The sequence below is a fragment of the Salvelinus fontinalis genome, chromosome 5 (genome assembly GCF_029448725.1).
Source record: "Salvelinus fontinalis isolate EN_2023a chromosome 5, ASM2944872v1, whole genome shotgun sequence".
Taxonomy (NCBI): Eukaryota; Metazoa; Chordata; class Actinopteri; order Salmoniformes; family Salmonidae; genus Salvelinus; species Salvelinus fontinalis.
This window is the reverse complement of record NC_074669.1, coordinates 6,040,135-6,308,964: the sequence shown is the minus strand read 5'-3', so window position 1 is coordinate 6,308,964 and position 268,830 is coordinate 6,040,135. Positions and strand designations below refer to the sequence as shown.

Here is a 268,830-nt window from a genome sequence, read left to right as displayed (position 1 = left end):
AATGTCAGGGTAGATCGTTTTCGTGGACTGGAATTTTTGGGTACTTTCCCTGACAAATCAACAGATGTAATCATATTTATGGTTGAACCATGCATGTTGTACTTAGTTTTGGTTTGTATAATCATCAGTTTTACATTACTGCATTTTCAGCATACAGCTTAAATCAAATTGTATTTTTCACATGCTTCATAAACAACCAGTGTAGACAAACAGTAAAATACTTACTTATGGGTCCTTTTCCAACAATGCAGAGTAAAATAAAAAGTGACAAGGAATAAATACACAGTGAATAACAATGAGTCAAAAATAACATGGTGTATATCGGATGTGGTGGTTTTTGTGATGTATAAATAAAAGTCCAAGTGGGAAAAATGTAAAAAATAACATGGATATATGCAGGGAGTACCAGTACCGAGTTGATGTGCAGGGGTACGAGGTAGCTATTTACATATAGGTAGGAGTAAAGTGACTAGGCAACATTATAGATGTGCCCAGTATCAGGTTGTGCATAGTGAATCAGTCAGCAGTTTTAGCTGAGGGTACTCAATATCTGTCTGTCTGTGCTGGGGCTCTGGAAGGCTTCTCTAGTACTTCCAGGTGGGTCGGCCCTGTTCTGTCACCAGCTTGTCCAGGGGACAGAGCTCTGTGCTGGCCAACAGGTTGACAGCGCCTGCCTCCTCATCCTCCAACAGGGATGAAGAAGAGGTGGATGCATCAGGTTCAACCTCTTTTGTGTCTTTGAGCTCTACAACTGGAGGTCCACCTTCTTCTCTAGCCCCTCCCTCTCTGGCCCCTCCCTCTCAGACTACACAGGTGAGTAGGCGAAACCCTCAGTGGCCATGGCAGCATGATTGGACAATGGCATGGTCCTCCTGCTGATGGACAGCACTGTGGTGTGGACGCAGAGCGAATTGTCATGGCAGCGGAGGAATTCGCTGGAGCTCCCTGATGATCCGCTCATGCTGAGATGCAGGGATCCACACAGCTAGAGTCACTATGCACCTGCATCAGCCTCCCATTCCACAGCAGCACCTGGAGCCCCTTCCCACTGTCTGCTGCAGGGGCAGAGACAACTCAGCTTAGTGTGCAACATATAGTGAAACACACTGGTCTTGTTTACAGTTCCTACTTTCCTCCGTCGTACCTTTATGTGAGCCCATCAGCAGTAACTTTGAGCATTACTGAAATAAAAAGGGTGAAAGTTCTCAGTATGGCTGTGATGATAACAGTATGGCAATATTTTTCCCATGGCAATTTTTTTTAACACGAAGCAGACCTAACTATTCGGTCCTTTAAAAACCTGCTGTATGTAAAATATTGTGTGCTATAGCTTGGAAAAGAAATGTGACTGAATAACAACATAATGATGTTTGTTCCCAACATTAGGGCTGTTTTCCTAAAGAAGTTAATTCCGCTTTGTGTTTTGTTTCCGTTCCATTATACTAACCGGTATTGCGATAATGGTATTGTCCCAGCTCTATTTCTCAGATCCTGAGTCATTACCCTCACAGACAATATAATAGTCTAGCTGCGGACAAGAACACATCTCCATAGATACAACCTCACCTTCCATACCTGTCAGTGAATCATCTCTAGACCCATAGATACAACCTCACCTTCCATACCTGTCAGTGAAGCATCTCTAGACCCATAGATACAACCTCACCTTCCATACCTGTCAGTGAATCATCTCCAGACCCATAGATACAACCTCACCTGCCATACCGGTCAGTGAATCTCGTGTCTCCATTCCGGAGACCACTCTCCCCAGACCATATCTCCTCAGGTCAGGTTCCCATGGGGAAAACACTACATCCCCAGGGACCAGACAGTGTGCGTGGGCCTGAGTGTGATTCAGGATGTCTGGTGAGCAGACTAGCTGTGTCTGCTTCTGGAACATCATCATACTGTGACCATCTCCCCCTTCAGGTCTTCCTGTTAAACTCAACCACGTACACCTTCTTCGACCCTAAACCTGGGGTTGAAGAGAAAATCAATCAGATCTAGGACCAGGCTAAAAGCAATGCGATGATAGTTACATAACACAGAGGTTACAACCTTGTTGCTTAGGCATAAGTTAAATGTGGCATTTATGTTGTATCTCCTCTGTGAAAAGGAATCCCTGAGAGATTTGACTGGCCTGTGTTTGTTATTGTGGATTGTGCTATTAAAGTAAGAGATGGGCTTTAGAGAATTGCTTCATGTTAGTAGCCCACTTGGTCCTCTACTGTCTCTGCTTGGGCACTTTCATGATGTCAAATTACCTTTAATTACTTTCACAAAGTCTTCACTCATTTATATTGATATTTCATGAGCATGGTTGTCAACGTTGAGTGATATATCTTTTGTGTTCGATGTGTTAGATATACTGTATCATTCAAGAGTTGTTGCATCCATTTTAGAAAATGAAGACTTAAAAAATGAGAGAAAGTGCTGCCTTTTTGCAACATAGTGATAAGAGACATCAATGTAATTTAAGACAGAATAAATATTTTCTGTAATATACAGTGGGGCAAAAAAGTATTTAGTCAGCCACCAATTGTGCAAGTTCTCCCACTTAAAAAGATGAGGCCTGTAATTTTCATCATAGGTACACTTCAACTATGACAGACAAAATGATAAAAAAAATCCAGAAAATCACATTGTAGGATTTTTAATGAATTTATTTGCAAATTATAGTGGAAAATTAAGTATTTGTTGGTAACGGTGTCTTAACGACCGTTCCACAGGTGCATGTTCATTCATTGTTTATGGGTCATTGAACAAGCATGGGAAACAGTGTTAAAACCCTTTACAATGAAGATCTGTGAAGTTATTTGGATTTTTACGAATTATCTTTAAAAGACAGGGTCCTGAAAAAGGGACGTTTCTTTTTTTGCTGAGTTTAGTGTAGCGAATGCCCAGGATTTTGGAATGAGATGTTCGACGAGCGGGTACACGGTGAGGTACGGTTTGTGCGTGTTCCTTTTGAATAGATCTCTGCCCTTTATGTATAATACAGCAGTCACAGTGGAATATCTGGTTCATTACTGCAGTGAACAACAGAGATAGAGGGATCTGCCATTTTGGGCCCAGTGTTTTGGTTTCTAATGATCACAAGGTTGTAAGACTGAACTGTCTTATATTGCTCTGGAAAGTGTCAGTGTCCTAGGGTGGCTGTCCAGTGACTCCAGTCCCATGGAGATGCTATGTAAGAAGGCGAGAGGAAGGGAAGAAGATAAGGGTAGACATTTCTTTCCCCCACTTGTAGTACAGTTCAAGAATCAGACAGGGGTGCACATTTTTGACCTAGTACTACACAGTTGATTAAAATAATCAAAAAATCATGAAGTACCTCTTGGGGTCCTGAGGACCTTGTTTGCTGACCCATGTTGACTCCAATGCTTCCCACAGTTGTGTCAAGTTGGCTGGATTTCCTTTGAGTTATGGACCATTCTTGACACACACGGGAAATTGTTGAGCGTGAAAAACCTCAGCAGTGTTGCAGTTCTTGACACAAACCGGTGTGCCCGGCACCTACTACCTTACGCCCCTTAAAGGCACTTAAATATTTTCCTTTCCCATTCACCCTCTGAATAGCACACATACACAATCCATATCTCAACTGTCTCAAGGCTTAGAAATCCTTCTTTAAAAGGATCGGACCATTTACATTTTTTTTGCCTAAAATGACATACCCAAATCTTACTGCCTTTAGCTCAGGACCTGAAGGAAGGATATGCATATTCCTGATACCATTTGTAAGAAAACATTTTGAAGTTTGTGGAAATGTGAAATTAATGTAGGAGAATATAATACATTAGATCTGGTAAAAGTTAATACAAAGAAAAAAAAGTTTCTTTTTTTTACCATCTTTGAAATGCAAGAGAAATGGCATAATGTATTATTCCAGCCCAGGCACAATTTAGATTTTGGCAGCAGTTTATGTGTAAAGTTTTAGACGGATCCAATGAACCATTGCATATCTGTCCGAAATGATGTATCAAGACTGCCCAAATGTTCCGAATTGGTTTATTAATACATTTTTAAGTTCATAATTATCCACTCTCCTAAAACAATAGCATGGTATTATTTAACTGTAATATCTACTGTAAATTGGACAGTGAATTTAGATTAACAAGAATTTAAGCTTTCTGCCCATATCAGATATGTCTATGTCCTGGGAAATGTTTTTGTTACTTACAACCTCATGCTTATCACATTAGCCTACGTTAGTACAACCGTCCCGTGGGGGGACCGATCCCGTAGAGGTTTTAAACTGTCTCCTCCCCTTCATCTACACTGATTGAAGTGGATTTAACAAGTGACTTCAATAAGGGATCATATCTTTCAACTGGTCAATTTATGTCATGGAAAGAGCAGGTGTTCATAATGTTTTGTACATAAAGTATGGGTTAGTTATAAAAATCTTTGTGTATAAGGTCCTCCTGTCAGTGTAGATAAAGACCACGTCTCACCACGACGCCATTGTTAGTAAGTTTCACGCCTCGATTGTTCAGCCTGCCTTGCAACAGGTTGGCTTCCAGCAACCTCCTCTCCATAATGTGGTGCGGCTGCTACAAAAAAAAACATTTTTACATTTTAGCAGGCGTTCTTATCCAACTTACAGTAGTGAGTGCATACATTTACATACTTTTTTCTGTACTTGTCCCCTGTGGGAATCGACCAAAGAGTTAGGTCTGCTTCGTGTTTTCATTATTTTTTTGAATATATATATATTGCGATACTGGTATTGTCACAACCCTAATTACTTTGCAATGCAGCATAATGTGACTTGCAGGCCTTATGTGGCCTGTAAACTATGAGTTTTAGGCCACTGTATTAGGGTAAAACTAGGCCCTCAAAATAAGGCCTTATGAAAAATGTATTCTATTGTCTTCAATAATTTAATTTGAATGACAACATATTCAGTTATGATCTCATTTGGTGAAAATTAAAGAATGCAACAACCAACAAACATGGGTAGTTCTGGCAATTCTAAAATTCACTCGAAAGGCACCCTGGGAAATATGCAAATAAGGCGATTGAATTCCGGTCCTGGAGGGACGAAATGTTTCTGGTTTGGGATTTTTTTTATGGTTCTTCAAATAACCATCCCATTTAATGGTTCTTCAGAGACTCTGAAGGTTCCCCTATGCTATCTCTCTCAAGAACCTTATTAGGTTCCAACTTGCACCTTTATTTTTAAGAGTGTAGATGCAAGTACAACACATGCATTTGTTCTCTTTCACACACAGATCTTCACACTTACTGTAGCCTACGTGTAGGCAAATTCAACTGTTACTGTACTCAATCAGGAAACAGAGGAACACACAGGAATGGACAAAAATTACAAAACATTATAACTAATTATTTTTAGGATAATAAAATACTTTTTAATTTATTTAATTAAAATACATGTATTTTCAAATACAATGCATTCGGAAAGTTATATATTTTTTATTTATATTTATCCGTTATTTTACCAGGTAAGTATTTAGAACCCTTGGCTTTTCCCCCCAAAAATGTACGTTACAGCCTTATTTTAAAATGGATTAAAAAAAAGAATAAATCCTCATCAATCTAGATGTAACAGTATAGCTTCCGTCCCTCTCCTCGCCTCTACCTGGGCTCGAACCAGGGATCCTCTGCACACATCAACAACTGCCTCCCACGAAGCATCATTACCCATCGCGCCACAAAAGCTGCGGCCCTTGCAGAGCAAGGGGAACAACTACTTCAAGGTCTCAGAGCAAGTGACGTCACCGATTGAAGCACTATTAAATGCGCACCACCGCTAACTAGCTAGCCATTTCACATCGGTTACATACACACAGTACACCATAATGACAAAGTGAAAACAGGTTTGTAGAAATGTTAGCAAATGTATATAAAAAAAAAAACAGAAATACCTTATTTACATAAGTATTCAGAACCTTTGCTATGAGACTCGAAATTGAGCTCACGTGCATATTGTTTACATTCATCATCCTTGAGTTGTTTTCTACAACTTGATTGGTGTCCACCTGTGGTAAATTAAATTGATTGGACATGATTTGGAAATGCACACACCTGTCTATATAAGGTCCCACAGTTGACAATGCATGTCAGAGCAAAAACCAAGCCATGAGGTCAAAGCAATTGTCCGTAAAGCACCGAGACAGGATTGTGTCGGCACAGATCTGGGGAAGGGTGCCAAAAAAATGTATGCAGCATTGAATGTCCCCAAGCACACAGTGGCCTCTATCATTCATAAATAGAAGAAGTTTGGAACCACCAAGGCTCTTCCTAGAGCTGTCCACCCGGCCAAACTGAGCAATCGTGGGAGAAGGGCCTTTGTCAGGGAGGTGACCAAGAATCTAATGGTCATTGACAGAGCTCCAGAGTTCCTCTGTGGAGATGGGAGAACCTTCCAGAAGGATAACCATCTCTGCAGCACTCCACCAATCAGGCCTTTATGGTAGAGTGGCCAGAAGATAGCCACTCCTCAGTAAAAGTCACATGACAGCCCACTTGGAGTTTGCCAAAAGGCACCTAAAGGACTCTGACCATGAGAAACAAGATTCTCTGGTCTGATGAAACCAAGATTGAACTCTTTGGCCTGAATGACAAGAGTCACGTCTGGAATATACCGTACAGATGGTGCCAGGTTAAGCATGGTGGTGGCATCATCATGCTATGCAGGGGTTTGCAATTCCAGTCCTCGAGGGCTGGATTGGTGTCAGAGTTTTGCCCCAGCTAACACACCAGACTCTAATAATTACCTAATCATGATCTTCAGTTTAGAATGTAATTTGAATAATCAGCTGTGTTGGCTAGGTATGGAGAAAAAGTGTGACGCCAATCAGGCCCTCGAGGACTGGAGTTGCCCACCCCTGTATGGGGATGTTTTTCAGGCAGGGACTGGGAGACTAGTCAGGCTTGAGGGAAAGATATACGGAGCAAAGTATAGAGAGATCAATGATGAAAACCTGCTCCAGAGCGCTAAGGACCTCAGACTGGGGTGAAGGTTCACCTTCCAACAGGACAACGACCCTAAGCGCACTGCCAAGACAACGCAGGAGTGGCTTCGGGACAAGTCTCTGAATGTCCTTGAGTGCCCCAGCCAGAGCCCGGACTTGAACCCGATCAAACATCTCTGGAGAGAACTGAAAATAGCTGTGCAGCGACGCTTCCCATCCAACCTGACATAGCTTGAGAGGATTTGCAGAGAAGAATGGGTGAAACTCCCTAAATACAGGTGTGCCAAGCTTGTAGCGTCATACCCAAGAAGACTCAAGGCTGTAATCGCTGAAAGGTGCTTCTACAAAGTACTGCGTAAAGGGTCTGAATACTTATGTGATATTTCAGTTTTTTCTTTGTCATTATGGGGTATTGTGTGTAGATTGAGTGGGAAAAACAATTTAATCAATTTTAGAATAAGGCTGTAGCATAACAAAATATGGAAAAAGTCAAGGGGTCTGTAAACTTTTAAAATTCACTGTTTGTTTTGGAATGTTTGTTCAAATAGATGCAGGGTTTTTATTTCAGCTGTTCAGAAATAGGGCAGAGACATAGGCTACATCATCATGGTTCAGAATGACGAGAGCTTTTTAATCATGGAAATTCCCTTAGTGAAACATGTTCAATGTTAAATTGACAAAACATGGAAAATATTCCATTGTCCTGTCAGGTCCACATCTTCACATGCGGAATTTAAACTTGACTTAATTTCTCTCGTGAATGATCTGATTTCTCTCTAAAGAAACCACAGGTTGGGCTCACAAAAAAACCTGACCTAAATTGAATTCAAGTAATTGGACCAACGTTGTTCAATTACTTGTTTAATAACCGAAAAAGACGTTGGTTAGCTCAGCGTTAACAAAGATTATGGATATACTGACACTTAGCAGAAGCTATATTAGATAAAACGCATGCACAGAAAATGATCCCGATCATTAGCTTTAAGGAAAAATACAATTTAAAAAATTTGTCTTTTTCTAATTGATTTACAATATTATATAACATTTTATTCAACTAGGCAAGTCAGTTAAGAACAAATTCTTATTTACAATGATGGCCTAGGAACAGTGGGTTAACTGCTTTGTTCAGGGGCAGAGTGAAAGATTTTGACCTCGTCAGGGATTCGATCTAGCAACCTTTCAGTTACTGGCACAACACTAACCACTAGGCTACCTGCTGCATCAAAGAAGTTTCTACAATATTTGTTATAATGTAACTTGTCTATAGCGTAATAAGACCCCCCCCCCACAAAAAAATTAACTTAATCTGTGATATTTCACACACAAAATAAGTAACATTTTATTTTCATTAGAGGCAGACGAGGCGTGGGCGAAAACTCAGTTTCTGTAGCCACGGCCTAAAAATAGACTATATAATTTACAAATGAGTGTGAGCCCTTATATATCCAACTTATACGTTGCCTTTTGTAGGGTAATTCTACTTCATTAAGTCAGATATACAATAAGCTTGCATAAAGGTCACGTTATCATGTCTGCATCAATACTCCGCCACCATTAGCTCAGTTCACTGCATTGCCCACATACCCCCATTTTTTTCCCACACAACCTTGTTTTCAACATGGATGCCCGAAATTTCACAGTAAATGTTGTTTACATGGAACATTTAAAGACAAATTTGATCTCAGCTGTATGACATAAGACAGAAATGAGAAGGGCTCAGAACGATCTAGTTACATGTTACGTAAAATGCAAAGCGTCAACCGTTTTGTAACGTTAAAAAACAACATTTATAGTCAAACGCCACAAACAATACACATAATGGCGCCTGCTAGGGGCCCATGAACGTGTATAGTGAAAATATTACCTGCAATTGTGAAGGTTTAGCTGGTATGTGGCCAATGGGAAGACCACCATTAAGTTTTAGACAACCAATAGAATGGTGGTAATTCAATTGGGGTTGGTCTTTGTTCCAACGGCTTTTCTTCATACATGTTCCCGGGTGCAAATGCTCTCATAACGTTTCCTGCACTGATGCATGGTGGTCGAACGGAGGGATTGTTGGAAAATTGCGGAGGTTAGTATATAAATTGGTTTTTACCCAGTGTGCATTATTCCCACAGCCATCTCTGAGAAGAACTACAACAGGGACTGTAAATGAGGGACGGGAGAAACCTGCTTTACAATAAAATTGAATGTCAAAGAATCATTCTTAACATTAATTAGCTAGCCAATAGATTGTGTTGTTGCCTAAGTGTATTATCAGCTACGTGTAACCCACTATAGTGTTGCTATGAAACGACGAATTATTGTTAGGCTACACTGCTGGCTGTGTAACAGTCAATGTAGCCTATTGGGGAAACTCCAATTCAACAAATTTAGGCTAGGCTATCACTTGAGGAATTGCGGTTTGTGTTAACACCGATTAGCTTTATGTATCGTTAACTCGTGTGCAGTCTTCTAACTCAGTTGTTCCCAACGTTAAGGTTACTGTACCACCAACTTAATTTCTCTGCCCGGAGTATTCCCTCATGTGCATTTTTACCAGTAGGCCTATGGACTCATGTCGAAGTACCCGCTGTGGATAGGCCAAACACCCTCAGTGGTCCTAGTACTGGTTGGGAAAAACTTTCCTAGTTATCCTGCTCTGGCACATGCCAGTTTAGAAGTTACAACATTTGTAACAACGCGTCTGTCTCTAGCTTGCAAGTCATTTTACCAAATAAAGTTAGTGTATGTTGCCTAATAAATCAAACGTGTATACCAATACTTAATATACATAGCAATTCAAAGTCGTCTACGTTTTCTTTACAAGCTAGAATGCTGAATAAAATAAAATGTGCACTTACTCTGTTATAGGTTGTATGTGTGGTTGGTCTTTGAGACATCCACAGTGAAGTATTGCTTACCTGACTTTTTAGATCACTGGTGTGTTGATTAATTTATTACATTTAATCTTTATTTAACTAGGTAAGTCAGTTAAGAGCAAATTCTGATTTGCAATGACAGCGAAACCCGGATGACGCTGGGCCAATTGTGCACCGCCCTACGGAACTCCCAATCACGGCTGGATGTGATACAGCCTAGATCAGAACCAGGGACTGTAGTGATGCCTCTTGCACTGAGATACAGTGCCTTAGACCGCTGCGCCACTCAGGATACTGATAATTTATTGCCAGAGAGGGGTTGTTTACATAATAGGTTAAAATAATTAACTTGGCAGGTTAGGAGAACTAACGCAGTAGGTTAGGTGAATTAAATTAACATAAAGGGTTAGGCTTAGCTACCACGCTACAGTTGTCAACAACTGTTGTCCCTGATAAGACCACTAGAAAGAGCGGTAGGCCTACTCCATCTAACTACAACGGTAGAAACTAAAGTTCCATCTGTGGTGAGAAATCATCAGTATCATAACACCGATACTGCCGTTGAACTTGATATCACCTGGTACATGTGCAAAACCATGGTAACACCTGCAGACTTTGCTTCCATCTTGTGCACATGCCTTTGGTCATAAGCAAACAAATCTTTATTGCCACACACCGAGACCAGCGTTTTGAAGTTGGGTAAATAACACTTCCCTGGGGATATTTTGTCTAAAATGTCAACCAAGTGAAGGACCAACAACATGGATAATTGGTAGAGTAAGTTCAAATGAAGTGTATGCAACATTCTGACTTGTGAAGGGACTGTTTGGAATGTAACTTAAATGTGCGTGGCGTTGCATAACTTAAAGGCATCGTCATATTTTGTGTATACAGTGTCAATGGCTGTCGCTACATCTTTTCGCCCTAGATATTTTTTGTATTTTATTTAACCTTTTATTTTAAGGTCTCTTTTACAGATGAGCCCTGAATAGCAGAAAATACACACAATGTAAATACAAAGTGCAAGCAGAAAGAAAAACACTGTCATAAAAAACAAACACATTCACAGTCTAGGACCGATAGGAATGTTGACTGAATAATCTGCCTTCTAATATTTAGCGAGAGGCAGGACCTATTTCTATAGAAGAAGCCCATTTTTATTCTCAACTTCTTAACTAACTCATCAATATTCTTTTTTAAAAGACAGCATTTAATCTATCCATATGTCCAGATATTTCTAAGCAGGGACACGATCAATATGGACACCATCCAAAGTACATAAGCTTAAATCATCATAGTTATTTTTATGTGCTCTAGAGAACATATACTTTATAGTTATATATATATATATATATATATATATATATATATAGTTTTACCTGCATTCAGTACTATTTTCAGGTCTATAAAGTTTTTCTGTAATACAATGAGGGCAGACTATAGAGCCTGGTCACCTGTGGGGGAAATGGCATACACAACAGTATCATCGGCATACAAGTGCAGGTTATTTTTTACAGACAAGTCGATATTGTTATTTAAGCAGTAAAAAGTACAGGACCCAGAATCGACACCAGTAGGTCACCTTTTGTAATATCCAGGAAACCTGATTTAACACCATCTATAGTTAGACCTCATTGTGTATCTGTCAAGTCATTTTGAAACCATTTACATGCAGCCTGGTCTAGGCCAATTTTAGGACTGCCTTTGAATTTGCAGTGTGTGATCAACAGTATGAAAAGCCTTTGTGCTGTTCTTGTCATTGACTTGTCAATGTTGCCTTTTATCTGTACAGTTAACCACATTTATAACTAGGGATGCAGACTGATTTACATTTCAAAATAGGAAAGATCTTTGCTGAGAATTAATCAATGATTCAAATATTTAACCTAAGCAAGAACATTTTAGGAGCAGAGTGATTTAATAATTATTTAGGTCACAAGGGTCACCGCCTTTTGAAGGGGGAGTACATGGGCCGCCTTCCAAACCTTGGGGATAGTACCAGATATAATCGTTGGGTTGAAAATATGGGTTAATGATTCAGCAATCGGGGTGGCAGAGAGCTGCAGCAAAAATGGATCCAGCATATCAGCCCCAGTGGATCATTTTTTTAAATCATCAATCTTAAGCAAGGCATATAGCACATAGTACACTGATCAAAAATATAAACGCAACATGTAAAGTGTCGGTCCCATGTTTCAGTAGCTGAAATAGAAGATCACAGAAATTTTACATATGCACAAAAAGCTTCTCTCATTCTGTGCACAAATTTGTTTATATCCCTGTTAGTGAGGCCACTCTTTAAAATGTGCAGTTTTGTCACAACACAATGCCACAGATGTCTGCAGGAATGTCCACCAGAGCTGTTGCCAGAGAATTGAATGTTAGTGCCAGTAATAAACTGGTCTTGAACATCTCTACTAAGGGCATTATTTTTGGTACAAGTCATTCCTTAAGTTCTAGAACTTAGCTGAATCTGGTGATGAACGGTGTGGCTGTTGAACACGTTGAGGAGACTAAATTACTTGCCGTTACCTAAGATTGTAAACTGTCATTGTCAAAACATATAGATTCAATGGTTGTGAAGACGGGGAGAGGCTCTGCTTTTTTTGACACCACACTCCACGAAGCAAGTCCTGCAGGCTTTATTTGTATCTTAGTTATTGTCCAGTCATATGGTCAAGTGCTGCGAGGAAAGATCTAGTTATGCTGCAACTGGCCCAGAACAGAGCCACACGTCTTGCTCTTCATTGTAATCAGAGCGCTAATATTAATACTATGCATGCCAGTCTCTCTTGGGTAAGAGTTGACGAAAGACTGCGTCACTTCTCGTTTTATGAGAAACATTAATGTGCTGGAAATTCCAAATTGTTTGCGTAGTCAACTTACACACAGCACTGACATACACACCCCACCAGACATGCCACCAGGGGTCTTTTCACAGTCCCCAGGTCCAGAACAAATTCAAGGAAACGTACAGTAAGTATTATACAGAGCCATTATGGGGCGGCAGGGTAGCCTAGTGGTTAGAGCATTGGGCTGGCATTCCCCCAGCTGACAAGGTACAAATCTGTCGTTCTGCCCCTGAATAAGGCAGTTAACCCACTGTTCCTAGGCCGTTATTGAAAATAAGAATTTGTTCTTAACTGACTTGCCTAGTTACATAAATACAATTAGTGCATGAAACTCCCATCTTATACAGTGCAAGGGAACAGCAAACCTGGTTTCAAAAAACAAATAAAGCAACTCCTCACAATGCCTTTCCCCCATGTGATCTACTTGTTGTGTCTATGTACTGACATGTATGTGTAACTGATAGATGCACACATACATGTTTTTCAATGTATGTAAATTGTAAAGTCTTTTAGTGTGTCATTTTTTGTTGTCATTGGAGTCGGCTAATGGGGATCCTAATGTATCAAATACAACATTTTTAATTTCTCTACCATAAGCCGCCTCCAATGTCGTTTTAGAGAATTTGGAAGTGCGTCTGACCAGCCTCACAACCGCAGACCACGTGCATGGCGTCGTGTGGGCGAGCGGTTTGCTGAACGTAGTGCTCCATGTTGGGGTTATGGTATGGGCAGGCATTCGCTACGGACAATGAACACAACTGCATTTTCAAATAAGGCATTTTGAATGCAAAAAAAAATACAGTGATGTGATTGTGAGGCCCCTTTTTTTATGCACAAATTTAATTATTAAATTAAACTTGTATTTCATGATTTGAAACTGAATTGAGCATGGTATTGTTTTAAAATTCAATTTAATTGAAAATCCAAATTCAATATTTATATATTCAGTTTCAACATGGTAGATATTTACATTTTTTATCTGTGTATCAAGTTTACAAAACTATAATTTCAAATTGACCAAAGTTTCATGTATTCAACTTCTCAGATTTTAAGTTTTCAAATTCATTTCTCTAAATTCAGAACCAGAGACAACATCTTGAATCATGTATTTTTTTTGTCCTGTTTGTTTGAGTAGGTTGAGACATGCTCTTGGCTCAGATAAACCGTGACTCCCAGGGGATGGCAGAGTTCCAGGATGCAGACGGCCAGCAGGTGACCCTCTGTCTGGCCGAGGCAGTGACCTTGGCAGGTGAGCTCCCTCGGGGTCCTAACCCAACACAGGGGAGGTCAAAGGGTCATCCAATTACTAATGGGAAGTGGTCAGAGAATAGAATTAGATGTGTGTATTACAGTTCAGAGTAAAATACTACAGCAAGCTTGGTACTTTGTTTATATCCCAAGACTGGGTTAGGCAAATAGCTTTCATATTACCACAGTATAACTACTGTGTGTATCAACACTGTCATTACACTATATCAACATATGTAGATGGGTTTTAGAAGTCAACGTGGGACCTAATTAAAGTACATACTGCCTAATAGAAAAAGTGCACCACCACAATTATTATCGTGTCTCGGCCAGCTCTTAGTTGAGTACGTTGATACTGACTGTTATGATCTTATATAGACGGCGATCATATGGACACAGTGAGTCTACAGGCGGTAACCCTTGCCGACGGTTCCACAGCATACATACAGCATGACCCCAAAGGTAAGCGTGCATCACTCTCTCATGTCATTATCAGTGAGGTGAGAGAAAAGCAAAAATGTCCACATTTGCCTCAAGTTTTCTACAAATGCAAGGTCTTATCCTCTATGGTAAAGATAAGGGAAGGGAGTAAGCTAATCCTAGATCTGTGCTTAGCAGGGGCTTCTGAGACAAGCATGTTGTGGCTCAGTGACAGCTCTGATTAGAGTTCAGTCTAATTGAGAGGAGTAGTTTCCTTTTCAGATGGACAGCTAATGGACGGACAGGTCATCCAACTGGAGGATGGGTCTGCTGCATACGTCCAGCATATGTCCATGCCAAAATCAGGTAAAGGATATGAACCAGACTCTTACATGTACTTTTACCTGCATTGTTGGGAAGGGCCCGTGAGTAACCATTTCACTGTTAGTCTACACCTGTTATTTACGAAGCATGTGAAAATAAACATTTGATTTTGACCTGTGCTTCTCAGGCATAACCTGGATAACGTCTGTGTTTTTTTGTTTTGTTTCGGGGACAGACGTTTGTGTATAATGCATTTCTAGAGACTACCATGTGTATTGTATGTTTATTTTTTAGGAGGAGACAGTTTGCAACTTGAAGATGGACAGGCTGTCCAGCTAGAAGATGGAACAACAGCCTACATTCATGCACCCAAAGGTAAATGTTGTTCATCAAGGAAGTAGGGCAGATTGTCTGGTCTCTTTCTTCTCTTGGATTGGCATTAGGTTTAGGTATAATTATATATCATTAGCAATAGGATAGAAGTGCCACCTTTATCTTTGTTAGGCCATGTGATATTTTTTGCCTCAAATTCGGGTGTACAAGAATACCTAGAGGAGTAGTGACTAGGGGCCACATTGGTCATCACATTGGTCACGTTTAACCTTTCTCCTGATACCTCCTCAGAGACATATGAACAGAGTAGTTTACAGGCGGTGCAGTTGGAGGACGGCAGCACGGCGTACATCCAGCACACGGTGCACATGCCACAGTCCAACACCATCCTGGCCATTCAGGCCGACGGCACCATCTCCGACCTGCAGACAGACGGGGGCATAGACCCTGAGACCATCAGTGTGCTGGAGCAGTACACCACCAAGGTAGTGTTATATCTAAACCCAGAGCCATAGAGGGAAGTATAGATTTATTCATTTAGACATGGATACTAAACATGTCACCTCTGATTTGCTCTGCAACATGGTCATGAAAAGACTGGGTTGAGAAAGTATTTGGTTCCTTCCCTTATTTCTGCACACTTTAAAGCTGGGTTGGAGTGGAGAATGTTCCATGTTACTATAGGGCAGGGGTACCAAACTCTTACCCTACGAGGTCCAGAGTCGGCTGGTTTTCTGTTTCTACCTGATAATTAATTGCACGCACCTGGTGTCCCAGGTCTAAGTCAGTGGAACTGGCTTCGTGGTCCAGAGTAGAGTTTGAGGACTCAAGGTTATGGGCTGCAGTATTGCTGTGAAGAGAATCTCATTCAGAAGCACTATATGATGATGCATTTAATTTGCTTGTTCGCCAGGTGGAGAATTTAGAGAGTGGGCTGTTCGGCCGAGAGGAGACTGATAATGGCATCCACATGCAGGTACTGTCACTCTGCTGGATAATGTTCATTAGAGCAGGGTTTTTCAACCCTCGCACACAGATGTTTCCCATTTTTGTTTTAACCCTAAACTGGCACGCAACAAAGAACTTTTAAAAACATTTTGCAATGGAGAACAAAAAGGTATGTATCTTACTCCACAAGTCCAGGTAGATCCTCTGTGTTTTAGTACGGTCTCTTCCGTTTGGTGGCTAATGAACAAGACCCTGGTTTGTCATGAGGACCTAATGTCTCCTCTTCTCTTCAGATTGTTCTCCAGGGTCAAGAGGGTAGGACAGGAAGGGTTTCACACGTAGGGGAGAAGTCCTTCCACTGTGACCACGAGGGCTGTGGGAAACTCTTCACCACTGCTCACCATCTAAAGGCAAGGCCCTGTGTTTGTGTTTGTCTCAATACCATTCTCCTCTCTATGTCAAATATTTTGTCTAATGACAGTTTTATCCTTTGTTCTTCTTACTTCTAATAAAAGCCAGAGTATTTTGTGTATGTGTGTAGTTTGTTTTTACTGTTGCTGTAATATAGCTTTGTTTGTGTTTCCCACAGGTACACGAGAGATGCCACACTGGAGATAAGCCATATATCTGTGACCACATTGGCTGTGGGAAGAAGTTTGCTACAGGTAGCAAGCTACTGTGAGGGCTTTTACTCTTCTCATGGGTCATACAACCTTGCTGATTTCTTCTTTGTGTTTAAATTGTCTCTAGACTAAAGTTGTTTGGCACCTTGTTTCGTCCTCTTCAGGGTATGGGCTGAAGAGTCACTCGCGTACACACACCGGGGAAAAGCCTTACCGCTGCCAGGAGATCAACTGCCAGAAGTCTTTCAAAACATCCGGAGACCTACAGAAGCACACACGGACACACACAGGTACAATACACTCCCGGTAGAAATGCACTGATACAATACACTCCCGGTAGAAATGCACTGGTACAATACACTCCCGGTAGAAATGCACTGGTACAATACACTCCTGGTAGAAATGCACTGGTACAATACACTCCCGGTAGAAATGCACTGGTACAAAACACTCCCGGTAGAAATGCACTGATACAATACACTCCCGGTAGAAATGCACTGGTACAATACACTCCCGGTAGAAATGCACTGATACAATACACTCCCGGTAGAAATGCACTGGTACAATACACTCCCGGTAGAAATGCACTGGTACAATACACTCCCGGTAGAAATGCACTGGTACAATACACTCCCAGTAGAAATGCACTGGTACAATACACTCCCGGTAGGAATGCACTGGTACAATACACTCCCGGTAGAAATGCACTGGTACAATACACTCCCGGTAGAAATGCACTGGTACAATACACTCCCGGTAGAAATGCACTGGTACAATACACTCCCGGTAGAAAGGCACTGGTACAATACACTCCCGGTAGAAAGGCACTGGTACAATACACTCCCGGTAGAAAGGCACTGGTACAAGGAAGAGGATGGGTTCCACTTATTCTTCCACCTATTGAGTTTTCTTTGTCATGGTCTCCTCTGCCTTGTGTTGGGGTCAGGTTGCTATTTTCAATATAGGCCATTGATAGATCTCAGGTTTCTCACTCTCGAACCCCCATTATGTCTAAGGTACATTCTGAGACGTAGTCTTACTCTCATTTGACCTGCCTTGTGTTGTTTTCAGGAGAGAAGCCATTCAAATGTCCTGTTGAGGGCTGCGGACGGTCGTTCACTACCTCCAACATCCGCAAGGTTCACATCCGCACGCACACCGGAGAGCGGCCGTACTACTGCGCTGAGCCCAGCTGCGGGCGATCCTTCGCCAGCGCCACCAACTACAAGAACCACATGAGGATTCATACAGGCATGTACCAAAATACTAGACTTCTTCTTTACATGTTATTTACATGGCCATATAGGAAGGAGCTGTCTGATGGAGGCTTTTTGGATCAAAATGTCATGTTCTTTTTTTGAAGCAATCTCAATATACCTTGACTGAGTTATTTCTTTGCCCAATGATAACAATGTGTTGTACCTGTCCATGTGTCCAGGAGAGAAACCTTACGTGTGCACCGTGCCAGGGTGTGATAAGCGATTCACGGAGTACTCCAGCCTGTACAAGCACCATGTGGTCCACACGCCCTGCAAGCCCTACAACTGCAACTACTGTGGGAAGACCTACAAACAGATCTCCACCCTGGCCATGCACAAGCGCACAGCGCACAACGACACAGAGCCCATCGAAGAGGAGCAGCAGGCCTACTTTGAGCAACCCACAGGTCAGTGTTTGTGTGTACGCCTGTGCACAAATGAGAGGGAAAAGTAATACTGCACTCGATACTCAGCTGTGACATATAGTAGACAGAATAGCAGTTTACCTCTATTTCTAAAGGAATGGCGAATGATGAAATCATTGAGTTCTTAAATTATGTTGAATACTGACAAATTGCAGTGATTGCTTGGATACGGAGATGACTTTCATTGGCCCTCATTCAATCTCAGATGACCTGTCATCAACACGTTAAACCTGACCTTATTCATTCATTCTGTGGTTTTCTAAGCTTGACCCTGTTTTCCCTGTCTGATTCAGATGCCATTGATGATCCCGAGGTCACCTACACATCTGTAGTGGAGGTGGAGGACTCCTTGTCGGAACAGGTGTCTGTGGGGACCCCAGAGGTTCTAGGGCAACAGCACCAAGTGTCTCTAGTCACACAGGATGGAACAACGCAGCAGGTAAGCATCCATGTCACACATCTGTGTTTCCCCTACTATTGGCTCACCTTCTCTCCCTTGCATATGGATGGATTTTATATTATTCTTTGCTTTTCATGTCTTTTCGCTGTAAAGAATGAAACTTAAATAATGCATTGCTGGGGTGCGTAACAGGAACTGTTCTTCAAGAACTATTTTATAGAGGAAATGAAGAAACACCATTCGTACATGTATGTTGATGAGTGACTGTTGTGACGGTTGGAGTAGTTAGAAAACGAGCTGATGTTGTTATACTTCAGGTCAGTATCTCCGAGGCGGATTTGCAAGCGATGGGCGGTACAATTACCATGGTAACACAAGAAGGTACCACCATCACCATCCCAGCCCATGAGCTGATGTCACAAGGGCATCATTCTGTCACCATGGTGACAGCGGATGGCACAGAGGGACAGGTATCTATCAATTATTAAAGAATGTTTAGTTATCATTTTTTTAACGAAGTTGGGTGTTCTTTTTTAAATAATATATTCTGGGTTGCTGCCCATCTGCACTACTGCCAATGTCCATTCTATGTACTAGGAAAAGACAGAAATATATGTACCTACGATTTTTTTTTTAAACCAAGTATACCTTCAGCAAAAAGAAAATATAGATTCCACACACTCCCAATACATGTGGGATTTTTTTATTTTATTATTTATTTCAAACATTATTTTATATTTTCAAAACATGAGTGACCAACAACAAAACATACTACAGCACAATTACATGTAATCTACAATATTTACAATAATAAACACACAAAATACAGGATTTATTTTGATTTTAAAGGACAAAATGTTTCCAGGCCTAATCAATCCCACTTCGGAGCAAAGTCTTTCTGTCCTTGATTTTTGAATTCTATATGTTATACTCTGTATTCTCTATTTCAAATGTTATTTCTGTCCTCTGCAGGTGCAAATTATGACCCCAGATATGACCATGTTCCAGACTGTGGAGGAGGTGGATTTTATCCAGGAACAGGAGCACCAGGTGGTGTCTTCAAGCCCTCACCCGGTCACCCTATTGGCTACTTCCAATGGCACGCACATCGCTGTACAGGTATGCCATAATGAGCAGCCTATGGATGTTAGTTAGGCTGCGTTTACACAGTTACCCCAATTCTAGTGTATTGGCAAATCTGATACCTAGGTCTATCTGATCTTTTCCCCAATGTGTAAATGGAAAAAACAACAGAATCTGGTCTTTAGGCTGCGTTTACACAGGAAGCCCAATTCTGAACTTTTGGCAAAAGAGCTTATCTGATTGGTCAAAAGACCAATTAGTGGAAAAATATCAGAATTGGGCTGCCTGTGTACATACATTCGAATGTGACTCTCAATCCTGATACAATTCTGATGCTTCAAATGTGACCTCAGTCTGGATGCATATATATATTTCACATGACCTGCTGTTACCATGACAACCACCACACAATTTAAAGGAGCAGTGACAGGAAATTAGCGTTGCATCTTTGCTCAGTTTGAGAGGCTACATCAGTGTGAATACGCAAATTGAATATAGGTCACATGTAAAACTGAGTGTCAGTCAGAATATAACCTGAATTGGGTTCTTCAGATGTAAACGCAGCCTTGGTGAACATGTTACCCAGCTACTTGGTTTGGGAGATGGAAGGTAACTCCACAGATGTTTCACAGGATGTATAAACCTGAAGCATACGGTTGGCATTTCCACTCACTACCAATATGGTGACGATGGGAAGCCCAGTGGCCGGCGAAGGGAGAAAATTGAGCGAGATGGATTTTGGCTGACATTCTGCAAATTTTCTCATCCATTAAACATTTGATCTCAATAGTGTTCTGTTCCCAAAACTACAATCTGTTAGTGGACAAAGTTTTTTTTTTTTAAATTAGTCTTTACCCTTTGACAAAGTAAAAAAATAAATAAAAATGATTAGTTTGAGTGCAAGGGTGAATTGAGTAATTGCACTGTGTGGACTTCAGAATAGGTGTTACGTAATGGATATATACATGTACATGCAAATTATTAATTTGCTTCCATTGGAAGACCACAGCCTGTAGTTATCTTGGGTTAGTTATACAAATCTTTGGTTCTCACATTACCTGATGTTGCAGGTAGAAATTTAATATATATATATATATATATGAGAGAGAGAGGAGATTCCATGTGGAAAAGGGGACAGCGCCTGTTCTATTCATTCAGTACCCGTCTTAAATTATGTGTTCTGTTTGACTGTTCCCCGTAGTTTTGCCGGATGAGAACACATTGAACTAATATTTCTGCCGTTGATGATACTCACATGAGTTTCAGAACAAAGAGTAATCAGCAAAGATTAAACCTGAGCTATTTGCCATTGGCTAATCCCTCCCCACCCAACCTCTGTGTTTTGCTGTTTAAACGCTCAGGTGAACTTGATGGGTAGGTGGGGTTGGATTGGGGTTTAGCAGGAGCTGTGTGCCAAGGGTTGTGGTGGCCACTCCATTTCTGGTGCTGACCTAACTGTCTTACTGAAAGGAGGCCTATAGTCACATGATGTGTGGACTGTGGTTTCTATGCAATCGAGGTCCGGTGGACAGCTGCCTCTAGCCCTGTGGCCCACTACTGCGTAGGCTGATCCCACAGAGTGGCTTGTCGCTTACCAGTGTGTGTCCCAAATGGCACCCTGTTCACTATATAGTGCACTTCTTTTAGCAGGGCTCTGGTCAAAAGTAGTGCAACATATGAGGGGTAAAGTGTGCCATTTGGGACATGTATATCCTGCTACTCCAGGAAACACCTAGAATTGATTTACTACATTCTGAATCTTATCACAAGGTACAGAAGGAAGCCAGTCCCCCTGGCGAAGTGTTTCTTTCCACTTGTACCCTCCAGGCTCTACCCAGTATCTGTTTTGGGTCATTTGCTCATTGAATAAAATGTCAACATTGATATGTAGTAAACTAAATGAGTTGCAACAGTAAACTTTGTCACACAAATGTTTGTTTTTATATAAAACACCTGTTAGGTTAATAATAATAAACATTTGTTGTGAGAAATTAGACTGAAATCATGTAGACAGTAAGTCAATAACAGTTAATCATTCAGAAGCTCAAAGCTCCCTAGGACTAATATCACTTCAGTGCTACAAGGTGTTAAACAAACCAGGGAGGGAGTTCTGTAATAGCCAAAGTGGGCAGATACATTTCCTGGCTTGTTAATCCATTGATTGCTTCGATCTGCCCTCTTGTCATGCTAATAAAAATGCAAACACTCTCTAATCCTTCTGTGGTATAACACCCTGTCAAGGTTGTTAATCACACAAAAGAGCAATAATACTGATGAGGAAATGGTAGTGGGTTTGAGTGGTGGGGAGATTAGTGGATTAAACTTGTGCTAAATATAAGTTACAATTTCATTTGTAATAACATATGGTGTTTTTTGTTGTTTTTAGCTCAGTGATCAACCATCATTGGAAGAAGCCATCAGAATAGCGTCGCGAATACAGCAAGGCGAGACCACCGGATTGGACGATTAACTCCACAATTAACTAATAGCAAAAAAGAAATTGTGTCTAAACTATTTTCTAGATTCTACAATAATGGTGTGTGTGTGTGTGTGTATATATATATATATGTTTTGATAACTGGAGTCCTATGTGGATTTAATGTGCTCCTTCAGCCATTGGTGAGGACAGGATTATTTCTATTGTGCAACTGCAATGTACAGCTAACTCATTTTTTTTAATGTAATAAAAAGATTGATCACACAATATACTGTGTACATAAAGTTTGTTTGGGGAACAGAGAAAGACCGAACATCATGAACCCCGTGGTCCTTACGGTTGTATTGAGACATGCATAGAACTACCACAATTAGTTAAATGTTGTGGACACAATCTTGAGACGGATCATAAAAATATATATATAATATATATATATATTTTTATGATCTATAATATTTTAGCTTGCTGATTTATTGAAATTAATGCTTGAAAGCCTATGGCAACAAGGTGTGTATGAGAATATTAAATTAAGATGCAGAGCTATATCTAAACTGAAAAATGCCATCTTTAATGACAAACATGGGTCATGTAAAACTTGAAAGGTAGATCAGTTCCAATAATGTATGATTATTCATGCTAATAGCCTATTGCATGCAGATCCATATGTATATGGGAATTGTATGTCTACGATCAGTTCATAATGGCCTGGTATTAAAATTTAATTTAATTAATTTCAGAAATTATTTAAAAAAAACTTCGGCCTTGAAAAATACTTCTTAAGCGGGTTTTTAATTTGATTGCTTCGCTAGGAACTAGCTAGATGATTATTCGCGCCAAATTGACGTTTCATAAAAGAGAATGTAAATGACGTAGCATCTACTGGAACGCCTATCTTTTAAACGCGCATGGTTCACTCCAATTGGCTGAGGAGTAGATCATCTGACCAACGGTCGCGGGAAGCCCTTCAACATGCGCTTGATACGGATGCTCTTGAGTTTCGTTAGATCAATGTATGTAAACATAGCTAGCTAATGATTTGTTGTGAAAATACACTTTGCTAGTTTGTAACCGTTTAAGGTAACCAAGTCATTTTATTGCGAGTTTTTCGGATTATTTTTTTTTAGTTACCCCGACGGATTTGATGTTTTTCTATTCGCGCTGGGTTCTGGACAAGGGTTGCAGTGCGCCACAGCCATTTTCCGGTACCTAAGCTAACTTGGCTGTAGCTAGTAGGAGTGACCACGGCAGGGGCGTGTAGCTGATTAGCTAACTGTATAGCTAGCGACACATCTTCGGAGCAAATTTATCAGATGAACAAACACTTGCTTGAGATGTATGTTACATTTTGCGACCCGTCAACAAGAGAAAGTGTTCGCTGAACGTAAGGGAGATTTCGGAGGAAGTTGGACTTTTTGCCATACTTCTCGTTCGCTAGGTAGCAGCGTCAACTTTGCTGCGTGGCTAGCCGACTGACTTGATATTACAAGCTACATACATTTATTTTACGGTGATATATACATACTACAGTAGTTGCATAGTAATTACGCGGATTAGTTAGCTAACAGTTGGTTAACGTTACACCTTTAGCTATAAACAGCCACTTTTTTTTTGAAAAAGCGATAGCCTGGTTTTAAATGAAAATGCAGAGTTACAGTTGCCGTCGTCGGCATGGAAGTTCATCGCCAAACGCCGGACCAATACGTCAGAAGTTACAGTTTGCACCGAGCGATGAAGAGGATGACCCGATTGAGGACGGAAACAACAGCACAGGAGCAGAATCGGGCTTTACAGAACTGGACTCTCCAATGCATGAGCTACGGGACAGTGTCAATAAACGACTCGAACACAGCAGCCCTCTGAATCGGACTGGGGAACGTGGTGATGTGGAACTATGGGACGAAGAGGGATTCGGTTCTCCGTCTCACCTTCAGTCCCCCAGTAGCGTTATTTTCACGAAGGGGTCCCGGTCACCACGGAAAAGTGCTCGGGTGTACGGCAATTCACCGGAGCGGTCATACATTCAGGACGACGGGGAAGGCTCGAGCTCACCTATTCCAGACTGCCCCGATACACCTCCACACAAAACCTTCAGAAAACTTCGCCTTTTTGATACTCCACACACACCAAAGGTTTGACCATTTGATCCAGAAACCCTGCAAGCTGTAACATACCAACAATTGGCTAATATTGTTTTGACAACATAGTTAATGCAATGTAGCCTACTTAGTTAACATTTATGACGTAGTAATGATGTATGGCATTTTTGTAATACTGTACAAAAGGCTGGCAGCATTACCTAGTGACTCATTGAAACTTTACTTTTTAAAGGTAGCTTTTGTTGAATAATAGTAACCACCCAATGACCTATTTTCAGTAGTGCTATACAATTATATAACCCAGCAGACAGCCTTGCAAATTGAGTCATTGATTCGAAGTCAAGGATTTTTCATGGCTGGACATGCCTCCGTTATCTGCTCTGGAATCCTTGTCAACATCAGTATTTTGCATTGATAGGCATATCTGTATACATTTTCACTTCAATTTCACTTCAACTTTACTCAATTAGTTAAATATGTGATTTCAGTTCACTAAGGGTATTTCACTTTATCATAATAGTTTGCTCTCTAAGTGTCTCAACATGTCTTGAATATTTTCATTCAGAGTTTGCTGAACAAAGCCAGAACTGCCAGCTCAGTGTCCTCAAGTAGGAGAGTGGCTCTCTTCAGGAATGTGGATTCCACAGGAAAATCTGGTCCAGACAGTAGGAGAAGCCAGACCCCTTTGGTCAACATCAACCCCTTCACCCCGGAAGCCCTTCTCATCCAGTCTACCACTCAACAGAAGAACAACAGAAAGAGGGCACACTGGAATGAGTATGTCACTCATTTATCCTGTCTTTATTTTTGCCAAATAAGTTAGTCTAATACTATCTAAAACAGTTGAGCTTAGTCCAATTTCAACAGACAACATTTGATCACTTATGTTTTTTCATTTGATACCTGGATGTGTCCATATGTTGGTACACACAGATTGTAACCCATTGTTATTGCTAGCTGGAATCGTTAAATCCGTTGACTAAGCAATCAGTAAGGCAAAAGTCTGGCAGGAAACCAAGACCCGTCATGGTCACTAATCAACTCTGCCATGTGTGTGTGAAGGCCTCAGTGCTGACCTCTGGTGGTTGGAATGTATGCTAACAAACTCTTTGTCTGTTTCATTCAGCTCTTGTGGTGAGAACATGGAGGGGAGTGACGCTGAAACCGAAGAAATCATTCCTCCGCCAAAGGTAGTTATTTTCTAACCATCCTGATTTCTTTATAGCATTGCGATGAACTTGGTTCATTCGCAGGCATGTTATTCAGCAAAGCTCTCAACCTACACATATCCAGTTAGATGGATAACATAATCCAAATAACATTAGACTATTGTGATTTTATATTAAACCTCCTCTCCATCCTCAGAGAATCACCTTGATGGAGAGTAACATGAAGTCCAGGTACGCCTCTGAGTTCCACCAGCTGGAGAAGATCGGCTGCGGGGAGTATGGGGCCGTCTTCAAGTGTGTCAAAAGACTGGACGGCTGCATCTATGCTATCAAGCGCTCAAAGAAGCCCCTGGCAGGCTCTGTGGATGAGTAAGTTGGAGTTCCTATCTGTGAAACAGGAGCACGCTCTAAATATACTGATCCACCTGCTGTGGAGCCAGGCCCAGCACCCCCCCCCCCCCCCCCCCCCCGCGCGCTCCTCAGACAATCCCGCAGGTGAAGAAGACGACTTTGGTGGTCCTGGCATGGTTACACGTGGTCTGCGGTTGTGAGGCCGGTTGGGCGTACTGCAAAATTCTGGAAAACATAATTGGAGGTGGCTTTTTGGAGAGGAATGAACATTCAATGCTCTTGCAACAGCTCTGTTGAACATTCCTGTGAGTCAGCCCCCTCAACGTGAGACATCTGTGGCATTGTATTGTGACAAAACTGCACATTTTAGTGGCCTTTTGTCCCCATCACAAGGTGCACCTGTGTAATGATCATGCTGTTTAACTTATGGATGAAATCCCGTTAACGGGATCGATTTGACAACAGCCAGTGAAAGTGCAGGGCGCCAAATTCAAACAACAGAAATCTCATAATTAAAATTCCTCAAACATACAAGTATTATACACCATTTTAAAGACAAACTTGTTAATCTTACCACAGTGTCTGATTTCGAAAAGGCTTTACAACAAAAGCATACCATGCGATTGTGTTAGGTCAGTGCCAAGTCACAGAAATACAGCCATTTTTCCAGCCAAAGAGAAGAGTCACAAAAAGCAGAAATAGAGATCATGAATCACAGTAATGTTGATCTTCATCAGATGACACTCATAGGACTTGATGTTACACAATACATGCATGTTTTGTTCGATAAAGTTCATATTTATATCCAAAAATCTCAGTTTACATTGGCGCATTATGTTCAGTAATGTTTTGCTTACAAAATATCTGGTGATTTTTGCAGCGAGCCACATCATTTTACAGAAATACTCATTATAAATGTTGATAAATACAAGTGTTATACATGGAATTAAAGATATACTTATCCTTAATGCAACCGTTGTGTCAGATTTCAAAAAAGCTTCACGGAAAAAGCACACCATGCAATAATCTGAGTACAGCGCTCAGAGACCAAAACAAGCCATACAGATACCTGCCATGTTGTGGAGTCAACAGAAGTCAAAAATAGCGTTATAAATATTCACTTACCTTTGATCTGCATCGGAATGCACTTCCAGGAATCCCAGTTCCACAATAAATGTTTGTTTTGTTCGATAAAGTCCATTTATGTCCAAATACCTCCTTTTTGTTTGAGTGTTTAGTTCACAAATTCAAGAGGCGCAGGCACTTAGTCCAGACGAAAAGTCAAAAAAGTTATTACAGTTCATAGAAACATGTCAAATGAAGTATAGAATCAATCTTTAGGATGATTTTAACATAAATCTTCAATAATATTCCAACCGGACAATTCCTTTGTCTTTAGAAAGGAAAAGGAACGCAGCTAACTCTCACGGGTTCGCACCTGACTGAGCTCATGGCATTCTGCCAGACACCTGACTCAAACAGCTCTTATTTGTGCCCCCTTCACAGTAGAAGCCTGAAACAAGGTTCTAAAGACTGTTGACATCTAGTGGAAGCCTTAGGAAGTGCAATACGACCCCATAGACACTGTATATTGGACAGGCCAACCTACAAACCTCAGATCTCCCACTTCCTGGTTGGAATTTTTCTCAGGTTTTTGCCTGCCATATAAGTTCTGTTATACACAGACATCATTCAAACAGTTTTAGAAACTTCAGAGTGTTTTCTATCCAAATCTACTAATAATATGCATATCTTAGCTTCTGGGACTGAGTAGCAGGCAGTTTACTCTGTGCACCTTATTCATCCAAGCTACTCAATACTGCCCCCCAGCCATAAGAATCAGCTTCTTGATATGGCACCCCTGCCAGGTGGATGGATTATCTTGGCACATTTTTGCTCAAAATTTGAGAGACCATAAGCTTTTTGTGCTCATGGAACATTTCTGGGATCTTTTATTTCAGCTCATGAAACATGGGACCAACAGGTGTTGAGTTTATATTTTTGTTCAGTATATATTGTGTATGGGTACTCTTGCTGAAGCCATTCTGACATCCTCCCTTTGTTGCTGTCACCATGTATTCCAACCAGACTTGGGAATACTATTTTATATCTATTCTCTAATGGTCCTTGAAATAATAAATAATGTTAGTTATCCCAACCACACAACAAACTTGAAGAAATGCCTAATCGAACTACATCTGTGTTCCACCCATAGGCAGAACGCCCTTCGGGAGGTGTATGCCCATGCTGTGCTGGGCCAGCACCCCCACGTGGTTCGCTACTACTCCGCCTGGGCAGAGGATGACCATATGCTCATCCAGAACGAGTACTGCAACGGCGGCACCCTATCAGATGTCACAACCGAGAACTATCGGCGGCTCGGCTTCCTATCAGAGCTGGAGCTGAAGGACCTGCTGCTGCAGGTGACTCGCGGTCTCAAGTACATCCACTCATCCTCGCTGGTCCACATGGACATCAAGCCTAGTAAGTACCACAGAGGTTGAAAAGCATGAACTTTAATGTTAGATGGGATTTGTAATAATGAAGTGGATGTTTAGTTAAAACCTCTCTGAACCACCCATCCCGGATCCGGGATCATTGTCATCAGAAAAGCTGACTAGCATAGCGCCACAGGTAAATAATATAATATCATGAAATCACAAGTCCAATACAGCAAATGAAAGATAAACATCTTGTGAATCCAGCCAACATGTCCGATTTTCAAAATGTTTTACAGGGAAAACACAACATATATTTATGTTAGCTCACCACCATATCCAAAAAAACACAGACATTTTTTCACAGCCAAGATAGCTTTCACAAAACCCACAAATAGAGATAAAATTAATCACTAACCTTTGAACATCTTCCTCAGATGACAGTCATATGACATCATGTTATACAATACATTTATGTTTTGTTCGATAATGTGCATATTTATAGCCACAAGTCATGGTTTTACATTGGCGCCATGTTCAGAAATACATCCAAAATAGCCAGAATAATAAGAGAGCAACGTGAAATACAGAAATACTCATCATAAAACTTTGATGAAAGATACATGTTGTACATATAATTAAAGATACACTGGTTCTTAATGCAACCGCTGTGTTAGATTTAAAAAATAACTTTAGTAAAAAGTATACCATGCAATAATCTGAGACGGCGCTCAGCCATTCTCTGCCATGTTGGAGTCAACAGAAATATGAAATTACATCATAAATATTCCCTTACCTTTTGATGATCTTTCATCAGAATGCAGTGCCAGGAATCCTAGTTCCACAATAAATCGTTGTTTTATAATGTCCATTACTTCTGTCGAATTAGCAACTTTGGTTAGCATGTGTAGTACACGTCTCCATACAAATTTACGCTAATGAACGAAAACTTAAAAAAGTGATATTACAAATCGAATAAACTGGTCAAACTCAGTTGAGAATCAATCTTCAGGATGTTTTTCTTATATATATCCAATAACGTCCCAAACGGAGCATTTCTTCATGTCTATATGACTCATGGCAAAAAAGGACATCCCATGCCCAGAGTGTGTGGCCAAGAACTGGCAATCTGCCTGACCAGTCACTCAAATAGCTCTCATCCGGCCCCACATCATGCTAGACGCTTCATTCCACATTCTACTACCTGTTGACATCTAGTGGAAGGCGTATGAAGTGCATACAGATCCATAAATATAGGAGGTTTGAATAGGCGATGATTTTCAGATCGACCCATTTCAGATTTTTCACTTCCTATTTGGAAGTTTGCCTGCCATATGAGTTCTGTTTTACTCACATATATAACAGTTTTAGAAACTTCAGAGTGTTTTCTATCCAATAGTAATAATAATATGCATATCATATGATCTAGGACAGAGTACGAGGCCGTTCAATTTGGGCACCAATTCATCCAAAAGTGAAAATGTCGCCCCCTATCCTAGAGAAGTTAACACTGGAGAGAAGAGAAACCACAGTTCTTTTTGAACTTTTTAAGGATTTCAGCTTAGTTTTTAACAGGAGGACATCTTGATTCACATCCCTAATTCAATGCAATTTGTTTGAAGTGTTTTTGTTTTTACTTAGTCATTGACAACAATGAATTTGTGTATTGTCTCTCTTTCAGGCAATATTTTTATCTCACGCAAGACAGTGTGCAGTGTAGACGCGTGTGATGAAGAGGAGGACGAAAAGGATGGACTGGCAACCAGTGTGGTATACAAAATAGGTGACCTTGGCCATGTGACAAGGGTGAACAATCCTCAAGTTGAAGAAGGCGATAGCAGGTTCCTGGCAAATGAAGTCCTCCAAGAGGTGAGTTCTCTCCATTAGAAATTTGCCTCGCCCCAGCTAAATTATTATTATTTGGAAATCCAGGGTAATTCAAATGATTCTTTACAACGTTCCTAATCACGTTAAACTTTTATTTAAGGACTACAGTAACTTGACGAAGGCGGACATCTTTGCCCTGGCCCTGACTGTTATCAGTGCCTCGGGGGCAGAGCCTCTACCCACCAATGGGGATAAGTGGCACGAAATCCGCCAGGGAAAACTGCCACCCATCCCACAAGTGCTCTCTCAGGAATTCTTGAGTCTACTCAAGGTAAGAACTTGATGTTACTATAAGCGTTTCTTTTGAATTGTGACCGGTTAATTTAAGAAGGTTTTCTAAAAGCAATCGTTTTCCTCTTGACCCTAGACCTTTGCTTATACCACAGCATTGTTGAATACTAGTTTCTAAAATTGTCTAGAAGGGCATTTGAGAATTGTCCTTATAACCAGATAACAGTACAGTTGGGAAATATATGATTCTATGCCACTGCTATTCAGTGATGTTCACTGTCCTGTTATAGGACAAACTGATAAAGCTATGTTATATTGAAATATATACTGTTCATTTGAATTGTGCTCTCAAACATCAAATGGCTGGTGTTAGGCTATTTACAGTTGCTAGTTTTCAGGAGATAACTTTATTATTTTTCTCCCCCTCTGCAGCTGATGATCCACCCTGACTCCACCAGGCGGCCGTCCACCTCTGACCTCATCAAGCACCCGGTGCTGTTGACCGCAGCTAGAATGAGTGCTGACCAGCTCCGTGTGGAACTCAACGCAGAGAAGTTCAAGAATGCACTGCTCCAGAAGTAAGTACAGAATGGCACTGACACCAAGTGAAACAAGGATCTGATGTGGCATACACCCCCCCCCCCCCCCCCCCAGCTGTTTTTGTCAACACTAAAGGCAGTGGTTGGCTAGTTGTTGCTCATGCTTTTACATGGGTATACCAATTTCTCCATGCTGGCACATTGTACAACTAATGAGCCAACCTACCCATAGTGTGACATAAATTGATTAATTGACGGCTAAGTGACATTGAAGACGTAGAAAAGGTGGGGCTTGTAAATTAGAGATTCACGGTATGGATTTTCAGTTTCATCATCTGTTTGTCTCATGGTGCAATGTTTCTTTTCAGGGTTGGTCTAACTGTTCTTCATTGCTTTCCCCCAGGGAGCTGAAGTTGGCCCAGATTGCCAAAGCTGCTGCTGAGGAGAAGGTTCTGTCCACGGACAGAGTCCTGACCCGCTCCACTGTCCAGCCCAACCCCAAAACCTCCAGACTCATCGGCAAGAAGATGAACCGCTCAATGAGCCTGACCATTTACTGAAATGCAGACCCCCCCCCCCCCCCAATGATGTTGGAACATGGACTGGAAAACTGATACCTAGGGAATCTGACTAGCTATGTATTCTTTTGGGTACGAGTGCTGAAAATGGACCCCATTTCCACTGGTCACAGGAGAGACTTTTCACTGTCGAACTCAGTGCTGTGGGTGAACCTTTCTTGTCATACTCGATCAAGACTGAGACTAGACATTGCCATACTCAATTAGTACTGACTTGTCAAATATTTGACCAGGAATTCTGGTAGTGGCCATCTCTTGACAGAGACCAAGCATTCCTTAAGGTAGTTACTGTACCTTATTTTTCTGTTTTGTTTTTGTCAGCCACAAGTCTAAGTAGATTGCAGAGGCTCTCCACTGTACTCCATGCACTTCCTTAAAAGCCTTGCTCTTTGATGGAGAGGGACACAGAGAAGCCCTCAGTGTGTGAACGTACCAGGCCACAAATGTGCGCACCTTATTGCCTGATTCCAGGCATCCGAGGGTCTGTCAGACAATGCTTTTAAGAGCACTTTGGAAGCAACGGGGAACTTGCCACATAACCCGCTGCTCTTCATGTCTGTGTTCTACGGGGATAATGGATTTTTCATTTTCCCATCGGGGTAGTTTTAAATCATTGCACCCATTATCATATTTGTTGGACTATAATTGTGGACCATAACATTATTTTTTTGTTTAAAGTATCCACAATATATATATATAAATATTTTTTTTAATGGATCATGCAATACATATAAGAAAATGGTGTCTATCAAACCTGGTTAAAGAGAGTGCTTTCTTTGCCAAAATTAAACAGGTGTACAGCCTCCAACTTCATGCTTCAACCCTGCCTATGTAGCATTAAATAAATCATTGTTCTGTAGGTTCTCCGTTTCTAACTCTGTTATAGCCTGTACATTTTCTTTGAATAAATTCTTATCAAATTCATGCAGGTCTTCAAATTCATGTCGCATATTACACAAGGCCCTACATGACTGTATTACCCCCTTATCGCACACCTGGCCCGTTCTAACCAATTCAGTTCAATGTGAATAATCTACTAGGTGCATTTTGACTAGATGCCATGAGGAAATGCAGAACTAAAATGTGCGTTTCCTAGGCGCTGACAAGCGTCTGGCAGCTTGTCACGTGACTGTCTCATTGTATCCTAGTATGAGAAAAACGCTACACGAGCTACTTTTAGTCAAGCAAGCAGCAAGGTCAATGGCACTACGAGACGAACTTTTAAAGCCAATATGGCATGCGTTCACAGCGCTGGACCTGGACAAAAGTGGGAAAGTGTCCAAATCACAGTTAAAGGTATGGAATTATATTTACCTAGATAGTGTGTTAAATGACACGCAGAAACTTTTTTGAGCGTCCAAAAAAGGTTGCCATCAAAGTGAAGGCCATCTGATTTTGGATGGATACTGCTTAATAGCCGAGGATGCATTTGGAATTATGTCATTTTAGCCCAAATCATTGTCTTCCGTCATATTACTACAGCACAGACAGCATGTCAGACGTCAATGGTTTATGTAAACTACTTGTGGATGGTTAAAGGGAACTTCTTGTTATGGCACACCTGTGGACGTTTACTGATTGTCGGAATATTTTGTTTATTTTAAACCATTAGACTAATAAATTGTTGAGATGAGGCTTTTGCTGGCTCTAAGTCTACAGCCTACCGTGTTTACTTCATAATCCACTTCATCAATGTTAAGTGTTTGTCTAAGTAGCCTTACATTTAAACAGCATATTTGCTGTGTTGTGTGTTTAGTTTGTTTATGGCTTGTTTGTGGTCTAGTTTCGTGAGAAGGGCACTTATCAGTACCATAGTGCTGAAATCCTTCAGGGTAAAGTCACATAGGTGCAATTTCGAAATTAGGTCGTGCATCATCAGTTTTTCTCTTGTCATGTCAGTCATTGCATATTTTAGAGCTATTTATAACTAGTCAGAAATGTCCAGATCAACTAGCCCATGTCAGCCAGCTAACGTTTTTAGCTAGGTTTTTTAGCCCATAGATTTTGTAGTAGATGTTCAAGTCACTCAAATATCACAAAAATACAAATGAGACATGGCAAAATGTATAGAATTTGCAAGAAAATGTGCTTTAAAACTATAAAATGTACTTTGCACCCTGTGACAAAAGGTGTAGAATTGCAGGAAATAGGCTTTAAACCTGCACCTTTTCTCTGCCAACAAGAGTGGTGTGAGCATTGTGTCATGAACAGTGCTTGTGCCCATAGAAATAAAGGGGGGGGGGGGGGCGATGACAACAACATCTTGTAATGTCTGATGTTTCCCAAAAGCTGGAAGGGAAGCCTCCAAGTGAAAAAGTTTCGGAACCGCTGGTGTAGTTGACTAGAAACCTTTCCAGTGACTGATGTGTTCAACGCCTTCATTAAGTAGAAATATATGCTGTTTGGGCGTTGTTGCTGCATTTAATATAACTATCGGCTCTGTGTGAACTGTGAAGTCCTGATAAGAAGAGGGATTTTTGTCCTTGCAGGTGCTCTCGCATAACTTGTGCACTGTGATGAGGATCCCCCATGACCCGGTGGCCCTTGAAGAGCACTTCAAACATGATGACGAAGGCCCTGTCTCCACTCAGGGCTACATGCCCTACTTGAACAAGTTCATTTTGGACAAGGTGAGCCGCACACACAGTAATACATAGAGTATCTATACCTCTCAATCATTCTCTCACTCACTGCTCTTTATATGTTTTACTGTTTGTGATGAAGGGTCACTGAAGTCTAGGATGAAGATGACAAGGTTAGAATTCCATTGCCTTAGTTTGACATCTTCAACCTTGACTTCAGTAAATGCTAGTGATTCTATTGTTGGTCAACATGGGTCCTTATACTGAGAGTAAAGGATTCCTTTTCCAATGTCACAACATGGATACCATGGTGACGCATAGGCATTCCTTTACCACTGTCATAAATACGAGAATTCTTGTGTAATTTTAAAAAATTCTACCTTTATTTAACTAGGCAAGTCAGTTTTAAGAACACTTTTATTTACAATGACGGCCTACCACAGCCAAACCCTAACCCGGACAACGCTGGGCTAATTGTGCGCCGCCCTATTGGTCTCCCAAACACAGCCGGTTGTTATACAGCCTGGAATTTAACGAGGGTCTGTAGTGACGCCTGTAGCACTGAGATGCAGTGCCTTAGACCGCTGCGCCACTCGGGATCCCATGGGTCATCAAGGGTTAGCAAATCAAGTTTGGCGCGTTCTGCTGGTGTCATAGAGGTGTGTAAACTTACCATGTCACATTTGGAAATTGTTTCTGCTGCCATAAAGGCTTACCATGGTGACTGTGGAATTCTTCAGTGGTGTCAGAAAGAATTACTACAGCAAGACACCGTTGTTAATTTCATAGAGGGGAGCTTTTGGGACAGTTTTGTAGTTGTTGATTGTATGAAAGGTTACCATGATGACAATTTGTAGGCTAATTCTTGCGAAATGTCACAGATTTATCGTAAATGTTTTGGCATACTTGTTTTCGTACATGTTGTTTTTCATGACATAGAATTCTTGTGTGTTGTTATAAAGATTTACTACAGCATTTATTGTCATCAATGACAGTTTAAAATTAGAATGTTTTTGGTTAACGTTTAAAAATGTTCCTGGTAAGAACCCATTTTGGACTTGGTGTGCATTTCATAGTCTGGGATTTCCATTTGAAGGCAGATATTTACTGTTCAAGTGCTTCCTATGACACACACGAGGAAATAGATGGCAAGGGATTTTACAACACTCCTTATGGTAAATTAGCCCATTCTATTCTCTGACGTGTTGATATATCTTCTCCTGTCACTTCCCCGAGCTCTCAGTCCTCTAATACTACAAAAAGGTTTCAGGAACCTAGATATGACATCATGGACAAACGTCAAGAGACTCCCCACCCATGTGGATATAACCCTACCAAACAGGTCGGGAGCACCACCCCCACTCCCCAGGGAAACTCCACCCAAACAGTCCAGTGTGTGTGTGTCACCTTCTTCCTCACTGACTCACTCCACTTGTCAGACAATTACAGTGACTCAGCCGGAGAGACAAAAAGTCCATCGCTGACTGTTCCACATAATTCCCCATTCTGCCATTTGGGACTCAGCAGTCCCTCACTATGTGGAGCACATCATTCTTCCTAGCCAACTGACCCTGTAGAAACCTGGAATGCATTGTTAATTGGGAGCTTAATTTGTTCCCCTTTCGTTAGAAGGGGAACAAAAGAAAGCAAGGTTACACAAACAACAGAGCACCAAAATAGTTCAAGGCTGTGAACATGTGACCTTCATTTAGTTAACATTTTTAAGGCTGCTGTGGTTGAATAATTTCCTCATTTCATTGGTTGCTAGTTCAACCACTCTGTCCGTCCTAGTCTTGCCCAGACCTCGACATATTTCGATCCACGTTTCATAATGGAGTAACACATAGGCTCTATATCCTATTCTACCTTGTTTGTAATTTCACAATTACTTTTGAGTCACCTGTCCTCTGCCCTCGCGCTACAGTAACAACAGGCATCTCTGTGGTGTGACCATTTGACGGTAGGAAGTTTCAGTCTCCTGGAGGGCCAAGGACAAGGATAAGACTGTTTGTAAACCTGTTTGGACATTCCACTGCAGAGAATACTAACGAGCATGTGTATCTGCAGTGGAGAGGCAGGACTGGGTGCTGGAGGTGCCGTGACAAGGCCTCTATTGTTGAGGTGCAGAGAGTGGGAGAATGGCAGAGAGAGAGAGACCTCAGTCTGGACCAGCTAGTACAGAGCAAGAATGAGATGACCATGACACAACATTGTGAGGACAAAGAGAGAGCTGCTATTTCATAATAATCCCACTTTCACAACTTCTATTGCTCCTCCCTCCGCATCCTCTTTCTGCTTACCTCACTGGTATTACTGTGAAGTTACATTTCCCTTGAGTTGGTGTTACTGTGCAATCTTTGACTCACCCGAAACACCACAGCTCTATAAATAGTGTCTGCTGATGTTGAAGGCAGACATGCCACACCTGTGTTTCCCCCTAGTTCATTGACCTGATTCTTTCCTGGGCCACGTTCAATAGGCAAACTTTGTGGAAGGTTGCAGTGAGAAATCTTATGAATAGACCTGACATTAAGCCCATTCTACATGTCAAAGAGTAATGTTTATTGTACATCATTTTAACTGAACGTTCTACCCTGCAGAACTCAGCCCTGTTGTAAAATATTCCCCCACCACCTCGTCAGGGGGAGGGAAATTAGAGACACATCGAACAAATTACTCAATAATAATAGCAGTATGCTATTAGCAGTATGCTAATAATAGCAAGAAGAGGAGGATTTATCCGCTGTGAGGAGGAGCAAGAGGAGGAGGAGCAAGAAGAAGAGGAGGAGGAGCAGGAAGAAGGGGGGGGAGCAAGAGGAGGATGAAGGGGGAAATCAGAAGGAGCGGGAGGAGGAGAAACAGAGACAGAGAGGAGGAGGAGGAGGAGGAGGAATGAGTTTGATAGCAGCAGTGAATCTATTTTGAGATCCCTCAACAATCATTCTCACGGTAGTACATTGGTAGTAGTCAGTGACATGTCAAAGCTAAGCAGGGCTGGGCTTGGTTAAAACTCTGTATGGGAGACCAAAGGCTGGATGGGTGACCTGTAAATAAATCAACTGTCCAGTAAAAGGTGCTGCCCAGCCTTAACCATGGAAACTCATACCTGAAAATGTAAATGTACACTGAACAAAAATGTAACCGCGACATGTAAAGTGTAGGTCCCATGTTTCATGAGTTGAAATAAAAGATCCCAGAAAATGTCCATACTCACAAAGAGCTTATTTCTCTCAAATTTTGTGCACAAATTTGTTTCCATCCCTGTTAGTGAGCATTTCTCATTTGTCAGTTGAATGGAACCTGATTTAAACAGCATGATCATTACCTAGGTGCACCTTGTGAAAGGCCGGTCAATGAAAGGCCGGTCTAAAATGTGCAGTTTAGTCACACAGCACAATGCCACAGATGTCTCAAGTTTTGAGGGAGCGTGCAATTGGCATGCTGACTGCGTGAATGTCCGCCAGAGCTGTTGACAGAGAATTGAATGTTCATTTCTCTACTATAAGCTGCCTCCAACGTTCGTTTTAGACAACTTGGCAGTACATCCGACTGGCCTCACAACTGCAGACCACGTGTAGCCACACCAGCCTCCACATCCGGCCTCTTCACTTGAGGGATCATCTGAGACCAGCCACCCAGACAGCTGATGAAACTGTAGGTTTGCACAACCAAAGTATTTCTGCACAAACTGTCAGAAACCATTTCAGCGAAGCTCATCTTCATGTTCATCGTCGTCACCAGGGTCTTGACCTGACTGCAGTTCAGCGTCGTAACCCACTTCAGTGGTTAAATGCTCACCTTCAATGGCCACTGGCATACTGGGAAAATTTGCTCTTCACGGATGAATCCCGCTTTCAACTGTACCAGACAGATGTCACACAGCGTGTAAATCGTTGTGTGGGCGAGCGGTTTGCTGATGTCAACGTTGTGAACAGAGTGCCCCATGGTGGCGGTGGTGTTATGGTATGGGCAAGCATAAACTATGGACAACGAACACAATTTGCATTTTATCAATGGCAATTTGAATGCACAGAGATAGCTTTATGAGATCCTGAGGCCCATTGTCGTGTCATTCATCCACCGCCATCACCGCATATTTCAGCATGATAATGCACGGCTTCATGTTGCAAGGATCTGTACATAATTGCTGGAAGCTGAAAATGTCTGCATATTCACCACCCATTGAGCATGTTTGGAATGCTCTGGATTGATGTGTACGACAGCGTGTTCCAGTTACCCAATATCCAGCAACTTCGCACAGCCATTGACGAGGAATGAGACAACATTCCACAGGCCACAATAAACAGCCTGATTAACTATATGCGAAGGAGATGTTGCGCTGCATGAGGCAAATCTGTGACCAACAGATGCATATCTGTATTCCCAGTGATGTGAAAACCATACATTAGAGCCTAATTTATTTCAATTGACTGATTTACTTATATGAACAGTATCTCAGTAAAATCTTTGAAATTGGTGCAAGTTGGTTTTTTTCAGTGTATATACAAATATTGTACCTTTTCATGTTTTTGTATATGCATTCAGAAAGTATTCAGACCCCATCCCTTTTTCCACAAATTGTTACATTACAGCCTTATTCAAAAATGTTCCTACACACACTAATCTACATATCCCATAATGACAAAGTCAAAACAGGTTTTTAGCAATGTTAGCAAATTTATTGTTAATAAAAAAACAACTACCTTATTTATATATGTATTCAGATCCTTTGTTATGAGACTCGAAATTGAGCTCTGTTGCATCCTGTTTCCATTGATCATCTTTGAGATGTTTCTTCAACTTGATTGGAGTCCACCTGTGGTAAATTCAATTGATTAGCCATGATTTGGAAAGGCAAACACAGTTGCATGTTTGTCCCACAGTTGACAGTGCATGTCAGAGCAAAAACCAAGCCATGAGGTCGAAGGAATTGTCTGTAGAGCGCCGAGATGACAGGATTGTGTCGAGGCACAGATCTGGGGAAGGGTAGCAAAAATGTCTGCAACATTGAAGGTCCCCAAGAACACAGTGGTCTCTTATCATTCTGTTTTATTTAACCTTTATTTAACTAGGCAAGTCAGTTAAGAATAAATGATTATTTTACAATGACGGCCTACCCCAGTCAAACCCTCCCCTAACCCGGATGACACCCTATTCTTAAATGGAAGAAGTTTGGAACCACTAAAACTCTTCCTAGAGCTGGCCGCCCGGCCAAACTGAGCAATCGGGGTAGAAGGGCCTTGGTCAAGGAGGTGACCAAGAACCCGATGGTCATTCTAAGTGCTCCAGAGTTTCTCTGTGGAGATGGGAGAACCTTCCAGAAGGACAACCATCTCTGCAGCATTCCACCAATCAAGCCTTTATGGTAGAGTGGCCAGACGGAAGCCACTCCTCAGTAAAAGGCACATGACAGCCCGCTTGGAGTTTGCCAAAAGGCACCTAAAGACTCAGACCATGAGAAACAAGATTCTCTGTTCTGATGAAACCAAGATTGAACTCTTTGGCCTGAATGCCAAGCGTCACATCTGGAGGAAGCATGGCACCATCCCTGTGGTGAAGCATGGTGGTGGCAGCATCATGCTGTGGGCATGTTTTTCAGTGGCAGGGACTGGGAGAGTAGTCAGGATCGAGGGATAGATGAATGGAGCAAAGTGCAGAGAGATCCTTGATGAAAATCTGCCCCAGAGCGCTCAGGACCTCAGACTGGGGCGAAGGTTCACCTTCCAACAGCACAACGACCCTAAGCACACAGCCAAGACAACGCAGGAGTGGCTTCGGGACAAGTCTCTGAATGTCATTGAATGGCCCAGCCAGAGCCCAGAATTGAACCCGTTCGAACATCTCTGGAGAGACCTGAAAATAGCTGTGCAGTGACGCTCCCCATCCAACTCGACAGCTTGAGTGGATCTGCGGAGAAGAATGGGAGAAAATCCCCAAATACAGGTTTTCCAAGCTTGTAGGGTCATACCCAAGAATACCTGGTCAAGGCTTTCGACTCTGTCAATCACCACATTCTTATCGGCAGACTCAACAGCCTTGGTTTCTCAAATTATTGCCTCGCCTGGTTCACCAACTACTTCTCAGATAGAGTTTAGTGTGTAAAATCGGAGGGCCTATTGTCCGGACCTCTGGCAGTCTCTATGGGGGTGCTACAGGGTTCAATTCTCGGGCCGACTCTCGGGCCGACTCTCTTCTCTGTATACAGCAAAGATGTCGCTCTTGCTCTGGTGATTCTCTGATCCACCTCTACGCAGACAACACCATTCTGTATATAGACTCTTTCTACTGTATTATGTATGTTTGTTTTACTCCATGTGTAACTCTGTGTTGTTGTTTGTGTCGAACTGCTGTGCTTTATCTTGGCCAGGTGGCAGTTGTAAATGAGAACTTGTTCTCAACTAGACTACCTGGTGAAATAAAATTTAAAAACACTCAAATATGTTTCAACAAAGTACTGAGTAAAGGGTCTGAGTACCTATGTAAATGTGATATTTCAGTTTTCTATTTTTAATACATTTGTTTTGTCTTAATGGGGTATTGTGTGTAGATTGATGAGGGGCAATCCATTTTAGAATAAGGCTGTAACTTAACAAAATGTGGAATAAGTCTGAATACTTTCCGAATGCATTGTGTATAAACAATGTGAAACCTGTAAGGAAAACATTTATTTTGTAGAGGTTACCATGTCAGAACATAGACTTTTCTTATAAAATTCCTAGATGACTCATATAGTTTGTCTCAAATGTCATACCCTATCTTTGTAAGAAATTCACCATAATCATGTAGTGACTTGTGTATGTTACATGGCATAAATTAACACACATACACTACTGACATAACGTACAAAATCTTACCAGATACTTTTTAGCTTTTAATCTTATTCTGCCATACAAGATTCTTATTTGCTTTTCATGATTATTTTTCATATGGGAGGAGCATTTTCAGCTTTTTGTTTGTGGTCATTTTTGTCTTTCATCCAGATTAGGGTTAGATTTATGTTTTAAACACTCCTAAAGACGTCTCCTTAATAAATATTCCGCTTGCATTTCAAAAGTCTGTTTCTCTGTTGATGCATCACTTGCTATTTGTAGATCGCTGATAATCATTATCGGGCCTATCTCTCTGTTGTGATTTAGCTGAGTTGAGTCAGGGATCTGTATAAACAGTTAAGTGTCATTCAACGTCCATTCAGCAAGCCATGAAACCCACCATCTCAGATTGTTCTGTAATAATTTCTGTAACAGATCAAATTAGCATTCCTTCAACATTTTGTTGAAATATAATTTAATCTCTGAGAAATTAAGCAAATTTATTGCACCCAAATTGGCCATTTAAAATTATAGGTACATAACATCCGATTTGTACAAAACAAATATTCTAACAATGAGTAAGACACGCCAAAGAAATAGTCAAGCCACACCCCATGCCAAATCCACCCCAACAACAAGTATACAGTAGGAGTTCTCTGTTTAACAAGTGGTATGGAGCTGCAGCTTGGACTATTGTTTCCATCATCCCTATGTAATAAATTCTCAGGGAATTTTCCCTGTTCAGAGAAAATAGTAAATAAAGTTGTTGGGTTTATGTTCCGTCCTGCATCCTGATATTACCTGGTTCTGACCACTAGGTGATGCTGTGCCTGCTAATTGATGGTGCCGTTCCTACAAACAATTGAATCCCCCCCTCTAAATGTTAAAGGGATCGTTCACCCAAATTACAAAATTACGTATTGTTTTCCGTACCCTGTAAGCGGTCTATGGACAAGATACGACAGCTACCCATGCTTTGTTTTTGTTTACCTGGCCAGTGTTTCAGATGCTAACATTTTAGTATTTGTGGCACAAATCCAATACAAGTCAATGGTACTATATTAGCTTTTTCGCTCTTCATATCCAAATAACATCATTGAGTTTTTGGATACTTTAGCGTGAAAATGCTAATGATAGTGGCCAGGTCAGCTGTTTACGAAAAACAAAGTTTCTCCTTTCATTCTGTCCTATGAATTTGGTTTGATTCATGTGTTAATCAAACCTACACTGAATGTATGGTCTTCCATGCCATTTTTAACCTGAACTGTAGTATAAAGAGAAGAGTGACGATGTCCTTAGTACAGAGTCAGCTTATTGTGCCTTTGTTGTATTTATGTCATATGAAAAATGCCGGTCTTCAGCCAAGTGACCTGACCTGAGACTGTTCCTAATTGCAGGTCCAGGACAACTTTGACCGACAGGACTTTAACAGAATGTGCTGGACCCTGTGCGCCCGTAAGAACCTCAACAGAACCCACCTCCTCATCTCTGACGAAGACGCTTTCAAGATCTGGTGCATCTTCAACTTCCTATCTGAAGAGAAATACCCACTGGCCATCGTCACTGAGGAGGTGAGATTGGTGCCCAATGAACACAACCCCTGTCCAAACAGAGGAAAACAGACTGAAACAGGCAGGGGCCGTCCATTAAGAAACGCTAATTTCCATTTTCTGTTGTAAAATGTTTTAAAACGTTTCTGTCGAGTGTCCTAATGAACATGACCTGGGCTCTAATGCTGGCACATTTAGCCCCAACACAAACCTGACTTTGTGCGAAGTTTAGTTTAATTATTAACAGATCAGTAATCAGTTGTACAGATAATCAGTCTGAAACTCATGATATAACATTGTTTTCCTCTTGGGCCAGTAACTGGAAGGTTGCTGGAGTAGGTTATAGGTAAAGAAGTATTGTTCAGATCCACTGTTAAATGTTATGTACTCCTTTGGAGAAAGACCATCACCATTGCCCAACAGCTCTCACAGAACAGGAAGTTAGCAGCTTGCTGTTAAATTACAACACTGCAGGATTTATTGTAAGGTCATTAATGGAAACTGTGTGTAGTTTCATATAATTACTGCTGTGAGGATTATTACTCTTTTTTATTATTCCATATAAACACATGTGGCAGGTAGCCTAGTGGTTAGAGTGTAGAGGTGGGCAGGTAGCCTAGTGGTTAGAGTGTAGAGGTGGGCAGGTAGCCTAGTGGTTAGAGTGTAGAGGTGGGCAGGTAGCCTAGTGGTTAGAGTGTAGAGGTGGGCAGGTAGCCTAGTGGTTAGAGTGTAGAGGTGGGCAGGTAGCCTAGTGGTTAGAGTGTAGAGGTGGGCAGGTAACCTAGTGGTTAGAGACTTGGGCCAGTAACTGGAAGGTTGCTGGATCGAATCCCCGAGCTGACAAGGGAAAAATCTGTTGTTCTGCTCCTGAACTGTTCCCCTGGCGCCGGAGACGTGGACGTCAATTAAGGCAGCCCCCCGCACCTCTCTGATTGAGGGGTTGGGTTAAATACAGAAGACACATTTCAGTTGAATACATTCAGTTGGACAACTGACTAGGTATCCCCCTTTCCCTACTGTAACATACAGATTGTGTCACTTCAAAGGAAGTATGGGTATTTTCTTTGTTGGTGTGTGGGTATGCTGACCTGTCTGTGTACTCACCTGTGTCTCTTCCCCACCTCCCTCAGATCGAGTACTTCCTGCGCAAGTTGACAGAGGCCATGGGTGGCAGTTGGGTGGAGGAGCGCTTTGAGGACTACAAGCTAGAGCTGAGCATCAAGCAGCAGAGTCTGAGTGCCTGGGAGCTCATCACCCTGGTGGGCACGGGCACCTTCAGCAAGGCCGTGGACCCCCAGACCCTCTCCATGGGCATCACCGAGGTCTTCCACGAGCTCATCCTTGACGTATTCAAACAGGTTGGCATCAGACCCATTTATATCTCCATATCTTGGCACGATGTTGACATCAACCACATTATCGTCCTCCATGTGACCGTGATTGATGGATAGCGTTGACCCGTGTTATGTACTAGCAATACTGAAGCATAGAGTGAGCTTTTAAACACAGGACACCAAAGCAATGGTCAGTCGAGTGCAGTAGGGAGCCATGTTTTATAGGGACAACATGAATATTGACAATTAGAATCTCATATGCAACACCACAAACTCATGGTGTTGGCTGTGCAGTGGTCAACTAAACAGTTAAACTGGCAGGAGCCATCCCATTATCTCAACACAGATATTAACACAAACCGACAGATACAAAATAAAATAAAAATACAGAAACATACTGTATTCTCTTGATGCAGGGCTACATGATGAAAAAGGGCCACAAGAGGAAAAACTGGACAGAACGCTGGTTCCTCCTGAGGCCCAACTCCATGTCCTACTACGTGAGCGAGGACCTGGCTGAGAAGAAGGGCGACATCGTGCTGGATGGAAACTGCTGTGTCGAGGCAAGGAACACTAAACAACAACAAACAAGGCTCATACATTAATTTTACACCTTAACCTAACTAGTAATATACACTGAGTGTACAAAACATTAGAAACACCTTTCTAATATTGAGTTGCACCCCCTTTTGCCTTCAGAACAGCCTCAATTTGTTAGGGCATGGACTCTGCAAGGTGTCGAAAGCGTTCCACAGGGATGCTGGCCCATGTTGACTCCAATGCTTCCCACAGTTGTCTCAAGTTGGCTGGATGTCCTTTAGGCGGTGGACCATTCTTGACATGGGAAACTGTTGAGCGTGAAAAACCCTGCAGCATTGCAGTTCTTGACACAAACCGGTGTGCCTGCCTGGCACCTACTACCATACCTCGTTCAAAGGCACTTAAATATTTTGTCTTGCCCATTCACCCTCTGAATGGCACACATACACAATCCATGTTGCAATTGTCTCAATGCTTAAAAATCTCCTCCCCTTTATCTACACTGATTTAAGTGGATTTAAAATGTGATATCAATAAGGGATCATAGTGTTCACCTGGTCAGTCTATGTCATGGAAAGAGCTGGTGTTCCTAATGTTTTGTATACTCAGTGTACGTTGGTGAAAGAGTGACATTTATTTCAGAATTTGTCTTTTCAGTCGTTACCGGATAAGGAAGGAAAGAAGTGCCTGTTCTATGTCAAATGTTCTGACAAACGCTATGAGATCAACGCGTCGGATAAGAAGAGGAAACAGGAATGGATTCAGGGTAGGACAATTCTCTCATCATGTAATTTATCTCCTTTTAGTATTATGGAAAGCATGGACTGGACATTTAGACTTGGTTGATATATGCACAGGGGGGGTGTTCAGCAGAGCACAACATTGTGGAATGTTCAGATATAAATATGTTATGTAGAATAGACATGCCTCTCTGAAATGTAGAATAAGGAATCGTATCAGCTTTACTCATCACATTTCTATCTGCAACGTGCCACAACGTTTGCCTATACTGAATATTTCCCAGCCTTGGAACTGACCCCTGTCTGGTATATCTCCTCTCCATCTCAGCCATCCAGATGTGCCTCAGTCTGCTGCAGTTGGGACGGACGGTGCCGCACCGCGAGTCCCTTCAGAAGCGGCGGGATTTGAGGCAGAAACAGCAAGCGGAGCAGGAGGAGCTGGAGCTTAGGATGAGAGAGCTGCAGACGGCCAACGAGAACAAGCAGCACCAACTGGAGGCCATGAGGAAGGTGAACCCAGCCAGCCCACTCACAACGTTCAAAGTCCTCCCTTTGCTACTATGCCTTTTTCACACTACTGAGCTGAGCTAGACTGTGCTGGCCTAGTTATGCATCAACAATGTGAAAAACACAATGTGAAGAGAGAACATCCAAGCCAGCACAGTAAGGTGGTGTGAATGGTTCTTAGTCTAAGACTGTTAGTGCTGTTAGACTAACTGCAAGTCATGAGTATGTTTGCTGGAACACCCAAAACAGTGTGAAAAAGTGGGAAGGCAGAGGGGAAGTGTTTTCTCTCTACAGATGTAAGATCTTAATTTGATCACTCTTTTGTTGCTTAAAAATGTCCTGCACTGCAGGACATGCAGAGAAGCTTCATGATTTACATAAATTCACTGAAAACCCGCACTAACACACGGTTATACTAACAGCAGGGGAGAGTGGGGTAAGTTGAGCAACCCTTGTTGCTAGGAAACCATAGACCAAATGTATAATTGTACCAAATATTTAGGAAGAGGTCTGTGAAGGAAAAAAACACATGGAAAAGTGGTAAGCAAGTTAGGTCCCCCAAAAATATTTTCACCAAGTCAAATGAATTTATTGTTAGAGGTTTTGTGATGCTTGTAAATAAACCAAAGTAGATGATTTTAAGATTGTTCTATACAGTGCCTTCAGAAAGTATTAATCAAATCAAACTTTATTTGCCACATGCGCCAAATACAACAAGTGTAGACTTTACATTGAAATGCTTACTTACAAGCCCTTAACCGACAGTGCTGGGGGGGTGATGTGTGTCAATGTAAATTGTCCGGTGGCGATTTTTATGAATTGTTCAGCAGTCTAATGGCTTGGGGGTAGAAGCTGTTGAGGAGTCTTTTGGTCCTCGACTTGGCGCTCCGGTACCACTTGCCTTGCGGTAGCAGAGAAAACAGTATAACTTGGGTGACTGGAGTGTCTGACAATTTTATGGGCTTTCCTCTGACACCGCCTATTATATACAGTTGAAGTCGGAAGTTTACATACACCTTAGCCAAATACATTTAAACAGTTTTTCACAATTCCTGACATTTTAATCCTAGTAAAAATTCACTGTCTTAGGTCAGTTAGGATCACCACTTTATTTTAATGTCAGAATAATAGTAGAGAGAATGATTTATTTCAGATTTTATTTCTTTCCCACATTCCCAGTGGGTCAGAAGTTTACATACACTCAATTAGTATTTGGTAGCATTGCCTTTAAATTGTTTAACTTGGGTCAAACGGTTCGGGTAGCCTTCCACAAGCTTCCCACAATAAGTTGGGTGAATAATTTTTTTTTCTCAGTTCTGCCCACAAATTTTCTATAGGATTGCGGTCAGGGCTTTGTGATGGCCACTCCAACTTTGTTGTCCTTAAGCCATTTTACCACAACTTTGGAAGTATGCTTGGGGTCATTGTCCATTTGGAAGACCCATTTGCGACCAAGCTTTAACTTCCTGACTGGTGTCTTGAGATGTTGCTTCAATATATCCACATAATTGCCCTGCCTCATGATGCCATCTATTTTGTGAAGTGCACCAGTCCCTCCTGCAGCAAAGCACCCCCACAACATGATGCTGCCACCCCCATGCTTCACAGTTGGGATGGTGTTCTTCGGCTTGCAAGTATCCCCTTTTTTCCTCCAAAAATAACGATGGTCATTATAGCCAAAGAGTTCTATTTTGTTTCATCAGACCAGAGAACATTTCTCCAAAAAGTATGACCTTTGTCCCCATGTGCAGTTGCAAACCGTAGTCTGGCTTTTTTATGGCAGTTTTGGAGCAGTGGCTTCTTCCTTGCTGAGCGGCCTTTCAGGTTATGTGGATATAGGACTCGTTTTACTGTGGATATAGATACTTTTGTACCTGTTTCCTCCACCATCTTCACACGGTCCTTTGCTGTTGTTCTGGGATTCATTTGCAATTTTCGCACCAAAGAACGCGTCACCTTCCTGAGCGGTATGACGGCTGCGTGGTCCCATGGTGTATGTAATTGCAAACTATTGTTTGTACAGATAAACGTGTTACCTTCAGGCATTTGGAAATGGCTACCAAGGATGAACAAGACTTGATGTCAAGCAGAGGCACTGAGTTTGAAGGTAGGCCTTGAAATACATCCACAAGTACACCTCCAATTTACTCAAATGATGTCAATTCACCTATCAGAAGCTTCTAAAGCTATGACATAATTTTCTAGAATTTTCAAGCTGTTTAAAGGCACAGTCAACTTAGTGTATGTAAACTTCTGACCCACTGGAATTGTGATACAGTGAATTATAAGTGAAATAATCTGTCTGTAAACAATTGTTGGAAAAATGACTTGTTATTCACAAAGTAGATGTCCTTACAGACTTGCCAAAACTATAGTTTGTTGGCAAGAAATTTGTGGAGTGGTTGAAAAATTTGTTTGGATGGCAGGAAGCTTGGCCCCAGTGATGTACTGGGCCGTTCGCACCACCCTCTGTAGCGCCTTACGGTCAGATGCCGAGCAGTTGCCCTACCAGGTGGTGATGCAACCGGTCAGAATGCTCTCGATGGTGCAGCTGTAGAACCTTTTGCGTATCTGTGGGCCCATGCCAAATCTATTCAGTCTCCTGAGGGGGGAAATGTTTTGTTGTGCCTTCTTCACGACTGTCTTGGTATGTTTGGACCATGATAGTTCATTGGTGATGTGGACACCAAGGAACTTGAAACTCTCGACCCGCTCCACTACAGCCCTGTCGATGTTAATGGGGGCCTGTTCGGCCCACCTTTTCTTGTAGTCCACGATCAGCTCCTTAGTCTTGCTCACATTGAGGAAGAGGTTGTTGTCCTGGCACCACACTGCCAGTTCTCTGACCTCCTCCCTATAGGCCGTGTCATCGTTGTCAGTGATCAGGCCTACCACTGTTGTGTCGTCAGCAAACTTAATGATGGTGTTGGAATTGTGTTTTGCCACGCAGTCGTGGGTGAACAGGGAATACAGGAGGGGACTAAGTGTTGCCTACTCTTACTACCGGGGGGCGGCCCGTCAGAAAGTCCAGGATTCAGTTGCAGAGGGAGGTGTTTAGTCCCAGAGTCCTTAGCTTAGTGATGAGCTTCGTGGGCACTATGGTGTTGAACGCTGAGCTGTAGTCGATGAACAGCATTCTCACATAGGTGTTCCTTTTGTCCAGGTGAGAAAGGGCGGTGTGGAGTGCGATTGAGATTGCATCATCTGTGGATCTGTTGGGGCGGTATGCGAATTGGAGTGGGTCAAGGGTGTCTGGGAGGATGCTGTTAATGTGAGCCATGACCAGCCTTTCAAAGCACTTCATGGCTACCGACGGGAGTTCCACAGGGCGGTAATCATTTAGGCAGGTTACCTTTGCTTCCTTGAGCACAGGGACTATAGTGGTCCGCTTGAAACATGTAGGTATTACAGACTCGGTCAGGGAGAGTTTGAAAATGTCAGTGAAGACACTTGACAGTTGGTCCCCGCATGCTTTGAGAACTCGTCATGGTAGTCCGTCTGGCCCAGCGGCTTTGTGAATGTTGACCTGTTTAAAGGTTTTGTTCACATCGGCTACCGAGAGCGTTATCACACAGTCATCCAGAACTGCTGGTGATCTTGTGCATGCTTCAGTGTTGCTTGCCTCGAAGCGACCACAAAAGGCATTTAGCTTGTCTGGTAGGCTTGATTGGTAGGATGATTAAAAGACAAGAAAGCAGTTGTGATTAGGTAGAATTGTGTTTGGGAAATAAAGCTAGACATGGTTTTAAAAGGAAGTGGTAACTTACCCTGTCGCTCAGCTCAGCTCACCCCTGTCCCTCAGCTCAGCTCACCCTTGTCCCTCAGCTCAGCTCACCCCTGTCCCTCAGCTCAGCTCACCCCTGTCCCTCAGCTCAGCTCACCCCTGTCCCTCAGCTCAGCTCACCCCTGTCCCGCAGCTCAGCTCACCCCTGTCCCGCAGCTCAGCTCACCCCTGTCCCGCAGCTCAGCTCACCCCTCAGCTCAGCTCACCCCTCAGCTCAGCTCACCCCTCAGCTCAGCTCACCCCTGTCCCTCGGCTCAGCTCACCCCTGTCCCTCGGCTCAGCTCACCCCTGTCCCTCAGCTCAGCTCACCCCTGTCCCGCAGCTCAGCTCACCCCTGTCCCTCAGCTCAGCTCACCCCTGTCCCGCAGCTCAGCTCAACTTATCCTGTCCCTCAGCTCAACTTATCCTATCCCGCAGCTCAACTTATCCTGTCTTGCGCTGTCACTTCTATTTAACTCGTTTTTCCAGCTACCGTACCTCTCTTAATCGTGATTAAATTGTACAGTACCTCTTAATCCTGATTAAGTTCTTTAGTCTGGCCTTCTGAGGCAGTTTGACAGTTTAAATCCAATTATCGCTGCTCAGTTGGGTGTCTAATTACGGATGAAATGTCACTTAAATTAAATGTTTCCTCGTTTCACTCATCAGCAAACAAACATGGAATACATAGTGACAATATTCTCCTATTGAGCTGATTATACTAACAAGGCAGTTATGAGTGAAATAACATTCATAAATGTTGTCTTATGTGGTCATTGCATTTCACTCTTATAGTTCTAACCAAAAAACGTTTTGTTTACGCTGTAGAGAGATTGTGCTGTACATTCTAATACCAGTGCTTGTCCTCAATAACCATTGTAGCTGAGCTCTTATAGATGAGACCCTTGACAATTCATTTGGACAAACTCACACGAGACTTGCAATACAACAATACATCTTTATTGTCCAATGTAACACATATAGTGTAGCCGTGGACATTCATTGGATTTCCCGAGGAAACAATCTCTCTATTGTTGTTCATTCATTATGCATCGAGGAGTAGAGGCACAATGAATGTTCAGACATTCTCCCATTGAGGTGCAACAAGTCCCCGTCTCTCGTACTCTCTGATACACACAGGACTGGAGATTGAGGGTACAACCCCCTTTAAACCTTTTTGGCCTTGGATTCACGTGTACACAATAGCCACTGTGATTGGCTGGTCACTTCACACTAACCTGCCATGGTGAGTGAGTAACGAACGAGAAAGGTCAAATGACAAGTCACAGCTGCATGGAAAGAGTCAAATGTTAGATGAATCACCTGTTAATTAACTTCTTATGGCTGCAATCCCGTTAACGGGATGATTTGACAACAGCCAGTGAAAGTGCAGGGCGCCAAATTCAAACAACAGAAATCTCATAATTAAAATTCCTCAAACATACAAGTATCTTATTTAACAACCAAGAGGAAATCTGCAGTTTAAACAATAACAAAATGACCCTGCCACTGTGTTGGCAAACACCTGAGCTATGGGGCTCTAGAAATGTAACCACTCTCAAATTCATAGACAGAGCTATGGATGCAGGGACTGACCATCTGTGAGATCAAAATTATGGTTTTAACCATGTTTTGAGTCTGCACACAATGTTGATTTACATTTACATTGTTTACAAACAATGGAGTAAAACAAACTTAGATTTTGGCTTCTGATGTACATATAATTAATTTACAAGTCCAATAATGGATGTACCAACTAAGTAATGCCCCTAAAAAAAGTTGAGTAACAATAGCTCATTTAGAAAGAAAAAGATGATACAACTCACTAAGATATATTACTTTCTATGCTTTGTCAGCACAAGATGACATTGGGAAATCTTTACAATACGTATTTTTTTGTGCTGCGACGACGCCAAGTCAGACACCAGTGCTGCGCTTGCAATTCCTCTTTAGGAGCTTTTCAGATAGTTTTGTTTACAAAGCCACATATCCATTAGCTTAGGTTAAGAATTTAGTTAATGCATTGCACTGGGTAGATTTAATTTTCAATTCAGGAAGTGATTTTTAAATTCAGAAACACAATCAACTTTGACAGAGAGAAGATTGTGTATCTGTCGTCAATTATGTAACGACTGTCTCCTCTGCTATTGGTCAGGAACTAGAGGAGGCGGCGGCCAACGCGGCGGAGGAGGAGAGGAGACGCCTGCAGACCCAGACTGAACAACAGGATCGCTACAGGATGGACCTGGAGAGGGAGAAAATGGTACCTACCTAGCTACTCACAATTTAGCGGTCAAAGGAGAATATGTTTGTATTTTAAACTACACCCACCGCTGACTACTACCCCTTATGTGGCCGGCTACTTCATTGACTTTAACAAAATTGCCCCTCACACTTTTAGTTGGCAAATTTTTCCTTACACTGGCTACTTCAGAATTACAGAGGAGGTAGAAGTTGTCCTGCACCATGTGATACTTCAAGGAGTAGGTAGAAGTTGTCCTGCACCATGTGAGACTTCAAGGAGTAGGTAGAGGTTGTCCTGCACCATGTGAGACTTCAAGGAGTAGGTAGAGGTTGTCCTGCACCATGTGAGACTTCAAGGAGTAGGTAGAGGTTGTCCTGCACCATGTGAGACTTCAAGGAGTAGGTAGAGGTTGTCCTGCACCATGTGAGACTTCAAGGAGTAGGTAGAAGTTGTCCTGCACCATGTGAGACTTCAAGGAGTAGGTAGAGGTTGTCCTGCACCATGTGAGACTTCAAGGAGTAGGTAGAGGTTGTCCTGCACCATGTGAGACTTCAAGGAGTAGGTAGAGGTTGTCCTGCACCATGTGAGACTTCAAGGAGTAGGTAGAGGTTGTCCTGCACCATGTGAGACTTCAAGGAGTAGGTAGAGGTTGTCCTGCACCATGTGAGACTTCAAGGAGTAGGTAGAAGTTGTCTTGCACCATGTGAGACTTCAAGGAGTAGGTAGAGGTTGTCCTGCACCATGTGAGACTTCAAGGAGTAGGTAGAGGTTGTCCTGCACCATGTGAGACTTCAAGGAGTAGGTAGAGGTTGTCCTGCACCATGTGAGACTTCAAGGAGTAGGTAGAGGTTGTCCTGCACCATGTGAGACTTCAAGGAGTAGGTAGAGGTTGTCCTGCACCATGTGAGACTTCAAGGAGTAGGTAGAAGTTGTCTTGCACCATGTGAGACTTCAAGGAGTAGGTAGAGGTTGTCCTGCACCATGTGAGACTTCAAGGAGTAGGTAGAGGTTGTCCTGCACCATGTGAGACTTCAAGGAGTAGGTAGAGGTTGTCCTGCACCATGTGAGACTTCAAGGAGTAGGTAGAGGTTGTCTTGCACCATGTGAGACTTCAAGGAGTAGGTAGAGGTTGTCCCTAACCACTGATTCAGCTTGTTCAGCAGGTTCTCTTCATTTATTCAGTAAATTCTTGGCTCCATGAAAATGATTGCAACATTCTAGTTCTTTCATCCTGCCATCTATACCCCTAAGCTCCTAACCTTTGACATTTATTCCACACATCCTACTGACACACTTTATAAATGTCATCTTCCGTTCATAGGACTGCCATCAATAAGGTTTCCCATTTACTTCTCTCAGTGTAATAAGGTGTTACATTATTTCATTATCTCAGGCTAATGTCTGCTCTGTTTCAGGAAGTATCCAGAAGGGTTGTTTCCTCTTTTCTTTGTTATATGTATAAAAAAAGAACGGAAGGTTTACAGATTGGCATTAGCGATGGCAAGTGTTTCCAATCATCACATAATTCATTTTCATAGTCTGAAGGGTAGGACTGAATGGTAGGAAGTTAGTGGGCATAGGATATAAAATCAAATGACTGGTTATAAGAGACAATGGGTCTCCAATAAATATATGAAAGAGAAGATGCAATGGGTTAAATTAGTTATATTAAAGGGATAGTTCAGCCATATTAGATTCAATAAGTGAGTTAAATAGACTGCTTGGCTGACAACGTGCATCAATGAATGGTCAAATAGCTGGCAACAAGGACAAGAAGCTGCCATGTGGGGAAACGTAGGTGGCTCGTTTCAGCCCGTTTCACACTATATAAACAAAAGTGTGTGGACACCCCTTCAAATTTGTGGATGCGGGCTATTTCAGCCACACCAGTTACTGACAGGAGTATAAAATTGAGCACACATCCTCGCAATCACCATAGACAAACATTGGCAGAAGAATGGCGTTACTGAAGAGCTCAGTGACTTTCAACGTGGCACTGTCATAGGATGCCACCTTTACAACAATTTAGTTAATCAAATTTCTGCCCTGCTAGAACTGCCCCGGACAACTGTAAGTGCTCTTATTGTGAAGTGGAAATGTCTAGGATCGACAACGGCTCAGCAGCGAAGTGGTAGGTCATTCAAGCTCACAGAACAGGACCGCTGAGTGTTAAAGTGCGTAAAAATCATCTGTCCCCGGTTGCAACAGTCACACCTGAGTTCCAAACTATCCTCTGGAAGCAACGTCAGCACAATAACTGTTCGTCGGGAGCTTCATGAAATGGGTTTCCATGGCCGAGCACCCGCACACAAACCTAAAATCACCATTCGCAATGCTAAGCGTCGGCTGGAGTGCTGTAAAGCTCGCTGCCATTGGACTCTGGAGCAGTGGAAATGCGTTCTCTGGAGTGATCAATCACTCTTTACCATCTGGCAGTCCAACAGACTAATCTGGGTTTGGTGGATGCCAGGAGAACGCTACCTGCCCCAATGCATAGTGCCAACTGTAAAGTTTGGTGGAGGAGGAATAATGTTCTGGGGATGTTTTTCATGGTTCGGGCTAGGCTCCTTAGATCCAGTGGGGGGGAAATCTTAAAGCTACAGCATACAATGTCATTCTAGACGATTCTTTACTTCCAACTTTGTGGCAACAATTTGGGGAAGGCCCTTTCCTGTTTCAGCATGACAATGTCCCCATGCACAAAGTGAGGTCCATACAGAAATGGTTTGTTGAGATCGGTGTGGAAGAACTTGACTGGCCTGCACAGAGCCCTGACCTCAACTCTATTGAACACCTTTGGGATGAATTGGAAAGCCGACTGCAAGCTAGGCCTAATTGCCTAACATCAGTGCCCAACCTCACTAATGCACCTGTGGCTGAATGGAAGCATGTCCCCGCAGCCATGTTCTAACATCTAGTGGAAAGCCTTTCCAGAAGAGTGGAGGCTGTTATAGCAGCAAATGATTTTGAAATGAAATGTTTGACGAGCAGGTGTCCACATACTTTTGGTCACATAATGTATCTCGTTATTGATACCATGTCTTGTTTTAACGGATTCGCTAGATAGCTAACCAACTGTAACAACATATTTGAGAGACAACAAGTGCTCATTGTGCAAAAGTATGTTTTCAAGAAACATTTGGAGACGAAATATACTTTTCCTGTTGTCAAGAGTCTTAAGCCAACTCCGTCTGTTTTTCTCCATAGTTGTGCACGCGTTTGTTTTGTTGCTAACCAACCAACCCCTTCTATCAGTGCTATAATCTACTAACCACTGACTCCTCAGGTCCAAGAGTCGCCAATAGATTTAGTTTTAGAGAACTGTAGTGCTCTTTCTACATTGTCTTGTCGCTGGTCTTCATGTGGACTGCGGTGCTCTTTCTACATTGTCTTGTCGCTGGTCTTCATGTGGACTGTGGTGGTCTTTCTACATTGTCTTGTCGCTGGTCTTCATGTGGACTGCGGTGTTCTTTCTACATTGTCTTGTCGCTGGTCTTCATGTGGACTGTGGTGCTCTTTCTACATTGTCTTGTCGCTGGTCTTCATGTGGACTGTGGTGGTCTTTCTACATTGTCTTGTCGCTGGTCTTCATGTGGACTGCGGTGCTCTTTCTACATTGTCTTGTCGCTGGTCTTCAGGTGAACTGTGGTGCTCTTTCTACATTGTCTTGTCGCTGGTCTTCAGGTGCGACAGGAGATGGAGGAGCAGGTGGCTCAGAAGTCCAGTGAGCTGGAGCAGTACCTGCAGCGCGTCCATGAGCTGGAGGACATGTACCACCGCCTGGAGGACGCCCTAGAGGACGAGAAACGTGCCAGGCAGGACGAGGAGACGGTCCGCAGGCTCCAGGCCCGGTCGGTGCTCAACACACAGACACATAAGCGGGCATATACTGTACATAGGCACACATGCACACTCTTGAGATTAATTTATGGACTTGATTGTCTCTCTGACTAGAGTCACTGTAATTGTCTGCCAAGTGGAGTGAGTCAATGTGGAAGAGGGTGACACACACACACACACACAATTCCATTTCTGTGGATACACTGAGACACAAGGGGGCCACACAGACACACCAAGGCATCTACATGTTTCCTACATAGACATAGGCAACAGTCCCTGCCGTCCAGAAACCCTTCCTTCCTCTGTGCTGACATTTGTGCTTCTCTGGGCTCAGCACTTTTCACATTGTGTTCTCAATGGGAATTTGTATGTTTGTGTGTATACCCCCAGGATGGATATGTATGCAATATAATTGTTTTGATCAACATATCCCTTTTGTTTGTATATTACACATTCTGAACTAACTGTTCCCTGTACCTAAAGTACGTCTCTCCAGGTTACTAGAGGAGGAGGCTGTTCCCTGTACTTAATGTACGTCTCTCCAGGTTACTAGAGGAGGAGGCTGTTCCCTGTACTTAATGTACGTCTCTCCAGGTTACTAGAGGAGGAGGCTGTTCCCTGTACTTAATGTACGTCTCTCCAGGTTACTAGAGGAGGAGGCTGTTCCCTGTACTTAATGTACGTCTCTCCAGGTTACTAGAGGAGGCTGTTCCCTGTACTTAATGTACGTCTCTCCAGGTTACTAGAGGAGGCTGTTCCCTGTACTTAATGTACGTCTCTCCAGGTTACTAGAGGAGGCTGTTCCCTGTACCTAAAGTACGTCTCTCCAGGTTACTAGAGGAGGCTGTTCCCTGTACCTAAAGTACGTCTCTCCAGGTTACTAGAGGAGGCTGTTCCCTGTACCTAAAGTACGTCTCTCCAGGTTACTAGAGGAGGAGGCTGTTCCCTGTACCTAAAGTACGTCTCTCCAGGTTACTAGAGGAGGCTGTTCCCTGTACTTAATGTACGTCTCTCCAGGTTACTATAGGAGGAGGCTGTTCCCTGTACTTAATGTACGTCTCTCCAGGTTACTAGAGGAGGCTGTTCCCTGTACCTAAAGTACGTCTCTCCAGGTTACTAGAGGAGGAGGCTGTCAAGCGGGCTGAACTGGAACAGATCCACCTCCACCAGCAGAGGGCCATCTCTGAGACAGAGGTGGAGAAGCAGGAGCTGCGGAAGGAGGGAACGGCCAAGGAGAATGCCCTGCAGGCCGCCATGCTGCAGCTGGAGCAGCTAGAGAAAGAGAGGCAGGGGGCACTGGAGCAGTACCAGGTGAGACATGTTTAAGGGCCGGTTTCCAGGACAAAGATTCACGGCCTATTTCTGGACTAAAATGTACTTTGAACAAAGATTCTCAATTATTTTCAGTTCAGGAGTAGGACTCATTTTGTTCTGCTGGAACAGGGATGATTGAGTTGTGGTGCTAGAACAATACCTAATTATACATGTAGGGGGTGCTAGAACGGTGGGTGCCTTGTGAAGCAAATAGTACCAGATGACAATTGTAGGTGGCAGTAGAGTTCTACAGATGAGCCATGGATTGTCCTGTTTCACTATCAACAAAACAACTGATATCGTATTTTCTTTGTTTGTCACAGGAGGTAGTGCAGAAACTGGAGGATGCAGCAGATAACACCAGGACCTGGAAACATAAAGTGGCCCACCATGAGGGATTAGTCCGCCTCGTTCAACCAGGTAACACAACACAACACTATACTACTGTACACTTTCCTCCTTTTATCAATACTCTCTCTTCATTCTTCCCTCTGTTGTGTTGTTTTTTTGTTCACCCTCTCTGGGTGCATCTCAATAATCTAAAGTGGCTTCCTTTCCTCATTTACTTTCCTTTGTCCGCACTGATGTGAGTGAACTTTCTGATTTTTTTGTTTTCTCAGGTTCGAAGGGGCCTCAGAAAATCACTAACTGGGGCCCAGCGTCCTTCACTGAGGCAGAACTGAGCTTGCGGCAGAAAGACTGGCAGGAGAGGAAGAACCAAGCCGCCGAGAACCAGTAGAGCCCCCATTCCCACATTCAACACACTCATGGTTGCTGGAACAATGATGCAATGTTGGCCTCAGTGTGCCAAGTCGCGTCTTCAGCATTCGTTGACCAACTCAAAAAAACAGGAAAGGCAGGCTTGTTTTTACACAGACACCAGGGTTAGAAAATGTCGAGGGCCTACCTGGACCTGTCCAATACAAAAGGTTAATTTTTGTTTTCTGTTGCAAAGCATTTTGAAAGGTTTTCTATTGCGTCCCCTAATGAACACAACCTAGTTCAGAGCAGGTGCAGCACAGATCTTGATACTACCTGGATAGCCTTAGAGGGAAATGAACAGCCAGATTAAAATTGATTTCATATGAAGGAATAAAGGAACTGCACACTTGACACTAATAATTAAATGTCTGTGGGGAAGGTGGAGTCGTTTTTATCAAAATGTTTTTTTGAGTGTGTTTTGGCGTATTTCAATTTTTCATAAGATTTCAGTTGTTTGTCTTTTTTAAATGTTAAAACTACAGCTTGCATAGTTTTAGGATGACTGTTTTTGGTTCCATTGTCAAAGTGATAGAATTTATAGCACTTAAATAGCCCATGTAAGTATGAACAAAACTCTATGATAACATCATGGAATGACAATTCATGAAAATCAAATGACCGGAGCTTATCTCAATAACTAGCTGTCTTACTGTACTGCTCCCAGTATTTCATGTCATTTTTGTGTAGACATACTGTAAGAAACAGGGCATTTTGCAACATTACCCTTGAAGCATTGTTGCTAGCAAATATACAGGGCTTTGTACCCCGGTGCCAGAACCATCATCATGGGGGATATGGAGTTGTTGTTGAACTTTTGCTATTTTCTATTCTTTCATGTGTGTAAATCGCTTAAAGAACCCTGTAATAAAACATTACATCAATCTTAAACAGTAGTTTTGTGCAATTGTTGCAAGTAGTTACACATTTGTTCTCTATCAACTGATTATTGATATATAATTTAACATTGTTCATAACACAATAGACATCACAAGAGGTTTGTGGAAGCTTACTTGGTGAGGACGCGCTCGTGATAATGGTTGGAGTGGAATGGTATCAAACTCATGGGTTCCATGCGTTTCATGTCATTACATTTGCTCCGTTCCAGCCATTGAGCTGTCCTCCCCTCAGCAGCCTCCACTGATAGACATAAGAACCCAGTCTCTGCAGTTGATATGACGCTGCCAGCGATAAAACGGGACTAGTATGGTTGTTTGAGAGGATGTCCTCCAGGGGGCACTATAGTTCCAGAAAAGGCAAGGCTATACATCGTTGGTCGTCATCTCCTTCAAAAAGGTACACCAGCTGGTGGCCCGCAGGCTTTTATTTGGCCTCCCAAGTTTTGAGCAAAAAAATATGTTTTTTCCTATTATAATTTAAAAAATTATGGTTGGACATAAAAGACTGTAAAAAAATAATAATAATCAGCTCCAAGTGATTGTAATTTTGGAAATCTGTTCCCAAGTATTCCCATGCATAATAGAGACATGATAGTATACAAATGTAAGCAAGTTTTGAAATTGTTTTAGTCAAATATTAGATATGTTTGGGCTTCTTGCGGTCAATTTACAGTCTACAATTTATCTGTAGTTATGTTCCGACCCTCCGACCATCCGCTAAAGAAAAAATGGAACCGGAACTGAATCTATTTGCTGATCCCTACAACATTAAATAAAGTAAACTATGTCATGAATACAACCTGTTATGCTGTCAGCTGTATGTGTGTGCATGCGCACATGCGTGTCTTCAGTGATGTTTCGGGGGGCCCTATTTCCATTACTACACCGCCCAAACCCACCACTTTCCAAAATAAAATAGATTCTTGTCTTCTCCTTACGCCTACGTTTACACAGGCAGCCCAGTTCTGATCTTTTGCCCAATTATTGTAGAAAGAGCTAAACTGATTGGTCAAAAGATCAGAATTGGGCTGCCTGTGTAAACCAATATTATCTGCATTGTTTAGTATTTATCTGCTGAAAAACTTTAACATTCTTTCATATTTTAAATAAATATCATTTTCATAGATTTTCTGGCCAAAATCTCTGGACTAGAAGATCCCGAAGGGCCTCTTTTTTTTCTAGTAAGTGGCAACGCCACTTATTCTTTGGCTGCAAAGAGGCAGCAGGTCAAGTGAAAAAACAAAGAGATGGAGGGAAGAATAAACTCTAAACAGGTGTAAACTCTAAACATCACAAACTCTCAAAAGACAATCAATCAAGCTAATCTGTTCCCCACAATAGATCCCCCTAATGAACTATTTAATTGACTCTGTCTGCCTTGCATATCGTGCAATCGTTGTTCATTTGCTTGAGTGAAAAGAGCGAGGGGGCAGTCAGGAACAAAACCTGAAGATTTACTCCAGATGCGCTTCACACACACCACAGCTGTACTAACACTGCTTTAAGCAACAGGGCAGCTTGTCATTAACGCCAAGCACCACTCCGGAAGCGCTCCGTCAAACCCCCTCCTTCCCCCCTCCACCCCCAGCGGAGTCTGCATCCCATCATGCCTCCTTAAACCTCCTCAAATTCATCAGCTCGGGGGTTATGAGGCCTGTAGCCTGAGTACTACATTCCAGGGACGTGATGCGAAACAGAGAATGCAATAAATTCCCCCTCTGATCTGGAATCTATCGGGGGGTGTGTGTGTGTGTGTGAGAGAGAGCGTGTCTCACTGTATCCACAAAGATGGAATCCATTGGGGGTCTGTGTGTGAACTTGTGTCTCAGTGTATCTGCAGAGCAAGATACGGAGGGGTGGAAAAAGCCTGCAAATACAGACAATTTGGGAAGGCGAAGGAATTTCAGGTATTTGCTTTGAAGGGGTACTCCAAGTTAAGGAGCCTTGAGTCTCTCTGGAACTGCTCTGGCTGTTTGGAGCGTAGGATATGCAAATAGATGGGTATACACTGTTTTACTCCATCAAATCAAATGTTATTTGTCACATGTGCCAAGGGGGGGGGGGGGGGGGGGGTCAGTGTAATTAGTCTGGATGACCATTTCATTAATTGTTCAGCATTCTTATGGCTTGGGGTTAGAAGCTGTTAAGAAGCCTTTTGGACCTAGACTTGGTGCTCCGGTGCTGCTTGCCGTGCGATAGCAGAGAGAACAGTCTATGACTTGGGTGACTGGAGTTTTTGACAATTTTTTCGGGCGTTCCTCTGACACCGCCTATTATATAGGCCCTGGATGGCAGGAAGCTTGGCCCCAGTGATGTACTGGGCCATTCATACTACCCTCTGTAGCGCCTTACGATCAGATGCCGAGCAGGTGTCATACCAGGCGGTGATGCAACCGGTCAGGATTCTCTTGATGGTGCAGCTGTAGAACTTTTTGAGTATCTAGGGACCTGTGCCAAATCTTTTCAGTCTCCTGAGGGGGGAAAGGTGTTGTTGTGCCCTCTTCATGACTGTCTTGGTGTGTTTGGACCATGATAGTTCGTTGGTGATGTGGACACCAAGGAACTTGAAACTCTCGACCTGCTCCACTACAGCCCTGTTGATGTTAATGGGGGCCTGTTCGGCCCACCTTTTCCTGTAGTCCACGATCAGCTCCTTTGTCTTGCTCACATTGAGGAAGAGGTTGTTGTCCTGGCACCACACTGCCAGTTCTCTGACCTCCTCCCTATAGGCCATGTCATTGTTGTCAGTGATCAGGCCTACCACTGTTGTGTCGTCAGCAAACTTAATGATGGTGTTGGAATTGTGTTTGGCCACGCAGTCGTGGGTGAACAGGGAATACAGGAGGGGACTAAGTGTTGTTGCCTACTCTTACTACCTGGGGGTGGCCCCTCAGAAAGTCCAGGATTCAGTTGCAGAGGGAGGTGTTTAGTTCCAGGGTCCTTAGCTTAGTGATGAGCTTTGTGAGCACTATGGTGTTGAACGCTGAGCTCTAGTCAATGAACAGCATTCTCACTTAGGTGTTCCTTTCGTTCAGGTGGGAAAGGGCAGTGTGGAGTGCGATTGAGATTGCGTCATCTGTGGATCTGTTGAGGCGGTATGCGAATTGGAGTGGGTCAAGGGTTTCAGGGACGATGGTGTTGATGTGAGCCATGACCAGCCTTTCAAAGCACTTCATGACTACCAACATGAGTGGTACGGGGCGGTAGTCATTTAGGCAAGTTCCCCTCGCTTTCTTGGGCACAGGGACTATGGTGGTCTGCTTGAAACATGCAGGTATTACAGAGTCGGTCAGGGAGAGGTTGAAAATGTCAGGGAAGACACTTGCCAGTTGGTCCGCGCATGCTCTGAGTACCCGTCCTGGTAATCCATTTGGCCCCGCAGACTTGTGAATGTTGACCTGTTTAAAGGTCTTGGTCACATCGGTTACGGATAGCGTGATCACACAGTCATCTGGAACAGCTGGTGCTCTCATGCATGCTTCAGTGTTGCTTGCCTCGAAGTGAGCATTAAAGGCATTTAGCTCGTCTGGTAGGTTCGAGTCACTGGGCAGCTCGCTGCTGGATTTCCCCTTGTAGTCCGTAATAGTTTGCAAGCCCTGCTACATATAACGAGCATCAGAGCCGGTGTAGTAGGATTCAATCGTAGTCCTGTATTGACGCCTTGCCTGTTTGATGCTTCAGCTGAGGGCATAGTGGAATTTATTATAAGCGTCCGGATTAGTGTCCCGCTCCTTGAAAGCGGTAGCTCTGGCCATTAGTTCGCTGAGGATGTTGCCTGTAATCCATGGCTTTTGATTGGGATATGTACGTACGGTCACTGTGGGGACGACGTCATCGATGCACTTATTGATGAAGCCAGTGACTGAGCAATGCCATTGGATGAATCCCGGAACATATTTGCCAAATGAGATTTGCCAAATGGAGGGGCGAGGGAGAGCTTTGTATGCATCTCTGGGTGTGGAGTAAAGGTGGTCTAGAGTTTTTTTCTCCTCTGGTTCGACATGTGACATGCTGGTAGAAATGAGGTAAAACGGATTTAAGTTTGCCTGCATTAAAGTCCCCAGCCACTAGGAGCGCCGCTTCTGGATGAGCATTTTCTTGTTTGCTTATGGCCTTATACAGCTCGTTGAGTGCGGTCTTAGTGCCAGCATCGGTTTGTGGTGGTAAATAGATGGCAATGAAAAATATATATGACAACCCTCTTTGGCAGAGCGTGTGGTCTACAGCTTATCATGAGGTACTCTAAATCAGGCGAGCAATACCTCGAGACCTCCTTAATGATAGACATCACACACTAGCTGTTATGGACAAATAGACATACACCACCACCTCTCATCTTACCAGACGTAGCTGTTCTGTCCTGCCGATGCATGGAAAACCCAGCCAACTGTATATTATCAGTGTCGTCGTTCAGCCTCGACTCGGTAGTCTCGAACGGAGATCATCGAGTTTATTCTCAAGTGATTGCACGTTTTCAAATAAAACAGATGGTTGAGGCGAGTTACCCACTCGCCGACAAATTCTCACAAGGCACCCCGATCTCCGCCCCCTGTATTTCCATGCGAATGACGGGGATTTGGACCTGGTCTCGGAGAAGCAGTATATCCTTTGCATCGGACTCATTAAAGAAAAAATATTTATCCAGGTCAAGGTGAGTAATTGCTGTTCTGATGCCCAGAAGCTCTTGTCGGACATAAGAGACGGTAGCAGTAACATTATATAAAAATAAGTTATAAACAATGTGAAAAAACACACAAAATACCACTGTTGGATAGGAGCCCGTAAAACGGCAGCCATCCCCACTTTCGCCATTATAGTGTCCTAGGAGAAGATTAATGAATCTCTAAGGCCCCCAGCAAAGTCTCCTGTGTTAAATCAACACCGACAGTGTTAAATTTAAGTGCCTATAAGGGTCCAAACTTTTCAGTGTTAAATTAACACTGTGCTTATTAATGGTGACGCTGTTACACTTTGTCAGTGTTAGGGACCTAACACTTAGTGTTATGCAATAACACCTCATAAAGTATTTTTAACCATTACACAAAGAAGTCCATATCTCAGTTCACTTAGTGATTAAGGACATTACAATATTATTAGTCTTTAATGCCACATGCTCTGCCTTTACAAAGACTTCAGGACTGTCAGCGGACATGTTTTAACTTTGACTTACACTACATAACCATAGACCGTGGGTTGGTATCTTTAAAGGGCTTTATTCCTCCGTGCCCTGGTTGAGCTGGTGTTCTCTGCATCTGGTCTGGTCTGGTGTGTCCTTCTGGTGAAACTGCTCCGGGTGGTTGGCGGTCAGCTGGTCCTTATCTGGTCATTTGTGGCCTGAGGAAGGCAGATGGGGAGACAGAAAGCAGGGGAGGAGGCCTGCAGAATATGGTGTAATTGAAGACCACAATTCGGGCCGTTTCATGATGTGGGTGTTCTCTGATATCAGAAAACGGCCTTTGATACCAGCCATTGGTCACTTCCAGTGTTATGAGACACAGATTATTTGTTTACATAGTAGGTTAGGATAACTAATGTGGCAGGTTAGGATAAATAACGTGTCAGGTTAGGTGAATTAGCATGGCAGGTTAGATGAATTAGCGTGGCAGGTTAGGAGGCTGAGGTTAAGGTTAGGAAAAGGGTTCTAGTTTGGCTTAGCTACAATGCTACAGTTGCCAATAACTATTGTCCCCAATACGAAAGAAACATCCACGGACCAATGGCGAGTATCAATGTGTGTGACTTGATATCAAGAAATGCCTATATCAGAAAACACCCACTAATTGCTGTCTGCAATTACGTCCTTCTCCGTCTGCAGGCCAGGGGGTAGAGGGAGTAAAGGCTTGCCACGGCAGGGCTTCTACTCGCCTCAAGGCCTGCAGCCTGTCGTCTCCTCAAGGGAACCAAACCAGCCGCAGTCAAGCCACTGTTACTAGCACTGTCCCCTAGCCTATCGAAATAAATGAAAAATAGAGACACAACTCCGAGGACTCCTCAGGGCAGGTGTGTGCGTAATGAAGCAAAACCAGAGTCTGACTTTTTATTCCCTTGCAACCTGCATTCAGATGTAGTAAAAGCTGAGTGACCTTAAACACGCATCTGGCGAGATGGAAAGAGTATATCATAGTATCTGTACAGCATTTGTCTCTACAGTAGGCTTATGTTAAAATGTCCACAGAAATGTTTTGTTCAGGTCAGTGATACAAACAGATGTCCTCCCTCAGCTCATAAACAGAGATAAAGATACGTTAAAATACAAAACATTATCTAAAAGACCAATGTATCAAAATATAATACTTTTGCCAAGTAATACACTTGATAAAAAGCAACATTGTGCTGCTCTGTTTGTGGATTTATAAAAGACATTTGATTCAAAATTGTTGCAAGCTAGACTCAGAAACATTGGTCTCATTGAAGGGGCAGCAAATTGGTTTAGCAACTATCTTTTTGACAGAACACAATGTGTATATACTGACAATCACAAGTCTAGCTTTCTTGAGATGAATAGAGTTGTGCCCCAGGGTTCCATTGTAGCTCCTGTGTTGTTCTCAATTTTTTATTAATGTTTTGGGAAATGGGATGCAACCAGCAAAGTTACATCTATATGCAGATGATACAGTCAAATATTAATGTGCTCCTTCTCTGGTTAAGGCTGTTGAAGAGCTCCAGACTGCTTTTCAGTCACTGCAGGCCTCCCTTCATGGTCTCAAACTGGTCTTGAATATACAAAAACTAAATCCATGACATCTACTAGAGCTAGAACTCTGCCAGAGAACGTTAGCATTGTCACATCTGGTGGCTTATCCATTGAAAAAGTGTCATCCTACAAATACCTAGGTATTTGGTTGGACGACAAGTTGTCCTTTAAAGTTCATATGGATAATCTTGTGACAAAGCTTACATTTAATTTAATTTTGGTAATAAGACTTGCTTCCTGCTTCTGGCTAGAAAGAACCTTGTTCAGGCCACTTTTCTCTCTGTAATTAATTATGGTGACTTGTTGTATATGCATGCAGCCTCATCTGTCTTACAGAGACTGGACTCTGTTTATCATGCAACCTCTTCTGTCTTACAGAGACTGGACTCTGTTTATCATGCAGCATCATCTGTCTTACAGGGACTGGACTCTGTTTATCATGCAGCCTCCTCCGTCTTACAGAGACTGGACTCTGTTTATCATGCAGCCTCCTCTGTCTTACAGAGACTGGACTATGTTTATCATGCAACCTCTTCTGTCTTACAGAGACTGGACTCTGTTTATCATGCAACCTCTTCTGTCTTACAGAGACTGGACTCTGTTTATCATGCAACCTCTTCTGTCTTACAGAGACTGGACTCTGTTTATCATGCAACCTCCTCTGTCTTACAGAGACTGGACTCGGTTTATCATGCAGCCTCCTCCGTCTTACAGAGACTGGACTCTGTTTATCATGCAACCTCTTCTGTCTAACAGAGACTGGACTCTGTTTATCATGCAACCTCTTCTGTCTTACAGAGACTGGACTCTGTTTATCATGCAACCTCCTCTGTCTAGCAGAGACTGGACTCTGTTTATCATGCAACCTCCTCCGTCTTACAGAGACTGGACTCTGTTTATCATGCAACCTCTTCTGTCTTACAGAGACTGGACTCTGTTTATCATGCAACCTCCTCCGTCTTACAGAGACTGGACTCTGTTTATCATGCAACCTCCTCCGTCTTACAGAGACTGGACTCTGTTTATCATGCAACCTCTTCTGTCTTACAGAGACTGGACTCTGTTTATCATGCAACCTCCTCTGTCTTACAGAGACTGGACTCTGTTTATCATGCAGCCTCCTCCGTCTTACAGAGACTGGACTCTGTTTATCATGCAACCTCTTCTGTCTTACAGAGACTGGACTCTGTTTATCATGCAGCCTCCTCCGTCTTACAGAGACTGGACTCTGTTTATCATGCAACCTCTTCTGTCTTACAGAGACTGGACTCTGTTTATCATGCAACCTCCTCTGTCTTACAGAGACTGGACTCTGTTTATCATGCAGCCTCCTCCGTCTTACAGAGACTGGACTCTGTTTATCATGCAACCTCTTCTGTCTTACAGAGACTGGACTCTGTTTATCATGCAGCCTCCTCCGTCTTACAGAGACTGGACTCTGTTTATCATGCAATCTCTTCTGTCTTACAGAGACAGGACTCTGTTTATCATGCAACCTCCTCTGTCTTACAGAGACTGGACTCTGTTTATCATGCAGCCTCCTCCGTCTTACAGAGACTGGACTCTGTTTATCATGCAACCTCTTCTGTCTTACAGAGACTGGACTCTGTTTATCATGCAACCTCTTCTGTCTTACAGAGACTGGACTCTGTTTATCATGCAACCTCCTCCGTCTTACAGAGACTGGACTATGTTTATCATGCTGCCTCCTCTGTCTTACAGAGACTGGACTCTGTTTATCATGCAACCTCCTCCGTCTTACAGAGACTGGACTCTGTTTATCATGCAACCTCCTCTGTCTTACAGAGACTTGACTCTGTTTATCATGCAACCTCCTCCGTCTTACAGAGACTGGACTCTGTTTATCATGCAACCTCTTCTGTCTTACAGAGACTGGACTCTGTTTATAATGCAACCTCCTCTGTCTTACAGAGACTGGACTCTGTTTATCATGCAGCCTCCTCCGTCTTACAGAGACTGGACTCTGTTTATCATGCAACCTCTTCTGTCTTACAGAGACTGGACTCTGTTTATCATGCAGCCTCCTCCGTCTTACAGACACTGGACTCTGTTTATCATGCAACCTCTTCTGTCTTACAGAGACTGGACTCTGTTTATCATGCAACCTCCTCTGTCTTACAGACACTGGACTCTGTTTATCATGCAGCCTCCTCCGTCTTACAGAGACTGGACTCTGTTTATCATGCAACCTCTTCTGTCTTACAGAGACTGGACTCTGTTTATCATGCAGCCTCCTCCGTCTTACAGAGACTGGACTCTGTTTATCATGCAACCTCTTCTGTCTTACAGAGACTGGACTCTGTTTATCATGCAGCCTCCTCTGTCTTACAGAGACTGGACTCTGTTTATCATGCAGCCTCCTCCGTCTTACAGAGACTGGACTCTGTTTATCATGCAACCTCCTCTGTCTTACAGAGACTTGACTCTGTTTATCATGCAACCTCCTCCGTCTTACAGAGACTGGACTCTGTTTATCATGCAACCTCTTCTGTCTTACAGAGACTGGACTCTGTTTATAATGCAACCTCCTCTGTCTTACAGAGACTGGACTCTGTTTATCATGCAGCCTCCTCCGTCTTACAGACACTGGACTCTGTTTATCATGCAACCTCTTCTGTCTTACAGAGACTGGACTCTGTTTATCATGCAACCTCCTCTGTCTTACAGACACTGGACTCTGTTTATCATGCAGCCTCCTCCGTCTTACAGAGACTGGACTCTGTTTATCATGCAACCTCTTCTGTCTTACAGAGACTGGACTCTGTTTATCATGCAGCCTCCTCCGTCTTACAGAGACTGGACTCTGTTTATCATGCAACCTCTTCTGTCTTACAGAGACTGGACTCTGTTTATCATGCAGCCTCCTCTGTCTTACAGAGACTGGACTCTGTTTATCATGCAGCCTCCTCCGTCTTACAGAGACTGGACTCTGTTTATCATGCAACCTCTTCTGTCTTACAGAGACTGGACTCTGTTTATCATGCAACCTCCTCCGTCTTACAGAGACTGGACTCTGTTTATCATGCAACCTCCTCCGTCTTACAGAGACTGGACTCTGTTTATCATGCAACCTCCTCCGTCTTACAGAGACTGGACTCTGTTTATCATGCATCCTTGCGCTTTATTACAAATGCCAAGTCACTCACCTACCATTGCACATTGTACCAAATGGTAGGCTGGACCTCACTTTATATGCACAGAAAGATACATTTGTATGTTTTCATTTACAAAGCCCTTTTGGGTAAACTCCCTCTTTACCTCTGTAGTCTGGTCTCCTTCACCACCAGCAGTTACCATACCCGGTCTGCTAGGTGGTTGCTACTTAAAGTCCCCAGGACATTCACAGTATTGGGCAAGACTGTCTTCTCTTCTTGTGCACCAGACGCATGGAATAGTCTACAATCCATGCTTTATCTGGATATGTTAGTGCCAAAATATTGATAGGAGACTGTTACAGAGGAGTGCAAATGCTTTTTATATTCTGGATCATGTTATTGTATTGTATCGTTGTATGTTTTAATTCTGTAATAAATTGATTGTATCTGACTTCTTGGCCCGGTCTCCCTTGAAAAATAGACTCTGGGTCTCAATGGGCTTTTCCTGGTAAAATAAATAATAAAAATAATGTATTTAATTAAATATAAATATATTTGGTAGTAGAACCCTTAACGACAACACATTTTTTTAAATAAAAATGTTGGCAATTTAATAGACACCATAGTGCCATCAGACTTCTGATACCAATGCAGCAAATTTGTGGTGATAGGGGGCCACAACATTGTAAACAGCTATAAAAAACTGGAATAGAAAACATTTATGCCTATTTCAAACACATGTAACACGTCCTCTCATAAAGTGGCAAACCATGAAATATAGCCAGAGAACATACAGAATTAAGGGGTCATGTAGACACTACTATCACCTGTCCGGTGGCATCACAATGGCACATGTGGGTTCAGTTATCACTGGCTTTTTGTAACAAGGGTAATACAACAACAAGGTTGCAGCATTGTGTTGGATTCTGTGAGGGCTCAAAGAATCTGAGTTTGAGACAAAGGAATCTGGATCCAATCAGAGTTTCTAACTTGAGTCTGCCCTGCTCTTTCACAGGAAGGCCAGGCTTAGGCCACTGCAGGGAAATCAAACCCATCCAGTTATAAATATCCCTGAACAATAGAAATAAATAGCCAAGTTAAAAGGTGAGTGGTTTGCATTCTGCCTTCTACAGCAGGATTTATATGAGGTCAGAGGTTACACATGCACACAAACATAGGGTAAGCGCACCAACCCCCCCCCCCCCACACACACACACACACACACAAACACACTCTGTTTGTAGCCTGAAGTGGACTTGGAATGGGAGGGGGGGTACTCTGTTTGCTGCGTAGCTATCTGCGTGTGGAATGTTGTATACGTGACAAGACGCAAGGCTTTGGAAGCGAGAATATCTCTCCTCCTCATCCTCCCCCACCAACACAGAAGAATGTGTTCAAATGGAGTAAATATAGAACACAAGTGTCTCAGCAAAAAAGTTCCTGACCAGCACCCCACATGGACTGTACTGCACTCCAGCCAGCCTGGACATCCATTTATGCTTCTCTCTTTATTTATTCTGGCTGGGGCTGAATGAGCCAAGGTTCGAGTTGGCTTCGGACCAACACATTGTATACCAGCATCCTTTATAGAAGCAGACTGTCTAAAAATACCTCAATATCTGAAAACAGCGTACATAATGGAGAATAGGTAGAAGTGAACGGTTCAGGAGGGCTCTCTTTAGTAGGTGAAAGGCCATGAGCTTGATGTGGCGAAGCCTAAAGGTTAAATTATCTGCGCGCTACCGTATCCTCATCCTTTTCCTGGCTAGCACACCCACTGTGCCCCCTTGGAGGAGTGTGTCATACTGGCCCAGTGCTTAACAATGTACCCGACCCCCCTTCTAACCATGGACACTGGCCCAGTAATTAACAATGTCCCCCAATCCCCCTTCTATCCATGGACACTGGCCCAGTGATTAACAATGTCCCCCGATCCCCCTTCTATCCATGGACACTAGCCCAGTGATTAACAATGTACCCTGATCCCCCTTCTATCCATGGACACTGGCCCAGTGCTTAACAATGTACCCTGATCCCCCTTCTATCCATGGACACTGGCCCAGTGATTAACAATGTCCCCCAATCCCCCTTCTATCCATGGACACTGGCCCAGTGCTTAACAATGTCCCCTGATCCCCCTTCTATCGATGGACACTGGCCCAGTGATTAACAATGTACCCTGATCCCCCTTCTATCGATGGACACTGGCCCAGTGCTTAACAATGTACCCTGATCCCCCTTCTATCCATGGACACTGGCCCAGTGCTTAACGATGTCCCCCAATCCCCCTTCTATCCATGGACACTGGCCCAGTGCTTAACAATGTACCCTGATCCCCCTTCTATCCATGGACACCGACACTGTGCTTAACAATGTCCCCCAATCCCCCTTCTATCCATGGACACTGGCCCAGTGCTTAACAATGTACCCTGATCCCCCTTCTATCCATGGACACTGGCCCAGTGCTTAACAATGTCCACTGATCCCCCTTTCTATCCATGGACACTGGCCCAGTGCTTAACAATGTCCCCTGATCCCCCTTCTATCCATGGACACTGGCCCAGTGATTAACAATGTCCCCTGATCCCCCTTCTATCCATGGACACTGGCCCAGTGCTTAACAATGTCCCCTGATCCCCCTTTTTATCGATGGACACTGGCCCAGTGCTTAACAATGTCCCCTGATCCCCCTTTCTATCCATGGACACTGGCCCAGTGATTAAAAAGCCCTCAGATTTTTTGCCTTTGGGTTATTAGCTCACACATGTTGAAAACGCTCCAGCCACCTCTTGTACCTGTAAAAACAGAAAGGTGAAGCCTTGCTTGTCTTTACACAGCAACATTGGCATAAACAACATTGCCTCAATAAAATGTTTTTTTATTTTTTTTATCTGCCACGTCTCTTAATTTCTTAAGAGGTGATAAAACATGTTTTTTTCCTTCTTTCGGTGCAGCTACTCTGAAGTCATAACGAGGACAATGTGACAGTCGTCCCTTAGCTCAGACAGCTCGGGTGAATGATTCGATTCTAATGAACCGTTATACAACAGCTGTACAGCGTGCCAGGGTCACATTTCATATGGCCTACATCACCCCTCTTTCCCTGCATGGAGACCGAGGAGAGTGTTGGCGAGGCACCATAGAGGAAAGGCTTGCAGCACAACACTATCACAGGCAAATCAAGCATCGAACGCTGGCACTCGTTCCACAATGACACCTCTATGACAGTTACCCCTGGAGATTGAGTGAGATGCAGCAAGACATTAAGCCAATGTGCGATCATATTGTTAACCGTAAGTCTTTGATGTTGAAAACCGATAGCAGACTTGCTATTTCAGTACATTTTTTATGACCCAATGGAGACAAATCCATCAGCAGCTGCAGATTGGAGACAAGAACACGGAGTCAAGACCCAAATATCTGGGAAATGTGACTCATTTGTGTCGCTTCTTGTCTTAGTACAATAAGTACTAAGCTATTAGTACTAAGCTATACACAGCAAATTGGCCAGTGTTGATTTTTCATTGTAACATTTCTAGTGTTGATTTTTCAGTGTTATATTTCTAGTGTTGATTCAGGAGTTAAATTAACTCTGTTGGAGGGAAATTAACACTCAGTGGTGTCGTGTCTTTGGCATCATTAAAGTTGAAGACTATTATTTTATCAAATAAATTCTCTGTAATTATTATTACGTGATTAAACTAAACAAAAACAGTTTGGTTAACATGATAGATTCAGAGAGAAGAGAAGGGGGGTTTGGAAGGAAGACTAAGGAACATTGGTCTTTATCGGACCTGGGAAGATATTCTCACATAAATACATATGCCACTTATGATCGCTCATTCGGAAAAGCAATGCATTGTATTTACGTGAAGCTGGTGATGTGAGGCTCTGGTTTGCCCTGTTCTTTGTGGAATCTTTGGTCTGAGAGGTTCATCTCACTCTGGAGATTGGTCCACGTCGGTCAGTGTTCTCCTACTAGATTTGTGCATATGTTCAGCTGCAGTCTGATATTTTCTAGTTTAGTATGCACTTCTTCTTTAGGTGATCAATAGTTCAGAGTTCATACCATTTCACGTGTGGCGCAAGCTCTCACATTTCCTGGCCTGTATGGTTGAAATGAGAAATTAGCCCTTTTTAAACGTGAGGTCAAGTCTTCCTGTTATTTTGGAACTTAGGTGACTTTGGGTCACGGGGACTTTTATAGAAATGTAGAAAGGGGTTGGTTCATCATTTCCAACCAATGCCTATTCACTTGGGCGTGGCTGCTGACTTAGTTACATTTTATAGGGAAGATGATTTTCTAATTTTAAAAGTTCACATCACATTAAATAATTTCGCAAATAGTTTAATCTTTACTCATTCATTTTATACAAGAATTAGATGCAAACCTCATAACTGAGGCACCTGTATAAACAGAGTTAGGGTAATGTGGCTGTATTGTCTTTCATGAGGTCACAAACATGAAACAAAACAGACCGGGTCGTAGCTGGCTTCTCCACTGATCGTTTACACATTCTCAAAAATAGTAATTTTGTTCAGTTCTCAAATTCTGGGATGGAGTAGAATTGGGCGGAAGGATCTCTTTGTCTTACTGTGAAACTCTCTCTCCATACTGCATGGCCAGGGAGAGTCTCTTTACGTAATTTATGATGTGGGGGTTAACTTGCAAAACTGCCTCCCCCCCTCCTAACAGGACGGGTTAGGCTAGGTGTCTATACTTCAACAGCAAAGTTAGATAAGACGGAAGTTAATGAAGTAGGGCCTTGTAAACAAAAAAAAGAGTAATGTAGAGCTCTACACGGCTTTAGCGAAGTCCAGACAACCTTTTTGATACAGGATGCAGGGATGAGTATCAAAACTGTAACAAAACAAAGGGCACTATGGGAGATCTAAAGGCATCTAAAGGTTTAAGAGTAGTAGCAGCCTCACTTTGATAAATAATATCACCATTATCAAGAACAGATAAAAAGGTTGACTGAATAATCTGCTTTCTAGTGTTTAGAGAAAGGTACGATCTCTTTCTGTAGAAAAAGCCAATATTAAATCTTAGCTTCTTAACTGGCTCATCTATATGTTTTTCAAACGTCAAATCCATATCAATCCAAATGCCTAAGAATTGAGGGAACATCATTCGATTGGATAACCATCTAATGAGTCAACATGTAGTTCATCTGAAAACTTCTTACGAGAGTCTAAAAACAACATGTATTTAGTTTTGCCTATATTAAGCACAAGTTTTAAATCAGCAAGGGACTCCTGCATAGCTATAAAATCTGACTGTAGTTTTGATACAGCCAGATCAACAGTCGGGGCAATAACATACATTACATAGTAGTATCAACCACATAGAGATGAAGTTTACCATTTTTAACAGATTGACCAATGGTGTTTATATACAGTATATAGCGAAGAGAACAAGGCCCAAAATCGATCCATGTGGTACAAATCAAATCAAATGTATTTATATAGCCCTTCTTACATCAGCTGATATCTCAAAGTGCTGTACAGAAACCCAGCCTAAAACCCCAAACTGCAAACAATGCAGGTGTAGAAGCACGGTGGCTAGGAAAAGCTCCCTAGAAAGGCCAAAACCTAGGAAGAAACATAGAGAGGAACCAGGCTATGAGGGGTGGCCAGTCCTCTTCTGGCTGTGCCGAGTGGAGATTATAACAGAACATGGCCAAGATGTTCAAATGTTCATAAATGACCAGCATGGTCAAATAATGATAATCACAGAAGTTGTCGAGGGTGCAGCAAGTCAGGACCTCAAGAATAAATGTCAGTTGGCTTTTCATAGCCGATCATAAAGGGTATCTCTACCGCTCCTGCTGTCTCTAGAGAGTTGAAAACAGCAGGTCTGGTGAACAGGTCAGGGTTCCATAGCCACAGGCAGAACAGTTGAAACTGGAGCAGCAGCATGACCAGGTGGACTGGGGACAGCAAGGAGTCATCATGCCAGGTAGTCCTGAGGCATGGTCCTAGGGCTCAGGTCCTCTGAAAGAGAGAAAGAGAGAATTAGAGAGAGCATACTTAAATTCACACAGGACACCGGAAAAGACAGGAGAAGTACTCCAGATATAACAAACTGACCCTAGACATACACATAAACTACTGCAGCATAAATACTGGAGGCTGAGACAGGAGGGGTCAGGAGACACTGTGGCCCCATCTGATGATACTCCCGGACAGGGCCAAACAGGAAGGATAAAACCCCACCCATTTTGCCAAAGCACAGCCCCCACACCACTAGAGGGATACTTTCAACCACCAACTTACCACCCTGAGACAAGGCCGAGTATAGCCCACACATTTATATACTTCAAGAAATACTGACTTAACCCCATCTATCACTAAGATAATCATGAAACCAATAACAGGCGTCAGAGCTCAGGCCTATCAAGGACAACTTATTCAATAAACAGCATGATCAATAGTGTAAAAAGCTTTTGACAGATACACAAACAAAGCAGCACATTTAATTGTAGTTTCCAAAGCATTGACAAGATCCACCCATTGCCCCGATGACAGCTTTGCACATTCTTAACATTCTCTCAACCAGCTTAATGAGGTAGTCATCTGGAATGCATTTCAATTAACAGGTTTGCCTTGTTAAAATTTAATTTGTGGAATTTCTTTCCTTCTTAATGCATTTGAGCCAATCAATTGTGTTGTGACAAGGTAGGGGTGGTATACAGAAGATAGCCCTATTTTGTAAAAGACCAAGTCCATGTTATGGCAAGAACAGCTCAAATAAGCAAAGAGAAACAGCAGTTCGTAATTACTATAAGACATGAAGGTCAGTCATGATGAAACTGGCTCTAATGAGGACCGCCACAGGAAAGGAAGACCCAGAGTTACCTCTGCTGCAGAGGAGAAGTTCATTAAAGTTACCAGCCTCAGAAATTGCATCCCAAATAAATGCTGGAATGCAGGATCGATAACCGTGGCATCCACCAGCTCCTCATAAAGAGTCCTTGCTCCTTTATTCTCCAAAGGGGGGGAGGGGGGGGGGGTAGTGATGCGTTCACTAGGGAGGGGTCTCTGCAGGGCAACCCTGGCCAGTCAGTGGCAACACGGTGGCACAAAGACCAGGCTCAGGAGTAGTAAAGGAAAAGGTCTTAGAGTGCGACCTAACCAGGATACACTGCAATGTCTCAATTTGCTTACTCTGGACCTCCAGCTCAGAACTACAGTAGATTCTCAATAAACTGACAGTTTCCACATTGGAAATTTGGCCGGACAATAGTATCCCGGAAATGTGCTAAATAGGTGTAGCTCCTACATGGGATGAAACGTAGTCTCTGAAGGTGGTTGCTGCCAATCTGGAAAAAGTCTGTTTCCCTGTATGATGGAATGTGGTAGATGCTATTTTGGAAAAATGCTGTTACAGTTTTTGACAATTGCTTACACATGATTTCTGAAACTCTGGCTCCTTTTCTCAAGACTCTGCACACAAAACCCCAAAACACACAACATGCAAAACGTCACACATCTCTTGCAAAACCAAACACTTAATTCAAAACTATTTGAACTCTTCTCAAAGTTGTGTTTTTGCATCAAAACTCTACACACAAACCATCAAATGATTAGCTCTTATACACTCCACCGATACACAGATGTGATAAATGTGAAACACTACTAACTTGTGTATTTTGCATGTTCAGTGTGCGGTGGAGTCCACGGCAGTTTGTCATAGCACTGACACATACATGTATGTGCACTAATACATACAGTATGTATGCATATTCAGTATATACAGTTGAAGTCAGACGTTTACATACACCTTAGCCAACGTCCTGACATTTATTGCTAGTAATAATTCCCTGTCTTAGGTCAGTTAGGAACACCACTTTATTTTAAGAATGTGAAATGTCAGAATAATAGTAGAGAGAATTATTTATTTGAGCTTTTATTTCTTTCATCGCCATTCCCAGTGGGTCAGAAGTTTACATACACTCAATTAGTATTTGGTAGCATTGCCTTTAAATTGTTTAACTTGGGTCAAACGGTTCGGGTAGCCTTCCACAAGCTTCCCACAATAAGTTGGGTGAATTTTGGCCCATTCCTCCTGACAGAGCTGGTGTAACTGAGTCAGGTTTGCAGGCCTCCTTGCTCAAACACGCTTTTTCAGTTCTGCCCACAAATTTTCTATAGGATTGCGGTCAGGGCTTTGTGATGGCCACTCCAATACCTTGACTTTGTTGTCCTTAAGCCATTTTGCCACAAGTTTGTGTAACAGTCCTGACCTATTTATGTTAGTTTTTATGTGTTTATGGTCAGGGCATGTGTTTTGGGTGGGCAGTCTATGTTATCTGTTTCTATGTTGGTTTCGGTTTGCCTGGTATGGCTCTTGATTAGAGGCAGGTGGTTTGCATTTTCCTCTAATCAAGAGTCATATTTAGGTAGGGCATTCTCACTGTTTGTTTGTGGGTGATTGTCTCCTGTGTTTGTGTCTGCGCACCACACGGGATTGTTTCGGTTGTATTTCGTTTTGATGTAGTCTGTTTCCTGCTCGTGTGTTCTTCCTGTCGTTATGTAAGTTCCATGTTCAGGTTTCGTCTACGTTGTCCGTTTGTTATTTTGTATCATTTCTAAAGTATAGTTCGTGTCAGTGTTCGTTTTGTTCAATGAATTCATTATGTCATCACACCTCGCTGCGCATTGGTCTACCGATCCTTCTCTCCTCACCTCATCCGAGGATGAGGAAAGCGACACCTATTACAGAATCACCCACCTAAATACAGAGACCAAGCGGTATGGGAATGCTCGAAGGAGCAACAGGAATTTCTGGACTTGGGAGGAGATTTTGGACGGTAGAGGACCCTGGGCGCAAACTGGAGAACATCGCTGCTCTCGTGAGAAGAGTGAGGCAGCCACAGCCCAGGAGCGGTGGTTTAAGGAGGCAGCTAGGAGATGTGGATGGAAGCCGGAGAATCAAGCTCGAAACCGGAATTATGAGGGGACACGTCTTGCACGGAAGCCCGAAAAGCCCGTGAGTAACTCCAAAAAAATTCTTGGGGGGGGGCTAAAGGGTAGTGGGCCTAGGGCAGGTAGGAGACCTGCGCCCACTTCCCAGGCTAACCGTGGAGAGCGGGAGTACGGGCAGACACCGTGTTACGCAGTAGAGCGCACGGTGTCTCCTGTACGTGTGCATAGGCCGGTGCGGGTTATTCCACCTCCCCGCACTGGTAGGGCTAGATTGGGCATTGAGCCAGGTGTCATGAGGCCGGCTCAACGCGTCTGGTCTCCAGTGCGTCTCCTCGGGCCGGCATACATGGCACCTGCCTTACGCATGGTTTCCCCGGTTCGCCTACACAGCCCGGTGCGGGTTATTCCACCTCCCCGTACTGGGCGGGCGACCGGGAGCATTCAACCAGGTAAGGTTGGGCAGGCTCAATGCTCAAGAGAGCCAGTACGCCTGCACGGTCCGGTATTTCCGGCGCCACCTCCCCGCCCCAGCCTAGTACCTACAGTGCCTACACTACGCACTAGGCTACCGGTGCATTTCCAGAGCCCTGTTCCTCCTCCACGCACTCTCCCTATAGTGCGTGTATCCAGTTCAGTGCCTCCAGTTCCGACCCCACGCACTAAGCCACCTGTGCGTCTCCTAAGTCCTGTACACACTGTTACTTCTCCCCGTACTAGTCCTGAGGTGCGTGCCCTCATCCAGGTGCCACCAGTGCCGGTACCACGCACCAGGTATAGAGTACGCTTTGAGAGTTCAGTGTGCCCTGTCCCTGCTCCACGCACTAGTAGGAAGGTGCTTATCATTAGCCCGGTGCCTCCAGTTCCGGCACCACGCACCAGGTCTACAGTGCGCCGTATCCGGCCAGAGCCATCCGTCTCCCCAGCGCCATCTGAGCCATCCGTCTCCCCAGCGCCATCTGAGCCATCCGTCTCCCCAGCGCCATCTGAGCCATCCGTCTCCCCAGCGCCATCTGAGCCATCCGTCTGCCAGGAGCCTGCAAAGCCGCCCGTCTGCCATGAGCCTGCAAAGCCGCCCGTCTGCCATGAGCCTACAGAGCCATCCGCCAGACAGGAGCCGCTAGAGCCGTCAGCCAGACAGGAGCCGCTAGAGCCGCCCGCCAGACAGGATCTGCCAGAGCCGCCAACCAGACAGGATCTGCCAGAGCCGCCAACCAGACAGGATCTGCCAGAGCCGCCAACCAGACTGGATCTGCCAGAGCCGCCAACCAGACAGGATCTGCCAGAGCCGCCAGAGAGCCATGAGCAGCCAGAGCCGTCAGAGAGCCATGAGCAGCCAGAGCCGTCAGAGAGCCATGAGCAGCCAGAGCCGTCAGAGAGCCATGAGCAGCCAGAGCCGTCAGAGAGCCATGAGCAGCCAGAGCCGTCAGAGAGCCATGAGCAGCCAGAGCCGTCAGAGAGCCATGAGCAGCCAGAGCCGTCAGAGAGCCATGAGCAGCCAGAGCCGTCAGAGCGCCATGAGCGTCGAGAGCCGTCAGAGCGCCATGAGCGTCGAGAGCCGTCAGCCTGCCATGAGCGTCGAGAGCCGTCAGCCTGCCATGAGCGTCGAGAGCCGTCAGCCTGCCATGAGCGTCGAGAGCCGTCAGCCTGCCATGAGCGTCGAGAGCCGTCAGTCTGCCATGAGCGTCGAGAGCCGTCAGTCTGCCATGAGCGTCGAGAGTCGTCAGCCTGCATGGACCTGCCAGAGCCGTCCAAACAGGACCTGCCAGAGTCCTTCAGCCGGGATCTGCCCCTTGTCCCGGTGTTGCCCCTTGTCCCGGTGTTGCCCCTTGTCCCGGTGCTGCCCCTTGTCCCGGTGCTGCCCCTTGTCCCGGTGCTGCCCCTTGTCCCGGTGCTGCCCCTTGTCCCGGTGCTGCCCCTTATTCCGGTGATGGTCCTTATCCTGGTGCTGCCCCTTGTTTTTGTGCTGCCCCTTGTCCCGGTGCTACCCCTTGTCCCGGTGCTGCCCCTTGTTCCGGTGCTAGCTGTTTATTTTGGGGAAGGTAATGTTTGGGTGGTCAGTGGAAGGGGTAGAAAGAAGAGGGGAGTGACTATGGTGGTGCGGGGACAGCGTCCTGAACCGGAACCACCACCGTGGTCAACTGCCCACCCGGACCCTCCCCTGGACTTTGTGCTGGTGCGCCCGGCGTTCGCACCTTGGGGGGGGGGGTACTGTAACAGTCCTGACCTATTTATGTTAGTTTTTATGTGTTTATGGTCAGGGCATGTGTTTTGGGTGGGCAGTCTATGTTATCTGTTTCTATGTTGGTTTCGGTTTGCCTGGTATGGCTCTTGATTAGAGGCAGGTGGTTTGCATTTTCCTCTAATCAAGAGTCATATTTAGGTAGGGCATTCTCACTGTTTGTTTGTGGGTGATTGTCTCCTGTGTTTGTGTCTGCGCACCACACGGGATTGTTTCGGTTGTATTTCGTTTTGATGTAGTCTGTTTCCTGCTCGTGTGTTCTTCCTGTCGTTATGTAAGTTCCATGTTCAGGTTTCGTCTACGTTGTCCGTTTGTTATTTTGTATCATTTCTAAAGTATAGTTCGTGTCAGTGTTCGTTTTGTTCAATAAATTCATTATGTCATCACACCTCGCTGCGCATTGGTCTACCGATCCTTCTCTCCTCACCTCATCCGAGGATGAGGAGAGCGTCACCCGTTACAGTTTGGAAGTATGCTTGGGGTCATTGTCCACTTGGAAGACCCATTTGCGACAAAGCTTTAACTTCCTGACTGGTGTCTTGAGATGTTGCTTCAATATATCCACATAATTGCCCTGCCTCATGATACCATCTATTATGTGAAGTGCACCAGTTCCTCCTGCAGCAAAGCACCCCCACAACATGATGCTGCCTTCCGGTGCTTCACAGTTGGGATGGTGTTCTTCGGCTTGCAAGCCTCCCCCTTTTTCCTCCAAACATAACGGTGGTCATTATAGCCAAAGAGTTCTATTTTTGCTTCATCAGACCAGAGAACATTTCTCCAAAAAGTATGACCTTTGTCCCCATGTGCAGTTGCAAACCGAGGTATGGCTTTTTTATGGCAGTTTTGGAGCAGTGGCTTCTTCCTTGCTGAGCGGCCTTTCAGGTTATGTCGATATAGGACTCGTTTTACTGTGGATATAGATACTTTTGTACCTGTTTCCTCCAGCATCTTCACACGGTCCTTTGCTGTTATTCTGAGACTGATTTGCACTTTTCACACCAAAGTACGTTCATCTCTAGGAGACAGAACGCGTCTCCTTCCTGAGCGGTATGGCGGCTGTGTGGTCCCATGTTGTTTATACTTGCATACTATTGTTTGTACAGATGAACGTGGTACCTTCAGGTGTTTGGAAATTGTTCCCAAGGATGAGGTCTTGGCTGATTTTTTTTTGATTTTCCCATGATGTCAAGCAAAGAGGCACTGAGTTTGAAGGTAGTCCTTGAAATACATCCACGGGTACACCTCCAATTGAATCAAATGATGTCAATTAGCCTATCAGAAACTTCTAAAGCTAAAAACATAATTTTCTGGAATTTTCCAAGCTGTTTAAAGGCACAGTCAGTTTAGTATATGTACTACTGGAATTGTGATACAGTGAATTATAAGTGAAATAATCTGTCTGTAAACAATTGTTGTAAAAATTACTTGTGTCATGCACAAAGTAGATGTCCTAACCAACCTGCCAAAAACTATAGTTTGTTAACAAGAAATGAATTTGTTGAGTGGTTGAAAAACAAGTTTTTCAATGTAAACTCAATGTATGTAAACGTCAGACTTCAACTGTATATTCTATCTATTAGATTATACAATAACACATACACATAAATCACCACTTAACAATTTGAATGATGCTGTGGGTAATAAAACAACCAGTGGACCATTGGGCTATTTATTGTTACAAACTGAAAAAAATATTGTAGCATTGACCTTACGTGACCCCACACTCTTAGAGAAAATGGTTCCAAAAGGGTTCTTTCTTGAGGGATAGGGTTCTACCAAGAACCATTTTCAAATTAATAACCTTTTTTGGAAGACAAGTTAAGTTAAATAGTTAGCGGCTCCCGAGTAGTTTTAGAATGGCCTGCGATGTGGTTTATGTGGTTTATGTGTCAAATGTGGCACGTCAATCCACTATAGAATGATAAAAACATTGCGGCAGTAATATGGGTCATATCTTTTGAACTGTTTGGGCAAAAAATAAGCCATTTTCTCTGGAGTAATGGTGCAAACATAACGGTCATGAATCTGCGTGTTTATTCTCTATGGCACCGAGAGACTGTGATACATCGAAGTGTAATCATTACAATAAAGATTATTTGTTAGATCTTTTTTTCTAGGCACACTGGTGCTCCCAAAATAAAATTCCAGGTCGAACAGCAAGATAATTAAGAACAATTTATAGTAGACCTAAATTGCTTGTGTCAACTTGAGAAGTAGGCCAGTTAGCAAACTTTAGCCAGCTAGCTAGCTAGGTTAGCAAAGAAAACATAGTCGTTTAAAGTTGGCTAGCAATAAAGATTAGGCGTAGTTATAGTATTAATGTACAGTATATATATCTTCTATCTATTAGATTAAACAGTAATACATAGACATATATCGGCACTTTGTAACGGCTATCGTCATATTCTTCCTCCTCCTCGGACGAGGAGAGGCGAGACGGATCGGACCAATACGCAGAGTGGTTAGGGTTCATAATGATTTATTATAACGAAACTGAAACTGACTTACAAAACAAATAAACGAAGTGCATAAACCGATACAGTACCGTGTGGTGCAACAAACACAGACACGGAAACAAACACCCGTGAAACCCAGGCTGCCTAAGTATGATTCTCAATCAGGGACAACGATAGACAGCTGTCTCTGATTGAGAATCATACCCTGCCGAACACAAACATCCCAACATAGAAAATCAAACATAGACAAACCCACCCAACTCACGCCCTGACCAACTAAATAAATACAAGAAAAAGGAAAACAGGTCAGGAACGTGACACACTTGACAATTTCGATTACAGTTTTGATTACAGTTAATGACAGTTTTTTCAGCATATTACACATAAGGCAGTGCAATCGACACCATATTTAAGGTATTATACTATATATTCTACAGTGTTTACTGTTGAAATTACAGAAGAGTCTTACAGTATAGGCTTAACACACAACAAAATCAAAGGTGTACATTTAATTCGGAAAGTGTCCCACTGAACTGGTGTTAAAATAACACTTTTGAACGTGTTAAAGATTTTACTATGTTGCAGTGTTTCCCATTTAACTCTGGAAAGAGCGAAGAACTTGAGAGGAACGTATACACTACATGACCAAAAGTAGGTGGACACCTGCTCATCGAACATGGAGGCATTGTCATGCTGAAACAGGAAAGGAAAGGGTCTAGCCATCTTACATATAAAACCTTATTTGTTAATTGAAAATTGTGAATTACTCACCACAGGTTAATGTGAAGGGTGTGCTTAAAAGGATGCACATAACTCTGAAATGTTGTAGTGGAGAGAGTCTCAGGCTTAAATAATTTTCCACTCACAGTCTGTGCCTGTATTTTGTTTTCATGCTAGTGAAGCCTGAGAATCCACTCTCACATAGGTACGTGATTGCAAAGGGCACCAGTGTCTTAACAGCACGATTTGCCAAGGCAGGATACTCTGAGCATAGCCCAATCCAGAAATCTGGCAGTGGCTTCTGATTCAATTAAATTTTCACAGAACCGCTTGTTGCAATTTCGATGAGGCTCTCTTGTTCAGATATCGGTAAGTGGACTGGAGGCAGGGCATGAAAGGGATAACGAATCTGGTTGTTTGTGTCATCCGTTTCAGGAAAGTACCTGCGTGATTGCGCACCCAACGCACTCAGGTGTTTCGCTATATCACATTAAACATTGTCCGTAAACTTGAGTTAATTTGCACACAAAAAATCATACAATGATGGAAAGACCTGTGTGTTGTCCTTGTTAATGCAGACAGAAAAGAGCTGCAACTTCTTAATTTTGTCCCCCGCACATTGAATATAGTTGCGGAGAGTCCCAGTAATCCTAGATTCAGATTATTCAGGCGAGAAAAAACATCACCCAGATAGGCCAGTCGTATGAGAAACTCGCCATCATGCAAACGGTCAGACAAGTGAAAATTATGGTCAGTAAAGAAAACAATAAGCTTGTTTCTCAATTTAAAAAAAAAACGTGTCAATACTTGGCCCCTTGATAACCAGCGCATTTCCTTATGTTGTAAAAGCACTACATAGTCGCTGCCCATATCATTGCACAGTGCAGAATATACACAAGAGTTCAGGGGGCTTGCTTAAACAAAGTTAACCATTTTCACTATGGTGTCCAAAACGTCTTTCAAGCTGTCAGGCATTCCCTTGGCAGCAAGAGCCTCTCAGTGGATGCTGCAGTGTACCCAAGTGGCGTCGGGAGAAACTGCTTGCACTCCACTAGGTCTCCCTGTTATGGCTTTAGCACCATCAGTACTGATACCAACATGAGCAGCAGCTACGTTTAGCTACATACGGACCGTTAGTGGAATTCCCACGAGAGAGTAACGGTTAATGTGATTGGATGTTAATTATTTGACTAGGCTACCTGTATTTGACCTTGTGTTGTTATTTCACTGAACACTAGATGCTTCAATTTTATTTTTGGCACTGAAACGAGGCTACTCAGTCGAGAAAAAAAACTCACCCAAATGTATAGCCCCGATGTGAAGATTTATTAAAAAAAATAAAATGTGAATCACATTTTTATTTGGCGTACCCCTGACGGCATTGAGTGTACCTGTACCCCAGTTTGGGAATACCTGCTCTACTGCATTTAAACAAATTATTGTTACTCTAAAAGTTTATGGAATTGTGTTAAGATGGTCATACCATGGATCATTTAGAAATTTGGTTTTGAATTTTACGACCCCTTTAGCTATTACTCCCCCCACAATTATTTTTACAAAGTTATTTGATAAAATATAGAATTTGGCCTGTATTACTATAGCCCCTTAGAAACACACTGTATAACACATTAATCAAAAGCAAAAAAACAGTAAAAATATTAATCTTAAGAAATAAGGTTTTGAGGTGTCTGTCCTATGTTAAGGAGATAAAAGAAGGCTCAGGAAATATATATATATTTTTGGACATTTAACCCCTTATTTTTGTTTGCACAAAACTATCTCCATACTATGGGTTACCTTCAAACGAGTCTTGTGACACTTGTGGGGGTCGTAAAGCAAAATGGAGAACACCATTGTTTTCACAAGAGTCAAAATAGTTTGTAGCTCAAATGGTCCGGACTCTACAGACAGAAGCACATCAGTGTTACTGACTTTAGATGAGTCCCGTGACACTTGTGCAAAACGTAAACCATTCGGACGCTACAGATGTTTTTGTGAGAAGACGGATTTTCGGGATGTCTCATGGTCTGACAAACACACTGTAATCAACCACTTTCCACCATGCATGCGGAAGGCTCACATAGACGGATGTGGTCGATTGAGGATTTTTGGGGGGATTTAAAAATTGGGGATTTTTAAAATGATGTGCATCAATCCAAATCAACACTAGGTAACACTGGCCAATTTGCTGTGTAGTTATGTAATCTGAAGTTATGGGCCAGTGTCATAGCACTTTTCATGGGTTTATGTGTTCACACAATGTAATTTGCATGCAGGGGGACAGATATACAGAGATGTACAAGGTTAATATGTAAAAAATAAAAGATAAATAAATAAACTAAAGGTTTAAAGGTCCTGTTTTGACTCAGGCTTGCCTCAAAAGTTTTCAATTACAGTGTTTGTACTCTTATGCAACTTTGCACATATGCTTTTCTTTAAGAACACATTTGAGGCACGTCGGCCGGGTTGAGGGGTGGTAGTGGTGGTGTCTGAATTAGATAGGGTTTGTGGGGGGTAGAAGTGATAAATATGTTGAATACCATGCTGCAGTTCAGAGGGTTGACAGCATCACAGTGAGCACCATTTATAAGAGACAGAGCTTAAAGATGTTGTTTACAATAATGGGTCATTCAATTACTAATGTTGCTCAGTTCGCTATTATGTTCTGCCAGGTTCATCATTTTTAAATGTCCCACCAGAATTCTCTCAATATGTGGTTTATGCTTTTGTAAAAAAAAATATATATATAAACACCCCCATAGTGCGCAACATGAAATGTAAAACATGTGTGCCTCACCACTTGATAGCAATAAACATTTTGATAAAAAGCTAAATGAACATTCCTGTTGCACCTGTGACATTGTTTTGTGTAATTGAGAACAAATAGATGTAGTAAGCTAAAAGTCCATATCATATACAAAAAACCCATATTAATAAGATAGTTCACCCAAAAAATGACAAAATGACAGTGGGTACATTTACATGCACACAATAATACGAAGATTCGTAAAATAGTTTGATTAAAACATTTACATACTTTGCAAGAAGAACAATGTCCCTAATAATCCTGTTTACATAGACACATCTGAAATCAACCTGATGGGACTTTGAAAATGCAGAAAATCAGCAATCTATCAAAACGTACTATCACAGAAACTTTATTATTTTTGGGAAACATATTAGATTCTGTTTTAGCATATATAACATTTTTTGGGAAAAATTTCTAAGATCCATACTTTCACGCTCTTCTCAATTTACATCAACAACATGGCTCAGGCAGTAGGAAGCTCTCTCACCCATTTATATCCAGATGATACAGTCTCCCCGGATTTTGTGTTAAACACTACAACACAGCTTTGTGTCCAACAAGCTTTCTCTGCCCTTAACCTTGTACTGAACGCCTACAAAACAAAGGTCATGTGGTTTGGTAAGAAGAAGGCCCCTCTCCCCGCAGGTGTGATTGCTACCTCTTGACGGTTTAGAGCTTGAGGTAGTTACCTCATACAAGTACTTGGGACTATGGCTAGACGGTACACTGTCCTTCTCTCAGCACATATCAAAGCTGCAGGCTAAAGTTAAATCTAGACTTGGTTTCCTCTATCGTAATCGCTCCTCTTTCACCCTAGTTGCCAATGAACCCTGATTCAGATGACCATCCTACCCATGCTAGATTTCGGAGACGTTATTTATAGATCGACAGATAAGGGTGCTCTCGAGCGGCTAGATGTTCTTTACCAGTCGGCCATGAGATTTACCACCAATGCTCCTTATAGGACACATCACTGCACTCTATACTCCTCTGTAAACTGGTCATCTCTGTATGCCCGTCGCAAGACCCACTGGTTGATGATTATTTATAAAACCCTCTTTGACCTCACTCCCCCCTATCTGAGATATTTACTGCAGCCGTCATCCTCCACATCACATACAACACCCGTTCTGCCAGTCACATTCTGTTAAATGTCCCCAAAGCACACACCTCCCTGGGTCGCTCCTCTTTCAGTTTGCTGCAGCTAGCAACTGGAACGAGCTGCAAAAAACACACAAACTGGACAGTTTTATCTCAGTCTCGTCATTCAAAGACTCAATCATGGACACTCTTACTGACAGTTGTGGCTGCTTTGCGTGATGTATTGTTGTCTCTACCTTCTTGCCCTTTGTGCTGTTGTCTGTGCCTTATAATGTTTGTACCATGTTTTGTGCTGCTACCATGTTGGGCTGCTGCCATGTTGTGTTGCTACAATGTTGTTGTCATGTTGTGTTGCTGCCATGCTGTGCTGTTGTCTTAGGACTCTCTTTATGTAGTGTTGTGGTGTCTCTCTTGTCATGATGTTTGTTTTGTCCTACATTTTTTGTTTTAATCCCAGTCTCCGTCCCAGCAGGAAGCCTTTTGCCTTTTTGTAGGCAGCCATTGTAAATAAGAATTTGTTTTCAACCTACCCTCCTTAGTTAAATAAAGGTTAAATAAAATATAAATAAATGTACGATTTTCCGAACTCACTTGACTCATGCAAAAGGCTTGAGCTGCTCATGCTAGCACATGCACAGATCAAATACACTGCTGGAACTCCGATTAAGGCGTTCCAATCTAGGTGTTTTAATCAGTTTATACTTACTTTTATTATGGCCTTATGCTGATTAAGAAAATCAGAGTATGGTGAAACATAAAACAATCTCTTAAGAGGTGCTGAAGAAGCCAGATTCTTGATAACTAGCTTTGTCAGGTGGGTAAGTGTCTTTTCTTGACCTTTCCAAAAAGTCAATGGATCAGAGTCCTCTGGGGCACATGGTTCACTCAAGTATGTTGCGATTTCCTGGATTTCCTACTGGAACGGTCAGTCATGTACTCAAGAGTTTAGAGCGTGACTGTGTTGAAGGGGTTGCAGGTACGGTACCTCTGCATATCCAGAAGAGGGGGGACCTTTGCAAGGAGAAGATCCTTCATACTGTTTGCCTCATCCCCAGAACACCAATCCACTTTGAAGCGTGGATCCAGGCATGTTGCCAACTGAAACACTCCATCACTTCGACAGCCGTTTTTCTCCGAGAGCTTCATGGTTTTAAGCATTTGGTTGTAGGGACATTTGCAAGGCATTTGTAAGGCGAAGACCTTTGGCCATTGTTATAGAATTAGCTGCTGGCTGCAACCTGGTCCCCCTGGACCATTTCAGTGGCATCCGTAAAATGGCTCCAGAGTTTCACAAAGCTTTCAGATGTTTTTCCATGTCAGTGGCTGTGAGCTTGCATGAGTCATGGAGCTGACTGAGGACTTCTGGTGTAACTCTCAGAATTGACCTGAGCATCTTCAGCTAGCTATTCCATTTTGTCGCATTTGAAATCTTTAGTTTGTTGTGGGCCTCCGGTAGCTCTGTATGGTTTGGGACAATATTCTAGACACCTTGCCTAGCACTTGTCTAAATGAGCCAGCCTGCTCTGGGGCATCACGGACAACCAGTTGGATAGTGAGAGCAAAGCATGAACTACGTTCAGGTGGAAAGTTCTTCAGTTTGTCACGAACAGACACAACTTCCAACTCAACATCATCATGAAAACAAATGGGCCCAATTTAAGGACACATGTAACAAAATAACACATTTAAAATGTTTTAGTGCATTATCCTTGTGCAGATGCCATCATCATCAGTCTCCTTTGATAAGATGGTGCCAACGGAGTGGGGCATTATCTTACGAGTTCCAATCCAACTTTGCTATTTAGTGGCTTTTTTCGTGTTTATCAAAAAAAAAATTGTACAGAAAGTTTGGTCCCGCTTTATTTGAAGTGCATCTTATGAAGGCTTTATAAAGCTTCAAAAACACTGCATAAATGGATCACAAATCATCTATAACTGTATTTCATGCACTATAAAATATGAATAGATGTGAAAAAATATATTGATGGTTATGTCATACACATGAATCTGTATAAAGCATGATATACGGTTATAGATTATTTAGGAATTGAAGCCTTCATAAGATGCATTTATATTAAAGCGGGACAGAAAGTTCATACCGCAAAGCACTTCTGGACATCAGATCGACAGTTAATAACCTCCATTTCGACTTCAAATACAACCCCTGTCAGTGATGTGTATTTATGGATGCCAAGGGAAGCCAGGCTTCCCCCCAAAAATTGACCAATCATTTTTTGGGTTTAACATTAAATAATTTAACTTTTGTCTCTGTGTTTCATAATTTTCCTTCAAGTCACAAGAGGCTGAATGTACAGTTAAAGTCGGAAGTTTACATACACTTAGGTTGGAGTCATTCAAACTCGTATTTCAACCTCTCCACAAATTTCTTGTTAACAAACTATAGTTTTGGCAAGTCAGGTAGGACATCTACTTTGTGCATGACACAAGTAATTTTTTACAAAAATTGTTTACAGACAGATTATTTCACTTATAACTGTATCACAATTCCAGCGGGTCAGAAATTTACATACACTAAGTTGACTGTACCTTTACACAGCTTGGAAAATTCCAGAAAATGATGTCATGACTTTAGAAGCTTCTGATAGGCTAATTGACATAATTTGAGTCAATTGGAGGTGTACCTGTGGATGTATTTCAAGAGCCTACTTCAAACTCAGTGACTCTTTGCCTGACGTCATGGGAAAATCAAAAGAAATCAGCCAAGACCTCAGGAAAAAATTGTAGACCTCCACAAGTCTGGTTCATCCTTGGGAGCAATTTCCAAATGCCTGAAGGTACCATGTTCATCTGTACAAACAATAGAACACAAGTATAAACACCATGGGACAACACAGCCGTCATACCGCTCAGGAAGGAGACGCGTTGTATCCTAGAGGTGAATGTACCTCTAGGATACAACGTGAAAAATGTAAATAAATCCCAGAACAACAGAAAAGGACCGTGTGAAGATGCTGGAGGAAACAGATACAAAAGTATCTATATCCACAGTAAAACGAGTCCTATATCGACATAACCTGAAAGGCCGCTCAGCTAGGAAGAAGTCACTGCTCCAAAACCGCCATAAAAAAGACACACTACGGTTTGCAACTGCACATGTGGACAAAGATCATACTTTTTGGAGAAATGTCCTCTGGTCTGATGAAACAACAATTGAACTCTTTGGCCATAAAGACCATCATTCTGTTTGGAGGAAAAATGGGGAGGCTTGCAAGCCGAAGAACACCATCACGACCGTGAAGCACGGGGGTGTCAGCATCATGTTGTGGGGGTGCTTTGCTGCAGGAGGGACTGGTGCACTTAACAAAATTATTGCATCACGAGGAAGGAAAATTATGTGGATATATTGAAGCAACATCTCAAGACATCAGTCAGGAAGTTAAAGCTTGGTCGCAAATGGGTCTTCCAAATGGACAATGACCCCAAACATACTTCCAAAGTTGTGGCAAAATGGCTTAAGGACAACAACGTCTAGGTATTGGAGTGCCCATCACAAAGCCCTGACCTCAGTCCTATAGAACATTTTTGGGCAGAACTAAAAAAGCATGTGCGAGCAAGGAGGCCTACATACCTGACTCAGTAACACCAGCTCTGTCAGGAGGAATTGGCCAAAATTCACCCAACTTATTGTGGGAAGCTTGTGGAAGGCTTCCCGAAACGTTTGACCCAAGTTAAACAATTTAAAGGCAATGCTACCAAATACTAATTGAGTGTATGTCAACTTCTGAGAGGGAATTTGGCTATAATTAATTGTCAGGAATCGTGAAAAACTGAGTTTAAATGTTTTTGATGTATGTAATCTTCCGTCTTCAACTGTATCTCACTGGAGAAAGCATCCACACACACACACGCACGCATGCACGCACGCACGCACGCACGCACGCGCGCGCACACACACACACACACACACACACACACACACACACACACACACACACACACACACACACACACACACACACACACACACACACACACACACACACACACACACACACACACACACACACACACACACACACACACACAAACACAAACAGAAATCAGAACCATGGTTACCCACATAATATTTATATTGGGCCAAAAAGTTTTTGGTATCTTTTAGTGATCACTGTATTAAACTAGGCAGAGGTGTGTTGATGATGTTGAAATGTTGAAGTTGAAATGGTGCTGGAATAGCAGAGGCAGTCCCTATCAGTGAGACCACAGCAAAAACCTCTGAATTATTCTGACTTAATGACTTTATTTGTAATTCAAACCATTCTGTTTCTACAGATGTTTTTGTAAAAAAAAGACCCGGCCACCTTTGATGACTGTTCCTTGTTCTTTAATGAACATGGATGAAGGGAATATGTTCTGAGTGGATGTTAACCATGTACAACAAAAACTACTGAAACGTCTCCAATGTTCTTATCGTTAATAAAATAAATCCTATAGAATCAGTCCTGAGACCCCAGCATAAATCTTCTTTTTAGTTTTCCGACTTTCATTTATCTCCATGTCCAGCACTTATATTTAGCTTCACAGTGAGGTGTTTCACCATTTTCCTTTCAGGACAACCTTTGACCTTCCTTTGATATTCTGCGTAGAAGAACCCTGTACCTTCTAACAACTCTTGTGTAATTCAAACCATTCTGTTTCTACAGATGTTTTTGTAAAAAAAAGACCCGGCCTGGGCCCCTTCGGGATCCGTCTTCGTCTCACGAACACAGCTCTATCTCAGCTACCGTTAATCACACAGACGAACTCTTGGTACCACTGGATGCGGAAGACAAAGACAAATCTGATGGTACAACCCATACGTCTATAGCTAAAACACACAATAATTAAAAGGGGGTAGAATTCCACAAAAATAACCAGCTTTGAAATATGGATGGCTGTCCACCAACATTAGGTCATATTTTCCCTGTTGGCAACCAGCATCGTTGACCATATTTCTCATTTGAGGAACCTCGCAATTCTCCATAATTAACATAATTTGATTGCAACAAATGTTGATGCTGAGAATGCAACACAAACAGGTGGTGCAAATGCTCTTTTCAAGATGCTTCACCTTGATCAAAACAACTTCCACACCAAGACTATACTTTCAGGGATCATTTCTATAGTTCTTTACTTGAGAAATGTTTGTCTAAAGTGGAAGGTCTCGCTATCCATGATGATGATTCAAGATATTCCCGTTCAGAGCATGAATCTGGTGGCTAGAAATGACTTTGCTCATTTTTCTTCCACCTTTGATGACTGTTACTTGTTCTTCAATGGACATGGATGAAGGGAATATGTTCTGAGTGGATGTTAACCATGTACAACAAAAACTACTGAAATGTCTCCATTGTTCTTATCGTTAATAAAATAAATCCTATAGAATCAGTCCTGAGACCCCAGCATAAATCTTTTTAGTTTTCTGACTTTCATTTATCTCCATGTCCAGCACTTATATTTAGCTTCACAATGAGGTGTTTCACCATTTTCCTTTCAGGACAACCTTTGACCTTCCTTTGATCTTCTGCGTAGAAGAACCCTGTACCTTCTAACAACTCTTGTGTAGCTTGTGAGCATCATAGAGCAAAACATGTTACATGTGCATGTTCGATAGAGTCTCAGCTTTTCATAGATAGGTTTTAGTAGTTTGTAATTCAAACCATTCTGTTTCTACAGATGTTTTTGTAAAAAAAAAGACCCGGCCTGGGCCCCTTCGGGATCCGTCTTCGTCTCACGAAAACAGCTCTATCTCAGCTACCGTTAATCACACAGACGAACTCTTGGTACCACTGGATGCGGAAGACAAAGACAAATCTGATGGTACAACCCATACGTCTATAGCTAAAACACACAATAATTAAAAGGGGGTAGAATTCCACAAAAATAACCAGCTTTGAAATATGAATGGCTGTCCACCAACATTAGGTCATATTTTACCTGTTGGCAACCAGCATCGTTGACCATATTTCTCATTTGAGGAACCTCGCAATTCTCCATAATTATTAACATAATTTGATTGCAACAAATGTTGATGCTGAGAATGCAACACAAACCGGTGGTGCAAATGCTCTTTTCAAGATCCTTCACCTTGATCACAACAACTTCCACACCAAGACTATACTTTCAGGGATCATTTCTATAGTTCTTTACCTGAGAAATGTTTGTCTAAAGTGGAAGGTCTCGCTATCCATGATGATGATTCAAGATATTCCCTTTCAGAGCATGAATCTGGTGGCTAGAAATGACTTTGCTCATTTTTCTTCCACCTTTGATGACTGTTCCTTGTTCTTCAATGAGAATGGATGAAGGGAATATGTTCTGAGTGGATGTTAACCATGTATAACAAAAACTACTGAAATGTCTTCAATGTTCTTATCGTTAACAAAATAAATCCTATAGAATCAGTCGTGAGACCCCAGCATAAATCTTCTTTTTAGTTTTCCGACTTTCATTTATCTCCATGTCCAGCACTTATATTTAGCTTCACAATGAGATGTTTCACCATTTTCCTTTCAGGACAACCTTTGACCTTCCTTTGATCTTCTGCGTAGAAGAACCTTGTAACTTCTAACAACTCTTGTGTAGCTTGTGAGCATCATAGAGCAAAACATGTTACATGTGCATGTTCGATAGAGTCTCAGCTTTTCATAGATAGGTTTTAGTAGTTTGTAATCCAAACCATTCTGTTTCTACAGATGTTTTTGTAAAAAAAAGACCCGGCCTGGGCCCCTTCGGGATCCGTCTTCGTCTCACGAACACAGCTCTATCTCAGCTACCGTTAATCACACAGACGAACTCTTGGTACCACTGGATGCGGAAGACAAAGACAAATCTGATGGTACAACCCATACGTCTATAGCTAAAACACACAATAATTAAAAGGGGGTAGAATTCCACAAAAATAACCAGCTTTGAAATATGGATGGCTGTCCACCAACATTAGGTCATATTTTACCTGTTGGCAACCAGCATCGTTGACCATATTTCTCATTTGAGGAACCTCGCAATTCTCCATAATTAACATAATTTGATTGCAACAACTGTTGATGCTGAGAATGCAACACAAACCGGTGGTGCAAATGCTCTTTTCAAGATCCTTCACCTTGATCACAACAACTTTCACACCAAGACTATACTTTCAGGGATCAGTTCTATAGTTCTTTACTTGAGAAATGTGTGTCTAAAGTGGAAGGTCTCGCTATCCATGATGATGATTCAAGATATTCCCTTTCAGAGCATGAATCTGGTGGCTAGAAATGACTTTGCTCATTTTTCTTCCACCTTTGATGACTGTTCCTTGTTCTTCAATGAACATGGATGAAGGGAATATGTTCAGAGTGGATGTTAACCATGTACAACAAAAACTACTGAAATGTCTCAAATGTTTTTATTGTTAAAAAATAAATCCTATTGAATCAGTCCTGAGACCCAGCATTAATCTTCTTTTTAGTTTTCCGACTTTCATTTATCTCCATGTCCAGCACTTATATTTAGCTTCACAATGAGGTGTTTCACCATTTTCCTTTCAGGACAACCTTTGACCTTCCTTTGATCTTCTGCATAGAAGAACCTTGTAACTACTATCTACTCTTGTGTAGCTTGTGAGCATCATAGAGCAAAACATGTTACATGTGCATGTTCAATAGAGTCTCAGCTTTTCATAGATAGGTTTTAGTAGTTTGTAATTCAAACCATTCTGTTTCTACAGATGTTTTTGTAAAAAAAAGACCCGGCCTGGGCCCCTTCGGGATCCGTCTTCGTCTCACGAACACAGCTCTATCTCAGCTACCGTTAATCACACAGACGAACTCTTGGTACCACTGGATGCGGAAGACAAAGACAAATCTGATGGTACAACCCATACGTCTATAGCTAAAACACACAATAATTAAAAGGGGGTAGAATTCCAAAAAATAACCAGCTTTGAAATATGGATGGCTGTCCACCAACATTAGGTCATATTTAACCTGTTGGCTATCAGCATCGTTGACCATATTTCTCATTAGAGGAACCTCGCAATTCTCCATAATTAACATAATTTGATTGCAACAAATGTTGATGCTGAGAATGCAACACAAACCGGTGGTGCAAATGCTCTTTTCAAGATCCTTCACCTTGATCACAACAACTTCCACACCAAGACTATACTTTCAGGGATCATTTCTATAGTTCTTTACTTGAGAAATGTCTGTCTAAAGTGGAAGGTCTCGCTATCCATGATGATGATTCAAGATATTCCCTTTCAGAGCATGAATCTGGTGGCTAGAAATGACTTTGCTCATTTTTCTTCCACCTTTGATGACTGTTCCTTGTTCTTCAATGAGCATGGATGAAGGGAATATGTTCTGAGTGGATGTTAACCATGTACAACAAAAACTACTGAAATGTCTTCAATGTTCTTATCGTTAACAAAATAAATCCTATAGAATCAGTCGTGAGACCCCAGCATAAATCTTCTTTTTAGTTTTCCGACTTTCATTTATCTCCATGTCCAGCACTTATATTTAGCTTCACAATGAGGTGTTTCACCATTTTCCTTTCAGGACAACCTTTGACCTTCCTTTGATCCTCTGCGTAGAAGAACCTTGTAACTTCTAACTACTCTTGTGTAGCTTGTGAGCATCATAGAGCAAAACATGTTACATGTGCATGTTCGATAGAGTCTCAGCTTTTCATAGATAGGTTTTAGTAGTTTGTAATTCAAACCATTCTGTTTCTACAGATGTTTTTGTAAAAAAAAAGACCCGGCCTGGGCCCCTTCGGGATCCATCTTCGTCTCACGAACACAGCTCTATCTCAGCTACCGTTAATCACACAAACGAACTCTTGGTACCACTGGATGCGGAAGACAAAGACAAATCTGATGGTACAACCCATACGTCTATAGCTAAAACACACAATAATTAAAAGGGGGTAGAATTCCAAAAAATAACCAGCTTTGAAATATGGATGGCTGTCCACCAACATTAGGTCATATTTAACCTGTTGGCAATCAGCATCGTTGACCATATTTCTCATTAGAGGAACCTCGCAATTCTCCATAATTAACATAATTTGATTGCAACAAATGTTGATGCTGAGAATGCAACACAAACCGGTGGTGCAAATGCTCTTTTCAAGATCCTTCACCTTGATCACAACAACTTCCACACCAAGACTATACTTTCAGGGATCTATTCTATAGTTCTTTACTTGAGAAATGTCTGTCTAAAGCGGAAGGTCTCGCTATCCATGATGATGATTCAAGATATTCCCTTTCAGAGCATGAATCTGGTGGCTAGAAATGACTTTGCTCATTTTTCTTCCACCTTTGATGACTGTTCCTTGTTCTTCAATGAGCATGGATGAAGGGAATATGTTCTGAGTGGATGTTAACCATGTACAACAAAAACTACTGAAATGTCTTCAATGTTCTTATCGTTAACAAAATAAATCCTATAGAATCAGTCGTGAGACCCCAGCATAAATCTTCTTTTTAGTTTTCCGACTTTCATTTATCTCCATGTCCAGCACTTATATTTATCTTCACAATGAGATGTTTCACCATTTTCCTTTCAGGACAACCTTTGACCTTCCTTTGATCTTCTGCGTAGAAGAACCTTGTAACTTCTAACAACTCTTGTGTAGCTTGTGAGCATCATAGAGCAAAACATGTTACATGTGCATGTTCGATAGAGTCTCAGCTTTTCATAGATAGGTTTTAGTAGTTTGTAATCCAAACCATTCTGTTTCTACAGATGTTTTTGTAAAAAAAAGACCCGGCCTGGGCCCCTTCGGGATCCGTCTTCGTCTCACGAACACAGCTCTATATCAGCTACCGTTAATCACACAGACGAACTCTTGGTACCACTGGATGCGGAAGACAAAGACAAATCTGATGGTACAACCCATACGTCTATAGCTAAAACACACAATAATTAAAAGGGGGTAGAATTCCAAAAAATAACCAGCTTTGAAATATGGATGGCTGTCCACCAACATTAGGTCATATTTAACCTGTTGGCTATCAGCATCGTTGACCATATTTCTCATTTGAGGAACCTCGCAATTCTCCATAATTAACATAATTTGATTGCAACAACTGTTGATGCTGAGAATGCAACACAAACCGGTGGTGCAAATGCTCTTTTCAAGATCCTTCACCTTGATCACAACAACTTCCACACCAATACTATACTTTCAGGGATCATTTCTATAGTTCTTTATTTGAGAAATGTGTGTCTAAAGTGGAAGGTCTCGCTATCCATGATGATGATTCAAGATATTCCCATTCAGAGCATGAATCTGGTGGCTAGAAATGACTTTGCTCATTTTTCTTCCACCTTTGGTGACTGTTCCTTGTTCTTCAATGAACATGGACAAAGGGAATATGTTCTGAGTGGATGTTAACCATGTACAACAAAAACTACTGAAATGTCTTCAATGTTCTTATCGTTAACAAAATAAATCCTATATAATCAGTCCTGAGACCCCAGCATAAATCTTCTTTTTAGTTTTCCGACTTTCTTTTATCTCCATGTCCAGCACTTATATTTAGCTTCACAATGAGGTGTTTCACCATTTTCCTTTCAGGACAACCTTTGACCTTCCTTTGATCTTCTGCGTAGAAGAACCTTGTAACTTCTAACAACTCTTGTGTAGCTTGTGAGCATCATAGAGCAAAACATGTTACATGTCCATGTTCGATAGAGTCTCAGCTTTTCATAGATAGGTTTTAGTAGTTTGTAATTCAAACCATTCTGTTTCTACAGATGTTTTTGTAAAAAAAAAGACCCGGCCTGGGCCCCTTCGGGATCCGTCTTCGTCTCACGAACACAGCTCTATCTCAGCTACCGTTAATCACACAGACGAACTCTTGGTACCACTGGATGCGGAAGACAAAGACAAATCTGATGGTACAACCCATACATCTATAGCTAAAACACACAATAATTAAAAGGGGGTAGAATTCCACAAAAATAATCAGCTTTGAAATATGAATGGCTGTCCACCAACATTAGGTCATATTTTACCTGTTGGCAACCAGCATCGTTGACCATATTTCTCATTTGAGGAACCTCGCAATTCTCCATAATTAACATAATTTGTTTGCAACAACTGTTGATGCTGAGAATGCAACACAAACCGGTGGTGCAAATGCTCTTTTCAAGATGCTTCACCTTGATCACAACAACTTTCATACCAAGTCTATACTTTCAGGGATCATTTCTATAGTTCTTTATTTGAGAAATGTGTGTCTAAAGTGGAAGGTTTCACTATCCATGATGATGATTCAAGATATTCCCATTCAGAGCATGAATCTGGTGGCTAGAAATGACTTTGCTCATTTTTCTTCCACCTTTAATGACTGTGCCTTGTCTTCAATGAACATGGATGAAGGGAATATGTTCTGAGTGGATGTTAACCGTGTACAACAAAAACTACTGAAGTGTCTCCAATGTTCTTATCGTTAATAAAATACATCCTATTGAATCAGTCCTGAGACCCCAGCATAAATCTTCTTTTTAGTTTTCTGACTTTCATTTATCTCCATGTCCAGCACTTATATTTAGCTTCACAGTGAGGTGTTTCACCATTTTCCTTTCAGGACAGCCTTTGAATTTCCTTTGATCTTCTGCGTAGAAGAACCCTGTACCTTCTAACAACTCTTGTGTAGCTTGTGAGCATCATAGAGCAAAACATGTTACATGTGCATGTTCGATAGAGTCTCAGCTTTTCATAGATAGGTTTTAGTAGTTTGTAATTCAAACCATTCTGTTTCTACAGATGTTTTTGTAAAAAAAAAGACCCGGCCTGGGCCCCTTCGGGATCCGTCTTCGTCTCACGAACACAGCTCTATCTCAGCTACCGTTAATCACACAGACGAACTCTTGGTACCACTGGATGCGGAAGACAAAGACAAATCTGATGGTACAACCCATACATCTATAGCTAAAACACACAATAATTAAAAGGGGGTAGAATTCCACAAAAATAACCAGCTTTGAAATATGAATGGCTGTCCACCAACATTAGGTCATATTTTACCTGTTGGCAACCAGCATCGTTGACCATATTTCTCATTTGAGGAACCTCGCAATTCTCCATAATTAACATAATTTGTTTGCAACAACTGTTGATGCTGAGAATGCAACACAAACCGGTGGTGCAAATGCTCTTTTCAAGATGCTTCACCTTGATCACAACAACTTTCATACCAAGTCTATACTTTCAGGGATCATTTCTATAGTTCTTTATTTGAGAAATGTGTGTCTAAAGTGGAAGGTTTCACTATCCATGATGATGATTCAAGATATTCCCATTCAGAGCATGAATCTGGTGGCTAGAAATGACTTTGCTCATTTTTCTTCCACCTTTAATGACCGTGCCTTGTCTTCAATGAACATGGATGAAGGGAATATGTTCTGAGTGGATGTTAACCGTGTACAACAAAAACTACTGAAGTGTCTCCAATGTTCTTATCGTTAATAAAATACATCCTATTGAATCAGTCCTGAGACCCCAGCATAAATCTTCTTTTTAGTTTTCTGACTTTCATTTATCTCCATGTCCAGCACTTATATTTAGCTTCACAGTGAGGTGTTTCACCATTTTCCTTTCAGGACAGCCTTTGAATTTCCTTTGATCTTCTGCGTAGAAGAACCCTGTACCTTCTAACAACTCTTGTGTAGCTTGTGAGCATCATAGAGCAAAACATGTTACATGTGCATGTTCGATAGAGTCTCAGCTTTTCATAGATAGGTTTTAGTAGTTTGTAATTCAAACCATTCTGTTTCTACAGATGTTTTTGTAAAAAAAAAGACCCGGCCTGGGCCCCTTCGGGATCCGTCTTCGTCTCACGAACACAGCTCTATCTCAGCTACCGTTAATCACACAGACGAACTCTTGGTACCACTGGATGCGGAAGACAAAGACAAATCTGATGGTACAACCCATACATCTATAGCTAAAACACACAATAATTAAAAGGGGGTAGAATTCCACAAAAATAACCAGCTTTGAAATATGAATGGCTGTCCACCAACATTAGGTCATATTTTACCTGTTGGCAACCAGCATCGTTGACCATATTTCTCATTTGAGGAACCTCGCAATTCTCCATAATTAACATAATTTGTTTGCAACAACTGTTGATGCTGAGAATGCAACACAAACCGGTGGTGCAAATGCTCTTTTCAAGATGCTTCACCTTGATCACAACAACTTTCATACCAAGTCTATACTTTCAGGGATCATTTCTATAGTTCTTTATTTGAGAAATGTGTGTCTAAAGTGGAAGGTTTCACTATCCATGATGATGATTCAAGATATTCCCATTCAGAGCATGAATCTGGTGGCTAGAAATGACTTTGCTCATTTTTCTTCCACCTTTAATGACCGTGCCTTGTCTTCAATGAACATGGATGAAGGGAATATGTTCTGAGTGGATGTTAACCGTGTACAACAAAAACTACTGAAGTGTCTCCAATGTTCTTATCGTTAATAAAATACATCCTATTGAATCAGTCCTGAGACCCCAGCATAAATCTTCTTTTTAGTTTTCTGACTTTCATTTATCTCCATGTCCAGCACTTATATTTAGCTTCACAGTGAGGTGTTTCACAATTTTCCTTTCAGGACTGCCTTTGAATTTCCTTTGATCTTCTGCGTAGAAGAACCCTGTACCTTCTAACAACTCTTGTGTAGCTTGTGAGCATCATAGAGCAAAACATGTTACATGTGCATGTTCGATAGAGTCTCAGCTTTTCATAGATAGGTTTTAGTAGTTTGTAATTCAAACCATTCTGTTTCTACAGATGTTTTTGTAAAAAAAAGACCCGGCCTGGGCCCCTTCGGGATCCGTCTTCGTCTCACGAACACAGCTCTATCTCAGCTACCGTTAATCACACAGACGAACTCTTGGTACCACTGGATGCGGAAGACAAAGACAAATCTGATGGTACAACCCATACGTCTATCGCTAAAACACACAATAATTAAAAGGGGGTAGAATTCCACAAAAATAACCAGCTTTGAAATATGAATGGCTGTCCACCAACATTAGGTCATATTTTACCTGTTGGCAACCAGCATCGTTGACCATATTTCTCATTTGAGGAACCTCACAATTCTCCATAATTAACACAATTTGATTGCAACAACTGTTGATGCTGAGAATGCAACACAAACCGGTGGTGCAAATGCTCTTTTCAAGATCCTTCACCTTGATCACAACAACTTCCACACCAAGACTATACTTTCAGGGATCATTTCTATAGTTCTTTTCTTGAGAAATGTGTGTCTAAAGTGGAAGGTCTCGCTATCCATGATGATGATTCAAGATATTCCCGTTCAGAGCATGAATCTGGTGGCTAGAAATGACTTTGCTCATTTTTGTTCCACCTTTGATGACTGTTCTTTGTTCTTCAATGAACATGGATGAAGGGAATATGTTCTGAGTGGATGTTAACCATGTACAACAAAAACTACTGAAATGTCTCCAATGTTCTTATCGTTAATAAAATAAATCCTATAGAATCAGTCCTGAGACCCCAGCAAAAATCTTCTTTTTAGTTTTCCAACTTTCATTTATCTCCATGTCCAGCACTTATATTTAGCTTCACAATGAGGTGTTTCACCATTTTCCTTTCAGGACAGCCTTTGACCTTCCTTTGATCTTCTGCGTAGAAGAACCTTGTAACTTCTAACAACTCTTGTGTAGCTTGTGAGCATCATAGATCAAAACATGTTACATGTGCATGTTCGAGAGAGTCTCAGCTTTTCATAGATAGGTTTTAGTAGTTTGTAATTCAAACCATTCTGTTTCTACAGATGTTTTTGTAAAAAAAAGACCCGGCCTGGGCCCCTTCGGGATCCGTCTTCGTCTCACAAACACAGCTCTATCTCAGCTACCGTTAATCACACAGACGAACTTTTGGTACCACTGGATGCGGAAGACAAAGACAAATCTGATGGTACAACCCATACGTCTATAGCTAAAACACACAATAATTAAAAGGGGGTAGAATTCCACAAAAATAACCAGCTTTGAAATATGGATGGCTGTACACCAACATTAGGTCATATTTTACCTGTTGGCAACCAGCATCGTTGACCATATTTCTCATTTGAGGAACCTCGCAATTCTCCATAATTAACATAATTTGATTGCAACAACTGTTGATGCTGAGAATGCAACACAAACCGGTGGTGCAAATGCTCTTTTCAAGATCCTTCACCTTGATCACAACAACTTCCACACCAAGACTATACTTTCAGGGATCATTTCTATAGTTCTTTACTTGAGAAATGTGTGTCTAAAGTGGAAGGTCTCGCTATCCATGATGATGATTCAAGATATTCCTGTTCAGAGCATGAATCTGGTGGCTAGAAATGACTTTGTTCATTTTTCTTCCACCTATGATGACTGTTCCTTGTTCTTCAATGAGCATGGATGAAGGGAATATGTTCTGAGTGGATGTTAACCATGTACAACAAAAACTACTGAAATGTCTTCAATGTTCTTATCGTTAACAAAATAAATCCTATAGAATAAGTCCTGAGACCTCAGCATAAATCTTTTTTTTAGTTTTCCGACTTTCATTTATCTCCATGTCCAGCACTTATATTTAGCTTCACAATGAGGTGTTTCACCATTTTCCTTTCAGGACAACCTTTGACCTTCGTTTGATCTTCTGCGTAGAAGAACCTTGTAACTTCTAACTACTCTTGTGTAGCTTGTGAGCATCATAGAGCAAAACATGTTAAATGTGCATGTTCGATAGAGTCTCAGCTTTTCATAGATAGGTTTTAGTAGTTTGTAATTCAAACCATTCTGTTTCTACAGATGTTTTTGTAAAAAAAAGACCCGGCCTGGGCCCCTTCGGGATCCGTCTTCGTCTCACGAACACAGCTCTATCTCAGCTACCGTTAATCACACAGACGAACTCTTGGTACCACTGGATGCGGAAGACAAAGACAAATCTGATGGTACAACCCATACGTCTATAGCTAAAACACACAATAATTAAAAGGGGGTAGAATTCCACAAAAATAACCAGCTTTGAAATATGGATGGCTGTCCACCAACATTAGGTCATATTTTACCTGTTGGCAACCAGCATCGTTGACCATATTTCTCATTTGAGGAACCTCGCAATTCTCCATAATTAACATAATTTGATTGCAACAAATGTTGATGCTGAGAATGCAACACAAACCGGTGGTGCAAATGCTCTTTTCAAGATCCTTCACCTTGATCACAACAACTTCCGAACCAAGACTATACTTTCAGGGATCATTTCTATAGTTCTTTACTTGAGAAATGTGTGTCAAAAGTGGAAGGTCTCGCTATCCATGATGATGATTCAAGATATTCCCGTTCAGAGCATGAATCTGGTGGCTAGAAATGACTTTGCTCATTTTTCTTCCACCTTTGATGACTGTTCCTTGTTCGTCAATGAGCATGGATGAAGGGAATATGTTCTGAGTGGATGTTAACCATGTACAACAAAAACTACTGAAATGTCTTCAATGTTCTTATCGTTAACAAAATAAATCCTATAGAATAAGTCCTGAGACCCCAGCATAAATCTTCTTTTTAGTTTTCCGACTTTCATTTATCTCCATGTCCAGCACTTATATTTAGCTTCACAATGAGGTGTTTCACCATTTTCCTTTCAGGACAACCTTTGACCTTCGTTTGATCTTCTGCGTAGAAGAACCTTGTAACTTCTAACTACTCTTGTGTAGCTTGTGAGCATCATAGAGCAAAACATGTTACATGTGCATGTTCGATAGAGTCTCAGCTTTTCATAGATAGGTTTTAGTAGTTTGTAATTCAAACCATTCTGTTTCTACAGATGTTTTTGTAAAAAAAAGACCCGGCCTGGGCCCCTTCGGGATCCGTCTTCGTCTCACAAACACAGCTCTATCTCAGCTACCGTTAATCACATAGACGAATTCTTGGTACCACTGGATGCGGAAGACAAAGACAAATCTGATGGTACAACCCATACGTCTATAGCTAAAACACAAAATAATTAAAAGGGGGTAGAATTCCACAAAAATAACCAGCTTTGAAATATGGATGGCTGTCCACCAACATTAGGTCATATTTTACCTGTTGGCAACCAGCATCGTTGACCACATTACTCATTTGAGGGACCTCGCAATTCTCCATAATTAACATAATTTGATTGCAACAAATGTTGATGCTGAGAATGCAACACAAACCGGTGGTGCAAATGCTCTTTTCAAGATCCTTCACCTTGATCACAACAACTTCCACACCAAGACTATACTTTCAGGGATCATTTCTATAGTTCTTTACTTGAGAAATGTGTGTCAAAAGTGGAAGGTCTCGCTATCCATGATGATGATTCAAGATATTCCCGTTCAGAGCATGAATCTGGTGGCTAGAAATGACTTTGCTCATTTTTCTTCCACCTTTGATGACTGTTCCTTGTTCGTCAATGAGCATGGATGAAGGGAATATGTTCTGAGTGGATGTTAACCATGTACAACAAAAACTACTGAAATGTCTTCAATGTTCTTATCGTTAACAAAATAAATCCTATAGAATAAGTCCTGAGACCCCAGCATAAATCTTCTTTTTAGTTTTCCGACTTTCATTTATCTCCATGTCCAGCACTTATATTTAGCTTCACAATGAGGTGTTTCACCATTTTCCTTTCAGGACAACCTTTGACCTTCGTTTGATCTTCTGCGTAGAAGAACCTTGTAACTTCTAACTACTCTTGTGTAGCTTGTGAGCATCATAGAGCAAAACATGTTACATGTGCATGTTCGATAGAGTCTCAGCTTTTCATAGATAGGTTTTAGTAGTTTGTAATTCAAACCATTCTGTTTCTACAGATGTTTTTGTAAAAAAAAGACCCGGCCTGGGCCCCTTCGGGATCCGTCTTCGTCTCACAAACACAGCTCTATCTCAGCTACCGTTAATCACATAGACGAATTCTTGGTACCACTGGATGCGGAAGACAAAGACAAATCTGATGGTACAACCCATACGTCTATAGCTAAAACACAAAATAATTAAAAGGGGGTAGAATTCCACAAAAATAACCAGCTTTGAAATATGGATGGCTGTCCACCAACATTAGGTCATATTTTACCTGTTGGCAACCAGCATCGTTGACCACATTACTCATTTGAGGGACCTCGCAATTCTCCATAATTAACATAATTTGATTGCAACAAATGTTGATGCTGAGAATGCAACACAAACCGGTGGTGCAAATGCTCTTTTCAAGATCCTTCACCTTGATCACAACAACTTCCACACCAAGACTATACTTTCAGGGATCATTTCTATAGTTCTTTACTTGAGAAATGTCTGTCTGAAGTGTAAGGTTTCGCAATCCATGATGATGATTCAAGATTTTCCCGTTCAGAGCATGAGTCTGGTGGCTAGAAATGACTTTGCTCATTTTTCTTCCACCTTTGATGACTGTTCCTTGTTCTTCAATGAACATGGATGAAGGGAATATGTTCTGAGTGGATGTTAACAATGTACAACAAAAACTACTGAAATGTCTCAAAAGTTTTTATTGTTAAAAAATAAATCCTATAGAATCAGTCCTGAGACCCAGCATTAATCTTCTTTTTAGTTTTCCGACTTTCATTTATCTCCATGTCCAGCACTTATATTTAGCTTCACAATGAGGTGTTTCACCATTTTCCTTTCAGGACAACCTTTGACCTTCCTTTGATCTTCTGCGTAGAAGAACCTTGTAACTTCTAACAACTCTTGTGTAGCTTGTGAGCATCATAGAGCAAAACATGTTAAATGTGCATGTTCGATAGAGTCTCAGCTTTTCATAGATAGGTTTTAGTAGTTTGTAATTCAAACCATTCTGTTTCTACAGATGTTTTTGTAAAAAAAAGACCCGGCCTGGGCCCCTTCGGGATCCGTCTTCGTCTCACGAACACAGCTCTATCTCAGCTACCGTTAATCACACAGACGAACTCTTGGTACCACTGGATGCGGAAGACAAAGACAAATCTGATGGTACAACCCATACGTCTATAGCTAATACACACAATAATTAAAAGGGGGTAGAATTCCACAAAAATAACCAGCTTTGAAATATGGATGGCTGTCCACCAACATTAGGTCATATTTTACCTGTTGGCAACCAGCATCGTTGACCATATTTCTCATTTGAGGAACCTCGCAATTCTCCATAATTAACATAATTTGATTGCAACAAATGTTGATGCTGAGAATGCAACACAAACCGGTGGTGCAAATGCTCTTTTCAAGATCCTTCACCTTGATCACAACAACTTCCACACCAAGACTATACTTTCAGGGATCATTTCTATAGTTCTTTACTTGAGAAATGTTTGTCAAAAGTGGAAGGTCTCGCTATCCATGATGATGATTCAAGATATTCCCGTTCAGAGCATGAATCTGGTGGCTAGAAATGACTTTGCTCATTTTTCTTCCACCTTTAATGACTGTTCCTTGTTCTTCAATAAGCATGGATGAAGGGAATATGTTCTGAGTGGATGTTAACCATGTACAACAAAAACTACTGAAATGTCTTCAATGTTCTCATCGTTAACAAAATAAATCCTATAGAATCAGTCCTGAGACCCCAGCATTAATCTTCTTTTTAGTTTTCCGACTTTCATTTATCTCCATGTCCAGCACTTATATTTAGCTTCACAATGAGGTGTTTCACCATTTTCCTTTCAGGACAACCTTTGACCTTCCTTTGATCTTCTGCGTAGAAGAACCTTGTAACTTCTAACTACTCTTGTGTAGCTTGTGAGCATCATAGAGCAAAACATGTTACATGTGCATGTTCGATAGAGTCTCAGCTTTTCATAGATAGGTTTTAGTAGTTTGTAATTCAAACCATTCTGTTTCTACAGATGTTTTTGTAAAAAAAAGACCCGGCCTGGGCCCCTTCGGGATCCGTCTTCGTCTCACGAACACAGCTCTATCTCAGCTACCGTTAATCACATAGACGAATTCTTGGTACCACTGGATGCGGAAGACAAAGACAAATCTGATGGTACAACCCATACGTCTACAGCTAAAACACACAATAATTAAAAGGGGGTAGAATTCCACAAAAATAACCAGCTTTGAAATATGGATGGCTGTCCACCAACATTAGGTCATATTTTACCTGTTGGCAACCAGCATCGTTGACCATATTTCTCATTTGAGGGACCTCGCAATTCTCCATAATTAACATAATTTGATTGCAACAAATGTTGATGCTGAGAATGCAACACAAACCGGTGGTGCAAATGCTCTTTTCAAGATCCTTCACCTTGATCACAACAACTTCCACACCAAGACTATACTTTCAGGGATCATTTCTATAGTTCTTTACTTGAGAAATGTCTGTCTGAAGTGGAAGGTTTCGCAATCCATGATGATGATTGAAGATTTTCCCGTTCAGAGCATGAGTCTGGTGGCTAGAAATGACTTTGCTCATTTTTCTTCCACCTTTGATGACTGTTCCTTGTTCTTCAATGAACATGGATGAAGGGAATATGTTCTGAGTGGATGTTAACAATGTACAACAAAAACTACTGAAATGTCTCAAAAGTTTTTATTGTTAAAAAATAAATCCTATAGAATCAGTCCTGAGACCCAGCATTAATCTTCTTTTTAGTTTTCCGACTTTCATTTATCTCCATGTCCAGCACTTATATTTAGCTTCACAATGAGGTGTTTCACCATTTTCCTTTCAGGACAACCTTTGACCTTCCTTTGATCTTCTGCGTAGAAGAACCTTGTAACTTCTAACAACTCTTGTGTAGCTTGTGAGCATCATAGAGCAAAACATGTTAAATGTGCATGTTCGATAGAGTCTCAGCTTTTCATAGATAGGTTTAAGTAGTTTGTAATTCAAACCATTCTGTTTCTACAGATGTTTTTGTAAAAAAAAGACCCGGCCTGGGCCCCTTCGGGATCCGTCTTCGTCTCACGAACACAGCTCTATCTCAGCTACCGTTAATCACACAGACGAACTCTTGGTACCACTGGATGCGGAAGACAAAGACAAATCTGATGGTACAACCCATACGTCTATAGCTAAAACACACAATAATTAAAAGGGGGTAGAATTCCACAAAAATAACCAGCTTTGAAATATGGATGGCTGTCCACCAACATTAGGTCATATTTTACCTGTTGGCAACCAGCATCGTTGACCATATTTCTCATTTGAGGAACCTCGCAATTCTCCATAATTAACATAATTTGATTGCAACAAATGTTGATGCTGAGAATGCAACACAAACCGGTGGTGCAAATGCTCTTTTCAAGATCCTTCACCTTGATCACAACAACTTCCACACCAAGACTATACTTTCAGGGATCATTTCTATAGTTCTTTACTTGAGAAATGTTTGTCAAAAGTGGAAGGTCTCTCTATCCATGATGATGATTCAAGATATTCCCGTTCAGAGCATGAATCTGGTGGCTAGAAATGACTTCGCTCATTTTTCTTCCACCTTTAATGACTGTTCCTTGTTCTTCAATAAGCATGGATGAAGGGAATATGTTCTGAGTGGATGTTAACAATGTACAACAAAAACTACTGAAATGTCTCAAAAGTTTTTATTGTTAAAAAATAAATCCTATAGAATCAGTCCTGAGACCCAGCATTAATCTTCTTTTTAGTTTTCCGACTTTCATTTATCTCCATGTCCAGCACTTATATTTAGCTTCACAATGAGGTGTTTCACCATTTTCCTTTCAGGACAACCTTTGACCTTCCTTTGATCTTCTGCGTAGAAGAACCTTGTAACTTCTAACTACTCTTGTGTAGCTTGTGAGCATCATAGAGCAAAACATGTTACATGTGCATGTTCGATAGAGTCTCAGCTTTTCATAGATAGGTTTTAGTAGTTTGTAATTCAAACCATTCTGTTTCTACAGATGTTTTTGTAAAAAAAAGACCCGGCCTGGGCCCCTTCGGGATCCGTCTTCGTCTCACGAACACAGCTCTATCTCAGCTACCGTTAATCACATAGACGAATTCTTGGTACCACTGGATGCGGAAGACAAAGACAAATCTGATGGTACAACCCATACGTCTATAGCTAAAACACACAATAATTAAAAGGGGGTAGAATTCCACAAAAATAACCAGCTTTGAAATATGGATGGCTGTCCACCAACATTAGGTCATATTTTACCTGTTGGCAACCAGCATCGTTGACCATATTTCTCATTTGAGGGACCTCGAAATTCTCCATAATTAACATAATTTGATTGCAACAAATGTTGATGCTGAGAATGCAACACAAACCGGTGGTGCAAATGCTCTTTTCAAGATCCTTCACCTTGATCACAACAACTTCCACACCAAGACTATACTTTCAGGGATCATTTCTATAGTTCTTTACTTGAGAAATGTCTGTCTGAAGTGGAAGGTTTCGCAATCCATGATGATGATTGAAGATTTTCCCGTTCAGAGCATGAGTCTGGTGGCTAGAAATGACTTTGCTCATTTTTCTTCCACCTTTGATGACTGTTCCTTGTTCTTCATTGAACATGGATGAAGGGAATATGTTCTGAGTGGATGTTAACCTTGTACAACAAAATCTACTGAAATGTCTTCAATGTTCTTATCGTTAATAAAATAAATCCTATGGAATCAGACCTGAGACCCCAGCATAAATGTTCTTTTTAGTTTTCCGACTTTCATTTATCTCCATGTCCAGCACTTATATTTAGCTTCACAATGAGATGTTTCACCATTTTCCTTTCAGGACAACCTTTGACCTTCCTTTGATCTTCTGCGTAGAAGAACCTTGTAACTTCTAACAACTCTTGTGTAGCTTGTGAGCATCATAGAGCAAAACATGTTACATGTGCATGTTCGATAGAGTCTCAGCTTTTCATAGATAGGTTTTAGTAGTTTGTAATCCAAACCATTCTGTTTCTACAGATGTTTTTGTAAAAAAAAAGACCCGGCCTGGGCCCCTTCGGGATCCGTCTTCGTCTCACGAACACAGCTCTATCTCAGCTACCGTTAATCACACAGACTAACTCTTGGTACCACTGGATGCGGAAGACAAAGACAAATCTGATGGTACAACCCATACGTCTATAGCTAAAACACACAATAATTAAAAGGGGGTAGAATTCCACAAAAATAACCAGCTTTGAAATATGGATGGCTGTCCACCAGCATTAGATCATATTTTACCTGTTGGCAACCAGCATCGTTGACCATATTTCTCATTTGACGAACCTCGCAATTCTCCATAATTAACATAATTTGATTGCAACAACTGTTGATGCTGAGAATGCAACACAAACCGGTGGTGCAAATGCTCTTTTCAAGACGCTTCACCTTGATCACAACAACTTCCACACCAAGACTATACTTTCAGGGATCATTTTTATAGTTCTTTACTTGAGAAATGTCTGTCTAAAGTGGAAGGTCTCGCTATCCATGATGATGGTTCAAGATATTCCCGTTCAGAGCATGAATCTGGTGGCTAGAAATGACTTTGCTCATTTTTCTTCCACCTTTGATGACTGTTCCTTGTTCTTCAATGAGCATGGATGAAGGGAATATGTTCTGAGTGGATGTTAACCATGTACAACAAAAACTACTGAAATGTCTCCAATGTTATTATCGTTAATAAAATATATCCTATAGAATCAGTCCTGAGACTCCAGCATAAATCTTCTTTTTAGTTTACCGACTTTCATTTATCTCCATGTCCAGCACTTATATTTAGCTTCACAATGAGGTGTTTCACCATTTTCCTTTCAGGACAACCTTTGACCTTCCTTTGATCTTCTGCATAGAAGAACCTTGTAACTTCTAACAACTCTTGTTTAGCTTGTGAGCATCATAGAGCAAAACATGTTACATGTGCATGTTCGATAGAGTCTCAGCTTTTCATAGATAGGTTTTAGTAGTTTGTAATTCAAACCATTCTGTTCCTACAGATGTTTTTGTAAAAAAAAGACCCGGCCTGGGCCCCTTCGGGATCCGTCTTCGTCTCACGAACACAGCTCTATCTCAGCTACCGTTAATCACACAGACGAACTCTTGGTACCACTGGATGCGGAAGACAAAGACAAATCTGATGGTACAACCCATACGTCTATAGCTAAAACACACAATAATTAAAAGGGGGTAGAATTCCACAAAAATAACCAGCTTTGAAATATGAATGGCTGTCCACCAACATTAGGTCATATTTTACCTGTTGGCAACCAGCATCGTTGACCATATTTCTCATTTGAGGAACCTCACAATTCTCCATAATTAACATAATTTGATTGCAACAACTGTTGATGCTGAGAATGCAACACAAACCGGTGGTGCAAATGCTCTTTTCAAGATGCTTCACCTTGATCACAACAACTTCAACACCAAGACTATACTTTCAGGGATCATTTCTATAGTTCTTTACTTGAGAAATGTCTGTCTGAAGTGGCAGGTCTCGCTATCCATGATGATGATTCAAGATATTCCCGTTCAGAGCATGAGTCTGGTGGCTAGAAATGACTTTGCTCATTTTTCTTCCACCTTTGATGACTGTTCCTTGTTCTTCAATGAACATGGATGAAGGGAATATGTTCTGAGTGGATGTTAACCATGTACAACAAAAACTACTGAAGTGTCTCTAATGTTCTTATCGTTAATAAAATAAATCCTATAGAATCAGTCCTGAGACCCAGCATTAATCTTCTTTTTAGTTTTCCGACTTTCATTTATCTCCATGTCCAGCACTTATATTTAGCTTCACAATGAGGTGTTTCGCCATTTTCCTTTCAGGACAACCTTTGACCTTCCTTTGATCTTCTGCATAGAAGAACCTTGTAACTTCTAACAACTCTTGTGTAGCTTGTGAGCATCATAGAGCAAAACATGTTACATGTGCATGTTCGATAGAGTCTCAGCTTTTCATAGATAGGTTTTAGTAGTTTGTAATTCAAACCATTCTGTTTCTACAGATGTTTTTGTAAAAAAAAGACCCGGCCTGGGCCCCTTCGGGATCCGTCTTCGTCTCACGAACACAGCTCTATCTCAGCTACCGTTAATCACACAGACGAACTCTTGGTACCACTGGATGCGGAAGACAAAGACAAATCTGATGGTACAACCCATACGTCTATAGCTAAAACACACAATAATTAAAAGGGGGTAGAATTCCACAAAAATAACCAGCTTTGAAATATGAATGGCTGTCCACCAACATTAGGTCATATTTTACCTGTTGGCAACCAGCATCGTTGACCATATTTCTCATTTGAGGAACCTCACAATTCTCCATAATTAACATAATTTGATTGCAACAACTGTTGATGCTGAGAATGCAACACAAACCGGTGGTGCAAATGCTCTTTTCAAGATGCTTCACCTTGATCACAACAACTTCAACACCAAGACTATACTTTCAGGGATCATTTCTATAGTTCTTTACTTGAGAAATGTCTGTCTGAAGTGGCAGGTCTCGCTATCCATGATGATGATTCAAGATATTCCCGTTCAGAGCATGAGTCTGGTGGCTAGAAATGACTTTGCTCATTTTTCTTCCATCTTTGATGATTGTTCCTTGTTCTTCAATGAACATGGATGAAGGGAATATGTTCTGAGTGGATGTTAACCATGTACAACAAAAACTACTGAAATGTCTTAAATGTTTTTAAAGTTAAAAAATAAATCCTATAGAATCAGTCCTGAGACCCAGCATTTATCTTCTTTTTAGTTTTCCGACTTTCATTTATCTCCATGTCCAGCACTTGTATTTAGCTTCACAATGAGGTGTTTCACCATTTTCCTTTCAGGACAACCTTTGACCTTCCTTTGATCTTCTGCATAGAAGAACCTTGTAACTTCTAACAACTCTTGTGTAGCTTGTGAGCATCATAGAGCAAAACATGTTACATGTGCATGTTCGATAGAGTCTCAGCTTTTCATAGGTAGGTTTTAGTAGTTTGTAATTCAAACCATTCTGTTTCTACAGATGTTTTTGTAAAAAAAAGACCCGGCCTGGGCCCCTTCGGGATCCGTCTTCGTCTCACGAACACAGCTCTATCTCAGCTACCGTTAATCACACAGACGAACTCTTGGTACCACTGGATGCGGAAGACAAAGACAAATCTGATGGTACAACCCATACGTCTATAGCTAAAACACACAATAATTAAAAGGGGGTAGAATTCCACAAAAATAACCAGCTTTGAAATATGAATGGCTGTCCACCAACATTAGGTCATATTTTACCTGTTGGCAACCAGCATCGTTGACCATATTTCTCATTTGAGGAACCTCGCAATTCTCCATAATTAACATAATTTGATTGCAACAACTGTTGATGCTGAGAATGCAACACAAACCGGTGGTGCAAATGCTCTTTTCAAGATGCTTCACCTTGATCACAACAACTTCCACACCAAGACTATACTTTCAGGGATCATTTCTATAGTTCTTTACTTGAGAAATGTCTGTCTGAAGTGGCAGGTCTCGCTATCCATGATGATGATTCAAGATATTCCCGTTCAGAGCATGAGTCTGGTGGCTAGAAATGACTTTGCTCATTTTTCTTCCATCTTTGATGACTGTTCCTTGTTCTTCAATGAACATGGATGAAGGGAATATGTTCTGAATGGATGTTAACCATGTACAACATTAACTACTGAAATGTCTCAAATGTTTTTAAAGTTAAAAAATAAATCCTATAGAATCAGTCCTGAGACCCAGCATTAATCTTCTTTTTAGTTTTCCGACTTTCATTCATCTCCATGTCCAGTACTTATATTTAGCTTCACAATGAGGTGTTTCACCATTTTCCTTTCAGGACAACCTTTGACCTTCCTTTGATCTTCTGCATAGAAGAACCTTGTAACTTCTAACTACTCTTGTGTAGCTTGTGAGCATCATAGAGCAAAACATGTTACATGTGCATGTTCGATAGAGTCTCAGCTTTTCATAGATACGTTTTAGTAGTTTGTAATTCAAACCATTCTGTTTCTACAGATGTTTTTGTAAAAAAAAGACCCGGCCTGGGCCCCTTCGGGATCCGTCTTCGTCTCACGAACACAGCTCTATCTCAGCTACCATTAATCACACAGATGAACTCTTGGTACCACTGGATGCGGAAGACAAAGACAAATCTGATGCTACAACCCATACGTCTATAGCTAAAACACACAATAATTAAAAGGGGGTAGAATTCCACAAAAATAACCAGCTTTGAAATATGGATGTCTGTCCACCAACATTAGGTCATATTTTACCTGTTGGCAACCAGCATCGTTGACCATATTTCTCATTTGAGGAACCTCGCAATTCTCCATAATTAACATAATTTGATTGCAACAACTGTTGATGCTGAGAATGCAACACAAACCGGTGGTGCAAATGCTCTTTTCAAGATGCTTCACCTTGATCACAACAACTTCAACACCAAGACTATACTTTCAGGGATCATTTCTATAGTTCTTTACTTGAGAAATGTCTGTTTGAAGTGGCAGGTCTCGCTATCCATGATGATGATTCAAGATATTCCCGTTCAGAGCATGAGTCTGGTGGCTAGAAACGACTTAGCTCATTTTTCTTCCACCTTTGATGATTGTTCTTTGTTCTTCAATGAACATGGATGAAGGGAATATGTTCTGAGTGGATGTTAACCATGTACAACAAAAACTACTGAAATGTCTCAAATGTTTTTAAGTTAAAAAATAAATCCTATAGAATCAGTCCTGAGACCCAGCATTAATCTTCTTTTTAGTTTTCCGACTTTCATTTATCTCCATGTCTAGCACTTATATTTAGCTTCACAATGAGGTGTTTCAACATTTTCCTTTCAGGACAACCTTTGACTTTCCTTTGATCTTCTGCGTAGAAGAACCCTGTACCTTCTAACAACTCTTGTGTAGCTTGTGAGCATCATAGAGCAAAACATGTTACATGTGCATGTTCGATAGAGTCTCAGCTTTTCATAGATAGGTTTTAGTAGTTTGTAATTCAAACCATTCTGTTTCTACAAATGTTTTTGTAAAAAAAAGATCCGGCCTGGGCCCCTTCGGGATCCGTCTTCGTCTCACGAACACAGCTCTATCTCAGCTACCGTTAATCACACAGACGAACTCTTGGTACCACTGGATGCGGAAGACAAAGACAAATCTGATGGTACAACCCATACGTCTATAGCTAAAACACACAATAATTAAAAGGGGGTAGAATTCCACAAAAATAACCAGCTTTGAAATATGAATGGCTGTCCACCAACATTAGGTCATATTTTACCTGTTGGCAACCAGCATCGTTGACCATATTTCTCATTTGAGGAACCTCGCAATTCTCCATAATTAACATAATTTGATTGCAACAACTGTTGATGCTGAGAATGCAACACAAACCGGTGGTGCAAATGCTCTTTTCAAGATGCTTCACCTTGATCACAACAACTTCCACACCAAGACTATACTTTCAGGGATCATTTCTATAGTTCTTTACTTGAGAAATGTCTGGCTGAAGTGGCAGGTCTCGCTATCCATGATGATGATTCAAGATATTCCCGTTCAGAGAATGAGTCTGGTGGCTAGAAATGACTTTGCTCATTTTTCTTCCATCTTTGATGACTGTTCCTTGTTCTTCAATGAACATGGATGAAGGGAATATGTTCTGAATGGATGTTAACCATGTACAACATTAACTACTGAAATGTCTTAAATGTTTTTAAAGTTAAAAAATAAATCCTATAGAATCAGTCCTGAGACCCAGCATTAATCTTCTTTTTAGTTTTCCGACTTTCATTCATCTCCATGTCCAGTACTTATATTTAGCTTCACAATGAGGTGTTTCACCATTTTCCTTTCAGGACAACCTTTGACCCTCCTTTGATCTTCTGCGTAGAAGAACCCTGTACCTTCTAACAACTCTTGTGTAGCTTGTGAGCATCATAGAGCAAAACATGTTACATGTGCATGTTCGATAGAGTCTCAGCTTTTCATAGATAGGTTTTAGTAGTTTGTAATTCAAACCATTCTGTTTCTACAGATGTTTTTGTAAAAAAAAGACCCGGCCTGGGCCCCTTCGGGATCCGTCTTCGTCTCACGAACACAGCTCTATCTCAGCTACCGTTAATCACACAGACGAACTCTTGGTACCACTGGATGCGGAAGACAAAGACAAATCTGATGGTACAACCCATACGTCTATAGCTAAAACACACAATAATTAAAAGGGGGTAGAATTCCACAAAAATAACCAGCTTTGAAATATGGATGTCTGTCCACCAACATTAGGTCATATTTTACCTGTTGGCAACCAGCATCGTTGACCATATTTCTCATTTGAGGAACCTCGCAATTCTCCATAATTAACATAATTTGATTGCAACAACTGTTGATGCTGAGAATGCAACACAAACCGGTGGTGCAAATGCTCTTTTCAAGATCCTTCACCTTGATCACAACAACTTCCACACCAAGACTATACTTTCAGGGATCATTTCTATAGTTCTTTACTTGAGAAATGTCTGTCTGAAGTGGAAGGTCTCGCTATCCATGATGATGATTCAAGATATTCACGTTCAGAGCATGAGTCTGTTGGCTAGAAATGACTTTGCTCATTTTTCTTCCACCTTTGATGACTGTTCCTTGTTCTTCAATGAACATGGACGAAGGGATTATGTTCTGAGTGGATGTTAACCTTGTACAACAAAAACTACTGAAGTGTCTCCAATGTTCTTATCGTTAATAAAATAAATCCTATAGAATCAGTCCTGAGACCTAGTATAAATCTTCTTTTTAGTTTTCCGACTTTCATTTATCTCCATGTCCAGCACTTGTATTTAGCTTCACAATGAGGTGTTTCACCATTTTCCTTTCAGGACAACCTTTGACCTTCCTTTGATCTTCTGCATAGAAGAACCTTGTAACTTCTAACAACTCTTGTGTAGCTTGTGAGCATCATAGAGCAAAACATGTTACATGTGCATGTTCGATAGAGTCTCAGCTTTTCATAGATAGGTTTTAGTAGTTTGTAATTCAAACCATTCTGTTTCTACAAATGTTTTTGTAAAAAAAAGACCCGGCCTGGGCCCCTTCGGGATCCGTCTTCGTCTCACGAACACAGCTCTATCTCAGCTACCGTTAATCACACAGACGAACTCTTGGTACCACTGGATGCGGAAGACAAAGACAAATCTGATGGTACAACCCATACGTCTATAGCTAAAACACACAATAATTAAAAGGGGGTAGAATTCCACAAAAATAACCAGCTTTGAAATATGGATGTCTGTCCACCAACATTAGGTCATATTTTACCTGTTGGCAACCAGCATCGTTGACCATATTTCTCATTTGAGGAACCTCGCAATTCTCCATAATTAACATAATTTGATTGCAACAACTGTTGATGCTGAGAATGCAACACAAACCGGTGGTGCAAATGCTCTTTTCAAGATCCTTCACCTTGATCACAACAACTTCCACACCAAGACTATACTTTCAGGGATCATTTCTATAGTTCTTTACTAGAGAAATGTCTGTCTGAAGTGGAAGGTCTCGCTATCCATGATGATGATTCAAGATATTCACGTTCAGAGCATGAGTCTGGTGGCTAGAAATGACTTTGCTCATTTTTCTTCCACCTTTGATGACTGTTCCTTGTTCTTCAATGAACATGGACGAAGGGATTATGTTCTGAGTGGATGTTAACCTTGTACAACAAAAACTACTGAAGTGTCTCCAATGTTCTTATCGTTAATAAAATAAATCCTATAGAATCAGTCCTGAGACCTAGTATAAATTATCTTTTTAGTTTTCCGACTTTCATTTATCTCCATGTCCAGCACTTGTATTTAGCTTCACAATGAGGTGTTTCACCATTTTCCTTTCAGGACAACCTTTGACCTTCCTTTGATCTTCTGCATAGAAGAACCTTGTAACTTCTAACAACTCTTGTGTAGCTTGTGAGCATCATAGAGCAAAACATGTTACATGTGCATGTTCGATAGAGTCTCAGCTTTTCATAGATAGGTTTTAGTAGTTTGTAATTCAAACCATTCTGTTTCTACAGATGTTTTTGTAAAAAAAAGACCCGGCCTGGGCCCCTTCGGGATCCGTCTTCGTCTCACGAACACAGCTCTATCTCAGCTACCGTTAATCACACAGACGAACTCTTGGTACCACTGGATGCGGAAGACAAAGACAAATCTGATGGTACAACCCATACGTCTATAGCTAAAACACACAATAATTAAAGGGGGGTAGAATTCCACAAAAATAACCAGCTTTGAAATATGAATGGCTGTCCACCAACATTAGGTCATATTTTACCTGTTGGCAACCAGCATCGTTGACCATATTTCTCATTTGAGGAACCTCGCAATTCTCCATAATTAACATAATTTGTTTGCAACAACTGTTGATGCTGAGAATGCAACACAAACCGGTGGTGCAAATGCTCTTTTCAAGATGCTTCACCTTGATCACAACAACTTCCACACCAAGACTATACTTTCAGGGATCATTTCTATAGTTCTTTACTTGAGAAATGTCTGTCTGAAGTGGCAGGTCTCGCTATCCATGATGATGATTCAAGATATTCCCGTTCAGAGCATGAGTCTGGTGGCTAGAAATGACTTTGCTCATTTTTCTTCCATCTTTGATGATTGTTCCTTGTTCTTCAATGAACATGGATGAAGGGAATATGTTCTGAGTGGATGTTAACCATGTACAACAAAAACTACTGAAATGTCTTAAATGTTTTTAAAGTTAAAAAATAAATCCTATAGAATCAGTTCTGAGACCCAGCATTAATCTTCTTTTTAGTTTTCCGACTTTCATTTATCTCCATGTCTAGCACTTATATTTAGCTTCACAATGAGGTGTTTCAACATTTTCCTTTCAGGACAACCTTTGACTTTCCTTTGATCTTCTGCGTAGAAGAACCCTGTACCTTCTAACAACTCTTGTGTAGCTTGTGAGCATCATAGAGCAAAACATGTTACATGTGCATGTTCGATAGAGTCTCAGCTTTTCATAGATAGGTTTTAGTAGTTTGTAATTCAAACCATTCTGTTTCTACAAATGTTTTTGTAAAAAAAAGACCCGGCCTGGGCCCCTTCGGGATCCGTCTTCGTCTCACGAACACAGCTCTATCTCAGCTACCGTTAATCACACAGACGAACTCTTGGTACCACTGGATGCGGAAGACAAAGACAAATCTGATGGTACAACCCATACGTCTATAGCTAAAACACACAATAATTAAAAGGGGGTAGAATTCCACAAAAATAACCAGCTTTGAAATATGGATGTCTGTCCACCAACATTAGGTCATATTTTACCTGTTGGCAACCAGCATCGTTGACCATATTTCTCATTTGAGGAACCTCGCAATTCTCCATAATTAACATAATTTGATTGCAACAACTGTTGATGCTGAGAATGCAACACAAACCGGTGGTGCAAATGCTCTTTTCAAGATCCTTCACCTTGATCACAACAACTTCCACACCAAGACTATACTTTCAGGGATCATTTCTATAGTTCTTTACTAGAGAAATGTCTGTCTGAAGTGGAAGGTCTCGCTATCCATGATGATGATTCAAGATATTCACGTTCAGAGCATGAGTCTGGTGGCTAGAAATGACTTTGCTCATTTTTCTTCCACCTTTGATGACTGTTCCTTGTTCTTCAATGAACATGGACGAAGGGATTATGTTCTGAGTGGATGTTAACCTTGTACAACAAAAACTACTGAAGTGTCTCCAATGTTCTTATCGTTAATAAAATAAATCCTATAGAATCAGTCCTGAGACCTAGTATAAATTATCTTTTTAGTTTTCCGACTTTCATTTATCTCCATGTCCAGCACTTGTATTTAGCTTCACAATGAGGTGTTTCACCATTTTCCTTTCAGGACAACCTTTGACCTTCCTTTGATCTTCTGCATAGAAGAACCTTGTAACTTCTAACAACTCTTGTGTAGCTTGTGAGCATCATAGAGCAAAACATGTTACATGTGCATGTTCGATAGAGTCTCAGCTTTTCATAGATAGGTTTTAGTAGTTTGTAATTCAAACCATTCTGTTTCTACAGATGTTTTTGTAAAAAAAAGACCCGGCCTGGGCCCCTTCGGGATCCGTCTTCGTCTCACGAACACAGCTCTATCTCAGCTACCGTTAATCACACAGACGAACTCTTGGTACCACTGGATGCGGAAGACAAAGACAAATCTGATGGTACAACCCATACGTCTATAGCTAAAACACACAATAATTAAAGGGGGGTAGAATTCCACAAAAATAACCAGCTTTGAAATATGAATGGCTGTCCACCAACATTAGGTCATATTTTACCTGTTGGCAACCAGCATCGTTGACCATATTTCTCATTTGAGGAACCTCGCAATTCTCCATAATTAACATAATTTGTTTGCAACAACTGTTGATGCTGAGAATGCAACACAAACCGGTGGTGCAAATGCTCTTTTCAAGATGCTTCACCTTGATCACAACAACTTCCACACCAAGACTATACTTTCAGGGATCATTTCTATAGTTCTTTACTTGAGAAATGTCTGTCTGAAGTGGCAGGTCTCGCTATCCATGATGATGATTCAAGATATTCCCGTTCAGAGCATGAGTCTGGTGGCTAGAAATGACTTTGCTCATTTTTCTTCCATCTTTGATGATTGTTCCTTGTTCTTCAATGAACATGGATGAAGGGAATATGTTCTGAGTGGATGTTAACCATGTACAACAAAAACTACTGAAATGTCTTAAATGTTTTTAAAGTTAAAAAATAAATCCTATAGAATCAGTTCTGAGACCCAGCATTAATCTTCTTTTTAGTTTTCCGACTTTCATTTATCTCCATGTCTAGCACTTATATTTAGCTTCACAATGAGGTGTTTCAACATTTTCCTTTCAGGACAACCTTTGACTTTCCTTTGATCTTCTGCGTAGAAGAACCCTGTACCTTCTAACAACTCTTGTGTAGCTTGTGAGCATCATAGAGCAAAACATGTTACATGTGCATGTTCGATAGAGTCTCAGCTTTTCATAGATAGGTTTTAGTAGTTTGTAATTCAAACCATTCTGTTTCTACAAATGTTTTTGTAAAAAAAAGACCCGGCCTGGGCCCCTTCGGGATCCGTCTTCGTCTCACGAACACAGCTCTATCTCAGCTACCGTTAATCACACAGACGAACTCTTGGTACCACTGGATGCGGAAGACAAAGACAAATCTGATGGTACAACCCATACGTCTATAGCTAAAACACACAATAATTAAAAGGGGGTAGAATTCCACAAAAATAACCAGCTTTTAAATATGAATGGCTGTCCACCAACATTAGGTCATATTTTACCTGTTGGCAACCAGCATCGTTGACCATATTTCTCATTTGAGGAACCTCGCAATTCTCCATAATTAACATAATTTGTTTGCAACAACTGTTGATGCTGAGAATGCAACACAAACCGGTGGTGCAAATGCTCTTTTCAAGATGCTTCACCTTGATCACAACAACTTCCACACCAAGACTATACTTTCAGGGATCATTTCTATAGTTCTTTACTTGAGAAATGTCTGTCTGAAGTGGCAGGTCTCGCTATCCATGATGATGATTCAAGATATTCCCGTTCAGAGCATGAGTCTGGTGGCTAGAAATGACTTTGCTCATTTTTCTTCCATCTTTGATGACTGTTCCTTGTTCTTCAATGAACATGGATGAAGGGAATATGTTCTGAATGGATGTTAACCATGTACAACATTAACTACTGAAATGTCTTAAATGTTTTTAAAGTTAAAAAATAAATCCTATAGAATCAGTCCTGAGACCCAGCATTAATCTTCTTTTTAGTTTTCCGACTTTCATTCATCTCCATGTCCAGTACTTATATATAGCTTCACAATGAGGTGTTTCACCATTTTCCTTTCAGGACAACCTTTGACCTTCTTTTGATCTTCTGCGTAGAAGAACCCTGTACCTTCTAACAACTCTTGTGTAGCTTGTGAGCATCATAGAGCAAAACATGTTACATGTGCATGTTCGATAGAGTCTCAGCTTTTCATAGATAGGTTTTAGTAGTTTGTAATTCAAACCATTCTGTTTCTACAGATGTTTTTGTAAAAAAAAGACCCGGCCTGGGCCCCTTCGGGATCCGTCTTCGTCTCACGAACACAGCTCTATCTCAGCTACCATTAATCACACAGATGAACTCTTGGTACCACTGGATGCGGAAGACAAAGACAAATCTGATGCTACAACCCATACGTCTATAGCTAAAACACACAATAATTAAAAGGGGGTAGAATTCCACAAAAATAACCAGCTTTGAAATATGGATGTCTGTCCACCAACATTAGGTCATATTTTACCTGTTGGCAACCAGCATCGTTGACCATATTTCTCATTTGAGGAACCTCGCAATTCTCCATAATTAACATAATTTGATTGCAACAACTGTTGATGCTGAGAATGCAACACAAACCGGTGGTGCAAATGCTCTTTTCAAGATGCTTCACCTTGATCACAACAACTTCAACACCAAGACTATACTTTCAGGGATCATTTCTATAGTTCTTTACTTGAGAAATGTCTGTTTAAAGTGGCAGGTCTCGCTATCCATGATGATGATTCAAGATATTCCCGTTCAGAGCATGAGTCTGGTGGCTAGAAATGACTTTGCTCATTTTTCTTCCACCTTTGATGATTGTTCTTTGTTCTTCAATGAACATGGATGAAGGGAATATGTTCTGAGTGGATGTTAACCATGTACAACAAAAACTACTGAAATGTCTCAAATGTTTTTAAGTTAAAAAATAAATCCTATAGAATCAGTCCTGAGACCCAGCATTAATCTTCTTTTTAGTTTTCCGACTTTCATTTATCTCCATGTCTAGCACTTATATTTAGCTTCACAATGAGGTGTTTCAACATTTTCCTTTCAGGACAACCTTTGACTTTCCTTTGATCTTCTGCGTAGAAGAACCCTGTACCTTCTAACAACTCTTGTGTAGCTTGTGAGCATCATAGAGCAAAACATGTTACATGTGCATGTTCGATAGAGTCTCAGCTTTTCATAGATAGGTTTTAGTAGTTTGTAATTCAAACCATTCTGTTTCTACAAATGTTTTTGTAAAAAAAAGACCCGGCCTGGGCCCCTTCGGGATCCGTCTTCGTCTCACGAACACAGCTCTATCTCAGCTACCGTTAATCACACAGACGAACTCTTGGTACCACTGGATGCGGAAGACAAAGACAAATCTGATGGTACAACCCATACGTCTATAGCTAAAACACACAATAATTAAAAGGGGGTAGAATTCCACAAAAATAACCAGCTTTGAAATATGAATGGCTGTCCACCAACATTAGGTCATATTTTACCTGTTGGCAACCAGCATCGTTGACCATATTTCTCATTTGAGGAACCTCGCAATTCTCCATAATTAACATAATTTGATTGCAACAACTGTTGATGCTGAGAATGCAACACAAACCGGTGGTGCAAATGCTCTTTTCAAGATGCTTCACCTTGATCACAACAACTTCCACACCAAGACTATACTTTCAGGGATCATTTCTATAGTTCTTTACTTGAGAAATGTCTGTCTGAAGTGGCAGGTCTCGCTATCCATGATGATGATTCAAGATATTCTCGTTCAGAGCATGAGTCTGGTGGCTAGAAATGACTTTGCTCATTTTTCTTCCATCTTTGATGACTGTTCCTTTTTCTTCAATGAACATGGATGAAGGGAATATGTTCTGAATGGATGTTAACCATGTACAACATTAACTACTGAAATGTCTTAAATGTTTTTAAAGTTAAAAAATAAATCCTATAGAATCAGTCCTGACCCAGCATTAATCTTCTTTTTAGTTTTCCGACTTTCATTCATCTCCATGTCCAGTACTTATATTTAGCTTCACAATGAGGTGTTTCACCATTTTCCTTTCAGGACAACCTTTGACCTTCCTTTGATCTTCTGCGTAGAAGAACCCTGTACCTTCTAACAACTCTTGTGTAGCTTGTGAGCATCATAGAGCAAAACATGTTACATGTGCATGTTCGATAGAGTCTCAGCTTTTCATAGATAGGTTTTAGTAGTTTGTAATTCAAACCATTCTGTTTCTACAGATGTTTTTGTAAAAAAAAGACCCGGCCTGGGCCCCTTCGGGATCCGTCTTCGTCTCACGAACACAGCTCTATCTCAGCTACCGTTAATCACACAGACGAACTCTTGGTACCACTGGATGCGGAAGACAAAGACAAATCTGATGGTACAACCCATACGTCTATAGCTAAAACACACAATAATTAAAAGGGGGTAGAATTCCACAAAAATAACCAGCTTTGAAATATGGATGTCTGTCCACCAACATTAGGTCATATTTTACCTGTTGGCAACCAGCATCGTTGACCATATTTCTCATTTGAGGAACCTCGCAATTCTCCATAATTAACATAATTTGATTGCAACAACTGTTGATGCTGAGAATGCAACACAAACCGGTGGTGCAAATGCTCTTTTCAAGATCCTTCACCTTGATCACAACAACTTCCACACCAAGACTATACTTTCAGGGATCATTTCAATAGTTCTTTACTAGAGAAATGTCTGTCTGAAGTGGCAGGTCTCGCTAGCCATGATGATGATTCAAGATATTCCCGTTCAGAGCATGAGTCTGGTGGCTAGAAATGACTTTGCTCATTTTTCTTCCATCTTTGATGACTGTTCCTTGTTCTTCAATGAACATGGATGAAGGGAATATGTTCTGAGTGGATGTTAACCATGTACAACAAAAACTACTGAAATGTCTTAAATGTTTTTAAAGTTAAAAAATAAATCCTATAGAATCAGTCCTGAGACCCAGCATTAATCTTCTTTTTAGTTTTCCGACTTTCATTTATCTCCATGTCCAGCACTTATATTTAGCTTCACAATGAGGTGTTTCACCATTTTCCTTTCAGGACAGCCTTTGAATTTCCTTTGATCTTCTGCGTAGAAGAACCCTGTACCTTCTAACAACTCTTGTGTAGCTTGTGAGCATCATAGAGCAAAACATGTTACATGTGCATGTTCGATAGAGTCTCAGCTTTTCATAGATAGGTTTTAGTAGTTTGTAATTCAAACCATTCTGTTTCTACAGATGTTTTTGTAAAAAAAAAGACCCGGCCTGGGCCCCTTCGGGATCCGTCTTCGTCTCACGAACACAGCTCTATCTCAGCTACCGTTAATCACACAGACGAACTCTTGGTACCACTGGGTGCGGAAGACAAAGACAAATCTGATGGTACAACCCATACATCTATAGCTAAAACACACAATAATTAAAAGGGGGTAGAATTCCACAAAAATAACCAGCTTTGAAATATGAATGGCTGTCCACCAACATTAGGTCATATTTTACCTGTTGGCAACCAGCATCGTTGTCCATATTTCTCATTTGAGGAACCTCGCAATTCTCCATAATTAACATAATTTGTTTGCAACAACTGTTGATGCTGAGAATGCAACACAAACCGGTGGTGCAAATGCTCTTCTCAAGATCCTTCACCTTGATCACAACAACTTCCACACCAAGACTATACTTTCAGGGATCATTTCTATAGTTCTTTACTTGAGAAATGTGTGTCAAAAGTGGAAGGTCTCGCTATCCATGATGATGATTCAAGATATTCCCGTTCAGAGCATGAATCTGGTGGCTAGAAATGACTTTGCTCATTTTTCTTCCACCTTTGATGACTGTTCCTTGTTCTTCAATGAACATGGATGAAGGGAATATGTCCTGAGTGGATGTTAACCATGTACAACAAAAACTACTGAAGTGTCTCCAATGTTCTTATCGTTAATAAAATAAATCCTATAGAATCAGTCCTGAGACCCCAGCATAAATCTTCTTTTTAGTTTTCCGACTTTCATTTATCTCCATGTCCAGCACTTATATTTAGCTTCACAATGAGGTGTTTCACCATTTTCTTTTCAGGACAGCCTTTGACTTTCCTTTGATCTTCTGCGTAGAAGAACCCTGTACATTCTAACAACTCTTGTGTAGCTTGTGAGCATCATAGAGCAAAACATGTTACATGTGCATGTTTGATAGAGTCTCAGCTTTTCATAGATAGGTTTTAGTAGTTTGTAATTCAAACCATTCTGTTTCTACAGATGTTTTTGTAAAAAAAAGACCAGGCCTGGGCCCCTTCGGGATCCGTCTTCGTCTCACGAACACAGCTCTATCTCAGCTACCGTTAATCACACAAACGAACTCTTGGTACCACTGGATGCGGAAGACAAAGACAAATCTGATGGTACAACCCATACGTCTATAGCTAAAACACACAATAATTAAAAGGGGGTAGAATTCCACAAAAATAACCAGCTTTGAAATATGAATGGCTGTCCACCAACATTAGGTCATATTTTACCTGTTGGCAACCAGCATTGTTAACCATATTTCTCATTTGAGGAACCTCGCAATTCTCCATAATTAACATAATTTGATTGCAACAACTGTTGATGCTGAGAATGCAACACAAACCGGTGGTGCAAATGCTCTTTTCAAGATGCTTCACCTTGATCACAACAACTTCCACACCAAGACTATACTTTCAGGGATCATTTCTATAGTTCTTTACTTGAGAAATGTGTGTCTAAAGTGGAAGGTCTCGCTATCCATGATGATGATTCAAGATATTCCCGTTCAGAGCATGAATCTGGTGGCTAGAAATGCCTTTGCTCATTTTTCTTCCACCTTTGATGACTGTTCCTTGTTCTTCAATGAACATGGATGAAGGGAATATGTTCTGAGTGGATGTTAACCATGTACAACAAAAACTACTTAAGTGTCTCCAATGTTCTTATCGTTAATAAAATAAATCCTATTGAATCAGTCCTGAGACCCCAGCATAAATCTTCTTTTTAGTTTTCTGACATTCATTTATCTCCATGTCCAGCACTTATATTTAGCTTCACAGTGAGGTGTTTCACCATTTTCCTTTCAGGACAACCTTTGACTTTCCTTTGATCTTCTGCGTATAAAAACCCTGTACCTTCTAACAACTCTTGTGTAGCTTGTGAGCATCATAGAGCAAAACATGTTACATGTGCATGTTCGATAGAGTCTCAGCTTTTCATAGATAGGTTTTAGTAGTTTGTAATTCAAACCATTCTGTTTCTACAGATGTTTTTGTAAAAAAAAAGACCCGGCCTGGGCCCCTTCGGGAACCGTCTTCGTCTCACGAACACAGCTCTATCTCAGCTACCGTTAATCACACAGACGAACTCTTGGTACCACTGGATGCGGAAGACAAAGACAAATCTGATGGTACAACCCATACGTCTATAGCTAAAACACACAATAATTAAAAGGGGGTAGAATTCCACAAAAATAACCAGCTTTGAAATATGAATGGCTGTCCACCAACATTAGGTCATATTTTACCTGTTGGCAACCAGCATCGTTGACCATATTTCTCATTTGAGGAACGTCACAATTCTCCATAATTAACATAATTTGATTGCAACAACTGTTGATGCTGAGAATGCAACACAAACCGGTGGTGCGAATGCTCTTTTCAAGATGCTTCACCTTGATCACAACAACTTCCACACCAAGACTATACTTTCAGGGATTATTTCTATAGTTCTTTATTTGAGAAATGTGTGTCTAAAGTGGAAGGTCTCGCTATCCATGATGATGAATCAAGATATTCCCATTCAGAGCATGAATCTGGTGTCTAGAAATGACTTTGCTCTTTTTTCTTCCACCTTTGATGACTGTTCGTTGTTCTTCAATGAACATGGATGAAGGGAATATGTTCTGAGTGGATGTTAACCATGTACAACAAAACCTACTGAAGTGTCTCCAATGTTCTTATCGTTAATAAAATAAATCCTATTGAATCAGTCCTGAGACCCCAGCATAAATCTTCTTTTTAGTTTTCTGACATTCATTTATCTCCATGTCCAGCACTTATATTTAGCTTCACAGTGAGGTGTTTCACCATTTTCCTTTCAGGACAACCTTTGACTTTCCTTTGATCTTCTGCGTATAAAAACCCTGTACCTTCTAACAACTCTTGTGTAGCTTGTGAGCATCATAGAGCAAAACATGTTACATGTGCATGTTCGATAGAGTCTCAGCTTTTCATAGATAGGTTTTAGTAGTTTGTAATTCAAACCATTCTGTTTCTACAGATGTTTTTGTAAAAAAAAAGACCCGGCCTGGGCCCCTTCGGGATCCGTCTTCGTCTCACGAACACAGCTCTATCTCAGCTACCGTTAATCACACAGACGAACTCTTGGTACCACTGGATGCGGAAGACAAAGACAAATCTGATGGTACAACCCATACATCTATAGCTAAAACACACAATAATTAAAAGGGGGTAGAATTCCACAAAAATAACCAGCTTTGAAATATGGATGTCTGTCCACCAACATTAGGTCATATTTTACCTGTTGGCAACCAGCATCGTTGACCATATTTCTCATTTGAGGAACCTCGCAATTCTCCATAATTAACATAATTTGATTGCAACAACTGTTGATGCTGAGAATGCAACACAAACCGGTGGTGCAAATGCTCTTCTCAAGATCCTTCACCTTGATCACAACAACTTCCACACCAAGACTATACTTTCAGGGATCATTTCTATAGTTCTTTACTTGAGAAATGTGTGTCAAAAGTGGAAGGTCTCGCTATCCATGATGATGATTCAAGATATTCCCGTTCAGAGCATGAATCTGGTGGCTAGAAATGACTTTGCTCATTTTTCTTCCACCTTTGATGACTGTTCCTTGTTCTTCAATGAACATGGATGAAGGGAATATGTCCTGAGTGGATGTTAACCATGTACAACAAAAACTACTGAAGTGTCTCCAATGTTCTTATCGTTAATAAAATAAATCCTATAGAATCAGTCCTGAGACCCCAGCATAAATCTTCTTTTTAGTTTTCCGACTTTCATTTATCTCCATGTCCAGCACTTATATTTAGCTTCACAATGAGGTGTTTCACCATTTTCTTTTCAGGACAGCCTTTGACTTTCCTTTGATCTTCTGCGTAGAAGAACCCTGTACATTCTAACAACTCTTGTGTAGCTTGTGAGCATCATAGAGCAAAACATGTTACATGTGCATGTTTGATAGAGTCTCAGCTTTTCATAGATAGGTTTTAGTAGTTTGTAATTCAAACCATTCTGTTTCTACAGATGTTTTTGTAAAAAAAAGACCAGGCCTGGGCCCCTTCGGGATCCGTCTTCGTCTCACGAACACAGCTCTATCTCAGCTACCGTTAATCACACAAACGAACTCTTGGTACCACTGGATGCGGAAGACAAAGACAAATCTGATGGTACAACCCATACGTCTATAGCTAAAACACACAATAATTAAAAGGGGGTAGAATTCCACAAAAATAACCAGCTTTGAAATATGAATGGCTGTCCACCAACATTAGGTCATATTTTACCTGTTGGCAACCAGCATTGTTAACCATATTTCTCATTTGAGGAACCTCGCAATTCTCCATAATTAACATAATTTGATTGCAACAACTGTTGATGCTGAGAATGCAACACAAACCGGTGGTGCAAATGCTCTTTTCAAGATGCTTCACCTTGATCACAACAACTTCCACACCAAGACTATACTTTCAGGGATCATTTCTATAGTTCTTTACTTGAGAAATGTGTGTCAAAAGTGGAAGGTCTCGCTATCCATGATGATGATTCAAGATATTCCCGTTCAGAGCATGAATCTGGTGGCTAGAAATGCCTTTGCTCATTTTTCTTCCACCTTTGATGACTGTTCCTTGTTCTTCAATGAACATGGATGAAGGGAATATGTTCTGAGTGGATGTTAACCATGTACAACAAAAACTACTTAAGTGTCTCCAATGTTCTTATCGTTAATAAAATAAATCCTATTGAATCAGTCCTGAGACCCCAGCATAAATCTTCTTTTTAGTTTTCTGACATTCATTTATCTCCATGTCCAGCACTTATATTTAGCTTCACAGTGAGGTGTTTCACCATTTTCCTTTCAGGACAACCTTTGACTTTCCTTTGATCTTCTGCGTATAAAAACCCTGTACCTTCTAACAACTCTTGTGTAGCTTGTGAGCATCATAGAGCAAAACATGTTACATGTGCATGTTCGATAGAGTCTCAGCTTTTCATAGATAGGTTTTAGTAGTTTGTAATTCAAACCATTCTGTTTCTACAGATGTTTTTGTAAAAAAAAAGACCCGGCCTGGGCCCCTTCGGGATCCGTCTTCGTCTCACGAACACAGCTCTATCTCAGCTACCGTTAATCACACAGACGAACTCTTGGTACCACTGGATGCGGAAGACAAAGACAAATCTGATGGTACAACCCATACGTCTATAGCTAAAACACACAATAATTAAAAGGGGGTAGAATTCCACAAAAATAACCAGCTTTGAAATATGAATGGCTGTCCACCAACATTAGGTCATATTTTACCTGTTGGCAACCAGCATCGTTGACCATATTTCTCATTTGAGGAACGTCACAATTCTCCATAATTAACATAATTTGATTGCAACAACTGTTGATGCTGAGAATGCAACACAAACCGGTGGTGCGAATGCTCTTTTCAAGATGCTTCACCTTGATCACAACAACTTCCACACCAAGACTATACTTTCAGGGATTATTTCTATAGTTCTTTAATTGAGAAATGTGTGTCTAAAGTGGAAGGTCTCGCTATCCATGATGATGAATCAAGATATTCCCATTCAGAGCATGAATCTGGTGTCTAGAAATGACTTTGCTCTTTTTTCTTCCACCTTTGATGACTGTTCCTTGTTCTTCAATGAACATGGATGAAGGGAATATGTTCTGAGTGGATGTTAACCATGTACAACAAAACCTACTGAAGTGTCTCCAATGTTCTTATCGTTAATAAAATAAATCCTATAGAATCAGTCCTGAGACCCCAGCATAAATCTTCTTTTTAGTTTTCTGACTTTCATTTATCTCCATGTCCAGCACTTATATTTAGCTTCACAGTGAGGTGTTTCACCATTTTCCTTTCAGGACAACCTTTGACTTTCCTTTGATCTTTTGCGTAGAAGAACCCTGTACCTTCTAACAACTCTTGTGTAGCTTGTGAGCATCATAGAGCAAAACATGTTACATGTGCATGTTCGATAGAGTCTCAGCTTTTCATAGATAGGTTTTAGTAGTTTGTAATTCAAACCATTCTGTTTCTACAGATGTTTTTGTAAAAAAAAGACCCGGCCTGGGCCCCTTCGGGATCCGTCTTCGTCTCACGAACACAGCTCTATCTCAGCTACCGTTAATAACACAGACTAACTCTTGGTACCACTGGATGCGGAAGACAAAGACAAATCTGATGGTACAACCCATACGTCTATAGCTAAAACACACAATAATTAAAAGGGGGTAGAATTCCACAAAAATAACCAGCTTTGAAATATGAATGGCTGTCCACCAACATTAGGTCATATTTTACCTGTTGGCAACCAGCATCGTTGACCATATTTCTCATTTGAGGAACCTCGCAATTCTCCATAATTAACATAATTTGATTGCAACAACTGTTGATGCTGAGAATGCAACACAAACCGGTGGTGCAAATGCTCTTTTCAAGATGCTTCACCTTGATCACAACAACTTCCACACCAAGACTATGCTTTCAAGAATTATTTCTATAGTTCTTTACTTGAGAAATGTGTGTCTAAAGTGGAAGGTCTCGCTATCCGTGATGATGTTTCAAGATATTCCCATTCAGAGCATGAATCTGGTGGCTAGAAATGACTTTGCTCATTTTTCTTCCACCTTTGATGACTGTTCCTTGTTCTTCAATGAACATGGATGAAGGGAATATGTTCTGATTGGATGTTAACCATGTACAACAAAAACTACTGGAATGTCTTCAATGTTCTTATCGTTAATAAAATATATCCTATAGAATCAGTCCTGAGACCCCAGCATAAATCTTCTTTTTAGTTTTCTGACTTTCATTTATCTCCATGTCCAGCACTTATATATAGCTTCACAATGAGGTGTTTCACCATTTTCCTTTCAGGACAAACTTTGACCTTTCCTTTGATCTTCTGCGTAGAAGACCCCTGTACCTTATAACAACTCTTGTGTAGCTTGTGAGCATCATAGAGCAAAACATGTTACATGTGCATGTTCGATAGAGTCTCAGCTTTTCATAGATAGGTTTTAGTAGTTTGTAATTCAAACCATTCTGTTTCTACAGATGTTTTTGTAAAAAAAAGACCCGGCCTGGGCCCCTTCGGGATCCGTCTTCGTCTCACGAACACAGCTCTATCTCAGCTACCGTTAATCACACAGACGAACTCTTGGTACCACTGGATGCGGAAGACAAAGACAAATCTGATGGTACAACCCATACGTCTATAGCTAAAACACACAATAATTAAAAGGGGGTAGAATTCCACAAAAATAACCAGCTTTGAAATATGGATGGCTGTCCACCAGCATTAGGTCATATTTTACCTGTTGGCAACCAGCATCGTTGACCATATTTCTCATTTGAGGAACCTCGCAATTCTCCATAATTAACATAATTTGATTGCAACAACTGTTGATGCTGAGAATGCAACACAAACCGGTGGTGCAAATGCTCTTTTCAAGACGCTTCACCTTGATCACAACAATGTCCACACCAGGACTATACTTTCAGGGATCATTTCTATAGTTCTTTACTTGAGAAATGTCTGTCTGAAGTGGCAGGTCTCGCAATCCATGATGATGATTCAAGATATTCCTGTTCAGAGCATGAATCTGGTGGCTAGAAATGACTTTGCTCATTTTTCTTCCACCTTTGATGACTGTTCCTTGTTCTTAAATGAACATGGATGAAGGGAATATGTTCTGAGTGGATGTTAACCATGTACAACAAAAACTACTGAAATGTCTTCAATGTTCTTATCGTTAATAAAATAAATCCTATAGAATCAGTCCTGAGACCCCAGCATAAATCTTCTTTTTAGTTTTCCGACTTTCATTTATCTCCATGTCCAGCACTTATATTTAGCTTCACAATGAGGTGTTTCACCATTTTCCTTTCAGGACAACCTTTGACCTTCCTTTGATCTTCTGCGTAGAAGACCCCTGTACCTTATAACAACTCTTGTGTAGCTTGTGAGAATCATAGAGCAAAACATGTTACATGTGCATGTTCAATAGAGTCTCAGCTTTTCATAGATAGGTTTTAGTAGTTTGTAATTCAAACCATTCTGTTTCTACAGATGTTTTTGTAAAAAAAAAGACCCGGCCTGGGCCCCTTCGGGATCCGTCTTCGTCTCACGAACACAGCTCTATCTCAGCTACCGTTAATCACACAGACGAACTCTTGGTACCACTGGATGCGGAAGACAAAGACAAATCTGATGGTACAACCCATACGTCTATAGCTAAAACACACAATAATTAAAAGGGGGTAGAATTCCACAAAAATAACCAGCTTTGAAATATGAATGGCTGTCCACCAACATTAGGTCATATTTTACCTGTTGGCAACCAGCATCGTTGACCATATTTCTCATTTGAGGAACCTCGCAATTCTCCATAATTAACATAATTTGTTTGCAACAACTGTTGATGCTGAGAATGCAACACAAACCGGTGGTGCAAATGCTCTTTTCAAGATGCTTCACCTTGATCACAACAACTTCCACACCTAGACTATACTTTCAGGGATAATTTCTATAGTTCTTTACTTGAGAAATGTGTGTCTAAAGTGGAAGGTCTCGCTATCCATGATGATGTTTCAAGATATTCCCATTCAGAGCATGAATCTGGTGGCTAGAAATGACTTTGCTCATTTTTCTTCCACCTTTGATGACTGTTCCTTGTTCTTCAATGAACATGGATGAAGGGAATATGTTCTGAGTGGATGTTAACCATGTACAACAAAAACTACTGAAATGTCTACAATGTTATTATCGTTAATAAAATAAATCCTATAGAATCAGTCCTGAGACCCCAGCATAAATCTTCTTTTTAGTTTACCGACTTTCCTTTATCTCCATGTCCAGCACTTATATTTAGCTTCACAATGAGGTGTTTCACCATTTTCCTTTCAGGACAACCTTTGACCTTCCTTTGATCTTCTGCGTAGAAGACCCCTGTACCTTCTAACAACTCTTGTGTAGCTTGTGAGCATCATAGAGCAAAACATGTTACATGTGCATGTTCGATAGAGTCTCAGCTTTTCATAGATAGGTTTTAGTAGTTTGTAATTCAAACCATTCTGTTTCTACAGATGTTTTTGTAAAAAAAAGACCCGGCCTGGGCCCCTTCGGGATCCGTCTTCGTCTCACGAACACAGCTCTATCTCAGCTACCGTTAATCACACAGACGAACTCTTGGTACCACTGGATGCGGAAGACAAAGACAAATCTGATGGTACAACCCATACGTCTATAGCTAAAACACACAATAATTAAAAGGGGGTAGAATTCCACAAAAATAACCAGCTTTGAAATATGGATGGCTGTCCACCAGCATTAGGTCATATTTTACCTGTTGGCAACCAGCATCGTTGACCATATTTCTCATTTGAGGAACCTCGCAATTCTCCATAATTAACATAATTTGATTGCAACAACTGTTGATGCTGAGAATGCAACACAAACCGGTGGTGCAAATGCTCTTTTCAAGACGCTTCACCTTGATCACAACAATGTCCACACCAGGACTATACTTTCAGGGATCATTTCTATAGTTCTTTACTTGAGAAATGTCTGTCTGAAGTGGCAGGTCTCGCAATCCAGGATGATGATTCAAGATATTCCTGTTCAGAGCATGAATCTGGTGGCTAGAAATGACTTTGCTCATTTTTCTTCCACCTTTGATGACTGTTCCTTGTTCTTAAATGAACATGGATGAAGGGAATATGTTCTGAGTGGATGTTAACCATGTACAACAAAAACTACTGAAATGTCTTCAATGTTCTTATCGTTAATAAAATAAATCCTATAGAATCAGTCCTGAGACCCCAGCATAAATCTTCTTTTTAGTTTTCCGACTTTCATTTATCTCCATGTCCAGCACTTATATTTAGCTTCACAATGAGGTGTTTCACCATTTTCCTTTCAGGACAACCTTTGACCTTCCTTTGATCTTCTGCGTAGAAGACCCCTGTACCTTATAACAACTCTTGTGTAGCTTGTGAGAATCATAGAGCAAAACATGTTACATGTGCATGTTCAATAGAGTCTCAGCTTTTCATAGATAGGTTTTAGTAGTTTGTAATTCAAACCATTCTGTTTCTACAGATGTTTTTGTAAAAAAAAAGACCCGGCCTGGGCCCCTTCGGGATCCGTCTTCGTCTCACGAACACAGCTCTATCTCAGCTACCGTTAATCACACAGACGAACTCTTGGTACCACTGGATGCGGAAGACAAAGACAAATCTGATGGTACAACCCATACGTCTATAGCTAAAACACACAATAATTAAAAGGGGGTAGAATTCCACAAAAATAACCAGCTTTGAAATATGAATGGCTGTCCACCAACATTAGGTCATATTTTACCTGTTGGCAACCAGCATCGTTGACCATATTTCTCATTTGAGGAACCTCGCAATTCTCCATAATTAACATAATTTGTTTGCAACAACTGTTGATGCTGAGAATGCAACACAAACCGGTGGTGCAAATGCTCTTTTCAAGATGCTTCACCTTGATCACAACAACTTCCACACCTAGACTATACTTTCAGGGATAATTTCTATAGTTCTTTACTTGAGAAATGTGTGTCTAAAGTGGAAGGTCTCGCTATCCATGATGATGTTTCAAGATATTCCCATTCAGAGCATGAATCTGGTGGCTAGAAATGACTTTGCTCATTTTTCTTCCACCTTTGATGACTGTTCCTTGTTCTTCAATGAACATGGATGAAGGGAATATGTTCTGAGTGGATGTTAACCATGTACAACAAAAACTACTGAAATGTCTACAATGTTATTATCGTTAATAAAATAAATCCTATAGAATCAGTCCTGAGACCCCAGCATAAATCTTCTTTTTAGTTTACCGACTTTCCTTTATCTCCATGTCCAGCACTTATATTTAGCTTCACAATGAGGTGTTTCACCATTTTCCTTTCAGGACAACCTTTGACCTTCCTTTGATCTTCTGCGTAGAAGACCCCTGTACCTTCTAACAACTCTTGTGTAGCTTGTGAGCATCATAGAGCAAAACATGTTACATGTGCATGTTCGATAGAGTCTCAGCTTTTCATAGATAGGTTTTAGTAGTTTGTAATTCAAACCATTCTGTTTCTACAGATGTTTTTGTAAAAAAAAGACCCGGCCTGGGCCCCTTCGGGATCCGTCTTCGTCTCACGAACACAGCTCTATCTCAGCTACCGTTAATCACACAGACGAACTCTTGGTACCACTGGATGCGGAAGACAAAGACAAATCTGATGGTACAACCCATACGTCTATAGCTAAAACACACAATAATTAAAAGGGGGTAGAATTCCACAAAAATAACCAGCTTTGAAATATGGATGGCTGTCCACCAGCATTAGGTCATATTTTACCTGTTGGCAACCAGCATCGTTGACCATATTTCTCATTTGAGGAACCTCGCAATTCTCCATAATTAACATAATTTGATTGCAACAACTGTTGATGCTGAGAATGCAACACAAACCGGTGGTGCAAATGCTCTTTTCAAGACGCTTCACCTTGATCACAACAATGTCCACACCAGGACTATACTTTCAGGGATCATTTCTATAGTTCTTTACTTGAGAAATGTCTGTCTGAAGTGGCAGGTCTCGCAATCCATGATGATGATTCAAGATATTCCTGTTCAGAGCATGAATCTGGTGGCTAGAAATGACTTTGCTCATTTTTCTTCCACCTTTGATGACTGTTCCTTGTTCTTAAATGAACATGGATGAAGGGAATATGTTCTGAGTGGATGTTAACCATGTACAACAAAAACTACTGAAATGTCTTCAATGTTCTTATCGTTAATAAAATAAATCCTATAGAATCAGTCCTGAGACCCCAGCATAAATCTTCTTTTTAGTTTTCCGACTTTCATTTATCTCCATGTCCAGCACTTATATTTAGCTTCACAATGAGGTGTTTCACCATTTTCCTTTCAGGACAACCTTTGACCTTCCTTTGATCTTCTGCGTAGAAGACCCCTGTACCTTATAACAACTCTTGTGTAGCTTGTGAGAATCATAGAGCAAAACATGTTACATGTGCATGTTCAATAGAGTCTCAGCTTTTCATAGATAGGTTTTAGTAGTTTGTAATTCAAACCATTCTGTTTCTACAGATGTTTTTGTAAAAAAAAAGACCCGGCCTGGGCCCCTTCGGGATCCGTCTTCGTCTCACGAACACAGCTCTATCTCAGCTACCGTTAATCACACAGACGAACTCTTGGTACCACTGGATGCGGAAGACAAAGACAAATCTGATGGTACAACCCATACGTCTATAGCTAAAACACACAATAATTAAAAGGGGGTAGAATTCCACAAAAATAACCAGCTTTGAAATATGAATGGCTGTCCACCAACATTAGGTCATATTTTACCTGTTGGCAACCAGCATCGTTGACCATATTTCTCATTTGAGGAACCTCGCAATTCTCCATAATTAACATAATTTGTTTGCAACAACTGTTGATGCTGAGAATGCAACACAAACCGGTGGTGCAAATGCTCTTTTCAAGATGCTTCACCTTGATCACAACAACTTCCACACCTAGACTATACTTTCAGGGATAATTTCTATAGTTCTTTACTTGAGAAATGTGTGTCTAAAGTGGAAGGTCTCGCTATCCATGATGATGTTTCAAGATATTCCCATTCAGAGCATGAATCTGGTGGCTAGAAATGACTTTGCTCATTTTTCTTCCACCTTTGATGACTGTTCCTTGTTCTTCAATGAACATGGATGAAGGGAATATGTTCTGAGTGGATGTTAACCATGTACAACAAAAACTACTGAAATGTCTACAATGTTATTATCGTTAATAAAATAAATCCTATAGAATCAGTCCTGAGACCCCAGCATAAATCTTCTTTTTAGTTTACCGACTTTCCTTTATCTCCATGTCCAGCACTTATATTTAGCTTCACAATGAGGTGTTTCACCATTTTCCTTTCAGGACAACCTTTGACCTTCCTTTGATCTTCTGCGTAGAAGACCCCTGTACCTTCTAACAACTCTTGTGTAGCTTGTGAGCATCATAGAGCAAAACATGTTACATGTGCATGTTCGATAGAGTCTCAGCTTTTCATAGATAGGTTTTAGTAGTTTGTAATTCAAACCATTCTGTTTCTACAGATGTTTTTGTAAAAAAAAGACCCGGCCTGGGCCCCTTCGGGATCCGTCTTCGTCTCACGAACACAGCTCTATCTCAGCTACCGTTAATCACACAGACGAACTCTTGGTACCACTGGATGCGGAAGACAAAGACAAATCTGATGGTACAACCCATACGTCTATAGCTAAAACACACAATAATTAAAAGGGGGTAGAATTCCACAAAAATAACCAGCTTTGAAATATGGATGGCTGTCCACCAGCATTAGGTCATATTTTACCTGTTGGCAACCAGCATCGTTGACCATATTTCTCATTTGAGGAACCTCGCAATTCTCCATAATTAACATAATTTGATTGCAACAACTGTTGATGCTGAGAATGCAACACAAACCGGTGGTGCAAATGCTCTTTTCAAGACGCTTCACCTTGATCACAACAATGTCCACACCAGGACTATACTTTCAGGGATCATTTCTATAGTTCTTTACTTGAGAAATGTCTGTCTGAAGTGGCAGGTCTCGCAATCCATGATGATGATTCAAGATATTCCTGTTCAGAGCATGAATCTGGTGGCTAGAAATGACTTTGCTCATTTTTCTTCCACCTTTGATGACTGTTCCTTGTTCTTAAATGAACATGGATGAAGGGAATATGTTCTGAGTGGATGTTAACCATGTACAACAAAAACTACTGAAATGTCTTCAATGTTCTTATCGTTAATAAAATAAATCCTATAGAATCAGTCCTGAGACCCCAGCATAAATCTTCTTTTTAGTTTACCGACTTTCATTTATCTCCATGTCCAGCACTTATATTTAGCTTCACAATGAGGTGTTTCACCATTTTCCTTTCAGGACAACCTTTGACCTTCCTTTGATCTTCTGCGTAGAAGACCCCTGTACCTTATAACAACTCTTGTGTAGCTTGTGAGAATCATAGAGCAAAACATGTTACATGTGCATGTTCAATAGAGTCTCAGCTTTTCATAGATAGGTTTTAGTAGTTTGTAATTCAAACCATTCTGTTTCTACAGATGTTTTTGTAAAAAAAAAGACCCGGCCTGGGCCCCTTCGGGATCCGTCTTCGTCTCACGAACACAGCTCTATCTCAGCTACCGTTAATCACACAGACGAACTCTTGGTACCACTGGATGCGGAAGACAAAGACAAATCTGATGGTACAACCCATACGTCTATAGCTAAAACACACAATAATTAAAAGGGGGTAGAATTCCACAAAAATAACCAGCTTTGAAATATGAATGGCTGTCCACCAACATTAGGTCATATTTTACCTGTTGGCAACCAGCATCGTTGACCATATTTCTCATTTGAGGAACCTCGCAATTCTCCATAATTAACATAATTTGTTTGCAACAACTGTTGATGCTGAGAATGCAACACAAACCGGTGGTGCAAATGCTCTTTTCAAGATGCTTCACCTTGATCACAACAACTTCCACACCTAGACTATACTTTCAGGGATAATTTCTATAGTTCTTTACTTGAGAAATGTGTGTCTAAAGTGGAAGGTCTCGCTATCCATGATGATGTTTCAAGATATTCCCATTCAGAGCATGAATCTGGTGGCTAGAAATGACTTTGCTCATTTTTCTTCCACCTTTGATGACTGTTCCTTGTTCTTCAATGAACATGGATGAAGGGAATATGTTCTGAGTGGATGTTAACCATGTACAACAAAAACTACTGAAATGTCTACAATGTTATTATCGTTAATAAAATAAATCCTATAGAATCAGTCCTGAGACCCCAGCATAAATCTTCTTTTTAGTTTACCGACTTTCCTTTATCTCCATGTCCAGCACTTATATTTAGCTTCACAATGAGGTGTTTCACCATTTTCCTTTCAGGACAACCTTTGACCTTCCTTTGATCTTCTGCGTAGAAGACCCCTGTACCTTCTAACAACTCTTGTGTAGCTTGTGAGCATCATAGAGCAAAACATGTTACATGTGCATGTTCGATAGAGTCTCAGCTTTTCATAGATAGGTTTTAGTAGTTTGTAATTCAAACCATTCTGTTTCTACAGATGTTTTTGTAAAAAAAAGACCCGGCCTGGGCCCCTTCGGGATCCGTCTTCGTCTCACGAACACAGCTCTATCTCAGCTACCGTTAATCACACAGACGAACTCTTGGTACCACTGGATGCGGAAGACAAAGACAAATCTGATGGTACAACCCATACGTCTATAGCTAAAACACACAATAATTAAAAGGGGGTAGAATTCCACAAAAATAACCAGCTTTGAAATATGGATGGCTGTCCACCAGCATTAGGTCATATTTTACCTGTTGGCAACCAGCATCGTTGACCATATTTCTCATTTGAGGAACCTCGCAATTCTCCATAATTAACATAATTTGATTGCAACAACTGTTGATGCTGAGAATGCAACACAAACCGGTGGTGCAAATGCTCTTTTCAAGACGCTTCACCTTGATCACAACAATGTCCACACCAGGACTATACTTTCAGGGATCATTTCTATAGTTCTTTACTTGAGAAATGTCTGTCTGAAGTGGCAGGTCTCGCAATCCATGATGATGATTCAAGATATTCCTGTTCAGAGCATGAATCTGGTGGCTAGAAATGACTTTGCTCATTTTTCTTCCACCTTTGATGACTGTTCCTTGTTCTTAAATGAACATGGATGAAGGGAATATGTTCTGAGTGGATGTTAACCATGTACAACAAAAACTACTGAAATGTCTTCAATGTTCTTATCGTTAATAAAATAAATCCTATAGAATCAGTCCTGAGACCCCAGCATAAATCTTCTTTTTAGTTTTCCGACTTTCATTTATCTCCATGTCCAGCACTTATATTTAGCTTCACAATGAGGTGTTTCACCATTTTCCTTTCAGGACAACCTTTGACCTTCCTTTGATCTTCTGCGTAGAAGACCCCTGTACCTTATAACAACTCTTGTGTAGCTTGTGAGAATCATAGAGCAAAACATGTTACATGTGCATGTTCAATAGAGTCTCAGCTTTTCATAGATAGGTTTTAGTAGTTTGTAATTCAAACCATTCTGTTTCTACAGATGTTTTTGTAAAAAAAAAGACCCGGCCTGGGCCCCTTCGGGATCCGTCTTCGTCTCACGAACACAGCTCTATCTCAGCTACCGTTAATCACACAGACGAACTCTTGGTACCACTGGATGCGGAAGACAAAGACAAATCTGATGGTACAACCCATACGTCTATAGCTAAAACACACAATAATTAAAAGGGGGTAGAATTCCACAAAAATAACCAGCTTTGAAATATGAATGGCTGTCCACCAACATTAGGTCATATTTTACCTGTTGGCAACCAGCATCGTTGACCATATTTCTCATTTGAGGAACCTCGCAATTCTCCATAATTAACATAATTTGTTTGCAACAACTGTTGATGCTGAGAATGCAACACAAACCGGTGGTGCAAATGCTCTTTTCAAGATGCTTCACCTTGATCACAACAACTTCCACACCTAGACTATACTTTCAGGGATAATTTCTATAGTTCTTTACTTGAGAAATGTGTGTCTAAAGTGGAAGGTCTCGCTATCCATGATGATGTTTCAAGATATTCCCATTCAGAGCATGAATCTGGTGGCTAGAAATGACTTTGCTCATTTTTCTTCCACCTTTGATGACTGTTCCTTGTTCTTCAATGAACATGGATGAAGGGAATATGTTCTGAGTGGATGTTAACCATGTACAACAAAAACTACTGAAATGTCTACAATGTTATTATCGTTAATAAAATAAATCCTATAGAATCAGTCCTGAGACCCCAGCATAAATCTTCTTTTTAGTTTACCGACTTTCCTTTATCTCCATGTCCAGCACTTATATTTAGCTTCACAATGAGGTGTTTCACCATTTTCCTTTCAGGACAACCTTTGACCTTCCTTTGATCTTCTGCGTAGAAGACCCCTGTACCTTCTAACAACTCTTGTGTAGCTTGTGAGCATCATAGAGCAAAACATGTTACATGTGCATGTTCAATAGAGTCTCAGCTTTTCATAGATAGGTTTTAGTAGTTTGTAATTCAAACCATTCTGTTTCTACAGATGTTTTTGTAAAAAAAAAGACCCGGCCTGGGCCCCTTCGGGATCCGTCTTCGTCTCACGAACACAGCTCTATCTCAGCTACCGTTAATCACACAGACGAACTCTTGGTACCACTGGATGCGGAAGACAAAGACAAATCTGATGGTACAACCCATACGTCTATAGCTAAAACACACAATAATTAAAAGGGGGTAGAATTCCACAAAAATAACCAGCTTTGAAATATGAATGGCTGTCCACCAACATTAGGTCATATTTTACCTGTTGGCAACCAGCATCGTTGACCATATTTCTCATTTGAGGAACCTCGCAATTCTCCATAATTAACATAATTTGTTTGCAACAACTGTTGATGCTGAGAATGCAACACAAACCGGTGGTGCAAATGCTCTTTTCAAGATGCTTCACCTTGATCACAACAACTTCCACACCTAGACTATACTTTCAGGGATAATTTCTATAGTTCTTTACTTGAGAAATGTGTGTCTAAAGTGGAAGGTCTCGCTATCCATGATGATGTTTCAAGATATTCCCATTCAGAGCATGAATCTGGTGGCTAGAAATGACTTTGCTCATTTTTCTTCCACCTTTGATGACTGTTCCTTGTTCTTCAATGAACATGGATGAAGGGAATATGTTCTGAGTGGATGTTAACCATGTACAACAAAAACTACTGAAATGTCTACAATGTTATTATCGTTAATAAAATAAATCCTATAGAATCAGTCCTGAGACCCCAGCATAAATCTTCTTTTTAGTTTACCGACTTTCCTTTATCTCCATGTCCAGCACTTATATTTAGCTTCACAATGAGGTGTTTCACCATTTTCCTTTCAGGACAACCTTTGACCTTCCTTTGATCTTCTGCGTAGAAGACCCCTGTACCTTCTAACAACTCTTGTGTAGCTTGTGAGCATCATAGAGCAAAACATGTTACATGTGCATGTTCGATAGAGTCTCAGCTTTTCATAGATAGGTTTTAGTAGTTTGTAATTCAAACCATTCTGTTTCTACAGATGTTTTTGTAAAAAAAAGACCCGGCCTGGGCCCCTTCGGGATCCGTCTTCGTCTCACGAACACAGCTCTATCTCAGCTACCGTTAATCACACAGACGAACTCTTGGTACCACTGGATGCGGAAGACAAAGACAAATCTGATGGTACAACCCATACGTCTATAGCTAAAACACACAATAATTAAAAGGGGGTAGAATTCCACAAAAATAACCAGCTTTGAAATATGGATGGCTGTCCACCAGCATTAGGTCATATTTTACCTGTTGGCAACCAGCATCGTTGACCATATTTCTCATTTGAGGAACCTCGCAATTCTCCATAATTAACATAATTTGATTGCAACAACTGTTGATGCTGAGAATGCAACACAAACCGGTGGTGCAAATGCTCTTTTCAAGACGCTTCACCTTGATCACAACAACGTCCACACCAAGACTATACTTTCAGGGATCATTTCTATAGTTCTTTACTTGAGAAATGTGTGTCTAAAGTGGAAGGTCTCGCTATCCATGATGATGATTCAAGATATTCCCATTCAGAGCATGAATCTGGTGGCTAGAAATGACTTTGCTCATTTTTCTTCCACCTTTGATGACTGTTCCTTGTTCTTCAATGAACATGGATGAAGGGAATATGTTCTGAGTGGATGTTAACCATGTACTACAAAAACTGCTGAAATGTCTTCAATGTTCTTATCGTTAATAAAATAAATCCTATAGAATCAGTCCTGAGACCCCAGCATAAATCTTCTTTTTAGTTTTCTGACTTTCATTTATCTCCATGTCCAGCACTTATATTTAGCTTCACAATGAGGTTTTTCACCATTTTCCTTTCAGGACAACCTTTGACCTTTCCTTTGATCTTCTGCGTAGAAGACCCCTGTACCTTATAACAACTCTTGTGTAGCTTGTGAGCATCATAGAGCAAAACATGTTACACGTGCATGTTCGATAGAGTCTCAGCTTTTCATAGATAGGTTTTAGTAGTTTGTAATTCAAACCATTCTGTTTCTACAGATGTTTTTGTAAAAAAAAGACCCGGCCTGGGCCCCTTCGGGATCCGTCTTCGTCTCACGAACACAGCTCTATCTCAGCTACCGTTAATCACACAGACGAACTCTTGGTACCACTGGATGCGGAAGACAAAGACAAATCTGATGGTACAACCCATACGTCTATAGCTAAAACACACAATAATTAAAAGGGGGTAGAATTCCACAAAAATAACCAGCTTTGAAATATGGATGGCTGTCCACCAGCATTAGGTCATATTTTACCTGTTGGCAACCAGCATCGTTGACCATATTTCTCATTTGAGGAACCTCGCAATTCTCCATAATTAACATAATTTGATTGCAACAACTGTTGATGCTGAGAATACAACACAAACCGGTGGTGCAAATGCTCTTTTCAAGACGCTTCACCTTGATCACAACAACTTCCACACCAAGACTATACTTTCAGGGATCATTTCTATAGTTCTTTACTTGAGAAATGTCTGTCTAAAGTGGAAGGTCTCGCTATCCATGATGATGATTCAAGATTTTCCCGTTCAGAGCATGAATCTGGTGGCTAGAAATGACTTTGCTCATTTTTCTTCCACCTTTGATGACTGTTCCTTGTTCTTCAATGAACATGGATGAAGGGAATATGTTCTGAGTGGATGTTAACCATGTACAACAAAAACTACTGAAATGTCTTCAATGTTATTATCGTTAATAAAATAAATCCTATAGAATCATTCCTGAGACCCCAGCATAAATCTTCTTTTTAGTTTACCGACTTTCATTTATCTCCATGTCCAGCACTTATATTTAGCTTCACAATGAGGTGTTTCACCATTTTCCTTTCAGGACAACCTTTGACCTTTCCTTTGATCTTCTGCGTAGAAGACCCCTGTACCTTATAACAACTCTTGTGTAGCTTGTGAGCATCATAGAGCAAAACATGTTACACGTGCATGTTCGATAGAGTCTCAGCTTTTCATAGATAGGTTTTAGTAGTTTGTAATTCAAACCATTCTGTTTCTACAGATGTTTTTGTAAAAAAAAGACCCGGCCTGGGCCCCTTCGGGATCCGTCTTCGTCTCACGAACACAGCTCTATCTCAGCTACCGTTAATCACACAGACGAACTCTTGGTACCACTGGATGCGGAAGACAAAGACAAATCTGATGGTACAACCCATACGTCTATAGCTAAAACACACAATAATTAAAAGGGGGTAGAATTCCACAAAAATAACCAGCTTTGAAATATGGATGGCTGTCCACCAGCATTAGGTCATATTTTACCTGTTGGCAACCAGCATCGTTGACCATATTTCTCATTTGAGGAACCTCGCAATTCTCCATAATTAACATAATTTGATTGCAACAACTGTTGATGCTGAGAATGCAACACAAACCGGTGGTGCAAATGCTCTTTTCAAGACGCTTCACCTTGATCACAACAACTTCCACACCAAGACTATACTTTCAGGGATCATTTCTATAGTTCTTTACTTGAGAAATGTCTGTCTAAAGTGGAAGGTCTCGCTATCCATGATGATGATTCAAGATTTTCCCGTTCAGAGCATGAATCTGGTGGCTAGAAATGACTTTGCTCATTTTTCTTCCACCTTTGATGACTGTTCCTTGTTCTTCAATGAACATGGATGAAGGGAATATGTTCTGAGTGGATGTTAACCATGTACAACAAAAACTACTGAAATGTCTTCAATGTTATTATCGTTAATAAAATAAATCCTATAGAATCAGTCCTGAGACCCCAGCATAAATCTTCTTTTTAGTTTACCGACTTTCATTTATCTCCATGTCCAGCACTTATATTTAGCTTCACAATGAGGTGTTTCACCATTTTCCTTTCAGGACAACCTTTGACCTTCCTTTGATCTTCTGCGTAGAAGACCCCTGTACCTTATAACAACTCTTGTGTAGCTTGTGAGAATCATAGAGCAAAACATGTTACATGTGCATGTTCGATAGAGTCTCAGCTTTTCATAGATAGGTTTTAGTAGTTTGTAATTCAAACCATTCTGTTTCTACAGATGTTTTTGTAAAAAAAAGACCCGGCCTGGGCCCCTTCGGGATCCGTCTTCGTCTCACGAGCACAGCTCTATCTCAGCTACTGTTAATCACACAGACGAACTCTTGGTACCACTGGAAGCGGAAGACAAAGACAAATCTGATGGTACAACCCATACGTCTATAGCTAAAACACACAATAATTAAAAGGGGGTAGAATTCCACAAAAATAACCAGCTTTGAAATATGGATGGCTGTCCACCAGCATTAGGTCATATTTTACCTGTTGGCAACCAGCATCGTTGACCATATTTCTCATTTGAGGAACCTCGCAATTCTCCATAATTAACATAATTTGATTGCAACAACTGTTGATGCTGAGAATGCAACACAAACCGGTGGTGCAAATGCTCTTTTCAAGACGCTTCACCTTGATCACAACAACTTCCACACCAAGACTATACTTTCAGGGATCATTTCTATAGTTCCTTACTTGAGAAATGTCTGTCTAAAGTGGAAGGTCTCGCTATCCATGATGATGATTCAAGATATTCCCGTTCAGAGCATGAATCTGGTGGCTAGAAATGACTTTGCTCATTTTTCTTCAACCTTTGATGACTGTTCCTTGTTTTTCAATGAACATGGATGAAGGGAATATGTTCTGAGTGGATGTTAACCATGTACAACAAAAACTACTGAAATGTCTTCAATGTTATTGTCGTTAATAAAATAAATCCTATAGAATCAGTCTTGAGACCCCAGCATAAATCTTCTTTTTAGTTTTCCGACTTTCATTTATCTCCATGTCCAGCACTTATATTTAGCTTCACAATGAGGTGTTTCACCATTTTCCTTTCAGGACAACCTTTGACCTTCCTTTGATCTTCTGCATAGAAGACCCCTGTACCTTATAACAACTCTTGTGTAGCTTGTGAGAATCATAGAGCAAAACATGTTACATGTGCATGTTCGATAGAGTCTCAGCTTTTCATAGATAGGTTTTAGTAGTTTGTAATTCAAACCATTCTGTTTCTACAGATGTTTTTGTAAAAAAAAGACCCGGCCTGGGCCCCTTCGGGATCCGTCTTCGTCTCACGAACACAGCTCTATCTCAGCTACCGTTAATCACACAGACGAACTCTTGGTACCACTGGATGCGGAAGACAAAGACAAATCTGATGGTACAACCCATACGTCTATAGCTAAAACACACAATAATTAAAAGGGGGTAGAATTCCACAAAAATAACCAGCTTTGAAATATGGATGGCTGTCCACCAGCATTAGGTCATATTTTACCTGTTGGCAACCAGCATCGTTGACCATATTTCTCATTTGAGGAACCTCGCAATTCTCCATAATTAACATAATTTGATTGCAACAACTGTTGATGCTGAGAATGCAACACAAACCGGTGGTGCAAATGCTCTTTTCAAGACGCTTCACCTTGATCACAACAACTTCCACACCAAGACTATACTTTCAGGGATCATTTCTATAGTTCTTTACTTGAGAAATGTCTGTCTAAAGTTGAAGGTCTCGCTATCCATGATGATGATTCAAGATATTCCCGTTCAGAGCATGAATCTGGTGGCTAGAAATGACTTTGCTCATTTTTCTTCCACCTTTGATGACTGTTCCTTGTTCTTCAATGAACATGGATGAAGGGAATATATTCTGAGTGGATGTTAACCATGTACAACAAAAACTACTGAAATGTCTTCAATGTTATTGTCGTTAATAAAATAAATCCTATAGAATCAGTCCTGAGACCCCAGCATAAATCTTCTTTTTAGTTTTCCGACTTTCATTTATCTCCATGTCCAGCACTTATATTTAGCTTCACAATGAGGTGTTTCACCATTTTCCTTTCAGGACAACCTTTGACCTTCCTTTGATCTTCTGCATAGAAGACCCCTGTACCTTATAACAACTCTTGTGTAGCTTGTGAGAATCATAGAGCAAAACATGTTACATGTGCATGTTCGATAGAGTCTCAGCTTTTCATAGATAGGTTTTAGTAGTTTGTAATTCAAACCATTCTGTTTCTACAGATGTTTTTGTAAAAAAAAGACCCGGCCTGGGCCCCTTCGGGATCCGTCTTCGTCTCACGAACACAGCTCTATCTCAGCTACCGTTAATCACACAGACGAACTCTTGGTACCACTGGATGCGGAAGACAAAGACAAATCTGATGGTACAACCCATACGTCTATAGCTAAAACACACAATAATTAAAAGGGGGTAGAATTCCACAAAAATAACCAGCTTTGAAATATGAATGGCTGTCCACCAACATTAGATCATATTTTACCTGTTGGCAACCAGCATCGTTGACCATATTTCTCATTTGAGGAACCTCGCAATTCTCCATATTTAACATAATTTGATCGCAACAACTGTTGATGCTGAGAATGCAACACAAACCGGTGGTGCAAATGCTCTTTTCAAGATGCTTCACCTTGATCACAACAACTTCCACACCAAGACTATACTTTCAGGGATCATTTCTATAGTTCTTTACTTGAGAAATGTGTGTCTAAAGTGGAAGGTCTCGCTATCCATGATGATGATTCAAGATATTCCCGTTCAGAGCATGAGTCTGGTGGCTAGAAATGACTTTGCTCATTTTTCTTCCACCTTTGATGACTGTTCCTTGTTCTTCAATGAACATGGAAGAAGGGATTATGTTGTGAGTGGATGTTAACCATGTACAAAAAAAACTACTGAAGTGTCTCCAATGTTCTTATCGTTAATAAAATAAATCCTATAGAAGCAGTCCTGAGACCTAGTAAAAATTATCTTTTTAGTTTTCCGACTTTCATTTATCTCCATGTCCAGCACTTATATTTAGCTTCACAATGAGGTGTTTCACCATTTTCCTTTCAGGACAACCTTTGACCTTCCTTTGATTTTCTGCGTAGAAGAACCCTGTACCTTCTAACAACTCTTGTGTAGCTTGTGAGAATCATAGAGCAAAACATGTTACATGTGCATGTTCGATAGAGTCTCAGCTTTTCATAGATAGGTTTTAGTAGTTTGTAATTCAAACCATTCTGTTTCTACAGATGTTTTTGTAAAAAAAAGACCCGGCCTGGGCCCCTTCGGGATCCGTCTTCGTCTCACGAACACAGCTCTATCTCAGCTACCGTTAATCACACAGACGAACTCTTGGTACCACTGGATGCGGAAGACAAAGACAAATCTGATGGTACAACCCATACGTCTATAGCTAAAACACACAATAATTAAAAGGGGGTAGAATTCCACAAAAATAACCAGCTTTGAAATATGAATGGCTGTCCACCAACATTAGATCATATTTTACCTGTTGGCAACCAGCATCGTTGACCATATTTCTCATTTGAGGAACCTCGCAATTCTCCATATTTAACATAATTTGATCGCAACAACTGTTGATGCTGAGAATGCAACACAAACCGGTGGTGCAAATGCTCTTTTCAAGATGCTTCACCTTGATCACAACAACTTCCACACCAAGACTATACTTTCAGGGATCATTTCTATAGTTCTTTACTTGAGAAATGTGTGTCTAAAGTGGAAGGTCTCGCTATCCATGATGATGATTCAAGATATTCCCGTTCAGAGCATGAGTCTGGTGGCTAGAAATGACTTTGCTCATTTTTCTTCCACCTTTGATGACTGTTCCTTGTTCTTCAATGAACATGGAAGAAGGGATTATGTTGTGAGTGGATGTTAACCATGTACAAAAAAAACTACTGAAGTGTCTCCAATGTTCTTATCGTTAATAAAATAAATCCTATAGAAGCAGTCCTGAGACCTAGTAAAAATTATCTTTTTAGTTTTCCGACTTTCATTTATCTCCATGTCCAGCACTTATATTTAGCTTCACAATGAGGTGTTTCACCATTTTCCTTTCAGGACAACCTTTGACCTTCCTTTGATTTTCTGCGTAGAAGAACCCTGTACCTTCTAACAACTCTTGTGTAGCTTGTGAGAATCATAGAGCAAAACATGTTACATGTGCATGTTCGATAGAGTCTCAGCTTTTCATAGATAGGTTTTAGTAGTTTGTAATTCAAACCATTCTGTTTCTACAGATGTTTTTGTAAAAAAAAGACCCGGCCTGGGCCCCTTCGGGATCCGTCTTCGTCTCACGAACACAGCTCTATCTCAGCTACCGTTAATCACACAGACGAACTCTTGGTACCACTGGATGCGGAAGACAAAGACAAATCTGATGGTACAACCCATACGTCTATAGCTAAAACACACAATAATTAAAAGGGGGTAGAATTCCACAAAAATAACCAGCTTTGAAATATGAATGGCTGTCCACCAACATTAGATCATATTTTACCTGTTGGCAACCAGCATCGTTGACCATATTTCTCATTTGAGGAACCTCGCAATTCTCCATATTTAACATAATTTGATCGCAACAACTGTTGATGCTGAGAATGCAACACAAACCGGTGGTGCAAATGCTCTTTTCAAGATGCTTCACCTTGATCACAACAACTTCCACACCAAGACTATACTTTAAGGGATCATTTCTATAGTTCTTTACTTGAGAAATGTGTGTCTAAAGTGGAAGGTCTCGCTATCCATGATGATGATTCAAGATATTCCCGTTCAGAGCATGAGTCTGGTGGCTAGAAATGACTTTGCTCATTTTTCTTCCACCTTTGATGACTGTTCCTTGTTCTTCAATGAACATGGAAGAAGGGATTATGTTGTGAGTGGATGTTAACCATGTACAAAAAAAACTACTGAAGTGTCTCCAATGTTCTTATCGTTAATAAAATAAATCCTATAGAAGCAGTCCTGAGACCTAGTAAAAATTATCTTTTTAGTTTTCCGACTTTCATTTATCTCCATGTCCAGCACTTATATTTAGCTTCACAATGAGGTGTTTCACCATTTTCCTTTCAGGACAACCTTTGACCTTCCTTTGATTTTCTGCGTAGAAGAACCCTGTACCTTCTAACAACTCTTGTGTAGCTTGTGAGCATCATAGAGCAAAACATGTTACATGTGCATGTTCGATAGAGTCTCAGCTTTTCATAGATAGGTTTTAGTAGTTTGTAATTCAAACCATTCTGTTTCTACAGATGTTTTTGTAAAAAAAAGACCCGGCCTGGGCCCCTTCAGGATCCGTCTTCGTCTCACGAACACAGCTCTATCTCAGCTACCGTTAATCACACAGACGAACACTTGGTACCACTGGATGCGGAAGACAAAGACAAATCTAATGGTACAACCCATACGTCTATAGCTAAAACACACAATAATTAAAAGGGGGTAGAATTCCACAAAAATAACCAGCTTTGAAATATGAATGGCTGTCCACCAACATTAGGTCATATTTTACCTGTTGGCAACCAGCATCGTTGACCATATTTCTCATTTGAGGAACCTCGCAATTCTCCATAATTAACATAATTTGATTGCAACAACTGTTGATGCTGAGAATGCAACACAAACCGGTGGTGCAAATGCTCTTTTCAAGATCCTTCACCTTGATCACAACAACTTCCACACCAAGACTATACTTTCAGAGATCATTTCTATAGTTCTTTACTTGAGAAATGTGTGTCTAAAGTGGAAGGTCTCGCTATCCATGATGGTGATTCAAGATATTCCCATTCAGAGCATGAATCTGGTGGCTAGAAATGACTTTGCTCATTTTTCTTCCACCTTTGATGACTGTTCCTTGTTCTTCAATGAACATGGATGAAGGGAATATGTTCTGAGTGGATGTTAACCATGTACAAAAAAAACTACTGAAATGTCTCAAATGTTTTTAAAGTAAAAAAATAAATCCTATAGAATCAGTCCTGAGACCCAGCATTAATCTTCTTTTTAGTTTTCCGACTTTCATTTATCTCCATGTCCAGCACTTATATTTAGCTTCACAATGAGGTGTTTCACCATTTTCCTTTCAGGACAACCTTTGACCTTCCTTTGATCTTCTGCGTAGAAGAACCCTGTACCTTCTAACAACTCTTGTGTAGCTTGTGAGCATCATAGAGCAAAACATGTTACATGTGCATGTTCGATAGAGTCTCAGCTTTTCATAGATAGGTTTTAGTAGTTTGTAATTCAAACCATTCTGTTTCTACAGATGTTTTTGTAAAAAAAAGACCCGGCCTGGGCCCCTTCAGGATCCGTCTTCGTCTCACGAACACAGCTCTATCTCAGCTACCGTTAATCACACAGACGAACACTTGGTACCACTGGATGCGGAAGACAAAGACAAATCTAATGGTACAACCCATACGTCTATAGCTAAAACACACAATAATTAAAAGGGGGTAGAATTCCACAAAAATAACCAGCTTTGAAATATGGATGGCTGTCCACCAACATTAGGTCATATTTTACCTGTTGGCAACCAGCATCGTTGACCATATTTCTCATTTGAGGAACCTCGCAATTCTCCATAATTAACATAATTTGATTGCAACAACTGTTGATGCTGAGAATGCAACACAAACCGGTGGTGCAAATGCTCTTTTCAAGATCCTTCACCTTGATCACAACAACTTTCACACCAAGACTATACTTTCAGAGACCATTTCTATAGCTCTTTACTTGAGAAATGTGTGTCTAAAGTGGAAGGTCTCGCTATCCATGATGATGATTCAAGATATTCCCATTCAGAGCATGAATCTGGTGGCTAGAAATGACTTTGCTCATTTTTCTTCCACCTTTGATGACTGTTCCTTGTTCTTCAATGAACATGGACGAAGGGAATATGTTCTGAGTGGATGTTAACCATGTACAACAAAAATTACTGAAGTGTCTCCAATGTTCTTATCGTTAATAAAATAAATCCTATAGAAGCAGTCCTGAGACCTAGTAAAAATTATCTTTTTAGTTTTCCGACTTTCATTTATCTCCATGTCCAGCACTTATATTTAGCTTCACAATGAGGTGTTTCACCATTTTCCTTTCAGGACAACCTTTGACCTTCCTTTGATTTTCTGCGTAGAAGAACCCTGTACCTTCTAACAACTCTTGTGTAGCTTGTGAGCATCATAGAGCAAAACATGTTACATGTGCATGTTCGATAGAGTCTCAGCTTTTCATAGATAGGTTTTAGTAGTTTGTAATTCAAACCATTCTGTTTCTACAGATGTTTTTGTAAAAAAAAGACCCGGCCTGGGCCCCTTCAGGATCCGTCTTCGTCTCACGAACACAGCTCTATCTCAGCTACCGTTAATCACACAGACGAACACTTGGTACCACTGGATGCGGAAGACAAAGACAAATCTAATGGTACAACCCATACGTCTATAGCTAAAACACACAATAATTAAAAGGGGGTAGAATTCCACAAAAATAACCAGCTTTGAAATATGAATGGCTGTCCACCAACATTAGGTCATATTTTACCTGTTGGCAACCAGCATCGTTGACCATATTTCTCATTTGAGGAACCTCGCAATTCTCCATAATTAACATAATTTGATTGCAACAACTGTTGATGCTGAGAATGCAACACAAACCGGTGGTGCAAATGCTCTTTTCAAGATCCTTCACCTTGATCACAACAACTTCCACACCAAGACTATACTTTCAGAGATCATTTCTATAGTTCTTTACTTGAGAAATGTGTGTCTAAAGTGGAAGGTCTCGCTATCCATGATGGTGATTCAAGATATTCCCATTCAGAGCATGAATCTGGTGGCTAGAAATGACTTTGCTCATTTTTCTTCCACCTTTGATGACTGTTCCTTGTTCTTCAATGAACATGGATGAAGGGAATATGTTCTGAGTGGATGTTAACCATGTACAAAAAAAACTACTGAAATGTCTCAAATGTTTTTAAAGTAAAAAAATAAATCCTATAGAATCAGTCCTGAGACCCAGCATTAATCTTCTTTTTAGTTTTCCGACTTTCATTTATCTCCATGTCCAGCACTTATATTTAGCTTCACAATGAGGTGTTTCACCATTTTCCTTTCAGGACAACCTTTGACCTTCCTTTGATCTTCTGCATAGAAGAACCTTGTAACTTCTAACAACTCTTGTGTAGCTTGTGAGCATCATAGAGCAAAACATGTTACATGTGCATGTTCAATAGAGTCTCAGCTTTTCATAGATAGGTTTTAGTAGTTTGTAATTCAAACCATTCTGTTTCTACAGATGTTTTTGTAAAAAAAAGACCCGGCCTGGGCCCCTTCGGGATCCGTCTTCGTCTCACGAACACAGCTCTATCTCAGCTACTGTTAATCACATAGACGAACTCTTGGTACCACTGGAAGCGGAAGACAAAGACAAATCTGATGGTACAACCCATACGTCTATAGCTAAAACACACAATAATTAAAAGGGGGTAGAATTCCACAAAAATAACCAGCTTTGAAATATGAATGGCTGTCCACCAACATTAGGTCATATTTTACCTGTTGGCAACCAGCATCGTTGACCATATTTCTCATTTGAGGAACCTCGCAATTCTCCATAATTAACATAATTTGATTGCAACAACTGTTGATGCTGAGAATGCAACACAAACCGGTGGTGCAAATGCTCTTTTCAAGATCCTTCACCTTGATCACAACAACTTCCACACCAAGACTATACTTTCAGAGACCATTTCTATAGTTCTTTACTTGAGAAATGTGTGTCTAAAGTGGAAGGTCTCGCTATCCATGATGATGATTCAAGATATTCCCATTCAGAGCATGAATCTGGTGGCTAGAAATGACTTTGCTCATTTTTCTTCCACCTTTGATGACTGTTCCTTGTTCTTCAATGAACATGGACGAAGGGAATATGTTCTGAGTGGATGTTAACCATGTACAACAAAAACTACTGAAATGTCTCAAATGTTTTTAAAGTAAAAAAATAAATCCTATAGAATCAGTCCTGAGAACCAGCATAAATCTTCTTTTTAGTTTTCCGACTTTCATTTATCTCCATGTCCAGCACTTATATTTAGCTTCACAATGAGGTGTTTCACCATTTTCCTTTCAGGACAACCTTTGACTTTCCTTTGATCTTCTGCGTAGAAGAACCCTGTACCTTCTAACAACTCTTGTGTAGCTTGTGAGCATCATAGAGCAAAACATGTTACATGTGCATGTTCGATAGAGTCTCAGCTTTTCATAGATAGGTTTTAGTAGTTTGTAATTCAAACCATTCTGTTTCTACAGATGTTTTTGTAAAAAAAAAGACCCGGCCTGGGCCCCTTCGGGATCCGTCTTCGTCTCACGAACACAGCTCTATCTCAGCTACCGTTAATCACACAGACGAACTCTTGGTACCACTGGATGCGGAAGACAAAGACAAATCTGATGGTACAACCCATACGTCTATAGCTAAAACACACAATAATTAAAAGGGGGTAGAATTCCACAAAAATAACCAGCTTTGAAATATGAATGGCTGTCCACCAACATTAGGTCATATTTTACCTGTTGGCAACCAGCATCGTTGACCATATTTCTCATTTGAGGAACCTCACAATTCTCCATAATTAACATAATTTGATTGCAACAACTGTTGATGCTGAGAATGCAACACAAACCGGTGGTGCAAATGCTCTTTTCAAGATGCTTCACCTTGATCACAACAACTTCCACACCAAGACTATACTTTCAGAGATCATTTCTATAGTTCTTTACTTGAGAAATGTGTGTCTAAAGTGGAAGGTCTCGCTATCCGTGATGATGATTCAAGATATTCCCATTCAGAGCATGAATCTGGTGGCTAGAAATGACTTTGCTCATTTTTCTTCCACCTTTGATGACTGTTCCTTGTTCTTCAATGAACATGGATGAAGGGAATATGTTCTGAGTGGATGTTTACCATGTACAACAAAAACTACTGAAGTGTCTCCAATGTTCTTATCGTTAATAAAATAAATCCTATAGAAGCAGTCCTGAGACCTAGTATAAATCTTCTTTTTAGTTTTCCGACTTTCATTTATCTCCATGTCCAGCACTTATATTTAGCTTCACAATGAGGTGTTTCACCATTTTCCTTTCAGGACAACCTTTGACCTTCCTTTGATCTTCTGCATAGAAGAACCTTGTAACTTCTAACAACTCTTGTGTAGCTTGTGAGCATCATAGAGCAAAACATGTTACATGTGCATGTTCAATAGAGTCTCAGCTTTTCATAGATAGGTTTTAGTAGTTTGTAATTCAAACCATTCTGTTTCTACAGATGTTTTTGTAAAAAAAAAGACCTGGCCTGGGCCCCTTCGGGATCCGTCTTCGTCTCACGAACACAGCTCTATCTCAGCTACCGTTAATCACACAGACGAACTCTTGGTACCACTGGATGCGGAAGACAAAGACAAATCTGATGGTACAACCCATACGTCTATAGCTAAAACACACAATAATTAAAAGGGGGTAGAATTCCACAAAAATAACCAGCTTTGAAATATGAATGGCTGTCCACCAACATTAGGTCATATTTTACCTGTTGGCAACCAGCATCGTTGACCATATTTCTCATTTGAGGAACCTCACAATTCTCCATAATTAACATAATTTGATTGCAACAACTGTTGATGCTGAGAATGCAACACAAACCGGCGGTGCAAATGCTCTTTTCAAGATCCTTCACCTTGATCACAACAACTTCCACACCAAGACTATACTTTCAGGGATCATTTCTATAGTTTTTTACTTGAGAAATATCTGTCTGAAGTGGAAGGTCTCGCTATCCATGATGATGATTCAAGATATTCCCGTTCAGAGCATGAGTCTGGTGGCTAGAAATGACTTTGCTCATTTTTCTTCCACCTTTGATGACTGTTCCTTGTTCTTCAATGAACATGGATGAAGGGAATATGTTCTGAGTGGATGTTAACCATGTACAACAAAAACTACTGAAATGTCTCAAATGTTTTTAAAGTATAAAAATAAATCCTATAGAATCAGTCCTGAGACCCAGCATTAATCTTCTTTTTAGTTTTCCGACTTTCATTTATCTCCATGTCCAGCACTTATATTTAGCTTCACAATGAGGTGTTTCATCATTTTCCTTTCAGGACAACCTTTGACCTTCCTTTGATCTTCTGCATAGAAGAACCTTGTAACTTCTAACAACTCTTGTGTAGCTTGTGAGCATCATAGAGCAAAACATGTTACATGTGCATGTTCAATAGAGTCTCAGCTTTTCATAGATAGGTTTTAGTAGTTTGTAATTCAAACCATTCTGTTTCTACAGATGTTTTTGTAAAAAAAGACCCGGCCTGGGTCCCTTCAGGATCCGTCTTCGTCTCACGAACACAGCTCTATCTCAGCTACCGTTAATCACACAGACGAACTCTTGGTACCACTGGATGCGGAAGACAAAGACAAATCTGATGGTACAACCCATACGTCTATAGCTAAAACACACAATAATTAAAAGGGGGTAGAATTCCACAAAAATAACCAGCTTTGAAATATGAATGGCTGTCCACCAACATTAGGTCATATTTTACCTGTTGGCAATCAGCATCGTTGACCATATTTCTCATTTGAGGAACCTCGCAATTCTCCATAATTAACATAATTTGATTGCAACAACTGTTGATGCTGAGAATGCAACACAAACCGGTGGAGCAAATGCTCTTTTCAAGATGCTTCACCTTGATCACAACAACTTCCACACCAAGACTATACTTTCAGGGGTCATTTCTATAGTTCTTTACTTGAGAAATCTGTGTCTTAAGTGGATGGTCTCTCTATCCATGATGATGATTCAAGATATTCCCATTCAGAGCATGAATCTGGTGGCTAGAAATGACTTTGCTCATTTTACTTCCACCTTTAATGACTGTTCCTTGTTCGTCAATGAACATGGATGAAGGGAATATGTTCTGAGTGGATGTTAACCATGTACAACAAAAACTACTGAAGTGTCTCCAATGTTCTTATTGTTAATAAAATAAATCCTATAGAATCAGTCCTGAGACCTAGTATAAATCTTCTTTTTAGTTTTCCGACTTTCATTTATCTCCATGTCCAGCACTTATATTTAGCTTCACAATGAGGTGTTTCACCATTTTCCTTTCAGGACAACCTTTGACCTTCCTTTGATCTTCTGCGAAGAAGAACCTTGTAACTTCTAACAACTCTTGTGCAGCTTGTGAGCATCATAGAGCAAAACATGTTACATGTGCATGTTCGATAGAGTCTCAGCTTTTCATAGATAGGTTTTAGTAGTTTGTAATTCAAACCATTCTGTTTCTACAGATGTTTTTGTAAAAAAAAGACCCGGCCTGGGCCCCTTCGGGATCCGTCTTCGTCTCACGAACACAGCTCTATCTCAGCTACCGTTAATCACACTGACGAACTCTTGGTACCACTGGATGCGGAAGACAAAGACAAATCTGATGGTACAACCCATACATCTATAGCTAAAACACACAATCATTAAAAGGGGGTAGAATTCCACAAAAATAACCAGCTTTGAAATATGGATGGCTGTCCACCAACATTAGGTCATATTTTACCTGTTGGCAACCAGCATCGTTGACCATATTTCTCATTTGAGGAACCTCGCAATTCTCCATAATTAACATCATTTGATTGCAACAAATGTTGATGCTGAGAATGCAACACAAACCGGTGGTGCAAATGCTCTTTTCAAGATCCTTCACCTTGATCACAACAACTTCCACACCAAGTCTATACTTTCAGGGATCGTTTCTATAGTTCTTTACTTGAGAAATGTGTGTCTAAAGTGGAAGGTCTCACTATCCATGATGATGATTCAAGATAATCCCATTCAGAGCATGAACCTGGTGGCTAGAAATGACTTTGCTCATTTTTCTTCCACCTTTAATGACTGTTCCTTGTTCTTCAATGAACATGGACGAAGGGAATATGTTCTGAGTGGATGTTAACCATGTACAACAAAAACTACTGAAATGTCTCAAATGTTTTTAAAGTTAAAAAATAAATCCTATAGAATCAGTCCTGAGACCCAGCATTAATCTTCTTTTTAGGTTTCTGACTTTCATTTATCTCCATGTCCAGCACTTATATTTAGCTTCACAATGAGGTGTTTCACCATTTTCCTTTCAGGACAACCTTTGACCTTCCTTTGATCTTCTGCATAGAAGAACCTTGTAACTTCTAACAACTCTTGTGTAGCTTGTGAGCATCATAGAGCAAAACATGTTACATGTGCATGTTCAATAGAGTCTCAGCTTTTCATAGATAGGTTTTAGTAGTTTGTAATTCAAACCATTCTGTTTCTACAGAAGTTTTGTATAAAAAAACACCTGGCCTGGGCCCCTTCGGGATCCGTCTTCGTCTCACGAACACAGCTCTATCTCAGCTACCGTTAATCACACAGACGAACTCTTGGTACCACTGGATGCGGAAGACAAAGACACATCTGATGGTACAACCCATACGTCTATAGCTAAAACACACAATAATTAAAAGGGGGTAGAATTCCACAAAAATAACCAGCTTTGAAATATGGATGGCTGTCCACCAACATTAGGTCATATTTTACCTGTTGGCAACCAGCATCGTTGACCATATTTCTCATTTGAGGAACCTCGCAATTCTCCATAATTAACATAATTTGATTGCAACAACTGTTGATGCTGAGAATGCAACACAAACCGGTGGTGCAAATGCTTTTTTCAAGATCCTTCACCTTGATCACAACATCTTCCACACCAAGACTATACTTTCAGGGATCATTTCTATAGTTCTTTACTTGAGAAATGTGTGTCTAAAGTGGAAGGTCTCGCTATCCATGATGATGATTCAAGAAATTCCCATTCAGAGCATGAATCTGGTGGCTAGAAATGACTTTGCTCATTTTTCTTCCACCTTTGATGACTGTTCCTTGTTCTTCAATGAACATGGACAAAGGGAATATGTTCTGAGTGGATGTTAACCATGTACAACAAAAACTACTGAAATGTCTTAAATGTTTTTAAAGTTGAAAAATAAATCCTATAGAATCAGTCCTGAGACCCAGCATTAATCTTCTTTTTAGTTTTCTGACTTTCATTTATCTCCATGTCCAGCACTTATATTTAGCTTCACAGTGAGGTGTTTCACCATTTTCCTTTCAGGACAGCCTTTGACTTTCCTTTGATCTTCTGCGTAGAAGAACCCTGTACCTTCTAACAACTCTTGTGTAGCTTGTGAGCATCATAGAGCAAAACATGTTACATGTGCATGTTCGATAGAGTCTCAGCTTTTCATAGATAGGTTTTAGTAGTTTGTAATTCAAACCATTCTGTTTCTACAGATGTTTTTGTAAAAAAAAGACCCGGCCTGGGCCCCTTCGGGATCCGTCTTCGTCTCACGAACACAGCTCTATCTCAGCTACCGTTAATCACACAGACGAACTCTTGGTACCACTGGATGCGGAAGACAAAGACAAATCTGATGGTACAACCCATACATCTATAGCTAAAACACACAATAATTAAAAGGGGGTAGAATTCCACAAAAATAACCAGCTTTGAAATATGAATGGCTGTCCACCAACATTAGGTCATATTTTACCTGTTGGCAACCAGCATCGTTGACCATATTTCTCATTTGAGGAACCTCGCAATTCTCCATAATTAACATAATTTGTTTGCAACAACTGTTGATGCTGAGAATGCAACACAAACCGGTGGTGCAAATGCTCTTTTCAAGATGCTTCACCTTTATCACAACAACTTCCACACCAAGACTATACTTTCAGGGATCATTTCTATAGTTCTTTACTTGAGAAATGTGTGTCTAAAGTGGAAAGTTTCACTATCCATGATGATGATTCAAGATATTCCCATTCAGAGCATGAATTTGGTGGCTAGAAAAGACTTTGCTCATTTTTCTTCCACCTTTAATGACTGTGCCTTGTCTTCAATGAACATGGATGAAGGGAATATGTTCTGAGTGGATGTTAACCATGTACAACAAAAACTACTGAAATGTCTTCAATGTTCTTATCGTTAACAAAATAAATCCTATAGAATCAGTCCTGAGACCGCAGCATAAATCTTCTTTTTAGTTTTCTGACTTTCATTTATCTCCATGTCCAGCACTTATATTTAGCTTCACAGTGAGGTGTTTCACCATTTTCCTTTCAGGACAACCTTTGACTTTCCTTTGATCTTCTGCGTAGAAGAACCCTGTACCTTCTAACAACTCTTGTGTAGCTTGTGAGAATCATAGAGCAAAACATGTTACATGTGCATGTTCGATAGAGTCTCAGCTTTTCATAGATAGGTTTTAGTAGTTTGTAATTCAAACCATTCTGTTTCTACAGATGTTTTTGTAAAAAAAAGACCGGGCCTGGGCCCCTTCGGGATCCGTCTTCGTCTCACGAACACAGCTCTATCTCAGCTACCGTTAATCACACAGACGAACTCTTGGTACCACTGGATGCGGAAGACAAAGACAAATCTGATGGTACAACCCATACGTCTATAGCTAAAACACACAATAATTAAAAGGGGGTAGAATTCCACAAAAATAACCAGCTTTGAAATATGAATGGCTGTCCACCAACATTAGGTCATATTTTACCTGTTGGCAACCAGCATCGTTGACCATATTTCTCATTTGAAGAACCTCACAATTCTCCATAATTAACATAATTTGATTGCAACAACTGTTGATGCTGAGAATGCAACACAAACCGGTGGTGCAAATGCTCTTTTCAAGATGCTTCACCTTGATCACAACAACTTCCACACCAAAACTATATTTTCAGGGATCATTTCTATAGTTCTTTACTTGAGAAATGTGTGTCTAAAGTGGAAGATTTCACTATCCATGATGATGATTCAAGATATTCCCATTCAGAGCATGAATCTGGTGGCTAGAAATGACTTTGCTCATTTTTCTTCCACCTTTAATGACTGTTCCTTGTCTTCAATGAACATGGATGAAGGGAATATGTTCTGAGTGGATGTTAACCATGTACAACAAAAACTACTGAAGTGTCTCCAATGTTCTTATCGTTAATAAAATAAATCCTATTGAATCAGTCCTGAGACCCCAGCATAAATCTTCTTTTTAGTTTTCTGACTTTCATTTATCTCCATGTCCAGCACTTATATTTAGCTTCACAATGAGGTGTTTCACCATTTTCCTTTCAGGACAACCTTTGACTTTCCTTTGATCTTCTGCGTAGAAGAACCCTGTACCTTCTAACAACTCTTGTGTAGCTTGTGAGCATCATAGAGCAAAACATGTTACATGTGCATGTTCGATAGAGTCTCAGCTTTTCATAGATAGGTTTTAGTAGTTTGTAATTCAAACCATTCTGTTTCTACAGATGTTTTTGTAAAAAAAAGACCCGGCCTGGGCCCCTTCGGGATCCGTCTTCGTCTCACGAACACAGCTCTATCTCAGCTACCGTTAATCACACAGACGAACTCTTGGTACCACTGGATGCGGAAGACAAAGACAAATCTGATGGTACAACCCATACATCTATAGCTAAAACACACAATAATTAAAAGGGGGTAGAATTCCACAAAAATAACCAGCTTTGAAATATGAATGGCTGTCCACCAACATTAGGTCATATTTTACCTGTTGGCAACCAGCATCGTTGACCATATTTCTCATTTGAGGAACCTCGCAATTCTCCATAATTAACATAATTTGTTTGCAACAACTGTTGATGCTGAGAATGCAACACAAACCGTTGGTGCAAATGCTCTTTTCAAGATGCTTCACCTTGATCACAACAACTTCCACACCAAGACTATACTTTCAGGGATCATTTCTATAGTTCTTTACTTGAGAAATGTGTGTCTAAAGTGGAAGGTTTCACTATCCATGATGATGATTCAAGATATTCCCATTCAGAGCATGAATCTGGTGGCTAGAAATGACTTTGCTCATTTTTCTTCTACCTTTAATGACTGTGCCTTGTCTTCAATGAACATGGATGAAGGGAATATGTTCTGAGTGGATGTTAACCATGTACAACAAAAACTACTGAAATGTCTCCAATGTTCTTATCGTTAACAAAATAAATCCTATAGAATCAGTCCTGAGACCCCAGCATAAATCTTCTTTTTAGTTTTCTGACTTTCATTTATCTCCATGTCCAGCACTTATATTTAGCTTCACAGTGAGGTGTTTCACCATTTTCCTTTCAGGACAACCTTTGACTTTCCTTTGATCTTCTGCGTAGAAGAACCCTGTACCTTCTAACAACTCTTGTGTAGCTTGTGAGCATCATAGAGCAAAACATGTTACATGTGCATGTTCGATAGAGTCTCAGCTTTTCATAGATAGGTTTTAGTAGTTTGTAATTCAAACCATTCTGTTTCTACAGATGTTTTTGTAAAAAAAAGACCCGGCCTGGGCCCCTTCGGGATCCGTCTTCGTCTCACGAACACAGCTCTAGCTCAGCTACCGTTAATCACACAGACGAACTCTTGGTACCACTGGATGCGGAAGACAAAGACAAATCTGATGGTACAACCCATACGTCTATAGCTAAAACACACAATAATTAAAAGGGGGTAGAATTCCACAAAAATAACCAGCTTTGAAATATGAATGGCTGTCCACCAACATTAGGTCATATTTTACCTGTTGGCAACCAGCATCGTTGACCATATTTCTCATTTGAGGAACCTCACAATTCTCCATAATTAACATAATTTGATTGCAACAACTGTTGATGCTGAGAATGCAACACAAACCGGTGGTGCAAATGCTCTTTTCAAGATGCTTCACCTTGATCACAACAACTTCCACACCAAGACTATATTTTCAGGGATCATTTCTATAGTTCTTTACTTGAGAAATGTGTGTCTAAAGTGGAAGATTTCACTATCCATGATGATGATTCAAGATATTCCCATTCAGAGCATGAATCTGGTGGCTAGAAATGACTTTGCTCATTTTTCTTCCACCTTTAATGACTGTTCCTTGTCTTCAATGAACATGGATGAAGGGAATATGTTCTGAGTGGATGTTAACCATGTACAACAAAAACTACTGAAGTGTCTCCAATGTTCTTATCGTTAATAAAATAAATCCTATTGAATCAGTCCTGAGACCCCAGCATAAATCTTCTTTTTAGTTGTCTGACTTTCATTTATCTCCATGTCCAGCACTTATATTTAGCTTCACAGTGAGGTGTTTCACCATTTTCCTTTCAGGACAACCTTTGACTTTCCTTTGATCTTCTGCGTAGAAGAACCCTGTACCTTCTAACAACTCTTGTGTAGCTTGTGAGCATCATAGAGCAAAACATGTTACATGTGCATGTTCGATAGAGTCTCAGCTTTTCATAGATAGGTTTTAGTAGTTTGTAATTCAAACCATTCTCTTTCTACAGATGTTTTTGTAAAAAAAAGACCCGGCCTGGGCCCCTTCGGGATCCGTCTTCGTCTCACGAACACAGCTCTATCTCAGCTACCGTTAATCACACAGACGAACTCTTGGTACCACTGGATGCGGAAGACAAAGACAAATCTGATGGTACAACCCATACATCTATAGCTAAAACACACAATAATTAAAAGGGGGTAGAATTCCACAAAAATAACCAGCTTTGAAATATGAATGGCTGTCCACCAACATTAGGTCATATTTTACCTGTTGGCAACCAGCATCGTTGACCATATTTCTCATTTGAGGAACCTCGCAATTCTCCATAATTAACATAATTTGTTTGCAACAACTGTTGATGCTGAGAATGCAACACAAACCGTTGGTGCAAATGCTCTTTTCAAGATGCTTCACCTTGATCACAACAACTTCCACACCAAGACTATACTTTCAGGGATAATTTCTATAGTTCTTTACTTGAGAAATGTGTGTCTAAAGTGGAAGGTTTCACTATCCATGATGATGATTCAAGATATTCCCATTCAGAGCATGAATCTGGTGGCTAGAAATGACTTTGCTCATTTTTCCTCTACCTTTAATGACTGTGCCTTGTCTTCAATGAACATGGATGAAGGGAATATGTTCTGAGTGGATGTTAACCATGTACAACAAAAACTACTGAAATGTCTCCAATGTTCTTATCGTTAATAAAATAAATCCTATAGAATCAGTCCTGAGACCCCAGCATAAATCTTCTTTTTAGTTTTCCGACTTTCATTTATCTCCATGTCCAGCACTTATATTTAGCTTCACAATGAGGTGTTTCACCATTTTCCTTTCAGGATAACCTTTGACCTTCCTTTGATCTTCTGCGTAGAAGAACCTTGTAACTTCTATCAACTCTTGTGTAGCTTGTGAGCATCATAGAGCAAAACATGTTGCATGTGCATGTTCAATAGAGTCTCAGCTTTTCATAGATAGGTTTTAGTAGTTTGTAATTCAAACCATTCTGTTTCTACAGATGTTTTTGTAAAAAAAAGACCCGGCCTGGGCCCCTTCGGGAACCGTCTTCGTCTCACGAACACAGCTCTATCTCAGCTACCGTTAATCACACAGACGAACTCTTGGTACCACTGGATACGGAAGACAAAGACAAATCTGATGGTACAACCCATACGTCTATAGCTAAAACACACAATAATTAAAAGGGGGTAGAATTCCACAAAAATAACCAGCTTTGAAATATGGATGGCTGTCCACCAACATTAGGTCATATTTTACCTGGTCGCAACCAGCATCGTTGACCATATTTCTCATTTGAGGAACCTCGCAATTCTCCATAATTAACATAATTTGTTTGCAACAACTGTTGATGCTGAGAATGCAACACAAACCGTTGGTGCAAATGCTCTTTTCAAGATGCTTCACCTTGATCACAACAACTTCCACACCAAGACTATACTTTCAGGGATCATTTCTATAGTTCTTTACTTGAGAAATGTGTGTCTAAAGTGGAAGGTTTCACTATCCATGATGATGATTCCAGATATTCCCATTCAGAGCATGAATCTGGTGGCTAGAAATGACTTTGCTCATTTTTCTTCCACCTTTAATGACTGTGCCTTGTCTTCAATGAACATGGATGAAGGGAATATGTTCTGAGTGGATGTTAACCATGTACAACAAAAACTACTGAAATGTCTCCAATGTTCTTATCGTTAATAAAATAAATCCTATAGAATCAGTCCTGAGACCCCAGCATAAATCTTCTTTTTAGTTTTCCGACTTTCATTTATCTCCATGTCCAGCACTTATATTTAGCTTCACAATGAGGTGTTTCACCATTTTCCTTTCAGGATAACCTTTGACCTTCCTTTGATCTTCTGCGTAGAAGAACCTTGTAACTTCTATCAACTCTTGTGTAGCTTGTGAGCATCATAGAGCAAAACATGTTGCATGTGCATGTTCGATAGAGTCTCAGCTTTTAATAGATAGGTTTTAGTAGTTTGTAATTCAAACCATTCTGTTTCTACAGATGTTTTTGTAAAAAGAAGACCCGGCCTGGGCCCCTTCGGGATCCGTCTTCGTCTCACGAACACAGCTCTATCTCAGCTACCGTTAATCACACAGACGAACTCTTGGTACCACTGGGTGCGGAAGACAAAGACAAATCTGATGGTACAACCCATACATCTATAGCTAAAACACACAATAATTAAAAGGGGGTAGAATTCCACAAAAATAACCAGCTTTGAAATATGAATGGCTGTCCACCAACATTAGGTCATATTTTACCTGTTGGCAACCAGCATCGTTGACCATATTTCTCATTTGAGGAACCTCGCAATTCTCCATAATTAACATAATTTGTTTGCAACAACTGTTGATGCTGAGAATGCAACACAAACCGGTGGTGCAAATGCTCTTTTCAAGATGCTTCACCTTGATCACAACAACTTCCACACCAAGACTATACTTTCAGGGATCATTTCTATAGTTCTTTACTTGAGAAATGTGTGTCTAAAGTGGAAGGTTTCACTATCCATGATGATGATTCAAGATATTCCCATTCAGAGCATGAATCTGGTGGCTAGAAATGACTTTGCTCATTTTTCTTCCACCTTTAATGACTGTGCCTTGTCTTCAATGAACATGGATGAAGGGAATATGTTCTGAGTGGATGTTAACCGTGTACAACAAAAACTACTGAAGTGTCTCCAATGTTCTTATCGTTAATAAAATAAATCCTATTGAATCAGTCCTGAGACCCCAGCATAAATCTTCTTTTTAGTTTTCTGACTTTCATTTATCTCCATGTCCAGCACTTATATTTAGCTTCACAGTGTTTCACCATTTTCCTTTCAGGACAGCCTTTGAATTTCCTTTGATCTTCTGCGTAGAAGAACCCTGTACCTTCTAACAACTCTTGTGTAGCTTGTGAGCATCATAGAGCAAAACATGTTACATGTGCATGTTCGATAGAGTCTCAGCTTCTCATAGATAGGTTTTAGTAGTTTGTAATTCAAACCATTCTGTTTCTACAGATGTTTTTGTAAAAAAAAAGACCCGGCCTGGGCCCCTTCGGGATCCGTCTTCGTCTCACGAACACAGCTCTATCTCAGCTACCGTTAATCACACAGACGAACTCTTGGTACCACTGGGTGCGGAAGACAAAGACAAATCTGATGGTACAACCCATACATCTATAGCTAAAACACACAATAATTAAAAGGGGGTAGAATTCCACAAAAATAACCAGCTTTGAAATATGAATGGCTGTCCACCAACATTAGGTCATATTTTACCTGTTGGCAACCAGCATCGTTGACCATATTTCTCATTTGAGGAACCTCGCAATTCTCCATAATTAACATAATTTGTTTGCAACAACTGTTGATGCTGAGAATGCAACACAAACCGGTGGTGCAAATGCTCTTTTCAAGATGCTTCACCTTGATCACAACAACTTCCACACCAAGACTATACTTTCAGGGATCATTTCTATAGTTCTTTACTTGAGAAATGTGTGTCTAAAGTGGAAGGTTTCACTATCCATGATGATGATTCAAGATAATCCCATTCAGAGCATGAATCTGGTGGCTAGAAATGACTTTGCTCATTTTTCTTCCACCTTTAATGACTGTGCCTTGTCTTCAATGAACATGGATGAAGGGAATATGTTCTGAGTGGATGTTAACCATGTACAACAAAAACTACTGAAATGTCTCCAATGTTCTTATCGTTAATAAAATAAATCCTATAGAATCAGTCCTGAGACCCCAGCATAAATCTTCTTTTTAGTTTTCCGACTTTCATTTATCTCCATGTCCAGCACTTATATTTAGCTTCACAATGAGGTGTTTCACCATTTTCATTTCAGGACAACCTTTGACCTTCCTTTGATCTTCTACGTAGAAGATCCCTGTACCTTCTAACAACTCTTGTGTAGCTTGTGAGCATCATAGAGCAAAACATGTTACATGTGCATGTTCGATAGAGTCTCAGCTTTTCATAGATAGGTTTTAGTAGTTTGTAATTCAAACCATTCTGTTTCTACAGATGTTTTTGTAAAAAAAAGACCCGGCCTGGGCCCCTTCGGGATCCGTCTTCTTCTCACGAACACAGCTCTATCTCAGCTACCGTTAATCACACAGACGAACTCTTGGTACCACTGGGTGCGGAAGACAAAGACAAATCTGATGGTACAACCCATACATCTATAGCTAAAACACACAATAATTAAAAGGGGGTAGAATTCCACAAAAATAACCAGCTTTGAAATATGAATGGCTGTCCACCAACATTAGATCATATTTTACCTGTTGGCAACCAGCATCGTTGACCATATTTCTCATTTGAGGAACCTCGCAATTCTCCATAATTAACATAATTTGTTTGCAACAAATGTTGATGCTGAGAATGCAACACAAACCGGTGGTGCAAATGCTCTTCTCAAGATCCTTCACCTTGATCACAACAACTTCCACACCAAGACTATACTTTCAGGGATCATTTTTATAGTTCTTTACTTGAGAAATGCTTGTCTAAAGTGGAAGGTCTTGCTGTCCATGATGATGATTCAAGATATTCCTGTTCAGAGCATGAATCTGGTGGCTAGAAATGACTTTGCTCATTTTTCTTCCATCTTTGATGACTGTGCCTTGTTCTTCAATGAACATGGATGAAGGGAATATGTTCTGAGTGGATGTTAACCATGTACAACAAAAACTACTGAAGTGTCTCCAATGTTCTTATCGTTAATAAAATAAATCCTATTGAATCAGTCCTGAGACCCCAGCATAAATCTTCTTTTTAGTTTTCTGACTTTCATTTATCTCCATGTCCAGCACTTATATTTAGCTTCACAATGAGGTGTTTCACCATTTTCATTTCAGGACAACCTTTGACCTTCCTTTGATCTTCTACGTAGAAGATCCCTGTACCTTCTAACAACTCTTGTGTAGCTTGTGAGCATCATAGAGCAAAACATGTTACATGTGCATGTTCGATAGAGTCTCAGCTTTTCATAGATAGGTTTTAGTAGTTTGTAATTCAAACCATTCTGTTTCTACAGATGTTTTTGTAAAAAAAAGACCCGGCCTGGGCCCCTTCGGGATCCGTCTTCTTCTCACGAACACAGCTCTATCTCAGCTACCGTTAATCACACAGACGAACTCTTGGTACCACTGGGTGCGGAAGACAAAGACAAATCTGATGGTACAACCCATACATCTATAGCTAAAACACACAATAATTAAAAGGGGGTAGAATTCCACAAAAATAACCAGCTTTGAAATATGAATGGCTGTCCACCAACATTAGATCATATTTTACCTGTTGGCAACCAGCATCGTTGACCATATTTCTCATTTGAGGAACCTCGCAATTCTCCATAATTAACATAATTTGTTTGCAACAAATGTTGATGCTGAGAATGCAACACAAACCGGTGGTGCAAATGCTCTTCTCAAGATGCTTCACCTTGATCACAACAACTTTCATACCAAGACTATACTTTCAGGGATCATTTCTATAGTTCTTTACTTGAGAAATGTGTGTCTAAAGTGGAAGGTTTCACTATCCATGATGATGATTCAAGATATTCCCATTCAGAGCATGAATCTGGTGGCTAGAAATGACTTTGCTCATTTTTCTTCCACCTTTAATGACTGTGCCTTGTCTTCAATGAACATGGATGAAGGGAATATGTTCTGAGTGGATGTTAACCATGTACAACAAAAACTACTGAAGTGTCTCCAATGTTCTTATCGTTAATAAAATAAATCCTATTGAATCAGTCCTGAGACCCCAGCATAAATCTTCTTTTTAGTTTTCTGACTTTCATTTATCTCCATGTCCAGCACTTATATTTAGCTTCACAGTGAGGTGTTTCACCATTTTCCTTTCAGGACAACCTTTGACTTTCCTTTGATCTTCTGCGTAGAAGAACCCTGTACCTTCTAAGAACTCTTGTGTAGCTTGTGAGCATCATAGAGCAAAACATGTTACATGTGCATGTTCGATAGAGTCTCAGCTTTTCATAGATAGGTTTTAGTAGTTTGTAATTCAAACCATTCTGTTTCTACAGATGTTTTTGTAAAAAAAAGACCCGGCCTGGGCCCCTTCGGGATCCGTCTTCGTCTCACGAACACAGCTCTATCTCAGCTACCGTTAATCACACAGACGAACTCGTGGTACCACTGGATGCGGAAGACAAAGACAAATCTGATGGTACAACCCATACATCTATAGCTAAAACACACAATAATTAAAAGGGGGTAGAATTCCACAAAAATAACCAGCTTTGAAATATGAATGGCTGTCCACCAACATTAGGTCATATTTTACCTGTTGGCAACCAGCATCGTTGACCATATTTCTCATTTGAGGAACCTCGCAATTCTCCATAATTAACATAATTTGTTTGCAACAACTGTTGATGCTGAGAATGCAACACAAACCGGTGGTGCAAATGCTCTTTTCAAGATGCTTCACCTTGATCACAACAACTTTCGTACGAAGACTATACTTTCAGGGATCATTTCTATAGTTCTTTACTTGAGAAATGTGTGTCTAAAGTGGAAGGTTTCACTATCCATGATGATGATTCAAGATATTCCCATTCAGAGCATGAATCTGGTGGCTAGAAATGACTTTGCTCATTTTTCTTCCACCTTTAATGACTGTGCCTTGTCTTCAATGAACATGGATGAAGGGAATATGTTCTGAGTGGATGTTAACCGTGTACAACAAAAACTACTGAAGTGTCTCCAATGTTCTTATCGTTAATAAAATACATCCTATTGAATCAGTCCTGAGACCCCAGCATAAATCTTCTTTTTAGTTTTCTGACTTTCATTTATCTCCATGTCCAGCACTTATATTTAGCTTCACAGTGAGGTGTTTCACCATTTTCCTTTCAGGACAGCCTTTGAATTTCCTTTGATCTTCTGCGTAGAAGAACCCTATACCTTCTAACAACTCTTGTGTAGCTTGTGAGCATCATAGAGCAAAACATGTTACATGTGCATGTTCGATAGAGTCTCAGCTTTTCATAGATAGGTTTTAGTAGTTTGTAATTCAAACCATTCTGTTTCTACAGATGTTTTTGTAAAAAAAAAGACCCGGCCTGGGCCCCTTCGGGATCCGTCTTCGTCTCACGAACACAGCTCTATCTCAGCTACCGTTAATCACACAGACGAACTCTTGGTACCACTGGATGCGGAAGACAAAGACAAATCTGATGGTACAACCCATACATCTATAGCTAAAACACACAATAATTAAAAGGGGGTAGAATTCCACAAAAATAACCAGCTTTGAAATATGAATGGCTGTCCACCAACATTAGGTCATATTTTACCTGTTGGCAACCAGCATCGTTGACCATATTTCTCATTTGAGGAACCTCGCAATTCTCCATAATTAACATAATTTGTTTGCAACAACTGTTGATGCTGAGAATGCAACACAAACAGGTGGTGCAAATGCTCTTTTCAAGATGCTTCACCTTGATCACAACAACTTTCATACCAAGACTATACTTTCAGGGATCATTTCTATAGTTCTTTACTTGAGAAATGTGTGTCTAAAGTGGAAGGTTTCACTATCCATGATGATGATTCAAGATATTCCCATTCAGAGCATGAATCTGGTGGCTAGAAATGACTTTGCTAATTTTTCTTCCACCTTTGATGACTGTTCCTTGTTCTTCAATGAACATGGATGAAGGGGATATGTTCTGAGTGGATGTTAACCATGTACAACAAAAATTACTGAAGTGTCTCCAATGTTCTTATCGTTAATAAAATAAAACCTATTGAATCAGTCCTGAGACCCCAGCATAAATCTTCTTTTTAGTTTTCTGACTTTCATTTATCTCCATGTCCAGCACTTATATTTAGCTTCACAGTGAGGTGTTTCACCATTTTCCTTTCAGGACAGCCTTTGAATTTCCTTTGATCTTCTGCGTAGAAGAACCCTGTACCTTCTAACAACTCTTGTGTAGCTTGTGAGCATCATAGAGCAAAACATGTTACATGTGCATGTTCGATAGAGTCTCAGCTTTTCATAGATAGGTTTTAGTAGTTTGTAATTCAAACCATTCTGTTTCTACAGATGTTTTTGTAAAAAAAAAGACCCGGCCTGGGCCCCTTCGGGATCCGTCTTTGTCTCACGAACACAGCTCTATCTCAGCTACCGTTAATCACACAGACGAACTCTTGGTACCACTGGATGCGGAAGACAAAGACAAATCTGATGGTACAACCCATACATCTATAGCTAAAACACACAATAATTAAAAGGGGGTAGAATTCCACAAAAATAACCAGCTTTGAAATATGAATGGCTGTCCACCAACATTAGGTCATATTTTACCTGTTGGCAACCAGCATCGTTGACCATATTTCTCATTTGAGGAACCTCGCAATTCTCCATAATTAACATAATTTGTTTGCAACAACTGTTGATGCTGAGAATGCAACACAAACCGGTGGTGCAAATGCTCTTTTCAAGATGCTTCACCTTGATCACAACAACTTTCATACCAAGACTATACTTTCAGGGATCATTTCTATAGTTCTTTACTTGAGAAATGTGTGTCTAAAGTGGAAGGTTTCACTATCCATGATGATGATTCAAGATATTCCCATTCAGAGCATGAATCTGGTGGCTAGAAATGACTTTGCTCATTTTTCTTCCACCTTTAATGACTGTGCCTTGTCTTCAATGAACATGGATGAAGGGAATATGTTCAGAGTGGATGTTAACCGTGTACAACAAAAACTACTGAAGTGTCTCCAATGTTCTTATCGTTAATAAAATACATCCTATTGAATCAGTCCTGAGACCCCAGCATAAATCTTCTTTTTAGTTTTCTGACTTTCATTTATCTCCATGTCCAGCACTTATATTTAGCTTCACAGTGAGGTGTTTCACCATTTTCCTTTCAGGACAGCCTTTGAATTTCCTTTGATCTTCTGCGTAGAAGAACCCTGTACCTTCTAACAACTCTTGTGTAGCTTGTGAGCATCATAGAGCAAAACATGTTACATGTGCATGTTCGATAGAGTCTCAGCTTTTCATAGATAGGTTTTAGTAGTTTGTAATTCAAACCATTCTGTTTCTACAGATGTTTTTGTAAAAAAAAAGACCCGGCCTGGGCCCCTTCGGGATCCGTCTTCGTCTCACGAACACAGCTCTATCTCAGCTACCGTTAATCACACAGACGAACTCTTGGTACCACTGGATGCGGAAGACAAAGACAAATCTGATGGTACAACCCATACATCTATAGCTAAAACACACAATCATTAAAAGGGGGTAGAATTCCACAAAAATAACCAGCTTTGAAATATGAATGGCTGTCCACCAACATTAGGTCATATTTTACCTGTTGGCAACCAGCATCGTTGACCATATTTCTCATTTGAGGAACCTCGCAATTCTCCATAATTAACATAATTTGTTTGCAACAACTGTTGATGCTGAGAATGCAACACAAACCGGTGGTGCAAATGCTCTTTTCAAGATGCTTCACCTTGATCACAACAACTTCCACACCAAGACTATACTTTCAGGGATCATTTCTATAGTTCTTTACTTGAGAAATGTGTGTCTAAAGTGGAAGGTTTCACTATCCATGATGATGATTCAAGATATTCCCATTCAGAGCATGAATCTGGTGGCTAGAAATGACTTTGCTCATTTTTCTTCCACCTTTAATGACTGTGCCTTGTCTTCAATGAACATGGATGAAGGGAATATGTTCTGAGTGGATGTTAACCGTGTACAACAAAAACTACTGAAGTGTCTCCAATGTTCTTATCGTTAATAAAATAAATCCTATTGAATCAGTCCTGAGACCCCAGCATAAATCTTCTTTTTAGTTTTCTGACTTTCATTTATCTCCATGTCCAGCACTTATATTTAGCTTCACAGTGAGGTGTTTCACCATTTTCCTTTCAGGACAGCCTTTGAATTTCCTTTGATCTTCTGCGTAGAAGAACCCTGTACCTTCTAACAACTCTTGTGTAGCTTGTGAGCATCATAGAGCAAAACATGTTACATGTGCATGTTCGATAGAGTCTCAGCTTTTCATAGATAGGTTTTAGTAGTTTGTAATTCAAACCATTCTGTTTCTACAGATGTTTTTGTAAAAAAAAAGACCCGGCCTGGGCCCCTTCGGGATCCGTCTTCGTCTCACGAACACAGCTCTATCTCAGCTACCGTTAATCACACAGACGAACTCTTGGTACCACTGGATGCGGAAGACAAAGACAAATCTGATGGTACAACCCATACATCTATAGCTAAAACACACAATAATTAAAAGGGGGTAGAATTCCACAAAAATAACCAGCTTTGAAATATGAATGGCTGTCCACCAACATTAGGTCATATTTTACCTGTTGGCAACCAGCATCGTTGACCATATTTCTCATTTGAGGAACCTCGCAATTCTCCATAATTAACATAATTTGTTTGCAACAACTGTTGATGCTGAGAATGCAACACAAACCGGTGGTGCAAATGCTCTTTTCAAGATGCTTCACCTTGATCACAACAACTTTCATACCAAGTCTATACTTTCAGGGATCATTTCTATAGTTCTTTACTTGAGAAATGTGTGTCTAAAGTGGAAGGTTTCACTATCCATGATGATGATTCAAGATATTCCCATTCAGAGCATGAATCTGGTGGCTAGAAATGACTTTGCTCATTTTTCTTCCACCTTTAATGACTGTGCCTTGTCTTCAATGAACATGGATGAAGGGAATATGTTCTGAGTGGATGTTAACCGTGTACAACAAAAACTACTGAAGTGTCTCCAATGTTCTTATCGTTAATAAAATACATCCTATTGAATCAGTCCTGAGACCCCAGCATAAATCTTCTTTTTAGTTTTCTGACTTTCATTTATCTCCATGTCCAGCACTTATATTTAGATTCACAGTGAGGTGTTTCACCATTTTCCTTTCAGGACAGCCTTTGAATTTCCTTTGATCTTCTGCGTAGAAGAACCCTGTACCTTCTAACAACTCTTGTGTAGCTTGTGAGCATCATAGAGCAAAACATGTTACATGTGCATGTTCGATAGAGTCTCAGCTTTTCATAGATAGGTTTTAGTAGTTTGTAATTCAAACCATTCTGTTTCTACAGATGTTTTTGTAAAAAAAAAGACCCGGCCTGGGCCCCTTCGGGATCCGTCTTCGTCTCACGAACACAGCTCTATCTCAGCTACCGTTAATCACACAGACGAACTCTTGGTACCACTGGATGCGGAAGACAAAGACAAATCTGATGGTACAACCCATACGTCTATAGCTAAAACACACAATAATTAAAAGGGGGTAGAATTCCACAAAAATAACCAGCTTTGAAATATGAATGGCTGTCCACCAACATTAGGTCATATTTTACCTGTTGGCAACCAGCATCGTTGACCATATTTCTCATTTGAGGAACCTCGCAATTCTCCATAATTAACATAATTTGTTTGCAACAACTGTTGATGCTGAGAATGCAACACAAACCGGTGGTGCAAATGCTCTTTTCAAGATGCTTCACCTTGATCACAACAACTTTCATACCAAGACTATACTTTCAGGGATCATTTCTATAGTTCTTTACTTGAGAAATGTGTGTCTAAAGTGGAAGGTTTCACTATCCATGATGATGATTCAAGATAATCCCATTCAGAGCATGAATCTGGTGGCTAGAAATGACTTTGCTAATTTTTCGTCCACCTTTGATGACTGTTCCTTCTTCTTCAATGAACATGGATGAAGGGGATATGTTCTGAGTGGATGTTAACCATGTACAACAAAAATTACTGAAGTGTCTCCAATGTTCTTATCGTTAATAAAATAAAACCTATTGAATCAGTCCTGAGACCCCAGCATAAATCTTCTTTTTAGTTTTCTGACTTTCATTTATCTCCATGTCCAGCACTTATATTTAGCTTCACAGTGAGGTGTTTCACCATTTTCCTTTCAGGACAGCCTTTGAATTTCCTTTGATCTTCTGCGTAGAAGAACCCTGTACCTTCTAACAACTCTTGTGTAGCTTGTGAGCATCATAGAGCAAAACATGTTACATGTGCATGTTCGATAGAGTCTCAGCTTTTCATAGATAGGTTTTAGTAGTTTGTAATTCAAACCATTCTGTTTCTACAGATGTTTTTGTAAAAAAAAAGACCCGGCCTGGGCCCCTTCGGGATCCGTCTTCGTCTCACGAACACAGCTCTATCTCAGCTACCGTTAATCACACAGACGAACTCTTGGTACCACTGGATGCGGAAGACAAAGACAAATCTGATGGTACAACCCATACGTCTATAGCTAAAACACACAATAATTAAAAGGGGGTAGAATTCCACAAAAATAACCAGCTTTGAAATATGAATGGCTGTCCACCAACATTAGGTCATATTTTACCTGTTGGCAACCAGCATCGTTGACCATATTTCTCATTTGAGGAACCTCGCAATTCTCCATAATTAACATAATTTGTTTGCAACAACTGTTGATGCTGAGAATGCAACACAAACCGGTGGTGCAAATGCTCTTTTCAAGATGCTTCACCTTGATCACAACAACTTTCATACCAAGACTATACTTTCAGGGATCATTTCTATAGTTCTTTACTTGAGAAATGTGTGTCTAAAGTGGAAGGTTTCACTATCCATGATGATGATTCAAGATATTCCCATTCAGAGCATGAATCTGGTGGCTAGAAATGACTTTGCTAATTTTTCTTCCACCTTTGATGACTGTTCCTTGTTCTTCAATGAACATGGATGAAGGGGATATGTTCTGAGTGGATGTTAACCATGTACAACAAAAATTACTGAAGTGTCTCCAATGTTCTTATCGTTAATAAAATAAAACCTATTGAATCAGTCCTGAGACCCCAGCATAAATCTTCTTTTTAGTTTTCTGACTTTCATTTATCTCCATGTCCAGCACTTATATTTAGCTTCACAGTGAGGTGTTTCACCATTTTCCTTTCAGGACAGCCTTTGAATTTCCTTTGATCTTCTGCGTAGAAGAACCCTGTACCTTCTAACAACTCTTGTGTAGCTTGTGAGCATCATAGAGCAAAACATGTTACATGTGCATGTTCGATAGAGTCTCAGCTTTTCATAGATAGGTTTTAGTAGTTTGTAATTCAAACCATTCTGTTTCTACAGATGTTTTTGTAAAAAAAAGACCCGGCCTTGGCCCTTTCGGGATCCGTCTTCGTCTCACGAACACAGCTCTATCTCAGCTACCGTTAATCACACAGACGAACTCTTGGTACCACTGGATGCGGAAGACAAAGACAAATCTGATGGTACAACCCATACATCTATAGCTAAAACACACAATAATTAAAAGGGGGTAGAATTCCACAAAAATAACCAGCTTTGAAATATGAATGGCTGTCCACCAACATTAGGTCATATTTTACCTGTTGGCAACCAGCATCGTTGACCATATTTCTCATTTGAGGAACCTCGCAATTCTCCATAATTAACATAATTTGTTTGCAACAACTGTTGATGCTGAGAATGCAACACAAACCGTTGGTGCAAATGCTCTTTTCAAGATGCTTCACCTTGATCACAACAACTTCCACACCAAGACTATACTTTCAGGGATCATTTCTATAGTTCTTTACTTGAGAAATGTGTGTCTAAAGTGGTAGGTTTCACTATCCATGATGATGATTCAAGAAATTCCCATTCAGAGCATGAATCTGGTGGCTAGAAATGACTTTGCTCATTTTTCTTCCACCTTTAATGACTGTGTCTTGTCTTCAATGAACAAGGATGAAGGGAATGTGTTCTGAGTGGATGTTAACCATGTACAACAAAAACTACTGAAATGTCTCCAATGTTCTTATCGTTAATAAAATAAATCCTATAGAATCAGTCCTGAGACCCCAGCATAAATCTTCTTTTTAGTTTTCTGACTTTCATTTATCTCCATGTCCAGCACTTATATTTAGCTTCACAGTGAGGTGTTTCACCATTTTCCTTTCAGGACAGCCTTTGAATTTCCTTTGATCTTCTGCGTAGAAGAACCCTGTACCTTCTAACAACTCTTGTGTAGCTTGTGAGCATCATAGAGCAAAACATGTTACATGTGCATGTTCGATAGAGTCTCAGCTTTTCATAGATAGGTTTTAGTAGTTTGTAATTCAAACCATTCTGTTTCTACAGATGTTTTTGTAAAAAAAAAGACCCGGCCTGGGCCCCTTCGGGATCCGTCTTCGTCTCACGAACACAGCTCTATCTCAGCTACCGTTAATCACACAGACGAACTCTTGGTACCACTGGATGCGGAAGACAAAGACAAATCTGATGGTACAACCCATACATCTATAGCTAAAACACACAATAATTAAAAGGGGGTAGAATTCCACAAAAATAACCAGCTTTGAAATATGAATGGCTGTCCACCAACATTAGGTCATATTTTACCTGTTGGCAACCAGCATCGTTGACCATATTTCTCATTTGAGGAACCTCGCAATTCTCCATAATTAACATAATTTGTTTGCAACAACTGTTGATGCTGAGAATGCAACACAAACCGGTGGTGCAAATGCTCTTTTCAAGATGCTTCACCTTGATCACAACAACTTTCATACCAAGTCTATACTTTCAGGGATCATTTCTATAGTTCTTTACTTGAGAAATGTGTGTCTAAAGTGGAAGGTTTCACTATCCATGATGATGATTCAAGATATTCCCATTCAGAGCATGAATCTGGTGGCTAGAAATGACTTTGCTCATTTTTCTTCCACCTTTAATGACTGTGCCTTGTCTTCAATGAACATGGATGAAGGGAATATGTTCTGAGTGGATGTTAACCGTGTACAACAAAAACTACTGAAGTGTCTCCAATGTTCTTATCGTTAATAAAATACATCCTATTGAATCAGTCCTGAGACCCCAGCATAAATCTTCTTTTTAGTTTTCTGACTTTCATTTATCTCCATGTCCAGCACTTATATTTAGATTCACAGTGAGGTGTTTCACCATTTTCCTTTCAGGACAGCCTTTGAATTTCCTTTGATCTTCTGCGTAGAAGAACCCTGTACCTTCTAACAACTCTTGTGTAGCTTGTGAGCATCATAGAGCAAAACATGTTACATGTGCATGTTCGATAGAGTCTCAGCTTTTCATAGATAGGTTTTAGTAGTTTGTAATTCAAACCATTCTGTTTCTACAGATGTTTTTGTAAAAAAAAAGACCCGGCCTGGGCCCCTTCGGGATCCGTCTTCGTCTCACGAACACAGCTCTATCTCAGCTACCGTTAATCACACAGACGAACTCTTGGTACCACTGGATGCGGAAGACAAAGACAAATCTGATGGTACAACCCATACGTCTATAGCTAAAACACACAATAATTAAAAGGGGGTAGAATTCCACAAAAATAACCAGCTTTGAAATATGAATGGCTGTCCACCAACATTAGGTCATATTTTACCTGTTGGCAACCAGCATCGTTGACCATATTTCTCATTTGAGGAACCTCGCAATTCTCCATAATTAACATAATTTGTTTGCAACAACTGTTGATGCTGAGAATGCAACACAAACCGGTGGTGCAAATGCTCTTTTCAAGATGCTTCACCTTGATCACAACAACTTTCATACCAAGACTATACTTTCAGGGATCATTTCTATAGTTCTTTACTTGAGAAATGTGTGTCTAAAGTGGAAGGTTTCACTATCCATGATGATGATTCAAGATAATCCCATTCAGAGCATGAATCTGGTGGCTAGAAATGACTTTGCTAATTTTTCGTCCACCTTTGATGACTGTTCCTTCTTCTTCAATGAACATGGATGAAGGGGATATGTTCTGAGTGGATGTTAACCATGTACAACAAAAATTACTGAAGTGTCTCCAATGTTCTTATCGTTAATAAAATAAAACCTATTGAATCAGTCCTGAGACCCCAGCATAAATCTTCTTTTTAGTTTTCTGACTTTCATTTATCTCCATGTCCAGCACTTATATTTAGCTTCACAGTGAGGTGTTTCACCATTTTCCTTTCAGGACAGCCTTTGAATTTCCTTTGATCTTCTGCGTAGAAGAACCCTGTACCTTCTAACAACTCTTGTGTAGCTTGTGAGCATCATAGAGCAAAACATGTTACATGTGCATGTTCGATAGAGTCTCAGCTTTTCATAGATAGGTTTTAGTAGTTTGTAATTCAAACCATTCTGTTTCTACAGATGTTTTTGTAAAAAAAAAGACCCGGCCTGGGCCCCTTCGGGATCCGTCTTCGTCTCACGAACACAGCTCTATCTCAGCTACCGTTAATCACACAGACGAACTCTTGGTACCACTGGATGCGGAAGACAAAGACAAATCTGATGGTACAACCCATACGTCTATAGCTAAAACACACAATAATTAAAAGGGGGTAGAATTCCACAAAAATAACCAGCTTTGAAATATGAATGGCTGTCCACCAACATTAGGTCATATTTTACCTGTTGGCAACCAGCATCGTTGACCATATTTCTCATTTGAGGAACCTCGCAATTCTCCATAATTAACATAATTTGTTTGCAACAACTGTTGATGCTGAGAATGCAACACAAACCGGTGGTGCAAATGCTCTTTTCAAGATGCTTCACCTTGATCACAACAACTTTCATACCAAGACTATACTTTCAGGGATCATTTCTATAGTTCTTTACTTGAGAAATGTGTGTCTAAAGTGGAAGGTTTCACTATCCATGATGATGATTCAAGATATTCCCATTCAGAGCATGAATCTGGTGGCTAGAAATGACTTTGCTAATTTTTCTTCCACCTTTGATGACTGTTCCTTGTTCTTCAATGAACATGGATGAAGGGGATATGTTCTGAGTGGATGTTAACCATGTACAACAAAAATTACTGAAGTGTCTCCAATGTTCTTATCGTTAATAAAATAAAACCTATTGAATCAGTCCTGAGACCCCAGCATAAATCTTCTTTTTAGTTTTCTGACTTTCATTTATCTCCATGTCCAGCACTTATATTTAGCTTCACAGTGAGGTGTTTCACCATTTTCCTTTCAGGACAGCCTTTGAATTTCCTTTGATCTTCTGCGTAGAAGAACCCTGTACCTTCTAACAACTCTTGTGTAGCTTGTGAGCATCATAGAGCAAAACATGTTACATGTGCATGTTCGATAGAGTCTCAGCTTTTCATAGATAGGTTTTAGTAGTTTGTAATTCAAACCATTCTGTTTCTACAGATGTTTTTGTAAAAAAAAGACCCGGCCTTGGCCCTTTCGGGATCCGTCTTCGTCTCACGAACACAGCTCTATCTCAGCTACCGTTAATCACACAGACGAACTCTTGGTACCACTGGATGCGGAAGACAAAGACAAATCTGATGGTACAACCCATACATCTATAGCTAAAACACACAATAATTAAAAGGGGGTAGAATTCCACAAAAATAACCAGCTTTGAAATATGAATGGCTGTCCACCAACATTAGGTCATATTTTACCTGTTGGCAACCAGCATCGTTGACCATATTTCTCATTTGAGGAACCTCGCAATTCTCCATAATTAACATAATTTGTTTGCAACAACTGTTGATGCTGAGAATGCAACACAAACCGTTGGTGCAAATGCTCTTTTCAAGATGCTTCACCTTGATCACAACAACTTCCACACCAAGACTATACTTTCAGGGATCATTTCTATAGTTCTTTACTTGAGAAATGTGTGTCTAAAGTGGTAGGTTTCACTATCCATGATGATGATTCAAGAAATTCCCATTCAGAGCATGAATCTGGTGGCTAGAAATGACTTTGCTCATTTTTCTTCCACCTTTAATGACTGTGTCTTGTCTTCAATGAACAAGGATGAAGGGAATGTGTTCTGAGTGGATGTTAACCATGTACAACAAAAACTACTGAAATGTCTCCAATGTTCTTATCGTTAATAAAATAAATCCTATAGAATCAGTCCTGAGACCCCAGCATAAATCTTCTTTTTAGTTTTCCGACTTTCATTTATCTCCATGTCCAGCACTTATATTTAGCTTCACAGTGAGGTGTTTCACCATTTTCCTTTCAGGACAACCTTTGACTTTCCTTTGATCTTCTACGTAGAAGAACCCTGTAACTTCTAACAACTCTTGTGTAGCTTGTGAGCATCATAGAGCAAAACATGTTACATGTGCATGTTCGATAGAGTCTCAGCTTTTCATAGATAGGTTTTAGTAGTTTGTAATTCAAACCATTCTGTTTCTACAGATGTTTTTGTAAAAAAAAGACCCGGCCTGGGCCCCTTCGGGATCCGTCTTCGTCTCACGAACACAGCTCTATCTCAGCTACCGTTAATCACACAGACTAACTCTTGGTACCACTGGATGCGGAAGACAAAGACAAATCTGATGGTACAACCCATACATCTATAGCTAAAACACACAATAATTAAAAGGGGGTAGAATTCCACAAAAATAACCAGCTTTGAAATATGAATGGCTGTCCACCAACATTAGGTCATATTTTACCTGTTGGCAACCAGCATCGTTGACCCTATTTCTCATTTGAGGAACCTCGCAATTCTCCATAATTAACATAATTTGTTTGCAACAACTGTTGATGCTGAGAATGCAACACAAACCGGTGGTGCAAATGCTCTTTTCAAGATGCTTCACCTTGATCACAACAACTTCCACACCAAGACTATACTTTCAGGGATCATTTCTATAGTTCTTTACTTGAGAAATGTTTGTCTAAAGTGGAAGGTTTCACTATCCATGATGATGATTCAAGATATTCCCATTCAGAGCATGAATCTGGTGGCTAGAAATGACTTTGCTCATTTTTCTTCCACCTTTAATGACTGTGCCTTGTCTTCAATGAACATGGATGAAGGGAATATGTTCTGAGTGGATGTTAACCATGTACAACAAAAACTACTGAAGTGTCTCCAATGTTCTTATCGTTAATAAAATAAATCCTATTGAATCAGTCCTGAGACCCCAGCATAAATCTTCTTTTTAGTTTTCTGACTTTCAATTATCTCCATGTCCAGCACTTATATTTTGCTTCACAGTGAGGTGTTTCACCATTTTCCTTTCAGGACAACCTTTGACCTTCCTATGATCTTCTGCGTAGAAGAACCTTGTAACTTCTAACAACTCTTGTGTAGCTTGTGAGCATCATAGAGCAAAACATGTTGCATGTGCATGTTCGATAGAGTCTCCTTTTAATAGATAGGTTTTAGTAGTTTGTAATTCAAACCATTCTGTTTCTACAGATGTTTTTGTAAAAAAAAGACCCGGCCTGGGCCCCTTCGGGATCCGTCTTCGTCTCACGAACACAGCTCTATCTCAGCTACCGTTAATCACACAGACGAACTCTTGGTACCACTGGATACGGAAGACAAAGACAAATCTGATGGTACAACCCATACGTCTATAGCTAAAACACACAATAATTAAAAGGGGGTAGAATTCCACAAAAATAACCAGCTTTGAAATATGGATGGCTGTCCACCAACATTAGGTCATATTTTACCTGTTGGCAACCAGCATCGTTAACCATATTTCTCATTTGAGGAACCTCGCAATTCTCCATAATTAACATAATTTGATTGCAACAACTGTTGATGCTGAGAATGCAACACAAACCGGTGGTGCAAATGCTCTTTTCAAGATCCTTCACCTTGATCACAACAACTTCCACACCAAGACTATACTTTCAGGGATCATTTCTATAGTTCTTTACTTGAGAAATGTGTGTCTAAAGTGGAAGGTCTCGCTATCCATGATGATGATTCAAGATATTCCCGTTCAGAGCATGAATCTGGTGGCTAGAAATGACTTTGCTCATTTTTCTTCCACCTTTGATGACTGTTCCTTGTTCTTCAATGAACATGGATGAAGGGAATATGTTCTGACTGGATGTTAACCATGTACAACAAAAACTACTGAAGTGTCTCCAATGTTCTTATCGTTAATAAAATAAATCCTATAGAATCAGTCCTGAGACCCCAGCATAAATCTTCTTTTTAGTTTTCCGACTTTCATTTATCTCCATGTCCAGCACTTATATTTAGCTTCACAATGAGGTGTTTCACCATTTTCTATTCAGGACAGCCTTTGACTTTCCTTTGATCTTCTGCGTAGAAGAACCCTGTACCTTCTAACAACTCTTGTGTAGCTTGTGAGCATCATAGTGCAAAACATGTTACATGTGCATGTTCGATAGAGTCTCAGCTTTTCATAGATAGGTTTTAGTAGTTTGTAATTCAAACCATTCTGTTTCTACAGATGTTCTTGTAAAAAAAAAGACCAGGCCTGGGCCCCTTCGGGATCCGTCTTCGTCTCACGAACACAGCTCTATCTCAGCTACCGTTAATCACACAAACGAACTCTTGGTACCACTGGATGCGGAAGACAAAGACAAATCTGATGGTACAACCCATACGTCTATAGCTAAAACACACAATAATTAAAAGGGGGTAGAATTCCACAAAAATAACCAGCTTTGAAATATGGATGGCTGTCCACCAACATTAGGTCATATTTTACCTGTTGGCAACCAGCATTGTTAACCATATTTCTCATTTGAGGAACCTCGCAATTCTCCATAATTAACATAATTTGATTGCAACAACTGTTGATGCTGAGAATGCAACACAAACCGGTGGTGCAAATGCTCTTTTCAAGATCCTTCACCTTGATCACAACAACTTCCACACCAAGACTATACTTTCAGGGATCATTTCTATAGTTCTTTACTTGAGAAATGTGTGTCTAAAGTGGAAGGTCTCGCTATCCATGATGATGATTCAAGATATTCCCGTTCAGAGCATGAATCTGGTGGCTAGAAATGACTTTGCTCATTTTTCTTCCACCTTTAATGACTGTGCCTTGTCTTCAATGAACATGGATGAAGGGAATATGTTCTGAGTGGATGTTAACCATGTACAACAAAAACTACTGAAGTGTCTCCAATGTTCTTATCGTTAATAAAATAAATCCTATAGAATCAGTCCTGAGACCCCAGCATAAATCTTCTTTTTAGTTTTCCGACTTTCATTTATCTCCATGTCCAGCACTTATATTTAGCTTCACAATGAGGTGTTTCACCATTTTCCTTTCAGGACAACCTTTGATCTTCCTTTGATCTTCTGCGTAGAAGAACCCTGTACATTCTAACAACTCTTGTGTAGCTTGTGAGCATCATAGAGCAAAACATGTTACATGTGCATGTTCGATAGAGTCTCAGCTTTTCATAGATAGGTTTTAGTAGTTTGTAATTCAAACCATTCTGTTTCTACAGATGTTTTTGTAAAAAAAAGACCCGGCCTGGACCCCTTCGGGATCCGTCTTCGTCTCACGAACACAGCTCTATCTCAGCTACCGTTAATCACACAAACGAAATCTTGGTACCACTGGATGCGGAAGACAAAGACAAATCTGATGGTACAACCCATACGTCTATAGCTAAAACACACAATAATTAAAAGGGGGTAGAATTCCACAAAAATAACCAGCTTTGAAATATGGATGGCTGTCCACCAACATTAGGTCATATTTTACCTGTTGGCAACCAGCATTGTTGACCATATTTCTCATTTGAGGAACCTCGCAATTCTCCATAATTAACATAATTTGTTTGCAACAACTGTTGATGCTGAGAATGCAACACAAACCGTTGGTGCAAATGCTCTTATCAAGATGCTTCACCTTGATCACAACAACTTCCACACCAACACTATACTTTCAGGGATCATTTCTATAGTTCTTTACTTGAGAAATGTGTGTCTAAAGTGGAAGGTCTCGCTATCCATGATGATGATTCAAGATATTCCTGTTCAGAGCATGAATCTGGTGGCTAGAAATGACTTTGCTCATTTTTCTTCCACCTTTAATGACTGTGCCTTGTCTTCAATGAACATGGATGAAGGGAATATGTTCTGAGTGGATGTTAACCATGTACAACAAAAACTACTGAATTGTTTCCAATGTTCTTATCGTTAATAAAATAAATCCTATAGAATCAGTCCTGAGACCCCAGCATAAATCTTCTTTTTAGTTTTCCGACTTTCATTTATCTCCATGTCCAGCACTTATATTTAGCTTCACAATGAGGTGTTTCACCATTTTCTTTTCAGGACAGCCTTTGACTTTCCTTTGATCTTCTGCGTAGAAGAACCCTGTACCTTCTAACAACTCTTGTGTAGCTTGTGAGCATCATAGAGCAAAACATGTTACATGTGCATGTTCGATAGAGTCTCAGCTTTTCATAGATAGGTTTTAGTAGTTTGTAATTCAAACCATTCTGTTTCTACAGATGTTTTTGTAAAAAAAAGACCAGGCCTGGGCCCCTTCGGGATCCGTCTTCGTCTCACGAACACAGCTCTATCTCAGCTACCGTTAATCACACAGACGAACTCTTGGTACCACTGGATGCGGAAGACAAAGACAAATCTGATGGTACAACCCATACATCTATAGCTAAAACACACAATAATTAAAAGGGGGTAGAATTCCACAAAAATAACCAGCTTTGAAATATGAATGGCTGTCCACCAACATTAGGTCATATTTTACCTGTTGGCAACCAGCATCGTTGACCATATTTCTCATTTGAGGAACCTCGCAATTCTCCATAATTAACATAATTTGTTTGCAACAACTGTTGATGCTGAGAATGCAACACAAACCGGTGGTGCAAATGCTCTTTTCAAGATGCTTCACCTTGATCACAATAGCTTTCATACCAAGTCTATACTTTCAGGGATCATTTCTATAGTTCTTTACTTGAGAAATGTGTGTCAAAAGTGGAAGGTCTCGCTATCCATGATGATGATTCAAGATATTCCCGTTCAGAGCATGAATCTGGTGGCTAGAAATGACTTTGCTCATTTTTCTTCCACCTTTGATGACTGTTCCTTGTTCTTCAATGAGCATGGATGAAGGGAATTTGTTCTGAGTGGATGTTAACCATGTACAACAAAAACTACTGAAATGTCTTCAATGTTCTTATCGTTAACAAAATAAATCCTATAGAATCAGTCCTGAGACCCCAGCATAAATCTTCTTTTTAGTTTTCCGACTTTCATTTATCTCCATGTCCAGCACTTATATTTAGCTTCACAATGAGGTGTTTCACCATTTTCCTTTCAGGACAACCTTTGACCTTCCTTTGATCTTCTGCGTAGAAGAACCTTGTAACTTCTAACTACTCTTGTGTAGCTTGTGAGCATCATAGAGCAAAACATGTTACATGTGCATGTTCGATAGAGTCTCAGCTTTTCATAGATAGGTTTTAGTAGTTTGTAATTCAAACCATTCTGTTTCTACAGATGTTTTTGTAAAAAAAAGACCCGGCCTGGGTCCCTTCGGGATCCGTCTTCGTCTCACAAACACAGCTCTATCTCAGCTACCGTTAATCACATAGACGAATTCTTGGTACCACTGGATGCGGAAGACAAAGACAAATCTGATGGTACAACCCATACGTCTATAGCTAAAACACACAATAATTAAAAGGGGGTAGAATTCCACAAAAATAACCAGCTTTGAAATATGGATGGCTGTCCACCAACATTAGGTCATATTTTACCTGTTGGCAACCAGCATCGTTGACCATATTTCTCATTTGAGTGACCTCGCAATTCTCCATAATTAACATAATTTGATTGCAACAAATGTTGATGCTGAGAATGCAACACAAACCGGTGGTGCAAATGCTCTTTTCAAGATCCTTCACCTTGATCACAACAACTTCCACACCAAGACTATACTTTCAGGGATCATTTCTATAGTTCTTTACTTGAGAAATGTGTGTCAAAAGTGGAAGGTCTCGCTATCCATGATGATGATTCAAGATATTCCCGTTCAGAGCATGAATCTGGTGGCTAGAAATGACTTTGCTCATTTTTCTTCCACCTTTGATGACTGTTCCTTGTTCTTCAATGAGCATGGATGAAGGGAATTTGTTCTGAGTGGATGTTAACCATGTACAACAAAAACTACTGAAATGTCTTCAATGTTCTTATCGTTAACAAAATAAATCCTATAGAATCAGTCCTGAGACCCCAGCATAAATCTTCTTTTTAGTTTTCCGACTTTCATTTATCTCCATGTCCAGCACTTATATTTAGCTTCACAATGAGGTGTTTCACCATTTTCCTTTCAGGACAACCTTTGACCTTCCTTTGATCTTCTGCGTAGAAGAACCTTGTAACTTCTAACTACTCTTGTGTAGCTTGTGAGCATCATAGAGCAAAACATGTTACATGTGCATGTTCGATAGAGTCTCAGCTTTTCATAGATAGGTTTTAGTAGTTTGTAATTCAAACCATTCTGTTTCTACAGATGTTTTTGTAAAAAAAAGACCCGGCCTGGGTCCCTTCGGGATCCGTCTTCGTCTCACAAACACAGCTCTATCTCAGCTACCGTTAATCACATAGACGAATTCTTGGTACCACTGGATGCGGAAGACAAAGACAAATCTGATGGTACAACCCATACGTCTATAGCTAAAACACACAATAATTAAAAGGGGGTAGAATTCCACAAAAATAACCAGCTTTGAAATATGGATGGCTGTCCACCAACATTAGGTCATATTTTACCTGTTGGCAACCAGCATCGTTGACCATATTTCTCATTTGAGTGACCTCGCAATTCTCCATAATTAACATAATTTGATTGCAACAAATGTTGATGCTGAGAATGCAACACAAACCGGTGGTGCAAATGCTCTTTTCAAGATCCTTCACCTTGATCACAACAACTTCCACACCAAGACTATACTTTCAGGGATCATTTCTATAGTTCTTTACTTGAGAAATGTGTGTCAAAAGTGGAAGGTCTCGCTATCCATGATGATGATTCAAGATATTCCCGTTCAGAGCATGAATCTGGTGGCTAGAAATGACTTTGCTCATTTTTCTTCCACCTTTGATGACTGTTCCTTGTTCTTCAATGAGCATGGATGAAGGGAATTTGTTCTGAGTGGATGTTAACCATGTACAACAAAAACTACTGAAATGTCTTCAATGTTCTTATCGTTAACAAAATAAATCCTATAGAATCAGTCCTGAGACCCCAGCATAAATCTTCTTTTTAGTTTTCCGACTTTCATTTATCTCCATGTCCAGCACTTATATTTAGCTTCACAATGAGGTGTTTCACCATTTTCCTTTCAGGACAACCTTTGACCTTCCTTTGATCTTCTGCGTAGAAGAACCTTGTAACTTCTAACTACTCTTGTGTAGCTTGTGAGCATCATAGAGCAAAACATGTTACATGTGCATGTTCGATAGAGTCTCAGCTTTTCATAGATAGGTTTTAGTAGTTTGTAATTCAAACCATTCTGTTTCTACAGATGTTTTTGTAAAAAAAAGACCCGGCCTGGGTCCCTTCGGGATCCGTCTTCGTCTCACAAACACAGCTCTATCTCAGCTACCGTTAATCACATAGACGAATTCTTGGTACCACTGGATGCGGAAGACAAAGACAAATCTGATGGTACAACCCATACGTCTATAGCTAAAACACACAATAATTAAAAGGGGGTAGAATTCCACAAAAATAACCAGCTTTGAAATATGGATGGCTGTCCACCAACATTAGGTCATATTTTACCTGTTGGCAACCAGCATCGTTGACCATATTTCTCATTTGAGTGACCTCGCAATTCTCCATAATTAACATAATTTGATTGCAACAAATGTTGATGCTGAGAATGCAACACAAACCGGTGGTGCAAATGCTCTTTTCAAGATCCTTCACCTTGATCACAACAACTTCCACACCAAGACTATACTTTCAGGGATCATTTCTATAGTTCTTTACTTGAGAAATGTGTGTCAAAAGTGGAAGGTCTCGCTATCCATGATGATGATTCAAGATATTCCCGTTCAGAGCATGAATCTGGTGGCTAGAAATGACTTTGCTCATTTTTCTTCCACCTTTGATGACTGTTCCTTGTTCTTCAATGAGCATGGATGAAGGGAATTTGTTCTGAGTGGATGTTAACCATGTACAACAAAAACTACTGAAATGTCTTCAATGTTCTTATCGTTAACAAAATAAATCCTATAGAATCAGTCCTGAGACCCCAGCATAAATCTTCTTTTTAGTTTTCCGACTTTCATTTATCTCCATGTCCAGCACTTATATTTAGCTTCACAATGAGGTGTTTCACCATTTTCCTTTCAGGACAACCTTTGACCTTCCTTTGATCTTCTGCGTAGAAGAACCTTGTAACTTCTAACTACTCTTGTGTAGCTTGTGAGCATCATAGAGCAAAACATGTTACATGTGCATGTTCGATAGAGTCTCAGCTTTTCATAGATAGGTTTTAGTAGTTTGTAATTCAAACCATTCTGTTTCTACAGATGTTTTTGTAAAAAAAAGACCCGGCCTGGGTCCCTTCGGGATCCGTCTTCGTCTCACAAACACAGCTCTATCTCAGCTACCGTTAATCACATAGACGAATTCTTGGTACCACTGGATGCGGAAGACAAAGACAAATCTGATGGTACAACCCATACGTCTATAGCTAAAACACACAATAATTAAAAGGGGGTAGAATTCCACAAAAATAACCAGCTTTGAAATATGGATGGCTGTCCACCAACATTAGGTCATATTTTACCTGTTGGCAACCAGCATCGTTGACCATATTTCTCATTTGAGTGACCTCGCAATTCTCCATAATTAACATAATTTGATTGCAACAAATGTTGATGCTGAGAATGCAACACAAACCGGTGGTGCAAATGCTCTTTTCAAGATCCTTCACCTTGATCACAACAACTTCCACACCAAGACTATACTTTCAGGGATCATTTCTATAGTTCTTTACTTGAGAAATGTGTGTCAAAAGTGGAAGGTCTCGCTATCCATGATGATGATTCAAGATATTCCCGTTCAGAGCATGAATCTGGTGGCTAGAAATGACTTTGCTCATTTTTCTTCCACCTTTGATGACTGTTCCTTGTTCTTCAATGAGCATGGATGAAGGGAATTTGTTCTGAGTGGATGTTAACCATGTACAACAAAAACTACTGAAATGTCTTCAATGTTCTTATCGTTAACAAAATAAATCCTATAGAATCAGTCCTGAGACCCCAGCATAAATCTTCTTTTTAGTTTTCCGACTTTCATTTATCTCCATGTCCAGCACTTATATTTAGCTTCACAATGAGGTGTTTCACCATTTTCCTTTCAGGACAACCTTTGACCTTCCTTTGATCTTCTGCGTAGAAGAACCTTGTAACTTCTAACTACTCTTGTGTAGCTTGTGAGCATCATAGAGCAAAACATGTTACATGTGCATGTTCGATAGAGTCTCAGCTTTTCATAGATAGGTTTTAGTAGTTTGTAATTCAAACCATTCTGTTTCTACAGATGTTTTTGTAAAAAAAAGACCCGGCCTGGGTCCCTTCGGGATCCGTCTTCGTCTCACAAACACAGCTCTATCTCAGCTACCGTTAATCACATAGACGAATTCTTGGTACCACTGGATGCGGAAGACAAAGACAAATCTGATGGTACAACCCATACGTCTATAGCTAAAACACACAATAATTAAAAGGGGGTAGAATTCCACAAAAATAACCAGCTTTGAAATATGGATGGCTGTCCACCAACATTAGGTCATATTTTACCTGTTGGCAACCAGCATCGTTGACCATATTTCTCATTTGAGTGACCTCGCAATTCTCCATAATTAACATAATTTGATTGCAACAAATGTTGATGCTGAGAATGCAACACAAACCGGTGGTGCAAATGCTCTTTTCAAGATCCTTCACCTTGATCACAACAACTTCCACACCAAGACTATACTTTCAGGGATCATTTCTATAGTTCTTTACTTGAGAAATGTGTGTCAAAAGTGGAAGGTCTCGCTATCCATGATGATGATTCAAGATATTCCCGTTCAGAGCATGAATCTGGTGGCTAGAAATGACTTTGCTCATTTTTCTTCCACCTTTGATGACTGTTCCTTGTTCTTCAATGAGCATGGATGAAGGGAATATGTTCTGAGTGGATGTTAACCATGTACAACAAAAACTACTGAAATGTCTTCAATGTTCTTATCGTTAACAAAATAAATCCTATAGAATCAGTCCTGAGACCCCAGCATAAATCTTCTTTTTAGTTTTCCGACTTTCATTTATCTCCATGTCCAGCACTTATATTTAGCTTCACAATGAGGTGTTTCACCATTTTCCTTTCAGGACAACCTTTGACCTTCCTTTGATCTTCTGCGTAGAAGAACCTTGTAACTTCTAACTACTCTTGTGTAGCTTGTGAGCATCATAGAGCAAAACATGTTACATGTGCATGTTCGATAGAGTCTCAGCTTTTCATAGATAGGTTTTAGTAGTTTGTAATTCAAACCATTCTGTTTCTACAGATGTTTTTGTAAAAAAAAGACCCGGCCTGGGCCCCTTCGGGATCCGTCTTCGTCTCACAAACACAGCTCTATCTCAGCTACCGTTAATCACATAGACGAATTCTTGGTACCACTGGATGCGGAAGACAAAGACAAATCTGATGGTACAACCCATACGTCTATAGCTAAAACACACAATAATTAAAAGGGGGTAGAATTCCACAAAAATAACCAGCTTTGAAATATGGATGGCTGTCCACCAACATTAGGTCATATTTTACCTGTTGGCAACCAGCATCGTTGACCATATTTCTCATTTGAGTGACCTCGCAATTCTCCATAATTAACATAATTTGATTGCAACAAATGTTGATGCTGAGAATGCAACACAAACCGGTGGTGCAAATGCTCTTTTCAAGATCCTTCACCTTGATCACAACAACTTCCACACCAAGACTATACTTTCAGGGATCATTTCTATAGTTCTTTACTTGAGAAATGTGTGTCAAAAGTGGAAGGTCTCGCTATCCATGATGATGATTCAAGATATTCCCGTTCAGAGCATGAATCTGGTGGCTAGAAATGACTTTGCTCATTTTTCTTCCACCTTTGATGACTGTTCCTTGTTCTTCAATGAGCATGGATGAAGGGAATATGTTCTGAGTGGATGTTAACCTTGTACAACAAAAACTACTGAAATGTCTTCAATGTTCTTATCGTTAACAAAATAAATCCTATAGAATCAGTCCTGAGACCCCAGCATAAATCTTCTTTTTAGTTTTCCGACTTTCATTTATCTCCATGTCCAGCACTTATATTTAGCTTCACAATGAGGTGTTTCACCATTTTCCTTTCAGGACAACCTTTGACCTTCCTTTGATCTTCTGCGTAGAAGAACCTTGTAACTTCTAACAACTCTTGTGTAGCTTGTGAGCATCATAGAGCAAAACATGTTACATGTGCATGTTCGATAGAGTCTCAGCTTTTCATAGATAGGTTTTAGTAGTTTGTAATTCAAACCATTCTGTTTCTACAGATGTTTTTGTAAAAAAAAGACCCGGCCTGGGCCCCTTCGGGATCCGTCTTCGTCTCACGAACACAGCTCTATCTCAGCTACCGTTAATCACACAGACGAACTCTTGGTACCACTGGATGCGGAAGACAAAGACAAATCTGATGGTACAACCCATACGTCTATAGCTAAAACACACAATAATTAAAAGGGGGTAGAATTCCACAAAAATAACCAGCTTTGAAATATGGATGGCTGTCCACCAACATTAGGTCATATTTTACCTGTTGGCAACCAGCATCGTTGACCATATTTCTCATTTGAGGAACCTCGCAATTCTCCATAATTAACATAATTTGATTGCAACAAATGTTGATGCTGAGAATGCAACACAAACCGGTGGTGCAAATGCTCTTTTCAAGATCCTTCACCTTGATCACAACAACTTCCACACCAAGACTATACTTTCAGGGATCATTTCTATAGTTCTTTACTTGAGAAATGTGTGTCAAAAGTGGAAGGTCTCGCTATCCATGATGATGATTCAAGATATTCCCGTTCAGAGCATGAATCTGGTGGCTAGAAATGACTTTGCTCATTTTTCTTCCACCTTTGATGACTGTTCCTTGTTCTTCAATGAGCATGGATGAAGGGAATTTGTTCTGAGTGGATGTTAACCATGTACAACAAAAACTACTGAAATGTCTTCAATGTTCTTATCGTTAACAAAATAAATCCTATAGAATCAGTCCTGAGACCCCAGCATAAATCTTCTTTTTAGTTTTCCGACTTTCATTTATCTCCATGTCCAGCACTTATATTTAGCTTCACAATGAGGTGTTTCACCATTTTCCTTTCAGGACAACCTTTGACCTTCCTTTGATCTTCTGCGTAGAAGAACCTTGTAACTTCTAACTACTCTTGTGTAGCTTGTGAGCATCATAGAGCAAAACATGTTACATGTGCATGTTCGATAGAGTCTCAGCTTTTCATAGATAGGTTTTAGTAGTTTGTAATTCAAACCATTCTGTTTCTACAGATGTTTTTGTAAAAAAAAGACCCGGCCTGGGCCCCTTCGGGATCCGTCTTCGTCTCACAAACACAGCTCTATCTCAGCTACCGTTAATCACATAGACGAATTCTTGGTACCACTGGATGCGGAAGACAAAGACAAATCTGATGGTACAACCCATACGTCTATAGCTAAAACACACAATAATTAAAAGGGGGTAGAATTCCACAAAAATAACCAGCTTTGAAATATGGATGGCTGTCCACCAACATTAGGTCATATTTTACCTGTTGGCAACCAGCATCGTTGACCATATTTCTCATTTGAGGAACCTCGCAATTCTCCATAATTAACATAATTTGATTGCAACAAATGTTGATGCTGAGAATGCAACACAAACCGGTGGTGCAAATGCTCTTTTCAAGATCCTTCACCTTGATCACAACAACTTCCACACCAAGACTATACTTTCAGGGATCATTTCTATAGTTCTTTACTTGAGAAATGTGTGTCTAAAGTGGAAGGTCTCGCTATCCATGATGATGATTCAAGATATTCCCGTTCAGAGCATGAATCTGGTGGCTAGAAATGACTTTGCTCATTTTTCTTCCACCTTTGATGACTGTTCCTTGTTCTTCAATGAGCATGGATGAAGGGAATACGTTCTGAGTGGATGTTAACCATGTACAACAAAAACTACTGAAATGTCTTCAATGTTCTTATCGTTAACAAAATAAATCCTATAGAATCAGTCCTGAGACCCCAGCATAAATCTTCTTTTTAGTTTTCCGACTTTCATTTATCTCGATGTCCAGCACTTATATTTAGCTTCACAATGAGGTGTTTCACCATTTTCCTTTCAGGACAACCTTTGACCTTCCTTTGATCTTCTGCGTAGAAGAACCTTGTAACTTCTAACAACTCTTGTGTAGCTTGTGAGCATCATAGAGCAAAACATGTTACATGTGCATGTTTGATAGAGTCTCAGCTTTTCATAGATAGGTTTTAGTAGTTTGTAATTCAAACCATTCTGTTTTTACAGATGTTTTTGTAAAAAAAAGACCCGGCCTGGGCCCCTTCGGGATCCGTCTTCGTCTCACGAACACAGCTCTATCTCAGCTACCGTTAATCACACAGACGAACTCTTGGTACCACTGGATGCGGAAGACAAAGACAAATCTGATGGTACAACCCATACGTCTATAGCTAAAACACACAATAATTAAAAGGGGGTAGAATTCCACAAAAATAACCAGCTTTGAAATATGGATGGCTGTCCACCAACATTAGGTCATATTTTACCTGTTGGCAACCAGCATCGTTGACCATATTTCTCATTTGAGGAACCTCGCAATTCTCCATAATTAACATAATTTGATTGCAACAAATGTTGATGCTGAGAATGCAACACAAACCGGTGGTGCAAATGCTCTTTTCAAGATCCTTCACCTTGATCACAACAACTTCCACACCAAGACTATACTTTCAGGGATCATTTCTATAGTTCTTTACTTGAGAAATGTGTGTCTAAAGTGGAAGGTCTCGCTATCCATGATGATTTAAAGATATTCCCGTTCAGAGCATGAATCTGGTGGCTAGAAATGACTTTGCTCATTTTTCTTCCACCTTTGATGACTGTTCCTTGTTCTTCAATGAGCATGGATGAAGGGAATACGTTCTGAGTGGATGTTAACCATGTACAACAAAAACTACTGAAATGTCTTCAATGTTCTTATCGTTAACAAAATAAATCCTATAGAATCAGTCCTGAGACCCCAGCATAAATCTTCTTTTTAGTTTTCCGACTTTCATTTATCTCGATGTCCAGCACTTATATTTAGCTTCACAATGAGGTGTTTCACCATTTTCCTTTCAGGACAACCTTTGACCTTCCTTTGATCTTCTGCGTAGAAGAACCTTGTAACTTCTAACAACTCTTGTGTAGCTTGTGAGCATCATAGAGCAAAACATGTTACATGTGCATGTTTGATAGAGTCTCAGCTTTTCATAGATAGGTTTTAGTAGTTTGTAATTCAAACCATTCTGTTTCTACAGATGTTTTTGTAAAAAAAAGACCCGGCCTGGGCCCCTTCGGGATCCGTCTTCGTCTCACGAACACAGCTCTATCTCAGCTACCGTTAATCACACAGACGAACTCTTGGTACCACTGGATGCGGAAGACAAAGACAAATCTGATGGTACAACCCATACGTCTATAGCTAAAACACACAATAATTAAAAGGGGGTAGAATTCCACAAAAATAACCAGCTTTGAAATATGGATGGCTGTCCACCAACATTAGGTCATATTTTACCTGTTGGCAACCAGCATCGTTGACCATATTTCTCATTTGAGGAACCTCGCAATTCTCCATAATTAACATAATTTGATTGCAACAAATGTTGATGCTGAGAATGCAACACAAACCGGTGGTGCAAATGCTCTTTTCAAGATCCTTCACCTTGATCACAACAACTTCCACACCAAGACTATACTTTCAGGGATCATTTCTATAGTTCTTTACTTGAGAAATGTGTGTCTAAAGTGGAAGGTCTCGCTATCCATGATGATGATTCAAGATATTCCCGTTCAGAGCATGAATCTGGTGGCTAGAAATGACTTTGCTAATTTTTCTTCCACCTTTGATGACTGTTCCTTGTTCTTCAATGAGCATGGATGAAGGGAATACGTTCTGAGTGGATGTTAACCATGTACAACAAAAACTACTGAAATGTCTTCAATGTTCTTATCGTTAACAAAATAAATCCTATAGAATCAGTCCTGAGACCCCAGCATAAATCTTCTTTTTAGTTTTCCGACTTTCATTTATCTCGATGTCCAGCACTTATATTTAGCTTCACAATGAGGTGTTTCACCATTTTCCTTTCAGGACAACCTTTGACCTTCCTTTGATCTTCTGCGTAGAAGAACCTTGTAACTTCTAACAACTCTTGTGTAGCTTGTGAGCATCATAGAGCAAAACATGTTACATGTGCATGTTTGATAGAGTCTCAGCTTTTCATAGATAGGTTTTAGTAGTTTGTAATTCAAACCATTCTGTTTTTACAGATGTTTTTGTAAAAAAAAGACCCGGCCTGGGCCCCTTCGGGATCCGTCTTCGTCTCACGAACACAGCTCTATCTCAGCTACCGTTAATCACACAGACGAACTCTTGGTACCACTGGATGCGGAAGACAAAGACAAATCTGATGGTACAACCCATACGTCTATAGCTAAAACACACAATAATTAAAAGGGGGTAGAATTCCACAAAAATAACCAGCTTTGAAATATGGATGGCTGTCCACCAACATTAGGTCATATTTTACCTGTTGGCAACCAGCATCGTTGACCATATTTCTCATTTGAGGAACCTCGCAATTCTCCATAATTAACATAATTTGATTGCAACAAATGTTGATGCTGAGAATGCAACACAAACCGGTGGTGCAAATGCTCTTTTCAAGATCCTTCACCTTGATCACAACAACTTCCACACCAAGACTATACTTTCAGGGATCATTTCTATAGTTCTTTACTTGAGAAATGTGTGTCTAAAGTGGAAGGTCTCGCTATCCATGATGATTTAAAGATATTCCCGTTCAGAGCATGAATCTGGTGGCTAGAAATGACTTTGCTCATTTTTCTTCCACCTTTGATGACTGTTCCTTGTTCTTCAATGAGCATGGATGAAGGGAATACGTTCTGAGTGGATGTTAACCATGTACAACAAAAACTACTGAAATGTCTTCAATGTTCTTATCGTTAACAAAATAAATCCTATAGAATCAGTCCTGAGACCCCAGCATAAATCTTCTTTTTAGTTTTCCGACTTTCATTTATCTCGAAGTCCAGCACTTATATTTAGCTTCACAATGAGGTGTTTCACCATTTTCCTTTCAGGACAACCTTTGACCTTCCTTTGATCTTCTGCGTAGAAGAACCTTGTAACTTCTAACAACTCTTGTGTAGCTTGTGAGCATCATAGAGCAAAACATGTTACATGTGCATGTTTGATAGAGTCTCAGCTTTTCATAGATAGGTTTTAGTAGTTTGTAATTCAAACCATTCTGTTTCTACAGATGTTTTTGTAAAAAAAAGACCCGGCCTGGGCCCCTTCGGGATCCGTCTTCGTCTCACGAACACAGCTCTATCTCAGCTACCGTTAATCACACAGACGAACTCTTGGTACCACTGGATGCGGAAGACAAAGACAAATCTGATGGTACAACCCATACGTCTATAGCTAAAACACACAATAATTAAAAGGGGGTAGAATTCCACAAAAATAACCAGCTTTGAAATATGGATGGCTGTCCACCAACATTAGGTCATATTTTACCTGTTGGCAACCAGCATCGTTGACCATATTTCTCATTTGAGGAACCTCGCAATTCTCCATAATTAACATAATTTGATTGCAACAACTGTTGATGCTGAGAATGCAACACAAACCGGTGGTGCGAATGCTCTTTTCAAGATGCTTCACCTTGATCACAACAACTTCCACACCAAGACTATACTTTCAGGGATTATTTCTATAGTTCTTTATTTGAGAAATGTGTGTCTAAAGTGGAAGGTCTCGCTATCCATGATGATGAATCAAGATATTCCCATTCAGAGCATGAATCTGGTGGCTAGAAATGACTTTGCTCATTTTTCTTCCACCTTTGATGACTGTTCCTTGTTCTTCAATGAACATGGATGAAGGGAATATGTTCTGAGTGGATGTTAACCATGTACTACAAAAACTGCTGAAATGTCTTCAATGTTCTTATCGTTAATAAAATAAATCCTATAGAATCAGTCCTGAGACCCCAGCATAAATCTTCTTTTTAGTTTTCTGACTTTCATTTATCTCCATGTCCAGCACTTATATTTAGCTTCACAATGAGGTTTTTCACCATTTTCCTTTCAGGACAACCTTTGACCTTCCTTTGATCTTCTGCATAGAAGAACCTTGTAACTTCTAACAACTCTTGTGTAGCTTGTGAGCATCATAGAGCAAAACATGTTACATGTGCATGTTCAATAGAGTCTCAGCTTTTCATAGATAGGTTTTCGTAGTTTGTAATTCAAACCATTCTGTTTCTACAGATGTTTTTGTAAAAAAAAAGACCCGGCCTGGGCCCCTTCGGGATCCGTCTTCGTCTCACGAACACAGCTCTATCTCAGCTACCGTTAATCACACAGACGAACTCTTGCTACCACTGAATGCGGAAGACAAAGACAAATCTGATGGTACAACCCATACGTCTATAGCTAAAACACACAATAATTAAAAGGGGGTAGAATTCCACAAAAATAACCAGCTTTGAAATATGAATGGCTGTCCACCAACATTAGGTCATATTTTACCTGTTGGCAACCAGCATCGTTGACCATATTTCTCATTTGAGGAACCTCGCAATTCTCCATAATTAACATAATTTGATTGCAACAACTGTTGATGCTGAGAATGCAACACAAACCGGTGGTGCAAATGCTCTTTTCAAGATGCTTCACCTTGATCACAACAACTTCCACACCAAGACTATACTTTTAAGAATTATTTCTATAGTTCTTTACTTGAGAAATGTGTGTCTAAAGTGGAAGGTCTCGCTATCCATGATGATGTTTCAAGATATTCCCATTCAGAGCATGAATCTGGTGGCTAGAAATGACTTTGCTCATTTTTCTTCCACCTTTGATGACTGTTCCTTGTTCTTCAATGAACATGGATGAAGGGAATATGTTCTGGTTGGATGTTAACCATGTACAACAAAAACTACTGAAATGTCTTCAATGTTCTTATCGTTAATAAAATATATCCTATAGAATCAGTCCTGAGACCCCAGCATAAATCTTCTTTTTAGTTTTCTGACTTTCATTTATCTCCATGTCCAGCACTTATATATAGCTTCACAATGAGGTGTTTCACCATTTCCCTTTCAGGACAAACTTTGACCTTTCCTTTGATCTTCTGCGTAGAAGACCCCTGTACCTTATAACAACTCTTGTGTAGCTTGTGAGCATCATAGAGCAAATCATAGAGCCAGTGCATGTTCGATAGAGTCTCAGCTTTTCATAGATAGGTTTTAGTAGTTTGTAATCCAAACCATTCTGTTTCTACAGATGTTTTTGTAAAAAAAATGACCCGGCCTGGGCCCCTTCGGGATCCGTCTTCGTCTCACGAACACAGCTCTATCTCAGCTACCGTTAATCACACAGACGAACTCTTGGTACCACTGGATGCGGAAGACAAAGACAAATCTGATGGTACAACCCCTACGTCTATAGCTAAAACACACAATAATTAAAAGGGGGTAGAATTCCACAAAAATAACCAGCTTTGAAATATGGATGGCTGTCCACCAACATTAGGTCATATTTTACCTGTTGGCAACCAGCATCGTTGACCATATTTCTCATTTGAGGAACCTCGCAATTCTCCATAATTAACATAATTTGATTGCAACAAATGTTGATGCTGAGAATGCAACACAAACCGGTGGTGCAAATGCTCTTTTCAAGATGCTTCACCTTGATCACAACAACTTCCACACCAAGACTATACTTTCAGGGATCATTTCTATAGTTCTTTACTTGAGAAATGTCTGTCTGAAGTGGCATGTCTCGCAATCCATGATGATGATTCAAGATATTCCTGTTCAGAGCATGAATCTGGTGGCTAGAAATGACTTTGCTCATTTTTCTTCCACCTTTGATGACTGTTCCTTGTTCTTAAATGAACTTGGATGAAGGGAATATGTTCTGAGTGGATGTTAACCATGTACAACAAAAACTACTGAAATGTCTTCAATGTTCTTATCGTTAATAAAATAAATCCTATAGAATCAGTCCTGAGACCCCAGCATAAATCTTCTTTTTAGTTTTCCGACTTTCATTTATCTCGATGTCCAGCACTTATATTTAGCTTCACAATGAGGTGTTTCACCATTTTCCTTTCAGGACAACCTTTGACCTTCCTTTGATCTTCTGCGTAGAAGAACCTTGTAACTTCTAACAACTCTTGTGTAGCTTGTGAGCATCATAGAGCAAAACATGTTACATGTGCATGTTTGATAGAGTCTCAGCTTTTCATAGATAGGTTTTAGTAGTTTGTAATTCAAACCATTCTGTTTCTACAGATGTTTTTGTAAAAAAAAGACCCGGCCTGGGCCCCTTCGGGATCCGTCTTCGTCTCACGAACACAGCTCTATCTCAGCTACCGTTAATCACACAGACGAACTCTTGGTACCACTGGATGCGGAAGACAAAGACAAATCTGATGGTACAACCCATACGTCTATAGCTAAAACACACAATAATTAAAAGGGGGTAGAATTCCACAAAAATAACCAGCTTTGAAATATGGATGGCTGTCCACCAACATTAGGTCATATTTTACCTGTTGGCAACCAGCATCGTTGACCATATTTCTCATTTGAGGAACCTCGCAATTCTCCATAATTAACATAATTTGATTGCAACAACTGTTGATGCTGAGAATGCAACACAAACCGGTGGTGCAAATGCTCTTTTCAAGATCCTTCACCTTGATCACAACAACTTCCACACCAAGACTATACTTTCAGGGATCATTTCTATAGTTCTTTACTTGAGAAATGTGTGTCAAAAGTGGAAGGTCTCGCTATCCATGATGATGATTCAAGATATTCCCGTTCAGAGCATGAATCTGGTGGCTAGAAATGACTTTGCTCATTTTTCTTCCACCTTTGATGACTGTTCCTTGTTCTTCAATGAGCATGGATGAAGGGAATATGTTCTGAGTGGATGTTAACCTTGTACAACAAAAACTACTGAAATGTCTTCAATGTTCTTATCGTTAACAAAATAAATCCTATAGAATCAGTCCTGAGACCCCAGCATAAATCTTCTTTTTAGTTTTCCGACTTTCATTTATCTCCATGTCCAGCACTTATATTTAGCTTCACAATGAGGTGTTTCACCATTTTCCTTTCAGGACAACCTTTGACCTTCCTTTGATCTTCTGCGTAGAAGAACCTTGTAACTTCTAACAACTCTTGTGTAGCTTGTGAGCATCATAGAGCAAAACATGTTACATGTGCATGTTCGATAGAGTCTCAGCTTTTCATAGATAGGTTTTAGTAGTTTGTAATTCAAACCATTCTGTTTCTACAGATGTTTTTGTAAAAAAAAGACCCGGCCTGGGCCCCTTCGGGATCCGTCTTCGTCTCACGAACACAGCTCTATCTCAGCTACCGTTAATCACACAGACGAACTCTTGGTACCACTGGATGCGGAAGACAAAGACAAATCTGATGGTACAACCCATACGTCTATAGCTAAAACACACAATAATTAAAAGGGGGTAGAATTCCACAAAAATAACCAGCTTTGAAATATGGATGGCTGTCCACCAACATTAGGTCATATTTTACCTGTTGGCAACCAGCATCGTTGACCATATTTCTCATTTGAGGAACCTCGCAATTCTCCATAATTAACATAATTTGATTGCAACAAATGTTGATGCTGAGAATGCAACACAAACCGGTGGTGCAAATGCTCTTTTCAAGATCCTTCACCTTGATCACAACAACTTCCACACCAAGACTATACTTTCAGGGATCATTTCTATAGTTCTTTACTTGAGAAATGTGTGTCAAAAGTGGAAGGTCTCGCTATCCATGATGATGATTCAAGATATTCCCGTTCAGAGCATGAATCTGGTGGCTAGAAATGACTTTGCTCATTTTTCTTCCACCTTTGATGACTGTTCCTTGTTCTTCAATGAGCATGGATGAAGGGAATTTGTTCTGAGTGGATGTTAACCATGTACAACAAAAACTACTGAAATGTCTTCAATGTTCTTATCGTTAACAAAATAAATCCTATAGAATCAGTCCTGAGACCCCAGCATAAATCTTCTTTTTAGTTTTCCGACTTTCATTTATCTCCATGTCCAGCACTTATATTTAGCTTCACAATGAGGTGTTTCACCATTTTCCTTTCAGGACAACCTTTGACCTTCCTTTGATCTTCTGCGTAGAAGAACCTTGTAACTTCTAACTACTCTTGTGTAGCTTGTGAGCATCATAGAGCAAAACATGTTACATGTGCATGTTCGATAGAGTCTCAGCTTTTCATAGATAGGTTTTAGTAGTTTGTAATTCAAACCATTCTGTTTCTACAGATGTTTTTGTAAAAAAAAGACCCGGCCTGGGCCCCTTCGGGATCCGTCTTCGTCTCACAAACACAGCTCTATCTCAGCTACCGTTAATCACATAGACGAATTCTTGGTACCACTGGATGCGGAAGACAAAGACAAATCTGATGGTACAACCCATACGTCTATAGCTAAAACACACAATAATTAAAAGGGGGTAGAATTCCACAAAAATAACCAGCTTTGAAATATGGATGGCTGTCCACCAACATTAGGTCATATTTTACCTGTTGGCAACCAGCATCGTTGACCATATTTCTCATTTGAGGAACCTCGCAATTCTCCATAATTAACATAATTTGATTGCAACAAATGTTGATGCTGAGAATGCAACACAAACCGGTGGTGCAAATGCTCTTTTCAAGATCCTTCACCTTGATCACAACAACTTCCACACCAAGACTATACTTTCAGGGATCATTTCTATAGTTCTTTACTTGAGAAATGTGTGTCTAAAGTGGAAGGTCTCGCTATCCATGATGATGATTCAAGATATTCCCGTTCAGAGCATGAATCTGGTGGCTAGAAATGACTTTGCTCATTTTTCTTCCACCTTTGATGACTGTTCCTTGTTCTTCAATGAGCATGGATGAAGGGAATACGTTCTGAGTGGATGTTAACCATGTACAACAAAAACTACTGAAATGTCTTCAATGTTCTTATCGTTAACAAAATAAATCCTATAGAATCAGTCCTGAGACCCCAGCATAAATCTTCTTTTTAGTTTTCCGACTTTCATTTATCTCGATGTCCAGCACTTATATTTAGCTTCACAATGAGGTGTTTCACCATTTTCCTTTCAGGACAACCTTTGACCTTCCTTTGATCTTCTGCGTAGAAGAACCTTGTAACTTCTAACAACTCTTGTGTAGCTTGTGAGCATCATAGAGCAAAACATGTTACATGTGCATGTTTGATAGAGTCTCAGCTTTTCATAGATAGGTTTTAGTAGTTTGTAATTCAAACCATTCTGTTTTTACAGATGTTTTTGTAAAAAAAAGACCCGGCCTGGGCCCCTTCGGGATCCGTCTTCGTCTCACGAACACAGCTCTATCTCAGCTACCGTTAATCACACAGACGAACTCTTGGTACCACTGGATGCGGAAGACAAAGACAAATCTGATGGTACAACCCATACGTCTATAGCTAAAACACACAATAATTAAAAGGGGGTAGAATTCCACAAAAATAACCAGCTTTGAAATATGGATGGCTGTCCACCAACATTAGGTCATATTTTACCTGTTGGCAACCAGCATCGTTGACCATATTTCTCATTTGAGGAACCTCGCAATTCTCCATAATTAACATAATTTGATTGCAACAAATGTTGATGCTGAGAATGCAACACAAACCGGTGGTGCAAATGCTCTTTTCAAGATCCTTCACCTTGATCACAACAACTTCCACACCAAGACTATACTTTCAGGGATCATTTCTATAGTTCTTTACTTGAGAAATGTGTGTCTAAAGTGGAAGGTCTCGCTATCCATGATGATTTAAAGATATTCCCGTTCAGAGCATGAATCTGGTGGCTAGAAATGACTTTGCTCATTTTTCTTCCACCTTTGATGACTGTTCCTTGTTCTTCAATGAGCATGGATGAAGGGAATACGTTCTGAGTGGATGTTAACCATGTACAACAAAAACTACTGAAATGTCTTCAATGTTCTTATCGTTAACAAAATAAATCCTATAGAATCAGTCCTGAGACCCCAGCATAAATCTTCTTTTTAGTTTTCCGACTTTCATTTATCTCGATGTCCAGCACTTATATTTAGCTTCACAATGAGGTGTTTCACCATTTTCCTTTCAGGACAACCTTTGACCTTCCTTTGATCTTCTGCGTAGAAGAACCTTGTAACTTCTAACAACTCTTGTGTAGCTTGTGAGCATCATAGAGCAAAACATGTTACATGTGCATGTTTGATAGAGTCTCAGCTTTTCATAGATAGGTTTTAGTAGTTTGTAATTCAAACCATTCTGTTTCTACAGATGTTTTTGTAAAAAAAAGACCCGGCCTGGGCCCCTTCGGGATCCGTCTTCGTCTCACGAACACAGCTCTATCTCAGCTACCGTTAATCACACAGACGAACTCTTGGTACCACTGGATGCGGAAGACAAAGACAAATCTGATGGTACAACCCATACGTCTATAGCTAAAACACACAATAATTAAAAGGGGGTAGAATTCCACAAAAATAACCAGCTTTGAAATATGGATGGCTGTCCACCAACATTAGGTCATATTTTACCTGTTGGCAACCAGCATCGTTGACCATATTTCTCATTTGAGGAACCTCGCAATTCTCCATAATTAACATAATTTGATTGCAACAAATGTTGATGCTGAGAATGCAACACAAACCGGTGGTGCAAATGCTCTTTTCAAGATCCTTCACCTTGATCACAACAACTTCCACACCAAGACTATACTTTCAGGGATCATTTCTATAGTTCTTTACTTGAGAAATGTGTGTCTAAAGTGGAAGGTCTCGCTATCCATGATGATGATTCAAGATATTCCCGTTCAGAGCATGAATCTGGTGGCTAGAAATGACTTTGCTAATTTTTCTTCCACCTTTGATGACTGTTCCTTGTTCTTCAATGAGCATGGATGAAGGGAATACGTTCTGAGTGGATGTTAACCATGTACAACAAAAACTACTGAAATGTCTTCAATGTTCTTATCGTTAACAAAATAAATCCTATAGAATCAGTCCTGAGACCCCAGCATAAATCTTCTTTTTAGTTTTCCGACTTTCATTTATCTCGATGTCCAGCACTTATATTTAGCTTCACAATGAGGTGTTTCACCATTTTCCTTTCAGGACAACCTTTGACCTTCCTTTGATCTTCTGCGTAGAAGAACCTTGTAACTTCTAACAACTCTTGTGTAGCTTGTGAGCATCATAGAGCAAAACATGTTACATGTGCATGTTTGATAGAGTCTCAGCTTTTCATAGATAGGTTTTAGTAGTTTGTAATTCAAACCATTCTGTTTTTACAGATGTTTTTGTAAAAAAAAGACCCGGCCTGGGCCCCTTCGGGATCCGTCTTCGTCTCACGAACACAGCTCTATCTCAGCTACCGTTAATCACACAGACGAACTCTTGGTACCACTGGATGCGGAAGACAAAGACAAATCTGATGGTACAACCCATACGTCTATAGCTAAAACACACAATAATTAAAAGGGGGTAGAATTCCACAAAAATAACCAGCTTTGAAATATGGATGGCTGTCCACCAACATTAGGTCATATTTTACCTGTTGGCAACCAGCATCGTTGACCATATTTCTCATTTGAGGAACCTCGCAATTCTCCATAATTAACATAATTTGATTGCAACAAATGTTGATGCTGAGAATGCAACACAAACCGGTGGTGCAAATGCTCTTTTCAAGATCCTTCACCTTGATCACAACAACTTCCACACCAAGACTATACTTTCAGGGATCATTTCTATAGTTCTTTACTTGAGAAATGTGTGTCTAAAGTGGAAGGTCTCGCTATCCATGATGATTTAAAGATATTCCCGTTCAGAGCATGAATCTGGTGGCTAGAAATGACTTTGCTCATTTTTCTTCCACCTTTGATGACTGTTCCTTGTTCTTCAATGAGCATGGATGAAGGGAATACGTTCTGAGTGGATGTTAACCATGTACAACAAAAACTACTGAAATGTCTTCAATGTTCTTATCGTTAACAAAATAAATCCTATAGAATCAGTCCTGAGACCCCAGCATAAATCTTCTTTTTAGTTTTCCGACTTTCATTTATCTCGAAGTCCAGCACTTATATTTAGCTTCACAATGAGGTGTTTCACCATTTTCCTTTCAGGACAACCTTTGACCTTCCTTTGATCTTCTGCGTAGAAGAACCTTGTAACTTCTAACAACTCTTGTGTAGCTTGTGAGCATCATAGAGCAAAACATGTTACATGTGCATGTTTGATAGAGTCTCAGCTTTTCATAGATAGGTTTTAGTAGTTTGTAATTCAAACCATTCTGTTTCTACAGATGTTTTTGTAAAAAAAAGACCCGGCCTGGGCCCCTTCGGGATCCGTCTTCGTCTCACGAACACAGCTCTATCTCAGCTACCGTTAATCACACAGACGAACTCTTGGTACCACTGGATGCGGAAGACAAAGACAAATCTGATGGTACAACCCATACGTCTATAGCTAAAACACACAATAATTAAAAGGGGGTAGAATTCCACAAAAATAACCAGCTTTGAAATATGGATGGCTGTCCACCAACATTAGGTCATATTTTACCTGTTGGCAACCAGCATCGTTGACCATATTTCTCATTTGAGGAACCTCGCAATTCTCCATAATTAACATAATTTGATTGCAACAACTGTTGATGCTGAGAATGCAACACAAACCGGTGGTGCGAATGCTCTTTTCAAGATGCTTCACCTTGATCACAACAACTTCCACACCAAGACTATACTTTCAGGGATTATTTCTATAGTTCTTTATTTGAGAAATGTGTGTCTAAAGTGGAAGGTCTCGCTATCCATGATGATGAATCAAGATATTCCCATTCAGAGCATGAATCTGGTGGCTAGAAATGACTTTGCTCATTTTTCTTCCACCTTTGATGACTGTTCCTTGTTCTTCAATGAACATGGATGAAGGGAATATGTTCTGAGTGGATGTTAACCATGTACTACAAAAACTGCTGAAATGTCTTCAATGTTCTTATCGTTAATAAAATAAATCCTATAGAATCAGTCCTGAGACCCCAGCATAAATCTTCTTTTTAGTTTTCTGACTTTCATTTATCTCCATGTCCAGCACTTATATTTAGCTTCACAATGAGGTTTTTCACCATTTTCCTTTCAGGACAACCTTTGACCTTCCTTTGATCTTCTGCATAGAAGAACCTTGTAACTTCTAACAACTCTTGTGTAGCTTGTGAGCATCATAGAGCAAAACATGTTACATGTGCATGTTCAATAGAGTCTCAGCTTTTCATAGATAGGTTTTCGTAGTTTGTAATTCAAACCATTCTGTTTCTACAGATGTTTTTGTAAAAAAAAAGACCCGGCCTGGGCCCCTTCGGGATCCGTCTTCGTCTCACGAACACAGCTCTATCTCAGCTACCGTTAATCACACAGACGAACTCTTGCTACCACTGAATGCGGAAGACAAAGACAAATCTGATGGTACAACCCATACGTCTATAGCTAAAACACACAATAATTAAAAGGGGGTAGAATTCCACAAAAATAACCAGCTTTGAAATATGAATGGCTGTCCACCAACATTAGGTCATATTTTACCTGTTGGCAACCAGCATCGTTGACCATATTTCTCATTTGAGGAACCTCGCAATTCTCCATAATTAACATAATTTGATTGCAACAACTGTTGATGCTGAGAATGCAACACAAACCGGTGGTGCAAATGCTCTTTTCAAGATGCTTCACCTTGATCACAACAACTTCCACACCAAGACTATACTTTTAAGAATTATTTCTATAGTTCTTTACTTGAGAAATGTGTGTCTAAAGTGGAAGGTCTCGCTATCCATGATGATGTTTCAAGATATTCCCATTCAGAGCATGAATCTGGTGGCTAGAAATGACTTTGCTCATTTTTCTTCCACCTTTGATGACTGTTCCTTGTTCTTCAATGAACATGGATGAAGGGAATATGTTCTGGTTGGATGTTAACCATGTACAACAAAAACTACTGAAATGTCTTCAATGTTCTTATCGTTAATAAAATATATCCTATAGAATCAGTCCTGAGACCCCAGCATAAATCTTCTTTTTAGTTTTCTGACTTTCATTTATCTCCATGTCCAGCACTTATATATAGCTTCACAATGAGGTGTTTCACCATTTCCCTTTCAGGACAAACTTTGACCTTTCCTTTGATCTTCTGCGTAGAAGACCCCTGTACCTTATAACAACTCTTGTGTAGCTTGTGAGCATCATAGAGCAAATCATAGAGCCAGTGCATGTTCGATAGAGTCTCAGCTTTTCATAGATAGGTTTTAGTAGTTTGTAATCCAAACCATTCTGTTTCTACAGATGTTTTTGTAAAAAAAATGACCCGGCCTGGGCCCCTTCGGGATCCGTCTTCGTCTCACGAACACAGCTCTATCTCAGCTACCGTTAATCACACAGACGAACTCTTGGTACCACTGGATGCGGAAGACAAAGACAAATCTGATGGTACAACCCCTACGTCTATAGCTAAAACACACAATAATTAAAAGGGGGTAGAATTCCACAAAAATAACCAGCTTTGAAATATGGATGGCTGTCCACCAACATTAGGTCATATTTTACCTGTTGGCAACCAGCATCGTTGACCATATTTCTCATTTGAGGAACCTCGCAATTCTCCATAATTAACATAATTTGATTGCAACAAATGTTGATGCTGAGAATGCAACACAAACCGGTGGTGCAAATGCTCTTTTCAAGATGCTTCACCTTGATCACAACAACTTCCACACCAAGACTATACTTTCAGGGATCATTTCTATAGTTCTTTACTTGAGAAATGTCTGTCTGAAGTGGCATGTCTCGCAATCCATGATGATGATTCAAGATATTCCTGTTCAGAGCATGAATCTGGTGGCTAGAAATGACTTTGCTCATTTTTCTTCCACCTTTGATGACTGTTCCTTGTTCTTAAATGAACTTGGATGAAGGGAATATGTTCTGAGTGGATGTTAACCATGTACAACAAAAACTACTGAAATGTCTTCAATGTTCTTATCGTTAATAAAATAAATCCTATAGAATCAGTCCTGAGACCCCAGCATAAATCTTCTTTTTAGTTTTCCGACTTTCATTTATCTCGATGTCCAGCACTTATATTTAGCTTCACAATGAGGTGTTTCACCATTTTCCTTTCAGGACAACCTTTGACCTTCCTTTGATCTTCTGCGTAGAAGAACCTTGTAACTTCTAACAACTCTTGTGTAGCTTGTGAGCATCATAGAGCAAAACATGTTACATGTGCATGTTTGATAGAGTCTCAGCTTTTCATAGATAGGTTTTAGTAGTTTGTAATTCAAACCATTCTGTTTCTACAGATGTTTTTGTAAAAAAAAGACCCGGCCTGGGCCCCTTCGGGATCCGTCTTCGTCTCACGAACACAGCTCTATCTCAGCTACCGTTAATCACACAGACGAACTCTTGGTACCACTGGATGCGGAAGACAAAGACAAATCTGATGGTACAACCCATACGTCTATAGCTAAAACACACAATAATTAAAAGGGGGTAGAATTCCACAAAAATAACCAGCTTTGAAATATGGATGGCTGTCCACCAACATTAGGTCATATTTTACCTGTTGGCAACCAGCATCGTTGACCATATTTCTCATTTGAGGAACCTCGCAATTCTCCATAATTAACATAATTTGATTGCAACAACTGTTGATGCTGAGAATGCAACACAAACCGGTGGTGCGAATGCTCTTTTCAAGATGCTTCACCTTGATCACAACAACTTCCACACCAAGACTATACTTTCAGGGATTATTTCTATAGTTCTTTATTTGAGAAATGTGTGTCTAAAGTGGAAGGTCTCGCTATCCATGATGATGAATCAAGATATTCCCATTCAGAGCATGAATCTGGTGGCTAGAAATGACTTTGCTCATTTTTCTTCCACCTTTGATGACTGTTCCTTGTTCTTCAATGAACATGGATGAAGGGAATATGTTCTGAGTGGATGTTAACCATGTACTACAAAAACTGCTGAAATGTCTTCAATGTTCTTATCGTTAATAAAATAAATCCTATAGAATCAGTCCTGAGACCCCAGCATAAATCTTCTTTTTAGTTTTCTGACTTTCATTTATCTCCATGTCCAGCACTTATATTTAGCTTCACAATGAGGTTTTTCACCATTTTCCTTTCAGGACAACCTTTGACCTTCCTTTGATCTTCTGCATAGAAGAACCTTGTAACTTCTAACAACTCTTGTGTAGCTTGTGAGCATCATAGAGCAAAACATGTTACATGTGCATGTTCGATAGAGTCTCAGCTTTTCATAGATAGGTTTTCGTAGTTTGTAATTCAAACCATTCTGTTTCTACAGATGTTTTTGTAAAAAAAAAGACCCGGCCTGGGCCCCTTCGGGATCCGTCTTCGTCTCACGAACACAGCTCTATCTCAGCTACCGTTAATCACACAGACGAACTCTTGGTACCACTGGATGCGGAAGACAAAGACAAATCTGATGGTACAACCCATACGTCTATAGCTAAAACACACAATAATTAAAAGGGGGTAGAATTCCACAAAAATAACCAGCTTTGAAATATGAATGGCTGTCCACCAACATTAGGTCATATTTTACCTGTTGGCAACCAGCATCGTTGACCATATTTCTCATTTGAGGAACCTCGCAATTCTCCATAATTAACATAATTTGATTGCAACAACTGTTGATGCTGAGAATGCAACACAAACCGGTGGTGCAAATGCTCTTTTCAAGATGCTTCACCTTGATCACAACAACTTCCACACCAAGACTATACTTTTAAGAATTATTTCTATAGTTCTTTACTTGAGAAATGTGTGTCTAAAGTGGAAGGTCTCGCTATCCATGATGATGTTTCAAGATATTCCCATTCAGAGCATGAATCTGGTGGCTAGAAATGACTTTGCTCATTTTTCTTCCACCTTTGATGACTGTTCCTTGTTCTTCAATGAACATGGATGAAGGGAATATGTTCTGGTTGGATGTTAACCATGTACAACAAAAACTACTGAAATGTCTTCAATGTTCTTATCGTTAATAAAATATATCCTATAGAATCAGTCCTGAGACCCCAGCATAAATCTTCTTTTTAGTTTTCTGACTTTCATTTATCTCCATGTCCAGCACTTATATATAGCTTCACAATGAGGTTTTTCACCATTTCCCTTTCAGGACAAACTTTGACCTTTCCTTTGATCTTCTGCGTAGAAGACCCCTGTACCTTATAACAACTCTTGTGTAGCTTGTGAGCATCATAGAGCAAATCATAGAGCCAGTGCATGTTCGATAGAGTCTCAGCTTTTCATAGATAGGTTTTAGTAGTTTGTAATCCAAACCATTCTGTTTCTACAGATGTTTTTGTAAAAAAAATGACCCGGCCTGGGCCCCTTCGGGATCCGTCTTCGTCTCACGAACACAGCTCTATCTCAGCTACCGTTAATCACACAGACGAACTCTTGGTACCACTGGATGCGGAAGACAAAGACAAATCTGATGGTACAACCCCTACGTCTATAGCTAAAACACACAATAATTAAAAGGGGGTAGAATTCCACAAAAATAACCAGCTTTGAAATATGGATGGCTGTCCACCAACATTAGGTCATATTTTACCTGTTGGCAACCAGCATCGTTGACCATATTTCTCATTTGAGGAACCTCGCAATTCTCCATAATTAACATAATTTGATTGCAACAAATGTTGATGCTGAGAATGCAACACAAACCGGTGGTGCAAATGCTCTTTTCAAGATGCTTCACCTTGATCACAACAACTTCCACACCAAGACTATACTTTCAGGGATCATTTCTATAGTTCTTTACTTGAGAAATGTCTGTCTGAAGTGGCATGTCTCGCAATCCATGATGATGATTCAAGATATTCCTGTTCAGAGCATGAATCTGGTGGCTAGAAATGACTATGCTCATTTTTCTTCCACCTTTGATGACTGTTCCTTGTTCTTAAATGAACTTGGATGAAGGGAATATGTTCTGAGTGGATGTTAACCATGTACAACAAAAACTACTGAAATGTCTTCAATGTTCTTATCGTTAATAAAATAAATCCTATAGAATCAGTCCTGAGACCCCAGCATAAATCTTCTTTTTAGTTTTCCGACTTTCATTTATCTCCATGTCCAGCACTTATATTTAGCTTCACAATGAGGTGTTTCACCATTTTCCTTTCAGGACAACCTTTGACTTTCCTTTGATCTTCTGCGTAGAAGAACCCTGTACCTTCTAACAACTCTTGTGTAGCTTGTGAGCATCATAGAGCAAAACATGTTACATGTGCATGTTCGATAGAGTCTCAGCTTTTCATAGATAGGTTTTAGTAGTTTGTAATTCAAACCATTCTGTTTCTACAGATGTTTTTGTAAAAAAAAAGACCCGGCCTGGGCCCCTTCGGGATCCGTCTTCGTCTCACGAACACAGCTCTATCTCAGCTACCGTTAATCACACAGACGAACTCTTGGTACCACTGGATGCGGAAGACAAAGACAAATCTGATGGTACAACCCATACGTCTATAGCTAAAACACACAATAATTAAAAGGGGGTAGAATTCCACAAAAATAACCGGCTTTGAAATATGAATGGCTGTCCACCAACATTAGGTCATATTTTACCTGTTGGCAACCAGCATCGTTGACCATATTTCTCATTTGAGGAACGTCACAATTCTCCATAATTAACATAATTTGATTGCAACAACAGTTGATGCTGAGAATGCAACACAAACCGGTGGTGCGAATGCTCTTTTCAAGATGCTTCACCTTGATCACAACAACTTCCACACCAAGACTATACTTTCAGGGATTATTTCTTTAGTTCTTTATTTGAGAAATGTGTGTCTAAAGTGGAAGGTCTCGCTATCCATGATGATGAATCAAGATATTCCCATTCAGAGCATGAATCTGGTGGCTAGAAATGACTTTGCTCATTTTTGTTCCACCTTTGATGACTGTTCCTTGTTCTTCAATGAACATGGATGAAGGGAATATGTTCTGAGTGGATGTTAACCATGTACAACAAAACCTACTGAAGTGTCTCCAATGTTCTTATCGTTAATAAAATAAATCCTTTTGAATCAGTCCTGAGACCCAAGCATAAATCTTCTTTTTAGTTTTCTGACTTTCATTTATCTCCATGTCCAGCACTTATATTTAGCTTCACAGTGAGGTGTTTCACCATTTTCCTTTCAGGACAACCTTTGACTTTCCTTTGATCTTCTGCGTAGAAGAACCCTGTACCTTCTAACAACTCTTGTGTAGCTTGTGAGCATCATAGAGCAAAACATGTTACATGTGCATGTTCGATAGAGTCTCAGCTTTTCATAGATAGGTTTTAGTAGTTTGTAATTCAAACCATTCTGTTTCTACAGATGTTTTTGTAAAAAAAAGACCCGGCCTGGGCCCCTTCGGGATCCGTCTTCGTCTCACGAACACAGCTCTATCTCAGCTACCGTTAATCACACAGACTAACTCTTGGTACCACTGGATGCGGAAGACAAAGACAAATCTGATGGTACAACCCATACGTCTATAGCTAAAACACACAATAATTAAAAGGGGGTAGAATTCCACAAAAATAAACAGCTTTGAAATATGAATGGCTGTCCACCAACATTAGGTCATATTTTACCTGTTGGCAACCAGCATCGTTGACCATATTTCTCATTTGAGGAACCTCGCAATTCTCCATAATTAACATAATTTGTTTGCAACAACTGTTGATGCTGAGAATGCAACACAAACCGGTGGTGCAAATGCTCTTTTCAAGAAACTTCACCTTGATCACAACAACTTCCACACCAAGACTATACTTTCAGGGATAATTTCTTTAGTTCTTTACTTGAGAAATGTGTGTCTAAAGTGGAAGGTCTCGCTATCCATGATGATGATTCAAGATATTCCCATTCAGAGTATGAATCTGGTGGCTAGAAATGACTTTGCTCATTTTTCTTCCACCTTTGATGACTGTTCCTTGTTCTTCAATGAACATGGATGAAGGGAATATGTTCTGAGTGGATGTTAACCATGTACTACAAAAACTGCTGAAATGTCTTCAATGTTCTTATCGTTAATAAAATAAATCCTATAGAATCAGTCCTGAGACCCCAGCATAAATCTTCTTTTTAGTTTTCTGACTTTCATTTATCTCCATGTCCAGCACTTATATTTAGCTTCACAATGAGGTTTTTCACCATTTTCCTTTCAGGACAACCTTTGACCTTCCTTTGATCTTCTGCATAGAAGAACCTTGTAACTTCTAACAACTCTTGTGTAGCTTGTGAGCATCATAGAGCAAAAAATGTTACATGTGCATGTTCAATAGAGTCTCAGCTTTTCATAGATAGGTTTTCGTAGTTTGTAATTCAAACCATTCTGTTTCTACAGATGTTTTTGTAAAAAAAAAGACCCGGCCTGGGCCCCTTCGGGATCCGTCTTCGTCTCACGAACACAGCTCTATCTCAGCTACCGTTAATCACACAGACGAACTCTTGCTACCACTGAATGCGGAAGACAAAGACAAATCTGATGGTACAACCCATACGTCTATAGCTAAAACACACAATAATTAAAAGGGGGTAGAATTCCACAAAAATAACCAGCTTTGAAATATGAATGGCTGTCCACCAACATTAGGTCATATTTTACCTGTTGGCAACCAGCATCGTTGACCATATTTCTCATTTGAGGAACCTCGCAATTCTCCATAATTAACATAATTTGATTGCAACAACTGTTGATGCTGAGAATGCAACACAAACCGGTGGTGCAAATGCTCTTTTCAAGATGCTTCACCTTGATCACAACAACTTCCACACCAAGACTATACTTTCAAGAATTATTTCTATAGTTCTTTACTTGAGAAATGTCTGTCTAAAGTGGAAGGTCTCGCTATCCATGATGATGTTTCAAGATATTCCCATTCAGAGCATGAATCTGGTGGCTAGAAATGACTTTGCTCATTTTTCTTCCACCTTTGATGACTGTTCCTTGTTCTTCAATGAACATGGATGAAGGGAATATGTTCTGGTTGGATGTTAACCATGTACAACAAAAACTACTGAAATGTCTTCAATGTTCTTATCGTTAATAAAATATATCCTATAGAATCAGTCCTGAGACCCCAGCATAAATCTTCTTTTTAGTTTTCTGACTTTCATTTATCTCCATGTCCAGCACTTATATATAGCTTCACAATGAGGTGTTTCACCATTTCCCTTTCAGGACAAACTTTGACCTTTCCTTTGATCTTCTGCGTAGAAGACCCCTGTACCTTATAACAACTCTTGTGTAGCTTGTGAGAATCATAGAGCAAAACATGTTACATGTGCATGTTCGATAGAGTCTCAGCTTTTCATAGATAGGTTTTAGTAGTTTGTAATTCAAACCATTCTGTTTCTACAGATGTTTTTGTAAAATAAAGACCCGGCCTGGGCCCCTTCGGGATCCGTCTTCGTCTCACGAACACAGCTCTATCTCAGCTACCGTTAATCACACAGACGAACTCTTGGTACCACTGGATGCGGAAGACAAAGACAAATCTGATGGTACAACCCATACGTCTATAGCTAAAACACACAATAATTAAAAGGGGGTAGAATTCCACAAAAATAACCAGCTTTGAAATATGGATGGCTGTCCACCAGCATTAGGTCATATTTTACCTGTTGGCAACCAGCATCGTTGACCATATTTCTCATTTGAGGAACCTCGCAATTCTCCATAATTAACATAATTTGATTGCAACAACTGTTGATGCTGAGAATGCAACACAAACCGGTGGTGCAAATGCTCTTTTCAAGACGCTGCACCTTGATCACAACAACTTCCACACCAAGACTATACTTTCAGGGATCATTTCTATAGTTCTTTACTTGAGAAATGTGTGTCTAAAGTGGAAGGTCTCGCTATCCATGATGATGATTCAAGATATTCCCATTCAGAGCATGAATCTGGTGGCTAGAAATGACTTTGCTCATTTTTCTTCCACCTTTGATGACTGTTCCTTGTTCTTCAATGAACATGGATGAAGGGAATATGTTCTGAGTGGATGTTAACCATGTACAACAAAAACTACTGAAATGTCTTCAATGTTATTATCGTTAATAAAATAAATCCTATAGAATCAGTCCTGAGACCCCAGCATAAATCTTCTTTTTAGTTTACCGATTTTCCTTTATCTCCATGTCTAGCACTTATATTTAGCTTCACAATGAGGTGTTTCACCATTTTCCTTTCAGGACAACCTTTGACCTTCCTTTGATCTTCTGCGTAGAAGACCCCTGTACCTTATAACAACTCTTGTGTAGCTTGTGAGAATCATAGAGCAAAACATGTTACATGTGCATGTTCGATAGAGTCTCAGCTTTTCATAGATAGGTTTTAGTAGTTTGTAATTCAAACCATTCTGTTTCTACAGATGTTTTTGTAAAAAAAAGACCCGGCCTGGGCCCCTTCGGGATCCGTCTTCGTCTCACGAACACAGCTCTATCTCAGCTACCGTTAATCACACAGACGAACTCTTGGTACCACTGGATGCGGAAGACAAAGACAAATCTGATGGTACAACCCATACGTCTATAGCTAAAACACAGAATAATTAAAAGGGGGTAGAATTCCACAAAAATAACCAGCTTTGAAAAATGGATGGCTGTCCACCAGCATTAGGTCATATTTTACCTGTTGGCAACCAGCATCGTTGACCATATTTCTCATTTGAGGAACCTCGCAATTCTCCATAATTAACATAATTTGATTGCAACAACTGTTGATGCTGAGAATGCAACACAAACCGGTGGTGCAAATGCTCTTTTCAAGACGCTTCACCTTGATCACAACAACTACCACACCAAGACTATACTTTCAGGGATCTTTTCTATAGTTCTTTACTTGAGAAATGTGTGTCTAAAGTGGAAGGTCTTGCTATCCATGATGATGTTTCAAGATATTCCCATTCAGAGCATGAATCTGGTGGCAAGAAATGACTTTGCTCATTTTTCTTCCACCTTTGATGACTGTTCCTTGTTCTTCAATGAACATGGATGAAGGGAATATGTTCTGAGTGGATGTTAACCTTGTACAACAAAAACTACTGAAATGTCTTCAATGTTCTTATCGTTAATCAAATAAATCCTATAGAATCAGTCCTGAGACCCCAGCATAAATCTTCTTTTTAGTTTTCAGACTTTCATTTATCTCCATGTCCAGCACTTATATATAGCTTCACAATGAGGTTTCACCATTTTCCTTTCAGGACAACCTTTGACCTTCCTTTGATCTTCTGCGTAGAAGACCCCTGTACCTTATAACAACTCTTGTGTAGCTTGTGAGCATCATAGAGCAAAACATGTTACATGTGCATGTTCGATAGAGTCTCAGCTTTTCATAGATAGGTTTTAGTAGTTTGTAATTCAAACCATTCTGTTTCTACAGATGTTTTTGTAAAATAAAGACCCGGCCTGGGCCCCTTCGGGATCCGTCTTCGTCTCACGAACACAGCTCTATCTCAGCTACCGTTAATCACACAGACGAACTCTTGGTACCACTGGATGCGGAAGACAAAGACAAATCTGATGGTACAACCCATACGTCTATAGCTAAAACACACAATAATTAAAAGGGGGTAGAATTCCACAAAAATAACCAGCTTTGAAATATGGATGGCTGTCCACCAGCATTAGGTCATATTTTACCTGTTGGCAACCAGCATCGTTGACCATATTTCTCATTTGAGGAACCTCGCAATTCTCCATAATTAACATAATTTGATTGCAACAACTGTTGATGCTGAGAATGCAACACAAACCGGTGGTGCAAATGCTCTTTTCGAGACGCTTCACCTTGATCACAACAACTTCCACACCAAGACTATACTTTCAGGGATCATTTCTATAGTTCTTTACTTGAGAAATGTCTGTCTAAAGTGGAAGGTCTCGCTATCCATGATGATGATTCAAGATATTCCCGTTCAGAGCATGAATCTGGTGGCTAGAAATGACTTTGCTCATTTTTCTTCCACCTTTGATGACTGTTCCTTGTTCTTCAATGAACATGGATGAAGGGAATATGTTCTGAGTGGATGTTAACCAGGTACAATAAAAACTTCTGAAATGTCTTCAATGTTATTGTCGTTAATAAAATAAATCCTATAGAATCAGTCCTGAGACCCCAGCATAAATCTTCTTTTTAGTTTTCCGACTTTCATTTATCTCCATGTCCAGCACTTATATTTAGCTTCACAATGAGGTGTTTCACCATTTTCCTTTCAGGACAACCTTTGACCTTCCTTTGATCTTCTGCATAGAAGACCCCTGTACCTTATAACAACTCTTGTGTAGCTTGTGAGAATCATAGAGCAAAACATGTTACATGTGCATGTTCGATAGAGTCTCAGCTTTTCATAGATAGGTTTTAGTAGTTTGTAATTCAAACCATTCTGTTTCTACAGATGTTTTTGTAAAAAAAAGACCCGGCCTGGGCCCCTTCGGGATCCGTCTTCGTCTCACGAACACAGCTCTATCTCAGCTACCGTTAATCACACAGACGAACTCTTGGTACCACTGGATGCGGAAGACAAATCTGATGGTACAACCCATACGTCTATAGCTAAAACACACAATAATTAAAAGGGGGTAGAATTCCACAAAAATAACCAGCTTTGAAATATGAATGGCTGTCCACCAACATTAGATCATATTTTACCTGTTGGCAACCAGCATCGTTGACCATATTTCTCATTTGAGGAACCTCGCAATTCTCCATATTTAACATAATTTGATTGCAACAACTGTTGATGCTGAGAATGCAACACAAACCGGTGGTGCAAATGCTCTTTTCAAGATCCTTCACCTTGATCACAACAACTTCCACACCAAGACTATACTTTCAGGGATGATTTCTATAGTTTTTTACTTGAGAAATGACTGTCTGAAGTGGAAGGTCTCGCTATCCATGATGATGATTCAAGATATTCCCGTTCAGAGCATGAGTCTGGTGGCTAGGAATGACTTTGCTCATTTTTCTTCCACCTTTGATGACTGTTCCTTGTTCTTCAATGAACATGGATGAAGGGAATATGTTCTGAGTGGATGTTAACCATGTACAAAAAAAACTACTGAAATGTCTCAAATGTTTTTAAAGTAAAAAAATAAATCCAATAGAATCAGTCCTGAGACCCAGCATTAATCTTCTTTTTAGTTTTCCGACTTTCATTTATCTCCATGTCCAGCACTTATATTTAGCTTCACAATGAGGTGTTTCACCATTTTCCTTTCAGGACAACCTTTGACCTTCCTTTGATCTTCTGCATAGAAGAACCTTGTAACTTCTAACAACTCTTGTGTAGCTTGTGAGCATCATAGAGCAAAACATGTTACATGTGCATGTTTAATAGAGTCTCAGCTTTTCATAGATAGGTTTTAGTAGTTTGTAATTCAAACCATTCTGTTTCTACAGATGTTTTTGTAAAAAAAAGACCCGGCCTGGGCCCCTTCGGGATCCGTCTTCGTCTCACGAACACAGCTCTATCTCAGCTACCGTTAATCACACAGACGAACTCTTGGTACCACTGGATGCGGAAGACAAAGACAAATCTGATGGTACAACCCATACGTCTATAGCTAAAACACACAATAATTAAAAGGGGGTAGAATTCCACAAAAATAACCAGCTTTGAAATATGGATGGCTGTCCACCAACATTAGGTCATATTTTACCTGTTGGCAACCAGCATCGTTGACCATATTTCTCATTTGAGGAACCTCGCAATTCTCCATAATTAACATAATTTGATTGCAACAACTGTTGATGCTGAGAATGCAACACAAACCGGTGGTACAAATGCTCTTTTCAAGATCCTTCACCTTGATCACAACAACTTCCACACCAAGATTATACTTTCAGGGATCATTTCTATAGTTCTTTACTTGAGAAATGTGTGTCTAAAGTGGAAGGTCTCGCTATCCATGATGATGATTCAAGATATTCCTATTCAGAGCATGAATCTGGTGGCTAGAAATGACTTTGCTCATTTTTCTTCCACCTTTGATGACTGTTCCTTGTTCTTCAATGAACATGGACGAAGGGAATATGTTCTGAGTGGATATTAACCATGTACAACAAAAACTACTGAAGTGTCTCCAATGTTCTTATCGTTAATAAAATAAATCCTATAGAAGCAGTCCTGAGACCTAGTATAAATCTTCTTTTTAGTTTTCCGACTTTCATTTATCTCCATGTCCAGCACTTATATTTAGCTTCACAATGAGGTGTTTCACCATTTTCCTTTCAGGACAACCTTTGACTTTCCTTTGATCTTCTGCGAAGAAGAACCTTGTAACTTCTAACAACTCTTGTGTAGCTTGTGAGCATCATAGAGCAAAACATGTTACATGTGCATGTTCGATAGAGTCTCAGCTTTTCATAGATAGGTTTTAGTAGTTTGTAATTCAAACCATTCTGTTTCTACAGATGTTTTTGTAAAAAAAGACCCGGCCTGGGTCCCTTCGGGATCCGTCTTCGTCTCACGAACACAGCTCTATCTCAGCTACCGTTAATCACACAGACGAACTCTTGGTACCACTGGATGCGGAAGACAAAGACAAATCTGATGGTACAACCCATACGTCTATAGCTAAAACACACAATGTTTAAAAGGGGGTAGAATTTCACAAAAATAACCAGCTTTGAAATATGCATGGCTGTCCACCAACATTAGGTCATATTTTACCTGTTGGCAACCAGCATCGTTGACCATATTTCTCATTTGAGGAACCTACCAATTCTCCATAATTAACATAATTTGATTGCAACAACTGTTGATGCTGAGAATGCAACACAAACCGGTGGTGCAAATGCTCTTTTCAAGATGCTCCACCTTGATCACAACAACTTCTACACGAAGACTATACTTTCAGGGATCATTTCTATAGTTCTTTACTTGAGAAATGTGTGTCTAAAGTGGAAGGTCTAGCTATCCATGATAATGATTCAAGATATTCTCATTCAGAGCATGAATCTGGTGGCTAGAAATGACTTTGCTCATGATTCTTTCACCTTCGATGACTGTTCCTTGTTCTTCAATGAACATGGATGAAGGGAATATGTACTGAGTGGATGTTAAACATGTACAACAAAACCTACTGAAATGTCTCCCAAATTCTTATCGTTAATAAAATAAATCCTATAGAATCAGTCGTGAGACCCCAGCATAAATCTTCTTTTTAGTTTTCTGACTTTCATTTATCTCATGTCCGGCCCTGAAATGTGGCTTCACGATGAGGTGTTTTACCATTTTCCTTTCAGGACAACCTTTGACCTTCCTTTGATCTTCTACGTAGAAGAACCCTGTACCTTCTAACAACTCTTGTGTAGCTTGTGAGCATCATAGAGCAAAACATGTTACATGTGCATGTTCGATAGAGTCTCAGCTTTTCAACGCTAGCTTTTAATGGTAGGTCTCGCTATCCATGATGACGATTCAAGATATTCCCGTTCAGACCCTTTATCTGGTGGCTAGAAATGACTCTGGTGTCATTTAGTAGTGGTTTCTTTGCAGAAAATCGACCATGAAGACCTGATTCACGCAGCCTCCTCTGAACAGTTGATGTTGAGAGTTGAGATGTGTCTGTTACTTAACCTTTTTGAAGCATTTATTTGCGCTGCAATTTCTGAGGCTGGTAACTCTAATGAACTTATCCTCTGCAGCAGAGGTAACTCTGGGTCTTCCTTTCCTATTGCGGGCCTCATGAGAGCCAGTTTCATTATAGCGCTTGGTTTTTGCGACTGCACTTGAAGACACTTTCAAAGTTCTTGAAATTTTCCTGATTGACTGACCTTCATGTAAAGTAATGATGGACTGTCGTTTCTCTTTGCTTATTTGAGCTGTTCTTGCCATAATATGGACAGTCTTTTACCAAATAGGGCTCTCTTCTGTATACCACCCCTACCTTGTCACAACACAACTGATTGGCTCAAACGCATTATGAAGGAAAGAAATTCCACAAATGTACTTCTAACAAGGCACATATGTTAATTGTAATGCATTTCAATGCAATCTTATGAAGCTGGTTGAGAGAATGCCAAGAGTGTGCAAAGCTGTCATCAAGTCAAAGGGTGGCTACTATTAAATATATTTTGATTTGTTTAACACTTTTTTGGTTATTACATGATTCCATATGTGTTATTTAAAGGTTTGATGTCTTCACTCTTGTTCTATAATGTAGAAAATCGTTAAAATAAAGAAAAGCCTTTTAATGAGTAGGTGTGTCCAAACTTTTGACTGGTACTGGTACAAAACTTTTGACTGGTACTGGTACAAAATGCAACTAAAATATTTTCAACAACTTTGGCCAACTTACTCGTGAACACATTGACTTGCCTTAGATTTACACTGCCTTGTTCAACAGAAGAATTCTGTGATGGGTTACTGTGGAGCACTTTGTGACAACTGCTTATGTACAAAGGTCTTTATAAATACATTTGATTGATTGAGTGATTGATTGATTAAGTAAATAGAATTTGTTATGCACAATACAACCTATTGAAATAAGCAATAGCATTTCTTTCTAAATGTCTTTCATCTCCACATTGTAGAAACGAAGTGCACGCAATTTGGTTTCAAATCACTTTTATTTTGTGGAAAGTGTGCAGACTGGCCATGCATCTCCTTCGGCACGTTCACCGCTTCTTATCACCTGTTTAAATTACATCCACAGTACATAATAGAGCACTTAACGTGCCGTTGTCATAACCACAGAAAATGAACTGCCTATTTTAAATTCTGAACATGTTGCAGTGAATGTTGTCTGAAAAAGTCTGACTAACTCCGAATCATAATAAATCTTAAATTACGTCAAGACTAGGGCTATTTCTAAAAAAAATGATATCTATATAAATAAATAAATATATTTCTGAGACATTGCTTGACTTCAGATTACTAACTTCTGGACTATTTAGTCCTTGACTAATTAGATGAACTATGTGGCAGGTTGTTAAGACCTGAGGTTGCTTCGGTAGAATGGGATGGACCACAAAATGATTCAAATGTTCTATGCATGAGTGTTCTGTGCATGAGTGTTCTGTGCATGAGTGTTCTGTGTATGAGTGTTCTACGCATGAGTTTTCTACTCATCAGTGTTCTATGCATGAGCACAGATTGGCAATCAAAACCAATGTTTTTATTTGCAGTGAATAAAAAATGAGACCATCACAGCATGCTTCAGCAACCGAAAGCCAATCATCAGTTGGGTATCCCAAACAATTTATGGTTTAGCTCGGATTTAATCCCACTGGATTTGGATAATGAACCATTGAAAGGTAATTTCAGATTGAGACGAAATATGCAGCGTTTATTGTTTATGTGGTCTCTGCGAATTCGTGAACATTGCCTTAAAAAATCTATTGCAGACAAAACATGATCGGATTAAATCCCAGCCTTACAATTACTTTTGCTGAGCAGTAATGAGTTTAAGTTTGTGCTGAATCCTAAAATAGGCCTATCATTGACATCTGGTTCTAAAAACTGGTATTGGAAATAGCTAGAATTAACATTCCTTGAATACTGCGAGAATGTCTAGGTGGGTAAAATAGTTGGGGTCAGACTAAACCATTATCCCTCTGGCTCATAACCATTTCCTGACTCAGTGGCAATGAACTTCTAGTCAGAGCTTTGTCACATGTAACACAGAAGTTACCAGTTACAAGGCAGAAACAGAGCTCTGTCACATGTAACACAGAAGTTACCAGTTACAAGGCAGAACCAGAGCTCCGTCACATGTAACACAGAAGTTACCATTTACAAGGCAGAAACAGAGCTCTGTCACATGTAACACAGAAGTTACCAGTTACAAGGCAGAAACAGAGCTCTGTCACATGTAACACAGAAGTTACCATTTACAAGGCAGAAACAGAGCTCTGTCACATGTAACACAGAAGTTTCCAGTTACAAGGCAGAAACAGTACAATTTGTTTTTTTTGTGTGAAAACTGACGACAATGAGTGGCCTGTAACAAAAGTGTTACTTATTTGGGTGTCAATATGAATGTCACTCTCATACTGTATATGGGGCGTTCCACGAAATTAGTGCTTTTTGCATCCCTTTGATATTTTAAGAGAAATTGTGCACCAATATGTCATTTTAAAAGCCTGCTATATTAAATTAAGTGCCCTTTACACATAGACACATAGAGAAGTCAATAAATCAGATTTTCAATATGAATAGACTTACTAAAGTGCCAAAATTCAGCATTTTGACATGTCCCTCTGTTAACCCACTTAACCCCCCAAAATATGTAATTGTAAAGTCCTAGTTATTATGTAGCTTTGACAAAGTCATTTCTGAAGATTTTAAGGTCAACCCTGTTACATAAACAGAACTCTCATTTTAATATGTTGAAATTATTACTTATTTCAACTTATTTCTTTTATTTCAAAAGAAACATTGAATATCTAATAGTTAAATAGTGGTTGAGCTGGTTCTACCATTTTTGGTCATTTTCTGTGTTTTGTGGTGGAAAATTGAGAGGGTTGAGCATAACATGTCAACCCTGTTACCCATAGATAGACGGGCTAGAAATGTTTCAACAATTGAATTGTTAAGCTTGCATTCTATTGCCACTCCCTGCTGCACACATAAGATGTTACCATTGCTGTATTAATATTCCTCCCTGAATCCACGTGTTTGACATGGGAGAGGGGACCACTCACTTTATGATCAAACTTCATCAATGTAGCAGCAACAATGATTTTTGGTCATCCTACTTTGATCTGGTTTACTCCAAATATCATCTAATTTGATTAAAAACATGATTTTGACTGTACGGGACCATTTGACATTCGTGTTTTTTATGAAGTTGAACATGTGCTCCTTATGACAGAATGTAAACATTATGATGAACAAAAAGATGAATGCAACACGCAAAAATTTCATTGATTCATGAGTTACATGTCATATGAAGAAATGAGTCAATTGAAATAAATCATTAGGTCCTAATCTATGGATTTCACATAACTGGAAATACACATACATTTGAAGTCGGAAGTTTACATACACCTTGGCCAAATACATTTAAACCCAGTTTTTCACAATTCCTGACATTTAACCTAGTAAAAATTCCCTGTCTTAGGTCAGTTAGGATCACCACTTTATTTTAAGAATGTGAAATGTCGGAATAATAGTAGAGTGATTTATTTCAGCTTTTATTTCTTTCATCACATTCCCAGCGGGTCAGAAGTTTACATACACTCAATTAGTATTTGGTAGCATTGCCTTTAAATTGTTTAACTTGGGTCAAACATTTCGGGTAGACTTCCGCACACTTCCCACCATAAGTTGGTTGAATTCTGGCCCATTCCTCCTGACAGAGCTGGTGTAACTGAGTCAGGTTTGCAGGCCTCCTTGCTCAAACACGCTTTTTCAGTTCTGCCGACAAATTTTCTATAGGATTGAGGTCAGGGCTTTGTGATGGCCACTCCAATACCTTGACTTTGTTGTCCTTAAGCCATTTTGCCACAACTTTAGAAGTATGCTTGGGGTCATTGTCCATTTGAATGACCCATTTGCGACCAAGCTTTCACTTCCTGACTGATGTCTTGAGATGTTGCTTCAATATATCCACATAATTTTTCTGCCTCATGATGCCATTTATTTTGAGAAGTGCACCAGTCCCTCCTGCAGCAAAGCACCCCCACAACATGATGCTGCCACCCCCGTGCTTCACGGTTGGGATGGTGTTCTTCGGCTTGCAAGCTTCCCCCTTTTTCCTCCAAACATAACGATGGTCATTATGGCCAAACAGTTCTATTTTTGTTTCATCAGACCAGAGGACATTTCTCCAAAAAGTATGATCTTTGTCCCCATGTGCAGTTGCAAACCGTATTCTGGCTTTTTTACACCTCCAATTGGCTCATTTTCCAAGCTGTTTAAGGGCACAGTCAACTTAGTGTATGTACATTTCTGACCCACTCGAATTGTAATACAGTGAGTTATAAGTGAAATAATCTGTCTGTAAACAATTGCTGGAAAAAATGACTTGTGTCATGCAAAAGTAGATGTCCCAAACGACTTGCCAAAACTATAGTTTGTTAACAAGAAATTTGTGGAGTGGTTGAAAAATGAGTTTTAATGACTCCAACCTAAATGTATTTAAACTTCCGACTTCAGCTGTATGCATCTATTGATCACATAAGCTGTACCTTTAACAAAATGGGCCTCAGGAGCATGTCATGGTAATTTTATGCATTCAAATTGTCATTGATAAAATGCGATTGTGTTCGTTGTCTGTAGTTTATGACTGCCCATATCATAACCCCACAGCCAGTATGGAGCACTCTGTTCACAACGTTGACATCAGCAAACCGCTTACCCACACAACGCCATACACGTGGTCTGCGGTTGTGAGGCCGGTTGGACATACTTCCAAATTCTCTAAAATTACGTTGGAGGTGGCGTATGGTAGAAAAATGTACATTCACTGGCAACAGCTCTGGTTGACGTTCCTGGAGTTAGCATACCAATTGCATGCTCCCTCAAAACTTCAAACATCTGTGGCATTGTGTTGTGTGACAAAACTGCCCATTTTAGAGTGACCTTTAGTTTTCCCCAACGCAAGGTGCACCTGTGTAATGATCATGCCATTGTTACGTTCCCAAGCAAGAATGGGGAACTAACAAAGAGTCACTGACAACAACCAAAAGAAACAGGTGGGGTTTTAGGGGGTGTATGTTGACTAGCAACTACAACTGGAACCTAAAAGACACTCATCATGAACACCCAATACAATTGCCAAAGAAGAAGCAAACAAAAGAAAAACCCACACCAAACTTAAAGACAGGAAGAAAACCAAATCTGACAAATAAATAATAAATGTTTTTCTAGAAATCAAATAGGGCGCGCCAACTAAAGGCATTGACACTCCCCATCTCTCAAGACATCTGGATCACTGGGCCAGCCATTCCTAAATAGCACCTGGGCCAGCACAGCTGAAAAACCTTTCCTCTAACGAGACGGCAACCAGCACAGGTGTAACACATACTGACTAACGAGGTGACACCCTATGTGCTAATGAGCTAAATGTGCCAAAGTCCAACCTCAAAACATAAATGGAAAAACCAAAGCCTGTAACTCTGCTTCTTGATATGCCACTCCTGTCAGGTGAATGGATCATATTGACAAAGGAGAAAATCTCAATAACAGGAATGTAAAGAAAGTTGTTCACAAAATTTGAGAGAAATAAGATTTTTTTGCATTTGGAACGTTTCTGGGTTTCTGTTATTTCAGCTCATGAAACATGGGACCAACACTTCACATGTTGCGTTTATATTTTTTGTTCACCAAAGAATTCAACAAATAACAGATGGTTGTCATGTGAAATCCATAGATTAGGGCCTAATGAATTTATTTCAATTGACTGATTTCCTTAAATTAACTGTAGAATCGTTGAATGTTGTTGCATGTTGCGTTTCTTTCTGTTCTGTAATAGCTTTGCTACATTACATGGGCTTCATGAGCCTGACATGGTTCACCAGGCACAGTCTGTTGGATAGGATGGGTACAATAAAAGTTGTCACATAGACAAGCCCCTCCCACATTGACTGGCAATAAGGTATAAGTCCCTCCCACCCACCCCTATAAAGCCTCTCACGTTGACAGTGTACACTCAGACAAATAGGTAACTACAGCCTTAGATAAAGCACCCACCCAGGAGTAACTGGAGAGATCTATACAACTGGCAGCCTCCCAGTGAACCTCCCAGTAAAGTGAATTGTTTTGAGGTAAGTGAAATCTGCCATTTGAATTTGAGAATGTATATTTTCTTTCTGACTTGTATCAGATCATTTTGGTTTTCTCTGAAGTCAAGGCAGGAATGTAGGGAGTGCTATCTTTGTTTTCTGTCTGCAGCAGTGCAATTTTCTTATTATATTGTTATTACAGAAGAAGACTGAAGGAGATGACTCGTCACTCTCATCCATGTATAATGTATGATATTCCTGAGCACAGAGAAATGAGCCAATACTCAGAACTGTTTTTGTCCAGATATTATATTGGGCAAATTAATGACCAGGGGCTGAAGAGGGTCAGAGTTCACATAACCTGCTTTTTGGACACTCCAGGTATACTTTTGGAGCCAGGAGATAAGGATATTACCTTACTCACAAGTAGAAGAGACTATCTAAATATAAATCACATTTTTTTCATTCCATTCTTATTCACAGGCTCCAGCCAATATGAAAGTGCCTCTTCAAACCATCATCTGCGGGTGTGTTCTAGCCACAGTTCTACCTCTGGTGAAAGACACAGTTCTACCTCTGGTGAAAGGCACAGTTCTACCTCTGGTGAAAGGCACAGTTCTACCTCTGGTGAAAGGCACCAAAGTTGACCTCAACTCCAACATGAAAAAGAGGTAAACTGATTGACGAACGGTGGCCACCATCTAATTCTATAGAGTGTACAGGATTATTGGATAGGAGATGTGCGTTCTGTCTTTGATGTGTCTAGGGGGAAGTATGTTATTTCTCCATTAACCATGCCTTCTCTTCTGTGGTAGATTTAGAGTCTGGTTACAGAGAGCAGATTTCCAAAGCAGCTCTGCAGTGGACTCAGGGATTCTCAGTGGACCAGGGCAGAGAGAGGAGACAGACCCCTCAGTATTTCATTCCAGGTATTATTTCAATAATGGTCACCCTGGTGTTTAAAAAATTTTTTTTTTACTAATATAAAAAGGTCACATTTGAATGGTTTTTGGTCAAGTTCATTTCAGTCAATCTTCAGAAATCTCCTCTCTTCTCTTCTCTTGATCTTTTTCTCTTTCAGGTCCAAAAGATCCAGTGTGACCTCAGTGAAAAGACCAGGCTGTTCTCTGGGAACATGCAGCCTGCAAGACCTGGTCCATCGGCTACACATCCTCAACAACAAGTTAAAGGTCAACAGAGCCCCAGAGGACAAAATCAGCTCACAGGGTTACGGTCGCCGCCGCAGGTCGCCACAGTCACTCCCACAGCGCTACGCAACGCTAAGTCTCCAAGCAGGCAGAGTGAGACTGGACTGCAGCAGAGAGAGCAGCCAAGGACTCCACCTACAGGCCATCCCTCTCAGACAAACTTGAGATGGGCAGAGAACAGAAAGAGGAGTGTCGATCTAGCAAATGTCAAGCACCTTTTTTTATGTATTGGGCTGGCTGAGATATTACTGCGTCAAGCACTTGTTTTATGTTTCGGGCTGGCTGAGATATTACTGCGTCAAGCACTTGTTTTATGTTTCGGGCTGGCTGAGATATTACTGCGTCAAGCACTTGTTTTATGTTTTGGTCTGGTTGAGATATTACTGCTGTCCTATTCCTTAGCATTCCTTTCCTGCGTGGGTAAAAGGATGGACAAGGTCAATGGAGCAGGAAACAAATTTCACGCCACTGGATGGAAGACAGAGGGGAACAAGAAGGGGTGTGGGGGGGGGGGTCTACAAAGAGTGAGGTGTGTGTGTTTGTGCATATTTGTGTTGCAGTGACTTCTGCATTCTCAGAGCTGTGGATTTTGACACGCTTCTGTCTCTTTCCCAGCTCAGGAGACTTTCTCTCACCCCTGTGGCGGCATAGAAAGAGTGGCTTGGTTGAACACTGTTGCCCCAAACCACACCCCTGGACTAGGGCTGGGACTAGAGTTTAACCCCTAGACTAGATTGGGTCTGGGACTAGCGCTTAACCCCGAGACTAGACTGGGCCTGGGACTAGAAGTTATTCCCTAGACCAGACTGGGGCTGGGACTAGAGCTTAACCCCTAGACTAGACTGGGGCTGGGACTAGAGCTTAACCCTTGGACTAGGGCTGGGACAGGAGCCTAGCAGGAGAAAAGGAGGACATATAACATGCTCTTGACTGACTCATTTCACATATACCACCAATATCAGTTCAAAACAAATATCAATGGTGGTGAGAGAGACACTGTAACTGAAATATTTGGTCAATTTATTATGTATTGATCTACTAGAACTTCAGTTTATGTATATAGAGATAAGTGCAATGTATATACACAGAAAATTGTTAACAAGTGTTGATTTTTCAGTGTAACATTTCTAGTGTTAATTCAGGTGTTAAAGTCACTCTGTAAGTGTTAACTTAATAACCAGTGTTAAAACAAAACCACACCCATCATTATCATATTTCCCAGCATGCTCTATCTCAAGTAGATTTTTAGAATTGTTTGTTCCAATATCTATGTTTTTGTATGTACATTGATTGATTTAATTAATCTTATGCTACTCAAATATAAATAATATACATATGCGGAAACTAATCAAATCTGTTAATTGGACTTTTTTTTACCCATTACTGAAATGGTGGTTCCAGTTAATATGGTTTACGTCAGCAATTTTAAACTAGATTTGCCCAAGGGGCTGTAGATGGTCTTCAACGGGTTCACTAAAAATTGGTTGTATACTAAATAAAGCAAAAAAATTAATATCCCTTTTCAGGACCCTGTTTTTCAAAGGTAATTTGTAAAAATCCAATTAACTTCACAGATCTTCATTGTGAAGGGTTTAAACACTGTTTCCCATGCTCGTTCAATGAACCACAAACAATTAATGAACATGCACCTATGGAAGGGTCGTTAAGACACTAACAGCTTACAGACGGTAGGCAATTAATGTCACAATAATGAAAACTTAGGACACTAAAGAGGCCTTTCTACTGACTCTGAAAAAAATGAAAAAAGATGTCCAGGGTTCCTACTCATCTGTGTGAACGTGCCTTAGGCATGCTGCAAGGAGGCATGAGGACTGCATATGTGGCCAGGGCAATAAATTGCAATGTTCGTACTGTGAGACGCCTAAGACAGCGCTACAGGGAGACAGGACAGACCACATGTAACAACACCTGCACAGGATCGGTACATCCGAACATCACACCTGCTGTACAGGTACAGGATGGCAACAACAACTGCCTGAGTTACACCAGGAACACACAATCCCTCCATCAGTGCTCAGACTGTCCGCAATAGGCTGAGAGAGGCTGGACTGAGGGCTTGTGGGCCTGTATTAATGCAGGTCCGCACCAGACATCACTGGCACATCACCGGCACAAACCCACCATCGCTGGACCAGACAGGACTGGCAAAAAGTGCTCATCACTGACGAGTCGCGGTTTTGTCTCACCGGGGGTGATGGTTGGATTTGCATTTATCGTCGAAGGAATGAGCGTTACACCGAGGCCTGTACTCTGGAGCAGGATCGATTTGGAGGTGGAGGGTTCGTCATGGTCTGGGCTGGTGTGTCACAGCATCATCGGACTGAGCTTGTTGTCATTGCAGGCAATCTCAACACTGTGCGTTACAGGGAAGACATCCTTCTCCCTCATGTGGTTCCCTTCCTGCAGGCTCACCCTGGCATGGCCCTCCACAGCATGACAATGCCACCAGCCATACTGCTCGTTCTGCGCGTGATTTCCTGCAAGACAAGAATGTCAATGTTCTGCCATGGCCAGCAAGGAGCCCGGATCTCAATCCCATTGAGCATGTCTGGTTCCTGTTGGATCAGAGGGTGAGGGCTAGGGCCATTCCCCCCAGAAATGTCCGGGAACTTGCAGGTGCCTTGGTGGAAGAGTGGGGTAACATCTCACAGCAAGAACTGGCAAATCTGGTGCAGTCCACGAGGAGGAGATGCGCAGCAGTAATTAATGCAGCTGGTGGCCACACCAGATACTGACTGTTACTTTTGATCCCCTCTTTGTTCAGGGACACATTGTTCAATTTCTGTTAGTCACGTGTCTGTGAAACTTGTTCAGTTTATGCCTCAGTTGTTGAATCTTGTTATGGTCATACAAATATTTACACATGTTAAGTTTGCTGAAAATAAACGCAGTTGACAGTGAGAGGATGTTTATTTTTTTGCTACATTTTTATAAACAAAAGTATGTGGCGCCCTTTCAAATTAGTAGATTAGCCTTTTCAGCCACACCCATTGCTGACAGGTGTATAAAATCGAGCACATTGCCATGCAATCTCCATAGACAAACAATGGTAGTAGAATGACCTTACTGAAGAGCTCAGTTACTTTCAACATGGCACCGTCATAGAATGCCACATTTCCAACAAGTCAGTTCGTCAAATTTATGTCCTTCTCGAGCTTCCCTGGTCAACTGTGAGTGCTGTGATTGTGAAGTGGAAACCTCTAGGAGCAACAACGGCTCAACTGCGAAGCGGTAAGCCACACAAGCTCATAGAACGGGACTGCCAAGTGCTGAAGCGGGTAGCGCGTAAAAATAATCTGTCCTCTGTTGCAACACTCACTACTGATTTACGAGGGTATGTTGCCTCTGGAAGCAACATCAGCACAAGAGCTGTTTGTTAGGAGCTTCATGAAATGGGTTTCCGTGGCCGAGCAGCCACAAACAAGCCAAAGATCAACATGTGCAATGCCAAGCGTTGGATGGAGGGGTGTGAAGCTCTCCGCCATTGGACTCTGGAGCAGTGGAAACACGTTCTCTGTAGGGATGAGTCACGCTTCACCATCTGGCAGGCCGACGGACGAATCTGGAATGAAATATTCGACGAGCAGGTGTCCACATACTTTTGGTCATCTAGTGTAGCTGGCTAGCTCATTTGGGAAATTTCAGTTGAAACTTTACAGGGTGAGGTCTGGGTATATTTCAATATAGACTGCAACGTTCATACATCATTACTATCAATAAAGTCTAGAAGTTTGTATCAATTTCCTGTTTGATGTATGACATGACAGACTTTTGGGCAACCCTTCCCCAGCTTTTGTTCCATGCTGGCTTAAGACCAAGCTAGCCAGTTACTAGCAGTGGTGTAAAGTACTTAAGTACAATTACTTTAAAGTACTACTTAAGTCGTTTTTTGGGATATCTGTACTTTACTTTACTATTTATATTTTTTTGTACTTTTACTTTTACTTCACTACATGCCTTAAGAAAATATTGTACTTTTTACTCCATACCTTGTCTTTGACACCCAAAAGTAATTGTTACATTTTGAATGCTCAGCAGAACAGGAAAATAGTCATTCACGCACTTATCAACCAACCATCCCTGGTCATCCCTATTGCCTCAGATCTGGTGGGCTCACTAAACTATCAACCAAACATCCCTGGTCATCCCTACTGCCTCTGATCTGGTGGACTCACTAAACTATCAACCAAACATCCCTGGTCATCACTACTGCCTCTGATCTGGTGGACTCACTAAACTATCAACCAAACATCCCTGGTCATCACTACTGCCTCTGATCTGGTGGACTCACTAAAATATCAACCAAACATCCCTGGTCATCACTACTGCCTCTGATCTGGTGGACTCACTAAACTATCAACCAAACATCCCTGGTCATCCCTACTGCCTCTGATCTGGTGGACTCACTAAACTATCAACCAAACATCCCTGGTCATCCCTACTGCCTCTGATCTGGTGGACTCACTAAACTATCAACCAAACATCCCTGGTCATCCCTAGTGCCTCTGATCTGGTGGACTCACTAAACTATCAACCAAACATCCCTGGTCATCCCTACTGCCTCTGATCTGGTGGACTCACTAAACTATCAACAAAACATTTATATATATTTTTTATTTTATTTCACCTTTATTTAACCAGGTAGGCTAGTTCTCATTTGCAACTGCGACCTGGCCAAGATAAAGCAAAGCAGTTCAACACATACAACAACACAGAGTTACACATGGAATAATCAAACATACAATCAATAATACAGTAGAAAAATCTATAAACAGCATGTGCAAAGGAGGTAGGATAAGAGAGGTAAGGCAATAAATAGGCCATGGTGGCAAAGTAATTACAATATAGCAATTAAACACTGGAATGGTAGGGTGTGCAGAAGATGAATGTGCAAGTAGAGATACTGGGGTGCAAAGGAGCAAGATAAATAAATAAATACAGTTTTTATTTTTTTATTTTTTATTTCACCTTTATTTAACCAGGTAGGCTAGTTGAGAACAAGTTCTCATTTGCAACTGCGACCTGGCCAAGATAAAGCATAGCAGTGTGAACAGACAACAACACAGAGTTACACATGGAGTAAACAATAAACAAGTCAATAACATGGTAGAAAAAAGAGAATCTATATACAATGTGTGCAAAAGGCATGAGGTAGGCAATAAATCGAATAATTACAATTTAGCAGATTAACACTGGAGTGATAAATCATCAGATGATCATGTGCAAGAAGAGATACTGGTGTGCAAAAGAGCAGAAAAGTAAATAAATAAAAGCAGTATGGGGGGTGAGGTAGGTAAATTGGGTGGGTAGTTTACAGATGGACTATGAACAGCTGCAGCGATCGGTTAGCTGCTCGGATAGCAGATTTTTAAAGTTGTTGAGGGAGATAAAAGTCTCCAACTTCAGAGATTTTTGCAATTCGTTCCAGTCGCAGGCAGCAGAGAACTGGAAGGAAAGGCGTCCAAATGAGGTTTTGGCTTTAGGGATGATCAGTGAGATACACCTGCTGGAGCGCGTGCTACGGGTGGGTGTAGCCATCGTGACCAGTGAACTGAGATAAGGCGGCACTTTACCTAGCATAGCCTTGTAGATGACCTGGAGCCAGTGGGTCTGACGACGAACATGTAGCGAGGGCCAGCCGACTAGGGCATACAGGTCGCAGTGGTGGGTCGTATAAGGTGCTTTAGTAACAAAACGGATGGCACTGTGATAAACTGCATCCAGTTTGCTGAGTAGAGTATTGGAAGCTATTTTGTAGATGACATCGCCGAAGTCGAGGATCGGTAGGATAGTCAGTTTTACTAGGGTAAGTTTGGCGGCGTGAGTGAAGGAGGCTTTGTTGCGGGATAGAAAGCCGACTCTAGATTTGATTTTGGATTGGAGATGTTTGATATGAGTCTGGAAGGAGAGTTTGCAGTCTAGCCAGACACCTAGGTACTTATAGATGTCCACATATTCTAGGTCGGAACCGTCCAGGGTGGTGATGCTAGTCGGGCGTGCGGGTGCAGGCAGCGAACGGTTGAAAAGCATGCATTTGGTTTTACTAGCGTTTAAGAGCAGTTGGAGGCCACGGAAGGAGTGTTGTATGGCATTGAAGCTCGTTTGGAGGTTAGATAGCACAGTGTCCAAGGAAGGGCCGGAAGTATACCGAATGGTGTCGTCTGCATAGAGGTGGATCAGGGAATCGCCCGCAGCAAGAGCAACATCATTGATGTATACAGAGAAAAGAGTCGGCCCGAGAATTGAACCCTGTGGTACCCCCATAGAGACTGCCAGAGGACCGGACAACATGCCCTCCGATTTGACACACTGAACTCTGTCTGCAAAGTAGTTGGTGAAACAGGCAAGGCAGTCATTAGAAAAACCGAGGCTACTGAGTCTGCCGATAAGAATATGGTGATTGACAGAGTCGAAAGCCTTGGCCAGGTCGATGAAGACGGCTGCACAGTAATGTCTTTTATCGATGGCGGTTATGACATCGTTTAGTACCTTGAGCGTGGCTGAGGTGCACCCGTGACCGGCTCGGAAACCGGATTGCACAGCGGAGAAGGTTCGGTGGGATTCGAGATGGTCAGTGATCTGTTTGTTGACTTGGCTTTCGAAGACCTTAGATAGGCAGGGCAGGATGGATATAGGTCTGTAACAGTTTGGGTCCAGGGTGTCTCCCCCTTTGAAGAGGGGGATGACCGCGGCAGCTTTCCAATCCTTGGGGATCTCAGATGATACGAAGGAGAGGTTGAACAGGCTGGTAATAGGGGGTGTGACAATGGCGGTGGACAGTTTCAGAAATAGGGGGTCCAGATTGTCAAGCCCAGCTGATTTGTATGGGTCCAGGTTTTCCAGCTCTTTCAGAACATCTGCTATCTGGATATGGGTAAAGGAGAAGCTGGGGAGGCTTGGGCGAGTAGCAGCGGGGGGGGCGGGGCTGTTGGCCAGGGTTGGAGTCGCCAGGAGGAAGGCATAGCCAGCCATTGAGAAATGTTTGTTGAAGTTTTCGATTATCACGGACTTATCAGTGGTGACCGTGTTACCTAGCCTCACTGAAGTGGGCAGCTGGGAGGAGGTGCTCTTGTTTTCCATGGACTTTACAGTATCCCAGAACTTTTTGGAGTTAGAGCTACAGGATGCAAATTTCTGCTTGAAAAAGCTGGCCTTTGCTTTCCTGACTGACTGCGTGTATTGGTTCCTGACTTCCCTGAACAGTTGCATATCGCGGGGGCAGTATGGGGAGGAGGTAGATTGGATGGGCTATTTACAGATGAGCTATGTACAGGTGCAGTGATCTGTGAGCTGCTATGACAGCTGGTGCTTAAAGCTAGTGAGGGAGGTAAGAGTCTCCAGCTTCAGAGATTTTTGCAGTTCGTTCCAGTCATTGGCAGCAGAGACTTGGAAGGAGAGGCAGCCAAAGGAAGAATTGGCTTTGGGGGTGACCAGTGAGATATACCTGCTGGAGTGCGTGCTACGGGTGGGTGCTGCTATGGTGACCAGTGAGCTGAGATAAGGCGGGGCTTTACCTAGCAGAGACTTGTAGATGACATGGAGCCAGTGGGTTTGGCGACGAGTATGAAGCGAGGGCCAGCCAATGAGATCATACAGGTCGCAGGGGTGGGTAGTATATGGGGCTTTGGTGACAAAACCAATGGCACTGTGATAGACTGCATCCATTTTGTTAAGTAGAGTGTTGGAGGCTATTTTGTAAATGACATCGACAAAGTCGAGGATCAATAGGATGGTCAGTTTTACGAGGGTATGTTTGGCGGCATGCGTGAAGGATGCTTTGTTGCAAAATAGGAAGCCGATTCTAGATTTCATTTTGGATTGGAGATGTTTAATGTGAGTCTGGAAGGAGAGTTTACAGTCTAACCAGACACCTAGGTATTTGTAGTTGTCCACATATTCTAAGTCAGAACCGTCCAGAGTAGTGATGCTGGACGAGCGGGCAGGTGCGGGCAGCGAACGGTTGAAGAGCATGCATTTAGTTTTATTTGCATTTATGAGCAGTTGGAGGCCACGGAAGGAGAGTTGTATGGCATTGAAGCTCATCTGGACGTTAGTTAACACAGTGTCCAAAGAAGGGCCAGTGGTATACAGAATGGTGTCGTCTGCGTAGAGCTGGATCAAAGAATCACCAGCAGCGAGCGCGACATCATTGATGTCCATACTGCCTCTGATCTGGTGGACTCACTAAACTATCAACCAACCATCCCTGGTCATCCCTACTGCTTCTGATCTGGTGGACTCACTAAACTATCAACCAACCATCCCTGGTCATCCCTACTGCTTCTGATCTGGTGGACTCACTAAACTATCAACCAACCATCCCTGGTCATCCCTACTGCTTCTGATCTGGTGGACTCACTAAACTATCAACCAACCATCCCTGGTCATCCCACCGCTTCTGATCTTGTGGACTCACTAAACACACATCCTTTTTTTGCAGTGGTGTAAAGTACTTAAGTAAAAATACTTTAAAGTACTATTTAAGTAGTTTTTGGGGGTATCTGTACTTTACTATTTATGTTTTTGACTACTTGTACTTTTACTTCACTACATTCCTACGAAACGTATGTACTTTTTACTCCATACATTTCCCCTGACACCCAAAAGTACTTACATTTTGAATGCGTAGCAGTACAGTAAAAAAAAAGGTACAATTCATACACTCAAGAGAACATCCCTTATCATCCATACTGCCTCTGATCTGGTGGACTCACTAAACTATCAACCAACCATCCCTTGTCATCCATACTGCCTCTGATCTGGTGGACTCACTTAACAAACATGTTTCCTTTGTAAATGATGTCTGAGTTTTGGAGTGTGGGCCTGGTTGTCAAAAAAAGTAATAAAAAAGGAAATTGTGCCATCTGGTTTGCTAAATGTAAGGAATGTGATGTAGAGCATTTACTTTTACTCAAGTTTAACACTTAAGTACATTTAAAATCTGACACTCAAGTAGTGTTTTACTGGGTTACTTTTACTTGAGTCTTTTTATAGTAAGGTATCTTTACTTTTACTCAAGTTGGACAATTGAGTACTTTTTACACCTCTGGTTACTCGATAACACCAGACAGATGAAAGGGGAAACATATATGTATCTTTGCCTTGGATGAATAGGGGAAACTTCTAATCATATTTGCTGACTCGCTGCAGTCAAATTTTGGCACCAGAAGACTAGCTACCTAGCTATGTAAACCACGCCCCTCTGTGAACACACCTTCTGCGATGTTGGTTATAAGACAGTACTAATTTAAATTAGGCAAGAGAATAAGACACTACCATTGGTGTAATAAATTTGTATTTTTGTGATATCACAAAAAGCCCTTTATAATCCTGACTCCTGAATCCAAGTGTTTGAAATGGGAGAGGATATCAGTAACTTTATGATCAAACTTTATCAATGTAGAAGCAACAGTCATTTTTATATTTTGGTCATTTTACTTAGATCTGATTTCATCCAAATCCGGTACCAAAAAAATATTTTACTTGCTATGACTGTGAGATGTGACTGTATAGTTGAATGAACTGACTGTTAGTCAATCTGGATAAGAGTGTCTGCTAAATGAACAGACACAATTGATAAACAATTGCAAAGAACACTGGGTATTTTTATTGGCTTTGTTTCGAGGGCGGAGCTCGTTAGAATAATGCCCTGCATGTTTTGACTTCATATTCAAGCTGAAAATATTGACAATGCCACTAAATGAAAAATGATATGACTTTAGGTTTATGGATATTATAATGTTGCTTAGCTTCACATTAAAATGATATGTGAAAATGTAGCTATTGGCACAAATAATTAAACTGCAGTAGTACAGTGCAGAACTGATACAGTCATACAAGTTACAAAGCCTTTTTTGTCCTATAGCAATCCTAGTGAGAGCCTAAGTGAATACTGTATCGTATCATTAAAATTAAATACTTTAACACAATAGGATATGTATTTCATAAGGCCTTATTTTGAGGGCCTAGTTTTACCCTAATAGAGTGACCTGAAACTCATAGTTTACAGATCACATCGGACCTGCAAGTCACACTAAGCAACCTTGCAAAGTGATGTTTAATTCCTGTTGGAATCCAGCCAGAGTTGGTAAAGCCAACATTTGGAATTCTTATTCATGCCTGACCTTCATTCAGAATGACTACCGGGTTGGGAACACTAACACTACCTAACCAGGGGTGTCGAACACTCCCCCCCTATCTGAGATAGCTACTGCAACCCTCGTCCTCCACATACAACACCCGTTCTGCCAGTCATTCTGTTAAAGGTCCCCAAAGCACACACATCCCTGGGTCGCTCCTTTTTTCAGTTCGCTGCAACTAGCGACTGGAACGAGCTGCAACAAACACTCAAATTGGACAGTTTTATCTCAACCTCAATCATGGACACTCTTACTGCAATTAAAGTACACAATGTTCTTCACCCCCTTTCTCCTGCTCTCTCTTTTCCTTAGACCAAGTTCCAGGGTTAGGGAGTAATGGATTACATTTTGAAAGTAACCTACCCAACCCAGCCACGTTCCAGTTAAACTGGCAACAATTTTGATCTTACAGATGTTCTTATGTAAGAAATATGGACTCTTTAAAAAAAAAAAGCTATATTAATAATCAAAGCAGATTAAGTAAATGCAAGCTGTCTCCAAGAGCTGATTGTAAAACTAAAAACATGAAACACTGTGTTAAAGGTCCCAAACAGTCATTCTGATTCCCATGTAAAAGCTTTTTGATTGACTAAAACATAACCCATAATATTGTTCACCGATAAAATGTTCAAAATTTGAGAAACATAAAAAAAATTCTCATGTCAAACTGCCAGGAAGTCTGAAAACACATTTTTTGCACTGCGATGCAGTGTCTTAGACCACTGCGCCACTCGGGAAGTTCCATCCTCAAAGTTTTTAATGCTTATCAAATATTATTCTGTGACATTCAGATAGAGACATGTGACAGAGACTGTGATTTTAGTCAGTCGGCATAGTTGAACAATTGACACAGAACAGTGTGGTCACCACATGCCATTATGTTGTGAATTAATTTTTTATTTTTTATTCTGGAATGAAAAATAAAATAAAAACACAAACGGGAATTAATTTGCCTTTAATTAATTTTGTCATTCCAGAAAATGTGGATGAAATGAATTTCCTGCTGTAAAAAAAGTGTATTCCCCATTGATATACTTTTAGCGTTCGCTTTAGCCTGCCTAGTGTCCCAGATGGGCAGGGTTTGCACTTTTGCCACTATTCTATCGACTCCATTGCGCTAGGCAAATTCAATCAAGCCCAGCTAAAGTATTTGAAATTATGTCAAATGGTATTTGAACGAAGGTCATATTTTTAAAACATAGTTAGCACATCAGTTTCGGTGTACACTTACTAGCTTGGGAGTACACGTACATTAGTTAGCAAAGCAGTGGCCTTCTGCGTATATGCTCTGAGGTTGCAAGATCGGGAGTTTGATTCCTGGCGGAGTCATGCCAGACTGTAAAAATAGGACTTTTGCGTTTCTGCTTGACACTTAGCATTAAAGAGGTAGACTGGGGGTAAGGCCCTGCGAAAGACAAGCGTTCTGTGTTCTGTCCAAGGGGTGCTACAGAAACAGGAGATAGCCTCCTGTGAGCCGCTCCAGATCGTGCAAGGCTACTTACTTTACTTGAGAGTGCACTGAAGGAAATAACACCATCTATGGTAGCTGTGTAGAGGAGCAATATTGTAACATAATCCATGTTTTTCGACCCACAAAATAATACTAGATCAAATTTATAGATAAGGGGTATATTGTCTGGAAAATAAGTCAAGGTATTGGCCTGAAACTGAATTTTCCTCGTGATATTATCACCTAATGTTTTTAGAACAATGTTTTCCATAACTCAGGAATAATTAAATTAAAGTCCCAGACGTTGTAATTAAATTATGTGAATGTATGTTAGAGCAATTTCAGGGCCTGTTTCAAAATGTGTTACTGCTTTATGCATTCTCACATTCTTACAGGAATGATCCTCCAAAATGTAAAGTGTTCTTTATTCATGGTTTCATACTGCACCTTGCTGAGTTTTCACAGGTACTGAGAATGCTATTTACATATGTTTTTGTCATTAAAAAAAAGGTCAGTTTTGCATGTTCTACAATAACTTATGATTATTTCAACTAAATAAGTAGCCAAATCATTTTTTTTAAATATGATAATATAAACATTTGACAGTTCTCAAAAAATTCAACCACACCGGAAATGCACCTTCCCAAACATTGTTGTGTAGCTAGCTAACGTTAGCTTACTTGCCTTGAATGGGCTGTCATGAATGAAATTGAAGCCTTATTCCACCACCTTAGCAGGGAAACTATAAAGAAGGTAATAATTAAGTTATCTAATATGTAACGTTAATAATGCTAGCTAATGCTTGTATCTGCTTACTAGACAGTTGTAGCTGTAGCCTTCATTTACGTTCCAGTCATTGGCTGTAGCTAGTGTAGCTGGCCAGTAGTGCTAACACTGCTAGCTAACGTTTCTCAGCCTAAAGAGAGAATAATATTTACAACAATAGCCAGCTTACTGCTGTTAGATGTCAATGGTTGCATATACTTTTCTGATGCACAGCCTATTAATAACGTCAACCACCACTGAGGGCTAACACTGCTAATAGCTAGCTACCATGTTGCTATGTGCTGACGCTAGCTAGCTAATTAACTATGTCGCTTGCAAGCTGCATAAGTTAAATAAAAAAATATATAATAATTTATCAGACGCTCTTATCCAAAGCGAATGCATATATGTTCGTACTGGTACCCCGTGGAAGTCGAACCCACAACCCTGGCGTTGCAAGCGCCATGCTCTACCAACTGAGCCACACGAACGTGTTATGTTTCAGACTAAAGGGAGGTTCAAATAGTGTTCCTTCTGCTGTGCACACGACATTGTTGCTGGATGAGGAGGATAAGATGTCGACCTCTGTTTTATGAATTTGGATTGTTGAACTGTCACTAAACAGCCACCCTCTCTCCTGTTATAGCCAGGCTATTATGTGGCCTGATAAGTCGGGCCCTGGATGCTCTCATCTGTAGTTCTGAAGATTGGACACAACAATGACATTATAAAGGACGCTAACAAAAAGTGAGTGAGTACACAATACGCCTAATTGGTCAATGCTTGAGAAACAACAGTGGTTGTTCCTACACATTCTTTTTGGTTAGGCTAGAAACATAGGCTATTTAGCCATACATTGTGCCCATGTCCACAATTTGAACAAAGCCACTTTATATTAGCAGACACTCTCTTTTCCTTTCAGTCTTTTCTCTGCTTTCATATTCCCTCTTTCTCTCTTTCTTTTCCTACAGGGCAGCATGTCTTCAGGTCACCGGCTGCGAGATGTAGAACAACACCACCCCCTGCTGGACGGAGAGGAGGCTGCAGTGGGTTCCGCAGCAGGGGAGGTGGAGCAGGTGTGGTTCATCCAGGACGGCTGTGGCATGGTCTGTGCCTTCATCACCTGGTTCCTGGTGCTCTACGCTGACTTTGTGGTCACCTTTGTCATGCTGCTGCCTTCCAAGAGCTTCTGGTACGCTGTGGTCAACGGCGTGGTCTTCAACTGCCTGGCCGTGCTGGCTCTCACCTCGCACCTACGCACCATGCTCACCGACCCGGTGAGTGAACCAACCGCTGCAGGGTCGTGCTCATTAGGACAAAACGTAACAAAGGAGTGAAGATGCATTGTAATGTTGGGTGACTTGGAAAAGTGAGTGACTTTGAACGGAGTGCAAGACAGAGCATACAAGAAGTAAAAGAAGCAGTCAGAATGATGAAGGGTAAGTCTGAGGGCAGTCTGATGCTCCTGGGCACAGAATAGGAACAATGTGTTTTCCTATTTGCAGTGAAAGAGCTGACTTATTAGTAGTTTCCTTTTAAGTTTTGAATGAGTCTGTCCAAACATGTAATTCTGACTGTGTCCATTCTGTCCAACCGTGTGTCTTGTTTACAGGGAGCTGTGCCCAAAGGCAACGCCACCAAGAAATACATGGAGAGCCTGAACCTGAAACCAGGAGAGGTCATCTATAAGTGTTCCAAATGCTACAGCATCAAACCTGAGAGAGCCCACCACTGCAGGTGAGGAGGGGACACTTCTGTTGCTTTTATGTATTATTGTTATGCTTTATAGTATCTAAAGGGTTTTCCTGGCTGAGTCACTTGGCTAGGCAAAACCCCCTATTTAGGCCTACTGTATCTTTTGGGTCCTGTTCATTAGGCAAACTTTCCAGGTAGTCCCTCCCGGTTTCAGCCCCCCCCCTCCTCCCCTCCCCGTTTGGTACCTAATGAACACGACCATGGTGTCGTTTCCCTCCCCTGTAGTATTTGTAAGCGCTGCATCCGTAAGATGGATCACCACTGTCCCTGGGTGAACAACTGTGTCGGAGAGAACAACCAGCGCTTCTTTGTCCTCTTCACTGTGAGTTCCGTCTCAGTTCCACCTTGTTGAAGGTCATGTGCACAATGGAAATACTGAAATGCATCTGTAGTACATCGGTCCAATTAATCAATGTCAATTAATCAGACTTTTTTCAAATGTTGCATCGCTGACATCCCTATTTTGTACTGTTGTTTAGTTTTGCATGAAAGCAATGGGTTTGACAGAATGATTAGTGTTTCATCTTTAATTGTGGTGCCTTATCATAAAGGCCTGTAAACCACATTGGTGCTACTGTGCTTTTAGCTCTGGCCAGATAGAAGTATGATGATGTATTATTAGGATAGGTTGTGATTGTGTACACTGCTCGTCAATGTGCTTTTGTTGTAGCTTTATGCCTGTGTGCATTGTCAATGCACAATGAATGTTTTACCATCAATACCAGGATTGGGTAATAGTTCCCTCTCTTTGCAGATGTATATAGCGATGATCTCCACCCATGCTCTCGCCCTGAGTGGGTACCAGTTTGTAACCTGTGTCAAGGTCCAGTGGAGTGGTGAGTATCATTATATTATTGCAGATGAGTTTTCTAAATATCCTGTTCCCTGTTAAATATAACTACTTTGACTGTAGGGTGCCCTGTTTAAAAACACCTACATTGACTCTGTGCCCTGTTTAAAAACACCTACATTGACTCTGTGCCCTGTTTAAAAACACCTACATTGACTCTGTGCCCTGTTTAAAAACACCTACATTGACTCTAATGTGCCCTGTTGTAAAGGCACAATCTGGATTTTTTTTTACTGAATTGTGTTTGTTAACAAAAATATACAGCTTCAAAACTATCATTTTAATCTTGTGGACTATCATTATTCGTTTCTAAAGCTCTGTCTATGAATTTGAGAGGGGTTACATTTCTTCAGCCCCATCCCTCACCTTTATAGCAATCCAATTGGCGGAACTGTCATTTTGTTGATTTTTCAAATAAATTATTATAATTTCAAATTAAGGATTGCAGCTGCAAATACAACTACATTGAGGTCAGTGTTAATGTGATTATCCTGAATGGTGTTTCTGCCCCTCCAGAGTGCAGTGACTTTTCCCCCCCGGTGACGGTGATGCTGATGATCTTCCTCTGCCTGGAGGGCCTCCTCTTCCTCACCTTCACCGCTGTCATGTTTGGCACTCAGGTCCACTCCATCTGCAACGACGAGACGGTGAGGAGGTTAATATAACACTATATGCCATTTACCAGACACTGTTGTAATCCTAAGCAACTTTCTGTGCAGTGAGTGACTACATTTTTTGTTTGATTCCTGCAGGAATTGAACCCACAACCTTAGATATACAATGTACATTAAATGTTTAAGAATTGTTTCCATGTTATACATTAGATTCTCAGCAACAAGATGGCGAGGAGCCAAACTACATAGATAGAAAAATAATAGATAGACATTCAGTAGGGCAAAGGCATTACAGAACGCCATTCTACGTCGACTATTTCTATCAACAATGTAGAATGGATAAGATTCTCTATTCTGCATGATTGCGATTTGTTTCTAAATGTCCTGCGCCTCTAAACCAGCACGTGGCCATGGTAGTGAAGTCCCAGTGAGGGAAATAGGACTTATTTACATATGAGACATCAGCCTCCTTCAGAAAACCTGTTGATAATGTAAGGAAGAAACCTAGTTGTGGTGACATTGATGAGACTAGTGACCAATGACCGAGGCTAATTTACCATTGTGGTTATTTGACCTCATTCGCTCTGCTTTATTGAATTCTCACCTGGTGTTGATGTTTACCCTCTCTATGTGTGTTTTTACCACAGGAGATTGAGCGTCTGAAGAACGAGAAGCCCACGTGGGAGAGGCAGGTTCGCTGGGAGGGCATGAGGAGCGTGTTTGGGGGCAAGCCGTCACTGCTGTGGATCAACCCGTTTGCTGGGCTCCGACTGCGCCGGCTACTTGCCACACGCTCCCGGAAAGCTGGCCCCGAGTTCTCTGTCTGACCTCTCACCTTATCAGCAGTTTCCTACTGTACTGTCTGAGACAATCTGTAGAACCTGACTCAGGAGCTGGCTTTGACACCAGGGTCCTGTTCATTTCAGGCACCAAACGGAAGAAAACGGACTCAAACAGGGAAGGTCCAATAAGAAACGCTAATTTTTGTTTTCTGTTGCAAAATGTTTTCCTAATGTGTGCCCTAATGAACACAACCCAGCTACAAGGAATACTCAAGTTTTATCCAACAACATGGACAATGGTGCTTCTGAACATCACGTCTGTATAGGTGACATGGATCAGGACTCAGACTATTGAGAGACCCATCGAAACCTGTTGAAAGATCAAATGAAGGTGCGCTGTAGTCCTTAAACAGACAGACTGAAACACGACATATTGCACAGTTACAGGAAGCCTACAGGGAGGAGGATTCACTTCATCTGTTTATTTATTGACTTCTTTTTAAAGACACTCGTTGTTGTGTTCTTCTCTTCCTGTCTCTCTGGGGGTGTGTGAGTGAGTAAAGCCTGATTTTATACCTTACCTACAGTACATGCACAATGCAAGAACCCAATTAGCTACTCAAAATGGCAATGTCGCGTACTTGTGTCGACTTACAAATTGCTGGAGTGCACACGTCTGCGTATTTTGTCTACGCAACTAGCAGGACTGCCATTTTGCATCACTAATTGTAATTCTTGCATCCTATGTAGAAAATTAGGCTTAAGTGTCCCTACCTGACAGTAGCTAGCTGTACCTCTGGAAAAATTATGTACTAGAATTGGTGTTAACCACTATATATCCATTCATTTAAAAAAATAAAAAAAAAACATTTTATGAATATATTGCTGGATATATTGCTTGAGAATCATGTTGTTTTTGCCTAAATGTCGGTTTACATTCTCTGTATTGCATTTTTTTTTATACCTTTAAAAATACATGTTTACCGCTTGTAGGAGTTAGTTGAGTTGGGGTGGGGATGGAGGAGTATGAAATATGAATAATTAATGGTTTCCAGGAAGATGAGAGAAATACTATAATCAGCAGTTTGGATTCAGCATCAACTTTTAGTAATGTGTCTGACAAATTTGCTGTGATGTGGACAAGGAACTTGTTTCATTAGCCAAAAGTTAGCATTGAACCCTTGGTCATGGTTATTTTAATGGGAAGTATGCTATGATAATTTAACTGTGCTCTGATTTAAAGGTACACTTAGCGATGCACGAAGGAAACCACAATATCGGTGCAATTTCCACAACTAACAGCGTTGAAGCTCAAGGCTAAACTTCTCTGCTGTTTTTTTCCTGTAGCTACCACGTTGTAGCATCGTGAAGAACACCCGTGGCCACACTCTGACTTCCTCACAAGTATTCCACTACAGTACACTCCCCTATGTATACAGGGAACTTTCCTGTCACGCTGATTGTAAGGTGTATGATTCTGAGCAAGTCTGATTAACCATTATAATTGTATCTTTTTTTATTTGACATGAAAATGTTTTGAAGGTGTGATGGACTGGATAAAGGAATGTATTAGGACTGATTTTTTTTTAATTTTTATGTTCTGTTTGGAGACGTTATGTACTTCTGTTTTGAAACATTTCAGTTTTTTCGCAGCTACATTTACTGTGCTCCCATTAAATCAACTTCATTTCTACCTCCTAAAATCCAGATCTATTTGTCCATATTACTGACTAGATGATTAGAGCGGGAGCCCACTATGCAGCTCTTGGAACTGGTGGATGACTTGATGTGCACAGCAAGCTGTATGTGAAGCACTGGTCCCAATTCCCTCCCTTCCCCTTGGCTGTAACCCTTTTAATGTTTGCAGAGCTGTAAGGTAGAAGCAATATGTTGGAAGCTTCACCTCTACACTGCTGATACCTATCCAGACTAGGCTACCTGGGGCGGCAGGTAGCCTAGTGGTTAGAGCGTTGGACTAGTAACTGAAAGGTTGCAAGATTGAATCCCCGAGCTGACAAGGTAAAAAATCTGTCGTTCTGCCCCTGACCAAGGCAGTTAACCCACTGTTCCTAAGCCGTCATTGAAAATAATAATTTGTTCTTAACTGACTTGCCTAGTTAAATAAAGGTCAAATAAAAAAATTACTAAAACAATTATTCAGATCTGGTAACATATAAGGGTCAGGGCTGAGGCCAAGGCCTCGAGATGGAATTAGGACCGGGTGTCTCGACACCATATGTGAAGGGACCTGGATTTTCCCATTTCTGAACTCCACCCATCATAGGTAGTAGGGTGAAGTTGCCCTTAGATGCTGACCGTGGCCAGTTTTGCATTTCCCCCACTAATGGTTAAGATTAGGTCCTAGATCCTGATCCTAGATCTGTACCCAGGGTAAACTTCACCCAGGACCTATAGTAAAGCAAATGTACAAGTTGTAGTGAATAACGTCTTATCCCACGGGCCAAATCATTGCTATAAAAACTCCTAATTTCAAGAAGACCACCCATGTTATGTGGGGCATCTGTAGTAGTGCTCCTGGCTCTATTGGGTTTGGGTGATCCCTTGGCGGACCCCCCATCCTGACCTACCAGCGGACCAGGACTTGTTCTGGGGAGTGGACCAGTGTGACTTTGCTGTCGTGCTGCGTGCCTCCGGACTGGAGTGCTTCTTGGTAAGATGCTATTATGGTAAGATGTTATTCCACAGTTTAGTAGTACAATAACAGGATATGTGTGTGTGTGTGTGTACAGTTGAAGTTAGAAGTTTACATACGCTTATGCTGGAGTCATTAAAACTCGTTTTTCAACCACTCCACAAATTTCTTGTTAACATACTATAGTTATGGGGGAAAGCATGGAAAATTGCTAACAAATATTCTATCAGTAACAAAGTAAAGGAAGTTTCATTTAAAATATTACATAGAATTTATCTTGTGAAACATGTTTTGGAAAGATTCAAGCTGAATATTGAATATAACTGATTTCTGTGGAATGGAGAAGTAGACCATTTTGCATTTGGTTTTTTTGCCTGTATTTATAGTAGAATGTTTTGGATTGACAGAGTTTTGTTACAAAAAAATAGGACCGGTTGTACAATTTAATGGTTTTGATATAATGATTTATTTCAGAAATTCTGACATAGATAAAGATGTAGTATATTTAATTCAACTGCTAATTATACTAGGTCAATTTCATATTCACAAATGCAAATAGTCTAATTCAAAACCTAACTTTTTTCACTTTATAAATGAGTTTAAACACTATGGCACCACTTTAACTAAAATGAAAAACAAAAAGGCAATTAACTTGTTGTATTATTAATGAATATGATTTGTTTGTTTAGGATTCCTGGCAATGTAAATAGTTTGTATGCTTGTTTGCATGTGACTATTCCTCTTTTGTTTGTTGATATTTGTTAATAAAAAATAAAAAAATAAAGTGCCAGTTACCACAATATAACAGGGTGGACAACAACTTTGAGGATGTACAGAAAATAGTCAATATTCTTATAAAAAGTGCAGCAGTTAACATAAGACTATACATAAGATCAAATTGAATGAAGAAAATTTGGAAATATATTTTAAATGTATAATTGTATTACTAATTATTCTCGTTGAAGTTGTTTGAGCAGCACTTGGGACATTGAAAAATTGCCTCCTTCCACTGAAATAATATAGTCTAAAATGTATAAAATTAACTTTGAAGTCTGTCATTATGCTTCTATTATCATGAAGGCATACACACATAAGGATCCTTCTGAAATTTGATCCAGTGATTTATCTTGAAGACCAAAAAATAACACTTTTAGTGATATTGACCCTTAAAATGACAATATATATATATAATATTCAGGGGGGGGGGGGGGGTCTGTTAACAGGGCTTAGTCCATTGTAGTCTACAGAGCAGTTAAATTATGATTTGCGGCACATGGTTGTCCCATATGATGGTGAACAAGGTCTGTGTGCTTATGTGTCCTCTCCTAAAGGCTTGTTGGTGTCCAAAATTGACGAAGCTACGGGTCAAATCAACTTCATAGCTGGGAAGATGGGTATATTGTTCCTCCTTTGAATGCAGGTGCACGCACATGCACAAAGTGCACGACAAATGCATTTCCCCTTTGAAATGTTGTGGGAAAATGTCATTTATTTATTTTAGGTTTCTATCAAATGTGCTTTAACAACTTCCACAACCCATTTGGCAGCATGTAGGTCTTTCTCAACACGCCAACAGAAGGAGAAGAAGAAAATGGCGGAAACCCAGAAAGAACAGAACAACACTCGGTCCACCATAGAGATAATGGGTTTATTTGGGATTGACTGCATGTCTGCCTCAGACTCATTTTATTGACCGCAATCATTGAATTGAATGCACGTAATGAAACCTTCGACAGTGTGAAAATGGTGGTAGCCTATGTTACCAAAAAGTAAACATGCCCAAACATAAAGTAAAAATATCTGTATATGGGAGATAATAAAGTAATATAATATACAGCAATGTAATATAGTATTAATGTATATATAATATAGTAATGTAAATAATAGTGTTCATGGAAATATGAAATAAAGTTAACCTTACTCTCCAAACTACTTTTAGGAGACATCGTGTGGAGGGCTACGTCTTCCACATTTCAGCATTAGAACTTTGGCAGTATGAGGAGAAGCGCTGTCTACTACCTCTCCAACTCCAAATACTTCACCTGTTGGTCTGCGGACAGGATATGGTCATGGCGGGCTACCTGCATCTCTTCTTGCTCAAGATGGTCTTTAACACCAAGCCCACTACTGAGGCACCAGAGAAAACTCACTGCTGACACCCTGGATTCTCTTTAACTATCCAGAGCCCTCATGCTCCCTGGTTGGGATGAATTCCATTTCAGTCAACCATTAACAGTTCCGTCAACAAGTCAACTGACATTGCATTCCATTCTGAATTGACTGAATTCAAATTGAATTGATCCCGACCCTTTTGTGAATGTTAATTGAATCTACACACCTTCTATCAATGTTGGAATGTATTAAAGTCTCACATTTGACAAAATTGTCATTACAGTGCATATATTGGTGTAGATTTGAGTCTTTATTTCTGTGTTCTGAGTGGTCAAAACATTGAGAAATTCTACATTATGTTTTACACAAGTGGGTTGTGTTCATTATGAGATATGTTTAAATTGCACAATGAAAAACTAAAAATGAGCATATGACAGGTCCAGGTAGTTCTCCCCGTTTGGTGTCTAATGAAGAACAGTGGTTAAATTGTCCTGGGTGTGATACAGTATCATATAATTAACTCAACAAAACAGTAGCTACTGTGTTGAAGAAAGAGGACTGACCTTCTCTAGGAGAGTGACAAGGTCATACATGTCATTGGGACAGCAGCATGGCCTAATGGTTGGAATGTTTGGACTAGTAACTGAAAGGTTGCAAGTTCAAATCCCCGAACTGACAAGGTACAAATCTGTCGTTCTGCCTCTGAACAAGGCAGTTAAAACCAGTTCCTAGACAATCATTGAAAATATGAATTTGTTAACTGACTTGCCTAGTTAAATAAAAGGATAAAAGTGGCAGAACTATGCACGAGGAGAAGTGAAGATAATTCTCTCCTCATGCAAGTGTAATTAGTTCTGCCACTTAACCTCAGGATGGTTTAAGTGATTAGATGTGTTTTAGAAATGACATGTTTTAGTGCCATTCTTACTGGTAAGAAAATGCAGCCATGTCAAGTTACAGGTATAGTACTGATGAGATTAAAGTACCAGAACAGCAATGAGTGGAGGCCACTTGGTTTATTAAATCACTTCTGGCAGGACAGTGTCTTCCCACACAAGCAATAGAGACAATGTATTTGTTGTCACATGGGCATTTAAACAAGGTTCCTTACAAAAGCAAGCAAATGTCAAGCGCATAGATAACCCTACCTTTCAAACTAACTCCTAAGTGTCACTTTTCTGCAACAGGAAAGTTGCTGTCAATTTAACCAAACCCCAGTTGAGGAGCCAATAAACCCAATGTGAACTTGGTCTATAATGATACTACAGAGACCAAAAATAGTAGTCTACTACACTGACAAACCAAGAGAAACTACAGCCATTAAGTTGTTTATTTCTCTATAGCCTATTTACTGTCATGATTCAGGTGGATCACGTCAACACAAGATACTACTGGATGGATATGGGGCCAAGGACAGCGTCAGCTTCCCACTGCACATCTGGGGAGAGAAGTAGAGGACTGAATTATCATAAACATAAAATGTATTGCCGATGTTTAAGAAAGCGCAAAACAAAGTCCCTCAAGAGGCACAAACATCCAATTGAATGATGATTGCACATGTCAGTTAGGCGCACAGGGTCAAGCCGCAGTGCAGCGCCACTGGACGGGGAGAGCAAGGCGGGGTTAATAGCCTTCCTCAAGGGCACAGGGATAGGAGTTCTCATGATTTGAGCCCAGTAGCACTCAAGTTGCCAGATCATTTGTGTTGAGCCTCAAGAGCTGAAATGTTGAGCCAGTGAATTTGATAACTCAAATCATACCAGCGTCCATGGAAATAGCTCTGGCCCTTCTCATGGTACAGGTGGTGTCACAGCAACCACACACCTGGTCATCCCCGTCTGCAGACCTCCACCTGGGAGAAGAAAAAGCTTTAACAGTATTCAGTAAACCTGAAACTACAAAGACCAGTACAATCCTGCCAGTCCAGTAAGAAATGTCTGCTTCCATTGCAAAAATGAACACACCCATCAGAAGTCACACTATACATTTACCCATTGACAAAGGAACAGGCCTTGCCCTCAGCATAAGTTGGGGAGGAAGCTGCAGTGGCCTTCAGGTGGCAGGTTATATAGATCATGTCCATTGTTTTCTGGCTAGTTCTGCTGTTGCTTCCAGGGCCAGCATACTGCTGTTTGAATATGAAGGTCTCCAGCTGGATCTGAAGCTTGTGGTCCTGTGAGCGAGGCAGGAACTGGGAACTAGAGCCCATCAACACAGCATCAACTAGACACCTGAAGAACCAGAAACCATTGGAGGACATTTCACAAGGAGGATGTGCAGTGCACACCTTCCAGTTGCTCCTTTAATAGTAACATTTGCAACTTCTATGGACCATTTCACCAGATAAAGATTACTTCTAGTCCTGGACAAAATATTATAGTCAATGGAAAACCTCAATTAAAGGTATTTGTCCAGAATTAGGCTCATCTATTATCAGGAAACTGTTGATGGCCTTTTCCAGTAAGCTGTATGAAACTGGTTGTACATAGTCATAGTTTGTTGGGTGTGCACACCAGGGTTGGGGGAAGGGGGTCAATTATATTCAGTGAACTGAGGACAATTCTCTTCAACACTTTGAAAAATGTGGAATTTCAGTTTAGATTTAGGAATCACTCCTATCCAGTGCATTACACTAATGTAGCTAAAGTGACAGTCCGCAAGCAGAACTCAATATAGCATCTCAGCTAAATCAGTGCTAGTAAGACAAGAACAAAAGTACAATGTAAGTTTAATTCCTGAATTAAAATGGATCCCAAACCTGGTACGCGCCACCTTTGAACAGTGCCCTCGCCGACTCACCCGTCATTCTCAATGAAGGAGTATCTGGGCTTTGAGTTAATGTCAGGCACCAGAGTGGCAACACAGCTTTCAACAAAGATCCGCAGAGGCACATGGTGGTACTCCAGGACAGAGGCTTCCATGCGAATCAGGTCACCTAGGAAGTACTGACTGGAGGGCCTCTCAATCTGCCAGTCATCTAGAAAGCAGCAAAAATAAGTGAAATTTAATAGCATCTTGACAAAAACACCAGGTCACCTAGGAACAAATTATAGAGTTTACATTACAAACCTCATGTCAGTCATTTCAGGGCTGCAAGATGTGTAGCCTTCACCGGGACCAGCAAGTGTCAACCCAACACCTTAGCCATTATACCAAGACACCAAACCTCTTTGTGAGGTTGCTAGGTGTTGGTTGAGGGTGCTACCATACAGACACTAATAATAATTAACAGACATGGAACTACCCACCAGTCATGAGCTTGAGAGAAAAGTAGAGTTGCGCCTCAACTAATTTAGAGTCTGCAAAGAGGGTCCAGGTAGGCTTCAAGGCATTGCTGCTCACATTGAGTTTCCTGCAAGGGGAGAAATGGACATTAGTCACTGCAAAATTAACTCAAGTCCTGAGTTAAGTCGGCCTACTTCTGATAAATCAATGTCCATGCACCACAAGTCATCCGTTTGGAGAATTCTCACCTCTTGTAGTGGCACTCAATGCCTACAACAGCCTCAGTGGTCCTTACAACAGGGGTGTCACCAATATGACTTGGTTTGTAGAGCAGGTGGAAGGTATAGATGAAGGTATCCTCTAGCATCTGAGAAGTGGTAACAAAAAACAAGTGTTTAAAGCAGTTGCTTTAAATGACTCCCCATTTCACTTAAGTCATGTTTTATTTGTCACATGCTTTGTAAACGTGGACCAAATGAAACACTTAATGTAAAAGAATAAAGTCCAAGACTAGGCTTACTATGTGTCCAGGAAACCAGTCCTTAGATTTAAAATATTTGAACTGGACATTAAGATTTGAACAAAGGCTACCTTCAGTGTACTGCCACATCCCTGCAGCTCCGACTCGAAGATCAGCCTTTGGGCTTCGACATCCTCCCCAGCTGCAGCACAGCCCCCCAGGGTGAGATCAGCCGGCTGGATAAGTTGGCCGATACCAAACAGATCCTGCTTGACCTCCACCTGGACCAGATTCTCCCCGCATTTGACCTGCACCGTGTTGGCAGGGACAGGCTGCTTCAGCTCAAAATTCTTCACTTCAGGCTTGGCCTCTAGCACTGGATTATGAGGAAACGTCCAGGTCAGCGGGGTTTCAAAGACTTGTTTTGACTGGAACACTGAATCCTGCTTCCTGGGATGCAGCACTGCAGATCTCTGGTTCTGGAAGTCCCTGGGTTGCAGCACTGCAGACCTTTGGAAGGCCATGGGCTTCAGAGCTGCATGAGCCCAAGGAGTTGACGACGCAGCATCCCAGAAACAACCAAACGCAGCAACCACCGCCAAAAGCTTAATTAGCACCTGCTTTGATCCCATGGCTGCAAATACCAAATACTGAAATCACAACATCTCCTTGGTGTCTAGGAGGAACTTTTTTAAGCCATCTGGTTGAATGTGAGCCCGCCCCTTCATTAATTAGTGTAATCAACCTCAAGACTGTGCTCATTAAAAGGCCCTGTAGAATACTTAAGAAACACATCCTTCCCATAGAGCAGGGGTGGGCAACTCCAGTCCTCGGGGGACTGATTGGTGTCACACTTTTTCTCCATCCCTAGCAAACACAGCTGATTAATCAAATTGCATTCTAAACTGAAGATCATGATTAGGTGATTATTGGAGGTGTGTTAGCTGGAGCTGGGGCAAAACTGTGACACCAATCAGGCCCTCAAGGGGAATTGCCCACCCTTGCCATAGAGAATGATAGAGGCCTCTTGTGGCCTAAAGGCTATGTCAGCATGGCCAGCGCCATTGAGGGCTTCCACCATTTTAATGTAGTCAACTGGGTGGGGACTTCCAACTTCATTGGCTGATCATCAGGAGGGATCAACCAATCGTGAAGAAGAAAATCACTACTTCAAAATGGCGATTGACTCAGTAAACTGAACTCAGGGTGTGTTCAGTTTACCTCAACATTTGCTATGTTGAGTGACAGTTTGTACTGAAAGACTCAGTTTGTTGCTAAGTTGCGTGACAGCACTGAAAGACACTTTTTCCCAAAACGGTGCACACCGTTCTTGAACAGCTTTTGAGGTACATTTGCGCCCGTTTGGTAGGTGTGGTGAGGTGGGGCCTGATCGATGTGGGTGTGACCATCTTACCTAGGCTACATCATTTTCTGTTTTTGTCTGTCAAAAGTACAACTTAAGTCAACTACTGTCGAACGGGTTGAATAAGTGAAGGGACGGACCGTTAGTGTGTTTTTTGGAAGACAATTCGTGCTTTCAAGACAACTGGGAACTAAAATAAAATGTGGTCAAATCATGACGTCAGTGATCTTTAGGTCAGAAAGTCAGAGTTCTAGAAAGATACCAGAGTTTCCGACTTGGAATCCCTTCTTCTTCTGTTTAACGGCGGTTGACATCCAATATGTTTCATTACCTCCCCCAACTGAACTATAGTATACAGTCGTGGCCAAAAGTTTGGAGAATGACACAAATATTAATTTTCACAAAGTTTGCTGTTTCAGTGTCTTTAGATATTTTTGTCAGATGTTACTATGGAATACTGAAGTATAATTATAAGCATTTCATAAGTGTCAAAGGATTTTATTGACAATTACATGAAGTGGATGCAAAGAGTCAATATTTGCAGTGTTGACCCTTCTTTTTCAAGACCTCTGCAATCCGCCCTGGCATGCTGTCAATTAACTTCTGGGCCACATCCTAACTGATGGCAGCCCATTCTTGCATAATCAATGCTTGGAGTTTGTCAGGATTTGTGGGTTTTTGTTTGTCCACCCGCCTCTTGAGGATTGACCACAAGTTCTCAATAGGATTAAGGTATGGGGAGTTTCCTGGTCATGGACCCAAAATATGAATGTTTTGTTCCCCGAGCCACTTAGTTATCACTTTTGCCTTATGGTAAGGTGCTCCATAATGCTGGAAAGGGCATTGTTCGTCACCAAACTGTTCCTGGATGGTTGGGAGAAGTTGCTCTCGGAGGATGTGTTGGTACCATTCCTTATTCATGGCTGCGTTCTTAGGCAAAATTGTGAGTGAGCCCACTCCCTTGGCTGAGAAGCAACCCCACACATGAATGGTGTCAGGATACTTTACTGTTGGCATGACACAGGACTGATGGCGTTCAACTTGTCTTCTCCGGACAAGCTTTTTTCCGAATGCCCCAAACAATCGGAAAGGGGATTCATCAGAGAACATTACTTTACCCCAGTCCTCAGCAGTCCAATCCCTGTACCTTTTTCAGAATATCAGTCTGTCCCTGATGTTTCTCCTGGAGAGAAGTGGCTTCTTTGCTGCCCTTCTTGACACCAGGCCATCCCCCAAAAGTCTTCGCCTCATTGTGCGTGCAGATGCACTCACACCTGCCTGCTGCCATTCCTGTACTGGTGGTGCCCCGATCCCGCAGCTGAATCAACTTTAGTAGACAGTCCTGGCGCTTGCTGGACTTTCTTGGGCGCCCTGAAGCCTTCTTCACAACAATTGAACCGCTCTCCTTGAAGTTCTTGATGATCAGATAAATGGTTGATTTTAGGTGCAATCTTACTGGCAGCAATATCCTTGCCTGTGAAGCCCATTTTGTGCAAAGCAATGATGACGGCACGTGTTTTCTTGCAGTTAACCATGGTTGACAAATGAAGAACAATGATTCCTCCTTTTAAAGCTTCCAGTCTGTTATTCGAACTCAATCAGCATGACAGAGTGTTCTCCAGCTTTGTCCTCGTCAACACTCACATCTGTGTTAACGAGAGAATCACTGACATGATGTCAGCTGGTCCTTTTGTGGCAGGGCTGAAATGCAGTGGAAATGTTTTTGGGGGATTCAGTTCATTTACATGGCAAAGAGGGACTTTGCAATTAATTGCAATTCATCTAATTACTCTTCATAACATTCTGGAGTATATGCAAATTGCCATCATACAAACTGAGGCAGCAGACTTTGTGAAAATTCACATTTGTGTCATTCTCAAAACTTTTGGCCACGACTGTAGATCCATTACACTTTGTGATGCAAAATGAGAAAGGGGAACCATGAACATTTTTAAATAAATACAATTTAAATACACATATTTGAAGTACAATATCAACTAACCCTATATTGGTTAAAACCCATCACTTTATACCACTACTTTAACCCTATCTAACCTTGCACCATGCCAACGGCCTGGGAGGAAGGACACCACCACTTAACAAAAGCTGTAACTCTTCTGAAGTCAAATCTCGTACACCCAAGTACTTCGGTTCATATAATGAACTCAACCAATTGATATAAATGCATTAGGCCCTAATCTATGGATTTCACAACTGAGTATACGAATATGCATCTGTTGGTCACAGAGACCTTAAAAAAAGGAAGAGGCGTGGATCAGAAAACCAGTCAGTATCTGGTGTTACCACCATTTGCCTCATGCAGTGCGACACATCTCCTTTGCATAGAGTTGATCAGGCTGTTGATTGTTGCCTATGGAATGTTGTCCCACTCAAAGGCTGTGCAAATTTGCTGTATACTGGAGGTAACTGGAACACGCTGTTTTACACGTCGTACTCAGAGCACCCCCCCCTCCCTCCTTCCTTCCCTCTCCCTCCCTCTCCCTTTCTCTCCCCTCTCCCTCTCTCTCTCTCTGGTTAAAGTACAAAAGGGAAAATAAATAAGCATAAATATGGTTTCTGGCTGACCTTTTCTTGTGGCAATAGGTCACAAATCTTGCTGATGTGATGGTACACTGTGATATTTCACCCAGGAGATATGAGAGTTTAACAAAATCGGGTTTGTTTTCAAATTCTTTGTGGATCTGTGTAATCTGAGGGAAATATGTGTCTCTGATATGGTCATACATTGGGCAGGAGGATAGGAAGTGCAGCTCAGTTTCACCTCATTTTGTGGGCAGTGTGCACATAGCCTGTCTTCTCTTGAGAGCCAGGTCTGCCAACGGCGGCCTTTCTCAATAGCAAGGCTATGCTCACTGAGTCTGTACATAGTCAAAGCTTTCCTTAAGTTTGGGTCAGGTATTCTGCCACTGTGTACTCTGTGTTTAGGGCCAAATAGCATTCTAGTTTGCTCTGTTTTTTTGTTAATTCTTTCCAATGTGTCAAGTTATTATCATTTATTTTTCTCATGATTTGGTTGGGTGTAATTGTGTTGCTGTCCTGGAGCTCTGTGGGGTGTGTTTGTGAACAGAGCCCCAGGACCAGCTTGCTTAGAGGACTCTTCTCCAGGTTCATCTCTCTGTAGGTGATGTCTTTGTTATGGAAGTTTGGGAATCGCTTCCTTTTAGGTGGTTGTAGAATTTAACCGCTCTTTCCTGGATTTTGATAATTAGTGGGTATCAGCCTAATTCTGCTCTGAATGCATTATTTGGTGTTCTAAATTCAGCAAAAATTAGAAATGTCCTCTCTGTCATGAGGAATGCCGCTGGAGAGACGAAGCAGGTACGGGGAGTAAACATTTAATAAATGACAGACATATAACGAGACAGTTTCTGTTTGCTGACGCTGGGCCTAAGACAAGAAACAATCAATGCAGCAGCAGGGAACAGACAAATATAGGGGAGGAAATGAACATGTGATAAGTGAGTCCAGGTGAGTCCAATAACGCTGATGCGAGTGACGAGGGAAGGCAGGTGTACGTGATGGATGGCAGGAGTGTGTGATGCACGGTAATCTGGTGCCCTCAAGCACCAGGGGAAGGGAAGAGCGGGAGCAGACGTGACAGTACCCCACCCTCTTGGGACGCCGTATGGCTGGCTGAGGTACCCCCGGTTCCATCGGCGGCGGAATCCACCCCGATGTCACAAACAAAACACTCCTGGACCGGTTGGGCGCACAAAAGTTGACGATCAGGCTGAGGCCCGACATGGGATGGGCACCCTCCGAGCCAACCGGGGCAAGGAAACCTCTCGAACCAGCTAGGGCGTGGAAGCCTGACGAGCTGGCTAGGCATCCCCGGTTCAATCGATGGCGACCCAGAGCCGCTGCCACCATTCCAACTGGAACACCAGTACTCCCCGATGCTTCGTATGTTAGGCTGCTGCCTTTATTGTTACTTGTCTTAGTTTCTGTTTGCTGACGCTGGGCCTGTCTCGTTATATGTCTGTTATTTATTAAATGTTTACTCCCCGTACCTGCTTCGTCTCTTCAGCGTCATTCCGCGTGACAGTCTCACTGTCAACTGCGTTTATTTTCAGCAAACTTAACATGTGTAAATATTTGTATGAACATAAGATTCAACAACTGAAACATAAACTGAACAAGTTCCACAGACATGTGACTAACAGAAATGGAATAATGTGTAACGTATAGTGTTGAGATTGCATGCAATGACAACAAGCTCCGATGATGCTGTGACACACCGCCCCAGACCATGACGGACCCTCCACCTCCAAATTGATCCCACTCCAGAGTACAGACCTCAGTGTAACGCTCATTCCTTCGACGATAAATGCGAATCTGACCATCACCCCTGGTGAGACAAAACCGCGACTCGTCAGTGATGAGCACTTTTTGCCAGTCCTGTCTGGTCCAGCGACGGTTTGTCCCCGTTGTTGCCGTTGATATCTGGTGAGGACCTGCCTTACAACAGGCCTACAAGCCCTCAGTCCAGCCTCTCTCAGCCTATTGTGGACAGTCTGAACACTGATGGAGGGATTGTGCGTTTCTGGTGTGACTCGGGCAATTGTTGTTGCCATTCTGTACCTGTCCCGCAGGTGTGATGTTTGGATGTACCGATCCTGTGCAGGGGTTGTTACATGTGGTCTGCCGCTGCGAGGACGATCATCTGTTTGTCCTGTCTCCCTGTAGCACTGTCTTAGGCGTCTCACAGTACAGACATTGCAATTTATTGCCCTGGCCACATCTGCAGTCCTCATGCCTCCTTGCAGCATGCCTAAGGCACGTTCACATAGATGAGCAAGGACCCTAGGCATCTTTCTTTTGGTGTTTTTTAGAGTCAGTAGAAAGGCCTCTTTAGTGTCCTAAGTTTTCATAACTGCGACCTTAATTGCCTACCGTCTGTAAGCTGTTAGTGTCTTAACGACCGTTCCACAGGTGCATGTTCATTAATTGTTTATGGTTCATTGAACAAGCATGAGAAACAGTGTTTTAACCCTTTACAATGAAGATCTGTGAAGTTATTTGGATTTTTACAAATTAACTTTGAAAGACAGGGTCCTGAAAAGGGGACATTTCCTTTTTTGCTGAGTTTACATTGTACACAAAGGATATTTTTGCAGAATTCTGCATGCAGAGTCTTAATTTGGTGTTTGTCCCATTTTATGAATTCTTAGTTGGTGAGCGGACCCCAGATCTCACAACCATAAAGGGCAATATGTTCTATAACTGATTCAAGTATTTTTGGCCAGATCCTAATTGGTCGAATTGTATGTTCCTTTTGATGGCATAAAATGCCCTTCTTGCCTTGTCTCTCAGATCGTTCACAGCTTTGTGGAAGTTACCTGTGATGTTTAGGCCAAGGTATGTATCGTTTTTTTGCGTGCTCAAGGGCAACGGTGTCTAGATGGAATTTGTATTTGTGGCCCAGGCGACTGGACTTTTTTTGGAACACCATTATTTTGGTCTTACTGAGATTTACTGTCAGGGCCCAGGTCTGGCAGAATCTGTGCAGAAGATCTAGGTGCTGCTGTAGGCCCTCCTTGGTTGGTGACAGAAGCACCAGATCATCAGCAAACAGTAGACATTTGACTTCAGATTCTAGTAGGGTGAGGCCCGGGTGCTGCGGACTTTTCTAGTGTCCTCGCCAATTCGTTGATATATATGTTGAAGAGGGTGGGGCTTAAGCTACATCCCTGTCTCACCCCACAGCCCTGTGGGAAGAAAGAAATGTGTGTGTTTTTTTGCCTATTTTAACCGCACACTTGTTGTTTTGAAATCAACAAAGCATGAGAAGACTTTGCCTTTGTTTTTGGTTTGTTTGTTTGTCAATTAGGGTGTGAGGGGGGAAAATACATGATCTGTCGTACAATCATTTGGAAAAAAGCCAATTTGACATTTACTCAGTACATTGTTTTCACTGAGGAAATGTACGAGTCTGCTGTTAATGATAATGCAGCGGACTTTCCCAAGGTTGCTGTTGACATATATCCCACGGTAGTTATTGGGGTCAAATTTGTCTCCACTTTTGTGGATTGGGGTGATCAGTCCTTGGTTCCAAATATTGGAGAACGTGCCAGAGCTAAGAATGATGTTAAAGAGTTTTAGTATAGCCAATTGGAATTTGTTGTCTGTATATTTGATCATTTCATTGAGGATACCATCAACACCACAGGCCTTTTGAGGTCTCTCTCTCTTACCCCCCTCCCTCTCTCTCTGTCTTCCCCCTCTCCCTCTCTCTCTGTCTTCCCCCTCCATCTCTTTTCCTCTCCCCCCTCCCTCTCTCTAACCTCTCTCTCTCTCTCTCTTCCCCCCCTCTCTCTGTCTCTTCCCCTCCTCTCTCTGTCTCTTCCCCTCTCTCTCTCTCTCTCTCTACCACCTCTCTCTCTTTCTTCCCCCCTCTCTCTGTCTCTCCCCCCTCCCTCTCTCTCTCTTCCCCATTCCTCTATCTCTGTTCCCTCTCTCTCTCTTCCCCCACTCCCTCTCTCCTTTCCCCTCTCTCTCTCTTCCTCCCTCCTCACTCTCTCTTCCCCTCCCTCTCTTTCTCTTCCCCCTCCTCCCTCTCTCTTCCCCCCTCCTCCCTCTCTCTCTTCCCTCCTCCCCCTCTCTCTTCCCCCCCTCCCTCTCTCTCTTCCCCCCCTCCCTCTCTCTCTCTTAACCTCCCTCTCTCCCATCCCTCTCTCTCTCTGTCTTCCCCCTCCCTCTCTTTTCCTCTTCCCCCTCCTCTCTCTACCCCTTCTCTCTCCTTTCCCTCCCTCTCTCTCTTCCCCCCTCCCTCTCTCTCTTTCCCTCCCTCTCTCTCTTTCCCTCCCCCCTCGCTCTCTCTTCCTCCCTCCCTCGCTCTCTCTTCCCCCTCCCTCTCTCTCTTCCCTCTCCCTCACTCTCTCTTCCCCCTACCCTCGCTCTTTCTTCCCCCACTCCCACTCCCCTCCCCCTCCCTCTTTTCCACCCCTCCTCCCTCTCTCTCTTTCTTCCCATCCCTCTCTCTCTCTTCCCCCTCCTCCCTCCCTCTCTCTCTTCCCCCTCCCCCCTCCCTCTCTCTCCCCCTCCCTCTCTCTCCCCCCTCCCTCTCTCTTCCCCTCCCTCTCTCTCTTTCTTCCCCTCCCCCTTCTCTCTCTCCCCCCTCCTCCCTCTCTCTCTCTCCCCCCTCCTCCCTCTTTCTCTCTTCCCTCCTCCTCCCTCTCTCTCTCTCTTCCCCTCAATCTCTCTCTCTCTTCCCCCCTCCCTCTCTCTCTTCCCCCCTCCCTCCCTCGCTCTTTCTTCCCCCACTCCCACTCTCTTCCCCCTCCCTCTCTCTCTTTCTTCCCATCCCTCTCTCTCTCTTCCCCCCCCTCCCTCCCTCTCTCTCTCCCCTTATCCCTCTCTCTCTCTCTCTCCCCCCTCCCTCTCTCTCCCCCCTCCCTCTCTCTTCCCCCTCTTCCCCCTACCCTCGCTCTTTCTTCCCCCACTCCCACTCCCCTCCCCCTCCCTCTTTTCCACCCCTCCTCCCTCTCTCTCTTTCTTCCCATCCCTCTCTCTCTCTTCCCCCTCCTCCCTCCCTCTCTCTCTTCCCCCTCCCCCCTCCCTCTCTCTCTCTCCCCCCTCCCTCTCTCTCCCCCCTCCCTCTCTCTCCCCCCTCCCTCTCTCTTCCCCTCCCTCTCTCTCTTTCTTCCCCTCCCCCTTCTCTCTCTCCCCCCTCCTCCCTCTCTCTCTCTCCCCCCTCCTCCCTCTCTCTCTCTCCCCTCCTCCCTCTCTCTCTCTCCCCCCCCTCCCTCTTTCTCTCTTCCCTCCTCCTCCCTCTCTCTCTCTCTCTTCCCCTCAATCTCTCTCTCTCTTCCCCCCTCCCTCTCTCTCTTCCCCCCTCCCTCCCTCGCTCTTTCTTCCCCCACTCCCACTCTCTTCCCCCTCCCTCTCTCTCTTTCTTCCCATCCCTCTCTCTCTCTTCCCCCCCCTCCCTCCCTCTCTCTCTCCCCTCATCCCTCTCTCTCTCTCCCCCCTCCCTCTCTCTCCCCCCTCCCTCTCTCTTCCCCCTCCCTCTCTCTCTTTCTTCCCCTCCCCCTTCTCTCTCCCCCCCCTCCTCCCTCTCTCTCTCTCCCCCCTCCTCCCTCTTTCTCTCTTCCCTCCTCCTCCCTCTCTCTCTCTCTTCCCCTCAATCTCTCTCTCTCCCCCCCTCCCTCTCTCTCTTCCCCCCTCCCTCGCTCTTTCTTCCCCCACTCCCACTCTCTACCCCCTCCCTCTCTTCCACCCCTCCTCCCTCTCTCTCTCTTCCCCCCTCCTCCCTCTCTCTCTTCCCCCCTCCTCCCTCTCTCTCTTCCCCCTCATCCCTCTCTCTCTCTCCCCCTCCCTCTCTCTTCCCCCTCCCTCTCTCTCTGTCTTCCCCTCCCCCTTCTCTCTCTCCCCCCTCCTCCCTCTCTCTCTCTCTTCCCCCCTCCCTCTCTCTTCCCCCTCCCTCTCTCTCTTTCTTCCCCTCCCCCTTCTCTCTCTCCCCCCCTCCTCCCTCAAACTCTCTCCCCCCCTCCCCCCTCTTTCTCTCTTCCCTCCTCCTCCCTCTCTCTCTCTCTCTCTTCCCCTCAATCTCCCTCTCTCTCCCCCTCCCCCCTCTCTCTCTTCTCCCCTCCCTCGCTCTTTCTTCCCCCACTCCCACTCTCTTCCCCCTCCCTCTTTTCCACCCTCCTCCCTCTCTCTCTCTTCCCCCCTCCTCCCTCTCTCTCTTCCCCCCTCATCCCTCCCTCTCTCTTCCCCCTCCCTCTCTCTCTTTCTTCCCCTCCCCCTCCTCCCTCTCTCTCTCTCTCTTCCCCCCTCTCTCTCTCTTCCCCCTCCCTCTCTCGCTCTCTCCCCCCTCCTCCCTCTCTTCCCCCCCTCCTCCCTCCTCCCTCTCTTCCCCCCCTCCTCCCTCTCTTCCCCCCCTCCTCCCTCTCTTCCCCTCTCTCTCTCCCCCTCTCTCTCTCTTCCCCCTCCCTCTCTCTCTTTCTTCCCCTCCCTCTTCCCCCTCCTCCCTCTCTTCCCCCATCCCTCTTTCTCTCTTCCCCTCTCTCTTCCCTCTCTCTCTTCCCCTCTCTCTTCCCTCTCTCTCTTCCCCTCAATCTCTTTCCCCCCTTCTCTCTCTCGTTCCCCTCCCTCTTCCCCCCTTCCTCTCTCTTCCCCCCTCCCTCCCCTCCCTCTCTTCCACCCCTTCTCCATCTCTCTCTTCTTCTTGTCCCTCTCTCTCACGCTCTTCCCTCCCCCTCCCTCTCTCTCTTTCTTCCCCTCCCTCTTCCCCCTCCTCCCTCTCTTCCCCCATCCCTCTTTCTCTCTTCCCCTCTCTCTTCCCTCTCTCTCTTCCCCTCTCTCTTCCCTCTCTCTCTTCCCCTCAATCTCTTTCCCCCCTTCTCTCTCTCGTTCCCCTCCCTCTTCCCCCCTTCCTCTCTCTTCCCCCCTCCCTCCCCTCCCTCTCTTCCACCCCTTCTCCATCTCTCTCTTCTTCTTGTCCCTCTCTCTCACGCTCTTCCCTCCCCCTCCCTCTCTTCCCCCCTCCCTCCCTCCCTCCCCCTCACTCTCTTCCACCCCTTCTCCCTCTCTCTCTTTCTTCCTGTCCCTCTCTCTCACGCTCTTCCAACCTCCTCCCTCTCTCTCTTCCCCTCAATCTCTCTCTTCCCCCCTCTCTCTCTCCCCTTCCTCCCTCCCCCCCTTCTTCCCCCCTCCTCCCTCAATCTCTCTCCCCTCTTCTCTCTCTCCCCCTCCCTCTCTCTCTCTCTTCCACCCCTCCTCCCTCTCTCTCTTTCTTCCTCTCCCTCCCTCTCTCTTCCCCCTCCTCCCTCTCTTTCTCTCTTCCCCCTCCTCCCTCTCTCTCTCTACCCCCCTCCTCCCGCTCTCTCCCCTTCCCTTTCTTCTCTCTCTTCCCCCCTCCCTCTCTCTCTTCCCCCCTCCCTCCCTCGCTCTTTCTTCCCCCACTCCCACTCTCTTCCCCCTCCCTCTCTCTCTTTCTTCCCATCCCTCTCTCTCTCTTCCCCCCCCTCCCTCCCTCTCTCTCTCCCCTCATCCCTCTCTCTCTCTCCCCCCTCCCTCTCTCTCCCCCCTCCCTCTCTCTTCCCCCTCCCTCTCTCTCTTTCTTCCCCTCCCCCTTCTCTCTCCCCCCCCTCCTCCCTCTCTCTCTCTCCCCCCTCCTCCCTCTTTCTCTCTTCCCTCCTCCTCCCTCTCTCTCTCTCTTCCCCTCACTCTCTCTCTCCCCCCTCCCTCTCTCTCTTCCCCCCTCCCTCGCTCTTTCTTCCCCCACTCCCACTCTCTACCCCCTCCCTCTCTTCCACCCCTCCTCCCTCTCTCTCTCTTCCCCCCTCCTCCCTCTCTCTCTTCCCCCCTCCTCCCTCTCTCTCTTCCCCCTCATCCCTCTCTCTCTCTCCCCCTCCCTCTCTCTTCCCCCTCCCTCTCTCTCTGTCTTCCCCTCCCCCTTCTCTCTCTCCCCCCTCCTCCCTCTCTCTCTCTCTTCCCCCCTCCCTCTCTCTTCCCCCTCCCTCTCTCTTCCCCCTCCCTCTCTCTCTTTCTTCCCCTCCCCCTTCTCTCTCTCCCCCCCTCCTCCCTCAAACTCTCTCCCCCCTCCCCCCTCTTTCTCTCTTCCCTCCTCCTCCCTCTCTCTCTCTCTCTCTTCCCCTCAATCTCCCTCTCTCTCCCCCTCCCCCCTCTCTCTCTTCTCCCCTCCCTCGCTCTTTCTTCCCCCACTCCCACTCTCTTCCCCCTCCCTCTCTTCCACCCTCCTCCCTCTCTCTCTCTTCCCCCCTCCTCCCTCTCTCTCTTCCCCCCTCATCCCTCCCTCTCTCTTCCCCCTCCCTCTCTCTCTTTCTTCCCCTCCCCCTCCTCCCTCTCTCTCTCTCTCTTCCCCCCTCTCTCTCTCTTCCCCCTCCCTCTCTCGCTCTCTCCCCCCTCCTCCCTCTCTTCCCCCCCTCCTCCCTCCTCCCTCTCTTCCCCCCCTCCTCCCTCTCTTCCCCCCCTCCTCCCTCTCTTCCCCTCTCTCTCTCCCCCTCTCTCTCTCTTCCCCCTCCCTCTCTCTCTTTCCCCTCCCTCTCTCTCTTTCTTCCCCTCCCTCTTCCCCCTCCTCCCTCTCTTCCCCCATCCCTCTTTCTCTCTTCCCCTCTCTCTTCCCTCTCTCTCTTCCCCTCTCTCTTCCCTCTCTCTCTTCCCCTCAATCTCTTTCCCCCCTTCTCTCTCTCGTTCCCCTCCCTCTTCCCCCCTTCCTCTCTCTTCCCCCCTCCCTCCCCTCCCTCTCTTCCACCCCTTCTCCATCTCTCTCTTCCCCCCTTCCTCTCTCTTCCCCCCTCCCTCCCCTCCCTCTCTTCCACCCCTTCTCCATCTCTCTCTTCTTCTTGTCCCTCTCTCTCACGCTCTTCCCTCCCCCTCCCTCTCTTCCCCCCTCCCTCCCTCCCTTCCCCTCACTCTCTTCCACCCCTTCTCCCTCTCTCTCTTTCTTCCTGTCCCTCTCTCTCACGCTCTTCCAACCTCCTCCCTCTCTCTCTTCCCCTCAATCTCTCTCTTCCCCCCTCTCTCTCTCCCCTTCCTCCCTCCCCCCCTTCTTCCCCCCTCCTCCCTCAATCTCTCTCCCCTCTTCTCTCTCTCCCCCTCCCTCTCTCTCTCTCTTCCACCCCTCCTCCCTCTCTCTCTTTCTTCCTCTCCCTCCCTCTCTCTTCCCCCTCCTCCCTCTCTTTCTCTCTTCCCCCTCCTCCCTCTCTCTCTCTACCCCCCTCCTCCCGCTCTCTCCCCTTCCCTTTCTTCCCCCCTCCTCCATCTCTCTCTTCCCTTCCTTTCTCTCCCTCTCTCCCCCCCTCCTCCTCCCTCTCTCTCTATCTTCCCCCTTCCTCTCTCTCTTCCCCCCTCCCTCCCCCTCCCTCTCTTCCACCCCTTCTCCCTCTCTCTCTTCTTCCTGTCCCTCTCTCTCACGCTCTTCCCTCCCCCTCCCTCTCTACCCCCTCCCTCTCTTCCACCCCTTCTCCCTCTCTCTCTTTCTTCCTGTCCCTCTCTCTCACGCTCTTCCAACCTCCTCCCTCTCTCTCTCTTCCCCTCCATCTCTCTCTTCCCCCCCTCTCTCTCCCCTTCCTCCCTCTCTCCCCCCTCCTCCCTCTCTCTCTCTCTCTCCCCTCTTCTCTCTCTCCCCCCTCTCTCTCTCCCACCCCTCCTCCCTCTCTCTCTTTCTTTCTCTCCCTCCCTCTCTTCCCCCTCCTCTCTCTCTTTCTCTCTTCCCCCTCCTCCCTCTCTTTCTCTCTCCCCCTCCTCCCTCTCTC

General features: G+C 41.1%; 5 protein-coding genes and 130 non-coding genes across 137 annotated transcripts; 134 read left to right on the top strand and 1 right to left on the bottom strand.

Moving 5' to 3' along the window:
- Window positions 1-8,770: 8,770 nt before the first annotated feature.
- znf143b (zinc finger protein 143b) lies at window positions 8,771-22,424 on the top strand. Its single transcript, XM_055922195.1, has 16 exons — window positions 8,771-9,015; window positions 13,793-13,906; window positions 14,284-14,367; window positions 14,596-14,691; window positions 14,944-15,024; window positions 15,274-15,467; window positions 15,896-15,958; window positions 16,224-16,340; window positions 16,520-16,595; window positions 16,718-16,843; window positions 17,625-17,804; window positions 17,992-18,219; window positions 18,531-18,676; window positions 18,955-19,107; window positions 19,610-19,756; window positions 22,107-22,424. The coding sequence occupies exons 2-16, from the start codon at window positions 13,801-13,803 to the stop codon at window positions 22,188-22,190; spliced, it is 1,881 nt and encodes a 626-aa protein (XP_055778170.1). The 5' UTR covers window positions 8,771-9,015; window positions 13,793-13,800; the 3' UTR covers window positions 22,191-22,424.
- A 676-nt stretch (window positions 22,425-23,100) lies between these two features.
- wee1 (WEE1 G2 checkpoint kinase) lies at window positions 23,101-32,370 on the top strand. Its single transcript, XM_055922193.1, has 9 exons — window positions 23,101-24,286; window positions 24,819-25,030; window positions 25,380-25,443; window positions 25,619-25,791; window positions 27,989-28,257; window positions 29,893-30,080; window positions 30,199-30,369; window positions 30,762-30,907; window positions 31,272-32,370. The coding sequence occupies exons 1-9, from the start codon at window positions 23,792-23,794 to the stop codon at window positions 31,426-31,428; spliced, it is 1,875 nt and encodes a 624-aa protein (XP_055778168.1). The 5' UTR covers window positions 23,101-23,791; the 3' UTR covers window positions 31,429-32,370.
- Window positions 32,371-32,540: 170 nt separating this feature from the next.
- LOC129854978 (switch-associated protein 70-like) lies at window positions 32,541-58,320 on the top strand. The gene is made up of 12 exons (XM_055922194.1): window positions 32,541-32,742; window positions 33,936-34,076; window positions 42,235-42,408; window positions 43,518-43,745; window positions 44,138-44,284; window positions 44,919-45,027; window positions 45,330-45,511; window positions 51,427-51,534; window positions 55,201-55,367; window positions 56,469-56,667; window positions 56,994-57,090; window positions 57,291-58,320. Exons 1-12 carry the CDS (start codon window positions 32,596-32,598, stop codon window positions 57,407-57,409), a joined length of 1,818 nt encoding a protein of 605 aa, XP_055778169.1. The 5' UTR covers window positions 32,541-32,595; the 3' UTR covers window positions 57,410-58,320.
- A 33,172-nt stretch (window positions 58,321-91,492) lies between these two features.
- On the top strand, window positions 91,493-91,708 carry LOC129856353 (small nucleolar RNA U3). The gene has a single exon (XR_008759759.1). It is a non-coding gene; the product is annotated as a small nucleolar RNA U3 (small nucleolar RNA).
- Window positions 91,709-92,508: 800 nt separating this feature from the next.
- Window positions 92,509-92,724, top strand: LOC129856340 (small nucleolar RNA U3). Its single transcript, XR_008759746.1, has one exon. It is a non-coding gene; the product is annotated as a small nucleolar RNA U3 (small nucleolar RNA).
- A 799-nt stretch (window positions 92,725-93,523) lies between these two features.
- LOC129856378 (small nucleolar RNA U3) lies at window positions 93,524-93,739 on the top strand. Its single transcript, XR_008759780.1, has one exon. It is a non-coding gene; the product is annotated as a small nucleolar RNA U3 (small nucleolar RNA).
- A 796-nt stretch (window positions 93,740-94,535) lies between these two features.
- Window positions 94,536-94,751, top strand: LOC129856294 (small nucleolar RNA U3). Its single transcript, XR_008759704.1, has one exon. It is a non-coding gene; the product is annotated as a small nucleolar RNA U3 (small nucleolar RNA).
- Window positions 94,752-95,550: 799 nt separating this feature from the next.
- On the top strand, window positions 95,551-95,766 carry LOC129856376 (small nucleolar RNA U3). The gene has a single exon (XR_008759778.1). It is a non-coding gene; the product is annotated as a small nucleolar RNA U3 (small nucleolar RNA).
- Window positions 95,767-96,564: 798 nt separating this feature from the next.
- On the top strand, window positions 96,565-96,780 carry LOC129856293 (small nucleolar RNA U3). Its single transcript, XR_008759703.1, has one exon. It is a non-coding gene; the product is annotated as a small nucleolar RNA U3 (small nucleolar RNA).
- Window positions 96,781-97,580: 800 nt separating this feature from the next.
- On the top strand, window positions 97,581-97,795 carry LOC129856273 (small nucleolar RNA U3). Its single transcript, XR_008759685.1, has one exon. It is a non-coding gene; the product is annotated as a small nucleolar RNA U3 (small nucleolar RNA).
- An 800-nt stretch (window positions 97,796-98,595) lies between these two features.
- Window positions 98,596-98,810, top strand: LOC129856296 (small nucleolar RNA U3). Its single transcript, XR_008759706.1, has one exon. It is a non-coding gene; the product is annotated as a small nucleolar RNA U3 (small nucleolar RNA).
- Window positions 98,811-99,610: 800 nt separating this feature from the next.
- Window positions 99,611-99,825, top strand: LOC129856295 (small nucleolar RNA U3). Its single transcript, XR_008759705.1, has one exon. It is a non-coding gene; the product is annotated as a small nucleolar RNA U3 (small nucleolar RNA).
- A 799-nt stretch (window positions 99,826-100,624) lies between these two features.
- On the top strand, window positions 100,625-100,840 carry LOC129856377 (small nucleolar RNA U3). The gene has a single exon (XR_008759779.1). It is a non-coding gene; the product is annotated as a small nucleolar RNA U3 (small nucleolar RNA).
- Window positions 100,841-101,639: 799 nt separating this feature from the next.
- Window positions 101,640-101,855, top strand: LOC129856212 (small nucleolar RNA U3). Its single transcript, XR_008759627.1, has one exon. It is a non-coding gene; the product is annotated as a small nucleolar RNA U3 (small nucleolar RNA).
- A 799-nt stretch (window positions 101,856-102,654) lies between these two features.
- LOC129856362 (small nucleolar RNA U3) lies at window positions 102,655-102,870 on the top strand. Its single transcript, XR_008759767.1, has one exon. It is a non-coding gene; the product is annotated as a small nucleolar RNA U3 (small nucleolar RNA).
- Window positions 102,871-103,669: 799 nt separating this feature from the next.
- On the top strand, window positions 103,670-103,885 carry LOC129856361 (small nucleolar RNA U3). The gene has a single exon (XR_008759766.1). It is a non-coding gene; the product is annotated as a small nucleolar RNA U3 (small nucleolar RNA).
- A 799-nt stretch (window positions 103,886-104,684) lies between these two features.
- Window positions 104,685-104,900, top strand: LOC129856227 (small nucleolar RNA U3). The gene has a single exon (XR_008759642.1). It is a non-coding gene; the product is annotated as a small nucleolar RNA U3 (small nucleolar RNA).
- Window positions 104,901-105,697: 797 nt separating this feature from the next.
- On the top strand, window positions 105,698-105,913 carry LOC129856381 (small nucleolar RNA U3). Its single transcript, XR_008759783.1, has one exon. It is a non-coding gene; the product is annotated as a small nucleolar RNA U3 (small nucleolar RNA).
- Window positions 105,914-106,712: 799 nt separating this feature from the next.
- Window positions 106,713-106,928, top strand: LOC129856220 (small nucleolar RNA U3). Its single transcript, XR_008759635.1, has one exon. It is a non-coding gene; the product is annotated as a small nucleolar RNA U3 (small nucleolar RNA).
- A 797-nt stretch (window positions 106,929-107,725) lies between these two features.
- Window positions 107,726-107,941, top strand: LOC129856210 (small nucleolar RNA U3). Its single transcript, XR_008759625.1, has one exon. It is a non-coding gene; the product is annotated as a small nucleolar RNA U3 (small nucleolar RNA).
- Window positions 107,942-108,738: 797 nt separating this feature from the next.
- LOC129856379 (small nucleolar RNA U3) lies at window positions 108,739-108,954 on the top strand. The gene has a single exon (XR_008759781.1). It is a non-coding gene; the product is annotated as a small nucleolar RNA U3 (small nucleolar RNA).
- An 800-nt stretch (window positions 108,955-109,754) lies between these two features.
- On the top strand, window positions 109,755-109,970 carry LOC129856230 (small nucleolar RNA U3). The gene has a single exon (XR_008759645.1). It is a non-coding gene; the product is annotated as a small nucleolar RNA U3 (small nucleolar RNA).
- A 799-nt stretch (window positions 109,971-110,769) lies between these two features.
- Window positions 110,770-110,985, top strand: LOC129856347 (small nucleolar RNA U3). The gene has a single exon (XR_008759753.1). It is a non-coding gene; the product is annotated as a small nucleolar RNA U3 (small nucleolar RNA).
- A 798-nt stretch (window positions 110,986-111,783) lies between these two features.
- LOC129856358 (small nucleolar RNA U3) lies at window positions 111,784-111,999 on the top strand. Its single transcript, XR_008759763.1, has one exon. It is a non-coding gene; the product is annotated as a small nucleolar RNA U3 (small nucleolar RNA).
- Window positions 112,000-112,796: 797 nt separating this feature from the next.
- LOC129856364 (small nucleolar RNA U3) lies at window positions 112,797-113,012 on the top strand. Its single transcript, XR_008759769.1, has one exon. It is a non-coding gene; the product is annotated as a small nucleolar RNA U3 (small nucleolar RNA).
- Window positions 113,013-113,809: 797 nt separating this feature from the next.
- LOC129856229 (small nucleolar RNA U3) lies at window positions 113,810-114,025 on the top strand. The gene has a single exon (XR_008759644.1). It is a non-coding gene; the product is annotated as a small nucleolar RNA U3 (small nucleolar RNA).
- Window positions 114,026-114,821: 796 nt separating this feature from the next.
- Window positions 114,822-115,037, top strand: LOC129856270 (small nucleolar RNA U3). Its single transcript, XR_008759683.1, has one exon. It is a non-coding gene; the product is annotated as a small nucleolar RNA U3 (small nucleolar RNA).
- A 797-nt stretch (window positions 115,038-115,834) lies between these two features.
- LOC129856304 (small nucleolar RNA U3) lies at window positions 115,835-116,050 on the top strand. Its single transcript, XR_008759714.1, has one exon. It is a non-coding gene; the product is annotated as a small nucleolar RNA U3 (small nucleolar RNA).
- A 798-nt stretch (window positions 116,051-116,848) lies between these two features.
- On the top strand, window positions 116,849-117,064 carry LOC129856285 (small nucleolar RNA U3). The gene has a single exon (XR_008759695.1). It is a non-coding gene; the product is annotated as a small nucleolar RNA U3 (small nucleolar RNA).
- Window positions 117,065-117,862: 798 nt separating this feature from the next.
- LOC129856357 (small nucleolar RNA U3) lies at window positions 117,863-118,078 on the top strand. Its single transcript, XR_008759762.1, has one exon. It is a non-coding gene; the product is annotated as a small nucleolar RNA U3 (small nucleolar RNA).
- A 797-nt stretch (window positions 118,079-118,875) lies between these two features.
- Window positions 118,876-119,091, top strand: LOC129856284 (small nucleolar RNA U3). The gene has a single exon (XR_008759694.1). It is a non-coding gene; the product is annotated as a small nucleolar RNA U3 (small nucleolar RNA).
- Window positions 119,092-119,889: 798 nt separating this feature from the next.
- Window positions 119,890-120,105, top strand: LOC129856356 (small nucleolar RNA U3). Its single transcript, XR_008759761.1, has one exon. It is a non-coding gene; the product is annotated as a small nucleolar RNA U3 (small nucleolar RNA).
- Window positions 120,106-120,902: 797 nt separating this feature from the next.
- On the top strand, window positions 120,903-121,118 carry LOC129856363 (small nucleolar RNA U3). The gene has a single exon (XR_008759768.1). It is a non-coding gene; the product is annotated as a small nucleolar RNA U3 (small nucleolar RNA).
- Window positions 121,119-121,915: 797 nt separating this feature from the next.
- Window positions 121,916-122,131, top strand: LOC129856346 (small nucleolar RNA U3). The gene has a single exon (XR_008759752.1). It is a non-coding gene; the product is annotated as a small nucleolar RNA U3 (small nucleolar RNA).
- Window positions 122,132-122,927: 796 nt separating this feature from the next.
- LOC129856235 (small nucleolar RNA U3) lies at window positions 122,928-123,143 on the top strand. The gene has a single exon (XR_008759650.1). It is a non-coding gene; the product is annotated as a small nucleolar RNA U3 (small nucleolar RNA).
- A 795-nt stretch (window positions 123,144-123,938) lies between these two features.
- Window positions 123,939-124,154, top strand: LOC129856298 (small nucleolar RNA U3). Its single transcript, XR_008759708.1, has one exon. It is a non-coding gene; the product is annotated as a small nucleolar RNA U3 (small nucleolar RNA).
- A 798-nt stretch (window positions 124,155-124,952) lies between these two features.
- On the top strand, window positions 124,953-125,168 carry LOC129856375 (small nucleolar RNA U3). The gene has a single exon (XR_008759777.1). It is a non-coding gene; the product is annotated as a small nucleolar RNA U3 (small nucleolar RNA).
- A 799-nt stretch (window positions 125,169-125,967) lies between these two features.
- On the top strand, window positions 125,968-126,183 carry LOC129856211 (small nucleolar RNA U3). Its single transcript, XR_008759626.1, has one exon. It is a non-coding gene; the product is annotated as a small nucleolar RNA U3 (small nucleolar RNA).
- Window positions 126,184-126,983: 800 nt separating this feature from the next.
- LOC129856292 (small nucleolar RNA U3) lies at window positions 126,984-127,199 on the top strand. Its single transcript, XR_008759702.1, has one exon. It is a non-coding gene; the product is annotated as a small nucleolar RNA U3 (small nucleolar RNA).
- Window positions 127,200-127,999: 800 nt separating this feature from the next.
- Window positions 128,000-128,215, top strand: LOC129856374 (small nucleolar RNA U3). The gene has a single exon (XR_008759776.1). It is a non-coding gene; the product is annotated as a small nucleolar RNA U3 (small nucleolar RNA).
- A 799-nt stretch (window positions 128,216-129,014) lies between these two features.
- Window positions 129,015-129,230, top strand: LOC129856383 (small nucleolar RNA U3). The gene has a single exon (XR_008759785.1). It is a non-coding gene; the product is annotated as a small nucleolar RNA U3 (small nucleolar RNA).
- Window positions 129,231-130,030: 800 nt separating this feature from the next.
- LOC129856289 (small nucleolar RNA U3) lies at window positions 130,031-130,246 on the top strand. Its single transcript, XR_008759699.1, has one exon. It is a non-coding gene; the product is annotated as a small nucleolar RNA U3 (small nucleolar RNA).
- A 799-nt stretch (window positions 130,247-131,045) lies between these two features.
- LOC129856312 (small nucleolar RNA U3) lies at window positions 131,046-131,261 on the top strand. Its single transcript, XR_008759722.1, has one exon. It is a non-coding gene; the product is annotated as a small nucleolar RNA U3 (small nucleolar RNA).
- An 800-nt stretch (window positions 131,262-132,061) lies between these two features.
- On the top strand, window positions 132,062-132,277 carry LOC129856371 (small nucleolar RNA U3). Its single transcript, XR_008759774.1, has one exon. It is a non-coding gene; the product is annotated as a small nucleolar RNA U3 (small nucleolar RNA).
- Window positions 132,278-133,077: 800 nt separating this feature from the next.
- LOC129856269 (small nucleolar RNA U3) lies at window positions 133,078-133,293 on the top strand. The gene has a single exon (XR_008759682.1). It is a non-coding gene; the product is annotated as a small nucleolar RNA U3 (small nucleolar RNA).
- A 799-nt stretch (window positions 133,294-134,092) lies between these two features.
- Window positions 134,093-134,308, top strand: LOC129856223 (small nucleolar RNA U3). Its single transcript, XR_008759638.1, has one exon. It is a non-coding gene; the product is annotated as a small nucleolar RNA U3 (small nucleolar RNA).
- An 800-nt stretch (window positions 134,309-135,108) lies between these two features.
- On the top strand, window positions 135,109-135,324 carry LOC129856268 (small nucleolar RNA U3). The gene has a single exon (XR_008759681.1). It is a non-coding gene; the product is annotated as a small nucleolar RNA U3 (small nucleolar RNA).
- A 799-nt stretch (window positions 135,325-136,123) lies between these two features.
- On the top strand, window positions 136,124-136,339 carry LOC129856370 (small nucleolar RNA U3). The gene has a single exon (XR_008759773.1). It is a non-coding gene; the product is annotated as a small nucleolar RNA U3 (small nucleolar RNA).
- An 800-nt stretch (window positions 136,340-137,139) lies between these two features.
- On the top strand, window positions 137,140-137,355 carry LOC129856267 (small nucleolar RNA U3). Its single transcript, XR_008759680.1, has one exon. It is a non-coding gene; the product is annotated as a small nucleolar RNA U3 (small nucleolar RNA).
- Window positions 137,356-138,154: 799 nt separating this feature from the next.
- LOC129856369 (small nucleolar RNA U3) lies at window positions 138,155-138,370 on the top strand. The gene has a single exon (XR_008759772.1). It is a non-coding gene; the product is annotated as a small nucleolar RNA U3 (small nucleolar RNA).
- An 800-nt stretch (window positions 138,371-139,170) lies between these two features.
- LOC129856266 (small nucleolar RNA U3) lies at window positions 139,171-139,386 on the top strand. Its single transcript, XR_008759679.1, has one exon. It is a non-coding gene; the product is annotated as a small nucleolar RNA U3 (small nucleolar RNA).
- Window positions 139,387-140,185: 799 nt separating this feature from the next.
- On the top strand, window positions 140,186-140,401 carry LOC129856365 (small nucleolar RNA U3). Its single transcript, XR_008759770.1, has one exon. It is a non-coding gene; the product is annotated as a small nucleolar RNA U3 (small nucleolar RNA).
- Window positions 140,402-141,201: 800 nt separating this feature from the next.
- Window positions 141,202-141,417, top strand: LOC129856265 (small nucleolar RNA U3). The gene has a single exon (XR_008759678.1). It is a non-coding gene; the product is annotated as a small nucleolar RNA U3 (small nucleolar RNA).
- Window positions 141,418-142,217: 800 nt separating this feature from the next.
- Window positions 142,218-142,433, top strand: LOC129856264 (small nucleolar RNA U3). Its single transcript, XR_008759677.1, has one exon. It is a non-coding gene; the product is annotated as a small nucleolar RNA U3 (small nucleolar RNA).
- Window positions 142,434-143,232: 799 nt separating this feature from the next.
- On the top strand, window positions 143,233-143,448 carry LOC129856349 (small nucleolar RNA U3). Its single transcript, XR_008759755.1, has one exon. It is a non-coding gene; the product is annotated as a small nucleolar RNA U3 (small nucleolar RNA).
- An 800-nt stretch (window positions 143,449-144,248) lies between these two features.
- On the top strand, window positions 144,249-144,464 carry LOC129856360 (small nucleolar RNA U3). Its single transcript, XR_008759765.1, has one exon. It is a non-coding gene; the product is annotated as a small nucleolar RNA U3 (small nucleolar RNA).
- Window positions 144,465-145,264: 800 nt separating this feature from the next.
- LOC129856359 (small nucleolar RNA U3) lies at window positions 145,265-145,480 on the top strand. The gene has a single exon (XR_008759764.1). It is a non-coding gene; the product is annotated as a small nucleolar RNA U3 (small nucleolar RNA).
- A 799-nt stretch (window positions 145,481-146,279) lies between these two features.
- LOC129856372 (small nucleolar RNA U3) lies at window positions 146,280-146,495 on the top strand. The gene has a single exon (XR_008759775.1). It is a non-coding gene; the product is annotated as a small nucleolar RNA U3 (small nucleolar RNA).
- A 799-nt stretch (window positions 146,496-147,294) lies between these two features.
- Window positions 147,295-147,510, top strand: LOC129856316 (small nucleolar RNA U3). Its single transcript, XR_008759725.1, has one exon. It is a non-coding gene; the product is annotated as a small nucleolar RNA U3 (small nucleolar RNA).
- A 799-nt stretch (window positions 147,511-148,309) lies between these two features.
- Window positions 148,310-148,525, top strand: LOC129856280 (small nucleolar RNA U3). Its single transcript, XR_008759691.1, has one exon. It is a non-coding gene; the product is annotated as a small nucleolar RNA U3 (small nucleolar RNA).
- Window positions 148,526-149,323: 798 nt separating this feature from the next.
- LOC129856279 (small nucleolar RNA U3) lies at window positions 149,324-149,539 on the top strand. The gene has a single exon (XR_008759690.1). It is a non-coding gene; the product is annotated as a small nucleolar RNA U3 (small nucleolar RNA).
- Window positions 149,540-150,337: 798 nt separating this feature from the next.
- On the top strand, window positions 150,338-150,553 carry LOC129856299 (small nucleolar RNA U3). Its single transcript, XR_008759709.1, has one exon. It is a non-coding gene; the product is annotated as a small nucleolar RNA U3 (small nucleolar RNA).
- Window positions 150,554-151,351: 798 nt separating this feature from the next.
- Window positions 151,352-151,567, top strand: LOC129856233 (small nucleolar RNA U3). Its single transcript, XR_008759648.1, has one exon. It is a non-coding gene; the product is annotated as a small nucleolar RNA U3 (small nucleolar RNA).
- Window positions 151,568-152,364: 797 nt separating this feature from the next.
- On the top strand, window positions 152,365-152,580 carry LOC129856297 (small nucleolar RNA U3). Its single transcript, XR_008759707.1, has one exon. It is a non-coding gene; the product is annotated as a small nucleolar RNA U3 (small nucleolar RNA).
- A 798-nt stretch (window positions 152,581-153,378) lies between these two features.
- Window positions 153,379-153,594, top strand: LOC129856232 (small nucleolar RNA U3). The gene has a single exon (XR_008759647.1). It is a non-coding gene; the product is annotated as a small nucleolar RNA U3 (small nucleolar RNA).
- A 797-nt stretch (window positions 153,595-154,391) lies between these two features.
- On the top strand, window positions 154,392-154,607 carry LOC129856244 (small nucleolar RNA U3). The gene has a single exon (XR_008759659.1). It is a non-coding gene; the product is annotated as a small nucleolar RNA U3 (small nucleolar RNA).
- A 798-nt stretch (window positions 154,608-155,405) lies between these two features.
- Window positions 155,406-155,621, top strand: LOC129856382 (small nucleolar RNA U3). Its single transcript, XR_008759784.1, has one exon. It is a non-coding gene; the product is annotated as a small nucleolar RNA U3 (small nucleolar RNA).
- Window positions 155,622-156,420: 799 nt separating this feature from the next.
- LOC129856328 (small nucleolar RNA U3) lies at window positions 156,421-156,636 on the top strand. Its single transcript, XR_008759735.1, has one exon. It is a non-coding gene; the product is annotated as a small nucleolar RNA U3 (small nucleolar RNA).
- Window positions 156,637-157,432: 796 nt separating this feature from the next.
- Window positions 157,433-157,648, top strand: LOC129856237 (small nucleolar RNA U3). Its single transcript, XR_008759652.1, has one exon. It is a non-coding gene; the product is annotated as a small nucleolar RNA U3 (small nucleolar RNA).
- Window positions 157,649-158,446: 798 nt separating this feature from the next.
- LOC129856291 (small nucleolar RNA U3) lies at window positions 158,447-158,662 on the top strand. Its single transcript, XR_008759701.1, has one exon. It is a non-coding gene; the product is annotated as a small nucleolar RNA U3 (small nucleolar RNA).
- Window positions 158,663-159,459: 797 nt separating this feature from the next.
- On the top strand, window positions 159,460-159,675 carry LOC129856247 (small nucleolar RNA U3). The gene has a single exon (XR_008759661.1). It is a non-coding gene; the product is annotated as a small nucleolar RNA U3 (small nucleolar RNA).
- A 797-nt stretch (window positions 159,676-160,472) lies between these two features.
- Window positions 160,473-160,687, top strand: LOC129856287 (small nucleolar RNA U3). The gene has a single exon (XR_008759697.1). It is a non-coding gene; the product is annotated as a small nucleolar RNA U3 (small nucleolar RNA).
- A 799-nt stretch (window positions 160,688-161,486) lies between these two features.
- Window positions 161,487-161,701, top strand: LOC129856311 (small nucleolar RNA U3). Its single transcript, XR_008759721.1, has one exon. It is a non-coding gene; the product is annotated as a small nucleolar RNA U3 (small nucleolar RNA).
- Window positions 161,702-162,500: 799 nt separating this feature from the next.
- On the top strand, window positions 162,501-162,715 carry LOC129856260 (small nucleolar RNA U3). The gene has a single exon (XR_008759674.1). It is a non-coding gene; the product is annotated as a small nucleolar RNA U3 (small nucleolar RNA).
- A 799-nt stretch (window positions 162,716-163,514) lies between these two features.
- Window positions 163,515-163,729, top strand: LOC129856290 (small nucleolar RNA U3). Its single transcript, XR_008759700.1, has one exon. It is a non-coding gene; the product is annotated as a small nucleolar RNA U3 (small nucleolar RNA).
- Window positions 163,730-164,528: 799 nt separating this feature from the next.
- LOC129856306 (small nucleolar RNA U3) lies at window positions 164,529-164,743 on the top strand. The gene has a single exon (XR_008759716.1). It is a non-coding gene; the product is annotated as a small nucleolar RNA U3 (small nucleolar RNA).
- Window positions 164,744-165,542: 799 nt separating this feature from the next.
- LOC129856258 (small nucleolar RNA U3) lies at window positions 165,543-165,757 on the top strand. Its single transcript, XR_008759672.1, has one exon. It is a non-coding gene; the product is annotated as a small nucleolar RNA U3 (small nucleolar RNA).
- A 799-nt stretch (window positions 165,758-166,556) lies between these two features.
- LOC129856254 (small nucleolar RNA U3) lies at window positions 166,557-166,771 on the top strand. Its single transcript, XR_008759668.1, has one exon. It is a non-coding gene; the product is annotated as a small nucleolar RNA U3 (small nucleolar RNA).
- A 795-nt stretch (window positions 166,772-167,566) lies between these two features.
- Window positions 167,567-167,781, top strand: LOC129856288 (small nucleolar RNA U3). The gene has a single exon (XR_008759698.1). It is a non-coding gene; the product is annotated as a small nucleolar RNA U3 (small nucleolar RNA).
- A 799-nt stretch (window positions 167,782-168,580) lies between these two features.
- Window positions 168,581-168,796, top strand: LOC129856302 (small nucleolar RNA U3). Its single transcript, XR_008759712.1, has one exon. It is a non-coding gene; the product is annotated as a small nucleolar RNA U3 (small nucleolar RNA).
- A 799-nt stretch (window positions 168,797-169,595) lies between these two features.
- On the top strand, window positions 169,596-169,810 carry LOC129856253 (small nucleolar RNA U3). Its single transcript, XR_008759667.1, has one exon. It is a non-coding gene; the product is annotated as a small nucleolar RNA U3 (small nucleolar RNA).
- Window positions 169,811-170,609: 799 nt separating this feature from the next.
- On the top strand, window positions 170,610-170,824 carry LOC129856252 (small nucleolar RNA U3). The gene has a single exon (XR_008759666.1). It is a non-coding gene; the product is annotated as a small nucleolar RNA U3 (small nucleolar RNA).
- An 800-nt stretch (window positions 170,825-171,624) lies between these two features.
- LOC129856240 (small nucleolar RNA U3) lies at window positions 171,625-171,840 on the top strand. The gene has a single exon (XR_008759655.1). It is a non-coding gene; the product is annotated as a small nucleolar RNA U3 (small nucleolar RNA).
- An 800-nt stretch (window positions 171,841-172,640) lies between these two features.
- On the top strand, window positions 172,641-172,855 carry LOC129856272 (small nucleolar RNA U3). The gene has a single exon (XR_008759684.1). It is a non-coding gene; the product is annotated as a small nucleolar RNA U3 (small nucleolar RNA).
- An 800-nt stretch (window positions 172,856-173,655) lies between these two features.
- LOC129856251 (small nucleolar RNA U3) lies at window positions 173,656-173,870 on the top strand. Its single transcript, XR_008759665.1, has one exon. It is a non-coding gene; the product is annotated as a small nucleolar RNA U3 (small nucleolar RNA).
- An 800-nt stretch (window positions 173,871-174,670) lies between these two features.
- LOC129856250 (small nucleolar RNA U3) lies at window positions 174,671-174,885 on the top strand. Its single transcript, XR_008759664.1, has one exon. It is a non-coding gene; the product is annotated as a small nucleolar RNA U3 (small nucleolar RNA).
- Window positions 174,886-175,685: 800 nt separating this feature from the next.
- On the top strand, window positions 175,686-175,901 carry LOC129856301 (small nucleolar RNA U3). Its single transcript, XR_008759711.1, has one exon. It is a non-coding gene; the product is annotated as a small nucleolar RNA U3 (small nucleolar RNA).
- Window positions 175,902-176,701: 800 nt separating this feature from the next.
- Window positions 176,702-176,917, top strand: LOC129856239 (small nucleolar RNA U3). The gene has a single exon (XR_008759654.1). It is a non-coding gene; the product is annotated as a small nucleolar RNA U3 (small nucleolar RNA).
- Window positions 176,918-177,716: 799 nt separating this feature from the next.
- Window positions 177,717-177,931, top strand: LOC129856263 (small nucleolar RNA U3). Its single transcript, XR_008759676.1, has one exon. It is a non-coding gene; the product is annotated as a small nucleolar RNA U3 (small nucleolar RNA).
- Window positions 177,932-178,731: 800 nt separating this feature from the next.
- Window positions 178,732-178,946, top strand: LOC129856249 (small nucleolar RNA U3). Its single transcript, XR_008759663.1, has one exon. It is a non-coding gene; the product is annotated as a small nucleolar RNA U3 (small nucleolar RNA).
- Window positions 178,947-179,746: 800 nt separating this feature from the next.
- Window positions 179,747-179,962, top strand: LOC129856300 (small nucleolar RNA U3). The gene has a single exon (XR_008759710.1). It is a non-coding gene; the product is annotated as a small nucleolar RNA U3 (small nucleolar RNA).
- An 800-nt stretch (window positions 179,963-180,762) lies between these two features.
- On the top strand, window positions 180,763-180,978 carry LOC129856238 (small nucleolar RNA U3). Its single transcript, XR_008759653.1, has one exon. It is a non-coding gene; the product is annotated as a small nucleolar RNA U3 (small nucleolar RNA).
- Window positions 180,979-181,777: 799 nt separating this feature from the next.
- LOC129856262 (small nucleolar RNA U3) lies at window positions 181,778-181,992 on the top strand. Its single transcript, XR_008759675.1, has one exon. It is a non-coding gene; the product is annotated as a small nucleolar RNA U3 (small nucleolar RNA).
- A 799-nt stretch (window positions 181,993-182,791) lies between these two features.
- On the top strand, window positions 182,792-183,006 carry LOC129856234 (small nucleolar RNA U3). Its single transcript, XR_008759649.1, has one exon. It is a non-coding gene; the product is annotated as a small nucleolar RNA U3 (small nucleolar RNA).
- A 797-nt stretch (window positions 183,007-183,803) lies between these two features.
- On the top strand, window positions 183,804-184,019 carry LOC129856224 (small nucleolar RNA U3). The gene has a single exon (XR_008759639.1). It is a non-coding gene; the product is annotated as a small nucleolar RNA U3 (small nucleolar RNA).
- Window positions 184,020-184,819: 800 nt separating this feature from the next.
- On the top strand, window positions 184,820-185,034 carry LOC129856255 (small nucleolar RNA U3). The gene has a single exon (XR_008759669.1). It is a non-coding gene; the product is annotated as a small nucleolar RNA U3 (small nucleolar RNA).
- Window positions 185,035-185,833: 799 nt separating this feature from the next.
- LOC129856310 (small nucleolar RNA U3) lies at window positions 185,834-186,048 on the top strand. The gene has a single exon (XR_008759720.1). It is a non-coding gene; the product is annotated as a small nucleolar RNA U3 (small nucleolar RNA).
- A 799-nt stretch (window positions 186,049-186,847) lies between these two features.
- Window positions 186,848-187,063, top strand: LOC129856208 (small nucleolar RNA U3). The gene has a single exon (XR_008759624.1). It is a non-coding gene; the product is annotated as a small nucleolar RNA U3 (small nucleolar RNA).
- A 799-nt stretch (window positions 187,064-187,862) lies between these two features.
- LOC129856219 (small nucleolar RNA U3) lies at window positions 187,863-188,078 on the top strand. Its single transcript, XR_008759634.1, has one exon. It is a non-coding gene; the product is annotated as a small nucleolar RNA U3 (small nucleolar RNA).
- A 799-nt stretch (window positions 188,079-188,877) lies between these two features.
- Window positions 188,878-189,093, top strand: LOC129856218 (small nucleolar RNA U3). The gene has a single exon (XR_008759633.1). It is a non-coding gene; the product is annotated as a small nucleolar RNA U3 (small nucleolar RNA).
- Window positions 189,094-189,892: 799 nt separating this feature from the next.
- LOC129856217 (small nucleolar RNA U3) lies at window positions 189,893-190,108 on the top strand. The gene has a single exon (XR_008759632.1). It is a non-coding gene; the product is annotated as a small nucleolar RNA U3 (small nucleolar RNA).
- Window positions 190,109-190,907: 799 nt separating this feature from the next.
- Window positions 190,908-191,123, top strand: LOC129856216 (small nucleolar RNA U3). Its single transcript, XR_008759631.1, has one exon. It is a non-coding gene; the product is annotated as a small nucleolar RNA U3 (small nucleolar RNA).
- A 799-nt stretch (window positions 191,124-191,922) lies between these two features.
- On the top strand, window positions 191,923-192,138 carry LOC129856352 (small nucleolar RNA U3). The gene has a single exon (XR_008759758.1). It is a non-coding gene; the product is annotated as a small nucleolar RNA U3 (small nucleolar RNA).
- Window positions 192,139-192,937: 799 nt separating this feature from the next.
- On the top strand, window positions 192,938-193,153 carry LOC129856351 (small nucleolar RNA U3). The gene has a single exon (XR_008759757.1). It is a non-coding gene; the product is annotated as a small nucleolar RNA U3 (small nucleolar RNA).
- Window positions 193,154-193,952: 799 nt separating this feature from the next.
- LOC129856215 (small nucleolar RNA U3) lies at window positions 193,953-194,168 on the top strand. The gene has a single exon (XR_008759630.1). It is a non-coding gene; the product is annotated as a small nucleolar RNA U3 (small nucleolar RNA).
- A 799-nt stretch (window positions 194,169-194,967) lies between these two features.
- Window positions 194,968-195,183, top strand: LOC129856222 (small nucleolar RNA U3). Its single transcript, XR_008759637.1, has one exon. It is a non-coding gene; the product is annotated as a small nucleolar RNA U3 (small nucleolar RNA).
- Window positions 195,184-195,982: 799 nt separating this feature from the next.
- Window positions 195,983-196,196, top strand: LOC129856278 (small nucleolar RNA U3). The gene has a single exon (XR_008759689.1). It is a non-coding gene; the product is annotated as a small nucleolar RNA U3 (small nucleolar RNA).
- Window positions 196,197-196,995: 799 nt separating this feature from the next.
- On the top strand, window positions 196,996-197,211 carry LOC129856257 (small nucleolar RNA U3). The gene has a single exon (XR_008759671.1). It is a non-coding gene; the product is annotated as a small nucleolar RNA U3 (small nucleolar RNA).
- Window positions 197,212-198,010: 799 nt separating this feature from the next.
- LOC129856276 (small nucleolar RNA U3) lies at window positions 198,011-198,224 on the top strand. Its single transcript, XR_008759688.1, has one exon. It is a non-coding gene; the product is annotated as a small nucleolar RNA U3 (small nucleolar RNA).
- Window positions 198,225-199,023: 799 nt separating this feature from the next.
- Window positions 199,024-199,239, top strand: LOC129856243 (small nucleolar RNA U3). Its single transcript, XR_008759658.1, has one exon. It is a non-coding gene; the product is annotated as a small nucleolar RNA U3 (small nucleolar RNA).
- Window positions 199,240-200,039: 800 nt separating this feature from the next.
- On the top strand, window positions 200,040-200,255 carry LOC129856309 (small nucleolar RNA U3). Its single transcript, XR_008759719.1, has one exon. It is a non-coding gene; the product is annotated as a small nucleolar RNA U3 (small nucleolar RNA).
- Window positions 200,256-201,056: 801 nt separating this feature from the next.
- On the top strand, window positions 201,057-201,272 carry LOC129856385 (small nucleolar RNA U3). The gene has a single exon (XR_008759787.1). It is a non-coding gene; the product is annotated as a small nucleolar RNA U3 (small nucleolar RNA).
- Window positions 201,273-202,071: 799 nt separating this feature from the next.
- LOC129856350 (small nucleolar RNA U3) lies at window positions 202,072-202,287 on the top strand. Its single transcript, XR_008759756.1, has one exon. It is a non-coding gene; the product is annotated as a small nucleolar RNA U3 (small nucleolar RNA).
- Window positions 202,288-203,086: 799 nt separating this feature from the next.
- LOC129856213 (small nucleolar RNA U3) lies at window positions 203,087-203,302 on the top strand. Its single transcript, XR_008759628.1, has one exon. It is a non-coding gene; the product is annotated as a small nucleolar RNA U3 (small nucleolar RNA).
- Window positions 203,303-204,101: 799 nt separating this feature from the next.
- Window positions 204,102-204,317, top strand: LOC129856221 (small nucleolar RNA U3). The gene has a single exon (XR_008759636.1). It is a non-coding gene; the product is annotated as a small nucleolar RNA U3 (small nucleolar RNA).
- A 799-nt stretch (window positions 204,318-205,116) lies between these two features.
- LOC129856275 (small nucleolar RNA U3) lies at window positions 205,117-205,330 on the top strand. Its single transcript, XR_008759687.1, has one exon. It is a non-coding gene; the product is annotated as a small nucleolar RNA U3 (small nucleolar RNA).
- A 799-nt stretch (window positions 205,331-206,129) lies between these two features.
- On the top strand, window positions 206,130-206,345 carry LOC129856256 (small nucleolar RNA U3). Its single transcript, XR_008759670.1, has one exon. It is a non-coding gene; the product is annotated as a small nucleolar RNA U3 (small nucleolar RNA).
- A 799-nt stretch (window positions 206,346-207,144) lies between these two features.
- LOC129856274 (small nucleolar RNA U3) lies at window positions 207,145-207,358 on the top strand. The gene has a single exon (XR_008759686.1). It is a non-coding gene; the product is annotated as a small nucleolar RNA U3 (small nucleolar RNA).
- A 799-nt stretch (window positions 207,359-208,157) lies between these two features.
- On the top strand, window positions 208,158-208,373 carry LOC129856242 (small nucleolar RNA U3). The gene has a single exon (XR_008759657.1). It is a non-coding gene; the product is annotated as a small nucleolar RNA U3 (small nucleolar RNA).
- An 800-nt stretch (window positions 208,374-209,173) lies between these two features.
- On the top strand, window positions 209,174-209,389 carry LOC129856308 (small nucleolar RNA U3). Its single transcript, XR_008759718.1, has one exon. It is a non-coding gene; the product is annotated as a small nucleolar RNA U3 (small nucleolar RNA).
- An 801-nt stretch (window positions 209,390-210,190) lies between these two features.
- Window positions 210,191-210,406, top strand: LOC129856384 (small nucleolar RNA U3). Its single transcript, XR_008759786.1, has one exon. It is a non-coding gene; the product is annotated as a small nucleolar RNA U3 (small nucleolar RNA).
- A 799-nt stretch (window positions 210,407-211,205) lies between these two features.
- Window positions 211,206-211,421, top strand: LOC129856241 (small nucleolar RNA U3). Its single transcript, XR_008759656.1, has one exon. It is a non-coding gene; the product is annotated as a small nucleolar RNA U3 (small nucleolar RNA).
- An 800-nt stretch (window positions 211,422-212,221) lies between these two features.
- LOC129856307 (small nucleolar RNA U3) lies at window positions 212,222-212,437 on the top strand. The gene has a single exon (XR_008759717.1). It is a non-coding gene; the product is annotated as a small nucleolar RNA U3 (small nucleolar RNA).
- Window positions 212,438-213,238: 801 nt separating this feature from the next.
- On the top strand, window positions 213,239-213,454 carry LOC129856228 (small nucleolar RNA U3). Its single transcript, XR_008759643.1, has one exon. It is a non-coding gene; the product is annotated as a small nucleolar RNA U3 (small nucleolar RNA).
- Window positions 213,455-214,254: 800 nt separating this feature from the next.
- LOC129856282 (small nucleolar RNA U3) lies at window positions 214,255-214,470 on the top strand. Its single transcript, XR_008759693.1, has one exon. It is a non-coding gene; the product is annotated as a small nucleolar RNA U3 (small nucleolar RNA).
- Window positions 214,471-215,269: 799 nt separating this feature from the next.
- LOC129856281 (small nucleolar RNA U3) lies at window positions 215,270-215,485 on the top strand. The gene has a single exon (XR_008759692.1). It is a non-coding gene; the product is annotated as a small nucleolar RNA U3 (small nucleolar RNA).
- Window positions 215,486-216,285: 800 nt separating this feature from the next.
- On the top strand, window positions 216,286-216,501 carry LOC129856303 (small nucleolar RNA U3). The gene has a single exon (XR_008759713.1). It is a non-coding gene; the product is annotated as a small nucleolar RNA U3 (small nucleolar RNA).
- An 800-nt stretch (window positions 216,502-217,301) lies between these two features.
- Window positions 217,302-217,517, top strand: LOC129856348 (small nucleolar RNA U3). The gene has a single exon (XR_008759754.1). It is a non-coding gene; the product is annotated as a small nucleolar RNA U3 (small nucleolar RNA).
- Window positions 217,518-218,316: 799 nt separating this feature from the next.
- LOC129856226 (small nucleolar RNA U3) lies at window positions 218,317-218,532 on the top strand. The gene has a single exon (XR_008759641.1). It is a non-coding gene; the product is annotated as a small nucleolar RNA U3 (small nucleolar RNA).
- A 797-nt stretch (window positions 218,533-219,329) lies between these two features.
- Window positions 219,330-219,545, top strand: LOC129856305 (small nucleolar RNA U3). Its single transcript, XR_008759715.1, has one exon. It is a non-coding gene; the product is annotated as a small nucleolar RNA U3 (small nucleolar RNA).
- A 793-nt stretch (window positions 219,546-220,338) lies between these two features.
- Window positions 220,339-220,554, top strand: LOC129856246 (small nucleolar RNA U3). The gene has a single exon (XR_008759660.1). It is a non-coding gene; the product is annotated as a small nucleolar RNA U3 (small nucleolar RNA).
- A 797-nt stretch (window positions 220,555-221,351) lies between these two features.
- LOC129856231 (small nucleolar RNA U3) lies at window positions 221,352-221,567 on the top strand. The gene has a single exon (XR_008759646.1). It is a non-coding gene; the product is annotated as a small nucleolar RNA U3 (small nucleolar RNA).
- Window positions 221,568-222,364: 797 nt separating this feature from the next.
- LOC129856286 (small nucleolar RNA U3) lies at window positions 222,365-222,580 on the top strand. Its single transcript, XR_008759696.1, has one exon. It is a non-coding gene; the product is annotated as a small nucleolar RNA U3 (small nucleolar RNA).
- A 20,043-nt stretch (window positions 222,581-242,623) lies between these two features.
- LOC129854975 (palmitoyltransferase ZDHHC7-like) lies at window positions 242,624-248,471 on the top strand. Of its 3 annotated transcripts, none has more exons than XM_055922190.1 (8): window positions 242,624-242,765; window positions 243,424-243,524; window positions 243,749-244,054; window positions 244,390-244,514; window positions 244,758-244,854; window positions 245,287-245,368; window positions 245,899-246,029; window positions 246,644-248,471. In XM_055922190.1, exons 3-8 carry the CDS (start codon window positions 243,755-243,757, stop codon window positions 246,821-246,823), a joined length of 915 nt encoding a protein of 304 aa, XP_055778165.1. In that variant the 5' UTR covers window positions 242,624-242,765; window positions 243,424-243,524; window positions 243,749-243,754; the 3' UTR covers window positions 246,824-248,471. The 3 variants fall into 3 exon arrangements, with proteins under 3 accessions (XP_055778165.1, XP_055778166.1, XP_055778167.1); XM_055922191.1 differs by having other exon boundaries at window positions 243,424-243,528; XM_055922192.1 differs by having other exon boundaries at window positions 245,899-246,037; window positions 246,644-246,749.
- A 4,069-nt stretch (window positions 248,472-252,540) lies between these two features.
- On the bottom strand, window positions 252,541-255,883 carry LOC129854974 (zona pellucida sperm-binding protein 3-like). Its single transcript, XM_055922189.1, has 7 exons — window positions 255,360-255,883; window positions 255,017-255,135; window positions 254,792-254,895; window positions 254,343-254,520; window positions 253,535-253,774; window positions 253,304-253,395; window positions 252,541-252,981 (listed from the first exon to the last, which is right to left on the bottom strand). The coding sequence occupies exons 1-7, from the start codon at window positions 255,858-255,860 to the stop codon at window positions 252,932-252,934; spliced, it is 1,284 nt and encodes a 427-aa protein (XP_055778164.1). The 5' UTR covers window positions 255,861-255,883; the 3' UTR covers window positions 252,541-252,931.
- Between the last annotated feature and the right edge of the window lie 12,947 nt (window positions 255,884-268,830).

Excerpts from the sequence above, each read along its gene's own strand:
- znf143b (XM_055922195.1), top strand. The coding sequence starts at position 13,801 with ATGCTCTTGGCTCAGATAAACCGTGACTCCCAGGGGATGGCAGAGTTC. Across the intron at positions 16,596-16,717 it reads TGGGAAGAAGTTTGCTACAG|GGTATGGGCTGAAGAGTCAC; the intron begins GTAGCAAGCTAC and ends CGTCCTCTTCAG. Across the intron at positions 19,757-22,106 it reads GCACGCACATCGCTGTACAG|CTCAGTGATCAACCATCATT; the intron begins GTATGCCATAAT and ends TGTTGTTTTTAG.
- wee1 (XM_055922193.1), top strand. The coding sequence starts at position 23,792 with ATGAAAATGCAGAGTTACAGTTGCCGTCGTCGGCATGGAAGTTCATCG. Across the intron at positions 25,444-25,618 it reads AAATCATTCCTCCGCCAAAG|AGAATCACCTTGATGGAGAG; the intron begins GTAGTTATTTTC and ends CTCCATCCTCAG. Across the intron at positions 28,258-29,892 it reads CCACATGGACATCAAGCCTA|GCAATATTTTTATCTCACGC; the intron begins GTAAGTACCACA and ends TCTCTCTTTCAG.
- LOC129854978 (XM_055922194.1), top strand. The coding sequence starts at position 32,596 with ATGAGAAAAACGCTACACGAGCTACTTTTAGTCAAGCAAGCAGCAAGG. Across the intron at positions 43,746-44,137 it reads TCCTTGACGTATTCAAACAG|GGCTACATGATGAAAAAGGG; the intron begins GTTGGCATCAGA and ends CTCTTGATGCAG. Across the intron at positions 45,512-51,426 it reads AACTGGAGGCCATGAGGAAG|GAACTAGAGGAGGCGGCGGC; the intron begins GTGAACCCAGCC and ends GCTATTGGTCAG.
- LOC129854975 (XM_055922190.1), top strand. The coding sequence starts at position 243,755 with ATGTCTTCAGGTCACCGGCTGCGAGATGTAGAACAACACCACCCCCTG. Across the intron at positions 244,055-244,389 it reads GCACCATGCTCACCGACCCG|GGAGCTGTGCCCAAAGGCAA; the intron begins GTGAGTGAACCA and ends TCTTGTTTACAG. Across the intron at positions 245,369-245,898 it reads TGTCAAGGTCCAGTGGAGTG|AGTGCAGTGACTTTTCCCCC; the intron begins GTGAGTATCATT and ends CTGCCCCTCCAG.
- LOC129854974 (XM_055922189.1), bottom strand. The coding sequence starts at position 255,860 with ATGGGATCAAAGCAGGTGCTAATTAAGCTTTTGGCGGTGGTTGCTGCG. Across the intron at positions 255,136-255,359 it reads GATGTGGCAGTACACTGAAG|ATGCTAGAGGATACCTTCAT; the intron begins GTAGCCTTTGTT and ends ACCACTTCTCAG. Across the intron at positions 253,775-254,342 it reads TCCTTCATTGAGAATGACGG|GTGTCTAGTTGATGCTGTGT; the intron begins GTGAGTCGGCGA and ends CTGGTTCTTCAG.